At 38.9% G+C, this 288,358-nt stretch overlaps 4 protein-coding genes, 1 non-coding gene and 1 pseudogene across 17 annotated transcripts; 1 reads left to right on the plus strand and 5 right to left on the minus strand.

The window, feature by feature from the left end:
* Positions 1-18,428: 18,428 nt before the first annotated feature.
* WNT8A (Wnt family member 8A) lies at positions 18,429-23,598 on the minus strand. Its single transcript, XM_032628008.1, has 6 exons — positions 23,336-23,598; positions 23,198-23,231; positions 22,829-22,967; positions 21,557-21,682; positions 20,555-20,697; positions 18,429-19,409 (listed from the first exon to the last, which is right to left on the minus strand). Exons 1-6 carry the CDS (start codon positions 23,539-23,541, stop codon positions 18,861-18,863), a joined length of 1,197 nt encoding a protein of 398 aa, XP_032483899.1. The 5' UTR covers positions 23,542-23,598; the 3' UTR covers positions 18,429-18,860.
* A 7,795-nt stretch (positions 23,599-31,393) lies between these two features.
* On the minus strand, positions 31,394-31,509 carry LOC116752428. Its single transcript, XR_004349499.1, has one exon.
* A 35,351-nt stretch (positions 31,510-66,860) lies between these two features.
* FAM13B (family with sequence similarity 13 member B) lies at positions 66,861-156,872 on the plus strand. 9 transcript variants are annotated; one of them, XM_032626857.1, is made up of 23 exons: positions 66,861-67,165; positions 83,306-83,472; positions 85,086-85,277; positions 85,713-85,925; positions 91,204-91,381; positions 91,690-91,831; positions 97,826-97,924; positions 99,719-99,879; positions 113,331-113,486; positions 115,235-115,367; positions 134,513-134,577; positions 136,974-137,022; positions 137,460-137,607; positions 141,834-142,044; positions 142,678-142,807; positions 143,999-144,080; positions 145,733-145,962; positions 148,362-148,445; positions 148,675-148,770; positions 151,190-151,273; positions 151,367-151,533; positions 152,287-152,388; positions 154,424-156,872. In XM_032626857.1, the coding sequence occupies exons 3-23, from the start codon at positions 85,121-85,123 to the stop codon at positions 154,545-154,547; spliced, it is 2,811 nt and encodes a 936-aa protein (XP_032482748.1). In that variant the 5' UTR covers positions 66,861-67,165; positions 83,306-83,472; positions 85,086-85,120; the 3' UTR covers positions 154,548-156,872. The 9 variants fall into 9 exon arrangements, with proteins under 9 accessions (XP_032482748.1, XP_032482750.1, XP_032482749.1 ...); XM_032626859.1 differs by having other exon boundaries at positions 151,436-151,533; XM_032626858.1 differs by having other exon boundaries at positions 97,829-97,924.
* On the minus strand, positions 154,314-195,419 carry PKD2L2 (polycystin 2 like 2, transient receptor potential cation channel). 5 transcript variants are annotated; one of them, XM_032626868.1, is made up of 14 exons: positions 195,363-195,393; positions 194,569-194,670; positions 192,807-192,940; positions 190,632-190,888; positions 187,658-187,879; positions 177,935-178,163; positions 176,402-176,572; positions 175,902-176,083; positions 169,785-169,905; positions 168,641-168,742; positions 167,113-167,177; positions 166,444-166,498; positions 158,875-158,987; positions 154,627-154,678 (listed from the first exon to the last, which is right to left on the minus strand). In XM_032626868.1, exons 1-14 carry the CDS (start codon positions 195,391-195,393, stop codon positions 154,627-154,629), a joined length of 1,836 nt encoding a protein of 611 aa, XP_032482759.1. The 5 variants fall into 5 exon arrangements, with proteins under 5 accessions (XP_032482761.1, XP_032482759.1, XP_032482760.1 ...); XM_032626869.1 differs by lacking the exon at positions 154,627-154,678 and adding an exon at positions 157,960-158,434 and having other exon boundaries at positions 176,402-176,507; positions 177,936-178,163; XM_032626867.1 differs by lacking the exon at positions 154,627-154,678 and adding an exon at positions 157,960-158,434.
* Positions 195,420-196,985: 1,566 nt separating this feature from the next.
* Positions 196,986-213,404, minus strand: MYOT (myotilin). Its single transcript, XM_032627881.1, has 10 exons — positions 213,328-213,404; positions 210,054-210,614; positions 205,905-206,079; positions 204,916-205,020; positions 202,531-202,580; positions 201,459-201,591; positions 200,227-200,434; positions 198,460-198,625; positions 197,839-197,972; positions 196,986-197,613 (listed from the first exon to the last, which is right to left on the minus strand). Exons 2-10 carry the CDS (start codon positions 210,407-210,409, stop codon positions 197,441-197,443), a joined length of 1,500 nt encoding a protein of 499 aa, XP_032483772.1. The 5' UTR covers positions 210,410-210,614; positions 213,328-213,404; the 3' UTR covers positions 196,986-197,440.
* A 54,013-nt stretch (positions 213,405-267,417) lies between these two features.
* Positions 267,418-268,642, minus strand: LOC116751030 (annotated as a pseudogene).
* Positions 268,643-288,358: the final 19,716 nt, after the last annotated feature.

Genomic DNA, 288,358 nt, shown 5'->3' on the forward strand with positions numbered 1-288,358 from the left:
AGTTCAAAGCTATCACGGCTTGATGCTGGGATGCTGAGTGTAGTTCCCTAGGAATGACATTCGTGGTGCTACTCTTGTCGCTCAGTGAGCGCACTGCCTCTGAATTGGCTCATTGCAAAACAAATAGTTCTGTTTTCCCTTTTTGCCTTTTATCATACAAGCAAAAATCCTCTTCAGATTTCTTTTGGTTAGTGAAAACAGATACGAATGCAGGTCTTTCGTAAGAGCAAAGTGGCATCAAGTGAACTTTCAGAAAGGGGGGCTACCTATATTTAGTAAAATGAAAATGGTTAGAACTCAATTATAGTTTTAACCAGTCATATATAATTATTTCCTCAACATTAATAAGTGTCCTACAAGGGTGACCGACAGTAGCATGACAACTAATTTCTGGTTGTATCACTGAAAGTCCTGCATCCTGTGAGGCCCCTTAATCCTTCACAAAATGGAATGATTGGTCCCTCTACCAAAGTCTTTAGGTTAATATTTCTCAATTATGTTTTTGTGATGAAGTGCTAGTTTTCAAAAAATGAAAAATTCTCAGTTATTAAAGAAATTTTAATTTACTTAAAAAAAGATCCAAGTTGTAAAAGACTTTTTTAAGAGTAAATAATTAAACTGGCCTCATCTCTTCAGAAAGGCAATGTCATTATAAAACAAAAAATGGAAATGGGGAAGACCAAAGAAACACCTTAACCAAAAGCAATGAGTAGCTCTTGCCTAAAAAAACATCTATAGAAGACCTTTGGGGGGACAATTAAGGAGATTTAGATATGGACTAAATATTAGGTGATATTAGGGAATAATTGCTAAATTTCAAAGGGTCAAAATGATATGGCCATAAAAGGAGAATATCATGTTTAGGTTATGCATTCTGAAATTTCTAGGGGAAATTTTTTTGATGTTTGCAACTTATTTTCAAATGGTTCAGCAAGAAATATTTTTATACATGTAAAGATAAAACAAAGTTAACAAAATATTAACAGTTGTTCAGTCTAGGTGGTGGGCACTCTAGTGTACTATTCTTTCAACTTTTCTGTGCTTTAAAACTATTCACAAATGAAGTTGGGGAAAAAAGATCTGTATGTTATTATCAAAAGCTGGTGATCAGTTTTTCACATTGTTGATAGGGAAACATTCAGATACTATATAGCTCTTGATTTGATATAAAAATGACATATACTAATCATCTATGATGTGTTTTAGCCAAACATGTGTACCTTAAAATTATCAAGCCTTTAGGCCCACCTTCCTGCTTACAGTAGTAGGAAATAATGTGGCCATCTGAATGATACCATAAAGAAGCAAAAATTTACAAGATGTGATGTTCTGTAGGACAGCTGCCTTGGTCTTTCAACAAATTGGTATTATGAGAAAAGGGACTCTTTTAGATTAACAGAGATGTGAGATACATAATCAGAATCAACACTAGTTTCTAGATTGAATCCACATTTATGCAGACAAGCTGCAAAGGACATTTTTTAAAAATTTTTATTTATTTGTTTATTTATATTTGGCTGTGTTGGGTCTTTGTTTCTGTGTGTGGGCTTTCTCTAGTTGCAGCGAGTGGGGGCCACTCTTCATTGCGGTGCACAGGCCTCTCACTGTCGCGGCCCCTCTTGTTGCGGAGCACAAGCTCCAGACGCGCAGGCTCAGCAGTTGTGGCTCACGGGCCTAGTTGCTCCACGGCATGTGGGATCTTCCCAGACCAGGGCTCGAACCTGTATCCCCTGCACTGGCAGGCAGACTCTCAACCACTGCGCCACCAGGGAAGCCCTGCAAAGGACATTTTTGAGATAACTGGGAAGATTTGAATCTAGACTGAGTATTAGATACAATGAAAATGTGTTGTCTTGGAAGGTAAAGATTGTTAACGAAAAAGACATGTTACGAAGCAATATGTACAGTGAGATCTTACTTTTTTTAAAATAATTTTATTTTATTTATTTTATTTTTGGCTGCACTGGGTCTTTATTCCTGTGTGTGGGCTTTCACTAGTTGTGGCAAGCGGGGGCTACTCTTTGCTGCAGTGCGCAGGCTTCTCCTTGCCATGGCTTCTCTTGTTGCGGAGCACAGGCTCTAGGTGCGCAGGCTTCAGCTGTGGTTCATGGGCTCAGTAGTTGTGGCTCACGGGCTCTAGAGTGCAGGCTCAGTAGTTGTGGCGCACGGGCTTAGTTGCTCCGTGGCGTGTGGGATCTTCCTGGACCAGAGCTTGAACCTGCGTCCCCTGCATTGGCAGGTGGATTCTTTTTTTAATAAAGTTTTAAAGAATTAATTTATTATTATTATTTTTTGGCTGTGTTGGGTCTTTGTTTCTGTGCATGGGCTTTCTCTAGTTGTGGCGAGTGGGGGCCACTCTTCATCGTGGTGCACGGGCCTCTCACTATCGCAGCCTCTCTTGTTGTGAAGCACAGGCTCCAGACGCGCAAGCTCAGTAGTTGTGGTTCACAGGCCTAGTTGCTCCGCGGGATGTGGGATCTTCCCAGACCAGGGCTCGAACCCGTGTCCCCTGCATTGGCAGGCAGATTCTCAACCACTGCGCCACCAGGGAAGCCCTGGCAGGTGGATCCTTAACCACTGTGCCACCAGGGAAGCCCAGTGAGATCTTACTTTGATAAAGAAATACATATATGTGTATATGTGTGGAATAAGATGTAGAAGGGCGCCCACTCAAATGTTATTATGTAATCTCTGGATGGTGGGAATACACTGATTTTTTTTTCTTATTTTTGCTTAGCTGTATTTTAATTTTTCTACAGTGTTCCTATTACTGCTTTTGTCATTTTTTAAGGGTTTAAAAAGATAAATGTTTTAATGGTTGTCAACATTAAAAGGGTTAGCAACACTTCCTTATTAATAGACTATCTTTAAGCTATCTAGAGCCATGATGTTTTACAAGTTCTCAGTCATGGTGTTTATATGAATTTTTGGACATATTCCTCCTGGGACTGGTGTGCCCACTGTATTTCAAAACACCTTTAACATCATGTTGGGAAGACAAACTAAAATCTTAAAAACAAAGATAAATAGTGGATGGCTATATTTTGAGCAATGGTCAAGAGCATATAGGAAAGAGCAAATCGTTTTTACAATGAGATTCCAGCTTCAGGAGGTCATTTCCACCACAAGAGCCTCCTCTTGTGCAAAAAAGAGGCAGCACTGTGTATGGCAGAAAACTTCTATACTGGAAGTCAGCTTCAGTCGCCAGACCTGCCATTTGTTTTTGGGTTTTTTTTTAAGTGGAAGAAAAAATAGAGAAAACAGACTAATTTGAGATACATTTTGGAGGAAAAATAGATAAAAATACATGCAGATGGAAAACAATGTAGTTAGCCATAGGATTTTTAAACTTGGGACACATTTGAGGTCATTATTTCATGGGCCAGAACTGGAAAGTATAGCATAGAATGAATAAGAAAATGAGAAGACTGCCTTCTGACATAACCTGTCAGGTGGTATCAAAGTCCTGTGTACACATCTGTTATTGTTAAGTAGTGGTGGTTTAATGCATTTCTCTTGCACTGAATGATAGTGTGGTATTCTGGTTAAAAAAGATATACCACTTCATTTGGTTTCTTTCTCTAGGACTCAAAGAGATCATAGAAAAAAGCAAGCAAGCATGCAGCTCTTATGACTTGGGACTAAACAGAAGTTTAGATTTTTCTTTACTTCTTTAGAAGTTTAGATCTGGGATGACATGTAGAAGCCCCCCCTCCCCCCATTTGGAGAACCCAGGGCAATAGTTTATCTGCCCTGGCTTAAGGGTGCCACAGATTAGCTTGATTTGAAAGTGTCACAGATACTTTCTAGAAGTACTTTTCCATCTCAGAAATACTGCCACTTCTCTCTTGTTGTTAACTCTATGTAGGAACTATTTAGATTAAGCTTTGAATTTTCATTCAGAGATGGCTCAGTTCTTCTTTGTTTGCTACTTCTTTGACTTTAGGTGCTTATCTTGGGTTCTTTATTTTTGTTAGTCCCCTTACTAATAACATTCACTGTACTAACTTTGCACCTTTCATTTACTTTACAGAAGTTATAACTAAATCTCAGAAACTCCCTGGCTTATGAGAGCCTTTAGTAGAGAAGTTCACTTCTAAATGTAGAGTCCAATGATTTTTGGCAATTTCAGATAAATACCGTAAGGGAGATAGCTTTCTCCCACCTCATTGAAGGACATGACTAAAGAAAAAAATCTTTGTGGACCAGTCCAGCATAGTTTTCCTATTAAATTAACTACATACTTTAGTCCATTGGAAAGAGGAGATTACTAAATATGATGTCTGTTCCTTTCCTGCTTCCAGGATGACCCAGAAAGTTCTCTCCCCTCATCCAAATCAAGGGTTGATGACACTGCTGTGATTGATGCCTTTTGTTCCCAGACCAAATTGTTTTTTATAGCCCACCCCCTGCCAGCACTTTCCAAAGTGCCACTGCCATCAGCTCCAGAGGGAGCCCCTTCCTCAGGCTTCCTGGCCAGCAGCTGCACTGTGATGGCAGGGAGCTCGGAATGGGAGGAGAAAGCAGCTTGCAGACAAATGGGCAGCTAATCCAACCAACAGCCCATCACTAGAACCATAAAAAAAAAATTCCTTTTTTCCCCCACTTGCCTCATCTGCATTTCTTGGCTGAGACGGCGATGGAATGCTCCTTGGAAAAGTTATGGCTTCACATAAAGCAATCTCAAATTTCCCTCCCTTTTTTTTCTTTCTCAAACAATTCTACTTAGCCCAATATTGTCAAATCACTACAGACCTTACCAGTAGTAAAAGGACAATAAGGGAATAGTAGGAACAACTTTATGCTTATAAATTTGACAAATTAGGTGAAATAGACAAAGTCCTTTAAAGACACAGCTACCAACAATGTATCAACCTAAACTACAATTTCTGGATCCTTCTTTAAACTTTCTGTCATCATTGTTTGGATCTCTCAGTGCTCAACTTTTTAGTTTTGAAGCAGCCCTACTGAACTTACTTAGTAAGCATTCTCAACTGTTCTACTGAGATCTAGTTACTTTTCAGCTCAAGTTTTCTAATTTTGGGATAGAGAGGGTAAAGCTATTTTTTAAGAATAAGCATCTCAGGGGTTAATAAATCTTATTTTAATCAGGATTATAAAATCCTGATCCTTCTGGGTGGCCTTTATTTTGGGGCCAGAATGACAGCCTCTCTGGTCTTTATCTAGTGTTCGTAGTCCTTGCCAATGTGAGAACATTTCAAGGCGTCTTTAACATATATATGTGGTTAGAGCCTCTTGCACCATAAAACGGTTGGCCACGGACCCACATAAAACAGTCAGTCTACAATGAGGTTGAAGCTTTGGAAACAAGCACATCCTTTTCAGTGGTGCTTGCTTTTATAATGTGTCATTTAGCAAATGGACTGTGAAGAATTAGTCATGCCAAACTTCTAACCATCCGATGACTAGCTACAGACTAAACATCCCAGATGAAAATTTTTAGATTTTAAAGCTTCAGTCTTTCAAAGTTCAATTAAAATAAAATATTTACTAGGACCCCCAAGTTCTAGTCTAACTTGTTTGCACATTTCAGAGATACAAGTTCAACACTTAAGTAGCAAACCATTATGAGTTCCTTCGTGCCTCTCAGGGATGGTTTGAGAAAATGGATTATTTGAAACCATTGTAATCTTTGTGGTAAAAAACACAATATACTAAATTAAGTCAAAATGTAATATTTTTAGGCACATTAGTAAAATCACGTTGTTATATTCCTCTTTCTGTTGCTAATATTGTACGTCCAACCTGAACACACTCTTGTATTTAGGAAGCCAGACCCTTTGTCTAGCTTCCTGTAGGTCTGGGTGCCCTCAACCTGTCCTCAGCTCTTCAGTAGTTACCTAGGTCTGAGGCCTGACCCTGGGATCTCCTATGCCATCTGAGCTGACCTTTTCACTGGATTCCATGCCCTGGTATCTTCTTAGAATACTCTTCTTCCTTTTTAGAGCTCTATTATTTTAAAAGTCTCCTTATCTTTTTTCCTGTCCTCTTCTTGATCATTTCCCTTTATCTTTATCAGTGAGTTCAGTATTCTTGACCATAAGCTGCTATAAAGATCTTAATATGTCAGTTATATTGCAATATGATTTTTAAAAAGATTTTGAAATTATGAAGCACATCACAGAGTGAAAGAGTTAAAAAGAGTGTGCCAACATGTTTTCTTCCTATTCAGTTTGGTCAGGGGAACCCAAGTTGAATAGACATTGTCCGTATAGAAAACAGGTTTCCTATTTCCATGGGTAGCTGTTTGAAATTAATGTTCACTACTTTGTGACAATCAACAAATACTTATTATCTTGTATATACATAATATGCTGGAAAAATATTTTATATTTGTTAATCTGGCATTCAGGGCTCCCATAGACTGGTCAATGCTTATCTTTCCAAACATATATCCTCAGAACTTGCCGTATGGACACTGTTCTAGCTGGAGTATTCAGTTTGCTCACCTTGCCCATTCCTAATTCTGTTCATTTGCTAAAGCCATTCTTTGCTTTACTCTGCCATCCTACATCACAAACACTGAAGATTCTCCTATTCTTTTATGCTTGTATAATTCCTAGCCTAGGAGACAATTTCATATAGTTTTGCTCTAATAGAGCTTAATTGCTGACTTATCTGGCACTTAATAATATACTCCTTTGACATAATGTACTGGACATATGGTGAAATGGTTTAGCATTTGGCCTTTGGAAACAGCAAAGCAGTTTTCTATCATAACTCCATGACTTCCTAGCTCTGTGACTGTGGGAAAATTTGCTTAACCTCTCTGAGTCTGTTTCCTCATCTCTCTACTGGGGATAATGATAATACCTACCTTACAGGGTTGTTTTAAGGATTAAATGTGTAAAAGTACCTAACAGTGCCTTGTGACACAGAGTAAGCACTCAGTTAAAGTTAGCTATTATTTTTACCTCAGGTCTTTTTCTTTAAACTTATATATGGACTCTCTTTGCATCATTAATGGAAGGATTACTATCTGTCGTTACCTATTATGTGCCAAGCACTGTGCTAAGCACTTTCACTTATGTTATCTTAATCCTCACAACAATCTTGAAGTTAAAACGATTTGATGTAGAGGCCATATCTGGGAATTATTAGAGCTGGGGTTTTGAACTTAATTATATTTGGCTCTAAAGCCTTTCCATTACTTAATGGTGGTTCTTCATAGACATGGGAAACTTCTTGTTTTTCTCATAGGGCCAACTGAGTGTTGTGTATAAACCAAGTTCATTCATTTAATGGATTTATTGTGTATAAATTAATGAAGTGGGACTTGGGGCTTTACTCCATTTATGCTATTGCTTTTTGTGGCTGACAGTCATAGGTTTTCTTCCTTCTTCACTCAGAAAGTGCTTCCAAACCCCTTTTCATTCTCCGTATTACTAAAGGCACTGATACCTTTATTTACACTTAACCACTACATGCTCTTGCACATCAACTTTATAAAAAAAAAAAAAAAAGCTTTGCTAATTTTATTTATTTTTTTAAAGGGAACTTTATTTATTTATTTTTGGCTGCATTTGGTCTTCACTGCTGTGTGGGCTTTCTCTAGTGCAGTGAGCAAGGGCTACTCTTCATTGCGGTACATGGGCTTCTCATAACAGTGGATTCTCTTGTTGCAGAGCATGGGCTCTAGGCATGCAGGCTTCAGTTGTTGTGGCACGAGGGCTCAGTAGTTGTGGCTCCCAGGCTCTAGAGTGCAGGCTCAGTAGTTGGGGCACATGGGTTTAGTTGCTCCGCGGCATGTGGGATCTTCCTGGACCAGAGCTTGAACCCATGTCCTCTGCATTGACAGGCGGATTCTTAACCACTGTGCCACCAGGGAAACCCACTAATTAATTTTAAACCACCTAATCCAACCCCTTTATTTATAATTGAAGCAAACAAGGCTCAGGGTAGCTAAGAGACATGCCCAAGGTCACAATAAAGCTAATGGCTGATGATCCATGTTCTTGGCTCATAACCAGAGTGCTATTCATTATACCAGGAACCCCTTGAGAAGAAGCACTTGAAAATATTATTGTCATAAGCAGTTAAAAACCTCCACCTGCCATCTTACTTGTGGTGGTAATTTAATAGTAAATCCTTGTAAAATATAATGTACAAAGAAGCTTCCTTCTGCACTAAATTCAAATGAGTAAAATCTAATCATAAGACTCTGTGTACATGAAGAACATCTGACTATTGCTATTTTACAGGCTATATGTTTCATGAAACCAGAAGGGGTTCTAATTTATTCTGTATGGCAATTGGCATGGGACATCTTATAAAGGCCAGAACTGTCAGGATAGAAAAATTTAGAGGCTCAGAATAGAATTTTAGAATTTGAAAAAAATGTTGTGAATATCTAATGTAATCTAATCAAATTCCCTTCTTTTTTATAGTAAAGATTTTGAAGCACAAAAAGTGATTTGCATGGCTTTACAGTAAAATCTGTGGCAAAATCAGCAGCACTTTTCCCACAATACTAAATTACCTCTCTTGATTACCTCAAAATTAAATTGTGTTGATTGTCACAGAAGATTGCAGGAATAAATCCTTTTGGAAGAATGTAAGACAACCTTCAGGGAACTAAAATTAAACATTACCTTAATCTCCTTTTGGAACATGAACCCCATTATTATTCAGGCAACTTCATTGCATGTGCAGATTTTCTTGGCTTTTTGATAGTCCTTATGTGTTACTGGCAGAATTGTTTTTTCACCAGAAACATCAGACTTCAGAAAGAGAGAAAAATGGAATTATTCAGCTAAATGGCAGCTTTGAAATTCTCCAGATTGTGATCTATTCTAAAGTGGCCTCGATTTTTCAGCAACTTTCTGGACATGGAGAAGAATCAGAATGGGAATCATTCTCTAAGAGAATCAACGATTCTTTTCTAATGTCTCAGCCATAGAGACAGCAAAACTGTCTGGCTGTTCAGTAGAACTTTAACAAAATTTTCGTCCTTGCTGTTTTCTTTAGGTTGTGGAATGAGTAGGTACACCTATTGGAGCCCAGAATTTGAGAGAAATTTTGTAGTATTGTCAATTTTTAAAGAAAATTTCATTCTTCCCAGTTTGTGCTCATATAGATTCCTGCCTGCTTTTTTTCTGTCACACCATACTACCCAGTCTGCGTCTAAAAAATCAAGACGAGAAGATGACAATCAACATATGGCACAATGGGGAAATGCATCCATACTCTCAGCTCAGCCCTGTCCTTCAAACTCTGGAGATTATTTAGAGTCAATCGCAGGACACTGGTGAGTGTGGGAAGCTCTTGGAGGGGTGAGGAGTGGGAGGGTGCCAGGAGCCTGAAAGATCTTATGAAAGCGCCCTGCCTAGCTGGCCTAGGATTAACCCGTCGTTTCCCAGCCAGAGCTAGCCCAGCTGTCTTGCTTTCCAGGGGTCTCTCATGTTAATCTGTGGAATTGACCAACTGAGTTTGACCGTGACTGGCTTTGTTTTGCAAAACAAAATTGGTAAGGCAGGCCTCATGCTGACTGACTGAATGGTGTCATCAACCCAATTCAAGGGGTGCCACAAAAGCAAGGAAATGAAACTTCAATTTCCTCCTCATGTTAAATGATAGCTTATCATACCAATTATGACCCTTCTGCAGCTCAGGGCAAAGTATTTTATTGCTTTTTGTGTGTGTGTGTGTGTGTGTGTGTGTGTGTGTGTGTGTGTGAACAACCATAAACCACTCTCTTCTACTTTTTCCTCTAACCCCTACCCCCACCCTACACCTGATTAAGGCTCATTGGAAAGGGCTAGTCTCTGTCGTCAAAGGACAGAGAGCCAAAGCCTCCTTTTTTACCCCTACCAACCTGTCATGATTTTACCTTGATTCTAGGAAGTACGAGATTTGTTTTAAAGCAAAACAGAAACAAACAGGGTGCAAGGAAGCCTTTCTGGCTTCAGAGCACCCTTTTAATGTTCAGCTCCTCTCACTACTTGGATGAGTTTGCCTCAGTTTTGGGCCAGGCAGAGATTGGCTGCTTTCATCCCTATGTTCCTACTGCCCCTGTACACACTTTTTTTTTTTTTTGCGGTAAGCAGGCCTCTCACTCTTTTGGCCTCTCCCGCGCAGGCTCAGCGGCTATGGCTCACGGGCCCAGCCGCTCCACAGCATGTGGGATCTTCCTGGACCGGGGCACGAACCCGTGTCCCCTGCATCGGCAGGCGGACTCTCAACCACTGCGCCACCAGGGAAGCCCCCTTGTACACACACTTTTATTAGAATATTTATCACACCACGTTTTTATGGGCATAGGTGTGCTTTCCTTCTTGATTGGGAGGAAACGTGTCCCTTCGTGTTTACCTCCCAGACAGGCACCTAGCACAGTCCATCATGACCCATAAAAGACATTTACTGATTGAATAGATTGATGGAGGCCCCCCACAAAGGTTAGCTCTTATATTTCCCTACCTGCCGGCAAATCTGTACCCATCTGTTCCTAAAATCAAAAAGAGGCTCAGTTGCTCAGGTTATTCAATAGGCACTTGTGGACGTCAGTGGGAGAGGTGTGGTGCTTCTTTGGACCTGTGCCCTCTTCCCTTCACTTCCTACTCCTTTTAGGAAATCTCATTTACTCCCATGGCTTCAGAAACTCTCTCTGTATTGGCAACTCTTAAGTTTGCATCTCCATCTCAATTTTCTTTTCTAGTTTATTTAGTATCTTTCCCAGACTTAATAGCCAATTGCCTGCTTGATATTTCCACTTGAATGTCTCAGAAAAATTTCAAAGTTAATGTGCTTGAAATGGAACTCTTGATCCCCATCTTCCCATTAGCCCTAACCTGGTCCTCTCATTTTGCCTATGTCCGTAAACAGCACCACCTGCCACTCAGTTACTAAAGTTAGGAAACTGGAAGTCACCCTAGATCCTTCCCCTTCTCTCACCCATCACATCCAATCCATCAGCAAATTTTATTGGTTCTACCTCTTTTATACATACTGCCCATCTTCCTTCTTCCCTCTGTTCACTTTATCCCTACCTTAGTGCAAGTCACTATCAGCTCTTGCCTGTCTTAATACAACTGCCTCCTTGTCTTCAGCCTTCCACGCTTGACTATCTCCAGATAACAGCCAGTTTTCTTACAAGGTAAATAGGATCCTATCATCCCCTAGCTTAAAATCTTTTAATGGTTTTCCATTTCTCTGGAACAAAATTCAGACATTTTACTGTGACCGATTGGGTCTTCAATGATCTGACCCCTGCTTACTTCTCTAAGTTCATCTCATGCCACCACACGCAAAGCATTCTCTAGTCATATCAAACTTTTATCAGTTCCTGGAATTTTCCAAGCTCTTTTCTGCTTTGGGCCTTATTGCTTGTTAATGCTTCTCTCTGAAATATGTTTTCTTGAAGCTCTTATAACTAGTTCCTTTGGTATAACTTTAAATGTCAACTTCACAGAGAACCTTCTCTGACCACTTTTTCTTAAGATGTTGCCACCTTGTTATAAGAACCCTACTATTTCCATCATGACACTTAACTCAATCTGTAATAATATGTTTTTTAACTTGTTCATTGTATGTGTCCTCCATGAAAATGCTAGTTCCATGAGGGCAGAGGCCTTGTCAATGTCATGAACTTCTTCATCTCTCGCATTAGTGCTATGCCTATAACAGAGTATGTGGTCAAGAAATGTTTATTGAATGGATGAAGTGGGTTATAAATAGGAGGGCTATATAATTGCCATCAAACAGTACACTTTTCGGAGTGAAAGGAGGCGCAATTACAATTATACTTGGGACAGCAGGCATAAACCATGAAGCAATAGGAAGAGCAGTGGATTTCTAGAAATATCAGCATCCAAGATGACTCTGATTTTGTGCCCTTCAACATTTTTATTCAGGTGAAGCCGATTTAAGGTGAATACCAAGGAGGGGGAAAAGGGGTACATGCCATGAAGTGTAGTGTAGCAGGGGGAATGAATGGGCTGGCTTTTTCCTTTGCTTTGGGCTCAAGTGGTAATGGTATGTTTGGGAACCTCAAGTGTTCTCTTTAAACTTAAAAATTTTTTAATATCACATACCATATACAAGACCTCCCCCATCAGTTACCTGTCTGAGTTACTGCCTAGCTGATTGGTCCTGAGAGTATTTTGGGCCACTCCCCCCACCCCCAAGAGCAGAGGTCCTAGCAATTGCTTGAACTTGGAATTAGGAGACCTGATGTCTATCCTCAACTTGACCTTTAACTAGGCAAATGACCTTGGGCAAATGTCTTTCCTCTTCTGTAAAGTGAGAGGTTTGTAGGAGATGAATTCTAAGGTCTCTTCCATCTCTGAAATTCCATGACCTGTACACTTAACACCACCTTTGGGCAAGACTGGCTAGCGTCTGGAGAGCAGTAATCACCCACCAAATGCAGAGTGTCATGAGAGGCTTGCAGAGGCACCAAGGTGGGTAACATGGCCCTACCTCCAAGGAGGAGACTTGTCAGCTCTATTGTTGAGGCATAGAGAAACACATAATGCCTAGATAGCATAGGCAGTGAAATTTAGATTCTTTCAGATACATGGCAGGTCATTTCAAAGAGCAGATAGACCTTAAGGAGGGAGTATTTGAAGTTGAGGAGGCAAAGGTATCTCAGGGAGGGAAATGGTCTCAACTGGGATACAGAAATTGCATGGGAACGGCATATACAGAGAATTGTCATAACCTGGTCTAGCTGGAACTGAGGAAGCAAGGAATAAAACTGGAAAAGCAAAATAGGAACAGTTACCTCTGGGGAGGACAGTGAGCTGGGGGAAGAAGGGAGTGAAGGTATTATTCACTTTTTAATCTGTTTACTTCTAAATTTTTTGGATTTTTATGAGATTATATTCATAGAAAAAAAATTTTAATGTTTACAATAAGATAGTGTCAAGTTTAGGAGACTTGAAATGTCAGGCCAAAGAACTGGAATTGTATTCTCTAGGACATTGCAGGTTTTTTGTTTTTAATCAGGTAATGATGAATTGAATGTAGTGTACTAGTAAGATAAGTATGGTAGCATTGTGTTAGGTGGAGAGTTGAGGGGCAAAATATCAGTTATTGAGTTGGTGCAAAATTCTGGTACAATATGAAGAGTTGAGCAGAGGGACAAGTGAGGGGTGACTCATTAGTAAGCCTTAGTCACTCAAAGTTTCATTGGATTACTGATGGAAGCAGAGGAATCATAGAGAAAATCAATTCTGTCACTCAAGTTGAAACATCCCGTGGAATATTAGAGCTGTGGTGCCTAGACCTTGCACAGAAGTGGGGATTTTGGAATCATCAGCACAGAAATAAAACTGGACTTTTAAAGTAGCTAAATGCTTCACGGGTGAGAGTAGAGAAGGAAGTGTGTCCTGTCAGTTTCATGTTCTTGCCCTGCACTGCCTGCAAGCCTCTAGCACAGGAGGACCCTGATGACTGAGGTTCCAGCTGATGCAGCTGGGAATCAAGGCTACTTGGCTGAAATGAAGGGGTTAGAAATGAACTTGGGCCATGGAGAAATGCAAGTGGGGCCTGATGGGGCAATCAAAGCTCTGTGACAGCCAAGCATAGGCAGATTCTTCAGATACTTGAGGGCAAAGAGGTGATGGCAATTGAGGTTTGACAAGGGTTTCTGGCTCACACCCTCACCTAACCCCTCACAGAAACCCAAAGCTGGTGTGCATTTGAAGACGATCTAAGAAAAAGTGTGTGAGAGAGAATTAGTGAAAAACTGAAGTAATTAGGGTTATTTGGCTTTGAGAAAAGGAGTATTTTGAAGGCCTCAATCCATAATGAGAGGTCCTAGAAGATTTCGTAGACTTAAAATATAGCAGTGCTTACTCAGCCATAAAAAGCAACGAAATTGAGTTGTTTGTAATGAGGTGGATGGACCTAGAGTCTGTCATACAGAGTGAAGTAAGTCAGAAAGAGAAAAACAAATACCGTACGCTAATGCCTGTATATGGAATCTAAAAAAACGGTACTGATGAACCTAGTGACAGGACACGAATAAAGATGCAGACATAGAGAATGGACTTGAGGACACGGGGGTGGGGTGGGGAAGGGAAAGCTGGGACGAAGTGAGAGAGTAGCACTGACATATACACACTACCAAATGTAAAATGGATGGCTAGTGGGAAGCAGCCACATAGCACAGGGAGATCAGCCCAGTGCTTTGTGGCGACCTAGAGGGGTGGGAAAGGGAGGGTGGGAGGGAGGCTCAAGAGGGAGGGAATATGGGGGTATATGTATACATATAGCTGATTCACTTGGTTGTACAGCAGAAACTAACACACCATTGTGGAGCAATTATATTCCAGTAAAGATGTAATAAATAAATAAATAATAAAATAAAATATAGCAGTGCTGATTCAGGTTAGGCATGCAGCAAATGTCCTAATAGGCACTTTATCCCAGGGAGGGAAGTACTAGCTTCTCCCTCCCTCTCTGATGGTCTTTCAACACAGAGTGTAAAATGTGCTTCTCTTCCTTAGGCCTTAGATTAGGAGCTCTCCTATTAAGAAGCAGGTAGCTGAATCAAGTGATCTCTTATAGATTGCAAGAAGCTCCTGATGAAGAAGTGGCCATTTTAGGATCCCCTAGTCCTATCATAGGCCTAGGCAGGTATCTGAGAATCTGAGAGGAATGCGCATCACCTTTCCCTTACCCACATCCCACCCACCCCCTACCCATATTCCACTTCTCTTACCCACAGCCTCCTTCCTCCCTCACTGACCAAGTGCAGTCTGAGGCTTCCCAGAGCCTGGGCCTAATTTCTTCAGTGCTTTCATTGGTCATCATACATTCATTTCCTGATAAGAAGGGCAGCCTGGCAGGGTTGGCAGGGCACCAGCCATGGAGAGTGTGCAGGGCCCTGGAGTCTAACGTTCAGCTATCTCACTTGGTGATACTGGGTGTGGGGGAACTTTCCTCCTCTAAACCTAGATTACCTCCTCTGGTAGGGAATGCAACCGAATTAAAATGGTGTAGAGCACTAGTCCTACCCAAAGGTCTTTAACTTCTTCTGGAAGTCTTTGCTCTGGTCTTTCTTTTCATTTCATCCCCCACACCTCAAACCTCTTTATCTGGGCCTTTGGTCACTGTCTTTTGTGATCAATGATATGAGTAGTTTGTGATCTGGGGCTAGAAATTTGTCTTTCTGTCTTTCCTGTATTTTTTTCCTCTAGCCTCTAAAATAAACACCCCTCTTTTGACATTCCTTTGAAACTTTGACCTCTAATGTAGACCACAATGGTTAGCCTTTTTCTTTGAGTACCCCCTGGAGAACCAGGATTTTGCCCTCCCAAGTCAGCAGGAGCCAGGCTATCTGCTTTATCATTCTAAGGAAGGCCTTTGCAAGTCAAAAGTTAGGTTTCTTCTTTCTGGAGAAGGGCTGAGAAATGTGACTCTTCTACTTGTAGAAGAGGGAGGAAAAGGACACCTTTCACTGCATATAAATGGAGTCATTCTACAAAGCTGTCATGACAGCTGGAGAATGTCGCAAGAGATCCCTGGGGTCCCAGAGTGTAAGTGGTATAAAGGAAGAGTATAGATTTATGTGGTAATAGGTCCGAATTCAAATCTACCTCCATGTGTTTAATTTTAGGTTGGGTGCTTAACTTCTCTGAGCCACAGTTTCCTCAGTAGTAAGAGGGGAATAATTGTAACTCTTTAACTGGATTGTTCTGAGGATTGAAGGAGATAGTATATATTAGGCATCTGACACTTAGTAGGTCCTCAGTTACTCCCTTTCCACCCTTGTGATCACCCACCAGCAAGCCCTGAGGAGACTGGCAGGGGACCATGGGAAACTCTGGGAATAGGCCTTAGGGTTTTCTTAATTCTGCCCACGGCAAAGATCAGACAGGAAGAAAAAGGAGAAGGAAGATGAGGTGGAGGAGGAGGAGAAAAAGTTTTGTAGGGGCCTGGCAAGCATAGACTGAGAAAATACAGACTTCTGTTCTCCAGGCAATGTGAATCAGTGCCTGGATTTACTGAAGTGGGACTAGGCTCATGGACAGGTTTCTCTCATTGAGTCAATTCCTCTTTCAGCAGCTTTTCAAGATCTACTATCAGATTGTGGCTGCCAACCTGCCTGTCTTGGGCCCTGGACCTATCAAACACGGGGTTTTTACTGTTTTGTCACCTTAATGATAGCCAGCTTGTTAAGGATGAGCCAAAAGGGAAGGAGTGTAGGGTTGTAACTAATGAATCTGAATGCCACTGTAATGCCTTGGAATGAGTCCTTGACAGGAAGGTGATGGATGCAGAGAAATCCAAATTCCTTTAGTTTCTGGCCCAGGGTCCATGTGGGAAGATTGGTTGATGTGATTGATTGCCATGAGGGTAAAATGAATGAGGTTGGAAGAGGCTTGGGAGGAGTGGGACTATGAGCTTTTTGGGGAAGTAGGCAAACTTTTCATGGAATTCCCAATTGTTCTCCCATAAGATTATTTGGGAATGTCAACAAGGTCCTGGGGAAAATGTCAAAGCATCAGATACCTGGGGTCTTTGGATGGAGATTCAGTTATGAATAAAGAGAAAAGTCTAGTTTGTTCAGTTCCTTGGCAGTGTTACAACTCAGGTTTCATGAGTAATTTGGCATCTGTGTTTATTGTCTATGTTTATTGAGGGTTTTGAGGGTTCAACATCAAGCTAGATAATTTTTTTTTTTTTGTCTGAGCCCCAGGGAAATAATCTTTTCTTTTGGTTGCCTATTGCTTCACCACAATTTTTGTGCTTGGATGATATCTCTTCCATTCTCCCTTCTACCACTGCCATCACCACCATCATACACACACACACACACACACACACACACACACACACACACACACTTCTTCGTTGCTAACTGTAGTGTTTTTTTTTTAACCTTCCTTAGAAGGAGGGAGGTAGAGGAAATCTTCCATTTCCTTGACATAGGCTGCATTTTTATGGATTTCTCTTTATCTCTGGCTTCTGGCATCTGTGGTAGTTTTAAATGCACAGAAGTAATAGATACCAGGGTAGACTTTCAAGGCACCTGCTTATGTTTTCTCCTGAGATGCCAACTTCCTTAATGAACATTTCACCTTTCTTTTCACTCAAACAAACAAAAAAATGGATTAGTTATTCCCTGCTGACATTAAAAAAATAACTTACTATTAATTTTTTTGATGACAAAAATATTTGTTTATTGTAGACAAATATAAAAATACAGAAAAACACAAAAAGGAAAACAAACCACTCAACTTTGGTATTACATGATAGCTAATATTTTCCTATTTTTAAAACGAAATTGGGTTCATCCTGAACATGCTGTTTTGTAATTTACTTTTTTCACTTAATTATATCATGCATGTTTTTCATGTTACTAAATATTTTTCAGAATATTATTTTAATGGCTAATATTCCATTGTATAGCCATGACTTAACTTGTTTGCCCTGATGTTGAACATTTAAATTGTTTTTCAATTTAAAACATTAAGCTAAGAATGTTTCCCCACTCTTGGTGACCAGTCATTTTACTTGTTTATTCAACATATTTGAAATACGTCCCCCCTGCAGGGTGTTTGACCTTTGCAGAGAGGGGAGACTCCAAAGGCCAGGATGCTCAGATTTAGGAGACCAGTGGTTGAGCCCCTAGGGCTCTCTTTATGGGAAACTACTCCTCCCCCAAAGCTTACCAGTAGAAGATGTAGAAGTGTAAATGAGGAAGGTAGAATCCACAACTTTCCTAGTCTCTTGCCTTGGGGCCCAGGTCCTTGGTGTACAGACACCCCAGGAAGCCCAAGTTAAGAGAGCAAACACACTTTGAATATGATTCAAGTTCGAAGGGCTTGCTTGTTCCTCAAGTTGCTTAGGTTGCATTAAAATAATACTTTACAAATTCAGAAATCTGGATTCTTCTCCTATAGGCCAGTTCTTGGGTCTCAATTTTATTATCTGTCAAACACTGATATCAAGGGGGTTGGATATTTCCAGTTTCTCCTTTTAGCCTTGTGTATAATTGGGATATAGAGGCAGGGTTTCTCATTCCCTTTCTGATCCTAAGGTTTCCAAGGAGAGAAATAAAAGGTCTCAATTAAATATATATTCTAGAAGCATTTATTGCAGAATGAAGATGAGTTCCCAATCTGGGAAAATAACAAAAGAGAGTTGTTCTACAGCTCTTTGGGGGAAAATCCCTCTTGGGGGGCCTTGAGCAGGTAAGTTGTAGTCATCTGTCCACTTACTGTAACCATCCCTTCTCCATGGCTCCAGAGATAGTTTCTGAGCTGGAAAAGTCATGAGGTTATATTGGGTACTGGTTTCCCCAGGGTTGGGTGGGGTGAACTTTTCAAAAGTGCATATTGAGGTAAAAAACCCAACACTTTATATACCTCCCTCTAGGCAGGTATGTAGCCTCTGCCCCACTTATCTGTATGAACTTGTAGTTGGTCTTTCTGGAGCTTGCCAGAGTAGGGGAAGGTTGCTCCTTCAGGACTCTGGACAGAACTCTCATTTTTGGCTTCCATTCTCTGATTCTCAGCCATACAGCTGGGTTGGACATGGTCTGAAACTCCAGGGGCAAGTACTTTGAAGGTCTTTTTGGATCTGGACCCCAAACCAAAACTCCCCCTTTAGCAAACTGCAAAATTACAGGCAGAAAGACCAGGAAGTAACTTGTAGGAAAGATGAAATGGGGTCTACCCAAGTTAGGAGGCCCAGATTCCCATTTCAGCTCTGTCAGGAACATGCTGTATAATCTTAGGCCTCCGTTTTCCCATGTACAGCAGATATCAAGAGGACTACAGATCAACCCTGTGACTTTCCAATTGTTTTTCTTATCTCTTCTCTCCCAGAGAAAAGCTGTGTCCCCCCTCCATTGTCATGCAACTGAGCAAGTAAGTTCCTGTGGGGTGCTATCGTGTGCTGCCCTTGCCCTGGGACCAAGCACTGCCTGGGGAGCGCGTGCAGTAGTACTTGCTCACCACATGCCTACACTGGTCACACTTGACCGTGCAGCACCACTGGAATTTGCAGTTACAGCTGCTTATAGCCTCAGTTCTCTTCTCTTCCACCTGCAGGCCACACTCTGTACACAAGCGCCCGCAGCTGCATTGCTCCCACCTGGATGTATTGTGGCTGTTCTGCAGACACTCCCGACCCTCTGTGCCATAGATGCCCAAGCTGGAGTTGCGGGTACAGTAATCAGGCGATTCCTCTAAAAAGATCAGCTCAGCTTCTGCACTAGGAAGGAAGGCCTCAGTGGGTGCCCAGTGGCCCTCGGCACTGTTCCCAGCCCTTAGCCGCCGCTTATCCATCTCAATTTTCAGTGCCTGGTCATACTTGGCCTTTAGGTAGTTGCCCATCTCCCGGAAGTTAGCCAGCTGCAGCCAGCATGTCTGGATGCTACAGCTCCCCGAGATGCCATGACATTTGCAAGTCCTTTTCATGGTGGCTCTCACTGCCTTCACAGAGAGAGAAAGAGAGAGGGAGGACAAAAGATTGGCTCTGGGTAGAGAAGACCAAAGGCTAGCAATTAATGGAATATTTTAGAGTTGTGCTTCTTAACTTTAGAGTACATTAGAATTATGAGGGAGGCCCGTAAGAAGATCTGGGCCCTACCTCATATCTTCTCAATTAGGAAGTTCAGAGGTTTAAAGGCCATGGTATTGGTGATTTTAACGTTCCCCTGAGTGATTCTTATGGAAGAAGTGAGGCAAGTGTTGAGAAGGTTACTGAAGTCAGGTAACCTAGGCTGAAGGCCTAACTTCATCACTTGTGAACTTGTTTCTCTTTCTGCCCATAAGAATAAGAATGATCAAGAAAGTAATTTGTAAATTAAAAATGAAAAACATGATCATTGGCACTGTTATTGTGTTGAAGCTGGGGGCTAGAGTATTTGTGGGTATTTGGATTTGTCTTTTGGGCCCTCTCCCGGAGGGAAGGAAGCTCTGAACCCCTACCCCCAAGGTGATTACCCATGGTTGTAATTGTCTTGAAAACCTCTTCCCTTTGCCATGGGCAACCAGGACATCTAGGTATAGGTTCAAAGGGAAATTTCTATGCTCTTAGCTTCTAATACAACTAGACTCCAGATTTCAGTTCAGAACACTCCAAGGATTGCTACCCCACCAAAAGTCTTGAGGGAGATTAGACCTTCCAGAGAAGCTTAGATCAGTCCCAACCCCTCCAAGCCCAGAAAGACATTAGGACATAGGTTGTATGATAAACCCCTGTTAATTTCCTAGAAATGCAGTTGAAATGGTTAAAATTTTAAGTCATGAAAGCAAGGCCTTTGTTCTGTGTTCTCAGAAACCTGCCTGTAGAAGGAGTTAGCATATAAGGTTTAGTGATAAAAGGACTAGACTAAAAGATCTGTGTTCATTGCCTGGTTCTGATACTTGTTAGTTGTATTGCCTTGGCCAAGCCACGGCTCTGCCTTAACTGGCTTTGTCATCCAGAGAATGGGGGTAGCTATCCCAGTCCTGCTGGATGGTGTGAGGATGAAACATGTATGAGACAGCTCTTGGTAAGTTGTGAAGGTCTGTATGGATGTGAGGCTTTTGTAAATACTGAGCCTGTTGGCTCATTGGTCAACTCTTATACGTACCAGCCTGCCTGCCCTGTTGTTATGAAGATTCATCAGGGCTCTGGCATCCTTCCCCTTCTCCAGACTGTCCACGAAGAGTTTGGAGATTCTTTCCCCAAACTCTACATTGTCGCTGCAGCCTCCCCAGATCCAGCCATGGCCTCCTACACATAAGGAAAGAATAAGTTCTGTGTATAGCTTCCTGCTAAGTCCCTGGAGAAGAGTCAAGGTCATTTTAGCTGACATAGACAGACCATCCCCAAGAGTCCTAGAAGTGTGTATAGCTATAGCTAAAGGTGAGACAGGGAGGGAATTCCCTGGTAGTCCAGTGGTTAGGACTCCGCACTCTCAGTGCCAAGGCCGGGGTTCAATCCCTGGTCAGGGAACTGAGATCCTGCAAGCCACGCAGGGCGGCCAAAAAAAAAGGAAAAAGGTGAAACAGGGAAATGGAGGTATTTTGGGTGGGGGTCGGGGGGAGTCCTATTCCCAAAGCCAACTGCCCACCCTTCAGGTACTCCCCAACTCTAGACAGTTCAACTCTATACCCAAAGTAAAGGTAGGCACGCTGGGGCTGGCCTAGAGGATCTCAAATGTTCACTGCAGTTCAAACATTCTAGAATTCTGTACCATTATGCTACAGTAGTCTTGTTAGAGCCACCTCCTCCCTCATTAGTGACAAATCTAAGTCTCTTAGGCTGTCTGCAGATAATTGGGTAGCTCTGGATTATGCACAAGTCATTCTAAGCCTGAAATACAAGGGTTAGCTTTAAACTCTCTTTGGCCTCCTCCTTCCTAGATGCCTTGTTGGCTTTAGAGCTTGGTGCTACTTGCTGGTCCCAGAATCATGGATCCAGCTCAGTTCTTACGAGGGTCTAGATCTAGGAGCTCCCACCAATGAAGCTGCTGCTAGAGTCTAGGGGTTTGAAGAAGCTGTGTCCCTCAGCCTTTCCCTGGAAGAGTTTAGCCTATGCTCAGCTCTATACCCTTCACCTCTTCCCACCCCCATCAGAGAGCACAACTTACCTGTTTTTCCATTTTTTGACTCATCACAGCCACAGTTTTCAAAGTCGCCCATGCTACAGTTCTTGGTGATGGTGTACATGACTCCAGCAGAGCTGATAGCATGAATGAAGGAAGTCTCCCTGGTGGCTTTGGAAAGAAAGAGGGGGCTGGAAACTAGGACCCTGATGACCCAAAGAAGAGTTTTTGGAAAAGAAATGCCATTTCATTTCTCTCTCCTGTCCCCCTCCCTCTTTGGGTTTATTAAGAGAATGCTCTTCTACTTGAGAGAACAGTGCATGCCTTTCCAGCATCCTTACTTCATCCAGGCAAGAACGAGCATCCCCATGCTACAGATGGGGAAAGTAAAACCCAGAGGTAGAGTGATGAGACCAAGGCCACTCTCCTCACCAGTTATGGTGTTGGGACCAGGACACTATCCCCCTGATATCCAGCCTAGGCCTCTGTTCATTAGCCATTGCTTCTTGTCCTTAGGCAGTGAGGACTCAGAGCTATGAGGCTGGCTTATGAAAGTGAGAAGGGTATTTTCTTCTCTCTGACATGGAGTTGGAGCCATGTAATAATCATCATGATAATACCTACCACTTACTGAGCTTGTATCTTCCTAACTCTTTATAAACGTTGTCCCATTTTACTTCTCATCCTATTTGTATACCCCACAGGAAGATACTTTTTTTCCTATCTTCTTTACTTCCTTCCCCCTAGTTTTCTCAGGCAACTCTTCATTAATAGTTTCTACATAAACAACTTTCATGCAAACTACTATACATAGTTACAAACAACTGCTCACACACACAGACACACACACACACACACACACATACACTCAAGTTGAAGCATAGCTCAATGTGTGATCTCTCAGTTTCTCTGTTGTTGGGATTTTATGACAGTTGAAACTCCCTTAGGGGCTGCAAACACAGAGCCCTTTCCCCACTTTTGTTTCATGCAAATCAGTACAAGATAAGTGTGTACAAACACAAATACAGACATGCATTAAAAAATAGAGTTATTACATTTCTATAGAGATACCTTTGTATTCACCTCATTCAACCCTCACAACACTCCTGGTGAGCTAAACAGCTGACCTTATTGACCCAAATGACAGCACTGAGGTTGAGAGAGGGAGAAGTAACTCACTTGAGGTCACACAACAAGGAAGTGGCAGATCACTGCTAACTTTTTCATTGCACTGTACACATACATGTTACACATACATATATACTTCAAGCCCAACTTCATGGACATATACCCCCTTGTACAGGTGCACAAACTTACCACTTCTCAGCCTGTTGTGAGTGGAAAGCTGGAGAGCATTTTCAGGGCAGTTCCAGCGTTCCCAAGCAAATTGGAACTTACACTCCTCAATGCCACTCTGGGCACCCAGGGCTACACTGGTGGTGTAGGTCAGATAGGCCTGGCAGAGGGAAAAGGATGTGAGCTTCAACCCTGGCTCTAGTCAGGTCATCTGGGTCAGAGGGTGCAAGCAAGACTCAAATGGGTTAGCTCTCCATTAGGGAATAATCAATCATAGGTTCCTCTGGGTGGGTGACTTCTGGCACTATCTCCCTTCCCCTTTTTTCCTTCCCCAAAAGAGTTCCCTTAGGAACCTGGATGGGTAAAAACAGGAGCAGGAGATCATCCTACCTTGGGACCTGTTATCAGGAAATTGTTCACTGACCTACCAAAAAGAGAAAAAGTGAGGTAATGGTGAATGGGGATGAGGTAGTAGAAGCTTCCTTGGTGAGGAGGGGTGGTGGGGGGGAGGGAGAGGGAAGGACTTACCAGGCAGAGGCACTGAAGGTTGCATAGCATATGCCCACAGCCACCCTGAGCATAAACAAGTCCCCCATGGCCCTTCCCACCCCCAGGGGACCAAGTCTAGCCCAGGGCCAAGTCCAGAGAAGTGAGGAGAGGGCAGGATCTTTCTCAGTATTTATGTAGGGAAATGCTGAATGGCCAAGGGGGAAAAAATCAACAGCTCTTCTCATTTGTCCCTCACTGGCAGGGCTGTAGGAGCCACTGACCCAATGGGGGACCAGGGAGGAGGGACTCAGCCCAAAGCCTCCAAGGGAAGCCCCGCCCTGCCCCGCCCTGCCAGCCCTTCTTCCCTCCCAGGCTGACAGATGGGCTGAGGCCTTTCCCTACCCAGGAGGTTTCTACCCTCTATAAGTCAGACTTTTGTCTCTTCCTGCTTGAGGGCTCATTTTTCAGAATCTTGTAGCCCAGAGCAAGCAAGTTTCTTAGCTCTGCTAATTCTAAAGATAGGTCATCTATCCCTCAAAGTTACAGCGTCCTCACCCGTTAATAAGACCCCACTCCTTACCCTGCCTTCCTCCTCAAGGTGTTAATAATTATAGAGGAACTCTACTTGGGGCCCTCTCCTACTCATTTTACCCAAGCAACCAAGGGCACCATTCCTACCTCCTCCCTTGGTGACTGTAAAGTCACGTGGGACCCTGGAGCAGACACACTTCAGAGGCCACCTCTCAACAGTCCCTTCTACCATATTCTACCAAAGTAAGTTCTGGTAAATTTCCTTCATTCCTAGTAGGTCTACCATTTTATATTTGTTAGAGCTCTAGTTTGTTAACTGCTTGTATATGTGAGAATCAACCTTTGGGCCACCCAGGGCTATATTTCAGAAGACTGATGCCTTTCTTTCTGATAGCACTTTGTTGCTAGGACATAAGCTCCTTAGGCAGGAATCTGTCTTTAAGATTCACTTTGTATTCTTAGTGCTGAAGAAGATGCCTGGATGAATGAACAAATGAGTGAAGGAATGAATGAATAAAAGAACTTGTGGCCCCTAGGAAGAACCCGAAGCAATACTAGGTAGGGTCAGGGACTGCAAGGAAGGGGTGGAGACCTTCCTTGGTTGGTGAAACTCTTTTCTAAGGCTGGGGAAGGCAGGCTAAAGAGATGCAGAGGAAAGTACAAACCGGAAGTTACAGTCCTAACTCATTACTCTGTGACCACAATCCAGATCACTTCACAGCACCCTGGACTGGATTTGGATGAGAAAGGGAGCTCAGAAATCCCCCCACCAAAGGAGTTCCAGGGGCCAAGGAGTCCCCAGGCCTTTTTAGAGCAGTGAACTCAAAGTGTGCGCTGGGATTAGTGTCAGCCTGCAAACTATTATCTTTATGTGAGAAGATAAGTACAGAAATGAAAATGTTTAGAAATTTTTATAGCAGTTTGACAGAGTGATTTTAGATATGTTGAAATCTTATAAGAAATTTGGGCTCCTATTCTGGGTCTTTTTTTCTGTTTCATTTTTCTAGGAGGATGGGTATGAATGTCTCAAATGCAAAATGTCCTTAATGGACTAAAGCTCTGGCTCTCAGCCCAGCAAGCTCTCTTCCTTTCCTTGCTTGTGGGATTCTCTCCTTGGGGAAGAGAGGTGTCCCACACTGAGTTACTTGGGAAAAGCACACTGAGTTTTGCCTCAGTGGCCTTTTCTGTTTCCTACTTTTCCCAATCAAGAATCTAATATTTACACCTGAAACTGATTTAATATTGTAACTGAATGATACTTAAAAAAAAGAATCTATTGTTTAATTTTCACTTCTTAAGACAGCAGAGTTGATTTCCATGCCACTGACTGTGTGTTCAGAACAGGGGTCACATTAGACCCAAGGAATCTCCCATACCTCTTAAAAGAGTTTCAGGAGTGATCCCACATTCACTTCCTGTGTATGAGTGGCTGGGTCTTATTCTTCTGTGCTCCCCATAGCACTTGGCTTTAGTTGGTACTCTATAAACATATTCTTTAATTTTCTAGGAAGGAGAGGGGACGGTGGTGAGCTTTTTGTGTGTAACCTTTGTGCGTGCTCCTGCTCACGTTCTCTAAAGATCATATAAATTCTCTAAAAGGAATTTAGGATGTTAAAGAAAGGCCTCTGCTCCAGGTATTAGGAGCCTTGGATGTTGGCCACTAATTTATTATGTGACCCTGGGCAAGCTATTTACTGTCATGTGGACTCAATTACTTCATTTGAAAAATGAGAGAGTTGGGAAGATGTTGAGTGTTGAATAACCTCTAAGGATTCTACCAGCTCTCTTACAAGCTATAATCCTAATTTTATGATTTACAAAATTTATTAACCCCAGAGGTGATTGTAGGCCAGAGATGGGAAAGTCTTGTCTTCTCCAGCTGTCAGCATGGGAATCTTATGTATCTTTAAATCCTTCAGTTGACCATCTGGATAAGCCTGTGAGATGGATACCTGGAGGGCAACCAATGGCTTCTTCAGAGTGCTTTGGGACTCTGTCTACATAAGACCATTGTGCTGGACTGATCATAGTCATTCATTGTGGTAGAGGGTCTCCTGGAGGGAGAGAAGAGCCAGAGATTGGTGCTCCACACTGAAGTTTACACATCATTTGTAGCCAGCTTGTGCATCCATTTCCTTAACCTCAGCTCTATTATCTCATTAGTTTTTAAGTGACGATTCAATTCTTTCAACTGTTGGTTTCTCTCTTCTGGGAATGGAAATCAGGAACTGAAGACCAGAGTAGACGACAATAGTGGAGGTAGAGTGGGCCTATGACCAGACAGAATAGTAGTATATCTGAGCTAGTGGTGTGCTGGTAGATATTCAACAACCAGTTTCTGTGTGATAGGAGACATGATTGGTAGTGTTTGCTGATTTGCATGGTGTAAATACTTCCACCATGGCTGATTTCAAACTACCATTGTGGACTTGGGAAGAGACAAATAGTGGCACATCATTATACAGTATTTTTATCGTAGGTATAATAGATGTAATTAACCTTAAGGGTATAGATAATAGTAAAATCTAGTAAAATAATAAGGAAGTGATAAATTTTGACTACTTATCTTTGTTTTTGTTTGGCCATGTCATGCAGCTTATGGGATTTTAGTTCCCTGACCAAGGATCGAACCCCAGGCCCCGGCAGTGAGAGCACTGAGTCCTAACCACTGCACGGCCAGGGAATTCCTTTTTATTTTCCCCTTTGTTTTTAATATAATTAATTTATTTATAAGTTTAATTGTAAGTTTGTATAATTTAATTTTAATAACAGCTGTGTTTAACAACCAGTTTGCAAAATTCCTAAAAATTTCACAATAGGTTCTCTGAAACTGGACAAGCTGCCTCCCACCACACCGCTGGATCCCTGTATCCTCCCTCTAGGCTACTGGGAGGTAAAGTGCAAAAGATTTCTCTGTAGAATTTAACACCAAATATTTGTTTGTTCCAGTTATGTGCAAGGCTTTAACCTTTGCTGAGCCAAAGTCTTGCTATCTGCCCTCAAGGAGCTTAGTATCTAGTAAAAAGGAGATAAGGTCTGTATCTAACTATAATGTAGGGCATCGAGTGGTAGGTGGAATGCAATGAATAAAGGCACTGTATTCCACTGGAATGGTATTCATAGAGCTAGAGAGGAGTAGGACGGGTTGATCCTGAAGGCCCCTTCCACCTCATGTTCCAGGATGTTGAGATACCAGGAGTCTTAGGGGAACACAGGGGGCAGTAATCAGTGAGGAGTAAGCCAGAGTCACCCTTGCTGTGCCCAGCTTCAGGAAATCTAGAGGCCATTTATGGAGGCATAGAGTGTCTGAGCTAGAGGCTCCCATTTTTACAAGGATATAACTGAGGCCCAGAGAGAGAGGATTTACTCAGGGTTACAGAGTGAGTTGGGGCCAAGAGAGCCTTGATGCTACCATCCTGGTTTGCCCAGGACTGAGGTGTTTCCCGTGGTATGGGACTTTCAGTGCTTAAACCAGAACAGTCTTGGGCAAACCAGGATGGTTGGTCACCCTGCGGTAATGGTGGTGTGCATCCTAAGCTAATGCTTCTTCCAGATGTGCATTCTCACTAAACTCCCCAGATCCCTGGTTCCTCCACATTTCTTTTCCAGGCTCCTTTTTCAGGGCTCTGAGACTAGAGGGGCTGCTTAGACTATGGAGCAAGTTGGGGGGTGTGGGAGTTGAGTGAGAGGGTGGAGAGAGGGTGGAGATGGCTGGAGAATGCCAGAAGAGAAAGAGATAGGATTTCTGACTTTTAACACTCCTCTGCTAATTAGATAAGGGGTGGAGATGGGGGGTAGAGAGAATGAGCCTCCATGCATATTCTTCTGAGCAGTGACACTGAGCAGAGCTCAGGAATTTTTAATCTCTGGTCTCCACCCCTCCTCCCTGGAAGCTTGTCTCTTCCCACCCCCTGGTGACTCCCAGTCCAAATGCCACAGCTGCTTGAGCTCCTGACCCTCCCTTTGACCCCCCCAATTTAGCCTCAATGACTTGCAAAGTTCCTCAACAATATACCCAGGGAAGGAAGAGGAGAATACTTCAATTTTCCCTTTGAGATCTAGGTTTCCAAGTGTGGGAAAGAAAATAGGCCTTCCTGTGTGGAAAATGGGAGCAGTTGCTGGAACACATGGGCCTGTGAGGGCTGGGGTACATTAGAGGGGTTAAATCTGCAAGCCATGACTAGCTGTTTCTTGCTTGAAGGTATATTTCCTTCATCAGTTGGGAAGCTCCTTAGGGCTTGCCCTTGTCAATCCCAGCCACACAGGAATCTCTCCAAGGTTAGCAGAATATGCTCCCATCAGCTGAGGTGCCCAGGTGGCAGAAGCTGCATCATCATTAGCCTAGAAAGGTTTGGAGTTGGAGGGGCTCATCCAAGGAGAGATTTTGGTTGGCTAAAACCCCTTTATTATATTTTTTATTCTCTCACTGTCCAAAACTCCCATCTCTGGACATTAGATAGGGCACAGAAGTTCCAAGTTAATGTTTCTTGATTGATTGTTGTCGAAGAAAGTACGGAGATGATTGTGGAATTTTATTAGTTTTCAGAGAAGTATGCATCCATCTATCCATTTATTTATTCTAAAAATATTTACCTACTTAGTTCAGGCTAGTATTCAACACTTATGGGTCTAAGATGAATTATCATTACTTGTTTTTATCCTGGAGGAGCTCTTAGTCTGGTCTGAGAAAAGTCTGGTCTGAGAAAAGCTTAAATAATTTATAACAATACAGTGAGATAAAGTACTCTGGAAAAGTTGGAGGGGGAGTAAGGATAATGAGTAAATCTCCATAGACAAGGACTTCTGATAGAGACCTGCCATCTGGTGGCGATGAATGGTACAACATGCTCTTTGTTGCTCTGATGTGGGATTCAGTATTGCAAATTTCAGCCTTTATTGAGCACCTGCCCAATGGGTAGCCAGCCCAGTGGTTGGCACTGCGATGCATATACATTAAAGCTTCTAAGATGACATTGGTCCTTAAAAAAACTTGCAGTGTGCTTGTGGATATAAAGCATAATTGAAAAAGTTATCAAGCAAACAACATTATATTTGATATACACACATGAACAAATATACATTAAAAATATGTAAATGATTAATAATTGTTACCAAAAAGTAAACAAAATGGAAATATGTAAAGTAAAAAATGAGAGTCTCAAAAAAAAAAGAGAGTCTCCCCCATCCCACTCCCTGTGAGTAACCATTATGAACAGTTTAGTGTGGATTCTTTGCATGTACAAATGTTGGTAAATACATACATAATTTAAAAAATAGAATTGTGTTGTTATTCCTCAATTTTGTTTTTAAACTTTTATATCATGGACCCCTTTCTGTGATACTACATATTAATCTAACTTGTTTTCTCTTAATTTTTATATTAAATAAAAAATTAAGCATGTTAATATGAGTAAGTAGTCTATAAGGTTTGTTAGGAAAAGCAGCAGCCTCAACTACACCCACACCGTCCTCTCAAGAAGCAGCAACTTTCAATTCTTTTATCTGCTGCTATTAGTGTTATCTCCATGTTTCTAAAAAGCCTATTCGTGTTCTATTTATTGTTTTTTTTTTCAATTTTAGGTATTATTTGTTGAATTCCCACCATGGATGATGAGGATTGGCCTTTCTTTTCTTTTCCCATTTACCAAATACAAATGCACCTTTCTCATCTTTCCATCTCCTCGTATAGTTAAATTTACTTAGGTCAATATTGAATGTTTACATTATGATCATGTGTACTATTTAGAGGACAGTCATGTAATAAATCAGGCTTACTTTTCTTTCCCTACATGTCTTTTTGTTTTCCCTGGAATTAATAATTATCTGTTTTTGTTTGCTTAGTTTTCTATGTAAATTCTGCCCTTACCCAAAAGACCTCTCATTTAACTCTCAGACTTGCTCCAATCTGGCCTAGTTACTTCTCTGCATACTGCATAGCTGTCATCCTAGTGTCTTCTTTCACCATCAGCACGAGGGTTCACTTTGCTTCTCCACTTTGTTGCACATCCTGTTTCTTAAATCTTATGTCTTTTTATCTTAGTTTACTCCCTCATTTTGGTAGATAACATTTCAGTAGCTTCCTGAGAAAGGGTGCATAGGAAGCAAATTTTTTGAGACCTCACATATCCAAAATGTTTTATTCTACTCTCACTTGATTGATATTTAAAATTTTTAAATTACTCTTTTGGTAAGGTATAGAATTGTAGATTGGAAATAATTTTCCTAAAGAATGTTGAGGTAAGTGTTCCAATGTCTTCTAGTTTCCAAGGTTGCTGTTGAGAAATCTTATGCTGTATTGAATGCTAATCTTTTGTAGGTTACCTGTTCTTCTCCCCACCCTCCTTAGAAGCTTTTGGAAACTTTTCTTTATCCCCAGCACACTGAAGTTTCGCAATGATGTGGCATTGGTGTAGAACTTTTTCATTTTTTGTGTTTAGTACTCACGAACTCTTTCAATCTGTAAACATGTCTTTTTGGACTGGTAAACTTTCTTATATTATTTCTTTTTTTTTTTTTTTTCTTATATTATTTCTTTGATAATTTCTTTCATTTTCTATGTTTTCTTTTTCTACAATTATTTTTTGTGTGTGTGTTTGGGGAGGCGGAGTTATCGAGCCTCCTGGACTGATCCTCTCATTTTATCTCTTCTTTCCTGTTTTCCATTTTTTTCGTTGTTTTATTTTCTAGGAGAAAATAAGAGTTTTCTCATATTCTTTGTTCTTGTTTCATGATCGCAATAAAAAAAAGTTTCTCAAGACTTTTTTTTCCTGGTTTCTCAAGACTTGTAAATTCAGTTGCTTTCCACCTTTCCAAATTTTGTTTTCCCTCTACTTTTGGCTCCTCTTTGACTTTGGAGTTTTGTGCTTAAAAAAAATCCCTTTACTATTTTGTGAGGAAGGGACAATAAGTGCATGTATTCAACCTGCAATGTTTAACTAGAATACACATACTTGTTGTTTTATGTCAGATTTCTTAAAAATAAAATTTAAATTGGGGAAGTGAAATGCAACTGGGATGGTCTGAGTAAGATCAACTTCTGCCAGTGCTTAGCAGGGACTATCTTCCAGCAGCTGACTTGATCTCTCCCTGCCCAACCCAGGAAATAGAACCAAGGAAAAATCAGGACAGATAATGAAAGGACCATTCTTAAGTACTTGGAACTATTAAAAAATGGAAGAGCAGATTTAACATTTTAGTTTTAACGTTATAGTGAACAGTGCTTCTTTCTAAATGTTTACAAACTTCTCTAACTTTTTCTTTCACGCTCACTGTTCCATTGAAACTACTTTAGATTACCAGTGATCTCCACATTGCCGAATCCAGAGTTGTTGTAGATCATTCAGTCTCCATCTTGTAACCTTCATTTCTTTCAGCTTCCAGGACTCCAGAGATGATTGGTTTCCCTTTTACCTCTGGCCACTCTGTCTCAGTCTGCTGGTTCCTCTTCATTTCTCAGACCTATCAATATTGGAGAGCACTGAGGCTCATTCCTCAGACATCTTCTATTTTTTTGTCTGTATTTACTCCCATATAGTGGCTATCCCAAAATTATATCTTTTTTCTTAAATTGTCCTCTTGTGCCTTTAAGAGCCAACCCTATTCTTGGGATGGCCCTCCTAAAATGAGAGGGAGATTGCTGCATGTCCTGCCAGACTCCAAAATTATATCTTTAGTCAGACCTCACCTATGCTCCAAACTTGTATATCCAGCTGTCTGCTGGGCATCCTCCAGGAAGGCCTAATTGGCTATCTAGCAGGCATTTCAAATGTGACATGTCCAAAACAGAGCTTCCCGTTCTCTTCCTCTTCACTCTCAATCTGATCCTCTAACCAGTCTTCCCATCTCAATAAATGGCAACTCTGTCTTTCAATTGTTAAGGGCAATTCTAGGCTCCTCTTCCTCACACCCCATATCTACTCTGATAGCAAATCTTACCAACACTAACATGCTAGATATTTTACATATTAATCTTGTTTATTGTCTGTTTCTCCCAACAGAACATAAACACCATGAAAACAGAATTTTGTCAATTTTAGTCACTGTTGTATCCTCAGGGCCTACAATAGTACCAGGCACATAGTTGACATGTAGTAAATATTTGTTGAATGAATTTGAAAAGATATACATTCTTAGAAATGTTTAAAGGTTTAATGAGGCATAACTTACATACAGTAAACTTTATCCTTTTTAAGTATATAAAAATTTTGACAAATATATACAGTTATGTATATATTTGACAAATATATACAGTTATGTAGTAACCACCACAATCAACACACAGAACATTTTCATTACCCCAAGTTCTTTTGTGCTCTTTTATAATCAACCCCTCCCCCATCGCAACTCCTGGCAACCCCGATCTGATTTCTGTGTGTGTATATGTGTGTGTGTGTGTGTGTGTGTGTGTGTGTGTGTGTGTGTGTATATAAAGCTTTTTCTTAGAGCAGTTTTAAGTTTACAACAAAATTGAAAATGAGGTACAGAGATTTCCCATATACCCCCTGTCCCCATACATGTGTAACCTCCCCTGTTATCAGCATTACTCACCAGAATGGTACATTTCCACCTACACTGACCCATCATAATCACTCAAAGTCCATAGTTTACATTAGGGTTCACTCTTGATGTATATTCTACGTATTTGGACAAATGTATAATGACATGTATCCATCATTATGGTATCATATGGAGTATTTTCACTGCCCTAAAAATCTTCTGTGCTCCACCTCTTCACTCCTTCTTCCTTCCTGACCCTCCCACCCAACACTGGCAACCGCTGATCTTTTTACTGTCTCCATAGTTTTGCCTTTTCCAGAATGTCATGTAGTTGGAATCATACAGCCTGTGGCCTTTTCAGATTGGCTTCTTTCACTTAGTAATATTCCTCCATGTCTTTTCATGGCTTGATAGCTCATTTCTTTTTAGCACTGAATAATATTTCATTGTCTGGACATACCACAATTTATCCATTCACCTGCTGAAGAACATCTTGGTTGCTTCCAAGTTTTGGCAATTATGAATAAAGCAGTCCAGGTTTTTGTGAGGACATAGGTCTTCAACCTGTTTTGTAAGAAATAGCCGAACTGTCTTCTAAAGTGGCTGTACCATTTTGCATTTCCTCCAGGAGTGAATGAGAGTTCCTGTTGCTCCACATCCTTGACAGTATTTGGTGTTGTCAGTGTTTGGGATTTTGGCCCTTCTAACAGATGTGTAGTGGTACCTCACTGTTGTTTTATTTATTTATTTTTAAAATATTTATTTATTTGGCTGCATCAGGTCTTAGTTGTGGCATGTGGGATATTCAACGAGGCATGCGGGATCTTTCATTGCCGTGTGCAGGCTATTCTCTCTAGTTGTGGTGCATGGGCTCCAGAGCATGTGGGCTCAGTAGTTGTGACATGCAGGCTCTCTAGTTGTGACGTGTGGGTTCTAGAGCATGCAGGCTTAGTTGCCTTGATGGCATGTGGGATCTTAATTCCCCAACCAGGGATCGAACCCACATCTCCCGCATTGGAAGGCAGATTGTTATTAGAAGTTCCATTCTAATCACTGGACCACCAAAGAAGTCCCCTCACTGTTGTTTTGATTTGCAATTCTCTGTTAACATATTGATGTGGAGCATGTTTTCATGTGTTTATTTGCCATCTGTATATCTTCTTTAATGAGGTGTCTGTTAAGGTCTTTGACCCATTTTTTAATTGGGTTTTTGTCTTCTCATTGTTGAGTTTAAGAGTTCTTTGTATATTTTGGATAACATTTATCGGGTTTGTCTTTTGCAAATATTTCTTTCAGTCTGTGACTTGTCTTCTCATTTCCTTGATATTATGTGTTTTTTTCAACCACAGTTAATAATAATATAGTGATTATTTTGTTCCACGAAAGTTTGATAGAACTCACCAGTAAAACTCTCTGAACGTGGTACCCTCTTTAAAATAGAGATTTGAGGGACTTCCCTCGTGGTCCAGTGGTTAAGAATCTGCCTTCCAATACAGGGGATGCGAGTTCGATCCCTGGTTGGGGAACTAAGATCCCACATGCCAGGGGACAACTAAGCCTGTGCACCACAACTACTGAGCCCGCACGCTCTAGAGCCCGTGCACCACAATTAGAGAGTCTGTACGCCACATCTACTGAGCCCATGCACTCTAGAGCCCACACGCCACAACTAGAGAGAAGCTGGCACACTGCAACAAAAGATCCCTCATGCCACAACAAAGATCCCACATGCCACAACTAAGACCCGATGCAGCCAAGTAAATAAATAAATAAATATTTAAAAAATAATATAGAGATTTGAAAACTCTTTTAGTTTCTTCTATGGTAATTGATCTTATAAAGGTTTTCTACTTCTTCAGTTTTGGTAATTTACTTATTCCTCAAGAATAATTGATTATGCCATAAATAAAATTAAAAGACAAATGAAAAATTGGGGGAAAAGATTAACAATTAATATTACAGAGAAAAATTAATCTACCTAGTATAGAGTAAGCCTAGAAACTGAGAAAAGATCATAACTTAATAGAGAAATTGACCAAGAACATGGATAGACCATTCATAGGCCAAGAAACAAACATGGTCCTTCAAAATGTGAAAAGATGCTCAAGCTCAGTCATAATAAGAGGAATGCAGGTAGAAACTACTCCATTGTTCACCAGTCAGACTAGCAAAAATCCAAGAGTTTGATAACATTCTATGTTAACATGGCTGTGGAGAAATAGTAAGACTCATTTGCGTTGCTGAAGGGAATGCAAAATGCCATAACCCTTGAGAAAGGAATCTGAAGATATTGGCAAAAATTATAGATGCATTTACCCTTTGATCCAGAATTCTGCTTCTGGGAATCTATCTGCAGACACAACTTCAGAAGTATTAAATCATACGTGTACAAGATTATTCATTGGAGTATTATTTATAATAGCAAAACATAGAAACAAATCAGTAACAGGGAATGAGTAAAATAAACTATCCACCCAATGGTATACTCTGTAGCCCTAGAATAGTAATATCTCCTCTCTGTGTACTGTTTTGGAGAGATTTCCAGGATACACTGCTAAGAGAAAAAAGTGAGGTACATAGCCATGTGGAGAGTGTGTCTCTTTTGTATTAGTACAGGGAGTAAGAAGAATATATGTTAATATTTTTCCACATTATCATAAAGAAACAGGAATAATATATAAGAAACTAATAAAAGTTGTTTCCTGTAGACTCAAAAATGACATAGGTAGTATATGGATAGATGTGAACAAGATGTAAGGAAGACTTTTCAAATCTTTTTATATTGTTTCGATTTTTTTTTTTTTTTTTTTTTGTGGTACACGGGCCTCTCACTGTTGTGGCCTCTACCGTTGCAGAGCACAGGCTCCGGATGCGCAGGCTCAGCGGCCATGGCTCATGGGCCCAGCCACTCCGCAGCATGTGGGATCTTCCCAGACTGGGGCACGAACCCATGTCCCCTGCATCGGCAGACGGACTCTCAACCACTGCGTCACCAGGGAAGCCCTATTGTTTTGATTTTCAAATGTGAATTATCATTAAAAATTATTACAATTTAAAAAATATATTCATTAGCTTTTTAAAAGGTATTTTAGGGACTTCCCTGGTGGCACAGTGGTTAAAAATCTGCCTGCCAATGCAGGGGACATGGGTTCCAGCCCTGGTCCGGGAAGATCCCACGTGCCGCGGACCAACTAAGCCCGTGCGCCACAACTACTAAGCCCACGCACCACAACTACTGAAGCCCGTGTGCCTAGAGCCCGTGCTCCGCAACAAGAGAAGCCACTGCAATGAGAAGCCCACACCCAGCAACAAAGACCTAACGCAGCCAAAAATAAATACATAAATTTATTAAAATAAATAAATAAAAGGTATTTTAAAAGGTTGTACGAATGTAAATTGGTCTAGTGAGCTTGCTGCAATTCAGGATATAAAGAATGGTCCTTGATCTCAGAAGAAACTTTATATTTGGAAAATAAAACAATATGCATAAAACATTTTAAAAAATTGATAATACTGAAATAAGGAGAGGATCTGATAAGTACTGAATGATGACTCTGACCCTAAGTTCTGTGGCATTCATGGCAGGAGTGATTTCACTGGGCTCGGTCTCAAAGAGGAGGTGATATTGGCAGAGCTTTGAAGGACAAACAGGAAGTGGGTAGAGAGGAGGACACAGGTCTCCAGACACAAACTCAAGTGTAACCTTGTATTTGGGAGACAATAAGTAGCCCTCTGATATTTCTCAAAGCACTTAGGGATTGGGTTAAAAGTGAAGCAGATTTTTATTTATTTATTTATTTTGGCTGCACCGTGAGGCATGTGGAACTTCCTGCCTGCACCACCTGCATTGGAAGTGTGGAGTCTTAACCACTGGACCACCAGGGAAGGCCTGCAGCAGGTTTTTTTTTTTTTTTTTTTGCAGTGCGCGGGCCTCTCACCATTGTGGCCTCTCCCGTTGCGGAGCACAGGCTCCGGACGCGCAGGCCCAGAGGCCATGGCCCACGGGCCCAGCCGCTCCACGGCACATGGGATCTTCCCAGACCAGGGCATGAACCCGTGTCCCCTGCATCAGCAGGCAGACTCTCAACCACTGCGCCACCAGGGAAGCCCCTGCAGCAGGTTTTTAAAGACAAGAAGTCAGCCATGCAGAGAGTAGAGGGAGAAGAGTCCCTAGCAGCAGAGGACCCCCAAGGGAACATGCTCTGAGATCTTGATAGAGTCCAGGAGAGAGAAAGCTGAGGGGTGAAAGGAGCAGCAGGAGCCAGATAACCTGGACCCTTTATTTTAGGTGCAATGGGAAGTCAATGCAGGACTTTAAGTGTATGTATGGGAGTGAGGGGAATCTGACTCACTTTTTAAAAAGATTACTCTCGTTGTTGTGTGGACAATGAATTGGGGGCGGGTGGGGAGAAAGATTGAGAGATCTTCTCAAGAAGAATTGACTATGTCTTTGTATTGATGAAATAAAATTCACATTTTAAGGCAAGACAAGAAAAGTTTAAACATAAAATTTGTTCCTGCTCCTTTGGACCTCCTGCTTCCCCTCCAGTGTGTGTTGTACATCTGCATTATGAGTTAACCAGACCTCCCCAATGACAGAAATGCCTATTCAACTGACTCAACTGTAAAGATCAATTTTTCTCCTTCTGGTGCCAGCCATGTAATTCCTTAGAAGGTAACATTCCTTTCTCAGTTCTTGAAGGGGTCATGATGACCTACCACTTGCCTTGTACATGCAGACAGCTTTAGGGATCTTTATGTACAATGCCAATATATCATTTCCCTTAAAGATAGCAATTGGTGCAGGACAGACTGTTCAGATGACCTGGATAGATACTGGGCCACACCTAAAGGAAGTTCTTAGCTGAAATACTACTTATGACCTTATTAATGTTACTAGCTATATTACTTGTATTCTGCCTATTTTATAAGATTATTGTTTCTTGCATTACCAAATGTGTGACTGAGCCTCAGATGAAATTAATGATGATTAGGTGACTACAAACAATTGACCACTATAAATATATAGTTCTATAAGATCAGTGAGTGTGATAGTGTAACTCTAGATATGTGAAGAAGCAACAAGAGGGAACCATTTCCTGGACCATAACAAACTAGAGAGATAGGCAGTTCAGAGGCTTTTGGTTACTGTTAACAGGGCCTAGTCCAGTAATAGCACGTTGGATGGACTGTCAATGAAATCCTTGCCTGACCTGAGAATCCTGGGAATCCTTCCCTAGCATTTCTAGTGCCGTGGGACAAATTGGTCATGAAATGCCTCCCAAACCTTGATCGAAATTACAAGAGATGTGTGCTTGATTACAGGTAACTTTTGCCTGTCGCATGTGTGCTCACCTCCTCCCTTATTCTTTGGAACCATCCTCATAACTCTCTGAGAGACTCTCTCCTGGGTTATAATCCTCAGTTTGGCTCAAATAAAATTTTCCATTCTTTTTTTTTTTTTTTTTTTTTTTTTTGCGGTACGCAGACCTCTCACTGTTGTGGCCTCTCCCGTTGCGGAGCACAGGCTCCGGACGCGCAGACTCAGCGGCCATGGCTCACGGGCCCAGCCGCTCCACGGCATGCGGGATCTTCCCGGACCAGGGCATGAACCCGCATCCCCTGCATCGGCAGGCGGACTCTCAACCACTGTGCCACCAGGGAAGCCCAAATTTTCCATTCTTTAAAAAAATTTATTTATTTATTTGACTGTGCTGGGTCTTAACTGCGGCATGCAGGATCTTCATTGTGGCATGCGGATCTTTAGTTGCGGCATGTGGGATCTTTAGTTGCGGCATGCGGGACATTTAGTTGCGGCATGTGGGCTCTTAGTTGCAGTATGCAGGATCTAGTTCCCCGACCAGGGATCGAACCCAGGCCCCCTGCATTGGGAGTGTGGAGTCTTAATCACTGGACCACCAGGGAAGTCCCTCCATTTCTAAGATTGCCTATTGATTAATCTTGTTATTGTTGTTGATAGTACTTACCTTTCTCCCTCATCCCTAATGGCTGCATTTTCCACCCTGTGTGACTGGGGAGAAGGGTGATAGTAACACCTGGGAAGTCAGGGCTTCATTTGGTGAGAAAGGTGATGGCAGCAGAGCCCATTTCCAACTACCAATGTTTCATTGGTAGTTGGAAATTTGACTCAGGAGCTGGGGAGAGAGGACAGAATTTTGAAGGTCTAGATTTGGGATTCTACTGTGGAGAGGAAATAGTTGAAGCTCTGAGATTGTATGAAGCATCAGAGAGAGGGAACTGAGAGAAGAGAGCAGAGGGCCAAAGACAGATTCTCAGCAAAGTGACACCAACAAAGGAAGCAAGGGGATGAAAAGAGTAAGGTTGCTGTACCAGGGCAGTGTGGAATACCAGGACAATTTAAGTTGAGGGGTGGAATGCCAGTTGAATGATGAGTGTAGTAGCTGTGTGGCATGGGAGGAATCATGATGGGGTGTAGTACTCAGGAAGGCTCCTGGCAGAAATAGGACTTGAAAGATGGATAGACTAGGTGGATAGAGATGAAGGCAGGGGACTTCCAGAGTAAGCAGTACAAGAACCAAGGTGCAGCAGGCAATTCTGACCACTGACTGTATGTGCAAGGTCGGGGGGAGTTGAAGTTTGTGAGTGAAGGGTTCTAGCCAGGAAGTCTGGGGTGATAAGTGCATGTAGAAAGAATTGAATCAGTTAGTTGATCAACATAAGTATTTTTTGAGCACCTCTGTGTACCAGGCACCAGATTAGGTGCTGGGAATATAGCCATGAAACTACTTACCAAGGCCCTGCCCTCTAGAGCATACCTTTTTAGCAAATCAGACAGGTCTTCACAAGTAAGCAGAGGAGCTTAGACTTTATCCTATGGGCCACTGCTCTCATGTGGCCCTATAATGGGAGCTGGATGGAGAGACATCCCCAGCCTGTGGGGGACATAGAAGGGAGTGTATGCAGAGGAAATGCAGTCTGTTGGAGGGCTGGGTCTTCCACAACTTCATGAGCATGTGAGCCTGAACTGTATACATGCAGACCAGGAAGAGTGCATTAGAAAACAGAGAAGTGGTCAGAGTTTCTGAGGACGTTGTTCATTTGGAGAGATTGATCACTGATTTATTAACCTTTGCAAGGGGAATTCATTTAATAAGCCTTTGTTTGGCTTAAGCTGCAGGAATGAAACTCTGATGATGGAATTACTGGCTTGAGCCATTAGGAAGAAGAGGTATTTAGTGGAGAGAGGGCAGTCAGAGCCATCCCTGGCTGTGAAATCCCACCTTTCAGGAGCTGTCTACCTACACAGAGGCCAGCTCTTACCTTCCATGGGTTGTGAGGGATATTGCTTCACTCTCTGGATATCATTTGGACCATTCAGGTGTTCTTAGATTTCTAGAGATGAAATCATTCCTTCTTAGTTCCTAAATGACTATCACCCTGCTTGCCCTGCAGACTCCACTTTCCCAGAGAAAACAAGAGAGAGGGGATGAAGAGAAATGGGCAATAGGCAGGGGGATACAGTCTTAAAAATTCTGTATGAAACTCTAAAGGGAAGTCAAAGGAAACAGACAAAGGGTCTTCCTGAGCTTGGGACCAGCAGGGAATGATGCAGCATCCTGAAGATATTTTTAAAAGCAGTGGATAGCCAGAACTAAGAGTCAGAGTGACCAATTCATTCTGTTTCTCCCTCAAGTTGCCCTATTTTAACACTGGAAGTCCCACATTTTTGGGAAATTTGGGACAGTTGATCATCCCATCAGGACACCTGGGCTCTAGCTTTGTATCTGCCATTAATTCCATACCCCTCTGAGCCTCAGTTTCCTCCTGAAATGGTAAAGTAAGGTACCTTAACAAGACGATATCAAAGAGCCCCTCCAAACCTGATGGAGCAATCTGGAAATTTGCCGAGGCTGCCCTGACATCCAGACTTTCTCTTGGAACTTGCCCTGAGCTTGGGCAGAACGAATCTCACCACAGAGAGTGCATCTGAAGGCTCAGGGACCAGCAAGTTCCTATACAGACTCTTCTTTCTTACAGATCCTTCTGTCAGTGACATAAGTGAGTATCAGCGTACAATGTACATCCCTGACTAGTTCAACTTAAGATTTTTCGACTTTACGATGGTGTGAAAGTGATATGCATTCAGTAGAAACTGTACCTTGAATTTTGAGTTTTGGTCTTTTCCAGGGCTAGTGATAACGCGTCTCATGATGCTGGGCAGCGGCGGTGAGCCACAGCCCCAAGTCAGCCATGTGATCACAAGGGTAAACAACTTACAACCATTCTATACCCGTACAAACATTCTGTTCACTTTCAGTACGGTAGTCAATACATTACATGAGATATTCAACACTTTATGATGTAGGCTTTGTGTTAGATGATTTTGCCCAGCTGTAGGCTAATGTTGTGTCCTGAGCATGTTTAGGGTAGGCTAGGCTAAGCTGTGATGTTAGGTAGGCTTGGCGTATTAAATGCATTTTTGACTTACAATATTTTCAACTTATTGGGATGTAACCCCATTATAAGTTGAGGAACATCTGTATTATAATTATTAGTTGTCACCTACAAAATAAAGTGTAGGTGATTATTCTAGTTGTCAGATTGTTTCAAGGAATATGTAAACCCAAAATAAGAAACTTAGTAAGAAAAATAAATTTCTTAAAGCTCCCAGCTGGCACTATATTCACTTAAGTTATAGTCTATACAATCATGCTGGAATGAAATGTGGTTATCATTTCTATTTAGAATTTCACTTGGCTACTGAAAGAATGATTTGTCTTTGAATTTCTATTAACATAAAATAGAAAATGTTTCTTTTGTAAATCTTCTAAGTACATACTGTTCTGAAAGTGGCCTTTTATGTTAGCTTTACAAGGTCATCATGTTTTGGCAAGAATTTCAAAGCCAATAAGTTTGAAAGTAGTTCCATTGGACTTTTCCAGAGTCAGTGGTGGCATAACATAAGAGCCTAGCCCCTGAAGCCAGAATGCCTGGGTTCACATCGCAGATTTGTAACAAGTACAACTTGATGTTTCTATACCTCTGTCTTCAGCTGTAAAATGGGAATGATGTTAATAGTACGTACCTCAAAATGCTGTCATGAGGATTAAATGAGTTGATATGTCTACAAGTACTCAGACCTCTGCTTGGCACAAGGTAAGCACTAAGTAAGTGTCCCATTACAACGTAAGATCCTTCAGTCCAGGGATTTTTGTGTTTTGTTCACTTATATATCCCTAGAACCGTGTGTTCTATGTGTGCCTAGAACTGTGCCTGGCTCGTAACAAGCATTCAATAAATATTTGTTGAATGAAAGTATATGTCTTCGTAATAGGTATTCAATTTGTGGTTTATTCATGAGGTTTTTAAAGTCCATGGGATTTATCTGTTGTAAACCTTTAATTTATACAAAGGAAAACTGAGGCCCAGAGAGAAGGAATCTTCCCAATGTCACATGAGCTTTGATGGCAATAAAATTAAATACCAAATATTTGTCGTAAGAGAAACACACTAGGCCGAACCTCTGTTTCCCCACTTCATTTTGTCTTTCTTACATGTGCTCCTGTCCCAACATTTATCAGAGCTGCTTATGTAGAGACACTCAGCTTTCATCTGAATGGATGCCATGGTAGCTGAAGGCACAATCTCCATTGCAGCAGGCAGAATCGGCTTTCTCCCATGGGAACAAAGTGGCTTGTACTGAAAGAATAAAGGTAACTATGTTCATGCTGTGTTCCTGGCTTCTGCCTGCTCCTCTTTCCTCTTCAACAAGCTTGGGACTCAGTGTGTGTAGCCAAAACTCCCACAGTCACTCCAGAAATGAACACTGCACTGGTTTTGCACTAAGACAAACCTGGTTTCAAATCCCATTTCTGCTACTTCCTACCTATTGTACTACCTGTGACCTTGTTCTGCAAATTTTTTCACTTCCGTCGTCTGAGTTTGTGCATCTCTAAAATGGTTATGCCAACATACTCATAGTGGAGGTAAATGTTAGCAAGAATATGGGGCCTACAGATTTGTTCAACATGATGAATGCAAATAAGACCCACAGCAAGACATGTTGTAGTTGCAAGTTGGGTTCTCTGGGAAGAAACTCTCTGATGAAGGGTAGCAGGCAGGACACTTAGGAGAGTGCTCTTGGGATCAACACATGTGGAAGGAAGGGGAAGGAAAGGGCAGAAGAAGAAGTTGGGCAGTGGTGCAGGCCCAGTGAACACCTCAGCTGACCTCTCATGGGGAGCTCTAGAGCTGGGATGTGTGTGCAGAATTGTTGCCAGCTGAGGTGAGGAAGCTGGGCCTTCACCCCTCCCCTGACCGTGTTGTCAGTTATTCTATACAGGCTGGTCCTGGAAGTTACCTTCAGCCAAGGCATTCTCCAAAGAGGGCTGACAACCGAGGGTCATGGCAGCATTCCCAGAAGTTGGGGGAGTAACTGCATTCCTGAAGGGGCATCTGGTTGGTGCTGCACAGCATCCATCACTCCCAAACTCCAGAACCAGGCATAAAGAAGAGATCCTGAAAGCTTCCAGATGGGAAACACAGGGCATCCACAAAGGGACAGGAATAAGAATGACATCAGAAGTCTCAAAAGCACCATTAGAAAAGGCAGTGGAGAAGTGCCTTCAAACATTTCATAGAAATCAATTTCTAAACTAGAATTCAATTCTGAGCCAACCTATCTATCAAATTTGAGGATACAATAAAGACGTTTCAGACATGCAGTTTTGATTTTGACTTCCCATGCACTGTTCCTTAAGAAGGAGGAATTGAATAAGTGATTCAGGAAGTAGAGGATCTTCCAAGAAGACGTACAGGGCAGTCTAAGTAGAAATGCTGAGCCGCAGCCTAGAGAAAACAGGGGAGCCTGGAGTGGGAGGCAGGGCCCTGGAGGGAAGCTGTTAATGGTCAAAAACACATTTTATTTATGGCTCTGTCAACAGTTGGTAAATTTGTAAAGAAAAATGAAGAAATGATGATTATAAAAGTCAAGATATAGTTCACCTCTAAAAAGGAAAGTGAGGGCTGTGACTAGGGGAGGAGCTTCCAAGGTGGCAATGTTTCATTTTTTGATCTGGGTGATGGTTACATGGGTATTTGCTTTATAATTATTGGTATAACTACAGACACATATACATATATACTTTATATATATGCTTTATGCCATTTTCTTTTTTTAAAATAAATTAATTTGTTTTATTTATATATTTTTGGCTGCATTGAGTCTTTGTTGCTACGCGCAGGCTTTCTCCAGTTGCGGTGAACGGGGGCTACTCTTCGCTGCGGTACGTGGGCTTCTCATTGCGGTGGCTTCTCTTGTTGCAGAGCACGGGCTCTAGGTGCACGGGCTTCAGTATTTGTGGCACATGGGCTTAGTTGCTCTGTGGCATGTGGGATCTTCCTGGACCAGGGCTCGAACCTGTGTCTCCTGCATTGGCAGGTGGATTCTTAACCACTGCACCACTGGGGAAGCCCTATGCCATTTTCTATGTATATATTATATTATATTTTATTAGTAGTATTATTACTTTTTCGGTGCGCGGGCCTCTCACTGTTGTGGCCTCTCCCGTTGTGGAGCACAGGCTCCGGACGCTGAGGCTCAGCGGTCATGGCTCACGGGCCCAGCCGCTCCGCGGCATGTGGGATCTTCCCAGACCAGGGCACGAACCCATGTCCCCTGCATCGGCAGGCGAACTCTCAACCACTGCGCCACCAGGGAAGCTCTATATATTATATTTTAAAATAACTTATTTTAAAATATTATAAGAAAAGAAATAATAAGTGTAAAGCTCTCAACACAGTGACTGGTCTGGAGCACATAGTACAAGTCCAGTGAGTGTTAGTTGAATATCATCATCATCATTATTCTGACACTGCCATCCACTCCTGAGCAAGTACTTTCAGTTTTTGGTTTCTAGAGAAGAAGGGTGTGAGACATATTCCAGAAGAACATACAAAAGGGGGGAGGATTAATATTTGGCCTGGAAATAGTTTTATGTTTGCAATGACAAAAAAATTGAATCCAGAGCTTCCTGTTCTGAAAACATATCACTAGCAGAGAGAAAATTAAGATATTTTCTATTTCCCCTGCTTCTTCTATAGCTGTCAAGTGGGCAGTAGGTTGGGAAGAGTTACCTTCTGCTTTCCCAACAGCAGCCTCTGATCTTTGAAGGGCACATCCTTTGCCTCTGACCAAACGTGAACCCCAACATGGAAACCTCTTATGGGGCAGATATGTCTTGAGGACACTTTTTCCCTCCTCTTACACTCATCTGTTAGGGAATCAGCCTGATGCAATGGAAAGGACTCTAGACCAGGAGTCTGGGGGCCTGGGCTCCAGCTCTGCCTTTAAGCAGTATGTGTCTTGGTCATCTGTAAAACCAGAGTTCTGGGACTAGGTCATCCCTAAGATCCTTCCAGCTCTGAAAGTCTGTAATTCTAATATCCTGCAAAGCTAGTGAGAGAGGAGAAAGGCAGCATGGCTAACAGGAAGAGCATGTGTGTTTTGAGTCAGGCAGACCTAGATCCCAGTGCTACCACCTACTAGTTATGTGAACTTTGTAAATTATTTAACTGTCCTCAGCCTCAACTCCCACATCTAAAAATTGGAGTAGTACGTGCAATGCAGAAATGTTGTGAAGATAAAATGAAACGGCGTATGTCCATGGTTCCCAAACTGTATGTTGAGACACCCTAAGTCTCTGCAGTGAACTCACATGGTTACCACAGTTGGATATTTCAAAAATTTGAGGGAAACACAGTGATGTACATTGGGTACCAGAGGTAGTTAAGAGTTTCAAAATTAGATTGTGCTACCTTCTGTCATGCCTTATGTTTGTATCTTCACAAAGCTGGGTTTTCAGTGTGATAAAAAGCAAGTACCATGTAAAAATCAACATGGGACACTAAGTAACAGTGGTGGTGTCCAATGTGATTAAGAAGTTGAGCAGTGTGAAATAGGTGCACACATCTCACTAATAAGTAATTGTGATTATTTAAGAATAAAATAGAAATAAAAGTTTCCTTTCAATTTACATGTATCATTTTTTTTCAAACAGCTACTAAATCCTTAGTATATAAATGCTTCTTGTTTCTATCAAATTATTTAATAAATGGAGCTGTTAGGTATTTCTTTTGGCCTAAGGGAATGGTGGAAAACTTGCTGAGACATGGTGGGCTCTGAGAAAAGAGAAAGTTTGGGAACCTCTGACATATGGAAAGGTATTTGGCACACAGTAGGTGCTCAGTAGATGGTAAAAACTATTAAGGAACCTTGTATAAGGGAACACTGAGCTATCTTTTATAGTTTATTTCTGGTAGTGGTGGGAGCCAAACTTGAATTAAGAGGAGTCTGACACATCTTTATAATAACAGCACGTAGGAGGCACTGAATAAAGGTCAGCTGAATGAGTGAAGGTGTCAAAGATAAAAGGTTTTACAAGGCACCTGGGACATGACTACCAAAGTGAATAATCATTTTTTCAGTGTTCTTTTGGGTCCTCCTCAACTTCCCTATACCCTGCATAATTTATCCCCAAGGATATCCCCAAGTCAGAATCCATTCTCTCCAGAGAATTTTGGTCTTTAAACATGGTTAAATTGCTGCTGTAGAATTCCAGTTTGAAGACTTTGCCACAGATTCCAACACGTTTGGAACCTGATGATTGCAGTCTGGGCTGGGCTCAAAGTAGGCCTGGCTACAAAGCAGAAGGAATCTTGAATGTGAATTACATTGTAGCAATAGTAAACTAGTCTTTGGTTTATACGACTTCACTAAAAAATAGCTGTTTTTTTTTTAAATAGCTGTTTTAAAGCCCTTTGGAAAGCAACAACAAACCACAACAAATCTGCTCCCTATATTCTGTCAATTTTAAGTTTAAATCAATTTAGAATAAAAGATATAATTATGTTCCCAAATAGCCTCTGCCTCTAATATGGGAACAGAGCTCCCTTCTCAAATAGTCAACTCTCTATATTTGAAATTAGACTTGTTTTCATGTCTTTTTTTGCAAATCAGTTCTTAGGTGACAGCTAACTTCTTTTTTTTTCAAAAATTGTATTTATTTTATTTATTTATTTTTGGCTGCATCGGGTCTTTGGTGTGGTGCATGGGCTTCTCATTGTGGTGGCTTGTCTTGTTGCAGAGCACGGGCTCTATGTGTGCAGGCTTCAGTAGTTGTGGCACGTGGGCTCAGTAGTTGTGGCTTGCAGGCTCTAGAGCACAGGCTCAGTAGTTGTGGCACACGGGCTTAGTTGCTCCGCGGCATGTGGGATCTTCCCGGACCAGGGCTTGAACCCGTGTCCTCTGCATTGGCCGGAGGATTCTTAACCACTGAGCCACCAGGGAAGCCGCCTAGACAGCTAACTTCTGTGTGATAGAAACAAGTCTATCTTAGGAGATGTGCCTTCCTTTCCCTTTAATCACTAAATGCAAATGGTTTCTGAAGCACACATAAACTTTTGTTCTTGATTCTGTCAAATATGGGGTTTTGATAGCAGGAAGACAGGTTTACTGAGAGCTTTATTCATTACTGGATTTAAGTCACAAACTAGAAATTTGCTGCTTATATTTATTTGCTTTAAAAAAACAGGATAACTTTTGGCAGTTTTCATTAAAAACAGAAGCTGTAGCTATGAGGATAACTTTAAGTTGCAAAAACAAGTCAGTGTCTTGCCATCTGCTCCAATGTGTTTTGATTTTTATTATTCTTTTTGTTTCTTTGTCCCTCTGACAGTTCCACTGCAGGTTCAGAACACGACTGATAATTCACCCTTTTTGCCTCCTCCTCTCCAACTTCCCTTACCAATCTGTTGCAGGTGGCCCCCTTTTTTTGTCCAAAAGGCACTGAATAATAATTTTGGGGGAGAGAAGATCTAAACCTTCTCATGACCATGTATGCTTATGAAAAATGTTAGGGAATGGTCTGTTGTTCCCCATCCACCCGTTTTCTTAATTTAAAAATAAGCAATAGGGGAGGAAAATGGTCCCTGAGTGGGGTGTGAGTTCCTGACAAGGGTTCATTTACTCCCATGAAAGCTTTATCTGAAGTAATTTCAGCTAATGGGAGCTCACCCTGATGAGGTAATGCTTTCATCCCACACTTGATTGGTTGGTTGCTCTTCTCCTTACTTGGTGTTCTCCCAGAGGCTGAGAAGTGAAGTGGGCTTGTTTTAGGGATAATGCCAGCTTTTCTCTCTGGCCATTCACTCAGCTCCACTAAATCTTTCTGTAGAATGGCTGGTGCGGGGAGTTGCTGAAAACAGGCGTTGCTTACAGAAATGCTTAGAGCCACTGGGGAAAATCTCAGGTTCCCCTTCTCAAGCAATTAGATATCCTGCAACTTGAGCAAGCTCTTCTACCTGGGGCCGCAGGGGTGTCTTCTAGTCTGGCCCTTTCTCAGCAATGAGAACATGAGTGAGATGAGAATGATGCTAGACTATGAGGAGCTGAGAGAAAAGCCAGCCAGTCCTGGGACATATATATCCCATAATCCTTGTCACGCCCCGACTATGGGGCCCAGCAGTGCTTCACTTCTTAATGCTCTTTGGCCTGGGAACAGTAGTGCTGTCTGTGAGTCAGGCTGATTGCCTTTATAGCTCCCGCACAAAGCTGGAGGGATGAGATTAGGGGAACTGGGGCTTCTTTCCAGCCATCTCATCTCTTTGTGTTGCCTTTTACTCTGTCTACCTCCGTTCTGGGAAATTGTGTTGTCTGCATTATAGTAGCTGGTGTAGATCTTTTTACAAGGAAACAATTGTCTACCTGTGTCTCTGGAAGAACTTGGAAAGCCCTTGGCTCTGCTTTGGTATCAAAATTTGTCTAAACTTCCTGGGAAGGAGAGAAGAAGCATCTGATTCTAGGCTGTGTGCAAATAGGGAAACTGAGGCTACAGGATGAAGTAATTGTGGGTGCAGTAGGGATAATAGGTGAGTGCTTGTCCCTGACAACCAGGCTAGTCTTTGTGCATAAATTCGTGCTCCTTTTCATACACTTAAGAATTAGACAACAAAAAAGCAAGAGGGTATACCCAGTATGGCTGAACTCTCTGAAGTTTTTCAGGGCTAACTGGTTAAAGAAGGAGACATTTGTACACATGTATAGAACCCTACAACCACATGGAGGAAAATTAGTGGGGAGAAACTTCTAAAAGAGAATTGAACTGGAACACATTCTGTGGACTCTGAGAGCTGAGGGTGACAGCATTCCAAAGGTAAATGCGTTCCTTGGGGAGCTCTGTGGAGCAGGTAATCAATCTGATTTTAAACATAATTTAGTTGTAAGCATCAGTCCTCTGCCCTTCGTGGTTGAGCTTCATGGAATGAGATTCTTGGAGTCAAAGGGAATGAAATTTTACTCCATTTTGTTATCTAATCCTGGGAGAGTAGCTCTTTTTCTGTGACCCATTTTAATAGTCTTCAAATAGGAGTATCAGCCTGAATTCAAGGAAAGATTTTGTGAGTGAAAGGCTCACCCTAAGTATTTAAAAGGGTGGAGATGGCATTTAAGATTCTGATAATATTGTCTGAAGCATCCTGAAACTAACTCCACCCATGTCCTTAACCATAGGATAAAGGTCTTTTCCTTATCGCATTCACCTCTCCCACCCCCAATCACTATCCAACCTGTTAGAGATCTGGCCCTCTTATCGCAGAGAACAAAGACCAGGAAGAAAAGGAAGTATAAAAAGTAGGAGGCTTCCACGTTGAATTTGCAACTATAGTATGTTTACAGGATAAATCAGCTAATACATGTGAAAGTGCTTTGTAACACATAACATGTTAACGTGGTAATGGAAGGGATTACTGCTCCTCAGAAGAATAGGAACTGTGTTCTACTCATTGCTAAACCTTCAGTACCCAGCCCAGTCTCTGACACATAGGTCTTTTTTTTTTTAATTTTTTATTATTGGAAAATTTTAGTTACACAAAGGTAGAAAGAATGGTTTAATGCATCTCCATGTATCCAGTTTAAAACTGTTATCAATTCATTAGATAGACATTTAGTTAATGATTTTTTTTTTTTTTTTTTTTTTTTGCGGTACGCGGGCCTCTCACTGTTGTGGCCTCTCCTGCTGCGGAGCACAGGCTCTGGACGTGCAGGCTCAGCGGCCATGGCTCACGGGCCCAGCCGCTCCGCTGCATGTGGGATCTTCCCAGACCAGGGCACAAACCTGTGTCCCCTGCATCAGCAGGCGGACTTTCAACCACTGCGCCACCAGGGAAGCCCTAGTTAATGATTTTGAAGGAAGGGATTTTGGAAATTTCTTAGACTTAATTTGTCCCATCCTCTTTTTCTTTAGAAGTTTATGATCAGTATGAACAATAATATCAGAAAATCATATTTCCTATAGTAGTTCTCATTACGTTAATCACATCTGAGAAAAAAAAGGGCGAAAGTCTTAGGAACACTTTTCATTCTGGGTTATCTGATAAAAGGATTATAAAACAAACATCTTGATTTTATAAAGAGCAGAACCTCAAACTATCTGCTACTCATGCTTGTGATTAATAGTTCGTCCAGCTTCAGAGTTTTAAAAAACATTTTGGCATTGGGATGTGACTGAAACCCATACCAGGACTGACTTGTAGGGTCATCAGCTCTCTGCTTTTACTGTGATATGGTTGGAATGGGGCTAAAGTCTCCATGTTTCTTGGTGTTTCTATTTTATTTATCTTCCACCCTTGTTCTGTGGGTTCTTTATCTTGAAGGACACAGATAACAGGCCACTGGAGTCTAATATGTTTGCTTGAACAGCCTTTTGGCAGTTTTCAACTTAGTTTTCTGGGAAGACCAGAAAAAAGGCCACCAGTGATCCGGATTGAGGTGGACATCCTAGCTACAAGACTGTGAGTGTTTGGGTGGGTTTCTTCCCTTTGGGGTTTCTGTTTCAGTAAAATGAGGCTTTTTGGTATAGTGATATAGCGGAGAAAGTGCAGCCTTTAGAGTAGAAGAGACCAGTAAAAAAGACCAGTGTTTGAATTTCCTCTCCATGTTTTTTATATTTCTCACCTGTAAAATGGGTTGTTTCAAGAAAAGAATTATTTTAAAGCACCGAGTGCAGTGGCTGGCACATAGCCAAGTGCTCAATATATTGTGGCTACTCTTATGATCAAAATGAGGAAGCTGCAAGCAGAAAAATAGGCAAGGGAAATGGATAGGTAATTCACTCACTAAGAAATATAACTGGCCAGGAAGCGTATACTCAACCTCACTTGTACCACTGTTTTTGCTCATCAAATTGACAAACATAAAAATATACATAATATCCATTGGTGAAAGTTTAAGCAAATGGGCATTCTCCTATACTGTTCATAAAGACTCTTCTGAGGTAGTTTTGGTAATATCTATCAAATTTTAAATGCATTGCTCTTTTTTTAAAAATTTATTTTATTTATTTTTGGCTGTGTTGGGTCTTCGTTGCTGCGCAGGCTTTCTCTAGTTGCGGCGAGCAGGGGCTACTCTTCGTTGCTGTGCGCAGGCTTCTCACTGCGGTGGCGTCTCCTGCTGCGGAGCACGGGCTCCAGGCACGCGGGCCTCAGTAGCTGTGGCACGTGGGCTCGGTTGTTGTGGCTCGCGGGTTCCAGAGCGCAGGCTCAGTAGTTGTGGCACACAGGCCCAGTTGCTCCGCGGCATGTGGGATCCTCCCGGACCAGGGCTCGAACCCGTGTCCCCTGCATTGGCAGGCGGATTCTCAACCACTGAGCCACCAGGGAAGCCCCTGCACTGCTCTTTAACTCAGCAATTTTGTTTCTAGGTATCTGTTATATATAAATATACACATGAGTATACAAACATTTATTGAACTATTGTTTTTAATAGAGAGAACAGGAACAATATATTATAGAACATTATAGTATGATCCTATTTATGTTAAGAAAGATAACTGAGTGTGTGTATTTTATAAATGTATAAAAAGAGGTCTGGGAGGATATACTTCATAAGATTACTTTTAGGGAATGGAGTAAGATTAAGGGATAAAGAGAAATTTTTACTTTTTTTCTTTACTCTTCTAAATGTTTTGAATTTTCCCAATGACTATTATTTTTTATTTGAAAAAACAATTTTAAAAAATGGTGGTGGTGTGAGTTAGACCATCCCTCAGCCCCATGGTGAGTACTTGTTTAGTGCCAAGTTTATAGTTGCGTAGAGCCAAGCACTTCTTAGATCTGGAAGGGTGGGCAGAGCTTGTATTTAAGAAGCAAAACTTCCTCTTTATGGTTTGGGGTTTGGATTGTTGGACCATTGAACCCAAGTGACCCCTTCTGAAGACAGCAGGACTGCATGGGAGTGAGGAGAGGTGTTTCAGGAATCTTCTGTCCTACCCAAGGTGCTCTGTTAGAAAGAAAGAAAGAAAGAAAGAAAGAAAGAAAGAAAGAAAGAAAGAAAGAAAGAGAAAGAAAGAAAGAAAAGAAACAAAGAAAGGTCTTGGACTCTTTGGAAGAGTCAAGGCAACCTCATAATTACAGCACCTCAGAATCCAAGACTCCTGGGCTGGCAGAGAACCTTCCAAGTTCATCTGTCTCTCTGCTTCCTCACAGGTCAGCGTGTCAGATTTTATCAGACATGCCAGATCCTGAATGATGAAATTTCTCTTCAGGTCTTAGGGAGCTTTCTTGGATTACAGGTGCCCACCAATTTCTCTGTGGTTGCACATTTAGTTCCTACCACTGTGTGAAATACCTGAGTGAGAAAACAGATAAAACCTCTTATTTAAGATAGGGATAGGAACTGAAAGAAAGGGAATCCTGTTTTCCTGCTCATCAGTAAGTTGCCCCAACTCTGAAAAGAGGTACTCGGGGTTAAGAAAAACATCACTCTAATATCCTTCAGAACTCCCTGATTTTAGATTGTACACAGAGGAGGAATGGCACCAAAGTACTGGCAAAGGTCTGCACAGGGTGCGATTGTACTACATTTCATTACATGGCTAAATATTTTAACATTTAAAAAACTGCAAACAACATCTATATAAAAGAGAGTGTATAACAAATATATAATATGTAAATATAAAAACAATTTGAAGAGTAATTATGAAAAGCAAATCCCATGTACCTTTCACCCAGATTGAGAAGTAGAATATTATAAAACTTTGGAAGGTCCATGGTGGGACTGCCAGCACTGTGGTACAAACTGAGAACTGCACAAAGGTTTTTGCCAAGGTGGGGTAGATTTGCTCCTGGAGGATGGGGGCCTTTCCCTTGGGTACAAAGGCTCTTGGCTGCTGCTAGGCTGTTGGCCCACAGAGAATGATCCTTTTTCTCTTTCCCAAAGAGGCTACTTACAGTCTTCTGCAGCCCTGTTCCTGGGGGGCATTCCACCTATGTGCTCCGTACCCTCTACTAGAAGGAACAATTACACTGAATTTTGGATTAATTGTTCTCTTATTTTTCTTTAGCATTTTACCATATGTGTATGTATCCCTAAATTGTGTACCTCTCTTCTTTTTCTCCTAAAAATGCCATTCGCCATTGTATTCATTTTTGAGTATTGCTCTAACAAATTGCCACGAATTTAGTAGCTTAAAACGACACAATTCATATGTGGGGCCAGGGGGTATATGGGATGCCTCTGCACCTTCCACTCAGTTTTGCTGTGAACCTAAAACTGCTTTAAAGTATATATATATATTTTAAAAGGGCATTAATTACTAGCATAAGGGGAGCTGGGAACTCTCTGTTCAGTCTTTGCAACTTTTTATGTAAATCTAAAATTATTCTGAAATAAAAAGTTTTCTTATAAAAACAAAAACAAAAACAACCAACCACTATCTTACAGTTCTGTGGGTCAGAAGTCTGACTTGGGTCTCGCTGAGTTAAAATCATGGCTCTAGGGGAAAACCTAGGGGCCTCTAGAGGAGAATTATTTTCCTTGCCTTTCTCAGCTTCTAGAAGCTGCCCACATTCTTGGCTTGAGGGCCCCTTCCCTCCTCAAAGGCAGCAATGGTGGGTTGAGTCAGTCCCACATTTAATCATTCCAACCTGTCTCTTCTGCCTTCCTCTTCCATTTATAAAGACCCTGTGATTACACTGGGCCCACCCAGATAATCCAGGATAACCTCCACGTCTCAGGGTCAGTTGATTAGCACCCTTTATTCCTCTCTGCCGTGGAACCTAACATATTCACAGGTTCCAGGGAGTAGAGTGTAGACACCTTTGAGACATTGTTCTTCTGCCTCCTACAACCACCTTTGTGCACACCTTTGTCACATGCTTGTCCTGCCCACCATCTAAAACACTTTTATTCTTTTGGTTCTTTTTTACAAATACCTCACTCCATATTTGTCTGAGTTGTTTTCTGAACAAGTGAAAAGAATAAATACTCTTAGTTTGATCTAGTGACAGAGTTTGGACACAAAGTAACATTAAATATATTCTCTGGATGTTAAACTCTGGGCATTTATCAATACCTTCAAGTTGAACTTGAGGAGCAAGTAAGGTAATTCAGATATTACCAGTTAAGCTCCCTGTTGTTTCCAACTTTTTAAGTTGTAAAATGAACACGTTTAAAAAAAAAAGCAGAAACCATAAATGTACAGTGTGAAAAGAATTCTAAAGCAAACATCTGTGTAAACAGTGCCCAGTTCAAGAAATAGCACATAGACAGCACCCCTTCCCCAAAGTTCCCCTCGTGGTCCTTGTCTATCACTTACCATTTCGCTTCCTCTTAGAGATAAGCCATTACCCTGACTTTTATGGTAATAAGTTGCTTGCCTTTTCTTTATAGCTTTACCACCAAAGTATGTACCTCCAAACAATATAGTTGAGTCTTGTCTCATTTTAAATTATATAAAAGAGCCATACTGTATGTTTCTTTTGTATTTATTTACCTTGGGTATTATAAAATTCAGCCATGTTGTTATCTGTAGGTTTAAGTCTAGTTCACTCATTTTTTCATTGCTGTATGTATTTCATTGCATGGTCCATTCTTCTGTTGCTGGAATTTTGTGTTGTTTCCATTTTGGGGCTATCACAATCACTGTAGCTGTGAACATTTTTGCATATGTATTCTGGTACTACATGCACATAATTATCCAGGGTATATACTCAGGAGTAGAAAGGCTTAGTCAGAGTTTTTTGGTCTTCAACTTAAGTGGATCGTGCTAAATTGTTTTCCTGCTGTTAGTGAATGACACAATCTATTGCTCCACATCCTTGCTAATACTTGGTATTGTCAGACTTATTAATTTCAGCCATTCTGATGGGTATATTGTGGTGCATGTACAGTTGTATTTCATTTTAGTTTGCTTTCCCCTGGTTACTAATATGGTTGAATATTATTCATATATTTATTGGCCATTTGAATTTCCTCGTATGTGCAGAACCTATAAAAAAGGTTTCTTTTGGTGCAATTTTATATTGGATTGTCTGCATTTAAAATTTTTTATTTGATTTCTGGGAGTTCTTTATATAACATGGATAATACTCCTTTTTGGGCTGAATTCTTTGTAATTAACTTTTCCAGGTCTTTGGCTAGTGTTTTCACTCTCTTTATGGTGTCAAATAAAATGTAGTTGAATTTATTACTCCTTTCTCTGTGGTATCAGAATTTGTGTTTTAAGAATCATGAAGACATTCTCCTATAATTACTTTTTCTGAAGCTTGTTTTAAAGTATTTTTATTGTGAAATATTCATATAGAAAAATGCCCAAACTTAAGATATACAGAGCTCAATAATAATTTAGTACAGACACCCATGTAACTACCACTCAAATCAAGAAATAGAACATTGTTTACAACCCAGATAACACATTCTTGCTCCTCCCTCCCAAAGGAACCACTACCATGACCTCCATGTTAATCACTTTTTGGCCTTTTTAAAATAAATAGCTTTTCCACCTCAGTATGTATCCCTAAATATGATCATTTAGTTTTTTTCTTTTTGGAAAAACACTGTTATATTTAGCTTTAATTTTAAAAAATGTAGGGAGCTAATTTTTACTTAAGATTTTTTTCAAGTATAAAGTACATATAAAAAAAAAAAGTACATATAGAGAAGCATACAAATCATAAGACAGCTGGATAAATTGTCCCTAAATGAATATATCCATATAATCACCTCCTAAGACATAGAATATTTCCTCATAACTCCTCTCCCAATTACTGACTCCTTCCTTCCCCCAAAAGGTTTCCTTCCTTAAACAAAATCCTGAATTCTAAAACCATAGTTTAGTTTCCCTGCTTTTGAGAATTTTTTAAATGAAATCATACAGTCTGCATTTGTGTCTGGCTCCTTACATTTAAATTATTTTTGTGGAATTCATCATGTTGTTGCTTGTAGCTATAGTTTGTTCATTTTCATTGTTGTGTAGTATCATATGGTATAAATACACAAGAATCTATCATTCATTATTCTATCATTGACAGCTACTTGAGTTTCCATTTTTTTGCCATTATGAAAAAAGCATATATGCACATTTCTAAGTATGTCTTTCAATGCCTATGTGCACATATTTTATTGGGTATGTGTGACATTGATGAACTTTAGAGCACATGTATATTTAACTAGTCTGAATATATATATTATATATATGTGTGTGTATATATATATTATATGTATGTATATATATAAAATATATATACTTTTAATCTTTTTAAAAAAGTTTAACTTTTCTGTGTTCTTATGTTTTAATTATGTTTGCAGTAAACAGCATTTAACTCCATTTTAAAAATTTAGTTTGTCATTTTTTGCCTTTTGAGAAGTTAATATAGTTACATTAATTGTAATCACTCAAATATTTGGATTTGTTTCTGCTAGTTTTTTACTATTTGTCCTGCTTTTAAAACTTCTTATCCTTTTTTTGAATTAAGTTCCCTCCATTTCATTTTATCCCCTGTAGTCAACTGGAAGTTATACATACTGTCTTATTTATTTTGGTGATTACATAGAAATTTTGACATGCATATCTAACACAACAAATTGTAAATTTAATACATTTGGCCTCCTCTAAACAGCACAAAGCCTTATAATACTTTAACTCCTTTCATCCTCTTCCAGTATATGTACAATTATTCAGTAGTAGTTGAATTTAGACATTACTGCTGTTATTTTATTATTATTATTATTATTTGCTGCATTGGGTTTTTGTTGCTGCGTGCAGGCTTTCTCTAGTTGTGGCAAGCGGGGGCTACTCTTTGTTGTGGTGTGTGGGCTTCTCATTGTGGTGGCTTCTCTTGTTGCGGAGCACAGGCTCTAGGCGCGCAGGCTTCAGTAGTTATGGCATGCAGGCTTCAGTAGTTGTGGCGCACGAACTCTAGAGCGTAGACTCAGTAGTTGTGGTCTACTGAGCATACTTAAGCATGTGCTTAAGTTGCTCGTGGGATCTTCCCGGACCAGGGATCGAACCCATGTCCCCTGCATTGGCAGGTGGATTCTTAACCACTGTGCCACCAGGGAAGTCCCGTATTGCTATTATTTTGGACAGTTAGTGTTTGTTTAGATTTACAGAATGTTTACAATTTTCTTTGGTCACCATTACTTCTTGCATTTTGGAGCTTCCTTCCTGGATGACTTTCCTTTTTCCATATGTACATCCTTTGGCATGTCCTTTAATGAATATCTATTGGTAGTAAATTCTTTTTTTAAATCTGAATTTTATCTAATTTTTTCAGTTCTTATATTGTTTATCTGAAAATGTTTTTGTTTTGCTCTTATCCTTAAACTGTTTCACTGGATTTGGAGTTGATTTCTCTTAACATTTTGAAGATACATTCCAATGTCTTCTGACTTCTGTTGTTGCTGTTGAAAAATCAGCTGTCAGCTAATTATCATTTCTTTGAAGATTAATTTGTCTTTTCTTCTGCCTAATTTTAAGATCCCCTCTTTCTCTGATGTCATGAACTTTCACTATGAGGTGACTAAGTGTGGATTTCATTTAAATTTTTTGGCATAGAAATTTTTGATCTTCCAGAATTTAGAATATTTATCATCAATTCTGGAAAATGTTCAGCCATTATTTCTTTGAATACTGCCTTCCTCCATTCTCTCTATTATCTCCTTCTTGAATTTTAATTAGATATTTGTTGAATCTTACCCTATCCTTCATGCACCTCAACCTCTCATATTTTCCACTTCTTTGTCTCTCTGTGTTATATCTTGCAAGTTCTTCAGATGATCTTTCAGAGCACGAATTCTCCCTTCAGCTGTCAAATCTGATGGTTAACTTGTCCTTTGGGTTTCTAATCTCAATTATCATATTTTTAAAATTACTGTAGGTTCATCTGGCTCTTTTTCAAATCTGCTTGATCAATTTTGATAGTTTCTTATTTCTTCATTATCTTTATTTCCTCTAATTCCTTTAAAAATATTAAACATTCTAATGGAAAAACTGTTTCTATACTCATAACACTTTTGACACCAAAAGTGTGGGTTTTCCACACAAAACAATTCTCTAATTCTCTGCAGACATCAACTGGGTGTCCTACAATTTTAGTCAATTCTAACACTACCTGGAGTTAACACAGACTCCATAGGTTAAAGGCTCAGTCCCACAAGACTGCTCCCCTCTCTTAAGATACCAAGCACAAGTAGTGGGTCCTCAAGTTACCCACACTTTTGTCTTAATTGGGTACACATCAGGGGTTCCCATGACCCTCTTCTTAAGTTTGATAATTTTCTATAATGGCTCACATAACCCAGGGAAACACTTTATTTTCTATTACTGGTTTATTATAAAGGATATTATAAAGGATGCAAATGAACAGCCAAATGAGGTACCTAGGGTGGGATCCAGAAGTGTCCTGAACTTAAGAGATTTTGTCCCTGAGAAGTCTGGGGTGTACCATTGTCCCAGCTCATTGATGCATTCACCAATCCAGAAGTTCATCAAATCTTGTTGTTCAGAGTTTTTATAGAGCTTAATTTCCAACTCTCTTCCCTTCACAAGAGCTCAGGTGTAGGGTTGAAAATTGTAACCTTCTAATCCTTTGGTCTTTCTGGCATCAGCCCCATCCTGAGGCTATAGGGCCCCACCATAAATCACCTAATTAGCATAAACTCAGCGATGATGGAAAGGGACTTGTTATGAATAACATAATACAATTCTCTTATCCCTACCACTTAGGAAATTACAAGGGTTTTAAAAGCTCTGTGCCAGAAACTGTGGACAAAGACCAAATGTATATTTCTTCTTATGTCACAATATCACAAATACACTTTTTTTTTTTTTTTTTTTTTGCGGTACGCGGCCCTCTCACTGTTGTGGTCTCTCCCGTTGCAGAGCACAGGCTCCAGACGCACAGGCCCAGCGGCCATGGCTCATGGGCCTAGCCGCTCCGCGGCATGTGGGATCTTCCCGGACCGGGTCACGAACCCGCGTCCTCTGCATCGGCAGGTGGACTGTCAACCACTGCGCCACCAGGGAAGCCCACAAATACACTTTCTTTATATATGATATTTGATAACTAGAATAGTTGCAGTCGTTGCAGGTATTATTCTGGAGTTCATTATTTCCTTGTGTTTTTAGTGATATTTTAATATGAGATCATATTTCTATAGGAACCTTACCTGTAGGATTTTTAGAGAAGATTTACTTTTGCTTACACAAGGTGCCTGGTGCACTAAAGTGATCACCTTTATGGTTTTCAGCTCAAGGTTTTCTGGGTCACACAGGTAGTGTGAAATTCTAGCCCCCGACAATATGCTTGCAAACTTGTTTAGGAATTCTCAGAGGGGAGTTGTTTTCTTTTTTTTCTATTCCATCCACAGATAATGTGGAGACAGTCAGGTAACCTTACCTTTTCCCTCTGTAGGTCAGGTTTTTTCCTTAATCTACTACTGAGGATGTAGCCCTTCAGTTTTGGGGAGGTCTTAGTTTAGGGGAGGTTGCCAGTGTGATATATGGGCAAGATGACAGGGGCCCAGAGAATGGGGATGTCTTATTCAATCCAGATGAGGTCACAGAGGCTGCCTAGGTAAGGTGACACTTAGGACACTTAAACTGAACTCAGGCTTATTAAACAATAAATGGGAGTTTGCCATGCAATGGGCGTAATTACACTGTGTTCACCACAAGGCAAGAATCATGTCCAATGTGTACACTGCTGTGTCTCCAAAACTTAGCATAGTACTTTGCACATACTAGGTGCTCAATTAATGTACTTAAGTGTATCAAAGAGTAAGAAGTATCAAAGTATTCCAAATGGAGGGAAACAATGCATATAAAGCAAATAAGAAGAAACAAATAACAAAACTTTATTAAAAATAACAAATTTGGGGCTTCCCTAGTGGCGCAGTGGTTGAGAGTCCGCCTGCCGATGCAGGGGACGCTGGTTCGTGCCCCAGTCTGGGAGGATCCCACATGCCGCGGAGCGGCTGGGCCCGTGAACCATGGCCGCTGAGCCTGCGCGTCCGGAGCCTGTGCTCCACAGCGGGTGAGGCCACAGCAGTGGGAGGCCCGCGTACCGGAAAAAAAAAAAAAAAATAACAAATTTGGTTAAACCAAGGGCCATTTCTTTTTTCAACAAGTGTTTTTACAATAGTTGTCTTTGGTAAGACCCTTATTTAGGATACAGACAGTGCCACACGCTAATAGGGATAATAAGACACATGCATAATAACTATAATACTTCTCCCCTGTGTACACAGTTTAGTTTCTCTCTCACTATGAAAGGCTAAAATAAGGGTATGAGGCTTCATGCTTCATAGCCTCTCTGCTGATGAGCTTGGGGATTGGGAAAACACTAAATGCTTCTGCAAATCATTATACCCTTGTCTTTAGTGGAAAAGAGTAGTCAGGTGTAAATGTTTGGCAAAATGTGGTTGTAGTTTGATTGCAATCTGCAAATATTTGTGCTGTCAGTTTGCCACAGAAGGTGTGGTCCTCATGAAAGGACTGTGAGGAACCTGGCTGGTCAAATGGTATGAAGGCTCAAAAGCATAAGGCCTCTAAGGAAGAGGTAGGGTATGCAGAATGAGAAGACCTTCCTACCTGAATTTCTGGCTAAAGGGGCAGCCCATGGTATTGTAAAGGCCATAGTCTTTTCTGTTTCCTTTACATGGATATAGGGAGAGGGAAGAGGAGAAAGGGATATTAATTCTTTTTTTTAAAAAAAACAGTAAAAGTTCCCACTGTGGAAAAAATATTTATTTAACTATAGAAATTTAATTAAGAAACCAAAACAACTTAGTCTTATAGCTGATGATCTCGTTGGCTTATACCATTGTCATACACTGAATTCTGAGTTATCAGGCCAAAAATGTGGACTTGGCAAAGATGAGAGTTACTGTCAATTGTTCCAGCTCCCCAAGCTGGATGGCACCAGTGGCTGTGTGAGTGAATACAGAAGTTGAAATCAACGTCATGTTAACTTTGGTTCCATTCCGAAAACATTCTATTCCAGAGATATGTAAGATGAAGCTTTTTTAGGGCAGAGATCATGGTTACATCCCCTAATACAGTGCCTGGTCCTTAATAGTTGCTCAGGAAATATGTGGTGAATAAATAAATGCACAAAGGTTACCCTGGGTTGCAAAGATCAGAACAGTATTTGCCATTATTTTGGAGGTTGGCGTGGGATTCGTACACCCTGGAACAGTTTCTTCTCTTTGCAGCTAGTATTATTTTTTTTGTTTATGAAGAACAAGCATTCTTGCACACTGGCACAATGGTCCTGGGGAAAGTGACACAGACAGATTTCCACTGCATTCCTCAGAAGACCCAGCAATACCACTCTCTGATGGTGAGTGTCTCTTTATCAGAAGATTTAAATTTGAGGGGTTTAGTCTTTTCTTTTTTGCCAGTAGTGGTGAGTACTTCAAGAACAAAAAAATGAATTGGCCAAGTTTGATTGAATTGGATAGCATTTTACTGCTCTGCAGGAGTCAGGGTAGTTACAACCTCATCTCCCTGTGCAGCAGTTTTTCCCACACACAAAACTGCAAGTATCTTCTCATCCTTATCTACATTTATGTCTAATTCTATTAGTGGGCACTGTAAACATATTTCTAATTAGGGAGGAGGTATGCTTGTGTTTATTGTAATTCCCAAGGTACAAAAGATGTTAAAAATAGTATCAAGAGTTTGAGGGTTTTTGGTGGTTCTTAGTTATCACTTAAAAATAAATAGGGCTTCCCTGGTGGCGCAGTGGTTGAGAGTCCGCCTGCCGATGCAGGGGACACGGGTTCGTGCCCCGGTGCGGGAGGATCCCACATGCCGCGGAGCGGCTGGGCCCGTGAGCCATGGCCGCTGAGCCTGCGCGTCCGGAGCCTGTGCTTCACGACGGGAGAGGCCACGGCAGTGAGAGGCCCGCGTACCGCAAAAAAAAAAAAAAAAAAAAAAAAAAAAAAAAAATAAATAGACAAGTATTTAGCAACTTCTGCCAAGAAAAATTTCCACATAGGGCCTCATCCCTAGCAATAAAAACCCAGATATGGCAGCAAAACATTTCCAGATACTTCTTTAGGTCTCTGAAAGCAGTATAGGAGAGAGGAGTAAAAAAATTATAGTATACAGGTTATAAAACACTTTATGCATGCCAATTCATTTCAGTATTATTTTTCCTATTTCTCCAATGGGGACTCTAAGGTACATTTAGGTTAAGTACCTTGACCAGAGTCACATAGCTAGTATGTGACAGGGCTAGAACTCAAATGTAGGTTTTCTTATTACAAGTTCAGTGTTCTTATTCCAAGCCCAACATTCATAAGTTTTGAATGTTTGTTGTGTCTATTTTCCTTTCTAAGTAATAGTGTTGATGGGATGTGGGGGAGGTGATGGGATATGTCTTTTTGGCTCTTGCTGGCTACTGTGGCTCCAGTGTCTTATGAACATTGTACGAAAAAAGATAATAGCAGCCTTGACTGAACAAAAATTAATCTATATGCTAGTACTTAAAAAGCCTTGGTCAGAGATGAGATCAGTAAGGGTGAGGAGGACAGCTAAATAATGAAAGTTTCCTTATTGATGGCACAAGAGATGGGCCCAACATTCTACTACATCTGAAAGAGCTGAATTCAATCAAACTAATCTAGGTAGGGTTGGGGGGCGGGGTGGGCAGGAAAGAAGTCCATTTGCATTCTCTTTGAATAATAAGGGTATCTGTTGTAAAATGACTACAGACACAGCTACTCCCTGACTTCAAGTCTCATCCCAGTGACACTGGTGACCCTGGGGAGGCACACGTGCTGAAGTCTTCCCTAGTATCTAGGACATGGTATGGGGTTGTAGCAAAGATATTTCTTTTATGGTGATTTGACCTAGGACTTGACTTCTGAGAAGCATAAAGCCTCTGCTCAGACAAACTGGGTAAAATGTTTGTTTCCCTGGGCTATGAAAGTCATCTTGCAAAGAAATACCTAAAAAAAATCTCACCTCAAGTAATAATTTTCCTGGCAGGCCTCACCTCCAGAAGTCTTAGAAATATACCAGTCACTTCTCATCCTGCCCAAACAGCTATCTGAAATGCTGTTTCTAACACATAGTTATATATTAAATTGTGACCTCTACATCTACTGGTAAAGCATTTGTAGGAAGAATGAAGAAAAAGTGATGTAATTTTAAAGTATTCTCTTAGTGACTCCCAAATGTAGAAATTCTATTTGTTACAAGATATTAAATCTGAAGTTACATTATCAGCCAGATAATTCTTTGTTGTGGGGAGGGCTGCCCTGTACATTGCAGGATGTTTAGCAGCATCCTTGACCCCTACCCGCTGGATGCCAATAGTACCTCCTGAGTTTTGACAACCAAAAATGTCTTCAGACTTGGCCATAAAAATTATCTCCAGTTGAGAACTATGTTTTAACCAAAGCACCAAGATATTACAGAAAAAAAAGACTCCACCCCCTCCCCCCAAAAAAAAACTCTAGGGCTTCCCTGGTGGCTCAGTGGTTGAGAGTCCGCCTGCCAATGCAGGGGACACGGGTTCATGCCCCAGTCCGGGAAGATCCCACATGCTGCGGAGCGGCTGGGCCCGTGAGCCATGGCCGCTGAGCCTGCGTGTCCGGAGCCTGTGCTCCGCAACGGGAGAGGCCACAACAGTGAGAGGCCCGCGTACAGCAAAAAAAAACAAAAAACAAAAAACAAAAAAACTCTAACTAAAGTGAGTTCTGAAATGGACTATCCCTAGAAATGATAGGATTTAGGCAAAATCAGGTAGATAACTAACTCTAAAAACTCACAAGTTATAAAAGGTCAGGTGAGAATTACTGAGGAGTATTTCTTTGGAGACTGTTGCTGGTATGCTGTGATTCTTACCACAGCCACTTGCCTGCCTCTTACCTCAAGCCTAGTGACAGGAACCTTCAGTGGAACTAGTCAGAGTACTTGTACTTGGGATGTGTCTCTTGCAGTTAAAGGGGCACAGAGGACTTGCGTCTGTCTCCTGCCTGAAAAATATAGAAGACAAGACAGGCTGGCAGCTGTTCTGGCAGCAGGCAGAGGAATGCTGAAGCTGCCTGCACTGGGATTGGCCTATATTCCCAAGTTTCTTTGGGCAAGAAGTGGATGAGAGCTTCGTGTGGACCAGGTGTGGATAATATAGAGCTGCCGCTAGCCTAAACACCATCAGAAAAAAAGCTCTCCCTCGGCCAGACACTTCACTTCCGTCTGTTGGAAAATAATCTCACTAATTTAGTTTGGACAAAACACTTTACTGCCACCTGCTGGAATACTGTCAAAATAAATATACAAATCCACATGGGTGATGTGCATGGCAGGCACTCCCTAGGGTATGGAGTACATAACCTTGCACAATGTGGGGTGGTCCCAGAGCCACTTACAAATGGGCCACTGTGAGAGCTACCTTAGATTCTATCTGACAGGTCCTTACTGAGAAAAACAGGTTTCAAGAGGTAAGAAGTTGGAGGTGGACCACCAGATTCTTAGGGACTGAAAGAGTAAAAAAACTGCCAGAATAAAATGCTTTTGCTCAGACCAACCAAGGTTACTATGGGTGAGAAACCACCAAAGAATGGGGATGGTGGTGGTTTCTGAAAACCTTAAAAGCATCCATCTGAAAAAAAGGCAGTTTTAAACATCTACCAGGCCGAGTGTGAAACCATCACATGGAAGTAAAAGTTACAAATTTTCCTGCTCCCCTTTCTTTTCCTCTCTCTCCACCCATTTGGCTCTGGTTGGTAAGCTGGGAGAAAACAAGAAAGACCAGGCAGGATGCCTCTCCAGGACAAGCAGTTAGCCAACTGTCCCAAGCTGGTGAAGAGGGAAGTTTCACTCTTTCTGATTCAACAACCATAGGACTTTCTATTCCTAATAGAGACCACAGAATTCATGGAATCTATCTGAGTCAGGTACATGACACATTGGCTCCACTGTATAGGTTTAAAGGGATGAGGAAATTAAAAAATAAAGGTTTTTTGTTTTGTTTTTAAAATTATACCCCTGAATCCTGTATGTTGAACATACTGGTTACATATTATAAAGCAGGATCTGGAAAAGATATCTTCCAAGGATATGTTTTTGAGTTTTACAGGGGAAAATGTTATTTGAATCCATTCATTTGTTGAGAGCCCATACTTTGGGAGTAGGGCACATAAATGCAAGGGAGTCTCTGTCATCTGGGTGCTTACAGTCTTGGGTTTCATACTCAGAGTAATGTAACTATTACTGTCAGTTATGTCAGCAAGAGCCTGTGTTGCATAGGCAGGGCAGGTTCAGAAGGGTTTTTACTCTGATGATTTCCTCTCATGATATTTTTACTCGCTTATGATTAAGCTTTAGAAGTGACATGTTGCCCCTGTTCTTCAAGCATGGAATCACAGGTAAAGCTTCCATTTAAGACGTTTAAAGAGAGGTGCAAGGCTAAATGCATAGGTTGCGTCTTGATTGGGCTGCTTTGAAACCACAGTCTGTCTGGTCCTCAGTTTGGCAGATTCAGACACTTACATTTCACTTTATTCAGGCTTAATCAGGCTCTGAGAATTTAATTTGGGTAAAACAACTTTATAATTCAACCCAATGAACAGAAGCTGATTTATGAACCATGAAGTGAATTTACTGAGAAAAACTGTATTGCTAGTATAACTGGTACCAGTCATGTGCTTTGGACAATTGCTTCTTACTGCGTGTGTTGATTTAATTGAGAGCCCTTGAGCGATGGGAAGACTACCTGATAAGTGTGGAATCAGAGCATGGGTCTTTGTATGTTCTTAAATGATATCTAGAACTTAAGTTTACTAGGATATAAACTCACTGACAGGGATCTTATTTGCTGATATGTCCTAAGAGACTAGAACGTGGTAAGCGTTCAATAAGTATTTGTTGAGTGAGGGACTGAATCTGAACTAAGTTTTTTTAAACTGTTCTGATAATGGATGGGTATTGGTCCTGGTCATTAGAATCAGTAGCCCCTCTCCTAGACAGAATGCGAGCCCACAGTACATTCTTATTCAGATTCTGCTGGTTCTAGACTCTTAATGGACCCCATCCGTCTCTTATGACAGCATCAACTGGGCATGTGATACTTAAGTTACAGATGATTTATTTTACTCTCTCTGATGAAATTTGGGAGCCACCCTGACCTCTGTAACACATTTACAGATCATCTCATAAGGTGACCTTTTCTTTTCTTCCTTTCTTTTTTTTGGGGGGGGGGTAAATTTTGTCCCAAGTTCTATAAGGGTTCTTGTCTTACATTTTCCGGGTTTCTGACTTCCAGCTCAGGCAGGTAGGGGACAACTGAACTGTGGTAGTTTATATTTTTACAGACACCCAGAGTTCTTTGTGCAGGTGTGGATCTATCTACCCTCCATCAAAGTCTAAAGGCAGAACACTGCGTTTTACTCAATGGAAGATCTCAAAGCCCTTAACAAACTAAAGCAAAAAAACGAGATTGTATGAATATTCATACCTTTGTGAACGTGTGGGAGCTGCACGGTCGGTCTGGGTGGCTATGCAAGCAAGTACAGACACCCCAGGCTCAGAGAGCTCCTCATTCTTTCTGCCTTTCAGCTCTGCCTCTGAAATTCTGGTTTTGTATAGGAAGCTCTCTGTAAGCATATAGCCCGTTGACTTACATTTTCCCAGATGCTTTCGGCACCAGAGGCATCTATGTTCTCTCTAGAGTCTAGGTCTTGTCCTTAGGTGAAGTGGAAGGGTGGGGGCGGACAGAGTCCCCCATCTAACATCCGTCGCTGAGAATGGGAACGTGACTCACCGCTTCAGTCTGCCCGGAGGTTTCTGTTAAGATCTCGGGCTCCTCACCTAGATAACGGCACCCGGGTTTTTCTGGCGTCCTGCAGGTGGTCATGCTCCCTCCGCAGAGACCAGGAGTGACCTCGGGCTGCCGGATTTGACCTTCATGACACCTACGTCCTCTCCCCACTTTCCTCTATCTTCTTTTCAACATCCCCAGACTGAGGACCCCCAGACATCTCCCTCAGGCCCGCGCCCTGCTTCTCACATCCTAACTCAGGGAACCAAATTTGGGGTGGGAGAAGCCCGGCGTCTCTAAAGTCGACGGACTCCAGGGCTGCGGCCGCGGGGCTTTGGGAGAGGACCGCCCTAGCTACGCGCTCGCCCCGTCCCCGCCCGCGGGCCCGCCCCGCCCCTCCCACGTACGTCACGTCCGGCCCAGCCCCTGCCAGCCCTCCGCCCTCCGCCCTCCGCCCTCCGCTCTCCTCTCGCTCGCCGTTAAGGAGGCTCTGCGCCTCAGCTACAGCCTCCGTCTCCGCTCCCGCCCCATCCTCCGCGTCTCTGCCGCCGCCACCGCCGGGGGCATCCGGGGGTCGCCTAACGGGCTGGCCCTGCGCCACAGTCGTCGCTTCAGCCTCCCGCCAGTGGCGGCCACAAGAAGAAGCTCGCTGGCCGCGGAGCCACTTGGGGCCTCAGTTCTCGCCCTCTTTCAGTTGCCGCGGGTTCTGGAGAAGCGGCCGCGGCCGGGGAACTGGGCGTCGAGGTTCCAACGGTAGGTGAACGGGCGGGTACTGCGCATGCGCTGGTCCCTGTAGCCGCGGCCCTCCCCCTTCTGCCTCCCCCCACTCCATGTCCCACCCGCGCCGGCTTCAAGGGCTTTGCACCTCGGCGTGCGGGGGATCCCGGGCAGTGCCGTTGCAGGTGCGGCATTCCATAGAGAGGGCCCCCTTTCTCCTAGAGCAAGAGAAGGTGAAGATGTGCCCCTGGCAGCCAGGGGGTGTGGCAGTCTTCGATTTTTCAGCCGCTGCAGTGCGCGTGAGCGGGTGTGCCTTCTCACCTAGCTCCCGCAAAGTAGAAAGCACAGCTCCCCACCCTTGTTTGCTAGCCTCCCCTGCACACCGGACCTGCGCCGCCTCCCTGCCCTTTTCCTTAAAGCTGGGCAGTGAAGTTGATGCAGAAAAAAAAAAGTGTGGTTTAATCTGGGCTCAACTGCGCCCCTTTTTAAGATCACGTGAGATGAGTGGTTGCTGACTTCCTTAGATCGTTCAGAGAATATAGCCAAAATTGGGCTGTTGGTGCACTGGGGACTTGTCTAGAATGCATTCTGCATAGGCCAGGCTAGAGAGGGTACAGCGCTGTTTCAGATGAGGCGCCTGGTTTCCGAGATAAGGTATTAGGAAATTGAATCAGTTGGCACACTTGCCCAGTGGGAAATTGGTAAACTTCAATTAAAAAATCAATTAAAAATCAAACTGACTTTTAGAAAGGCATTTCGTTCGGCTCCCCATTATGCCGTCTAATCAATGAAAAAAGTACCTAAGATTGGGCACTTACCTTATTTTCAAGTTGATGATAATCTAAAAATGGCAACCGGAACCACAGTAATGCAGATTATGAACATTAAGTAGCTGAGATGCACTTACTTTTAAAAGTGGACATTAAAGGATGGTTTTGAATTATTGACTTTCTGGGTTAATGTGAGGCTGTGTCTTCAACTTTCCTTTTTGTAACCTTGCATGCAATACTTGTTGGCCTGGGTGTCTCTCAGGTACTGCATTTAGTAAGTGCGTACTAGCTGAATGGAATTGAATGAACTGGTTATTATTTGTATATCTATCGGGAGCTCCTTCTTACTTTCTTAATCTCTGCTGCTTTTAAAATTTGGGCAGTATTTTAAATAATTTAATTGTGTTACCAGTTAGGGATCTGGAACACATCTTAAATGCTTGGAAAGATGTAGAAAGGCTTATCAGTGTTACAAAATTCTTCCTTAGGTGAAGTAAATGTTACATTGTGTGTGTGTTTTTAACTGTATATGTAGTGTTTTATTTATTAATATGAGTGTATAGAATTCTGTTATTTTCTCTATCTTTAAAATTTGTATTTATTTAAAAAATTAATAGGCAACTTATTTTTATTTTTTGCCATTCGCGGGCCTCTCACTGTTGTGGCCTCTCCCGTTGCGGAGCACAGGCTCCGGACGCGCAGGCTCAGAGGCCATGGCTCACAGGCCTAGCCGCTCCGCGGCATGTGGGATCTTCCCGGACCGGGGCACGAACCCGTGTCCCCCGCATCGGCAGGCGGACTCTCAACCACTGCACTACCAAGGAAGCCCTAGGCAATTTTTAGAGAAGTTTTAGGTTCACAAAAACATCAGGAAGTACAGAGTTACTACATATCTCCTCCCCCACTGCATGCAATTTCCCCTCTTTTTTATATCTTGTATTAGTATGAAGTGTGTTTTTATTAGAATGCCATTGTTTTAGGACAGAGAAAATGACTGAAATGGATATATTGTGACTTGTCAGTTTTTCCCCCATCAATAAAATGACAGCTACTGTTATTATCATTTCTGAATAACCTCAGTCTGTGCATGGCTCCTCTTTGTTGTACCCTGACTTTAGTATTGGGAAACATAATAGGATAAATTGTAGCTATACTTTGAAAAAAATTGTGATAAATATACATAACATAAAATTTACAATTTTAACCATTTTTAAGTGTACAGTTCAGTGGCATTAAGTACATTCACCGTGTTGTGCAACTGTTGCTGCTGTCCATTTCCAGAACTTTTTCATCATCCCAAACAAACTCATAGACAGCAATTCCCCATTCCCTCTTCCTCCTAGCACGTGGTAACCTCTGTTCTACTTTCTGTTTCTATAATTTGCCTATTCTAAGTACCTCATATAGGTGGAATCATATAGCATTTGTCCTTTTGTGTTTGTCATATTTCATTTAGTTCATTTTCAGGGTTCATTCATATTGTAGCGTGTATCAGAATTTCCTTCCTTTTTAAGATTGAGTAATGTATTCCATTGTGTGTATATACAACATTTAGTTTATCCGTTCATCTCTTGATGGATATTTGGATGTTTCCACATTTTGGCTTTTGTGAATAATGCTGCTATGAACTTTGGTGTACAGGTATCTGTTTGAGTCCTTGCTTTCGATTCTTTTGGGTACATACCTAGGAGTGGAATTGCCGGTAATTCTGTGTTTTACTTTTCGAGGAACATCTAAACTGTTTTCCAGGTCTGCTGCACCATTTTACATTTCCATTAGCAATGCACAAGGGTTCCAGTTTCTCTACATCTCCCCAACAATTGTTACTTCCCTTTGTTTGTTCGTTTGTTTGATAATAGGCATCCTAATGGGGGTGAACAGATATCTCATTGTGGTTTTGATTTGCATGTCCCTAAGAGTGATGCTGCACATCTTTCATTTGTGTATCTTCTTTGGAGAAATGTCTGTTTAAGCCCTTTGCTCAGTTTTTAAATTGGTTTTTGTTTCTTTGTTGTTGAATTACTTTCCAAAAAAAGTTACTTTAAAAAGTTATTTTGTACGTGCATTAAATCTTTTATCTGAAAACCTTATTGGTTCTTAAAATGAATGCAATACTGAAATTTAAAAAATAGAAATTGGGGTAAATTCCCTGGCAGTTCAGTGGTTAGGACTCCGCACTTCCATTACAGGGGGTATGGGTTCGATCCCTGGTTGGGAACTACCCGCATGCCACTCAGTGCGGCTAAAAAAATTAAAATAAATAAACAAACAAATAAATAAATAAATAGAAATTGAAAATTTCTGTTTTACACATAGGTAAACAACAGAGATATTACATCTGAAAAAGGTTTCCAATTATTTAGTAAGTCACACTGTATTAAGCTCTCAATTAGGTATATATCAATACTGAGAACTTATTTCCATAACCTCAGCATTACAAAGGGGCACGCATTAAATGAAGATCCTATCCTCACCAATGAGTAAGATTAATGCTCCTGAACTTTCCTTTGTTTATAAAGTATTTTGTTAACATGGCTAGGAGCAGAGGAGGGGATTACTGGATGGAGAAAAAGGAAGTGTAGTATGTACACATGAACTTGACCTGAATCAGTGTTCCCCAAGTGGCGCAGAAGGCCAATATGTGAGGAGGTTCACTTTGGGGCCTTATAGAAGAGCCAGTTTGATTGGACATGGAAATAATGAAGGATTTTTGGAATGGAATGTAATAAAGGCAGGTTTAATGCACCAAATCATACTCACATGAGATATTAATGGTAATGGCATTAAGAGTAACTCATTATCAGATTTATTTATTCATTCACTGGATATTTTTCTCCTTCTAAATGTCAGAGATACATGAAGGAGCAAAACCCAAGCAGTTACTTGGTGATGGTTGCATAACTGTAAATTTACTAGACATTAAATTATACACTTGAAAAGAGTGAATTTTATGATATGTAAATTATACCTTAATAAAGCTGCTTTAAAAAAAAACAAAACCCACCAGTGGACTTTAAGGAACTTATACTCTGTTGGGAGAAAGAAACTTTAAACAAACACAGAAAGGACTATATAATTAAACTTGTGATGAATGTTTTGGAGCCAAGGAATAACATGTCCTAAGAAAAATTGACAGGGGATATCATTAGGTTGGATGGGTTGGAGAAGGCCCCTCCAAGAATGGGACTTAAGTAAGAGCGGAAGATGAGTAGGAGGAAGTGAGGGGGAGAGTGTTTGAGGCAAATGAACCAGCATGTATAAAAGTCTTAGGTTGAGGAAGATGCAGTGGCTTGACAAGATAATTTAATGAAATTTATTGGATTTCTACTAGAGAAGGAAATACCCTGAATCTTTTCAGACAGGTTTTTACCTAGTTTTAGTGTATATTTTCTTTTTCTTTTGTATATGATGTATAATAATTCTTATATTTTTGGTTTTAAACACTTTTCAGAGTGATGTCTGTCTGGTTTCTATTGCCCTTTTCTGGAATAGAAAAACTTGAGTTATTTACTTATTCTTAAAATATGTATTTTTGCTTTTATGTATCAAGCTGCTGTTCCATGTAATTGAAAAGTAAAAGTAAAAATAAAACTGAAAAACACTTGTTGATTGACATAGTAGGTGCTTAATACTTAGGGGGAAGGGTGGGAGGAGGTTCTTTTTGGACACCAGTCATAGTGGATTAAAAATTTGGAAAGGTGAAAGAGCTCAAATTTAGGATCAGATAAGGTGAGAGAATTTTTATAGGAAAAGCAGACCATATAATGGTTCATTATAGAATCACTTTTGAAACTAATGATTTCAAAAGATATATATTTTTTATGTTAAGGAGTATTCTAGTGTTTGAATAATGATTTTTGATTAGCAAGTACAGAATATTTAAGTGTTTTATGAATCACCTTTACGAAGTATCGTTTCATACATTTCAGTGAAATTTCAAACAATATTTTCAGTTTTGGTTGTAGTCATTGTTGCCTGAAAGAGCGTCAGCCTAAAGGGCAGCAGACTTAGAGTTCTACTCACTAGTTTAGTGACCTACTCACTAGTTAAGTGACTTTAAACCAGTTTCTTCAGCTCTCTGAGATTTTTTTTGTTTCTTTTCTGAGAAAAAGTGATAATCTGCCATGCTTATCTCACAGGGGATGGTTGTGAGGATTCAGTTGGATAGTGAACTGGAAAGTATACCAGAAATGATAGCATCATTTCAGATACTGGAGTTCTGCTGTTGTGTAGTGTTCTCAACCCAGGAAATAAAGATGAAATCATATTTTTTGCTCTCAAAGTTTATAATCAAGTGAAAAAGACAGATACAAAAAATAAGTATAGTTAGTGCTTTTTTGTTCATTTCCCAGGTTCCTTTTTTCTCCCCCCAGCGCAGTTTTTACACAGTCAGTGCAAAAAGAGAATGTTGTTCTCTCAAGGGACCCATTTGACTAGAACAAGTTGTGGAATTACCTCCAATGGTAAAAAGAAAAAAGAAAAAAAAAGTGTATTGTAGTTTTGTATTAAAGAACAATAAGGAATGATATGCTAGTCTTCTTAAGACTGTACTCATTAGTAGACCCTCGGTGAGCACGTTTTCAATGGAGAAACATGAAAGGTGAAAAGTTACCAGAATAGAGGAGTCTTAAAGAGTCAACTAAATATACACTAAAATATACACAAAATTGAGATTATATGCATGCATATAATTGACTGGAATATGTGTTCTCTTTACGTATATATGCTTTCTCAGGTATTTTGTGTTGCCCTCTAAATTGTGGAGCTGGTTTTTTTTGGGGGGGGGCAGTCATTGTGTTGGTACTTAGTGGGAAGAGCTAATTTAACACATAGCTCACTTTGACTTAATAGAAGATCGTGCTAGAGTAGTGACCAGTGACCTTGGAGTGAATGTGGGGTAAAGGAACCTTTTGGGAGCCAGCTTGCTCCAGCACATTACAAGCTTACCCTTTCATCCGGAGACAGCATTTAAAGTGTCACCTTTTCTCATACTTTCATGAGTAAGATTAAACATCCCTCTACCACTTACCTGTTTTTCATGCACTGATATGTGAACCTTCTAAAACTCTACATCTGACCGATAAATATCTCAAAAGGTCATCCTTCATCCTTTGGGGAAGTTTATCTACCTTGGAGACTAACTTTAGGTACGTTATGGTTTCCTTGGCTTTTTTTTTTTTTTTTTTGCAGTATGCGGGCCTCTCACTGTTGTGGCCTCTTCCGTTGCGGAGCACAGGCTCCAGACGCGCAGGCTCAGCGGCCATGGCTCATGGGCCTAGCCCCTCCGTGGCATGTGGGATCTTCCCGGACTGGGGCACGAACCCGTGTCCCCTACATCGGCAGGTGGACTCTCAACCACTGCGCCACCAGGGAAGCCCTCCTTGGCTATTTGAATCAGAATTGTGGCTGATTTACAAGTAAATGTGAGAGGAGTTCTTTTTGCCTTTGTAATACTGCTTTTTATTGTTCTGGTTTCTTAAGACTTAAGTTACTGTCATTAGAAAGATTTGCAGTTAGATCCAGCAGCACATTCTAGCATCACCATTTACAAATATTGAAGTTTAGCTCAGTGACTTGAGGCTCACAGTACATGTAAAACGCGAATAGTGCCTGCCTCATAGCATTCTTGTAGGTATGAGAAATAACTTGTGAAGTACTTACAGGTATTCCATAAATCATAGTTCCTTTCCATACTTTTTAAAAAATTATAGTTGATTTACAATATGATTTGTTTTTAATATTATTTACAATATTATTATTATTATACATTCCAGATGTACAATATAGTGTTTCAATATTTTTATAGATTATACTCCATTTAAAGTTGTTATAGGGGCTTCCCTGGTGGCGCAGTGGTTAAGAATCTGCCGCCTGCTAATGCAGGGGACATGGGTTCGAGCTCTGGTCCGGGAAGATCCCACAAGCCGCAGAGCAACTAAGCCTGTGCGCCACAACTACTGAGCCTGTGCCCTAGAGCCCGCGAGACACAACTACTGAAGCCCGCGCGCCTAGAGACTGTGCTCCGCAACAAGAGAAGCCACTTCAATGAGAAGCCCTTGCACTGCAATGAAGAGTAGCCCCAGCTTGAAGCAACCAGAGAAAGCATGCGTGCAGCAACGAAGACCCAATGCAGCCAAAAATAAATAAATAAAGTTGTTATAAAGTGCTTTCCTTTCTTGATTTGATTATCTTTGGTTATTGCTGGGAGTAGATATGACAGCCACTTTTGATGTTTTTTGTTTTTTTTAAACATCTTTATTGGAGTATAATTGTTTTACAATGTTGTGTTAGTTTCTGCTGTGTAACAAAGTGAATCTGCTATACATATACATATATCCCCATATCCCCTCCCTCTTGCATCTCCCTCCCACTCCCTATCCCACCCCTCTAGGTGGTCACAAAGCACGGAGCTGATCTCCCTGTGCTATGCGGCTGCTTCCCATTAGCTAGCTATTTTACATTTGGTAGTGTATATATGTACCATGTATATATAGAAGTGTATTTATTTAGTTTTTAATCACTTAAGGATGTGTTCTTCTCTTGTTAATCTTCTTAAATTTGAATAGTCAGTATTATTTGCTCTTATTTATGTCTTTAATCAACATATATTTTATTTTATTTATTTATTTTGTTGCGTCGGGTCTTAGTTGCGACAGCTGGGCTCCTTAGTTGCGGCATGCATGTGGGATCTAACCCAGATCGCCTGCATTGGGAGCACAGTGTCTTAACCACTGTGCCACCAGGGAAGTCCCTCAACATACATTTTAAACATTAAATTATGTGTTACGGATTGTATGAGGCAATACAAAGATGATACAGAGGTGTTACAAAGATGAAATGACAGGGTTCCTACCTACAAGGATCCTCTCTTTTGAAAAAGACATATTTTTAGATTCTATGGGATGTTTGCTAAAAAGGTAAGAGATAACTTAGGAGCAAAAGGAAGGAGAACTGTCTGCTTCAGGAAGTCAGGGAAGGTTTGACAGAGGAAGCTGGAGTTGAGACTTGATGGTGGATGGAAGTTTGGTGAACAAGATGGAATTGGACATGGTGTTGAGTTAGGACTCCAAGACAGAAAACAATGTGCACAGCTTGGGAGATGTGGATTGTGAATTTCAAGTAGTTAAGTATTGTTGGAGAGTAGAGTGAGGTGCAGGAGTGGCAGGGAAGAAGATTTTACTGGTAGGTGAAGTACTTGTACACCACGTAATAGAGTTTGCAGTTTACTGTGTACGTCAGAGGTTCTTAAAACTTTGTATGTATTGTAATCACCCAAAGAGCTTATTAAACATACAGAGAGCCCAGGCCAGGCTCTCATGGATGCCAGATTGGGGTTGTGGCTGTACATTGAATATCTGTATATTGAACAAAACTTTCCCCATCCCCAGATGAAGTTAGGAAACCAGTGTTGTAGGTCACTGGTCTCAAAAGTGAGGTGCTGGCACTTTGAATGGGCAGGATGACCTATAAAAATGTGTGTGTAGGTGGAGGAATAAAATTTATGTTTCTACTTATTTTTTATTTTATTTATTTTTAAAATAAATTTATTTATTTATATATTTTTGGCTGAGTTGGGTCTTTGTTGCTGCACGTGGACTTTCTCTAGTTCTGGCGAGTGGGGGCTACTCTTCGTTGCACTGTGCGGGCTTCTCATTGCAGTGGCTTCTCGTTGCGGAGCACGGGCTCTAGGCGTGTGGGCTTCAGTAGTTGTGGCTTACGGGCTCTAGAGCACAGGCTCAGTAGTTGTGGCGCATGGGCTTAGTTGCTTCGTGGCATGTGAGATCTTCCCGGACCAGGGCTCGAACCTGTGTCACTTGCATTGGCAGGCGGATTCTTAACCGTGTGCCACCAGGGAAGCCCTGTTTCTGTTTATTTTTAATGTTCAATTTTTTTTTCTTTTGCCACGCCATGAGGCATGTGGGATCTTAGTTCTCCAACCAGGGATCCAACCCGTGCCCCTTGCAGTGGAGCCCTAATCACTGCCAGGGATTTGTTAAAATGTTATTTTTGTGTATGTTTATTATGTGCATAATATACTAGGGTATTCGCTATTCTGCTTTAGATATACACATACATACATGACAGGTATGCGCATAATCTTTTTCCTGTTCAAAAAATTTAGAGCCCAGGGCTCTAGGCATTGGAAAACAGTTGAGGAATTTTGTGCAGGGGAATTCAGGTTAGATTTGATGAGGATATCAGTGAGGAGAATAGATGAAGGGACTTAGTTACAGGGGATTTTATCTCTCTTTGGCTTTATTACTTCTGTTTTGCTTTGAAAGCTTGAAATCATGGGAGTTTATAAAATAATTGACTGTGGCCATGAAACCCTTGCCTGAATACTTGGCATAAAAGAGGGATAAGTGAGCTGTCTCAAGGTGAAATGTTTTGTTTAGTGAGTTGCAATCTGCAAAATATATGTGCTGTATCTAGTACCATGATTTGGGGAGTGTAGTTATACAAAATATACTTGATTCATTGCTCATTGTAGTTTTGTGGAATCACCATGGAGGAGGATTTGTCCCTCAAGAAGTATGTTAAAGTGCGCACAGATGAACAAATCCTCAGGCACAGGGGTAATAATTGTTGTGATAAATACTTTATAATCTTTTTTTTGTTTTTTAAGGCAAAGAAATTCCTCAACTTTTGAGTATTAGAGCTCGCTTTAAAAACTTTCTAGTCCTGGGACCTCCCTGGTGGCGCAGTGGTTAAGAATCCACCTGCCAGTGCAGGGGATACAGGTTCGAGCCCTGGACTGGGAGGATCCCACATGCCGTGGAGCAGTTAAGCCCGTGCGCTGCAACTACTGAGCCTGCACTCTAGAGCCCGCGGGCCACAACTGGTGAGCCCGCGGGCCACAACTGATGAGCCCGCATGCCACAACTACTGAAGCCTGCGTGCCCTAGAGCCTGTGCTCCATAGCAAGAGAAACCACCACAAGGAGAAGCCCGCGCACTGCAACGAAGAGTGGCCCTCGCTCGCTGCAACTAGAGAGGGCCCATGCACAGCAATGAAGACCAAACGCAGCCATAAATACATACACACATACGTACATACATACATACCAACGTAGCCATAAATACATACATACATAAATAAATATCAACGCAGCCATAAATACATACATACATACATATATAAATAAATAAGCAAGCAAGCAAACTTTCTAGTCCTGAATTCTCTTTTAGTTATATATACTTTGATAAATTACTTAAGGCCAAAGTCAATACGAATTTATTTTTTAACTTTTAATTTTATGTTGCAGTATAGTTGATTAACACTGTTGTGTTAGTTTCAGGTGTACAGCAGAGTGATTCACTTATACATATACATGTATCTATTCTTTTTCAAATGAATTTAATAGTAGATGTAAATGACTTGGTATTTTCCTGATCATAGTAGCATCTATGGACATTTGACAGATAAGTTTATATGCTGTTGAGATGTTTGTTTAACTTTTCTGTTTGCTTGGTACTGTTAAGGATTCAGACAGATTGACGCCTTGTCAGTTTCTCAGGCCAGGAGGGAACCACAGATTTAGCATACTGGCAAATTTTGTAGTACCATCCTTGTTCAGTCAGAATGAAACAAGTGCCTTTTCCTTTGTTTGATAAATTGCTTAGAGCTTATTAATGAAAAGATGAATGTATGGAGCAGGGGTACATTATCTCTGTTCCCAAAGTTTACCATCTTTATTGAGACTCAGCTCCCTCTTGGCTTTTCCCTCTTTTTATACTAGTGATAGCGCTTTTTTTGTTTTTGTTTTGTTTTAGCAATTTTTTAAAAAGTATTTATTTATTTGGCTGCGCTGGGTCTTAGTTGCGGCATGCGAACTCTTAGTCGTGGCATGTGAACTCCATTAGTTGCAGCATGTGGGATCTAGTTCTCTGACCGGGGATCAAACCCAGGCCCCCAGCATTGGGAGTGTGGAGTCTTAGCTACTGGACTACCAGGGAAGTCCTGTTTTAGCAATCATTGAAGATGATTGAGGTAGCTCTTTTAAACTTTTCTGTGTGAATTGTATCCCTATTTTGTCAAAAGCATTTTGGGCAAAAGTGACTTTTCTTTCTATTCAGTTTGAAGGTAGAACAATTTTACATGAAAGTGATAATTTATTTTTGCAGGTACCCCTCTTACCACAGGTTATTTTATTTGTAAAATGATCAAAGTTTACTAGTATAGTGCAGATCTACTCTTTTTTTTTTTTTTTTTTTTTTTTTTTTGCTTTACGTGGGCCTCTCACTGTTGTGGCCTCTCTCATTGCAGAGCACAGGCTCCGGACGCACAGGCCCAGCGGCCATGGCTCACGGGCCCAGCCGCTCCGCGGCATGTGGGATCCTCCCGGACCGGGGCACGAACCCGTGTCTCCTGCATCGGCAGGCGGACTCTCAACCATTGCGCCACCAGGGAAGCCCCAGATCTACTCTTATTACCATTATACTGTTTTGTAAAATTATTTGCTCTGAGAAGACTTTCAGCTAGTGTTAAAATTTATAAAGTCTTCAGTGTTTTATTCTTTTTTTTTTTTTTTAAGTTATGCTGTATAGAAATTGTAGTAATTTCTGGATGTGCTAGATAGCATAGAAGGGCCAAACAGGATTGGTTCTTGAAATGTGGTTAAAAAAAATATTATATTTTTGGGGACTTCCCTGGTGGTCCAGTGGCTAAGACTCCGCCTCCCAATGCAGGGTGCCCGGGTTTGATCCCGGATCAGGAAACTAGATCTCATGTGCCGCAACTAAAGATCCTGCATGCTGCAACTAAAGGATCCCGTGTGCAGCAAACAAATCCCGCGTACTGCAACTATAAATAAATAAATAAATAGTTTAAAAAAACCACAACAAATACATTTAAAAAAAAAGAAATATTTTATTTTCCTTTTGTGGTTGGAAAAGCATATTTTAAAATATATTTTATAATAAAAATAGTTTAATATTCAATAGTTAATCTATTAAAATGATGCTATGCCTTTATTCATGTGAGTTTTCTCTTTTTAATTTTTTCTGCTTTATTGAAGTGTAATTTATATACAATCACATTCACCAATTTAAAATGTTTAGTTTAATAAGTTTTGACAAGTGTATTAAGCATGTAACCACCACTACCACAATCATGACATAGAATATTTCCATCACCCCCAAAAGTTCTCAGTGCTTTTAAATTTTCTCATCAGTGAAATGAATATAATGAAAGTATGTACTTCCATAGGATTGTTGTAAGGATTAAATGAATTAATATATTTAAAGCCCTTAAGGTAGTTCCTGGCTCAGTAATAGCTCAGTTAATGCTATCTACTGTTATCCGTGGTTTTGATGTTGGTGTTATATCCTTTAAAAAAAACTGTCACTACTAATTTTATTAGATACTTAAGACTTTTCTTTTTAAACACATTTTAAAATTTATTTTATTCATTTGTTTTTGGCTGTGTTGGGTCTTCGTTGCTGCATGTGGGCTTTCTCTAGTTGCAGTGAGTGGGGGCTACTCTTCGTTGCGGTGTGCGGGCTTCTCATTGCTGTGGCTTCTCGTTGCGGAGCACGGGCCCTAGAGTTCAAGGGCTTCAGTAGTTATGGTGCCTGGGCTCAGTAGTTGTGGCTCACGGGCTCTAGAGTGCAGGCTCAGTAGTTGTGGCGCACGGGCTTTGTTGCTCCGCGGCACGTTGGATCTTCTGGAATTAGGGCTCGAACCTGTGTCCCCTGCATTGGCAGGCAGATTCTTAACCACTGCACCACCAGGAAGTCCTGATACTTAAGACTTAAAGATTCTTTGCTGTTAAGAAAGGTGTGTTTGTTGCTGTCATGTATATCAGCGGTCCCCAACCTTTTTGGCACCAGGGACCGGTTTCGTGGAAGACAATTTTTCCATGGTGCGGGAGTGGGTATGGTTCAGGCGGTAATGTGAGCGATGGGGGTATAGTTCAGGAGGTAATGTGAGCGATGGGGAGCAGTGGCAAGCGGCAGATGAAGCTTCGCTCGCTCGACTGCCACTCACCTCCTGCTGTGTGGCCCGGTTCCTAACCAGGGTTGGGGACCCCTGATATATATGTACATGTAACCATATGTATATGAATGGAGTGTAGAAGTATTTTGAGCCTTCGCAGAACTCAGGTTGATAGCTAGTATACGAAGGTACACTTTCCTGAATGTTCCCATTAGTCAGATTATTGATAATTGGTATTTAATTGCATTATTTTTTATCACTCTTGTCTCATGGTAAAGTATGTGATATAAAATTCAAAATGGTTTCTTATTTGTTGTCAGTACCACCATGCTAGGCAACCGTCACTTGTATTTAAAATGATTTTGCTGTTTTGATTTATAATAAAATTATGCTTTCAGAAATCCTTGGTTATTTTGAAAGTCTGCACATTGTATTCTCTTGTGTCAGGCCTTTAATTAACTGCTTTGTTTGCATATTATTGACTGTATCTGTTCAGACATTTCATCAGATCTCTTTGGCATATTTTTCTGTGGTACCTGACCTCCTGCTATTTTCTTTTCCATTTTTCTTTTCTTCAAAAATGGGATATTGGGCTTCCCTGGTGGCGCAGTGGTTGGGAGTCCGCCTGTGGATGCAGGGGACGCGGGTTCGTGCCCCGGTCCGGGAAGATCCCACATGCCGCGGAGCGGCTGGGCCCGTGAGCCGTGGCCGCTGAGCTTGTGCGTCCGGAGCCTGTACTCCGCAACGGAAGAGGCCACAACAGTGAGAGGCCCGCGTACAGACAAAAAAAAAAAAAAAAAAAGGGATATTGTAGTTTAGATGTTGCATTAGTTTTCTAGGGCTTCCATGATAAATTACTAAAAATGGGGTGACTCTAGAATAGTAGAAAAATTTCTCTCACAGAACAGGGGGCCAGAAGTCTAAAATCAAGGTGTGGGCAGGGTCATGCTCCCTCTGAAGGGAGAATTCTTCCTTGACTCTTCCATCTTTTGGTGGCTTCTGGCATTTCTTGTCTTTTGACAGCATAATTCAATTTCTGCCTTTGTCTTCACATGGCCTTCTTCCCCTCTGTGTGTCCTGTCTCCTTCTTCTAAGCACACTAGTGTGGATTAAGGACTCCCCTAAATCAAGGTGATTTCATCTTGATATCCTTAACTAATTACATTTGCAAAGTTCCTATTTTCAAATAAGGTCACATTTTGATGTTACAGGTGGACATGAGTTTTGGGGAGACACTTCATTCAACCTAGTACACATATAAAGGAAATATTTACATGATTTAAGCTCTGAAAAGGGACAGGAAGCAGTACTAAATCATGTCAGAAACAACTTTGCATTTTGCAGGAATGTTATTTTGGGCCACTGTAGTCTGAATGCCTTCAGCAGTGTTCTCTGGATAGAGGTCTGAAGTGAATAGTCGTTGGCTGCAAGGGCTCGGACCATAGGCATGCTTTAAAAGTGCTTTTTAGCAAAACAACAACAACAACAACAAAACAAACAAAACAAAACAAAAGTACCTTTTAGCAAGCTATGAATGAATGGCCTCCTAAAATATATATAAGACTCTGGTCAGTTTGAGTGATAAAATGTGAGAGTCTGTGGTACTTTAAATTGTCAGAATTTACACGGAGTGATGGTATAGTATAGTAATAAAGAGCAAGGACTTTAGGAGTTACACTTCCTGGATTCAGATTCTGCCTCTGACCGTTATTAGCTGGGTGAACTGTGGTTAAATTGTTGAGCCTCTATGCAGTGTCTCATTAAAATAAGTCATAATACCGTATCAATATGTGTAAAGTGCATAGAAATGCCTGGCACATAGTATCAGTAATTGCTCATTTAATGTTCGCTGCTGCTGTTTTCATCATCATGATGATGCCCTTTGTTTTTCTAGTAGTAAGGATGAATTTGTACTGATGAACTCATGGATTCCTACCCAGCATTGCCTTAGGAAAGATGTGCTTTTCAGATTGTTTGCTTAGAGGTTGGGAGTAGTAGAAAACACAGGATGAGATAACTGGTTCTGGTTTCACTAACAAGTACACTAAACCTGAGTAGCCATTTTTGTGATATAGAACTTGCCATTTACAAAAATATATTTATTTGGCTGCGTGGGGTCTTAGTTGCAGCACATGGGATCGTCATTGAAGGCATGCGGGATCTTTAGTTGCGGCATGTGGGATCTAGTTCCCTGACCAAGGATCGAACCCAGGCCCCCTGCATTGAGAGCACGGAGTCTTAGCTACTGGGCCACTAGGGAAGTCCCTAGAACTTGCCTTTGACAAAGTCTTCTAATGAGTCTTCATTTATTGTACATCAAGAAGATCCCTTTTCCTTTATGTCATGAGGTAATCAACCTGACTTTTAATGTAAGTTCATTAAACGTCTTATCCCTGAAGTTAACCTCCCTAAAGGATCTTATATAAACTTTGAAGTTGTTTTTCACATGAATAGACTACATGTTTTAGCAGGCATTTCAGGATGTTTTGGAAGTAATCATCTACTAAAGATTTGTTGTGGGAATGTGGTTTTCCTTCCCCTTGGTTTTTAATGTTCCTCCTAGAGGTGTATGTAACTATTAAGACATTTTTGAAAACCACACTGAATGATAATACTCTTCTGCTTACCTGAAGCCTCTTGAGCAGAATCTTGCAGTTTACTGAGCTTGTTAGATTTTAGATAGACTATTAGAACTTACAGAAGATGAGACCAAATATTAAACATACTGCCGAACAGGTTTTCACCTCTCTCCTGTCTCTTCCCGGCCTGTTTTGCTGGTCTTTTAACATTATGTAAATAAGAGAAGGAAACTGATTCTCTTTCTAATGCATGCATGTGTTTTCTCAGTGAAATGTAACATGTGTTTAGGTGTTATTTTATATAAGGAAACCTAGGCTTAGAAACATGGAAGCTGTTGAGGATCACACCTACAGAATGATGAAGGTGATACTTGAATATGTGCCTTTCTAGTTCTTTTCCATCATGTGCTATTGCCTCTCCAAATTAGAAAGCTCAGACAACTGTGTTCTTGTTTACAAAATATTTGTTGTATACAGAGAAAAGAGTAAAGTATATAAGTGTAGTTCCAAGCTTAAACTCATGTCTTCCACTCTTTGACCTAAAAATGCTTCCATGTTTAGTTCTGAGTATATGAGGATGGAATAGAACTGGATGGGATGTGTGTGTGTGTACAAATGAAGGGTCCATTAAGGAAAAATGGATTATTAGAATGGTGTAGTCCCTGAAGATGCAGTTCCTTTATTTGTTTATCTTTAGCATACCCAGGTTAGCCATCATAATTTGAAAGCTTGTGCAAGGTTTTGCCTCTAACTAGGTCACAGACAGATCTTTTAGGCAGAATGCTTTTCATTATAGGAACCTTCCTAAATGGACTTCACTGCTTATTCTAGTCTCTTTTCACAGTTAAAGATGTTGTGGGAAATTAAAAGAACTGTTTTTTTTTTTCTAGATTAACTGCTGAAGTACTGATCGAGTTCTGTGTTTCTTCAATGAGGAACTACAGGCTGATCTTCTGCCATAATCTCAAACAGCCATAAATGACAAAAGAATGCTTGCTCAGTGAGGGTAGCTGGTGCAGAAACCATTTTTTAAACTTAGGTGTTTAAGTACTCAAAGGTAAGTTTCTACAATGGTAACTATCCCATACTTATATATCCACAGAGATTTTGGAGTTTATCTACTATTGCTGCTATTGGATTATTAACTTAAGGTTTTATAGTTATTAGCTGGCATCAGATGTGTTAAAGAATGGATTTTGCTTGTCTAAAACTATTTAAATTTATGGCATTTTGCTGCCCCTAAGTTAATTTCTACTGTTTCTATAAGTTAGATGGATTTGTTTTCCAGTCACGATGTCTCTTGATCCAGTGGGTACACCTGTTATACATATGGACCTTATTTGTATAAACTTTAGAATATTGAGCTTTTTTTTTTTTCTGCTCTGTTACCTTTCTCTTGTAGTATGAAAGGAATTGTTTCTCTGAGGTGATGAAAAAAGCCCATTTTGTTCATTATCAACTTTGAAAAAAGTTTTCCTTTCCTTTAAAAATACTCCTTTCCCCACATAAAATAATAAATGATTATTTTATTTTTATTTATTTATTAAAAGTTTTTTTTTGGCCATGCCGCACAGCTTGTGGGATCTTAGTTCCCTGACCAAGGATCGAACCTGTGCCCCCTGCAGTGGAAGCATGGAGTCCTAACCACTGAATCTCCAGGGAATTCCCATAAATGATTATTTTAGAAAATGCATTTTTTTTTGAGATTACTGTACTTGTCCTTTGATGCTTCATAAATTGGAAACATTGTTTTCTCCCACTGCTTCTTTATTGATCACAATTCCTGCAAAGACAAATTATTTATTTCTTCTGAACTAGCCGGGCTATGGAAGTTTTTCTTTTGAATAATTATGAAACAGCAGGATTGATAAAAGAACATTTTCATTGAAGGTTGATGCCTAGAACTGAAAAATTTCCTTTGTTTATAAAAACATATTATGGCTGCTCTGTCATGTAGAAATAAGAACTGGTTAATCTTGTCCTTATTAGCCCATCATTTTTTAAAAAATGATTCTCTCGGGCTTCCCTGGTGGCGCAGTGGTTGAGAGTCCGCCTGCCGATGCAGGGGACACGGGTTCGTGCCCCGGTCCGGGAATGATCCCACATGCCGCGGAGCGGCTGGGCCCTTGGGCCATGGCCGCTGAGCCTGCGCGTCCGGAGCCTGTGCTCCGCAACGGGAGAGGCCACAACAGTGAGAGGCCCGCATACCAAAAAAAAAAAAAAAAAAAAAAATGATTCTCTCCTCTTTGGGTGCTTATGAATTGAGTGGTTAGATGACCTTCATAGAGCAGAGTCCAGAAATGATTAGGTTTGGCTTTTTACTCATGTCGTTAATAAGCTTGGTCAGTAAGGTCCTGTTGGAGCAAAATTTGCCCCTTTCTTTGTCTTTGAGATATTAACGTCCTCTGCGAAGTTTAATGATCAGTTTTGCCATTGTTTGGTAAATATACAAACACTAAAGGGAACACTCAGAACTAACTTCACATGGTAGAGAAAATGCTTAGGTGATTGTATTGAGCTTCATTTGTAGAACACACTATGGGCCTGGTAACTGGAACATATTTAATGGACAACACATTCAGGTGTAAAGCCTTTTTCTTTAATGTATTTAGTCATATTGCCACCTGTTAATCATTATAGTCTTTTTTTTTTTTTTCTTTTATTTGGCAGAAAAGACAGCTTTGATTTCTGGCTGCAAAAAAGATATGAGGAAGAGCTCCTCCCCTTCCTTGAATAACTGCAACTCCGTTCTTGCTAACAAAATATTTGGAATTCCACTTGATGAGCTGCAGCAGGGAGGACATCCAGACAATGAGGTTCCGTTCATAGTCCGCCACGTAGTGGACTATATTGAGGAACATGGTATACATTTCCTTACTTTGAGGGCTAGCCTTTGTTTTAATAAACACAACTTATCCATTTTTGACCTTGGATTTTTTTTTCGGTATTCAATGTCCAAAATATAGTGAGGAAAAACAATGGAAATTCTTTTTAACATTTTAGTGTGTCTTTATTACTTAAAAATCATATACTCAGAAATGCCCAGTTTAGAGCATATCTTAGTGGGAGGGGTGATAGTGATATTTTTAATGGATATAAGGGGGTGGGATAAAATAGAATATCCCTCAGGACAGAGATAGTATGCGTTTCTAGATGTGTAGTTTGAAGGTGGTTAGCACAATCAGGGGAGCCAAGAATGGCTTTCCCAAAGTATGAATATTTTAAGTTGATTGGAGAATGAATATATATGGTAGTTGAAGTTGAAGCTAATTTAATTTTTGCCTTGAACTAATGTAGGAGGTCTGGAGCAACAAGGACTTTTTCAAGTCAATGGAAATGCTGAGACAGTGGAGTGGCTTCGGCAGAGATACGACAGCGGAGAAGAGGTGGATTTGGTTAAGGAAGCAGATGTTCCCTCGGCTATTAGTCTTCTTAGGTTTTTCCTTCAAGAACTTCCTGAACCTGTTATCCCTGGCAGTTTGCATATTCACTTGATGCAGCTTTCTCAAGGTAACATAATTTGAATCTTATCAGTCAGTCGCTTAACATTTAATTTCAAAGTCTTTACCTTTTAGAAATCTTGACATGTAAGCAGTAATTATAGTAATTCTGAGATTAATTTCTTAAGTTCCCATTTGGGGACATATGCTCTTTGGGGCTGTATTATCTAGTTAAGGGAATTGCAACCTCTTAGATTCCTGTAGTGCGATTTACTTTTTATGATTGGTCTTAGTAAGCCTAAGATACATAGTGATAAGGAGAAGGAGGAAAGGCAGGAGACAAGAACAAAGAGTAGGAGGGAGGGCTTCCCTGGTGGCGCAGTGGTTTGAGAGTCTGCCTGCCGATGCAGGGGACACGGGTTCGTGCCCCGGTCCGGGAAGACCCCACATGCCGTGGAGCGGCTGGGCCCGTGAGCCATGGCCACTGAGCCTGAGCGTCCGGAGCCTGTGCTCCGCAACGGGAGACGCCACAACAGTGAGAGGCCCGCGTACCGCAAAAAAAAAAAAAAAAAGAGTAGGAGGGAAAAGGAAGAAGAAAAAATATATGTGTGGCAGAATGACCCATAATAGTCAGTGTTGTTGGTTAGTGGTGATGTTACTATGTTTATCCTTGGTTTGATAGAACATCCTAGCAAAAACCGGAAGACAGCTTTGATTCTAAGTTTGGAATATTCCTAAAGCTTGTTCTTGGACACCTGCCTGAAGGAAATAAAATATCAAATTGGACATCAGACTACAAGCCAAATAAAGAAAAAAATTGGTTTGTTTCTGTTGGGTTAGTTTTTTGGTGGTGACTAAAAATAGGACTTAGCTGGGATGGACAAGAAAAATAAAGGTAGAGGTATGCAGAAAGGTAAAAGAACCAAGAAGTGAGGAGATGCTTCTTTTCCTTGAGCCAGATGGTATTCACTGGTATTCATGTGTACATAATGGAGTGACATGCTTCGTTATATAGCAGAATTTATGAAGTTGGCATATAATACAGTTGGCTTTTGAAAAACATGGGTTTGAACTTACATACATATTTTTTCAATAAATTTGTACTACAGTACTACATGATCTGCAATTGGTTGAATCCACACATGCAGAACTGTGGATATGGAGGGCCTGCTGTAATGTTATACACAGATTTTCAGTGGTGTGGAAGGTCAGCATGCCTAACCCCTGTGTTCAAGGGTCAGCTGTATAATACATTTCTTGGATTTTTAAATTATTTTTTCTGGCTTTTGTTTGTGTTATGGAATCTCTTTAATTTTTTGAATTGGGGCTTCTACAGAAATTCAGTGAGTTAAAAAAATTATAACTACTTCCTTAATCCCTATCGCTGTCAGAGCTGGACTTTTGGTATGTTTGTGTGTATCCTTAAGCAGTGTATGGGCAGAGAAGGGGGATTTCCTTTTGAGAGTATTTATCCATCTTTTTCTTAAATTTAAACACGAGCCTGAATTAGTGGATGCCTCTTATTTGTGTGTAAAGGTCAATACAAAGATATTTTATGATCTTCTTATGTATGTTTTCCTCTGTACAGCTAGATGATAGGGCTCACTTTGTACTTGCTCTATTCAGGAATGGTTAGCCTGATTCAGTTTTTTTTTTTTTTTTTTTGCGGTATACGGGCCTCTCACTGTTGTGGCCTCTCCCGTTGCGGAGCACAGGCTCCGGACGCGCAGGCTCAGCGGCCATGGCTTACGGGACCAGCCGCTCCGCGGCATGTGGGATCTTCCTGAACCGGGGCACAAACCCGTGTCCCCTGCATCGGCAGGCGGACTCTCAACCACTGTGCCACGAGGGAAGCCCAGTTTTGTTTTTTTATTGTGCCACCTGGATCAAAGAACAGGTTTCAAAATGAAGTGTCATCAATAATGTCACCTTTTTCTCTTTTTTTCTCTCAACAAATACTATATTTTTTTGTTCTGAATTTCTGAATCTATTTCAAATTTCTTTTCTTAGGAGTAGGAATTTTTTCAAATGTTTATATTTAGTCACCTAATAAGCACTTTGCATTCATTAAATATATAATGAAACTGATGTGTTAGAGTTTTTTGAGCCCTTTTTGTGTCTCTAGAGACATTTGTTTTTATAGTGTTAGGGTTCCATTTTCCCTGTGTTAGCGAATTGTAGACAAGTCTTTTAAAGTTCCAAGAATCAGATAATCTTTCAGTTTTGATTGAAAATTTATAAATGAATAAGTCGGATAAGATTTAATGATGATAAATTTACTGCCTCTCACTGATGCTACCAGTCAGAAGCTGTTTTGTCAGTAGGATTGTCATTTTGATTGGTATTCATTTAAAAGTATGACAGCATCATGCACTGTGTTATTTATGGAATTGCAATATATATCTTACTAATTAATTATTATGTCAGCATTCACCTGTGAAGGAATCTAGGCAAGCACAATGCTTGTGGCCCATTTGTTATAAGAAATCCACCATTCTCCTCCATTCCCCACTTATATAACATTAGCATGGGTATGTATGCATGCACACACACCCATATATACACCTGTTTCTTTAATAGCTATGCAGATAGGTGTGGCGGTACTTGAGGTGATATTTGCATTCCTGTTGTGATAAAATCTATTTCCTTATCCTTCAGTAATTCTTTTGGGTGTCTAGGTCTCTGGAAAAGTTCCTCTCTCCATTTATTGTAGGCAACTATTATGTTAATATTTTAATTGACGTTCACAAATATATGAGATTCATGCTTTTAAGATCATGGAGGCAGCATGTAGTTACATTTGAGTTAGTGTTCTTTACTTTTATATTTATATATATATATATATGTATATATATATATATATATATATATACATATTTATTTATTTATTTATTTTGCGGTACGCAGGCCTCTCACTGTTGTGGCCTCTCCCGTTGTGCCTAGCCGCTCCGTGGCATGTGGGATCTTCCCGGACCGGTGCATGAACCCGTGTCCCCGGCATTGGCAGGCAGACTCTCAACCACTGCGCCACCAGGGAAGCCCCTTTTTTATTATTTTTTTAAAATTTATTTGTTTATTTGGCTGCGTCAGGTCTCAGTTGCGTCGTGCAGGCTTAGTTGCTCTGTGGCATGTGGGATCCTAAGTTCCCTGACAGGGCTCGAACCCACGTCCCCTGCATTGGAAGGCGGATTCCCAACCACTGGACCACCAGGGAAGTCCCTGAGTTAGTGTTCTTTAAAAAGTGGTTTTCATTTTCTGTGGTAGCCGGACATTGCAAAGTGGCATTTCTGGTGTGGTTTGATCCTTTATTTAGACCAGGATTTCACAACGTTGGCACTCCTGATATTTGGGGCTGGATAATTCTTTAGTATAGGGGCTATCCTTGAATTTTAAGATATTTAGTAGAATCCCTGGCCTCTGTCCACTAGATAGCACTAGTACCCCTTTCCCGCAAGTTATGACAGCCATTCCATTCATTGTCAGATGTTACCAACCATTGGTTTAGCCCATGATAGTTTGTCCAATTACTTATACATTATGTTTTGGTAGAAAACACAGTTCACAGTTCTGTGAATTTGTTGTAATATTTACAAAAACTGTTAAAATGCTTGAAAGAATTCTTAGGGGAATCTTCTTTGATACCTACATTTATTTTTCCTGGTTATGATCTAACTAGGAAGTAGGCTCAAAAGGAAAAAAAAATTTAAGCAGGTGTGTTTTTAATACAAACACACACACGGAAATGCTCCTCTGCCTTATTTGAAGACTGGTAGATATAAATATTTTAGAAGGAGGCTGGTAGGTATAAATATTTTTGAATACTAGAAATGTTCACTAACAAAAGTAAAGCAGCATGAACAGTATTTCAAGTAAAACCAGTATAGCCCACGATCTTACCACCTCATCAAGGCAGCATCTTTTTTCAGTTATTGTGTATTTATTCAGCTTCTTCAGCTAACTTTTATAGAACTCCCGTTGTGCGCCAGGCACTGTTCTAAATTATGGGAATGCAGAAGTGAACAAAACCGGCTAAAAATCTCTGCCATCATAGAGCTAAAAATTCTAAAAGGGTGTAAAGGAGAGTTAGATGAAAAATAGATGATAAGCAAAATAAATACAAGGGTATGTTAGATGATGAGTGCTATGTAGCTAGAGAAGATGTTATGTAGAATTTGTCAGTGTTGATGTAGTGATCATTTTGATAATATTAATTGCTTGCATATATTTTTTGAGTTGATATACGTGATTTTTCTTAAATAATCCTTTTCTGCTAAATTTAGGTTGTTAAAAATTTCCACCAATTGTAGTCCCAGTAATCTAAAAAACATTAATTCAAGGACTGTTCCAACCAATTATAAAGTAAAAGTACCTGGGCAGTTGGTAATATTATGAAATATCGAAGAGTTCTTATTGGTTGCATTTTAAATTTTAAGTAAAACTCATGTGACTATAGCCTTTCCTGTAAACATCCTAGAGTTGTGTTATTTTGCAGAGATGGCCAATATTATGATCATAACCTTTTATCAAGAATTTTTTCCCCCAAGAATTAATTTTTAAATTAATTTTAAGAACCTTGAGAAAAATAAAGAATGAAATATAATTGGGTTAACTTTCTCTATTGGAGCAATAAATTATTTTGAGGGTAACTCTGAGAAATTACTTCTCCTAAGTGGGGCCCTCACCAGTCAGGGAGTTGATACAGGCCTAATTTCTGTTAATGAAAACTCACTGACCTAAACACAGGGCCTAGCTTCTGGTAGTTGAAAATTAACTTGGTAAACAGAAAACAATGTCAACTTAGAGGAGAAAAACAACTTAGAAGTGGAATTCGTTCTTATTTAGTTGTGTTGATATTGCTGAAATTAATTGTTCTTTTCAGAATGTTAAAAGAAGAAAGTGTCTCTTATTCTGTTCCTTCCTTGTTTTTTCTTCCATTCTAATACTATTAGCTGTTTAAATTGCTTTTCATCTTTGCTTATTAGTGGTTGGTGTTGACTGATATTGGCCAGTGCATTTTGACTTCTTAGAGTTGGAACTAATTTGGAAACACAGGTACAGTCATGCAAGAGACAGTATGATGAGAATTTTAAAAAATAGAGTATTGGGGCCAGTGAGTAATAGATGAGGAAAACATCCTTCAACAGTTGAGGAGTTGTGTACCTTCTCAAATTCTTCCACTTAATAAGTGAAATGCAAAGCCCTAAGGCATTTGGCCTCTAGTAGAGAAAGTGAAGAGGTTTTGTAATTGTTACAGTAAAATGGTTATATGGGTGTAACAATGTGAACCTGGCAAAATATCTGAGCTTTGCTTTTACTTCATTAAAGAAACCCGTCATTATGTTTTGTAGATTATAATAACGAAGATGAATTTGGAAGAAAGTTGAGGTTCCTCTTGCAACAGCTTCCACCTGTTAATTACAGTTTGTTAAAGTTTCTGTGTAGATTTTTAGCCAATGTAGCATCACATCATGAAGAAATTTGGTCTGCAAACTCTTTGGCTGCTGTCTTTGGTCCAGACGTCTTCCAGTAAGTTTTTTCACAAATTTTTGTTTGATTAAAAAATATATATATATTTGTGAAATAGAATCATTGTACTGTCTCCCAAGGGTCATAGGTTGCTTGATGAACCATTATTTTTTATAGTAGATCTGATTAATCCTTCCAGCATTTCTGTGAACAGAGTACAAGTTAGGTAGGCTTTACAGATGGGAAAACTGAGGCACAGAATGATGGCATAAATCGCTCAGGTCTATAAAGTGACTCATTGGTTGTCTTCAAACTTTACCTGTGATTGATTTAAGAACTCTAAATTCAGTTTGGACTTTTATTCTTAGTATTTACACAGATGTGGAAGATCTGAAAGAACAAGAAATAGTGAGCAGGATAATGGCTGGACTTCTGGAAAATTACTATGAGTTTTTTGAGAATGAAGAGGAAGATTTTTCATCTAATGATTTGAGTTCAATTACTGAACAGGTGAGAATATTTAAAATATACTTGGAGGGAGTTTTTGTTGTTTTTGCTTTATAAAGAATTTGCTCTTAAGGGCTTGGCCCAAACTTAGGTGGAATTTTTAAGTACTAAATTGGAAGTAATTTTCTTGATTATTATATGTAATCATAGGTGATATATCCATGTAGTATATGAGTGTGATCTTTTTTCTGAACAACTTCTTGTCGTCAATTTGCATATGGAAAAGTAATTGAAACCAGAGTGTATGGTAGAGCTTTTGTGGACGTTTTTGTGTTTTTCTTCTGTTAAATTGAGCATTGTTTATTTTGTAAGAATAGTGTGCTTTTGTTTTTGCAAAGAAACTGCTTGCATAGAGGAATGCGGGCAAAGGTTGAGAATTAGAAGGTAGAGAGAAAGGTTGAATACAAAGTTGACAGAAACTTAAAAATGTTTTTCTTGATTGAAGTACCAAGTCAGTATAGCAGTGCAAACATTGTCCTTAATGGGAAGCATCAAAAGAGTAATAGTTTAGGTTACAGATAATGTTTTAAGTCTTGTGACTCTCAAATTTAAAACCCATTTCTCAAACAACATTATATTTTATTGTTACTGCTATGCCTTGACAGTTGAGACTGCAGAAGGATCCTAGTTGGTTTCTTCTTTTTTAAAATTAATTAATTAATTAATTTTTGGCTGCGTTGGGACTTCGTTGCTGCGCGCGGGCTTTCTCTAGTTGTGGCGAGCGGGGGCTACTCACTGTGGTGGCTTCTCTTGTTGAAGAGCATGGGCTCTAGGCATGCGGGCTTCGGTAGTTGTGGCACACGGGCTCTAGAGTGCAGACTCAGTAGTTGTGGCGCACGGGCTTAGTTGTTCTGCAGCATGTGGGATCTTCCCGGACCAGGGCTCGAACCTGTGTCCCCTGCATCGGCAGGCGGATTCTTAACCACTGCTCCACCAGGGAAGCCCCTAATTTCTTCTTTATAAGAAGTGATAATATTGATTCTGACTAATTGTAAGTGACTGTAAAGCCACATTAATTCAGACTTCTCAGGTTTAGAATTCGTGATATAGATCTATCTGGAGGTTTTTCTTTTGTGCTTACGTGAAATGATTTGTCAAGCAAACTTTTATATTAAAACCTTTGATGTTATATTTTGAGTGTGGAGTGGGGCTGCTACCTCTCTTTAATGACTAATAATTCACCTGGTTAAAAATAAACAAGGTAAAATACACAGTAAAATGTCCTATTCTTACCCATGCCCACCCTCTTCCTCTCATTGTTTTTTTATGTGTTTTTCCAGAATTTCTTTATGCAAATATAAGTAAATATTTCCTCTAAGTATTTTTTTTTTTTTTTTTTTTGCGGTATGCGGGCCTCTCACTGTTGTGGCCTCTCCCGTTGCCGAGCACAGGCTCCGGACGCGCAGGCTCAGCGGCCATGGCTCACGGGCCCAGCCGCTCTGCGGCATGTGGGATCTTCCCGGACCGGGGCACGAACCTGTGTCCCCTGCTTCGGCAGGCGGACTCTCAACCACTGCGCCACCAGGGAAGCCCCTCCTCTTAAGTATTTTATAACAGGAAAGTAGCATACCATACACACTATTCTGCACCTTATTTTTTAAAATCAGTTAACAGTGTACCATGGTGATTTTTTTTTTTTTTTTTTTGGTGGTATGCGGGCCTCTCACTGTTGCGGCCTCTCCCGTTGCGGAGCACAGGCTCCGGACGCGCAGGCTCAGCGGCCATGGCTCACGGGCCCAGCCACTACGCGGCATGTGGGATTTTCCCGGACCAGGGCACGAACCTGCGTCCCTCGCATCGGCAGGCGGACTCTCAACCACTGCGCCACCAGGGAAGCCCCATGGTGATGTTTTATTGGAATGTAGAGAACATATTAGTTTTTTTAAACATCTATGTAGTTGTATGGATGTAACATATAATTTATTTGATTCATAGTACCTGTATCCACTTGAAAAGGTGATAGTATATCCCGGTTTTCTCAGAGTAGTCCTAGTTTTTTTTTAGCGGTACGCAGGCCTCTCACTGTTGTGGCCTCTCCTGCTGCGGAGCACAGGCTCCGGACGCGCAGGCTCAGCGGCCATGGCTCACGGGCCCAGCTGCTCCGCGGCATGTGGGATCTTCCCAGACCGGGGCCTGAACCCGTGTCCCCTGCATCGGCAGGCAGACTCTCAACCACTGCGCCACCAGGGAAGCCCGTCCTAGTTTATATTTGCTTTCTCATGTAATTATTAGTTGCTCCTCTTTTCACTCAAATGTATCCAGGTTTAGATGATTAATTATATGGTTATGCTATTTATTGATGGACAGTGGATTACATCCCTTCATTTGTTCTTAAACTATAAAGTAGCATCTCTTGAAAGTTTATCATACAGATTTTCATTCATTCTCATAGGTGTTGGCTCAGATTATGTGAATTAGGAGTTTTATTTCCTAGGTAGCCCAGCTTTTATTTAAAAGGGTTTCTATACTATTGTGAACTTTTATAGATAAGTGTTTTTAATATTTGGGGATTATACCTTCCTTAGGTTGGTTGGTTGGTTTTGTTTTTTATTGAAGTATAGTTGATTTACAATATTGTGTTAGTTTCAGATGTACAGCACAGTGATTCAGTTATACATATATTTATGTAGCTATTCTTTTTCAGATTCTTTTCCCTTATAGGTCATTACAAAATATTGAGTATAGTTCCCTGTGCTATACAGTAGGTCCTTGTTGGTTATCTATTTTATGTATAGTAGTGTGTACATGTTAATCGCAAACTCCTAATTTATTGCGCATCCTCCCCCATTGGTAACCATAAGTTTGTTTTCTATGTCTGTGCGTCTGTATCTGTTTTGTAAATACATTCATTTGTATCTTTTTTTTTTTTCCAAGATTCTACATAGAAACGATATCACATGATACTTGTTTTTCTCTGGCTTACTTCACTTATGATAATCTCCAAGTCCATCCATGTTGCTGCAAATGGCATTATTTCATTCTTTTTTATGGCTGAGTAATATTCCTCTCTCTGTGTGTGTGTGTGTGTGTGTGTGTGTGTGTGTGTGTGTGTGTGTTTATCACATCTTTATCCATTTATCTGTCAATAGACATTTAGATTGCTTCCATGTTTTGGCTATTATAAATAGTGCTGCTATGAACATTAGGGTGCATGTATCTTTTCGAATTAGAGTTTTCATCTTTTCCAGATACATGCCCAAGAGTGGGACTGCTGGATCATATGGTAGCTATTTTTAGTTTTTAAGGAACCTCCATACTGTTCTCCATAGTGGCTGTACCAATTTACATTCCCACCAACATTGTAGAAGGGTTCCTTTTTCTTCACACCCTCTCCAGCATTTATTTCTTGTAGACTTTTTGATGATGGTCATTCTGACTGCAGTGAAGTAATACCTCACTGTGGTTTTGATTTGCATTTCTCTAATAATTAGCGATGTTGAGCATTTTTTCATGTGCCTGTTGGCCATCTGTATGTATTCTTTGGAGAAATGCCTATTTAGATCTTCTGCCCGTTGGTTTTTTTTTTTTTTTTTTTTGATATTGCACTGTATGAGCTGTTTGTATAGTTTGGAAATTAATCCCTTGTCGGTTGCATTGGTTGTAAATATTTTCTCCAATTCTGAAGGTTGTCTTTTTGTTTTGTTTATGGTAAGTTTAAGTTTAATTAGGTCCCATTTATTTATTTTTGTTTTATTTCCATTATTGTAGGAGATGAAGCCAAAAAGATACTGCTGCGATTTGTGTCAGAGAGTGTTCTGCCTATGTTTTCCTCTAAGAGTTTTATAGTACCGGTCTTAACATTTAGGTCTTTAATGCATTTTGAGTTTATTTTTGTGTGTGGTGTTAGAGAATGTTCTAATTTCATTCTTTTACATGTAGCTGTCCAGTTTTTTCAGCACTACTTATTGAAGAGACTGTCTTTTCTCCATTGTATAGCCTTGCCTCCTTTGTCATAGATTTTTTTTTTGTTTCTTTTGGCTGTGTCGGGCCTTGGTTGCGGCACCGGGGATCTTCGTTGTGGCACGTGGGATCTTTCGTTATGGCGTGCGGGCTTCTCTCTAGTTGTGGTGTGTGGGTTTTCTCTCTCTAGTTGTGGCACACGGGTTCTAGGGCATGTGGGCTCTGTAGTTGTGGCGCAAAGGCTCCAGGGCGTGTGGGCTCTGTAGTTTGCGTGCTCAGGCTCTCTAGTTGAGGCATGTGAGCTCAGTAGTTGTGGTGTGCGGGCTTAGTTCACATGTGGCATGTGGGATCTTAGTTCCCTGACCAGGGATCGAACCTGTGTCCCCTGCAATGGAAGGTGAATTCTTTACCCCTGGACTACCAGGGAAGTCCCTGTCATAGATTAATTGACTATAGGTCAGTTCCTTAAGTTTTTTATATTTTCTTCATGTAAGCATTTTTATCTTTGTCTGACTTTCCTTCCCTCTTTTTCTTCTTCCCTCCTTACCTTCCTTCTTCTCCTCTCTCTCAAGTATCAGAAACTTTTAATAAAACAGTAAAAGATGCCAAATTGTAACTTACAGTTTATGAAATGAAGATGAAATCAAATGTGTGTGTGTGTGTGTGTGTGTGTGTGTGTGTGTGTGTGTGTGAGGTAAATCAAGTGAGTAGAATTTGTAACCTGAATCAGTGATCCATGAAACTTCTGGCATATTTTTTGAAGGTTTCCAACTACCATATACAGTACCTGACTTAAAAAACTTGGTTAAAATAAAGAACTGACATAGCTGTTCAAAAGTATTTTTGCTTAAAAGAAAATGACAAGAAGAGGACAAGTAGATATATATGCCTTAAACCTTTAATGCTTTTTGATACCCATAAGAAATCCCATCTTTGGGGAATTCTGTGTGCCATTTTTCTTTCCTTTATATTTTAGTTCAGCAGTTTATTTTTTTAATAAAATTAATGGCTGCTGAAAGTGAAATAATATACATACGTTTGTGTTATTCATTTTCTACTTTTCCAAGATGATTTGACTTGTGAGAAACTGATGATGCCAATTTGATCTAATGTTTATATCTTGACTCCTCTAGTCTGTAGGGTATATCTTGATTATGTTTTACATTGTGGTGTAATTCTCTGATATTTATATTATCCTGCAGCTTCCTTATGTAAACTGAAATATATTCATATCTCACATATATTGCATTTATATTTCTGTATTTTTTAAGCACTACAAAAACTGACTTAAAATATATTGTGCTTTACATTAAATAGAATGGTGGTTAATTAACACCAGGAAATAATGTTGAATTCTGCAGATTTGCCTGTGAATAGAAAAGAGGATGTTAGCATATTGAACAGAATATTCTCAATAAACATGGTAGTGCAGTGAGTCCTGAGAGACAGTGATGTATATTAATTACCTTGTCTCATGTTGCTAATTGCCAGTAACTGTTTTCTTATCTATTTTATTACTTTTTTGAATTATAACTGGCTTGCAAGTAATAGAAGAACAGATTTCTGAAAGTATTATTTTTAAAAGCAGATTTCGTAACTTCATAACTTCACAAGTTAAAACATTTCATAACTTCACAAGTCAAAATTTGACTTGTGAAGCTGCATTGATCAGATATTGAGTGAAAGTAAAATCTCAAACTCAGCACAATTTGGTTGTATTTTAAAGTTGACATAACTTAAGTGCTGCTAATTTGTTATCCACGTATTTAAAAAGGTAGGCAGACCTGGTCTATCATGGCAGTGCTTTGATTTTTCCCCTGATTTTGATACTTGAAGGAAGCAAAGTTTATTTAGCACTCTCTACTTTTAGAGTTTCATCCCATTAATGCAAGTATTTGGTCGTTAGATCATTTTCAAGGTAGTAGATTTTTTTTTTTTAATAGTTTGAGAGATGACTGGAGATGTTGAATAGGGAGTGTTTGAGAAATGACCCAGAGTTAGAGAATAGGTTCTTTGTATGGCATCCTTGAATGATTGCGAATCCAGTAGAGTGGTTTGAAGATGTAGGTGATAATTATGTTTCTTTATACGTTTGAGAAGGCAGGTAGCAGCGTTCTCCACAAGCTGGAGTCTGGAGAGCAGGCATTTCACGAGGCCCTAGAGAAGGGAATTACAGCAGTCAAAGAAAGAAGAGATGTAAGTATGGCTGAGGGTTTTCCGTAAGTTGAGGCAGCTGCATATATAGGGCAGGTTCAGAATAATTTATGAACAGAATAGAGTGTTGATAAGCAAAAGGTCAAGTTGACAAGAAAAAGATCAAGAAGAATTTTTGAAGATAAGTGTGGGGTGAGAGGGAGAGCATTTTTATATAAGTTTATAATTTTTACTCCTATCCAAACCAATTTAGTCAATTCTTACTTAAGGAAGTTAAACTGGAAGGCCTGGGGGGATGGGAGGTGGGGGTGGGAAGAAAAATCCATAGGCCATAGACTTTGTTCATGTCGTATCTTAGTTGATGGTTTCTGGTGAAAATACTAGGGAATGTCAATTAATTTACATAAAGCTTATTGAATCGAATATAATATGTTCAGTATAATTGAGTATAAAGCTTTTGTAGTTACTAAAAGCTATTGACTGTAGGCATAAACTGATTTTAAAATGTGTAATGTAACATGTTAAAATTGCAGTACTTCTTTACGAAATATTTGTGTACTGAATATTCATCTATTCTCAGTTTAAATAGCCATCTTAATTTTTTTTTTTAATATTCTACTCTCGCGCCCAAACCTGAAAATGATATTTTCTTGCCAGTTTTTTTTTTGGCTTGGATTACCAGGTAGCTATTGATTAAATACATTCTTGATTTTCACTAATTTATTAAATACATAGATAGAGTAATTTTCCATTTGATCCCGTTTAAAAACTGACCTATCATTTGAAATTTTCACCTTTGTGTATAAATCTTACCTCTCAGTAAATAACCACTTAGGCTAATGATTTTCAGTACTCGTTGATTAGGAATTGGTAGAGTATCACAGTGTAATTACCTTTCTTCTGGTTGAAGTTTTCATTTCTCTAGCAACTGTATTTGCCTGTGTGTAGGAAAAACACCACTGTTACATGTAGCAGTAAATTTATTCTAGGTATTGCCAGCACATTTGGCTAGGATGGACAAAAGTACATATTTACTGCTTAATGTTTTTAATGACTAGTGTTAATTTATAAAAAATGTTAAGACCATTTATAGCTAGTTTCTTCTATGGTATAGCTTAACAAATGTTTCTCATTTGAAAATATTTTATTGGTTTTCATTCTCAGATATTTGTGTCTTTTTATTAGAGTGATTGTTTACTTATGTAGCCAATTTGATAATAGAAAATGTTTTATAGCCCCTGCCAGAAAGAGAATTATAACCTTGAGTTGTGCTTAATGGTCAAAACAGTGAGTTCTTTCTTGTTGTGAGGTCCAGTCTCTTCATGAAGAATTCAGTCTGAATCATTTAGAAGTTAGCTGTCATTTTCTAATGCATAGTTAAGACCGTAAGGCAAAATTCCTGTGCCCTTCTTTTTTCACACTTATTCTATATTAAAATCACTTGTTCAGTGCACTTGGAAATTGGAGAGATCAGTTGAAGTCTTTGTTGTAGCTGATAGGTTTACAAATCTGATTGGTTAGAAAATGAAGCTTTCTTAATGTTAATTAACTACAGCGTGCAGACTTTTTCATAGTTTGCAGTCTTATTCATATTCCTAGTGATATAGTAATGTAATCGTTACTTCCTGCTTTAAAATGTTATGTTTGGTTTGATATTTTACTCTAATATGGAGAAGTTGGCAGCTGTTTACTTTGTAGGAGAAATTGGTCCTAGGAAATGAAGTGAAAAATGAGTTGTGTTTAAGTTTTTCTTAGACTAGTTATGTCTTTCTTAGAATAGTATGTCAGTTAACAGTTTCATTAAATTTTAATTCTCATTTAATTCTATCTATATAGGTTAATGAACTTTCTGAGGAAGAAGAGGAAGATGAAAAGCTGGAACATACAGAAGAACTTCCAGAAGAGGGTGCAGAAAAATCAGATGACATGCCAGAGGTGGTACAGTTAAGGATGACTGAAAACATCCTGGAACCAAATAGTGTTACAGCATCAACAAGGTAGTATTTCAGTTGAAAGGACTTTAGTTTTGAGCATTTCATTCTAGATGTAAGTTCACTCAAGCACTAAATCACACAGATTGTAATGGTATATGAAAGATTAGTTTGTATGAAAAAGAACAATAAGAAAATTTTAAAGAAGCAACCTTGTTAAGGAGTTTTCAGTTATTAGCATTTATACCTTTCTTTAAAAATATAACCTCTTATGTATATTTCCTCTTAAAGTTTATTTGTTTTTGTATTATTAGTGTATTAGTTGGGTTGGGTAAAATTTCAGAACCTTTGGAAGTAGAATTGCTAGAGAAAGATACAGTGGTTGAGTTGACTATATTTCCAGGTCCTAGTCTAGAACTAGATTGAACTAGGCTGTAAAGAGAGGACTCTGTGATCCTTTAAGATAGTGCTTTCCAATCCTTTCCATGTATAAAGTGATATTTATAGGGCATACTGGGTAAACTTGGTAAATGTGGTAAGCTGGAGGCACTATCCTAGCACATAGCTGGGACTATTGGACACACTGTTTAGGAAGCATTAGAGAATTTAAGAACTCCCCGTAGGTAGCTCTAGGTTTGCTGAATTCTGTCCTTACTTTTCTGTAAAGCTCCATGGTTTTCTAACTAGGGGGACAGTTATTTGTTTAGGCCACTAGATATTTTTCATTAAATTTGTGTTCAACAGAACGGTGGTTAAAAAAGCAGAGGAAATAATTTAAGAGTCAGACAGCAAAATGTCATTTTAAAATAAGTAGTAATTTAAGGGAAGAACTATTCAGGGTCATTTAGAAAAATTATAAAGTAGTTTAAAATGTATACTTCTAAATACAACTATTACATTTCTCTGTGGCCCTCTAGATTTTTATATTATGTATAGTTTCTTCAGACGTGATTATAGTTATGGTATATTAACAAGCTTATTCACTCTTTTGCTCCGATTTAGCTTTTTGTTTGTGCTTTTCTATGTTTACATGGCATTCTTTACTATATTTTAGTTATATATTACAATATTTATAAGCTATATGTTAAATTATTTAACTGTATCTTAATTATATATTTACTGTCATTCTTTTTTCTGAACTTTGAGTTACTCCAGCTACCTTGTCATTGCTATACTACTATACAACCTTTGTTCTTGGGTCCTTTTTTCCTTCTTTTGACTTATATAAATTTATTAGGCTCAAAGAGTAAATTTTTCTGTGGCTTTTGATAAGTATTTCCAGACTACTTAAAAGACTTGGCCCATTTTGCATTACCATTAGCAATATTTTCTTGAGCACCTGAAAACAATAGATTTAAATTGGTGTTCTTTATTTTGATAATTTATAGAGTTATGCCCTCCAATAAGGTAACCATTAGCTAGCTACATGTGGCTATTTAAATTTAGACTTAAAACAATTAAAATTAAATAAAATTTAAAAATCACTTCCAGGGACTTCACTGGTGGCGCAGTGGTTAAGAATCCGCCTGCCAGTGCAGGGGACACTGGTTCGATCCCTGGTCAAGGAAGATCCCACATGCCACGGAGCAACTAAGCCTGTGCGCGACAACTACTGAGCCTACGCTCTAGAGCCCGCGAGCCACAACTACTAAAGCCTGCGCACCTAGAGCCCATCCATGCTCCGCAACAAGAGAAGCAACCACAATGAGAAGCCTGTGCACCACAACGAGCCCCCGCTCACTGCAGCTAGAGAAAGCCCATGCAGCAACAAAGACCCAATGCAGCCCAAAATAAATAAATAAATTTATTTAAAAAAAAAAAAATTACTTCCACAGTTGTACTAGCCACATTTCAAGTGCTCAGTATAGCCATATATGATTTCTGGTTACCATATTGGACAATGCAGATATAGAGCAATTCTATCATTGTAAAAATTTCTTTTGGATAATGCTGATTTAGAGAGCAAATTCATTAACTATTTTTATATATTTAATTACCAGCAAGGTTAAATATTGTTTCAAATGCATGATTCCAATAGTTTCTTCTTTTTGATCATCTGTCTAGCTTTGTAGAGGATCCTCCTTCCCTCCAACACAGTCATTTTTTTTTTTTTTTAATTTTTAAATTTATTTTTGGCTGCATTGGGTCTTTGTTTTTGGGTCTTCATTGCTGCACACGGCTTTCTCTAGTTGGGCTAGTGGGGGCTACACTTTGTTGTGGTGGCTTCTCTTGTTGCAGAGCTCAGGCTCTAGGCGTGCAGGCCTCAGTAGTTGTGGCTCACAGGCTCTAGAGTGCAGGCTCAGTAGTTGTGGTGCATGGGCTTAGTTGCTCCGTGGCATGTGGGATCTTCCCAGACCAGAGCTCGAACCTGTGTCCCCTGCATTGGCAGGCAGATTCTCAACCACTGTGCCACCAGGGGAGTCCCAAACACAGTCATTTTTAGATGGAATCATTAGAGATTGGTGGTAATCAGTATTCCTTAATTGAAAGTTGTAGAAACAGATCTTGGTTAATGGAAAGAAAAAAGGTAATTTATTAGAAGAATGCTGGATAGGTCCCAGAATTGAAAGGAAAAGCAGAGAGAAGAACATGGCAGCTTTGGAGAATTTAGTAACAGAGGGTCATGGAAGAATCTCTTCAGCATGTGGCTGTTGCTGTGAGATTTCCAATTACTTCTTTTCATCTGTCATTCTGCTCAAGACCAGATTCCTGTGGGGTAGCAGAGGAGAAGGTCTGGCCTAAATTGGGTCATGTGCCCATTCCTGGCCAGGGTAGAGCTGGGTCATTGTAATTTATGCATGTACCAAGAGCATTGGATGGAGGGAGGAGCTAGTTTGCCATAGAAAAATGGGGCTAATACCAAAAGAAAGGGATAGGGATATAAGGCAACAAAAACAGATGTGTATGTCATAGTGGTCTTCTAGATTTAGTGTTGATATCTGTAAATTTCAGTTAATATTTATACATTAACATTTTATTTTAATTTTGGCTGATTGGTTGCATAAAGGTAAAAAATACATTCTTTGATATCCACCTTTAATGAAAGAAAGGTAGGGGAGAAATATCCTAGAATGCACAGGGTATAGAAAATAGGGAGTGCTTAATAAATTCATTTTAGGGAATTAGTGGATACTGTATTACATGAAACTAGAGATTGAACTTTTTGCTAACTTAATGTTTTGTCTCTTTGAGTTTTTCTTTCAGGTTGTTCACAAACATTTTATGGAATTATTAGGTAGCCTACTTTGTATTTCTGTGGGAAGATAAATTAGAAACCTAAGGGAAATAAACATTAAGTGACAGTTTAGCAGTTCTCAAACATTTTGGTCTCAAATGTTATACTCTTACAAATTATTGAGGACTCCGAAAACTTTTGTTATGTTGATTTTATACCTCTGGTTATTTACCACATTATAAATTAAAGCAGCATACTTAAACTGCTGGGAGTGTTCTTTGTTGAGTTGTACTTTGGAAGACGCTTAGTATTTGTAGCTGAAATACAGCTATTTATGATCTAACAGGTTTTTTTGTTGATAGATTTCTCCTCCTCTATAGTTTTAATTCATTGATTCTCGAACTTTTTGGTTTAATTTGAGGACTACAAAGAACTTTTGTTACTGTGGGTTATAGCTATTGGTGTTTACTCTATTAGGAACCAAAACTGAGAAATTTTTTTAAAGTAGTAATGAACTCATTACATGTTAATGTAAAATTTTTTAATCAAAAGTAACTTTTCCAGAATCTCTCAAAAATTTTTAGTGAGAAATTTTTTAGTGGCATTGTTTTACATTTGTACAAATCTCTTTAATATCTGGCTTAAAAGATGATAGCTAGATTCTCATATTTTCTTTTGCATTTAATGTGTTGCCATATGTTATTTTGGTTGAAGTAATGTGAAGACAGTCTAGCATTACACAAGTATGTAGTTGGAAAAAGGTAGAGAATTTTTATAGCCTTTTCAGATAATTGTGGATATTCTTCTTTGACAATACACCAAAACTTGGTAAGTGGTAGTTTCTTAAAGGTTATTTGTAATGTGGAACCTGAAAGCATATCTGAATTTTTCGTACTCTGATCCATCAGTCTGTTTTGTACTTTGAGAGAATCTTTTAGCCATGCTTAATTTTGTGATATGGTATATTGGTTATTTGGAAAATACTGCCTTACTGAGTTATTCAGAGCTTCCAAATAGTGATATATTCTGTTATATAATATCAAAATGTATATTCTTTAATATCATTATTGATTGTGTCAAAATATCTTTAAGTATTGGGATGCTATTGAGCTTATGGTAGAGGATACAGGTTTTCCAGAATTCTAATTTTTGCTTGAAAACCCAAATTTTATCAGTACTGTTAGTCTTGCTCATTTTTGAGAAAATTTCTGCCAGATATTCAAGTTGGAATAACCATAGTCTGTCAGTCAGTCTTTCAAGTAAAAATGGGTATTCCATGGTAAAAGTTCATTTCTCAACTAAAACAAGACAAGCATTGTACTAAGCTGTGCAGCAGAGTTGCTTTGTGTGTACTTCCTATTTGTCACACCAAATATTAAAAAGAAGTGTACTCAAGGTCTGAGATAAAATTAATAATATGTATTCTTCATCAAGGACTGACTCCCTTTTTAAAAAGATCACAACTGGGTAGTGATGAAGAATGCAATGGCCATGGTATAGTTTGATACCACTTGCCTGGACTTATGCTAAGACCCCAAGGAATCTTTTTCTACCATTGATTTTGTATCATCAAATATCAGCACAGTGAAAAAAGCAAATGAGAACAGTTTTGATCTTTTGTTTCATGGAACACCCTTTGAGAACCAGTGGTTTAAATATTCATGTATGAGTTGTATTGATTGACTTACTTATACATCTGTTATTTCTGTACGTTGTTTGCCATTAACCATATGTTAAGATTTGAGCTGAGTTGAGTGGAAAAAATGGTGGGATTTAGAGTGTGGGTAGCCTAGGGTGCGTAAAAGGCAGAAGTTTTGGTTGCTTTCTGAGGCTCAGTCTTATCCATGAAGTTCTTGGAAATCTCAAGCTTGCTTCTAAAGTGCCTTGTATCTGTAGATGAAAAATTATTGCTTTATATTCACATGTTTATCTAGTATTTGGCCTTATTTACATATACAAATGTTAGGGGAATCTTTACCTTTTAAAAATTTAAAGGGAGATTGAAGAGTTCTGAAAGAGTTCTTTATTTTCCCTGTGCTTTTCACAGTCTTTTTCAAAACGAGGCTGTATTGGAAAGGTTTATTTTGGCTTGAGGTTAGTTAATTTTTAATTTATATTGCTTCCAGAACTACAAATAAAAAACCAGCTCACTGACATTATTATAAAGTTCATTTAAAGTTGTGCTTTTAATTTAATGCCTTGCTAAAACTTGGAATTTAGAAAGAATGAAGAATTTGATACTATCTTTTATGTACTGTTGATGCTAGGGCTTCATTTTGGTGAGTTCCATAGCTTATGATGGTTCGATTTTAGGTGTGATGCAGGAAAGGTGTAGTGATTAAGAAAGAGCTCTGAGTTGAGGCAAATTGGTTTGCACTTCATTCTGTGGATACCTTATTGTTGAAGAAATATGCCTTCAGCTGACTATAGGGGTGAGAGAAATGTAGTAGTAACTTTTTCCTTTAAATCTATTAAATAAGCAGTTTGCAGAATATTTCAGTTGACAATCAATTCACCACATTTTTTTTTTTTTTTTTTTTTTGTGGTACGCGGGCCTCTCACTGCTGTGGCCTCTCCCGTTGCGGAGCACAGGCTCCGGACGCGCAGGCTCAGCGGCCATGGCTCATGGGCCCAGCCGCTCCGCGGCATGTGGGATCTTCCCGGACCAGCGCACGAACCCGCGTCCCCTGCATCGGCAGGCGGACTCTCAACCACTGCGCCACCAGGGAAGCCCAATTCACCACATTTTTGCTAGCTAGATTCCACTTAAAATTGCAAAGAGGAGGAAAACGTGCTTTGGTGGGAGTATCAAAATGTTGGGTGGGAAAAAGTAGAATTTATGCTTTGGGTCATAAGATGATTTTATTAAAGTTAAACATTTTTTGAAGTATCAGAGCATAATAGATATTGACAGGTTCTCTTCCTCCTTCCTATTGCCCTGAAAATTATACATTTGACATTTTAAAGACTTGTGGTTGTTACAACGTATTGACTAACTTTCTAATAGTGAGGCATCTTTCCAGTTTACTCTTGCTCTTGTCATAGGTATAGGGTATTCCCAAGTTGATGGGGAAAGTGAAGAAATGCGTTTTGCTTTTGACTGGAAGGGGATATGTGGTTTTGGGTTGTTTTTGTTTGTTTGTTTGTTTTGTCTGTGCTGCGCGGCATGTGGGATCTTAGTTCCCTGACCAGGGATCAAACCTGTGCCCTTGCCCCTGCGTTGGAAGTGCTGAGTCTTAACCCCTGGACTGCCAGAGAAGTCCCTGTTTTATATATTTATTTTTCGAAACCACAGTTTTTTAAATGGTTGTTTTAGTGGGGCTCTTGCATGAATTATCTGGAAATTATCCTAATTTTAGATTTGAAAAACTAACCATTAATGCTTTTCTGAAAATGGATGATGAGTGAACAGTAGTTCTCTACCTATTGTGCAGCTGTTTCAGCAATGTCATATTTGTCATAATTTATAACTCTTGATATAGTGTGATTAATGAAAACAAACAGACTTTTTTTTCTGCTTTACACTGGGTTAGGCTTAAATATTTTTATAGGCGTTCCAGCCAGATTCAAAATTTTGTCCCCCTTTCCCTATCTCCCACCAAGTTGCTTATTTAGTACTTGGGAAAAAATTTGTGGACTGTTGATTGGGTTCCTCCTTGTCAGTAGTGACCTCATGTTGCAGCCTGCTTCCGTTTAGACTGCAGTTCTGATTGCTCAGCAGTTTTTAAAAGCCTGTCACCATCCTTTATGATATTTGAAGTCACTTTACCTTATGTTTTTGTTAGGATATGACACAGTGCCTAGAATGGCTTGCAAGGCTCTGTTACACAGGTAAAATGATCCTTATCAGATTTAATTGAAGCAGAGCTACAGTACTTTTATTGAAGTATTATTTGTAATATTAAATATTTGCAATTGGGAGATTAAAATAATAGTAGTTCCCTATGATAATTGTATTTGAATTACAAAAAAATAGTAGTTTGAATAAATGACTGCAAGATTGATTTTGTGTTCTCAAGAAGATTATGTGATTCTACACAGATTTAAAAATAGAGTTAACAGCAGAAGGGAGAAGAAGGTCAGAATGACTACAGTCTTTAACGTTATATTTGATTGAAGCCTAAAATACATGTGACCCTTGTGATTTATTGTTTGCCCTTTTCATCTGGTGGTTTAATGAAAACAGTTAGGATTTTTAAGTGGCCTTTATGGCATCTGTCTATAGTACCTAAGTAATTTGACCTTGAACTTGTCAGCATTTATTTTTTGTGTGTCTTTGTTAATCAGAACTCACATTCTTACGATACTTATGTTATTTTGCTTCTGCAGATGCATAACTATATTGATAAATCTTTTTTATAGCTGTAGGTGTATGTTAGCCTTGGTTTGTACATAAGTGCTTTATTCCCCACAGAACTTGGCAAAAGTCTGAAAATAAAGAATAATTAAATTCCTTGAAATCGGAAAACTAAATCAGTCCTTTTTCCTTCAGAAATTCAGAGAACAGTTTTACAGTCAGCTTTGTAGTGTGACTCATAAAGTACAAAATCTATTTATTTGATTTGTTTACTATAGCTTTTTGGGGTAGGGAATCTTTACTTTCATACTAATAATCTAGCTTGCTGATGACTACTTTTATATATTTTAAATTTAATTCCCATAGCACTTAAAAGGGATAGGAAACTGAAAGATCAAATCCTCTGCCTACCCATCGAATTTTTTTTTTTTATATTTGTTTATTTATTTATTTTGGCTGCGCCAGGTCTTAGTTGCAGCACATAGGATCTTCGTTGCAGCGTGTGACATCTAGTTCCCCGACCAGGATTTGAACCCAGGCCCCCTGTGTTGTGAGTGCCCACTGGACCACCAGGGAAGTCTCTACTCATCGAATTTAAGACCATTAGAACTTTTGTTCTGTTTGGCTCCTTTAGATAACTGGAAAATATTATTATTATTATTTTTTAATACTTATTTATCTTATTTATTTATTTTCTTTATTTTTTTGGCTGTGTTGGGTCTTAGTTGCAGCACACGGGATCTTCGTTGAGGCATGCAGGATCTTTCATTGCAGCACATGGTCTCTTTGTTGCAGCACTCGGACTTCTCTCTGGTTGTGGCACGGGAGCTCCAGAGAGTGTGGGCTCTGTAGTTTGCGGCACGCAGGCTCTCTCATTGAGGTGCTCGAGCTCAGTAGTTGTGACGTGCGGGCTTAGTTGTCCTGTGACATGTGGGATCTTAGTTTCCTGACCAGGGATAGAACCTGTGTCCCCTGCATTGGAAGGCAGATTGTTTACCACTGGACCACCAGGGAAGTCCCTGGAAAATATTATTAAAGTTTAATCTTTTGGGAGCCTAGGTATAGATCTCGGCCAGTGTTTCTTAAGTTTGTTAGTATGGATAAGAATCATCACTGGTGCTTATTAAAAATGTAAACTCTTGGGTCCTACGTCAGAGGTTTGGGGAGGGACCAAGGAATCTACTTTCTTAAAGTGTTTTTTTTTTTTTTTTTTAACTGGGAAAGAAATTATACATACAGAAACGGGCATAAAACAAATGTATATCAAAACAGATTAGTAAAAAGCAAATATCCAAATATCCCAGATCTAGAACTAAGCACTGAAAACACCCTGGTAGCTCTCACAATCCTGATCTCCCTATCCACTAAAGGTAACAACTATGCTGACTTTTATGGCAATCACTTTCTTATATATTTCTGAGCTTTATGAAAATTAAACTTGCTATATGTATTTTTTGATCCAGCTTCTTTCACTAAACATGGTATGAGAATTTTATCCATGTGGTCACATGTCACTGTGGTTTGTTCATTTCACTGCTGTAAAGTATTCCATTATATGATTGCACCACAATGATCCAATTTACTGTTGCTGGAAAATTGGATTATTTTTATTTTTGACTATTGTGAATAACATTGCTGTGTACATTGTTGTACACATCTTCTGGTGCACACATGCATGCACATTTACTGTCTTTCAACTTAAGTAACTATTGCTAAATTGTTTTCCATAGTGCTTTCTCCAGTTCTCATTCTGACAGTGTGTGAGCCTTCCCATTGCTTCACATTCTTGAGTACTTCATTGTCATTTTAATAAGGTCCATCCCTTTTTCATATGTGTATGGACCAATTTCTTCTTTTGTGAGATGCCTATTCAAGTCTGTTTCCTATTTTTTGTTGGGTTATCTTTTTCTTATTGAAAACAAAGCCCTTTTTTAGGAGCCCTTTAAAAATATATGTTGTAAATATATTTTCCTCATTGTGTGTTATGCCTTTTCCTTCTCGTATTGTGTCTTCTGATGAATAATTCCCAATTTTAATCAAGCTTATCATTCTTTTCACTTTGTGATTAATGCTTTTTGTGTCCTGTTTAAGAAATCTTTTCCTAAATACACACCCCTGTATTATCTTCTGAAACTTGTATCATTTCACCTTCCTTGTTTAGGTCTGTAATCTACCTGGAATTGATTTTTGTCTGTAGTATATGACAGAGGTTGCCAAGTTACCTTTTTCAGTATGGATACCAAATTGTTGCAGTACTCATTTTTGAAAAGACTGTTCTTTCCCTGCTTTCCATAGTAGCATCTTTGTTCTAAATCAAGCATGGGTCTGTTTCTGTTTTGTATGTCTATTCTTGTGCCAGTACCATACTATCTTATTTACTTTGGTTTTATGGTATTTGAGGTCTAGAGTAGGGTCCAGATCTCCAATAAAATAACACTGTTACTTCAGGAGAGTCTGATACAGGTGACCCTAATTCATCTCTCCCCTCCTCCCCTTTTCCCCTTTCATAACCATAAGTTTGTTTTCTGTGTCTGTGTGTCTGTTTCTGTTTTGTAAATAAGTTCACTTGTGTTATTTTTTTAGATTCCACATATGTGATATCATAACAGTATTTGTCTTTCTCTGTATGACTTATTTCACTTAGCATAATGCCCTCCAAGTCCATCCATGCTGTTGCAAATGGAAATTTTGTTATTTTTTTATGGCTGAGTAGTATTCCATGTGTGTGTGTGTGTGTGTGTGTGTGTGTGTGTGTGTGTGTGTGTGTGTGTATGTGTATAAACACATACACCACATCTTCTTTATCCATTCATCTGTTCATGGACCCTTAGGTTGCTTCCATATCTTGGCAATTCTAAATAATGCTGTTATGAACATTGGAGTTAATGTATCTTTTCGAATTAGTGGGGTTTTTTTTGGATATATACCCAGGAGTGGAATTGCTGGTAGTTCTATTTTGAGTGTATTTGGAAACCTCCATACTGTTTTCCATAGTGACTACACCAATTTACATTCCCACCAATGGAGTACAAGGTTTCCCTTTTCTCCACATCCTCACCAACATTTGTTATTTGTATTCTTTTTGATCATGGCCATTCTGACAGATATGAGGTTTCTCGTGGTTTTGATTTGCATTTCCCTGATGATTAGTGATGTTGAGTGATTATTTTTCTTTTGTTTATTTGATTCTTTGTAAAGTGTCTTGTGTCCATGTATCCACTAGCATTTTATTGATAATCTAATCTAATAAAAAAGGGTGAGAAAATCCCTCTGGGAGAATGAGTAGATGGCTAACAATGGCAAATTTGAAAAAGAACAGAGAGATGATGTAAACCCTATGAAAAGTTAAAACATGATAGAAGGCTTTAGTAACAGACTGATGGACTATGTAGTTGAGAATTGGAACTTTTTGAGAATTTGTTGTAAGATACAGTAAAAGCTCACCAGAAATCACAAATTAAATGGTGACAAGAATGTGATGTTAGATATATATTTTTTCTTCACACCATTCAACATACTGCACTGTCAGTGGATAACAGTATTAAAAGTAAAATGAGGGCTTCCCTGGTGGCGCAGTGGTTGAGAGTCCGCCTGCCGATGCAGGGGACACGGGTTCGTGCTCCGGTCCGGGAAGATCCCACATGCCGGAGAGCGGCTGGGCCCTTGAGCCACGGCCGCTGAGCCTGCGCGTCCGGAGCCTGTGCTCCGCAATGGGAGGGGCCACAGCAGTGAGAGGCCCGCGTACCGCAAAAAAAAAAAAAAAAAAAAAAAGTAAAATGAATGTTTCTAAATAGGTAACAAATTATCTAAACTTAGAGACTGCTAAGTTACTAAGGAAAATATACCAGATTTAACTTTTATAATGAAATAGCAACCTACAACCAAAATTAAAAATATAATCAACAAATCATTGTAGCAAAATATCAGAAAAAGATCTGATATCCTAGTTGACATTTAAACACCCTTTGGGGAAAGCCTCATTTATCATTTTTGGTATTTTGTTTTTTTCTGCAAAAGTCACTAAATATTTAACTTTCAGCTCATCTGAAACTGCTAGAAATAGACTGATGGGTACACTGTTTTTTGTGCACAGATATGTGATTTTTCTCCCCAGCTTTTCCTGATTTCAGAAATGAAAATGATTAAATGATTTCATTTAAATATGAAAAAAAATTTAAGTACTTTCCTTGAGGGTATCATCATGAAAGCATTTAGCTAAGAATAATTCATTCATGAAAACTAGTATAATATTGGCAGTTAAAAAAAATTTTTTTAAAGCTGGAGAAGTTATGTGTGCCAAACCAGGATGGTTTACTGTTGTCTGATAAAGCAGTGGTGCAATTTGCTACTGATGTGTTTGCTTAAGGGAGACCTGAAGATTGTTGGATGAATAGTAAATGGTGTTCATTTGGTTTCCTACAGACAATCCTGAGACTATTAACCTGATAGACATTCTTCCTCATGTTGGTTAGAGTATGTGTTGGCACATTTTACAGAGGATCTTCATAAAACTAAATTTACTTTTTAAAAATGATTCTTCTTATGAAGAATCATTTGCATACAGAAAAGTTCACAAATCATAAGGCCATTGAATTATCAAAAAATGAACTCAACTTGTATAACCCCCACCTGAGAATATCCTCTGAGTAGGAGCATGTGCTATTACTTCTGGCAAGGAGTACAGGGCCAAAATTGAGGCCTCCATACTATCCTAGATGGGTACTTTTGTTTGGCCCAGTAGTCAGTTTTTTTCCTTTCGGGCTTGGAATAGGTCAGTGTTCCTTCCAGGTAAGCGCCAGATGAAGTAGTTGCGGCGCCCCTCCCCTACACACACACACACACACACACACACACACACACACACACAGAGTATGTAGTTTAAGGGTCTTCTTATGTGAAAAATAATTTCTTTAGAAAATTAGAATAATAAACGTAGTGCATGTTCTCCTGGGTGTATCGAGGGTAGTGTAAATGTGGCAGTTTTCACCACATTTTATAGTCATTTAGTATTGAAAATTTTATAGCTGATTTATTTCTTTGATTACAGTGCCCATATATCTCCTATCAGCATCTTACCAGCCTCTGTGGAATAAGTAGTATACTTACAGAAGACAATTTAAAAATTAAAAAAAAAAATACTAAACTCTAGAAATTAAAATCATGTATTTATTGTACTTACTTTAGAGGAAGGATTGTACATAAGGCAGTGAAACCAGTATTTTATGTACTTCAGTCAGAACAGATGAAGAAGGAATGAATTACACTCACATACAGAATAAAGATGAACTTTTTTTCACTTGATTTTTTTTTTTTTTTTTTTTTTTGCGGTACGCGGGCCTCTCACTGTTGTGGCCTCTCCCGTTGCGGAGCACAGGCTCCAGACGCGCAGGCTCAGTGGCCATGGCTTATGGGCCCAGCCGCTCCGCGGCATGTGGGATCTTCCCGGACCGGGGCACGAACCCGTGTGCCCTGCATCGGCAGGCAGAATCTCAACCACTGCGCCACCAGGGAAGCCCCTCAATTGATTTTTTTTGATCTTCTGAAATGATTGAAAATGTCAAAAGAGCTTTTTTATGAAGTTTTTTTTTTAATGGCTGCTTTATTTATGTATGTATGCATGCGTGCATGCATGCGTGGCACACAACATGCGGCATCCTAGTTCCCTGACCAGGGATCGAACCCGTGCTCCTTGCAGTGGAAGCGCGGAGTCCTAATCACTGGACCGCCAGGGAATTCCCTGAAGTCTTTTTAAATGGCTTTATATGTATTGAAGTGAGGAGTGAATTACTGGGCCAAGTGATCATTCATGCCTCAGTAGTAATAGTGACATTATGATTGATTTGTATATCTTATTTGGGCAAATTTCATTTAAAAATTTAAGCCAATATTATGTTTTCCTATTTCTTTTTCCCCTCTAGCCTGTTCATTTATATACCATTATAAATTTTTTTTAAAAACTGGTTGTACATTTTAAAGTTTGTGTTTATGTGACCAAATAACTAGTTAGGGTGACTGCTTCTCACTAAAATGTGTTCTGTTTTATAGCATTTTAGAAAGAACAATTAGAGCAGCTGTGGAACAGCACCTTTTTGATCTGCAGAGCAGCATAGATCATGATCTTAAGAATTTACAACAGCAAAGTCTGGTGTGTAATAATGAAGCAGGAAGTGTTAATTGTGATGGGGAAGGATCTAATAACCAGTAAGAAACTTTTAAAACATTTTACTGTTATTTATTGAGTTATAAAATTGTTTTTCTTTTAAAAAACTGTATTTTTTCTTAAATGATGGGGTGTCATCTTACTTGAGCATTTCTGAAAGTCAGTGTGAAAAGTGACTTTGTATATACTTGCATATAAATTGTATATACTTCTTAACATTGAAAATCTCATAAGTCTTCCATTAAGGTAGTAGGCATTAAGTCCAACACAGCCTGTGAACACCAGATGAAGTAGCAAGCTTACTTTTAGGATCCATGTTATATGAAAAATAACTTTAAAAAAAGTAGAACTATTGTCTGTTCTCCAAATGGTCACACCATGACATGCAGTTATCTAGACAGATAGGTACAGGGACAGCAGATTGACATCACTCCTAGTGCACATGGTCATTGAGTGAAATGGTAAATGGAATCATCCTTTGCTATTTAACTTATCACCTGCCTCCAGCCTTTGCCCTCCCTACATGCCTTTGTTTTAGGTTAGCTGTTAATAATTGAATTTGTGTAAGTTAAAAGTACTCTATGTACTGTGTGATGTTACTCCACTTTTCATCTGACTTGTTACCTTTAAATGACAAAAAGCTTCATCTCCTTTCCTATTACCTCAGCCCTGCACTTTAGGATATATAGGTTCCTTTCTCTGAGACCCCAGTGCAATGATTTCATAGTTTGCGTTGATCAGTTTTTGTTCTGGGGACAGATCTACAGAGCAGCATCGATCATGATCTTAAGAAAGATGTACCCAAATTTTGAGAATTCATAGGAAGGCAAAAAAAATTGATGACTGGGTAGAATTCTGTTTTTGTTGTTAAGAATTAGATTTTTTAAAGGCCAAATGTGTCAAGTATACTAGACTAGCTATCAAGTATGAAATGAAACTGAAAAATTAATGGATATAAAAACCAATGCTTGGAATATGTTTATGGAATACCGTATTGTACAACTGCAGGTGTGCCATGTAGTCTGCATAGATGGCATCACCAGCGTGTGCAGCTCGATATGATGGCCCTGATTTATGTGCTTTGAAGGCATGATTTGAACTATACAAGTGGATCTAGGGAGTATTTGAGTTGAATATGAAGGAAAGAAGCAGTATCTAAAAGTTGGAAATAGTAGGAAAATGTTTCAAAGGATATAATATAAGCAGATTTCTTGGAGTTTGCCCTTAAGTTAGCTAGAGATCCTGAAAACCTATGCCCATACTCAGACAGTATTATGGAAATAACTCATATTCTCTTTAATAGTGGTATCATCTTTGTAAACAAAAACCTGCAGTGTTGTGCATATTCTAAATTATATAAGATGAAAAAATATGCAGTAGGAAGCTATTCCTGTTGTACTTGATAAGGTGTTGGACACTCTGGTACCTAGTGCTAGACTTGTATTTTAATCAGTAAACAGGTCATTATTATGATTTAGAGTATGCATTTATAAGGGAAATCATTATTTTGGCACATAAGTTATTTTTAAAACCATTTATTTGCTTTTGAAAATATTCAAAGTGGATAGCAAACCAGGTAGGGTCCTCACAACATCCCATGGAGAGAAAAAAATAAACTTTGTACACTTAATAATCTAACTTGGCAAGATAAAGAAACTGTGGTTCTTTATGAAAAAGACAAATTTTCTTTGACAAGGAAAAGTTTCAGATTGTTACTTTTATTTATTTATTTTAAAGCATTACGTATTCAACATGTGGCCTGATCTGACTTTTTAATCTTCATTACTAGGGTTGATATTGCTGATGGTATTATTAATGCCAGTGAATGTAACAGAGACTGTTCAGAACCTGTGGCTAGCACTAATTTAGACAATGAAGTTATGCAGCAAGATTTTGTATTTGAGGATGAAGAAAATAACCAGGTAAGAAATGCTAAGACTTAAAAATCTCTGTGTTAGGTGTACTAGATTACAATTCTGATTGCTTCATGTGTTCCTTTGATACCAGAAGCCATAGTTCAATATCTTTGCTGTTACACATGTTTGCCTTGGTTATAAGTCCCAGGAACATACATACTCTCAGTAGAGGTCAGGAACCATCATTGAGTAGAGAAGTAAATATAAAACACCTTATTTTAAAATACTTTTCTGGAAGGAAACAAATTACCTTGTCAGCTAAGGTGTTTGGTGGTATTATGGACGCATTTTGTTCTTTTTATTAATTTTGTTTTTACATCTTTATTGGAGTATAATTGCTTTACAATGGTGTGTTAGTTTCTGCTTTATAACAAAGTGAATCAGTTATACATATACATATATCCCCATATCTCTTCCCTCTTGCGTCTCCCTCCCTCCCACCCTCCCTATCCCACCCCTCTAGGTGGTCACAAAGCACCGAGCTGATCTCCCTGTGCCATGTGGCTGCTTCCCACTAGCTATCTGTTTTGCGTTTGGTAGTGTATATATGTCCATGCCACTCTCTCGCTTTGTCACAGCTTACGCTTCCCCCTCCCCATATCCTCAAGTCCATTCTCTAGTACGTCGGTGTCTTTATTCCTGTCTTATCCCTAGGTTCTTCATGACATTTTTTTTCCTTAAATTCCATATATATGTGTTAGCATACGGTATTTGTCTTTCTCTTTCTGACTTACTTCACTCTGTATGACAGACTCTAGGTCCATCCACCTCATTACAAATAGCTAAGTTTCGTTTCTTTTTATGGCTGAGTAATATTCCATTGTATATATGTGCCACATCTTCTTTATCCATTCATCCGATGATGGACACTTAGGTTGTTTCCATCTCCTGTAGGTTGTTTCCGTCTCCTGGCTATTGTAAATAGAGCTGCAATGAACATTTTGGTACATGAATATTTTTGAATTATGGTTTTCTCAGGGTATATGCCCAGTAGTGGGACTGCTGGGTCATATGGTAGTTCTATTTGTAGTTTTTTACGGAACCTCCATACTGTTCTCCATAGTGGCTGTACCAATTCACATTCCCACCAGCAGTGCAAGAGTGTTCCCTTTTCTCCACAACCTCTCCAGCATTTATTGTTTCTAGATTTTTTGATGATGGCCATTCTGACTGGTATGAGATGATATCTCATTGTAGTTTTAACTTGAATTTCTCTAATGATTAATGATGTTGAGCATTCTTTCATGTGTTTGTTGGCAGTCTGTATAACTTCTTTGGAGAAATGTCTATTTAGGTCTTCTGCCCATTTTTGGATTGGGTTGTTTGTTTTTTTGTTATTGAGCTGCATGAGCTGCTTGTAAATTTTGGAGATTAATCCTTTGTCAGTAGCTTCATTTGCAAATATTTTCTCCCATTCTGAGGGTTGTCTTTTGGTCTTGTTTATGGTTTCCTTGCTGTGCAAAAGCTTTGAAGTTTCATTAGGTCCCATTTGTTTATTTTTATTTCCATTTCTCTAGGAGGTGGGTCAAAAAGGATCTTGCTGTGATTTATGTCATAGAGTGTTCTGCCTATGTTTTCCTCTAAGAGTTTGATAGTTTCTGGCCTTACATTTAGGTCTTTAATCCATTTTGAGCTTATTTTTGTGTATGGTGTTAAGGAGTGATGTAATCTCATATTTTTACATGTACCTGTCCAGTTTTCCCAGCACCACTTTTTGAAGAGGCTGTCCTTTCTCCACTGTACATTCCTGCCTCCTTTATCAAAGATAAGGTGACCATATGTGCGTGGGTTTATCTCTGGGCTTTCTATCCTCTTCCATTGATCTGTGTTTCTGTTTTTGTGCCAGTACCATACTGTCTTGATTACTGTAGCTTTGTAGTATAGTCTGAAGTCAGGTAGCCTGGTTCCTCCAGCTCCATTTTTCGTTCTCAAGATTGCTTTGGCTATTCAGGGTCTTTTGTGTTTCCATACAAATTGTGAAATTTTTTGTTCTACTTCTGTGAAAAATGCCAGTGGTAGTTTGATATGGATTGCATTGAATCTGTAGATTGCTTTGGGTAGTAGAGTCATTTTCACAACGTTGATTCTTCCAATCCAAGAGCATGGTATATCTCTCTATCTATTTGTATCATCTTTAATTTCTTTCATCAGTGTCTTATAATTTCCTGCATACAGGTCTTTTGTCTCCTTAGGTAGGTTTATTCCTAGATATTTTATTCTTTTTGTTAAAGTAGTAAATGGGAGTGTTTTCTTGATTTTACTTTCAGATTTTTCATCATTAGTGTATAAGAATGCCAGAGATTTCTGTGCATTAATTTTGTATCCTGCTACTTTACCAAATTCATTGATTAGCTCTAGTAGTTTTCGGGTAGCATCTTTAGGATTCTCTATGTATAGTATCATGTCATCTACAAACCGACAGCTTTACTTCTTCTTTTCCGATTTGGATTCCTTTTATTTCCTTTTCTTCTCTGATTGCTGTGGCTAAAACTTCCAAAACTATGTTGAATAAGAGTGGTGAGAATGGGCAACCTTGTCTTTTTCCTGATCTTAGTGGAAATGCTTTCAGTTTTTCACTATTGAGGACAATGTTGGCTGTGGGTTTGTCATATATGGCCTTTATTATGTTGAGGAAAGTTCCCTCTATGCCTACTTTCTGGAGGGTTTTTATCATAAATGGGTGTTGAATTTTGTCGAAAGCTTTCTCTGCATCTATTGAGATGACCATATGGGTTTTCTCCTTCGATTTGTTAATATGGTGTATCACATTGATTGATTTGTGTATATTGAAGAATCCTTGCATTCCTGGAATAAACCCCACTTGATCATGGTGTATGATCCTTTTAATGTGCTGTTGGATTCTGTTTGCTAGTATTTTGTTGAGGAGTTTTGCATGTATGTTCATCAGTGATATTGGCTTGTAGTTTTCCTTCTTTGTGACATCCTTGTCTGGTTTTCGTATCAGGGTGATGGTGGCCTCGTAGAATGAGTTTGGGAGTGTTTCTCCCTCTGCTATACTTTGGAAGAGTTTGAGAAGGGTAGGTGTTAGCTCTTCTCTAAATGTTTGATAGAATTCGCCTGTGAAGCCATCTGGTCCTGGGCTATTGTTTGTTGGAAGATTTTTTAATCACAGTTTCAATTTCATTGCTTGTGATTGGTCTGTTCATATTTTCTACTTCTTCCTGATTCAGTCTTGGCAGGTTGTGCATTTCTAAGAATTTGTCCATTTCTTCCAGGTTGTCCATTTTATTGGCATAGAGCTGCTTGTAGTAATCTCTCATGATCTTTTGTATTTCTGCAGTGTCAGTTGTTACTTCTCCTTTTTCATTTCTAATTCTATTGATTTGAGTCGTCTCCCTTTTTTCTTGATGAGTGTGGCTAATGGTTTATCTATTTTGTTTATCTTCTCAAAGAACCAGCTTTTAGTTTTATTGATCTTTGCTATCGTTTCCTTCATTTCTTTTTCTTATATTTCTGATCTGATTTTTTTTTTTTTTTTTTTTTCATGGTTCCAGATGAATATTTTATTTGTCTGAGTAAGTGACAGAACTGGAGATGAGCACATCTCTGGCTGCCTTCCAAGTTAAAATCTCTGTCAGGTTCACATCATGAGTACATGATGTTGTCACTGTCCTGAAATTCTTTTTTTTTTTTTTTTTTTTTTTTAACATCTTTATTGGGGTATAATTGCTTTACAATGGTGTGTTAGTTTCTGCTTTATAACAAAGTGAATCAGCTATACATATACATATGTTCCCATATGTCTTCCCTCTTGCGTCTCCCTCCCTCCCACTCTCCCCATCCCACCCTTCCAGGCTGTCACAAAGCACCGAGCTAATATCCCTGTGCCTTGCGGCTGCTTCCCCCCAGCTATCTACCTTACTACGTTTGTTAGTGTGTATATGTCCATGACTCTCTCTCGCCCTGTCAAAACTCACCCCTCCCCCTCCCCATACCCTCAAGTCCGTTCTCCAGTAGGTCTGCGTCTTTATTCCTATCTTACCCCTAGGTTCTTCATGACATTTTTTTCCCTTAAATTCCATATATATGTGTTAGCATACGGTATTTGTCTTTTTCTTTCTGACTTACTTCACTCTGTATGACAGACTCTAGGTCTATCCATCTCATTACAAATAGCTCAATTTCATTTCTTTTTAAGGCTGAGTAATATTCCATTGTGTATATGTGCCACATCTGATCTGATTTTTATGATTTCTTTCCTTCTGCTAACTTTGGGGTTTTTTTGTTCTTCTTTCTCTAATTGCTTTAGGTGCAAGGTTAGGTTGTTTATTTGAGATGTTTCCTGTTTCTTAAGGTGGGCTTGTATTGCTATAAACTTCCCTCTTAGAACTGCTTTTGCTGCATCCCATAGGTTTTGGGTCGTCGTATCTCCATTGTCATTTGTTTCTAGATATTTTTTTATTTCCCCTTTGATTTCTTCAGTGATCACTTCGTTATTAAGTAGTGTATTGTTTAGCCTCCATGTGTTTGTATTTTTTACAGATCTTTTCCTGTAATTGATATCTAGTCTCATAGCGTTGTGGTCGGAAAAGATACTTGATACAATTTCAATTTTGTTAAATTTGCCAAGGCTTGATTTGTGACCCAAGATATGATCTATCCTGGAGAATGTTCCATGAGCACTTGAGAAAAATGTGTATTCTGTTGTTTTTGGATGGAGTGTCCTATAAATATCAATTAAGTCCATCTTGTTTAATGTATCATTTAAAGCTTGTGTTTCCTTATTTATTTTCATTTTGGATGATCTGTCCATTGGTGAAAGTGGGGTGTTAAAGTCCCCTACTATGAATGTGTTACTGTCGATTTCCCCTTTTATGGCTGTTAGTATTTGCCTTATGTTTTGAGGTGCTCCTATGTTGGGTGCATAAATATTTACAATTGTTATATCTTCTTCTTGGATCAATCCCTTGATCATTATGTAGTGTCCTTCTTTGTCTCTTCTAGTAGTCTTTATTTTAAAGTCTATTTTGTCTGATATGAGAATTGCTACTCCAGCTTTCTTTTGGTTTCCACTTGCATGGAATATCTCTTTCCATCCCCTCACTTTCAGTCTGTATGTGTCTCTCGGTCTGAAGTGGGTCTCTTCTAGACAGCATATATATATGGGTCTTGTTTTTGTATCCATTCAGCCATTCTGTGTCTTTTGGTGGGAGCATTTAGTCCATTTACATTTAAGGTAATTATCGATATGTATGTTCCTATTCCCATTTTCTTCATTGTTTTGGGTTTGTTATTGTAGGTCTTTTCCTTCTCTTGTGTTTCTTGCCTAGAGAAGATCCTTTAGCATTTGTTGTGAAGCTGGTTTGGTGGTGCTGAACTCTCTCAGCTTTTGCCTGTCTGTAAAGGTTTTAATTTCTCCATCAAATCTGAATGAGAACCTTGCTGGGTAGAGTAATCTTGGTTGTAGGTTTTTCTCTTTCATCACTTTAAATATTTCCTGCCAGTCCCTTCTGGCTTGCAGAGTTTCTGCTGAAAGATCAGCTGTTAACCTTATGGGGATTCCCTTGTCTGTTATTTGTTGTTTTTCCCTTGCTGCTTTTAATATGTTTTGTTTGTATTTAATTTTTGACAGTTTGATTAATATGTGTCTTGGCGCGTTTCTCCTTGGATTTATCCTGTATGGAACTCTCTGTGCTTCCTGGACTTGATTAACTATTTCCTTTCCAATATTAGGGAAGTTTTCAACTATAATCTCTTCAAATATTTTCTCAGTCCCTTTCTTTTTCTCTTCTTCTTCTGGAACCCCTATAATTTGAATGTTGGTGCGTTTAATGTTGTCCCAGAGGTCTCTGAGACTGTCCTCAGTTCTTTTCATTCTTTTTTCTTTATTCTGCTCTGCAGTAGTTATTTCCACTATTTTATCTTCCAGGTCACTTATCTGTTCTTCTGCCTCAGTTATTCTGCTATTGATCCCTTCTAGAGTATTTTTAATTTCCTTTATTGTGTCGTTCATCATTGCTTGTTTCCCCTTTACTTCTTCTAGGTCCTTGTTAAATGTTTCTTGCATTTTCTCTATTCTATTTCCAAGATTTTGGATCATGTTTACTATCATTATTCTGAATTCTTTTTCAGGTAGATTGCCTATTTCTTCTTCATTTGTTAAGTCTGGTGGGTTTTTATCTTGCTCCTTCATCTGCTGTGTGTTTTTCTGTCTTCTCATTTTGCTTATCTTACTGTGTTTGGGGTTTCCTTTTTGCACGCTGCAGGTTCATAGTTCCCGCTGTTTTTGGTGTCTGTCCCCAGTGGCTAAATTTTGTTCAGTGGGTTGTGTAGGCTTCCTGGTGGAGGGGACTAGTGCCTATGTTCTGGTGGATCAGGCTTGATCTTGTCTTTCTGGTGGGCAGGTCCATGTCTGGTGGTGTGTTTTGGAGTGTCTGTGGACTTATTATGATTTTAGGCAGCCTCTTTGCTAATGGGTGGGGTTGTGTTCCTGTCTTGCTAGTTGTTTGAAATAGGGTGTCCAGCACTGTAGCTTGCTGGTCGTTGAGTGAAGCTGGGGGCTGGTGTTGAGATGGAGATCTCTGGGAGATTTTTGCTGTTGATATTACGTGGAGCTGGGAGGTCTCTTGTGGACCAGTGTCCTGAAGTTGGCTCTCCCACCTCAGAGGCACAGCACTGACTCCTGGCTGCAGCACCAAGAGCCTTTCATCCACATGGCTCAAAATAAAAGGGAGAAAAAGTAGAAAGAAAGGAGAGGAAGGGAGGGAGGGAGGAAGGAAGGAAGATGATAAAAGAAAAGAAAATAAAGTAAGATTAAAATAAAGTTATTAAAATAAAAAAATAATTATTAAGAAAAAAATTTTTTAAAGAAGTAAAAACAGACAAAAAAACGGATGGATAGAACCCTAGGACAAATGGTGAAAGCAAAGCTATACAGACAAAATCTCACACAGAAGCATACACATACACACTCACAAAAAGAGGAAAAGGGGAACAAATAATAAATCTTGCTCTGTAAGTTCACCTCCTCAATTTGGAATGATTCGTTGTCTATTCAGGTATTTCACAGATGCAGTGTACATCAAGTTGATTGTGGAGATTTAATCCTCTCCTCCTGAGGCTGCTGGGAGAGATTTCCCTTTCTCTTCTTTGTTCGCACAACTCCTGGGGTTCAGCTTTGGATTTGGCCCCGCCTCTGCGTGTAGGTCGACTGAGGGTGTCTGTTCTTCGCTCAGACAGGACGGGGTTAAAGGAGCTGCTGGTTCGGGGGCTCCGGCTCACTTAGGCTGGGGGGAGGGAGGGGTACGGAGTGCGGGGGTGGGGAGCCTGTGGCGGCAGAGGCCGGCGTGACATTGCACCAGTCTGAGGCGCACCGTGCGTTCTCCCGGGGAAGTTGTCCCTGGATCCCGGGACCCTGGCAGTGGCGGGCTGCACAGTCTCCCTGGAAGGGAGGTGTGGAGAGTGACCTGTGCTCGCACACAGGATTCTTGGTGGTGGCAGCAGCAGCCTTAGCGTCTCATGACCATCTCTGGGGTCTGCGCTGTTAGCCGCGGCTCGCACCCGTCTCTGGAGCTCCTTTAAGCAGCGCTCTTAATCCACTCTCCTCGCGCACCAGGAAACAAAGAGGGAAGAAAAAGTCTCTTGCCTCTTCGGCAGGTCCAGACTTTTTCCCCCAGACTCCCTCCCGGCTAGCCGTGGTGCACTAACCTCCTGCAGGCTGTGTTCACGCCGCCAACCCCAGTCCTCTCCCTGCGCTCTGACTGAAGCCCGAGCCTCAGCTCCCAGCCCTGCCCGCCCTGGCGGGTGAGCAGATAAGCCTCTCGGGCTGGTGAGTGCTGGTCGGCACCGATCCTCTGTGCGGAAATCTCTCCGCTTTGCCCTCTGCACCCCTGTTGCTGTGCTCTCCTCCGCGGCTCCAAAGCTTCCCCCCTCCGCCACCCGCAGTCTCCGCCCGTGAAAGGGCTTCTAGTATGTGGAAACCTTTCCTCCTTCACGGCTCCCTCCCACTGGTGCAGGTTCCGTCCCTGTTCTTTTGTCTCTGTTTTTTCTTTTGCCCTACCCAGGTACATGGGGAGCTTCTTGCCTTTTGGGAGGTCTGAGGTCTTCTGCCAGTGTTTAGTAGGTGTTCTGTAGGAGTTGTTCCACGTGTAGATGTATTTCTGATGTATCTGCAGGGAGGAAGGTGATCTCCGCGTCTTACCCTTCCGCCATCTTCCCCTAGATCCTGTTCTTTTTTTTTTTTGCGGTACGCGGGCCTCTCACTGCTGTGGCCTCTCCCGTTGCGGAGCACAGGCTCCAGACACGCAGGCTCAGCGGCCATGGCTCACGGGCCCAGCCGCTCCACGGCATGTGGGATCTTCCCGGACTGGGGCACGAACCCGTGTCCCCTGCATCGGCAGGCGGACTCTCAACCTCTGTGCCACCAGGGAAGCCCTATATCCTGTTCTTTTTAAAAGCCCTGTATGTCCCATATTTTTTCCTGAAGAACATGAGATCTTTTCATAATTATGGAAAACGCATGAACATCATTTAAAAAGTAAATTTTCACTGTCACAATTTTTAGTAGTAACGTTGTTTTTAAAATAATTTCAATAAATGTACAAAACAACCTTTTTCTAAGACATGTTTCAAAGTTTAGTTTTGTTAACACTTTTTATTCTTATTTTTTTATTTTTAAAAAATATTTATTTATTTGGCTATGCCAGGTCTTACTTGTGGTACACGGGATTTCATTGTGGCATGCCGGATCTTTAGTTGCAGCATGTGAGCTCTTAGTTGTGGCATGTGGGATCTAGTTCCCTGACCAGGGATTGAACTCGGGCTCCTTGCATTGGGAGCATGGAGTCTTAGCCATTGGACCACCAGGGAAGTCCCTTGTTAACACTTTTTAAGATAATATACTTAATGAATGAGGAAATTTTCTTCAGCATGTTTTCATTCTAAATCATAAGCTAACATACCTGTAATAAGGAATTTATAGAGATTTGTATTCTGGCTTTGCCTGCTAATAGCAGTGTGACTTTGACCAAGTTACGTAACATCTCTGAGTTGTTCTTTGCTTTTCTTTATATAAGTGGGAGGTAATACCTCTGTTAGAGGATTGTTATAAATATCCAAAGAAGTAAAAGTATAAAGTTATTTTATAAGCTGGAAAACATTTTACAGAAGTTAAGCTGCTGTTGTTACTTTTACTGGACTTGTATTTTACTTGTGTATTAATATTCTTACTTCCACTGGTGTATTCGATTAATCTCTTTTCATCTATTCTTGGTTATTGCTTCTGTTGTTATCTCTTTGCTCTTTCCTGGTTTATCGGTTTCTGCCTGTCTACTGGATCATTCCCATCAGTGTAGAATATTTTGGCTGTTACTTTTCCCATGTTTAGGAAAAAACCCTCTCTTGATCCTTCTTCCCCCTCTAGCCACACCACCATTTTTCTGCTTTCCTTTATAATAAAATTACTTGAATGAATTATCTGTGTCTGTTTAATTTCTCTTCTCACATTCTGGCTTGAATCCCCTCCAGGCAACCTTTACCCTTAACATTCCTCTGAAACTGTTCTTGCAAATCACTAATTATGTCTTTTGCACATTTTACTTGACCTAAGAGCACAATTTGATTCAATTAATTATGCCTACTACCTGGATACATTTTCTTCACTTGGCTTTTAGGATATCGCACTCCTCTGGGTTTTTTTTTCTCCTTGACTGGCTGCTCTATCCCTTTGCTGATTGCTTTTCATGTTCTCAAATTTAGTATGGCCCAGGGCCCAGTTCTCAGGTCACTAATTTTCATTCACTTCCTTGGTAATCTCATTTAGTCTAATGGTTTTAAATACCATACAGACAGTGGAATACTGTTCAGCACTAAAAGGAAATGAGCTATCAGGCAACAAAAAAAACATGGAGGAACCTTAAATGCACATTACTAAGTTAAAGAAGCCAATCTGAAAAGACTACATACTATGTGATTACAACTATGCTAAAGGCTCCCAGGTTTCTATCTCTAGTCCAGCTCTCTCTCTTGAACTTTATAGATTCCTATACCCAGCTGTTGTACCCAACATTGAATATCTTATAAACATCTTAATATCTCATAAACATCATATAAACATTTTATATCCATCTTAACATGCACCAAACTGTACTTGTAATCTTGTTGACACATGTGTTCTTCCTTTTGCCTTTAAAATCTCAGTAAACAGCAGTTTTTCCTTCCACATGCATAGGCCAAAAGCCTTGGTTCGTCCTTGATTTCTTTTACTGCACATCTAGTCCGTTACAAAGACCTATTGATTGTACCTTCGAAGTTTGTATAGAATCTGACCATTTTTAATGTTTCCGTTGCCACCACACAGGTCCAATCATTTCACTTAGATTAATACAGCCTCCTAACTGATCTTATCTTTTCCGCCCTATGGTTTGTTCTGAGCAGCAGCCAGAGTGATCCTTTTAAAATGAAAATTACATAATGTCAGTTCTCATCTCAGAACCTTCCAGTGCCATCTAGGTATAAAAATATAGCAATAGGCAGTAGGGAAACATGGACTGATGGAGAGTTATGATTGAGACAATTCAGTCTTAAGGTGCTGTCTGGATTGCTGTTTGCCTAGATATGCCTATGGCTTGTTTCCTCATCTGATCCCGCAGATTTTTCCTCAATTTTACCTTCTCAGGCCAAACCTCATTACTCTGTATGTATTAACAGGCCCTCTCACTGACCTGCCTCTATCCAGTCTCTGAACTTTTTGTCCTTCACTGTCTGCCCCTCTTACCCCTTAATAGTTCTGTCACCATTGCACATATCTATTGTTAGTTTGTTTCCCATCATTAGACTGTACACTTCATGAGGGCTGAGATTTTCATCTGTTTTGTTTATTATTACATCCCCATTATCTGGAACACATAGTATGTATTCATTAAGTATTTGTGGAATATATGACCAAACAAATAAATGTCACCTGGCAGATAGTAGGCAACTCAGTAGATTTGCTGAATGAAGTTGGTGTATTAGTTACTTTAAGAAAGCAGGAATTCTTTTTCTTTTTTAAGAGACTATTTTTAGAGGTGTTTTAGGTTTACAAACAAAATTGAGAGGGAGGTACAGAGATTTCCCATGTATTCCCTGCCCCCACATATGCATAGCCTCCCCCATTATCAACATCACTCACCAGAATGGTACATTTCTTACCAAGAGTGAACTTACACTGACATACCATAATCACTCAAAGTCTAGTTTACCTTAGGGTTCATTCTTGGTGTTGTCCATTTCATGGGTTTGGAAAAATATATAATATACCGGGTTTTTTAACTGTGCTCTGCCTGTTCATACCCCATCCCACCAGCAACCACTGATCTTTCTATTGTCTTTATAGTTTTGCCTTTTCCAGAATGTCATATAGTTGGAATCACATAGTATGTAGCTCCAGATTGTCTTCTTTTACTTAGTTATGTGCATTTAAGGTTCCTCTGTGTGTTTTTTGTGGCTTGATAGATCACTTCTTTTTAGTGCTGAACAGTATTCCATTGTCTGTATGTACCACAGTTTATTTCTCCATTTACCTACTGAAGGACGTCTTGGTTGCTTCCAAGTTTTGGCAGTTATGAATAATGCTGGTATAAACATCTGTGTGCAGGTTTTTGTGTAGACTTAAGTTTTTAACTACTTTGGGTAAATACCAAGGAGCGCAATTGATGGATCATACAGTATGAATTTTGTAAGAAACTGCCAACTGTCTTCTGAAATGGCTGTACCAATTTGCATTCATACCAGCATTGTATTAGCGTACCTAATGCTCTCTAACCTCACCAGCATTTGGTGTTGTCAGTGTTCCAGATTTTGGCCATTCTGATAGGTAGGTAGTTGTATCTCATTGTTTTAATTTGCATTTCCCTGATGACATATGATGTGGGGGCATCTTTTCATATGCTTCTTTGCCATCTCCTGTATAAAGAAGTGTATCTTCTTTGGTTAGAAGTCTTTTTTTTTTTTTTTAATTGGGTTTTGTATTCTTGTTATTGAGTTTTAGTTCTTTCTTTCTTTTGGCTGTGCCTTGCCGCTTGCGGAATCTTAGTTCCCCAACCAGGGATCGAACCCCGGCCCCTGCAGTGAAAGTGCCAAGTCCTAACCTCTGGACCGCCAGGGAGTTCCCTGGTTGAGAAGTATTTTAAGGTCTTTGGCCCAGTTTTCAATTGGGTTTTTTTTTTTTTTTTTTTTTTTTTTTTTGAATTCTTGAATTTTATTTATTTTTTTATACAGCAGGTTCTTACTAGTCATCCATTTTATACATATTAGTGTATATATGTCAATCCCAATCTCTCAATTCATCCCACTCCCCCCACCACCCACCGTTTTACCCCCTTGGTGTCCATATGTTTATTCTCTACATCTGTGTCTCAAGGGTTGTTTCTTATTATTGAGTTTTAAGAGTCCTTTGCTTTTTTGTGTAACAGTCCTTTATCAGGTGTGTCTTTTGCAAGTATTTTCTTCCAGTCTGTGGCTTGTCTTCTAATTCTCTTGATATCAGATTTTGCAGAGCAGAAGATTTTAATTTTAATGAAGTCCAGCTTATCAGTTACTTGTTTTATGGATTGTGTTTTTGGAGGTGTATCTAAAAAGGCATCACCATTCCCAAGGTCATCTAGGTTTTCTCCTGTGTTATATTCTAGGAGTTTTATAGTTTGTGTTTTACATTTAGGTCTATGATCCATTTTGAATTAATTTTTGTGAAGGGTGTAAGATCTCTGCCTAGATCCATTTTTCTGCAGGTGGGTGTCCATTTGTTCCAATTCCGTTTGTTGAAGAGACTATCATTGCTCCATTATATTGACTTTGCTTTTTGGTCAAAGATCAGTTAGCTAGGGCTTCCCTGGTGGCTTAGTGGTTGAGAGTCTGCCTGCCGATGCGGGGGACACGGGTTCGTGCCCTGGTCCGGGAAGATCCCACATGCCGCAGAGTGGCTGGGCCCGTGAGCCATGGCCACTGAGCCTGCGCATCCGGAGCCTGTGCCCCGCAGCGGGAGAGGCCACAACAGTGAGAGGCCCGCGTACAGCAAAAAAAAAAAAAAAAAAGATCAGTTGGCTATACTTATGGGGGTCTATTTCTGGGACCTCTATTCTGTTCCATTGATCTCTTTGTCTATTCTTTCATCAGTACCACACTGTCTTGACTACTATTCCTTTATAATAAGTCTTGAAGTCAGGTAGTATCAGTCCTCCAACTTTGTGCTTCTCCTTCAGTATTGTGTTGGCTGTTCTAGGTCTTTTACCTCCCCCCATAAAGATGAGAAGCAGTTTGTTAATATCCATAAACAACTTGCTGGGATTTTGATTGGGATTGCATTGAATCTGTACATCAAATTGGGAGGAACTGACATCTCGACAATATTGAGTGTTCAATCCATGAAAATGGGATATCTCTGTATTTATTTAGTTCTTCTTTGATTTAGTGCCTCAGAGTTCTGTAGTTTTTCTCATATACATGTTTTTTAAAAAATTAATTAATTAAAAATTTTTTGGCTGCTTTGGGTCTTTGTTGCTGTGTGCAGGCTTTCTCTAGTTGCAGCGAGCAAGCACTACTCTTTGTTGTGGTGCGTGGGCTGCTCGTTGCAGTGGCTTCTCTTGTTGCAGAGCACAGGCTCTAGGCGCATGGGCTTCAGTGGTTGCAGAGCGCAGGCTCAGTAGTTGTGGCACGTGGGCCCTAGAGTGCTCGGGCTTCAGTAGTTGTGGCGTGTGGGCTCAGTAGTTGCGGTGCTCAGGCTCTAGGGTGCGTGGGCTTCAGTAGTTGTGGTGCATGGACTCAGTAGTTGTGGCTCACGGGCTCTGGAGCACAGGCTGAGTAGTTGCGGTGCATGGGCTTAGTTGCTCTGCGGCATGTGAGATCTTCCCGGACCAGGGCTCGAACCTGTGTCCCCTGCATTGGCAGGTGGATTCTTAACCACTGTACCACCAGGGAAGTCCCCCTCACATAAATGTTATACCCAAATATTTCACTTTTTTGGGTGCTAATGTAAATGGTATTGTGTTTTAATTTCAGAATGCAGTTGGTGTATAGAAAAGCAATTGACTTTTGTTTATTAACCTTGTATCCTGTGACCTAATAATCACTTATTAGTTCCAGGAGATTGTTTTTGTTAATGCTTTCAGATTTTCTACATTACATAGACAATCATGTCATATGTGAACAAAGATAGTTTTATGTCTGCCTTCCCAATCTGCTAACCTTTTTTCCCTTCTCTTGCCTTACTGTATTAGCAAGGACTTCTAATACGGTGTTGAAAGGGAGTGGTGAGAGGGAACATCCTTGCCTTGTACCTGAACTCAGAAAGTTTATAGAGTTTCTCACCAATAAGTATGATGTTAGGTGTAGGTTTTTTGTAGACAGTCATTATCAAGTTGAAAAAGTACCCTCTGTTCCTAGTTACTAAGAGTTTTTATCATGAGTGTTAGATTTTGTCACATGCTTTTTCTGCATTTCTTGATAAGATCATGTGATTTTTCTTTTTCAGCCTGTTGATGATAACTTACACTATATGATTTTCAAATGCTGAACCAGCCTTACATACCTGGGATAGATCCTACTTGGTTGTTGTGTATAGTTCTTTTAGTAGTTTTTTAGGTGCTTGATTAGCTAATATTTAGTTGAGGATTTTTACATCTATATATTTTTTCTTTTTATTGGAGTATAGTTGCTTTACAATGTTGTGTTAGTTTCTGATGTACAATGAAGTGAATCAGCTATATGTATACATATATTCCTTCACTTTGGACCTCCCTCCCACCTCTCCACCCCCATCCCCCCATTTAGGTCATCACAGAGCACTGAGCTATACAGCAGGTTCCCACTAGTTATCTATTTTATACATGGTAGTGTATATATGTCAATCCTAATCTCCCAATTCCCTCCCTGTGTCCACACCACAAGTCTGTTCTCTACATCTGCATCTCTATTCCTGCCCTGCAATAGGTTCATCTGTACCATTTCTCTAGATTCCACATATATGTGTTAATATACGATATTTGTTTTTCTCTTTCTAACTTAATTCACTCTGCATGACAGACTCTAGGTCCATCCACATCTCTACAAATGACCCAATTTAGTTCCTTTTTATGGCTGAGTAATATTCCATTGTATATATGTACCACATCTTCTTTATGCATTCATCTGTTGTTGGACATTTAGGTTGCTTCCATGTCCTGGCTATTGTAAAGAGTGCTGCAGTGAACATTTGGGTACATGTGTGTTTTTGAATTATGGTTTTCTCAGGATATATGCCCAATAGTGGGATTGCTGGGTCATATGGTAGTTCTATTTTTAGTTTTTTAAGGAACCTCCATGCTGTTCTCCATAGTGGCTGTATTTACATTCCCAACAACAGTACAAGAGGGTTCCCTCTTCTCCACACCATCTCCAGCATTTATATATTTATTTATTTTTTTTTTTGCGGTACGCGGACCTCTCACTGTTGTGGCCTCTCCCCTTGTGGAGCACAGGCTCCGGATTCACAGGCTCAGCAGCCATGGCTCATGGGCCTAGCCGCTCTGCGGCGTGTGGGATCTTCTCAGACCGGGGCACGAACCCGTGTCCCCTGCATCGGCAGGCGGACTCTCAACCACTGCGTCACCAGGGAAGCCCTTGCTGGAAGATTTTCAATCACAGTTTCAATTTCATTGCTTGTGATTGGTGTGTTCATATTTTCTCTTTCTTCCTGGTTCAGTCGTGGAAGGTTATACCTATCTAAGAATTTGTCCATTTCTTCCAAGTTGTCTCTTTTATTGGCATGGAGTTGCTTGTAGTAGTCTCTTAGGATACTTTGTATTTCTGTGGTGTCTGTTGTAACTTCTCCTTTTTCATTTCTAACTTTATTGATTTGAGTCCTCTCCCTCTTTTTTTTCTGCGGTATGTGGGCCTCTCACTGTTGTGGCCTCTCCCGTTGCGGAGCACAGGCTCCGGACATGCAGGCTCAGCGGCTGTGGCTCATGGGTCTAGCCGCTCTGCGACATGTGGGATCTTCCCGGACCGGGGCATGAAGCCAAGCTATGTCCCCTGCATCGGCAGGCGGACTCAACCACTGCACCACCAGGGAAGCCCCTCCCTCTTTTTCTTGATGAGTCTGGCTAATGGTTTACAAATTTTATTTGTCTTCTCAAAGAACCAGCTTTTAGTTTCATTGATGTTTGCTATTGTTTTCTTTGTTTCTGTCTCATTTATTTCTGCACTGATCTTTATGATTTCTTTCCTTCTGCTAACTTTGGGTTTTGTTTGTTCTTCTTTATCTATTTCCTTTAGGTATAAGGTTAGATTGTTTATTTGAGATTTTTCTTGTTTCTTGAGGTAGGCTTGTATAGCTATAAACTTCCCTCTTAGAACTGCTTTTGCTGCATCCCATAGGTTTTGGATTGTCATGTTTTCATTGCCATTTGTCTCTAGGTATTTTTTGATTTCCTCTTTGATTTCTTCAGTAATCTCTTGGTTGTTTAGTAATGTATTTTTAGCCTTCATGTATTTGTGTTTTTTACGTTTTTTTCCCTGTAATTCATTTCTAGTCTCATAGCAATGTAGTTAGAAAAGATGCTTGATATGATTTCAATTTTCTTAAATTTACTGAGGCTTGATTTGTGACCCAAGATGTGATCTATCCTGGAGAACATTCCGTGCACACTTGAGAAGAAAGTGTAGTCTGCCGTTTTTGGATGGAATGTCCTATAAATATCAATTAAATCTATCTGGTCTATTGTGTCATTTAAAGTTTCTGTTTCCTTATTTATTTTCATTTTGGATGATCTGTCCATTGGTGTAAGTGAGGTGTTAAAGTCCCCCACTATTATTGTGTTACTGTTGATTTTCTGTTATATAGCTGTTAGCAGTTGCCTTATGTGTTGAGGTGTTCCTATGTTGGGTGCATATATATTTATAATTGTTATATCTTCTTCTTGGATTGATCCCTTGATCATTATGTAGTGTCCTTCCTTGTCTCTTGTAACATTCTTTATTTTAAAGTCTATTTTATCTGATATGTGTATTGCTACTCCAGCTTTCTTTTGATTTCCATTTGCATGAAATATCTTTTTCCATCCGCTCACTTTCAGTCTGTATGTGTCCCTAGGTCTGAAGTGGGTCTCTTGTAGACAGCATATATACAGGTCTTGTGTTTGTATCCATTCAGCAAGCCTGTTTTCATTGGAGCATTTAATCCATTCACATTTAACGTAATTATCGATATGTATATTCCTATGACCATTTTCTTAATTGCTTTGGATTTGTTTCTGTAGGTCCTTTTCTCCTCTTGTGTTTCCCACTTAGAGAAGTTCCTTTAGCATTTGTTGTAGAGCTGGTTTGGTGGTGCTGAATTCTCTTAGCTTTTGCTTGTCTGTAAAGCTTTTGATTTCTCCATCGAATCTGAATGAGATCCTTGCCGGGTAGAGTAATCTTGGTTGTAGGTTCTTCCCTTTCATCACTTTAAGTATATCATGCAACTTCCTTCTCGCTTGTAGAGTTCCTGCTGAGAAATCAGCTGTTAGCCTTATGGGTGTTCCCTTGTATGTTATTTGTCGTTTTTCCCTTGCTGCTTTCAATAATTTTTCTTTGTCTTTAATTTTTGCCAATTTGATTACTATGTTTCTTGGCATGTTTCTCCTTGGGTTTATCCTGTATGGAACTCTCTGCGCTTCCTGGACTTGGGTGGCTATTTCCTTTCCCATGTTACGGAAGTTTTCAACTATAATCTCTTCAAATATTTTCTGGGTCCTTCTCTCTCTCTTTTCTTTCTGGGACCCCTATAATGTGAATGTTGTTGCATTTAATGTTGTCCCAGAGGTCTCTTAGGCTGTCTTCATTTCTTTTCATTCTTTTTTCTTTATTCTGTTCCGCAGCAGTGAATTCCACCATTCTGTCTTCCAGGTCACTTATCTGTTCTTCTGCCTGAGTTATTCTGCTATTGATTCCTTCTAGTGTATTTTTCATTGCAGTTATTGTATTGTTCATCTCTGTTTGTTTGTTCTTTAATTTTTCTAAGTCTTTGTTAAACATTTCTTGCATCTTCTCGATCTTTGCCTCCATTCTTTTTCCAGGGTCCTGGATCATCTTCACTATCATTATTCTGAATTCTTTTTCTCGAAGGTTGCCTATCTCCACTTCATTTAGTTGTTTTTCTGGGGTTTTATCTTGTTCCTTCATCTGGTACGTAGCCCTCTGCCTTTTCATCTTGTCTATCTTTCTGTGAATGTGGTTTTTGTTCCACAGGCTGCAAGATTGTAGTTCTTACTTCTGCTCAAAAGCAGCTATTTTTAAAAATAGTTAATTTGAGGCACAGCATTGTTATACATATCTAAAAATCTGGTTAATGTCTGTCTGACTTAACAGAAGTCAGCTGGATTCTCATACCTGCTTCTGCATTGTCTCTGTTCTATAGGTTCTTTTGTTTCTAGTGCATGAGGCCAGTTTAGCTTCACAGAGATATCTAGTTGGAAAAGAGAGAAGTATTTTAATAGCTCCTTACAGAATGTCTTTCATATTAAACAAAACTGCACAAGCGGTAGTTTCTTAAGAAGAATCTAAGAAGATCAAAGCTTTTGTTGATTTCAGAGGTGATCATCAAAGACACTAAAAAGTTTACATAGTTTGAAGTAATGCACAAGACATTTGTATTAGACTTGGGAGGTATTTATTTTAAGGGAGGAATAAGCATGGGATGATGTCATTAAACCCATTGGAAAATGCAGGAGCCTTCTCATGTGTTTCTGAGGTTCAGAGGTGTTATTTCAATTATATGTAATAAAGGGATCTGGTGAACTACATGACTCCTCTGTTACCTGCTAGGAAGTTAACCAACCTGTATGTTCATGGCTGAGGAGAAAGAGAAGTAGCAGACCATCATTTTCAGAGGAGAGAATTCTAAGGAAGGAAAAAGAATGTGATAGTAGTAGCAGTACCTATTGCCCACTGGGGTAGCAAGAAATGCAGGGTCCTCATTTTATACACACACACGCAAACACACATGAGACTCAGGTTTTGAGGAAGATAAATTACTCTCTGTAAAAAGAGATGCTAACATCTATAGACTATTATAAGTAGTAGTTAAAGAGGGGCATTTGACTAACTTATAATCTAATATCCTAATTTAGATCGGAAACTTCGTCTCATATGTAAGTGATGGGAACTCCATTAATACAGTGGTGTGTTCTTTTGGTCAGACTGTAGGCATACTGTTAGAGCCATGCAGTGACCATGGTGATGGTGAAGATGGCTGTCTTGAGAGGTAAGCATTTTCTCTTGTTGTTGCTAATTAATTATTCATTTTGAGAATTGGAGTTCTTTACAGATTCTGGGGTGAATGTTTTAGATGAAGCTATCCATTATAACATACATTTTAGATGATCTAAAAAACCAAATGTTTTGTTTTGATGGTAAGTATAAAGCATATTAAATGTCCGTAAATATTGAAAGTAGATGCAGGTTCAGACAGACATTAGTTATAACTTGGAAAACGTTCAGAAGGAAGAACACAGCCTTCTTGGAGACACTTAAAACTTTCAGCTGATTTGTAGAACAATTTGGGAGTTTATTGATATTTTGAATACATTTCAGTGAGTTAATTCATAGTCTTGGAACTATGGATAGCTAACTGAAAGTTTGTAACATAGTTGCATCAACAAATATGTAGGGATGTTTTTGTTCCCCTTCTAACTACTCCTCCATGTGTCCCAGTACAGTCCTATGCAGTTGGTGCTTGTTTATGTCCTTGGCCAGCAGTAATGGAAGGGGGATCCCTGAGGCAATGAGTATTTCAGCCATATGTAGTCCCCATAGTTACTCGATAGATAAAGTCCCTTTAAGCAGAAGCTTTCTAGAATGTTTTAAAGTAGGTTTTGGGTGTCGTTACTCTTTTTATGATTCTTTAAGACATTGCTAAGAAGTGTGTTATAATTTTCTTCAGAATGATGATTTGATATTCTAAAAACACATTAGTAATGAAGTTGGAGACTAGATTGTAAATACTGAGAAGTCCCATACAGCATTACTAATTTGGTGATAGCCTGTTGGCAGGGGTAAACTTGCATTAATGCCATTGTCTCTCTTAATTGTGGGTAGGAAACCTGTTCTCTGAGGGCACGTAAATTCTTTGGAGCCATGTCTCTGGAGCGTCCCCATACTCTGAAGGTCCACAGATTTCCTGCTTACAGCAGTTCCTTGTGCTTCCTTTCAGGAGGCAGGAATGATCTTCTTCCAGCCCAGGGAATATTGGAGCTATGGGCTGAAGATAAAAGATTAACAGCATTAACAGGCATCCCCAGAATGATGACATCTGGATTTGGTAGAACAATAAGGATTCATTTAGTGAGGACTCAATCTTTTTCAAGAAAGCTCTTTCCCCTTCAACTTATGTATAGGTTAGCAAACTTGTTTTTAGACCCAAAGATTTTCTTGGTTAAGTGGATTACATTTTGCATGTTTAACACTCAATGTTTCTCAAATTTAGGTGATTAGGTCTTTTAGTCTGTTAGGGTAGAATTTAGCTCATCCCCCCATTTGCTCCCACTCTAAGCAAAAGAGGGCTTTTGCTTCCCAGGGAATTTAGTTTGTTTCTCATGCTCAGCAAGAATCCATATTTAGATCAAGACCTGTCTTCTTGCAATTCTTTTATGCACACTCTTTTATGGCAGGGTAGGAGCAGCACCAGTGAGTATCTTTGTAAATTGCCACAGTGTCTTTGGGGAGGAGAACTTTCCCACAGTCGGCATATTGATAACCTACTGTGATACTAGATACTGTGTTGACTGGTCAAATAGGTAGAGATCATTTGTGACAGCTTGCTTTAACACTTGTTCTAGATGGGAGTTAGTTTTTATGGGGGAATAAGAAGTGAATTGAGATTTTATAAATTTCCTTTTTACATGTTACCATTATGTTTTTAGGAAGGAGAGGTTTAGAAGTAGTAACCTTGTTTTGATTGTAATAGAATACCATCAGATTTAAAATATAGGTACATAGGGCTTCCCTGGTGGCGCAGTGGGTGAGAGTCTGCCTGCCGATGCAGGGGACACGGGTTCATGCCCCGGTCCGGGAAGATCCCACATGCCGCGGAGCGGCTAGGCCCGTGAGCCATGGCCGCTAGGCCTGCGTGCCCGGAGCCTGTGTTCCGCAATGGGAGAGGCCACAACAGTGAGAGGCCCGCGTACCGCAAAAAAAAAAAAAAAAAAAAAATATATATATATAGGTATATAGCTATACCTTTAAGAAATCTTTAAAAAGGAAAAAAATGTCCCAGAGTGGGAGAGAATAAAGTTATTTGGTTAAAACTAATATTTATTTTTATAAAATCTTTTCCATTATACATTCAGTTCTTTTGGCTTTTATTTATTGTGGATTATATTTTTCCTTTTAAAGTGTTTCTCTTTTGGGGCAGTGGCTGTGTAAAGGGGTGTTAAATGTTACTTAATTTTTCTACACCTGAACTGATTCTGTGGATCTTTTCAGTAGTGTGTGATTTTCAGATAATAAGGCTCCAAAGAATGGGCATATGTCCAGTTGTTGTTTTATGCTCTCACCCTGTAAATCCTAACTGTATGAGGAAGAGAGGAATCTAGGTAAGAAATATGCAATGATAGGAACCAATTTATTCTTAAAAGACTAATAACTTCACTTGATTTTTAGGAAAGAATGTTTGTCATTTGACAGTGATAAGTTGTCACACTTCATTCTGGTAAGAATTATTTTTCTCTTATGGTTCTTAAAAGTTCGACTAGGTTTAATCTACCAGTTATTGTATCTGACCTTTAACTCTTGGGTTTAATAGGTTGAAATGTAAATACTCTTACCAAATGTTTTACAGTTAAGCAGCAACTTGATTTGCCACTTTAGTTTTTTTGTTTGTTTTTGTGTTATTTGCCACTTTTGGTTACAAGAAACTTAGTTATGAAAACAGTTTTCTCAATTTGGGATCCAAACTTTGTGTTCCAGTAAGATGTATTATAAAACTGCACATTTGTATTTGAAAATAGTTTGAATGGTGGGAGTGGGACAGTTAACTGTAGGCACAGTAAACTAATGAAGACTACACAAGGATATATGCTGGTTGTCTTTAAGCTGGGTGTGAAAATCTTCTTTGTTGTGAAATGTATTCTTTATTTTAAAATACAGGATTCTAGTAGCAAGATATGTGATTTGAATGCCAACACTGAATCAGAAGTGCCAGGAGGTCAAAGTGTTGGTGTTCAAGGGGAGGCAGCATGTGTCCAAATTCCACATTTAGATCTGAAGAATGTTTCTGACGGTGATAAATGGGAAGGTAATTTTACCCACACACATTATTTTCCTGATAATGTTATTTGTAACTGAAATTACCCAAGGCAGTAAATGAGATTACTGCCCTTTTCTTAGCAACCTTATTCATTTTTATTTGATTCATGTAAGAGTGAGTGACTATTTTTACTCAAATGCACTTATGAAATTATGGGGCAACTATCTCATTTGAACTAGAAGTTCTTATTTTATCCGTTAGCTCTGAAGATGGATGTTAAAACTGATGAAAAAAATAAAATCAAGGATAGGATTTTGTTAATTGTTAAACCAGGTGCTGTCTCCCAGTTTTTGAAAGTCTGGTATGTTAGGGCTTGGGGATCTTACCACTTTAAACAGAGGGCTTATATATAGCTACCTTTTCTTTATAATCATCAGGAATACATTTAAAAAGAAATTATCTTCAAGGTTATTTGTAAGCACATATTGTACTGTATCCCTGTATCTCGGTATTAGGTTATGAAGGTATGGGAGCAGGGTCCTAACAAATTTGACAAAGGAGAGAAATTTTAGTTTTAATTTAAAAAGGCAAGCCACATGGGTATATGTATTTGTCAAAACTCAGCAGATATATACTTAAGACTTGCGTTTCATTGTATGTAAGTTTTTTTTTAATCAAAAGAAGCAAAAAGTATAAATAAATACTGAACTTCAGTGAATGATTTGCATGCAGAAGTATTTATGGGGAAGTATACAGGTATCTACAGTTTACTTTGAAATCCATGAAGAAAATAATAAATAATGGAATGGGAATGTTATAAAGCAAGTATAGTAAAATGTTAATGGTAGAATCTAGGTGATTGGTATATAGATGTCCACTTTAAAATTCTCTCAACTTTGCTGTGTGTTTGTAAACTTTCAAATAAAATGTTGCGGTTGGGAGTGGAAGTAAGAAGCAAATTTGGATCCAGGAGGCCTCTGGATCATACACCTTCCTATGTAAAGAGACAAGGAGACCACTCAGAAATCTTAAAGTTGTATATTTGTTCACTTGGATGAAGATCCCTTGGTAATCTCACCTTTGGCAAGTTAGCCAGTGACATACAGTAGCAATAACAAGACGAATTGCAATGCCAATACCACGGACTCCTTTTGCCACCTCAAGTCTATGTACCTGATCACAGTAGGAGCATTTTTATTTGTTTATTTTTAAGGTATAGCCAATTTTCTAAAAGCCCCAAACAAATCATTGTGCCAATCTTTATTGCTGTCTTTCCTCCTCCCCCTCCTACCCCTTTTTTGGTCTAGGTGTTTGGCATGCCTAATGGCATATTATGTGTCTTAACTTAGACTAAATCAGGAAGTTGTCTTCCATTTACTTTGTTCTGGGTTATTCAGGATGTTTGGAATTTATGAAGATGCTCCCCAGAGTTAGGGATATGTTAGCATTCTGGTGGCAGTGAAGATCAGATGTCCATTTTAGTTATTTATCCTGGCATGGTCACTGAAAAGGAGTGGTGGTCAATAGAGCATCCCTTGAGCTGTAGTAGGAAGAGTCTGTAAAAGATAAAGCTGGGATTCTGACAGAGGATTTAATCCTGCTTCTTTTTGGAGGATGCAGATAAATAGCCCTTTACAATCTTTGTCCTAAGGGTTCTGATCTTAAGTTTTAAGCATAGAAGACCGTTTGTTTTCCATTGTCTGAGGAGATAGGACATTCTCTGTCCAGCTTCAGCTTTCTGGAGGCTTCCCCAAAGAGACCCTGATGGTAGGCTCTCTTTTGTTGCTTTGTCAGAATCCATCCTTTACAACTTGTGGTGGTAGGGAAAGTAGGTCACTATGTACTCCTGATCCCTGATTTTCAGTGTCTGAACTGCCCTGTTAGCTACCTGGCTGTGAGAAGTCCTCGTAGACCTCCTTCTGGCTCTTCCAGGAGTAAGGGTCGGGTCAGTGACTTTCAGAGAGCCAAGAGCAGTAGACATCTGAGTAAACTTCTCAGTCATGAACTCTGCATGTGCTTGGGAGAGTAGCTATTAGCAGACCATGTTGTTCTTTCCAACTGTGCCCCATAATACAGAGACTGATTTTCTACAACTGGGAGTCAAGATATTCTAAATAATAGTCTTCCTTAAGAGACCAAATTACTTTAGACCCTACATACCTTGGAATCAGAGACATACCCCATTTGAAATGACTCTTAATAGAGAAGTAGGGTGACTTCAAATGGAGGACCACCTCACTCTTCCTAAGTATGTGGGTTTTGTTTTTTTGTATTGTTCAAATGGTAGTCAGCAGAATGCAGTTAGCAAGCAGGTAGCACATGTCTGCCACCAGTATGCATTTGTAGCAGCCATCCAAAGATCTTGGTTTTTAATGGAAGGAGACAACATCTTTACTTCAGATTCTTTCCTGCTGACTCTTGAATGAAATACAGTAGGATCTTTTCAAAGAGCAAACTAAAGGAAATATTTTTCTGTCAAATCATTTATACTGAAAAGTTTCAACAGTACCTGATTAAGTTTCCATTTCTTTAGTTTTATGTTTGAGTTTTAATAGAACAGCACTACTTTGATTTTTTTTTTTTTTTTTTTTGCCTTGCTTGCTGAAACAGAAATGTATGTTTGTGTTTGTTTTTAAAGTTTGGTTAGTAGTAATTTCTTTGAATAAAGTTTTTGAGCAGAATGCCTAACTGGTTTTAGGGAAATGTTTTTGGTATCTTTGGCTTTGTGTTAGTTATGTGTATGGTTTGTTCTGACTGTGCTGTGTGTTCACTTTAGTATTTTTTGCCATTTTTTCCATTTTATTAGCGTCATGCCCTATCACTTTTCCCCTCATTGATTTCAAAACAATGCATCTGCAGAGAGATGGGGAGGGTAAGTATGGTTCGCCATAGTTTAGCTTTTTGCCTTTTTATGGTTCACTTTGTTTGCCTTTTTATTAGCCCTTCTCCTGCTGTCCCCATATATTAGGAAAACTATTCTGGGTTAAAGATGATACCCAGAAAATATTGTTTTTGTTAGTTCCTTCTTTTCTTAAAACAGGAGATTTCTCATAAAATGTTTATTACCAGTTACTTATTTTCTGGGAAGCAGGTACAAGGGTTGTTTTGAAAATCACTTTATTGCTGGGTTTATTATGGGATTGCACGCTTAGTACTCAATTTTTAGTTATCAGATTGATCTGGGCTTTAAAAACTAAATTAATTATGTTATTACCCTGAAAAAAAGTAATGCTTTAAATTGCTAATGCATAAAGTTAAACTAAATTAGTAGCAATGCGTAGGTATTGTGTGAAGAAAAAGAAAACATCATTCTTGATTTCTGACACTGTCAAGCCATTTTTGCATCCAGAAATACTTAACTAATTTTTGCTATTAAAAGCCACAGTATCAAAGTTTTACGCTGTAGTTATAAAGTTAACGTGTAGATGGAAAAGTCCCAATCCCCACCCTGAATCCAGTGATACTTGAAGATAATTTTGTATTTGGAGTATATTTGTGGATTGTGTGTTTATCTATATGTGTTCTGTATGTAATCAAACCTTATTTGTGCAAAGACATCAAATATCTTAACATGGCTTCATTTGAGAACATACAGGATAACTCCAATAAAATAGATGTGCTTAAGAGGGAGTAGTGCTTTTAAATTTTGTCTTGGTCATACTTTGGGGTGTTTAATTATTAAAATATGTATTATACACAGGAATCCTGTAGCAGAAAATAACCACCACAGTTTAATGTTAGAGGCCAGGTACTGTCAGGTGAGTTAGCTGCTTTTGTTTGGGAAGGTTAGAATTCTTTTGGAGTCCAAGAACTCCATTGGGTAAGTGTTCTGAATAGCATGAGGAATAGCTTCCAGTTCTTAACACAGTAATTTTACAGTGAGGGATGATTTATTCACCTGGCAGCATTTGGCTAAGTTAAATTCCTAACTGATGACTGTTAAGTGTTTACTGTTTCTAAAAGAAGACTTTTCCCTACTTGAAAAATAACATTTTAATTTTAAAGAGCTTGACAGTGTCCCTTCTTACTTTGTGACTGGGTTCAGAAATTTAAAGTGTAACTCCTTATGTGAAATTAGAACTCTGAGCTGAAAAATGAAGCTCAGACAATTTTAAACTATAGTAGGCTTTATGAAGACCCTAGTAACCCATAATTATTATATGAACCACTACATAATGATAAAGGTTTAAAGAACATATAGCTGATATTGCGTGACTTTTTTTCCATGTGGAACCAAGAGACCCATGGTACTATTCTTTGTGTTTGTTTTGCAGAGCCATTTCCTGCTTTTAAGTCTTGGCAGGAAGACTCTGAGTCTGGAGAAGCTCAACTCTCTCCACAAGCTGGAAGAATGAATCATCATCCTCTGGAAGAGGACTGTCCTCCAGTATTATCACACCGGAGTTTAGATTTTGGGCAAAGCCAGCGTTTCCTACATGATCCAGAAACATTGGATTCCTCATCGAAAGCACTTTCTTTTGCTAGGTATATGACTTTTATGTTCTTATGGGAGGTGAATCCTATCACATACCCAGGTCCTTTGAGAGATTTTAATCCTCCAGACCTGCAGTTGAGAGCTTTCTCCCCTATTTCATGAAGCATGCTTTTGTAATTTTTTATTTTGGCTGCCCCTAAATTCTGAGTTCACTGAGGTATTTTGGGGGTTTGCTGTCCAATAAGACATCTTTCCATGGTGTTTTTATTCACTTGTGACTGAAATATAGAACTCTGGAAGGGAAGCTGCAAGTGGAGCTCACCAATCCTAGATGTTTTTATCATCAAAACTTAAAATTGATCCTGAAAGTTAGAACCTTTCCTTTGCAGTTTGAACACCAAAAGAGCTCTGAGCTGCTAGATGTCTTTGTTTCTCTTCTGCCTTTGCCCAAACAACTTTTGAATGATTCCCAATTGTTTTCATCGCTACTTGTGTTAGCTAATTTTGTGGTCTCTAACATAGTTTGTTTCTTTTTACTACCTGTCCTTTAGTGTTAGGGACTTAATTTCACTTTAAAAATATACTTCTTGGTAATAGTATCATGTTTTATCAGGATAATAAGAGAGATGGTGTCGATAACTTAAATATTTAACTAACGGTATTTGCCTCTTGTTTTAATTCAGGACTCGAAGATCATCTTTTAGTTCAAAAGATGAAAAAAGAGAAGACAGAACTCCATATCACTTAGTCAAGAAACTTCAGAAAAAAATCAGACAATTTGAGGAACAGTTTGAAAGGGAAAGAAATAGCAAGGTAAGTTTGTAGCATTGTCCACTGTGAGGTAGATCTGTTGGAACTTGGAGACTAATGCTCTCCAAGAAAGTCCTCCATCTCTTTCCTGGGAGAGAGAACGAATCTAAGATGCCCAGAGAAATAGTGATCATGTAGATCTGAGATTATATAGGTCCTTAGCCTTCTGATTCCAGACCAGTATTCTTGCCATTGCACCATTGCATTTTTATATTTCTATTGGAAAACAACTTGTAGAATTCTTAAAGCAAATACTTTACATTGACAAATCACGTTAATGCTGTGCTCTCTCAAAAACCACAGGTAGCCAGGGGATGTGGGGGTGGAGGGATGAGATATTTAATAATTAGAACATGTGAAGTGGAAAAAGCCCTATACTTGGAGTCGGAAGACCCATATTCAAATCTGGCTTCTGCCAGTTGATAGGCCCTCCTCCAAGAGAGCTTTACTTAGTATCTTGCCCTGTCTACTTAAAGTAAGATGAAATGAGGATTGAGTGAAATCTCTGCCATGAGAACTATAAAATACTATCTGGGCATAAATTAAAATAACCATTGGGACTTCCTGGCGGTCCAGTTGTTAAGACTCCACGCTTCCACTGCAGGGGGCATGGGTTCAATCCCTGGTTGGGGAACTAAGATCCTGCATGCCGTGCAGCATGGCAAAAAAAACAAAAAACAAAAACCATTGCCTATCCACAAAGGTTTAAATGGATTCTCTTTCTTTTTTTAGAAGTTCATATCTTAATTTTATTGAGGTGTTAACAAATCTCTTAAAATACTATCTTTATGAAAGAACAGCGTCTATCTATGAGTAGATTTATAGTGGTAGAGTTGTTTTAGGTTGGATCATCTGGGAAACATTCTGAGACAGAGATTTCAGTGCATGTGATTTCCAAGAGAGTGTTTAGGGAGAATCGCAGCTGTAAGGAGTGAGGCCAGCATGGTTTAGTAGAGGAGGTTCCACGGGGTCTCAAGTTAGGATAGCTGCTCAGGATTGACCTGAATTGAGATGAGGGCGCCAGGCCTTTTTAATCCCACATAACCAGTCATGGATGCTGGCTGCTCTGGAGGAGGGGTTGTAACCTTGGGCCAGGCAGCTCCTTTGGGCAAAGGCAATTATCAGCGAGGGACTTAGCGCAGGTAGGGGGTTGATGAGTGCCTAATCAGTGATTCTGTTTTCTTAATTTTTCAGCCCTCCTACAGTGATATAGCAGCCAATCCAAAGGTATTAAAATGGATGACAGAGCTCACCAAACTGCGAAAGCAAATCAAAGGTATAAAATGTGCCATTTTTCTAATATAATTGCATTTTAAAATATTCTTTATAATAATATCTGAGAATTATAGTTATAATTTTTGATAATTTTAAATCTTGGCCACTATCTGGCAAAATAAAAGTTCTCTTGTTCTTTTAGTAGTTATGGTCAAAGTTGCAATACTATATTACATTCTTCCAAATGTCTTTCATGTGTTTTTATTAGTAATAGTCTTTTGAAGGGTACCCTAGATTATATATTCACAGGTGGTATTGTATTATGAAGTTTATATGAAACATATTTCAAATATTAAGCAGTTTTGGGTTTGGGTAGGTATTAAGAATTTTTGGTGGGTATTTCATCCAAGGCTAAGAATAATCATCAGCCTTTTATACTACAAAGACTAAATTGTAAGTTGTCTTGAATCAAAAACTAGGTCGTGTGTTACTGGGTGTCAGTCCAGTATAGCACCTGCTAAGGTATATTTCCTTTGTGGGTGTTCAGTGAACATGCTTTTTAATAATTGTTAATACCTAACAAATTATCTGTACCAAGTGTGGGTTTGTAATCTGGAGCATCACATTTTGGTTTATTCATTTGAATTTATTCAACAGAAATTTTAGTGTCTGTAAATACCAAGTACTTGAAGACATCTGAGGTTGTAGCAGTGAACAAGACAAACAGGGTCCCTATTGTCATTGAGTTTATTTACATTCTTGTGGTTAAATAAGTTCTCCTACTTCTTTAGAATTTTCCCTTAAAATTCTGTCAAAAATTTCCTCGTGTAACACCAGTTTCCAACCATCAGTGAGAATCACTACCTTGAATGTATTACTAAGGAGTGTCGTTAAATTATTAGCCTCCTAACTAATTTCCCAATTTTCTTCTACTCTTACTGTCCTACAGTGCCTTCTCTGCATAGCAGCCAAAATTATCTTTTATAAAAACTATGTTACTATCTTGTTCATAGTTCTTCAGTGGGCTTCCCTTTCCACTTAGAATAAAGTCCAAACCCCTTACCCAGGCTTTCAAGGCTCTTTATACTCTGCCCTTTGCCCATTTTATCACTTTTCCTCATTTTCTGTTCCTTAAATATGTCATGATTTAGGGACCTTGCCCTGGCTATTGCCTCAACTGGGGAGAAATGTTCTTCCCCTAAATCTTCTATGCTAGGTTAGCTCCTTTTAAATCCATGTTCAACTAGGACGTTACCATCTCAGAAAGGCCTTCTTTGTCAATTCCATCCGAAGGAGTTGCTCTTCCAAAAAGCACACTTCTTTAACATTGTGACATCATTCTACTTTATATTCTTTATAGCACTTAGCAGTCATTGAAATTATTTTGTTTATTAATCTGATTACTTAGTTTTTGTTTTTTTACTTCCTGAATACATGCTCCATGACAACAGAGACCATGTTTGTTTGTTTACTACTGTATGCTCATCAGAGCATCACTTTAGTCGGCTTTCTATGAATATTGGTTGAAAGAAAAACCATATAGTTCTCTCAGTGTATATATATAATTTAAATATTTCATGTGACTTTGAAATATCTGAGCCTGTGTGTTGTTGATGTATACTTTGCTTTTGCATCTCTTGCACCTTTTTTGACCTAGCTTCATTTTAGCTAAAATCAGTATTACTGATCTACCCTCTTGGTTCTGAAATGTAGATGCAAAACACAAAACCTCTGATGGAGAGTTTGTACCTCAGACACGTCCACGTAGTAACACTCTTCCAAAAAGCTTTGGCTCTTCTCTAGACCATGAAGATGAAGAGAATGAAGATGAATCCCGGGTCATTCAGAAGGAGAAGAAGCCATCTAAGGAAGCAACACTTGAACTTATTCTGAAAAGACTGAAAGAAAAACGTGTTGAGAGGTGTCTTCCAGAAGATATCAAAGTAATCTTGAGCTATGGTTTTTGCCCAGACTAGCCTTTAGAATACCTGAAATAAAATAATTACAATAGTGGCCTAAAGATGTCTAGGTAGTCTGCTGGCCTCAGTTTACTCTCCAGGTTTGTAGTTATAGAAGCATGTTTTTATCAGCACAACAGAAGTGCTTGAGTCGAAATAATAAAACTAAAAAAACTAGAATGTGGTCTGTTCACTTGTATTGGAGGCAGTTAACAAGATGAGTGTGTTAAGAGCACAAAATATACCAGAGTTTCAATCTTGGCCTTGTATCTTAGTAGTTGTATGTATTAAATTCTTAGCTTATGCCGTTCCTGACTGGTTATATTATATGCATTCTGCCGCTGAGTTCCTTCAACAGCCATGTGACTGCGATTATGTCCATTAAAGTACTAACACAATATGGTTATGAGGACTAATTGAATGCATTTTTATGAAGAACGATTACTTAGTATAGCCTATGCCTAGGGCAGTCCTGGTCAAAGCACTTGGCAGCCAAGATCATTTATCAGATGAAATTTGCTGGGAGACTACAGAGGTAGATGGTCTTAGGTGAACTTTTGTCCAGGCAGTGATGAATCCTGATGTGCATTCCTATCTTGACAACAGAGTATACCTCATGATCGAAATATTGGAGTCTTTCTCCCTTCAAACAGAGCTGGATTAGAAATTCTAGTTGCTCCCCTCCCCAGTTTTTCTTTCATTCTTTCTTTTTGGCTGCATTGGGTCTTCATTGCTACATGCAGGCTTTCTCTAGTTGTGGCAAGTGGGGGCTACTCTTCGTTGCAGTGCACAGGCTTCTCATTGCGGTGGCTTCTCTTGTTGCAGAGCACGGGCTTTAGGCATCTGGGCTTCAGTGGTTGTGGCTCGCGGGCTCAGTAGTTGTGGCTCACAGGCTCTAGAGCACAGGCTCAGTAGTTGTGGCACACAGGCTTAGTTGCTCTGAGGCATGTGGGATCTTCCCGGACTAGGGATCGAACCCGTGTCCCCTGCTTTGGCAGGCGGATTCTTAACCACTGCACCACCAGAGAAGTTCCCCCAATTTTTCTTGGTTTTACTTTTATGTTATACCAGCCTCCTCAACCCCTTTCCTATAAATGATTTTGATTGGATTAGCTTTATTCAAATTCCTTTTCCTAGGTTTAAGGTTCAAGCTTGAGGTTGAAATCACAATGTTTTACAGAGTCTTCACCTGGCTATCCTCTACTGAACGTACATAATCTAAAATGCTTGTTATAGGAAGTATGTATCCACTGAAGTTTTTTTTGTACCTCTAGTTTTCATTCTGATGACAAACGGTAATTTTAATTAGTCCTAGGAGTAATTGGAGAGTTTTATTTGGGTTAAAGTGTATTCTGTGGAACATTGGTTCATTGGTATGTTAAAAGGTCGTGCTGTGGAACAAAGGGAGAAGGAGTTATGGGCAAATAAATTTGGGATTCCTGCCTACTACCATTAGAGTACTGAAAGATGGGAGAAGAGTATCTTACTTTCAGTATAAAGAAAGTGCCAGATGAAGGGGAACTGAAGTCATAGAGTAGAAGGCTAGGGTCACAAATTGACATTGTTGAGCTTTTTTCAGGATCTTTCCACTATACTGCTGCCAGATTTTAACAGTTTAGGAGAAACACCAGGTTTAAGACCTGTGCTTGTTGTGTGCCTGTGTTTTGTGTATGTGCCCACACACAACAAAATTATAGTTATAATGCTAATAAAAGATTATGTGCAGGGCTTCCCTGGTGGTGCAGTGGTTGGGAGTCCGCCTGCCAATGCGGGGGGCACAGGTTTGTGTCCTGGTCCGGGGGGATCCCACATGCCGCGGAGCGTCTGTGCCTGTGAGCCGTGGCCGCTGAGCCTGCGTGTCCGGAGCCTGTGCTCCGCAACGGGAGAGGCCGCAGCGGTGAGAGGCCCGCGTACCGCAAAAAAAAAAAAGATAATGTGCAAAATTAAATAAACTAATAGGCATTTATTTTCTTTATTGTGTGCTGAGTAGGCACTGTGTAAATGCCTTTACAACGTATTAACTCATTTAGTCCTCATTAGAGCTCTGTGAGGTAGGTGAAGTATCCCCATTTACAGATCAGGATGTTGAACAAAAAGAGGCTAAGTAACTTACCCAAGGTACTAAGCTCTGGTATTCATCACTTATTCAGATAAAATATAATAAATCAAACCACCAAAGGCGGTTGGTACCTAGTTTTAGACGACCAGATTCTCCAAGAGACTGAAAAATGTTGCCTGCAAATCCATAGCAAAAGATGTGTTCTTATTAACCTAAGCAAGAGTGGTAATGGGCTGCCCTTTCAGCCAAATTATTTACATTGTGCTGGGGAAGGGAATGATGCTGCTAATGGGAGGGTTTTTTTTTTTGTTTTTTTTTATTCTAGAAAATGACAAAAGATCATTTGGTAGAAGAGAAAACTTCTCTCCAGAAAAGTCTTCTTTATTATGAAAGTCAACATGGAAGACCGGTAATGTCTCTCTTGCTGAAAAGATTTGATTTTCTGTCTTAAAGAACATGAATCACTTTTGTGGCCCACGTCTTCAGAGCTGTTTCATAGAGCATTGTTTCCTACATTTGGGAGATCGCCTACTTATTTAAAATTACTTTTTAAAAATTGCAGGGAAAGTCATATTGCTCAATGTTTTAGAAATTTTAGATTTCTGATGACTAGGTGATTTCCATTTTTCTTGCTTCAGGTAACCAGGGAAGAAAGGCACATTGTTAAACCTCTTTATGATAGATACAGACTTGTAAAACAGATGCTGACAAGAGCTAGCATCACTCCTGTCCTTGTAAGTAAAACATGTGAATATTTATCTAGTTCATTTACCAGAACCTACTCTTTAAAAAAAAATTATTATTATGGCGGTATATTAGAGAAATACACAGCCAAGGTAACAAGAATTGTGTATGTAAGGTGAGGTTACTGCTTTAAAAGAATAGGAAGTTAATAATAAATGCCTACTATTACTTCCCAGGCACTCTTATAAGCATTTTTACTTATGATTATGTCATTAAGTCCTGACAAGTTAAGTCACAACAGGCAGAGAGGACGGTAGCCTCATTTCACAGATGGTGAACCTGAAACTCAGGAGTGATGTACCCAGGGTTACCTACTTGTAGAATTAAAAACTCATATTTCAGACCCTTGCCTGTTTCTTTCCATTTAAATTCATGCCTTTGAAACTACATTACTTTTGTGATGGCCATCATGACGATGTTCACTTAATTGCACAATAATGTAAACTGATTTTTTTTTCAGGTTCATCTTTTTTAACAAAAAAGTCTATTAAAATAATACTTATTCATATATATGTGCATTTTTTTTGAGAAAAAATGAAAACTCAAATGCTTACGTGCATATTAAGTGCTGTCTCCAAATTAACCATTAGATAGTATGGCCCTAGATGTCTCTCAGGCTCAAATAGAAAACAGCATGTGCTTGTTCTGCATCATCTCCTAGGAATTAATTCTCTGGAGCTTATGGTTTGCTTAAGCTTGCAGGCCATTTTTATGTTGATGGCCTCTTGAAATAAGGGTTCCCTTTAGGCTTCGACTCTCTGGCTACTCATTATTAGAATGTTCACAGTGGCCTTCTGAGCACCTTTTATTTAGCCCTTATATAAACATTCTTTTTTAACTGGCTGTTTTTTTAGTTGGCCATCTCTTAACAGTATTTAGGTATAATCAGTTTTCTTTGAACAGTGAATCCTGTATAGTTTATGTTCTTTTCACACATAAGATAGTTTAATACAGATTTTATCTTTTGATTACAAGGTATTTTTTGTGTGTCACTGACATTTTCATAATTCCATAATAGTATAAATAGTCTTTGAATTTATTTATGAAAACCATTTTAGAATTCCACACATTTGTTTTTAAAAACTGAGTCTATAGGAAGCATTTCTACATCTTATGGATGCCTAAATATGACAGTCGTAAAGAGAAATTTGGAATCTAAAAATTAAGCCAAGACAATAGGAAAGAATCGTTTTTCCAATAGATGGCGCTAGCAGTTCCTCAAAAGTTTAAACATAGAGTTACCATATGACCTAGCAGTTCTCTTCCTAGGTATATACCCAAGAGAATTGAAAACATGTCCGCACAAAAATTTGTAGACAGGTCTTCAGAGTAGCATTGTTCATAATAGCCAAAGTGTAAAAACAGTCCAGATGTTCAGCCAACTGATAGATAAACATAATGGGGTATATCTGTATAGTGGAATATTATTCAGCCATGCAAAGGGATGAAGTACTGGTACACACTACAACCTGGATAAACCTTAAAAACATTTATGCTAAGTGAAAAAAGCCAGACACAAAAGACCACATATTGTATGATTCCATTTATATGAAATATCCAGAATAGACCAGCCCATTGAGACAGAAAGTAGATTGTTGTTTGCCATGGGCTGGGGAGAGAGGGCTCATGAGTACAGGGTTTCCTTTTGGGGTGATGAAATGTTCTAGAATCACATAGTGGTGATGGTTGTACAACTTTGTGCATATACTAAAAACCACTAAATTGTACACTTTAAAAGAGTGAATTTTATGGTATATGAATTATATCTTTTTAAAAATATTTATTTATTTAGCTAGCAGTGGTGGTCCTTAGTTGTGGCACACAGGCGGGATCTACGTTGTGGCATGTGGGATCTTCTAGTTGCGGCATGCAGGATCTTTAGTTGCAGCATGCAAACTCTTAGTTGCGGCATGTGGGATCTAGTTCCCTGATCAGAGATCGAACCCGGGCCCCCTGCATTGGGAGCATGGAGTCTTAGCTACTGAACCACCAGGGAAGTCTCTATGGTATGTGAATTATATCTTAATGAAGCTGTTATTTTTTAAAAAGGAGTATAAAGGGGTCCTCAGACCAAAAAAGTTGACAGCTTGGTTAAAAAGAAAAATGCTCCCAATTAAATAATATGTCACACATTATTATTTAGAATTTTAAAAACATTTATTGAATGAGCTCTTTTAGAATTACCTAGACATAAATTATCATTTGTCACTCTTATGGATACATAACAAGAAAAAAGCAAAAATAAATTTAGTAAAGAATTCCTAAAAAATTTTAAAGCATATGGTTAGAATTTTGAAAATAAAGTTTTAAGATCTATTAAACTTTATTTAAACTGTAATAGTGAAGTGAATCTTCATTGAACATTTTAAATACTTAAAATGTAACCCACTTATATGTTTATGGTTACAGGGATCTCCATCCACCAAGCGAAGGGGTCAGACGTTACAGCCAATCATAGAAGGAGAAACTGCACATTTTTTTGAAGAAATCAAGGTAATCCTTAAGAGAAATTATTCTCTGATCTTTTTCCTAAAGGAAAAATTGAAATCATGGCATGTTTGATTCTCTGTTTGGATATATTTTTAGGAAGAAGAAGAAGAAGATGGTGTTAGTTTGTCCTCTGAGTTAACTGATATCTTGAAAACTGCTGTACAGGCACAGCCTTCACTGGAAAACTCAGAATCTGATATGGAAGAAAATCAAGAAAAACTGGCTCTAGATCTCCGATTGTCAAGTACTCGAGCAGCTTCTATGTATGTATCCTGGTTTGTGATTTTAGCCTATTCATGTAATAAAATTTATATGCAAAGAAATTCAGTGTTAAATAATTGAGTAAAGAAAAGAAATACACCCGCTTTGAAAAGTGTGCTTTACAAATACATGTTGTGATTCACATTTTCTTTATTGAAAATTAGTGTGTTTTAAAAATTAAAAAAACGGGCTTCCCTGGTGGCGCAGTGGTTGAGTCCGCCTGCTGATGCAGGGGACACGGGTTTGTGCCCCAGTCTGGGAAGGTCCCACATGCTGCAGAGCTGCTGGGCCCGTGAGCCATGGCCGCTGAGCCTGCGCGTCCGGAGCCTGTGCTCTGCAATGGGATAGGCCACAACAGTGAGAGGTCCGCGTACCGCAAAAAATAAATAAATAAATAAACCTAAAATCTTACGTTTGCTGTATGACAAAGTGCTGGAACCAGCTGAGAGTCATCTGTTAGTTTGTGCTCTTTGAGCTTCTTTACCTGATGTGGCCTTTGGTTCTAGTTGTTAGCCCTGGAGTCACTTTAGGATCATGTGGGAAGTTGTTTTGTTTTTGTTTTTGTTTTAAATACTTATGCAGAGCCCTACCAGCAGCTATTCTGATTTAGTTGCTCCAAGGTGAAACCTAAGACATTGGTATATTCTAAAAGCTCCCCAGCTGGCTTGATTTTGCAGCCAGGGTTAGAAACACTGTTAAGAACATAATGAATCAAAAGTGCCCTTTCAAATGTTTTCTTCCCATTTCAATTTTAGGCCCGAATTACTGGAACAACTTTGGAAAGCCAGAGCTGAAAAAAAGAAACTACGTAAAACGTTACGGGAATTTGAAGAAGCATTTTATCAACAAAATGGAAGGTTTGTTGAGCATCACAAAATTGAATCTTCTTTCTTCTTAAACTCCCAAGTGCCTATATGTTGAAATAAAGAAATATATAAGAATAGAAAGAAATTGTGCATATAAAGATGTTAGCATTGAAAATAACGGTAAAAAACATTCCTTTATACTGTGCAGCCCTGCTCTTAATGGAAAGAAAAAGTCAGAGCTGGAGTAAACATCTGACAAAATATTTCAGGATTGTCCTAGAGAATGCTTGGTTGAGTGGCAGTTATTTTATGTTCCTTAATTCAGTATCCTCATCCTTTTGGAAGTGTTTGTGAAACGAGATCTCCTTTTAGAAAGGGTCCCAAATATGAGTGGTATCCTAACTAGTTTGGATTCTTATACTGAGACCATTGCTGCTTAGGCTGCATGTTGGGTCATTCTAGGGCACGTATTTCCAAGGTGTGTATCAGTGTGGCAGTCATGTGGCTCCCCTATAATACAATATGGCAAGTGCCTTTATCTAACTGGGTAATACCCAGTTGACCCAGTGGGACTCTTTTAAAAGTAAGAAAAATAAATTCTAATTCAGATTGTGGCCAGAAATGAGGATTATTTATCTCAGGCCTCAGAAAAGTTTTTCCATGTTACCGGACGGTCTTACCAAGCCAATAGCTCTATAGTAGTCCCCCCTCTTCAGTTTCTCTTTGCAGTTTCAATTACTCCATGGTTAATTGCAGTCCAGAAATATTAAATGGAAAGTTCTAGAAATAAACAATTCATAAAGTTTAAACTGTGCACTGTCCTGAGTAATGTGATGAAATCTCGTGCCGGCCCACCCAGGACGTGAAGCATCCCTTTGTCCAGCATATCCTGCCCTTTAGTCAGTTAGTATCCATCTTGTTTGTCAGATCCGTCGTCACAGTATCTCAGTGCTTGTGCTCAAGTAAGCCTTACTTTACTTAATGCCCCAAAGCGCAAGAGTAGTGATGCTAGCAATTCAGATATGCCAAAGAGAAGCCACAGAGTACTTCAGGTGAAAAGGGGAAAGTTCTTTACTCAGTGAGGCTACGAAAAAAATCTTGTGCTGAGGTGCTCCGATCTATAATAACGAATCTATCCATGAAATTTTGAAGAAGGAAAAGGAAATTCCTACTAGTTTTGCTATCATATCTCAAACTGCAGAAGTTATGGCCACAGTGCATGATAAGTGCTTAGTTAGTATGGAAAAGGCTTTAAACTTGTACTGTAAGATGTTTTGAGAGAGCCTGCATTCACATAACTTTTATTACAGAGTATTGTTATAATTACTCTATTTTATTATTAGTTATTGTTAATCTCTTACTGTGTCTAATTTATAAATTAAACTTTATCATAGGTATGTATGTATAGTATATATAGGGTTTGGTTTCAGACATCCACTGGGGTCTTGGAATGTATCCCCACGGATAAGGAGGGGGACTACTGTGTTTGAGAGTCTTCTACGTAGGTTGGCATATATGGTTAAAAAAATCACAAGTGTGTTTTCCAAGTACCTTCTAATTCCTTGTCTTATTGGAAAAAAATTTTGCTTGTAATTAGGATAGTTTGATGCTTTACCTGGTTATTAAACTGAATTGCTTTGGGTCAGTAATATAAAGTGAGAAAAATGATTTTTTCGCTACCACTAAGATGTTATACTTTTACATCTTAATTCACTGAAGCCAGAGTTAAGTAATGTATGGAATGTATGAAATGACTCAGCGTAGCCTCTAGCACTTAGTATACACTCACAGACCTGACAGAGTCTAGTAGCTCATGTCTTATTAAAATATTTGATTATCTGTAGTTACCTGCAATCATCATTGATACTAATATCATCAATTAATCTGTCAATAGAGAAATACATCAAAATTAGAAGTGTTCTAGGAATATTCCATTGGGATGAAGGGAATTAGTCCAATAGTCTTTTTTTTTCTTGCAGAACAGTTTTTTATTTGAGTTTGTATTGAGTAATATTCTGTCTCTCATTACGACAACTTCTGGGACTTTATTTTCCAGATGATCTCTAGGTTTTATTTTCTCCCCTAGGAATGCCCAGAAAGAGGATCGTGTTCCAGTGCTTGAGGAGTACAGGGAGTACAAGAAAATTAAAGCCAAGCTTAGGCTTCTTGAAGTTCTTATCAGCAAACAAGATTCTTCAAAATCCATATAAAATATGGTCCTTGAAAACATCATAAAATCAGTTGTATTCCCTGAAGCTATCATCATGTGTACTTGGCTGGTACTTCAGTTCATTTTGTCAGGCACTCACAGAGTCTCATTTTGTACTTGCTGGTGGTGCCACTAGAGAAATGATGGGAGGGTAAGTAGACCCTGTCTAGGGAGTGCGATGTTCCATGTTAACCACAGACTGCCCCTCTACCTTTAGCAAACATCCACTTTTCTTCATTGTTTTGTACTACAGATACATCGTGTTAGTAGAAGACTAATATTTTATCTTTTCAACTTTAAGAACTTTGGAGATAGAAGCTTTTTGTTATTACCAACTTTATTATTTTGTTTTTCATTACTCAAGAAAATTGAGAGGAAAATCTTCACATTGAATTCTTCTTCAGTTGCCTTTTTCTTACAGAATGACTGAAAATTTGAAAGAAAAGCCTATAAATGTGCACATATGCAACTATGTTCTGTGTTTTCTTAGAAAACCAAAATCAACTGAAATTTCAAGTCCTACTGTGGAACATATTTCTGTTAAATTCCCAAAGTGACACTTTCTCACAGGTAGTATGTTAGCAGAATTTTGCAATTCAGTGGTCACACAGCTCCTGGATGAAGATAACAGCGGGTAGACCAAAAAGTGACCTTGCTTATTAGTATAGTGAAAACACACAGCACACATCACACACAGAACTGAATTATATCACATGCTGCCTTTGGGACTTAAGTTACTGTTTGTTTCCTCAGTTACCGTTTATCAGTTGGTGATGATGTGATTTGTCTGGATTAGATCCTGCATTTTTTCCCCCTACCCACCTCCAGATAATGTGAGAAAATAGCCATGTCAGTATGTAGGAACTCTGATGGTGCTCAGATTTGTGTGTTCAATCAAATAGGCTTAAATTGGCAAAAGAATCATTATGCCTGAAGTAAATCTATTCTTAACAAGGGCTATACCACTGCATTTTTACATGTACCTTCAAGGGGTTACATCATTTTTTTTTCTTTTTTAATCAGCAAAATCCATAAAGAAAACATCCTCTAAAGGGATCACCTTTTGCTCAATCACAAGCTGTTTAAAGCAGCTGGTTATAGGTGTATTGTGGTATGCCCCTTGTCATACACTCTAAGCATATCTTTTTTTCTCTGGCTTTGCATGGCTTTTCTTCAGGTTCTTTCCTGGTATAATTCTGCTAATTATTTTCACAGAATGGTGACTTTATTTGTGCTAACAATATGATAGTCATTAACAGCATATTCTGATCAGGCTTAATCTAAGTGTTCATTTTTTTCCTGGTGCTTTTTTGGATTGATGAGTGTCTCACTTTGTGCCCATGTTTTGCATGCAGTGACTCATGCATGGTTTTCTTAACTAGCTAATATTCGTAATTTGTTCCATACAAAAATGGACTTTTACAGCATCCTTTAATAAGGTGAGGGAAGCATGAACCTCAGAATTCTGGCACTATTACATAGCACATGAAGTAGCTTGATAATAAGTAGCATTTCTAGTACTTCACATTTCACCTTTGTGTGCAATGCCTTTTTTGGGGGGAGGGAATGTTCCTTGGTAGTGAACGTGTCATTGGGGAATAAAGCACTAAATCCAGCCCTTTTCGTGTGGTTTCCTTTTGATACAGCTAGGTTATTCATAATGTACACCTAGAAACGTGAAATTGAGAACACCAAAAGATGTTATCATTTTGATTTGAATTCATCATGCAGTGTACATTTAGTTAATTTCTTTCAGTCTCCAACAGGAGTATATCCAAACATCTTATTTAATGTGCACTGTGTATTGTTTTATATGAATGTTTTATTTTATATACCACATGCAAAAATGTCCATATGCACTATTTAAATGTTTTAAATAATATATTCCTTCTTTATAATGCTAAATCTATATGAGTACCATATTTTTATAAGTCAGTGGCCTGACTGGTTTCATTTTAGAATTAACAGCTGCTTCATGATGTTGGTTATTCACTGTTAATGTTTGGCTGTGAGTAGAATAGATAAAAAGTGGCATGGCAGCACTTATGCTATGTGACAGTATTGTGTGTCATAGTTCAGTAGTAAGTGGTAGAATTAGGCAGTTTGTGATAATTTTACTTTGGTACAAGTAAAAACTGTATATCTATATACAAACAATATATAGATATATACAACTACAAGTATAATTGCATTGCTGTATTTGGCACTTCATTGTATAGACTTTTGTAATAAAAGAACTTTAATGTTCTAAGTCATTGTAAATGTTTTTTGTTTTTTTCACTAGATGTTTAAAAAGAAGAAATAAAACCCTCAAGTGTTCCCTTGGCTTAATGTTCTCAGGCTTTGTTTGAATTACCCCAACCAGGGACCATGTGGGGAGACAGCAAGGTTACTAAACCACGTGACTGTCTACAGCTCTAGGGAGTGGTAAGACAAGGAAAGGCCATGTTGTTGATTCTCTTTGGAAATCTAGGGAGAAGATGCAGAGAGAATAGTCAGCATTTCTTGTTGCAGTGAATTATCTTTTTTTTTTTTTTTGCGGTACGCGGGCCTCTCACTGTTGTGGCCTCGCCCATTGCGGAGCACAGGCTCCGGACGCGCAGGCCCAGCGGCCATGGCTCATGGGCCCAGCCGCTCCGCGGCATGTGGGATCCTCCCGGACCGGGGCACGAACCCGTGTCCCCTGCATCGGCAGGTGGACTCTCAACCGCTGCACCACCAGGGAAGCCCCTGCAGTGAATTATCTTATTAAGAAAACTTGACATGCAGTCTCTAAGAGAAGAGCTTGGCTTAAGGAAGGTGGGTATATTTAACAATTCCTTTATTTGAGTTTTACAGTCCAGGGACTGTTGAGCACAATGTGGAAGTCTGTGGTCAAATGATGTTACTTGGGCTAAGAGAACGTATAACATATAGCTCTTCTAGGAGGGCTTATGTAACCTATATTAGAAGAGTTTCCTTCCAATTTCCAAAATGCCAGCCATCCAAAACTTGCCAACCATCCATACAGGGCTTTTGCAACACCCTCATTTACACTTTTCAAACATAACCTCTTATAACCTTGATGCTCCTACCTGGCTCTTTTATTTTATGTTTTAAAGGATAGTTTACTTTTAAAGTAGTCGAGGGAGCACTTTTGGGAAACTTCAAATGTGTTACTTTAGAAACTGTCTAGATGAATTTCTAGTTTGAAGATATTAGTGAAATTTCTGTAGGTGGTTGGGAAGTTTGTTCTTCTACACTTTGCCTTTTTCCAGGACACTTCCAACTGGGAAGAGTGGAGGTGAGATTATTTTACTTGGGGTCTTATATAATGGTTTTCTAGAATCCTAAGCATTTATTAATTTACCTTTGGCTAGAGAAATTAGAACATGGCACATGATGAGAATACCAACAGTTCTAATACTCTGTGTAGCATTGAGAAAACTATCTTTACTGACTTATTGAACTATTAATTAGAGACCTGCCCTAAGAACTAAAAGCAATATTATTTTATACTTTCCATTCATATTCCTAGAATTTAATAATAAATCTCATTATAAAAGTCTTCATGTGTACCTGTGTGTGTATACTGTGGAGGCATGTTGTAATACACATGGATTATATATTGGGTCCCATTCCTAGAAATCATTTGATGATTATCATTGACCCTGACGATAATTTGATGGTAGCTAGTTTTGTGCTTTTAAAATGTACCCCAAATGGGGACAAATTTAGGAAATAATTCAGTACAGGAATAAATTGTTAGAAATGTTCCATGATTGTATCACAGATTCTCACCTCCACTTGCCTCAATATTGTAGAGCTGAAACCTTTCTCATCACTCGGTTTAGTTTTAAACTGACGTAGTGTAATTCTTTCTCCAGCTCCACAGCATATAAAAAGAGGCTAGAGGATAATTTAGAAGGAAGTAGAGAATGAGTCAGTAACATTTTTGTACATAAAGAGACAGCAGGTTATTAACACCTATTGTGAAATACTTTGAGTGGGAAGATAGTATTTTAAGCTCCCAAAATATGCCTAGTATGGCCAGTTATGGATCTAATATTCTAAAGCTGTGTGGAGCACAGTATCTGCTATGCGTGTCAAGTATAAATGGCAGTCTATTATTTAGAGATGTAAGGACAAAAGCAGTTGGTCTTGCTCTCACCTTACATTTAAACAAATGGAGTTTTGTGCTTTCTGTGTCATTTTAAAGTTGGGTAAAAAATTGGGGAAAAAAAGTGGCATCTTAACAGAATGAGATTCTGGGTTCAGGAAAATTGTGGAATGTCCCCAGTCCCCTTATCACGATATCCCATAGTACCTTGGTTAGAACAAATGCTTACTCTCGAAATTCTTGTTGAGTGACAGGCTGGTAGTCATCTTGAATTTCTGTAGAATAATACTTTTTCTCAAGCCTCTCTTTCCATTTTTTCATCTGCTCTGCACTTTGAATCTCCTGTAAAGTTAGAGGAAAAAGCATAAGCTGCAATCTTTGTTTTTCTCTGTTGCAGGCCCATGGCACACAAGCATCACAGGGTTGAGAATCTTGAACTTTACTCTCCAGGGCTGTGATTTTGAGCCCCACTGGCTTTTTGCCCTGCCTGATTTTTGGGTCTATGCATTAGCAGAGTCACCTCAGAGAACTTGGTGTTAAAACTGTTTAGCAGAGTTAGGGGATTTTAAAATTATGAATATCGTCTTATTCCCTTTTCACTGCCTCTTCCCCTCTGTATCTCCAGCTGATATTCTCCATTCTTCACTTGGCCAAAGCTGGGATGTTCTTTTCTGTACCTCTGTTCTATAATGAAGCAAGTGTACATCAAAGTACGTTTGTGGGTATTATTTGCCCTCCCAGCTGCTTCTCAGCCAGACTCCTAACAATTCCCGATCTCCTCTTCATAATTACTGCATCAATCTGTGTACTCCAATCTGTCTACATACCCCAGAATAAGCTCCTCATACCAGAAGATTCTTGCTGTATCCTTCTCTGATCCTAAAGAGCCCTTTCTGTGCTTTGTGCTCACTACCCACCCATTTTCCTTTTAGTGTCCAAATACCTTTTTCCCAGCTTTAGAAAAAATGCTCTGTTATGTTATGGAAAATAGAAACAGCCCTAGAAAAAGAGGGAAAGAAGAGACAGTGCACCCAGATACGATGCAGAGACTTTTCAGTAAATCGGTATGCTATTGCCCTGCTCCAACAGTAATGTTAAGTAGCAAAGTGGATCCCTGTATAAGGGTTCTGATTACCTTCCTCAGAGAGAATGGTGATGCCCAAGTTCATACATTGTTTACCTGATAAATGGATGCTGTTCTGGCCAGAGGAGCTGTGCTATATATCAGAAAGTGTTTGTCTTTAAACCAACATATCAGAAGTAGGAAAGGGTGGTTTACAATCTTTCTAGTTTTATTTCAGCCATATTACAGCACCTATGTTTTGACATATTTACCAGTACTTATAATGTGATGTTAAAAAAGTGGTGGGCCCCACAAATATTTCTAAATGACCAGGTCTATTAAAATGTGGATGCATTAGTAATATGCATTGAATAGACTGCCTGGTAAACGATGCATCCTTCAAAAAACCCATCTCAACCATCGCTTTTTCTATGAAGCCTTCCTTGACATTCACAGGAAAGTAATACCTTTCCTTATAGAGCAGCAACTATGTGGGGGCATTTGCTCAAGCTCCTAGGTTCTAGTCAACCCACCTCTTCCCTGCAGGTGGTAGCTGCTGCTTATAATTGTTTCTGGATTAATTCAGTGTTCTGCAATGGTTCTTACAGACCTCTCATGCCTCAGAAATGAATTCTGTGAAGTAAACCCCCTCTTTTTGAGCTACCTCGTGTGTTTCTGTTTTTCTGACTGGCCCCTAACTGATGACTGGTTGGTAGCAGAGAAGGTCCAAATAAACAGACCCTTATAGACAGCGTGCCTCCACCGAGGGACACAATTGACTTAAGAGTTTGAGACCACCACCTGGCTATTTGGGATTCCTCAGGCTACCGAACCAGCAGGCTAAGAAGTGATTGAGGTGACTGATCCCAATTACCAAGGGGAAATTGGTGCTGCTACAAAATGGGTTCAGAGAGGGCTCTGTTTGGAACCCAGGGAATTCTCTGAGGGGTGCCTCTTAATACTTCCATGTCTAAAACTCTGTAGTTTAAACATTAAATTCTTAAGGAATTGTGATTCGAGTAGAAAAGGTCTTAACGTCACCCAGAGATGGATACAATTACTCTTGCTTCTCCACTTTTGGGGAGAGAATAAGAGGGGCTCCATTTTCATAGAGGATAGTTCTGTCTTATTAGATGGAAGCTAGAAATAGTTATTGTCATTTTATGGAAGTACAGATGTGTACTAAATAGCTAAAGCGGGTGAATTCAGCTGACCGTTTAGCTAATATCTCTCAACTCAAAATTTGCCCTCCTAAACTCTTATGCTCTTTTATGCTCTTTATGCTGGATCTCAGGCTTTGCAAACCTCATTCCCTAGACTGTCTTGCTACCAGATTTGTTAGGTTCTGCCTCACTGGACGATGGAGGGGAGAAGGTTCTTCTTGTTTTCTTTCTATCAGCATTGCTGATAGAATGGTAGTTGGCTCCAGGCTGCAGTTGTCCAGCTTCTTTTGGCATACCCAGCACCAGCTTCATCATACTCCCTCAGAAGTATCAGGAGCAGCGGGGTGGGAGGAGGGTGACCTCAGAGGTCTGAGCAGCAGCTTCAGGCCCCTTAAGTGTCTTAGGTTCCAATAAACCCACCTTTTGTAACTTTAGCCATGGGAGTGGTAGCATCCTCCTACAGTTATTACTTATGAGTTGCTTCAGTGTTTTTACTTTTTCTATTTTCCAATACCTGTGTAACCAATTCCCTGTAATAAATTTTCTCTGTTTGAAATGTATAGTATGGTTTCCATTTTCCTGACTAGGTCCTCATACATGTAATAAGTATGTCATTTGGTCAGGTGTATGTTTGCCTTTAAGGAATGTTTAAAATTTTTCCATATCTTGGTTTTAAACATTTAAAAATTAGTCCCTGGGCATTTTCTATTTTGTTGCTATTGTAGTTTCTTCTATTATAATTTTTAATAAGCTGGTTGATGTTTGCATATATGACATGACTATGTAAATTATTTTTTCCTACTACTTAATCTCTTTTTGTCATAATTGTTCAGTTCATTGTATACCTGAGAAAGAGAATCATATCTCAAACAGAGGTAGTTTTTACCTCATCCTTTTCTACTTTTGTACTTCTCATGTACTTCTCTTGCTTAATTCTTTTTTTTTTTTTTTTTTTTTTTGTGGTACATGGGCCTCTCACTGTTGTGGCCTCTCCCGTTGCGGAGCACAGGCTCGGGACGCACAGGCTCAGTGGCCATGGCTCACGGGCCTAGCCGCTCCGCGGCATGTGGGATCTTCCTAGACCGGGGCACGAACCTGTGTCCCCTGCATCAGCAGGCGGACTCTCAACCACTGCGCCACCAGGGAAGCCCTCTTGCTTAATTCTTCTGTCTGATCCCTCCAATACATCCTTGTCTTGTCCTTGACATGTCCAATGTTTCCCTATTAGATAAGGTGCTAGCTTTGGGGTGAGATAAATTTGTTTTAATCATGTCAAGGAGGAGTCCATTGATTCCTGTTTTGTTTTCCCCCTCAAAGTTGGATGTTGAATCTTATCAAATACCCAGCATCTATGGAAAATAATAGTTTTCCTTTTTTTGATCTATAAATAGAACGGATTATGGTAATTAGTTGATTATACAGTTTTGAATCATCTTCTCATTCTTTGAATAAGCCCTATCTGAATCATTGTATTGTGTTCTGTTGGATTCTGTTTGCTAATATTTAAGATTTTTGCTTCAAGATTTATAAGTGATATTTTGTTTTTTAAAATTAATTAATTAATTAATTAAATTTTGGCTGCATTGGGTCTTCATTGCTGCGCGTGGGCTTTCTCGAGTTGCAGTGAGTGGGGACTGCTCTTTGTTGTGGTGTGCGGGCTTCTCATTGCGGTGGCTTCTCTTGTTGCGGAGCACATGCTCCAGGGACGCTGGCTTCAGTAGTTGTGGCACACAGGCTTTGTTGCTCCACAGCACGTGGGATCTTCCCGGACCAGGGATTGAACCCGTGTCCCTTCCATTGGCAGGCGGATTCTTAACCACTGCGCCACCAGGAAAGTCCCTATAAGTGATATTTTCTTTTTCTGTTTTTTTTTTATTGAGGAGGATACAATCTTTACTAGGTTTTAGAATCACTATATAGTGATTCTAAAATTATTTTATAAAAATAATTTGGAAATTTTCAATTTTCTCTTTGCTCTGGAACAGCTCAAATAGCTTGAAATTATTTATTCTTTAAAAATCTGGTAAAATTTCCATATGAAACCATCTGGGCCTGATTTATTTCAGAGGTAGCTCTTTGATGACTTCATTTCTACTACAGAATGGATTTGTTTAAGCTTTTAAAAATCTCTTTTGAGCTCGGTTTTGATAAATTTTATTTTCAGTTTATTGAGGTTTTCTTTTTGGCCCAATATATCTATTTTCATGAAGGGGTTTTGAAAAACAGGTGTATCTTCTTGGAGTACAGACTTCATTCATTATATATTTTTTTTTTTTTTTTTTTTTTTTTTTTTTTTTTTTTTCTGTACGTGGGCCTCTCACTGTTGTGGCCTCTCCCCTTGTGGAGCACAGGCTCCGGACGCGCAGGCTCAGCAGCCATGGCTCACGAGCCTAGCCGCTCCGCGGCATGTGGGATCTTCCTAGACCGGGGCACGAGCCTGTGTCCCCTGCATCGGCAGGCAGACTCTCAACCACTGCACCACCAGGGAAGCCCATTATATATATATTTTTAATCCTTTCATTTTTCTTGATCTGTTCTTTACTTTAGTGTATTCTTGTATGTTTTTCCTTTTATAAGTCTAGTAGTCTTTACTTTATGGAAGTTTATGCCGTATTATTTGTTGCATAGATAATCATAACTATTAAAATTGATCTTAGCCTTATAAAGTGCCCTTCATCTCATTTAGAACTTTTTTCTAGAATTCTACCTTGACTTATATTGTGTCCTCTGATAACTTTTCCATGCCTTTTATACCTTGGCTCATGCTTTTATACTTAACTTTTCTAAATCACTTTGTTTTAGGTATATATTTTAGGCTATATCATAGAATTGGGTGTTACTCTGTGATTCAATCTGAAAATATTTTCTTTTTCTTTTTAAGTAAATTAAGCTTATTTGTCTTTACTGATATGTCAGATATATCTGGTCACAGTTATATTGTTTTAAGGTATATTTACAGTCTTCTACCATGTGGCATATTATCAGTTTTCTTTTTTGATTTGGTATTGCTTCCCTTTAAGAATGTATGTATTTTTGTTTTAGTGGTCTGTTTTTTTTTTTTTTTTTTTTTTTTGTCTGTTTTTATTCACGTATCTTTTTATACATCCTCCGTCATCTCTTCTCGTTTTGGTTCCCTCAACAAGAACCAAACAAGTTCAACAAAAAAATTAGGTTATAATTTCTTCCTCCTCATTTCTTTTCCCTCTACTACCCAAGTATATTTAATCATATTACTGTATTTTATTGTATCTGAGAGATGGAGTCTATCGTAAGACCATTACACCATTATTTTATGTACCACTTAGGAAAAAAAATGCCACCAGTTAAAATATGGCACATTGTCAAATATAAGGCACATCTTGATTTCAGAGATATTAAAATGTGGAAAAATGTGTTTTAAAATTAATAAGACAATATCTTTTTAATTTACTACTGTGCTCTTAAATATGCTAAAGTTTCTTCTTTTGGGCTATTAACTCTAAATGATAATTCTTCAACTTTTTAGCTATTACATATGAAATAATCAGTCAGCTTTTTTTACTTTATACCTTCTCTCTTCCTTCTTTTTTCTAAAATTTCTCAGTCATCTCTTGTTTGGCTGAAGATGATCCTCACATGGAATCCTCAGGAATATAGTGGTATTCCCCAAGTTCTTACATGTTCAAAACTGTTAGAGCCTTTATACTTGAAACACAGCTTTGCTGCATATAAAAAAGCCTTGGCTTACATTTTCTTTCCTTGCTATATTGTAGGTGTTGTTCTGTTGATTTATGGTGTTGAATGGTGTTATGCTAACCTAATTCTCTTTTCCTTGTAAGTAAATCCAAATTTTGCTTGGATAAGTCTCATGTTCATTTTAGGTAATTTTTCCCAGGTACATAGTATGTCTTTCAATATACATTGTCTTTTATTTCAGAAATGGTTTATTGAATTATAGTTTTGTTTTTTAAAAGAATCTCAAACTTAGAAAAGTTATAAGAACAATACAAATAGTTTTTATCCTCTGAAGTATTTGAAGTTGCCAACATGAATGCCTTATTGTCCCTGAATACTTCAGTGTGTATTTCCTGCATACAAGGACATTCTCCTTTATATAAGCACAGTATAATCATCATAATCAGAAAATTAATATTGATAGATTATTACCATCTAAATCCTCAGTCCCCCATTCAAATTTACCAGTGTCCCAATGATGCCCTTTATTGTAAAAAGATCCAGTCCATGATTATGCATTGTATTTACCCATCTTTTAATCTCAGTCTGGTGTTGTTCCTCAGCTTTACCTTGACTTTCATGACCTTGAAACTTCTGAAGTCTATAGGCCAGTATTTCATAGAATGTCCCTCAGTTTCTTATTGTGTGATGGTTCGTTGCGTTATGCATCTTCGGCAGAAATTTTACAGAAGGGATCCTGTGTTCTCTTAGTGTCCTGTCAGGTGGCATATAATTTCAGCTTGTTCCAGTACTGATTAAGGTTCTGTTTTCTAGACTTTTTCACCATAATGTTATTCTTTTTCTTTTTGTAATTAGTAAGTATTTTGTGGAGAGGTATGGAAATGTTCTATTCTTCCTCAGACTTTTATTCATGTATATGTTTAGATCAGTGTGGACTCATGGAATCCTATTTTATTCTGTGGGTTTAAATTAATATTCATTAAGTGCTTAAAATCCCACACTTAGCCAGCGGGATCCCCACTTAAGCTGACTTTTGTGTCCTTTTAACAGCCTTCCATCATTCTATATGGAGTACAGTATGAAGCACCTATACTTTCCAGTCCTGGAATTAACTGTATTTCCAAGGAGCCCTGGTTCCTTTTAGAGGAGAATGGTATTTGGAAACCAAGATCTGGACGCTCGTTGTGTCATTGCTACTAGGATGTCACTCTAGCCTTCTCAGTGGACAGAGTTAGAAGATAAATTCGCGCGCGCGCACACACACACACAGAGTTGCAATTCTAATCCAACACCACAAGGTTCATTTTAACCTTCAGCCTTTCCATTTTTGCAATTCCATTGTCTGATAATGAGAAACCTCACTCCATTATACATACTTGTTTGCTTATTCCAATCTCTTGACCCTGCTGTCCTCTTTCTCAATATATTGGGGGGTGGGAAGCATCCAGAAGTAGAGCAATGTTCTATTTTTTCACTTGGGTGGTAGTGGTATGTGGAGGTTTGTTTCATAATTATTTATTAAACATATATGTTTAGTCATTTGAATATATGTTACAGTTTTGAAATATAAGAAAAATCATTTAAGTGATTCAGCACATTAATGATTACAAGAGAACAATTATATAATCATCTCAATAGAGTATACTCACTAAACCCTGTGTGCTAATCCCACAGTGAAGGTACAGCTGTAGGACAAGGGTATCTGGCTAAGGGCACCAATAAGAGAGATGGAGCATCTGGAATCCAAACAATTTGTCCTAAATAAGAAAGGATCTAGATTCTGGGAGAAATTTGGAGGTGGCAACTACTGCTCTGAAAAAAGCAAATCATTCAGTTCTTAAATCAGAACTTTTTCTAATAAAGCTATCACTTCTTTACGAGAAAATTAAAATCTTACTTTTTCATCAAAGCCTTCTCTTCTGGCTTGTTCAGCCAAATCTCTGCTTTTCCTACTGAGAATATAAAATAAAAATCAGAGGTATATGACAGTAAAAAGGAAAATGACAGTATAAAATATAACCAGATCTGTATTAAGGATCTGACTTAATTTCTGTTCTTTCTAATAACACTAATTAATTGGAAAATGTGGTCATTAATAGGTTCTCTATATCATATCTCTAGCTATAAAAACATGTTTCTATTATGTCCCACTGCCAAATTTTGACACTAAAATTATGCAATAAATGTAAATACATTCTTAAATATTTAAAGAATTTTTTACTTTGATAGCTAAAAGCATGCACTTAATGTAGACTAAAATCATTTCCTACTTTTTTAGAGGGACTTTACTGTCCTGTGCAGCTTTGTGTTAAACCTTTTTCTGAGTGGCATGGCATGCCTTATATTAATTTTAAATTAGCTTAGAGTTTCATGACACTCTCAGAAATTATGAGGTGCTACTGAATGTTTTGACAGTTTATTTAGAATCAGCACATTGAATGGTGGTTGTTTTGCAATCAAAACCTTACTCTCAAAAAAAAAAAAAAACCTTACTCTCACTGTAAGTTTCTAATATAATACAGAGCTTTAAAATGGTAAGTTAAAAATTGAAGAAAATTCATCTTACCTTTTCTTGTCTTCATCTGTTTCTGGTTTCTTTAGTTTGAGTTTTTCGAGAGCATTGTGGTAACTCTGAGCATAATTTAAAAGTTCATAAAAATAATATTCTGTATTGTTAATTTTTGATCAAGGTAAAGGAAATAGGGAATGCTTGACTTTAGGGACTGCTGCCCTAAAGAAATGTAGAGGCAAATACTATGATTATCTTTTTTCACCTTGTCACTACTTATGGTTTCTGCCTGCTGGTGAAAAAGCTGGAGGGCATCACACTTGAACTTGGAAAAAAAAATCTTTAAAAAATATTATTAACATTTATTGCATTAATGATATTAACACTTTAATGCACATAACCAACATCATAATCAAGAGATAAAAGATGAAAAAACCCACAGTTAAGTTCATTGGGGGACATATTAATAGTTTACTTTTACAGATAAGTTCTTGGACAGAGTTCTTAAGCCCCACTAACCTCACAGCTTATAGGACCTTTTCTGTGTGAAATGCTATGGTTAGAGCTGTGGGTATGCAGAGATGGGCAAGATGGTACACACATGACTCCGCTACAGTTCACAGTGAGGTCGGTATTGAGAGGACAAGGAAGATTGCTCTCACAGGGAGAACAGAATGTCAGCGAAGAGAGCAGAGGGAATATTACTGGGGAGTCAGGGAATGACATGAGCAGAGGCCCAGAGGAGACAATGAGAGCAAGCATGGTGAACAGCACTGTGCTCAAAACAGCTGGGGCATACAGTGCTGTGAATGGAGGCATAGAAGGTAAAAATCGTGTAGTTAGTTCAATGGTAGTGAATAAAGATAGGTTGAGACTGTGAGATTAGAAAAGGCCCTTGAATGTTTGAATAAAGAATTTGGACTTATTTTGACAAGCCCAGGGAAACTTTGAAGAATTTTGAGCAGAGAAGTGATATGATCAAAACTGGGCTGGCACAGGAAGGAGGCTAGAACAGTTAAGAAGATGTTACCATACAGAAGTCCGGGTGAAAAGTACTGAGTACCTAACGTAGTGGTAGCAGTTAGAATTCAAAGTGTCTTTGAGTTCCACAAATGTGAGCAAAAACTACAGGGGTGAACTTTACACACAAGCCTTGGCAACAGACCATTATAAGGGACAAAGGAAATGTTCAAGGGTTTTGAGCCAGGGGTGACTGAGGAGAGTGTTGCCACTACAGAAAGTGAGTAAGGTAAGGCAAAAGGAGTTCTGAGTTCAGATTGTTCATAGGAATTTACCAGCATCTAAATTGAAAACTTTGGGAGGGAAGAGAGTAAGTGCTTTGCATTTAGTGCTCAGTAGCTTTTTGATACATTGAACTCTGAAATAATTTTGGTCACATTTGTGAAGCCAGAGAACATTTCTCCTGGTACTGAAATAATACAAATATAAGTAACCGTGGACCAAAACAAAAAAACCCAAATGTCCTCCCTGCACTACCACTTGGGGTTTAGGTGTTATTCAAACTACAAAAGTATAAACTGAACAAGATTGGTCTTAGAATTCTGATTAGAAGAATTTGACATACCTTTTTAATCATTTTACCAAGTTCAAAATCTGGCCTTCTGCCTATTGAATAGTCAGCTTTCACTTCAGAATAGGTATCATTAATTATTGCCAAGAACATGTTCTGGGGAGAAATATTCAAATGAAGTATTTCAATAAAAATTTAGTTTAAATGTTGTTAATGACTTTGACAAGTGCTGGGATTTGTAAAATTAGATTTAAATTTTAAAAGTAACTCATGTGCTCAATAAGAGATATGGCTATGCAGACTATATATAATATAGTAGAGTGGGAAATGTGTAGTGTGTGGATATGGGCAAGTATGTTTATGGTAAATGGGAAAAGCAGAATGTAAAATAGTGCATATACATTGGTTAATTATATATATATATAAATTTATTAATGTTACATATCAGAAGAAAACTTAGAATAATATATGTTCATAAGGGTATTTCTTTTTTTTCTTTAAAATTCTATAGAGCTGTTTAAATGCACAATTTTACTAGGGCTCTTACAAATATTAATGTCCAGATAACACAAACAGAACTGTGGAGAGGGTATTCTTACTCCCAGCCCACCTCTCCACCTTTCACTGTGGCTCAGATCTGTCACTGTGAGGACTGTTGCCCACAATCAGGGGATAACTGCTCTGTGTGACAAAAAAATGTTTTCATGGAGGACAGTAGCAGTGCCTTGAGTAGAAAGGCAAGGTTCCTTGATTAGGAAGGCCAAATAGATTTGTCCTGAGCACATGTGAGAGACCCGTCCTGGGGACTCCTAAAAATTACAAGGGTGTGAGCTTTCATCCATAAGGGCCAAAAGCTGTTGCAATATGGGCAGAATATGAATGGCCTAATTCATACCTACTGGTATGAAATGTCCCAGGCTGGAGAGACCTGGAACTTTCAAGTTATACGTGTAAAAGATTTAGTACACTCTTGGCACACAATAACTACCAAGATGGTAACTATTACGATCACATTCTCCATTGGACAGCTTGAAAACATTTGGACCCCCTGGATTACTAGGAATCTACGCCATTCTTAATAAATGTAAAGTGTTCTGACAGCTAAGCAGTGATACTATAATTTCTTCTAAATTGGTAATTATATTTTTTATTCTGAAAAATGTAAGCAAAAAAGGGGAACATATATGGTCATTCTTACCAGCAGGACAAAGAACACGGAAAAGATGAAAGTAATGAAGTAAATGGGTCCCAAGGTACGACTGGCTTGCTGAATACCAGCAAAATTAAAATCTCCAAGAACAATACGAAATTGTGTGAATCTTTTATGGGAAAAAAGAAAACCATTAGAAAATACTATATCTCTTCATACATACATGACAACAGATGGGGGTTACTAATGTGCCTAGTAAAGTACCTAGCTGCATATGGCATATGTTCTCTGGCTTTAGTTTTGTTAGCACAGAGTTCTATAAAATTGGATGTAGAATTTTCCCCTAAAGAAAGCCAAGACTTAATAGCTGAACAGATAGTTTAGGAAATGATGGGCTTCAATTTATTCAATCAATATGAACCCAATGTTCACCTCCAAGATTTGAACCTTGAGATGCCTGCTTACCAGCTTGTCTTGACAGTGGCCTCCTTAGCCATTCCTGTGCCCTTATAAAACTTAGAATACTTTGACCTTTTCCAATAAATGATTTTCAACTTGTACATAGACCCAAGAGCCCTACAATTTCTAATATCAATGGTATGCTTAATTTTTGCATCTCTTCTGCTGAAATAAAAATGGCAACAATTTGTCACTTGCTAAGTCTCAAACAAGTGCTGGTAGTGATCCTCAAACATGATCCCGAGGTTTATTTTATTTTCTCCAGTAAGTATAAAAGCTTGGCTTTGAAGTGAAATAGCATTGAAAATACTATAAATCTTCATTTTATTAACTTTAAAGATAGAAAAATTAAGAAATTGAGGCTTTGAATGAGCATAGTATTAGCAGAGGTAGAATTAGGATTTCATAACCTGAAGTTTTATTTTGTTTTCTCATTAGTTTGCAGTGGTATTGCCATACACACCACGGATATATTATAAATTATATATATATATGATATATATATATATGAGTTCTTTATTTTAAGGGGAGATCTGGGAAGGAGTTTTTAATAGTATGTAGACACTTTGCATGATTGGTCAAAGGGCAGAATGTTTCTTGTTCCTTGTTGCTTTTGCCAATCACATGAAGGGAGCATAGGACTATGTACAATGAAGGAAGAAAATGTATTCAAAGAAATCAGCTATTTGGAGTCCTAGGACTCAGAGTTTTCTGGAATTTCAACCTCAGTACCTGAGACCTGACTAAATCATACATACAGTGTTTATCCAGCTTCTAATACTGGATTCTAATGCTCTTCTACACAAGATAGAAGGAAAAATGCTGAATTAGGAGACCAAAGTTTCTCAGTAAATCAAAAAAATTTTTTTTCCTCTCTGGCATAGGAGAATATGAGGTTCTGTTTTAGTGTTTTTAAATTAATTTTTTATCCTTAAGTTGCGTTTATATAAGTTCAAGTCAGCATTTCTCCTCTCCAGAAAGTGTCCACATACCTCTGCTCTGTAAATAGTGTGAATAACGAAAACCTAAGCAATTTCTGAATGGTTATAATCACATAGGAACTGGAGACTTACAAATGCCTTTCCCCTCCCCCTCCCCAAGCTAATAGGAACACCATGACTCTTCAGGATATGGATTATACTGAATGAAAACACTGTTTTTTAACTTCTTGATACCTCTGTTAACTTTCTACAGTTCTCTCTTGTTGAATTAAAATAGCTTACAGACGGTTTCATAATAATGTACCATTTATGCTTAATCTGACTTCCCAGTCTCTCACTTGCAGGCATGACTGGGTGGTAGGTATTCCTAAGCCTTCTCCAAATATTGCCTCTATTCCACTGTGTCGTCTTCTGTAATTCAGGTTAAACATATATTAGGCCTTCTCATTCTACCCTTTCTGTCATTTTCTGAACATTTTGCCTCTCTGTGCCACTTTAAAATTTTTTCTCACCTATTTTTCATTTTACTCATTCTCTCTTCATCTATGTCTCATTTGCTATCAAACCTGTCAACTGGGCTTTTAATCTCAGTTGCTTTAATTTTCAGTTCTAGAATTCTGTTTGATACTTTTTCAAGTATGTCACTTTTTACACTATCCTGTTCTCTCTCTAAAGATATTTTCTGACTTGTGTTTTATTTCTCTAAATATAGTATTTATTGATTATTCCAATATTTGAAGTCTTTGAGTCTGTTTCTGTTGTCTGTTGTATCTGCTGGTTCTTGCTTATGAATTTTTCCTCCTTATGTACCAAGTTATCTTTGACCATGAGCAGTAAATTATACTTGAAGGAAGGGCTTAGGATGAAATATATTTCTCCAGAGAGGTATTTTTGTGTGTGTGTCTGCAGGTGCATATGGGCATTCCAGCCTGGGACCATCTTAATCCAAATTCAAGACATGAGGTTCTCTGGATACCTAGGTGACTAAACCCAGACTTCAAGTCAAGTCACGGAGGGATTTACTTTTAACTTGAGGCTGTAGCACTTCAGGCTCCCTGCTTTATGTGTGGAGACATAGACACTCCTCCTCTCCCCCAACCCCACTCCCCAGCACACACACACAGGCCTTGGGTTTGTCTTCTGTCTTCTCCTTGAGAGGTAACTAGAAACACAATTTCTCAACTGTTTCTTCTGGATCAACAAAAATGCCTTCATGGTGGAGGTTTTGGGGAAGATGGATTAAGAAGCACTAGGAATCTGTCTCACCACCTAGACAGCAATCACTGTGGCATAATCTTTCTGATGAAACTATTTTGGAACTCTGGAGTCTGTTGAAGGCTTACAACTTCCAGGAAAGGATTGGGCAGTTTGGATCAATTTAAACTTTTAGTTTGGCAGCAGCTACCCATCTCCTACCCCCCAGCCCATGGCAGGTAGCCCTGCATGTATTTCTAGAGCAGCTTGTACACAGCTTGTGGGAGCCAGGGTGGACAAGAAGGACCCTGTTGTCCAGACACCAGGGTCTGTGTTCTGATTGCTGATTGCTGCTTCTGATCACAGAGGCAGGCATCTCCCTGCATTGTTGCAAGCCCCTCCCTCTCCAGCTGAAGCAATGTCCTTGGGATTGAGAGGCCCAATGCTCTTCCCTCCTTCATTTTTCTCTTTTTCCCCTTTGGGAGCCAGATATTAAAGACTAGGACATTCATGGGGCTTCCCTGGTGGCATAGTGGTTAAGAATCCGCCTGCCAATGCAGGGGGCACGGGTTTGTGCCCTGGTCCAGGAAGATCCCACATGCCACGGAGCAACTAAGCCCGTGCACCACAACTACTGAGCCTGCACTCTGGAGCCTGTGAGCCACAACTACTGAAGCCCGCATGCCTAGAGCCCGTACTCCACAAGAGAAGCCACCACAATGAGAAGCCCATGCACCACAAGGAAGAGTAGCCCCCGCTCACTGCAACTAGAGAGAGCCCATGCGCAGCAACAAAGAACCAACACAGCCAAAAAAAAAAAAAAAAAGACTAGGACATTAAAAAAAAAACAACAACTGCATATATGAGGAAATTAGACAGTCACCATCCATGCCCAAGGAATGGCACAGGCTCAGAAAAGACCTGAGAAGACCTTAAGTTTACACCTCAGGCTGATCCTCAAAGAAGTAAAAGAAGACATGAAGTAAGTCAAGAAAACTATGTATGAACAAAATGGAAAAGCAATAAAAAGATAGAAAACCTAAAAAGAAACCAAAAAAATTCTAGAGCTGCAAAGTACAATAACTGAAATGAAAATTCATTAGAGAGATTCAAAGGTAGATTTGAATAGGCGGAAGAAAAAAAATCAGTGAACTTGAAGATAGGGCAATTGAAATTATTGAGTCTGAGGAGCAGAAAGAAAAACGTTTCAAGAAAAGTGAACAGAGCCTAAGGGACCTGTGGGATACCATCAAGTGAACCAACATATGCATAAGCACATGAAAAGATGCTCAAGATTGCTAATCAGTAGGGAGATGCAAATCAAAAACACAATGAGATATCACCTCACATCCATTAGGATGGCTACTATCAAAAAAAAACCCAGAAAATAACAATTTTTGACATGGATGTGGAGAAATTGAAACATGCACCATTAGTGGAAAGGTAAAATGGAATAGCCACTGTGGAAAACAGTATAGCAGTTCCTCAAAAATTCAAAATGCAATTACCATATGATCCTGCAATTCTACTTCTGGGTATGTACCCAAAAGAATTCAAAGTAGGATCTCAAAGAGATTTGTACACCATGTTCTCATAGCATTATTCATAATAGCTAAAACGTGGAAGCAACCCAAGTGTCATTGAGAGATTAATGGATAAACAAAATGTGGTATGTACATACAATGGAATATTATTCAGCTTCAAAAAGGAAATTCTGACATATCCTACAACATTGTTGAATCTTGAAGACATTATGCTAAGTGGAATAAATCAGTCACAAAAGGACAAATACTGTATGATTCCACTATGTATCTTGAGTAATCAAAATCATAGAGACAAAAAGTAGGATGATGGTTGCCAGGGACAGGGGTAGGGAGGGAAATGGAGAGTTCCTGTTTAATGAGTATAGAGTTTCAGTTTTGCAAGATAAAAAGATTTCTGGAGATGAATGATGGTGATGATTAAACAATATGAATGTACTTCACTGTACAGTTAGAAACGGTTATTAAAAAAGACATGGTTAAGATGGTAAATTTTATGTTTTATACACAATTTAAAATTTTTATCAGTTTTAAAAAAAAAGCCTTCAGGGCAGAAGTAGCTTCGGATGCTGAGTGTACTTTTCCGGGTTCTTGCTTTCTGATTTTGGCCACTCAATTTTTTGTTAGTTCTTAAATGTTTCCTATATTTCATCCAGCTTTTTAAATTGTGAAGAGGTTGATTTGAATAACCTAGCACATCATTACCAAAAGCAGAAGCCCCCTCATTAATCCATTTCAAAATTTTCTGTCTGTTTACTTTGTGCCTTATACTTTCTTTCCTCCCATTATACAAAGTAACACAAATTTCCAAGGTTCTGTAAACTACTACATTTATATTTAATGTCCAATACTACTTAGTTTTATTATTAACACTTGAATTAAGATCCTAGGAAAGGACCAAGAAGTTGTTGGAACTGCAAACATTATTCACTCTCGATAAGGTAATCAGACTTCAAATTATAGGTCATTTGAAGTTGGAAAGGACCTTTGGGAGTGATTTAGTCCAGCCCCTTCATTTACAGATAAAGAAATTAAGGTCTAGAAAAGTTAAATAGCTAGTGGCAGAATTGGAAAGTAGAATTATATCCTCTTGGTTGCTAGTCCACTCTTTCCACTACTAATTTAGTAAAGGGTTATTCAGAAAAATATTATTAAATTCCATGCAATTAATTGGTACTTAGATAATACAGTATTTACGTGTGGATGATGAAAAGAGGGCAACCTAAGAAATTTTTCAGACCAGAATTTACCCCAAATTGAGTAAAAGGGCCATGGACAAGTTTGAGGAATTCTTAACTAAAGGGAAAGTTATTGCAGTTTTTCTCAGAGCCATATGTTACCATGCACTACGAATTTCCAAGAGTGAGGCAAAGTGAAGCCATTTCCCCCAGACGGTCTTTCTTGGTCTAGATTGCACAGGACACATTTTGAGAACTGATATTTTGGACTATCATAATTTTTTTACACAGACAGAACTTGTTTTACCTACTCAAAAACGAAAGTAAATTTATTAAAATTATTCACTTTTAAAGACAATATTTTTCTAGGGATTCTACCTAATCAGTTCTATAAGTTAGTTATCTGCTGATTGTTTTACGTGTATAAAGCTATTTTTAAAATTCAGCTTTGCCAGATCAGCAAAGGATAATCAGGTCAATATCAATAAAAGGATTCTAAAGGTAGAGCCCTCTAAAGAAAACACTTAAGATTTCTTTTGCCCAGAGAATAAATACTACAGAGACATGGAGCCAGTTTCTTTTATCTTAGATAAAATTTTCACTTCTATTGAAAAGTAAAAAAATATTTTTCTAGCTTGACCTGGTAACACTTGAAAAGTGGATAACACCATCCATTTGGATCTTTCAATGCCTAACTGTACTTTGAGTGTGACAGATATTTAGCCATCAGTGAAAATATCAAACCATTTTTTAATTTATTAAAGCTTATGTCAGTATTTATAGGCCTTTTCATGATTTTTTTGTTATAAACTGGATAAAACTGCATAAATTACATTTATGCTAAGAGCTTACATGGAATTTTGAAAAGTGGAAAAGTCGTCAACTTGTGATCCAAAAACAAGAAATCCTAACTGAGCGTAAGCAAAGAATATTATAAAAAACATGATGGCAAATCCTACTATGTCTTTGATACAGCGGGACAAGGTTGATGACAGCCGAGACATTGTCTTATTAAAGCTTATGAATTTGAATATCTGAAAAAGAACAAAGTTAATTGAAATAGGAGAATATTAAAAATTATAATGATTAGAGTAAATTAATTTCAGAAGAAATCTGCTTGAAATTAAAAGAGATGCTTCATTAAAAAAAAAAGATGCTTCATGACAGTTGGGGTGTTTGAGGATTCGCTGGCGATCATTACAAAGCCAAACTACTTTAAAATTTACTGTATAAAAAAATTACTGTATAGGTAAGAATATCCTTTTGTTTTTTCATAACTTTGTAGTTTAAGTTCCCATTTTATTATCTAATAAAATATATCTAATCTGTTATATCTGATAAAATATAAATACCTTTATCCATGCAAAGAAGATGGTTATGGCAATTATATTGTTGTAATAAATGTGCCAGTGTGCAAGGAAATAGAAGTCTGAATATTTTTCAGTACTTTTTAACAGTTGTCCAAGCAAGAGAAAAGTTTGTATATTACAGTATGAGTTGAGGAAAACGGCCACAAAACACAACTAAATGGGAAAATAAGAAGGGTTAAATTAGAGATTACATCTAAATCTCCTGCAGCTTATGAATAAACACATGAAAAAGTTCATCAAAATTCAACAAAAAGGGAGGGAGAGATAAGACAGGTTTTTACATAAATGAAAGTAGGCCTCAATTTATAGAAGTTTAAGGTAGCATAATTATCATAAAAGTAGCAAAATACTGACTGCCTGGCTGTCCTGATCTATATGACTTTTTGTTTCTTTGAGTCATAAAACACAAATGTATAAAATGATTATATAATTCTGACTAGACTGTAAGAGTTTCTGCTCCATATAACTACATGATACCTAAGAGTTTAATATTTTTCACTATGTAACACTCCAAGAAAAAATTTTTTACAGCTCCAAAAAAATAAACCCCTTTAGAGCTTCTTAACAACTCTTTTAGAAGAGGATTTTAGAACCAGATTATTTTAGGTATCAGAGTTTTCTAACTGTCATGAAAATTTTCCTTTGATTTCTCTTCCCTAAAATACTCAGTTAAACATTTAATGCTATACCCTATGTTAAGCATTATTGTGGTTACCAGAGAGGTAGATGGCACACTTTCTGACTCTGAGAAACTTTCAATTTGGTTTTGAGAAACAAATATATATATATATATATATATATATATATATATATATATAAACATACTGGATTGGCTATAACTAAGGGCCAATGAGAGTGAAAGATCAGGTTGTATAAGCCAGAATATTTGTTCATTGTTCCTAAGACCAAGCTCTTACGATTTGTTCCACCCTACCCACACCTCTATGTTTATTTTAGTATTTTCCAGTGATAACAACTGGCAGTCTTTGGAGTTTCTTCAAGGATTATTTCCCCAATCCTGGTGGCATCCTCTGTGCCTACAAGCTACGCTCTGGCTGCTCAAACCTTATCCCCCCTTCAGTATTCTGCCTAGGCTTGTCTTGCCTATTTAAAAATTCAGTGTAAAGAGGAAAGCAGATTTAGGCAACATACAAGAGTACATTTTAAAGGACCTTGCCCCAAAAGAATCATTATTTTCAATATGAGGCCCTGAGAGGAATACATTTTTTTGAGTGGGAGTAGGGAGACCTACTGTGCCCACTAAATCATAATACGTATGGAATCACTTATTCCTCTAGATTTATGCTAGTCCTGCCAAGGACCAAATCAGAGAGAAAAAAGTAGATTTCTCCCTTTTGGAGGCACACCATTAGTATGTATTATGACAGTTCATTTTATTATTGATACTTAAAGCTTTTAAAATAAGTCCTGGATGAGGGAGGTGCTTTTTAAACCTCTCTCACTGGTGGGTTCAGATGTGATTCCCTTCAACCATATCTGTGAATATATACTTACCACCAAAAGTAGTAATTCTAGCCAGTTCCAACTACTTTTGAAATAGGCAGATTTAAATTCTTTTATTTTTAGGACTTCTTGTGTTGTGAAGACAATAAGAAAAATACAAAATGTGATTTCACAGGAAGCAATAAAATAATCATAGTAGCTAACATATCTAAGGAGCTTCACAGAGTAAAACTGCCATGAAGTAAGTATTCCTCCAGTTGCAGGGAATTCTGCCACCAATCTGTAAAATGAGGTTTGTGAAAGTCACTGCATTTCAAGGATTTATATTTCAGTACCTAACGTGATTGATATTTCTAGTCAGTGATATTGTGTACTTTAATCACTTATTTTGTACAAAATATGTTTTCTCAGGGTTATGGGCTCAATTCATTACTATTTTTTTTAACATCTTTACTGGAGTGTAATTGCTTTACAATGTTGTGTTAGTTTCTGCTGTATAACAAAGTGAATCAGCTATACATATACATATATCCCCAATTCCCCTCGTTCTGGCGTCTCCCTCCCACCCTCCCTAAACCACCCCTCTAGGTGGTCACAAAGCACCTTTTTGAACTCCCTGTGCGATGCAGCTGCTTCCCACTAGCTATTTTACATTTGGTAGTGTATATATGTCCATGCCACTCTCTCACTTCGTCCCAGCTTACCCTTCCCCCTCCCTGTGTCCTCAAGTCCATTCTCTACGTCTGCGTCCTTATTCCTGTCCTGACCCTAGGTTCTTCAGAACAATTTTTTTTTTTTAGATTCCATATATATGTGTTAGCATACGGAATTTGTTTTTCTCTTTCTGACTTACTTCACTCTGTATGACAGATTCTAGGTCCATCTACCTCAATTGAATAATTCAATTTTGTTTCTTTTTATGGCTAAGTAATATTCCATTGTATATATGTGCCACATCTTTTTTTTTTTTTTTTTCGGTATGTGGGCCTCTCACTGTTGTGGCCTCTCCCGTTGTGGAGCACAAGCTCCGGACGCGCAGGCTCAGTGGCCATGGCTCATGGGCCTAGCCACTCTGCGGCATGTGGGATCTTCTCAGACCGGGGCACGAACCTGTGTTCCCTGCATCGGCAGGCGGACTCTCAACCACTGTGCCACCAGGGAAGCCCTGTGCCACATTTTCTTTATCCACTCATCTGTCGATGGACACTTAGGTTGCTTCTGTGTCCTGGCTATTTTAAATAGAGCTGCAATGAACATTGTGGTACATGACTCTTTTTGTATTATGGTCTTCTCAGGGTATATGCCCAAGAGTGGAATTGCTGGGTCATATGGTAGTTCTATTTTTAGTTTTTTAATGAACTTCCATACTGTTCTCCATAGTGTCTGTATCAATTTACATTCCCATCAACAGTGCAAGAGGGTTCCCCTTTCTCCACACCCTCTCCAGCATTTATTGTTTGTAGATTTTTGATGATGGCCATTCTGACTGGTGTGAGGTGATACCTCATTGTAGTTTTGATTTGCATTTCTCTAATGATTAATGATGTTGAGCATCGTTTCATGTGTTTGTTGGCAACCTGTGTATCTTCTTTGGAGAAATGTCTATTTAGGTCTTCTGCCCATTTTTGGATTGGGTTTTTGTTTTTTTTGATATCGAGCAGCATGAGCTGCTTGTATATTTTGGAGATTAATCCTTTGTCAGTTGCTTCATTTGCAAATATTTTCTAACATTCTGAGGGTTCTCTTTTCATCTCGTTTATGTTTTCCTTTGCTGTGCAAAAGCTTTTAAGTTTCACTAGGTCCCATTTGTTTATTTTTGTTCTTATTTCCATCTGTCTAGGAGGTGGGTCAAAAAGGATCATGCTGTGATTTATGTCATAGAGTGTTCTGCCTATGTTTTCCTCTAAGAGTTTTACAGTGTCTGGCTTTACATTTAGGTCTTTAATCCATTTTGAGCTTATTTTTGTGTATGGTGTTAGGGAGTGTTCTAATTTCATTCTTTTACCTGTAGCTCTCCAGTTTTCCCAGCACCACTATTGAAGAGGCTGTCTTTTCTCCATTGTATATTCTTTGCTCCTTTATCAAAAATAAGGTGACCATATGTGCGTGGGTTTATTTCTGGGCTTTCTATACTGTTGCATTGATCTATATTTCTGTTTTTGTGCCAGTACCATATTATCTTGACTACTGTAGCTTTGTAGTATAGTCTGAAGTCCAGGAGCCTGATTCCTCCAGCTCCGTTTTTCTTTCTCAACATTGCTTTGGCTATTTGGGGTCTTTTGTGTATCCATACAAATTGTGAAATTTTTTGTTCTAGTTCTGTGAAAATGCCAGTGGTAGTTTGATAGGGATTGCATTGAGTCTGTAGATTGCTTTGGGTAGTACAGTCATTTTCACAGTGTTGATTCTTCCAATCCAAGAACATGGTATATCTCTCCATCTATTTGTATCATCTTTAATTTCTTTCATCAGTGTCTTATAGTTTTCTGCATACAGGTCTTTTGTCTCCTTAGGTAGATTTATTCCTGGTATTTTATTCTTTTTGTTACAATGGTAAATGGGAGTGTTTCCTTAATTTCTCTTTCAGATTTTTCATCATTAGTGTATAGAAATGCAAGAGATTTCTGTGCATTAATTTTGTATCCTGCTACTTTACCAAATTCATTGATTAGCTCTAGTAGTTTTCTAGTACCATCTTTAGGATTCTCTATGTATAGTATCATGTCATCTACAAACAGTGACAGCTTTACTTCTTCTTTTCTGTTTTGGATTCCTTTTATTTGTTTTTTTTCTCTGAGTGCTATCGCTAAAACTTCCAAAACTATGTTGAATAATAGTGGTGAGAGTGGACAACCTTGTCTTCTTCCTGATCTTAGAGGAAATGGTTTCAGTTTTTCACCATTGAGGACAATGTTGGCTTTGGGTTTGTCATATATGGCCTTTATTATGTTGAGGAAAGTTCCCTCTATGCCTACTTTCTGGAGGGTTTTTATCGTAAATGGGTGTTGATTTCGTTGAAAGCTTTTTCTGCATCTATTGAGATGATCATATGGTTTTTCTCCTTCAATTTGTTAATACGGTGTATCACATTGATTGATTTGCATATATTGCAGAATCCTTGCATTCCTGGGATAAACTGCACTTGATCATGGTGTATAATCCTTTAATGTGCTGTTGGATTCTGTTTGCTAGTATTTTGTTGAGGAGTTTTGCATGTATGTTCATCAGTGATATTGTCCTGTAGTTTTCTTTCTTTGTGACATCTTTGTCTGGTTTTGGTATTAGGGTGATGGTGGCCTCGTAGAATGAGTTTGGGAGTCTTCCTCTCTCTGCTATATTTTGGAAGAGTGTGAGAAAGATAGGTGTTAGCTCTTCTCTATGTGTTTGATAGAATTCGCCTGTAAATCATTCTGGTCCTGGGCTTTTGTTTGTTGGAAGATTTTTAATCACAGTCTCAATTTCAGTGCTTGTGAATGGTCTGTTTATATTTCCTGTTTCTTCCTGGTTCAGTCTTGGAGGTTGTGCTTTTCTAAAATTTGTCCATTTCTTTCAGGTTATCCATTTTATTGGCATTTAGTTGCTTGTAGTAATCTCTCATGATCCTTTGTATTTCTGCAGTGTCAGTTGCTACTTCTTCTTTTTCATTTCTAATTCTATTGATTTGAGTCTTCTCCCTTTTTTTCTTGATGAGTGTGTCTAATGGTTTATCAATTTTGTTTATCTTCTCAAAGAACCAACTTTTAGTTTTATTGATCTTTGCTATTGTTCCCTTCATTTCTTTTTCATTTATTTCTGATCTGATCTTTATGATTTCTTTCCTCTGCTAACTTTGGGGTTTTTTTTGTTGTTCTTCTTTCTCTAATTGCTTTAGGTGTAAGGTTAGGTTGTTTATTTGAGATGTTTCTTGTTTCTTGAGGTAGGATTGTATTGCTATAAACTTCCCTCTTAGAACTGCTTTTGCTGCATTCCATAGGTTTTGGGTTGTCGTATTTTCACTGTCATTTGTATCTAGGTATTTTTTAATTTCCTGTTTGATTTCTTCAGTGATCTCTTGGCTATTAAGTAGTGTATTGTTTATCCTCCATGTGTTTGTATTTCTTTCAGATTTTTTTCTGTAATTGATATCTACTCTCATAGCGTTGTGGTCCGAAAATATACTTGATATGCTTTCAATTTTCTTAAATTTACCAAGGCTTGATTTGTGCCCCAAGATATAATCTATCCTAGAGAATGTTCCATGAGCACTTGAGAAGAAAGTGTATCCTGTTGTTTTTGGATGGAATGTTGTATAAATATCAATTAAGTCCGTCTTGTTTAATGTATCATTCAAAGCTTGTGCTTCCTTATTTATTTTCACTTTGGGTGATCTGTCCATTGGTGAAAGTGGGTTGTTAAAGTCCCCTACTATGATTGTGTTACTGTCAATTTCCCCTTTTATGGCTGTTATCATTTGCGTTATGTATTGACATGCTCCTATGTTGGGTGCATAAAGATTTACAATTATTACATCTTCTTCTTGGATTGATCCCTTGATCATTATGTAGTGTCCTTCTTTGTCTCTTGTAATAGTCTTTATTTTAAAGTCTATTTTGTCTGATATGAGAATTGCTACTTCAGCTTTCTTTTGATTTATATTTTCATGGAATATCTTTTTCCCTCCCCTCACTTTCAGTCTGTATGTGTCTCTAGGTCTGATGTGGGTCTCTTGTAGACAGCATATATATGGGTCTTGTTTTTGTATCCATTCAGCCACTCTATTTCTTTTGGTGGAGCATTTAATCCGTTTACATTTAAGGTAGTTATCGATATGTATGTTCCTATTACCATTTTCTTAATTGTTTTGCTTTCTTATTGTAGGTCTTTTCCTTCTCTTGTGTTTCCTGCCTAGAGAAGTTCCTTTAGCATTTGTTGTAAAGCTGGTTTGGTGGTGCTGAATTCTCTTAGTTTTTGCTTGTCTGTAAAAGTTTTAATTTCTCTATTGAATCTGAATGAGATCCTTGCTGGGTAGAGTAATCTTGGTTGTAGGTTTTTCCCTTTCATCACTTTAAATATGTCATGTCAGTCCCTTCTGGCTTGCAGAGTTTCTGCTGAAAGATCAGCTGTGAACCTTATGGGGATTCCCTAGTATGTTATTTTTCCCTTGCTGCTTTTAATATTTTTCTTTGTATTTAATTTTTGATAGTTTGATTAATATGTGTCTTGGCATGTTTCTCCTTGGATTTATCCTGTATGGGACTCTCTCCACCTCCTGGACCTGATTGACAATTTCCCTTCCCATATTAGGAAAGTTTTCAACTATAATCTCTTCAAATATTTTCTCAGTTCCTTGTTTTTCTCTTCTTCTTCTGGGGCCCCTATAATTTGAATGTTGTTGCATTTAATGTTGTCCCAGAGGTCTTTGAGACTGTCCTCAATTCTTTTCATTCTTTTTTCTTTATTCTGCTCCGCAGTAGTTATTTCCACTATTTTATCTTCCAGGTCACATATGCATTCTGCCTCATTCTGCTATTCATTCCTTCTGGAGAATTTTAAATTTCATTTATTGTGTTGTTCATCATTGTTTGTCTGCTCTTTAGTTCTTCTAGTTCCTTGTTAAACATTTCTTGTATGTTCTCCATTCTATTTCCAAGATTTTGGATCATCTTTTGTATCATTACTCTGAATTCTTTTTCAGGTAGACTGCCTATTTCCTCTTCCTTTGTTTGGTCTGGTGGGGTTTTGCCTTGCTCCTTCATATGCTGTGTGTTTCTCTGTCTTCTCATTTTGCTTAACTTACTGTGTTTGGGGTCTCCTTTTCGCAGGCTGCAAGTTCGTAGTTCCGTTGTTTTTGGTGTCTGCTCCCAGTGGCTAAGGTTATTTCAGTGTGTTGTATAGGCTTCCTGGTGGAGGGGACTGGTGTCTGTGTTCTGGTGGATGAGGCTAGATCTTGTCTTTCTGGTGGGCAGGACTGGGTCTGGTGGTGTGTTTTGGGGTGTCTGTGACCTTATTATGATTTTAGACATCCTCTCTGCTAATGGGTGGCGTTATGTTCCTGTCTTGCTAGTTGTTTGGCACAGGGTGTCCAGTGCTATAGCTTGCTGGTCGTTGAGTGGAGCTGGGTCTTAGCATTGAGATGGAGATCTCTGGGAGGGCTCTTGCCGTTTGATATTATGTGGAGCCAGGAGGTCTCTGGTGGACCAATGTCCTGAACTCGGCTCTTCCACCCCAGAGCACCATGACCCTTCAGCCACACACATGTTCTTTTTTTTTTTTTGTGGTACGCGGGCCTCTCACTGTTGTGGCCTCTCCCGTTGCGGAGCACAGGCTCCGGACGCGCAGGCTCATCAGCCATGTTTCACGGGCCTAGCTGCTCCGTGGCATGTGGGATCTTCCCAGACCGGGGCACGAGCCCGTGTCCCCTGCATCGGCAGGTGGACTCTCAACCACTGCGCCACCAGGGAAGCCCCATATGTTCTTTTAAGAGCACTCTTAAGTAACATCCTGATTGTGTGCGGTACAACTTTACTTTCAAACTGCGAGTTGAGGTGGATGGGATTTTTGCCTTCCCCAGATGGTTGAAGGTTATGATTTTTGTTTTTGGAAACCCCACCACCTCCTTATTTATATTATTATTTTTGCAAGAAAAGTATAAAGGGAGTTGGAGTGGAGGTGAGATTTGTGATCACGAAAGCCTTGGACGCCGTCCTCTCCGTCTTCTGCCTCTCTGTCTCTCTGATTAGTTCCTATCCAGCAGCAGATTGAAGCAGGAGATGATTCTTCTCAAGGTTTGTTCAGCAGCTTCACTTCTAGGTAAAGGCTTCATGAACCAAGTGACGTCAACAAATGAGGCTTCTCTCTCTCTCCTCTAACAATGAAAGTTGCTCTAATGGAATTCTGTTCTGCCAAAGGAAAATATTGCAAATCTACTTCTAGTCTTCACCCTTTCAAATTCATCTACCATGCTCTTTGGAAGTGCAAACTAGTCCATGTGAAAATATCACGTGGAGTTCCTCAGCACCCATCAGCATCAACCACTCAACTTGTGAGTGGATGAGCCTTCAGATGATCACAGACCCAGTCTTCAAGTCTCCCAGCTGAGACCTCAGGCACACAAAACTAGTTTCAACCTAGGTGCCAAAGAGCCCTAGCCCCCCACCTCCTGCCTGCGCCTCTGGGAGCCAGTGCCCTTGGCATGACGTCACTTCCTCCATTACTTCTTTTTTAATGCTCCACTTTTTTTTGGTACTCTGAAAATTCCCAGTGGTCAAAGACCAATGTAAATGAGAAAGAAAGATGTGATTTTTAGCTAGACATTCATTTTACTCTGTGTTTTGATTGCTCATTCATAACTGGGATACTAATTTATCCCTACAGGAGAAGATGATGTTCAAGAACATGCTATACTGTTAGTTACTGTTATTAGTCAGGACTCCCCCCACAAAATACATAATTTCTTAATATTTCAGAGGAGGGAAATACACTCTCCCCCTTTAGCTTATCAGAGATACTTCTTGCTTCTAAATGTCAAGATAACATATTTTACTAAAGCAAATGTTTTCTGTTTAACTTTAGGCACTGGATGTTGGATACAAAGATCTATATGCAAATAGAAATATAAAAATTAATTCCAATACTAAATATAAAAAGATTTTGAGGCAGTTCACTGTATTTCTAGTGTTCTCCACGACTGCAGATAATTAAGAATTGACAGTAATTTAAGATAGAGCCAGCATCTCTATCACAATGCCATGATGTAATTATTCCTACCTAAAGATATTAGCAAATCTTATTGGTACTGGAATAAGGTGTGGCCCCAAAAGCAAAAAACCACCAAAACCAAGAACAAAACAACCAGTTAACAAATAGAAAACAGGAATTTGTTTTTACACCTTGTGTATAGTGTGTGCGCAATGTTGGGTAAGTGAGTGAAGTGAAAGAAACTCAGTATTTTGATCTGAAGTGTAGACTAGTAAACAAAAAGCAAAAAATGATGAGTATTCAGTTTAGTTTGCCAGATATGTGTACAAAGGGAAAATAAGTGGATAAAGTCTTAGTGTAAGGAATATGCTCCCATACAACTACTGATTAGATATACTACCAGTTAAAAGTTTCAAAATCTGCTAAAGTTTCTAAGAAATAACATTTTAAAAGGTAACATAGATGGGACTTCCCTTGTGGTCCAGTGGGTAAGACTCTGTGCTCCCAATGCAGGGGGCCTGGGTTCGATCCCTGGTGGGAAAACTAGATCCCACATGCATGCTGCAACTAAGGAGTCTGCATGCCACAACTAAGACCCAGCAGAGACAAATAAATAAATAAATATGCAAAAAAATTAAAGGTAACATAGAATAAGCACAAAACCTAGAGACAGAAAGTATGGACTTAATCTAGTATTACAAGGAGTTCTTCATACGACTTTAAGCCAATTACCCCACTGTTTCTATTCTTACTTAGGACATAGAAGTGATTCGTATTCTTCACTTTATCCCTACCAGGACTATCGGGAAGGGTGGAAATGTTGGTAAGAAGTTGATTCCCTGAAAGAAAATACTATAACATAAAAGGTAAAATGTCCATTGGCTGCTGATGGTAATTCATTTGTTTTCATTTTTACAAATTTTAAAGGCCATGATTATGTTTCACCATCACTGTTGCACAGGGGAAAAATTTCCCTATCAGAGTAAATGCCAATTCCATATTCCAGAGTAAAAATATAAGACTCATGAGAAAAAAGTGGCTCACTGAGACTTAGTGGACACTATTGTTTGCCTGTCTAGCGTTCATTATCCCATTCCTCCTTTCTAACAGAACCCTAATTGTATCAGGCATTCACCCATTCTCAGATCCCTTTGCAGAAGCCAATTCAATCCCCAGGCAGATTCAATCACAGTAATCCTATTTGCTTTGACAGTGTTTGATTCTAGAACCCAGGCCTAAGCCAAATAGCATGGTCCAGGTTAGGCAGATTACCTAAGGTAATCAGACCTACAGAAATAATTTTTTCTCTTTGGTTGGTTCTCTGTCCTCCTCCTTGTGAGAGGGGATGTCTGTCATCTTTTTCTTGGGTCCAACAGGTTAGCCCAGGCACGTCCTTCTCATGCAATAGCAGAAGTGCAAGAGGGCAAGTTTTAATTTACAAACCCTTTTCAAGCTTCTGCTTGTATCATATCTGCTGACATTCCATTGACCAAAGAAAGTCACCTGGTTGAACCCAGTATCAAGTTCTGGGGCAGTGCACCCTGCCCTGGGTGACAGGTCACTGCAAATTTACATGGCAAAGATGTGAAGAATTGGGGCTATTTTTGCAAATCACCATCAGCTGTAATCATTTCTAGGATGCTGGCTACTGTTATATATTGTTTGAATTTTAAATTGTTCATTCTTGAGACGAAAATGAGTAACTTAATAAAGAAGCTTATTCTGAAAGGAAATCAACAGATTTGAATGATCTGATTTAAAGGAAGAAATCATTAGGACTAAATGTTAGATATGTCCAACTGCAGAATGGCAATAAATAAGACTACATACGCTTAAGCAATATAAAACTAACCTATTGTATGTAATTCTCCATGTTCTGGAACATATCCTGAAACAATGAATATGATGTTGCTCTTTCTTCTTTATCATTATTGGAAGAATTACATTATATTTATTTTGGAGCTTATGATTTTAATCTCAGTACAAACATGCATAAACTGGAAACCTTAATGAGGGCTCTGGGTGCCTTTTTTTTTTTTTTTTTTTCTGGGTGCCTTTTAAATTCAGTATACTAATAAGAGGTTTTGAGTAACTCACCTGATGATGCAAAACAGATTTACATTAGCATTGTATAATGAAAAATCAATAAAAATAACTCTAGTGCTTCTTGTGATCCAGCTGTTCATTCGAAGATTAATGAACTTGTCTAGGGTTTCAGATTTTGATTTTGATAAAGTGAAAATATATCCCCCATTTCGGTAAACACCAGTAAATCCCCAATGCCAAGGGGAGTTGATAATAGGAGCAGAGTACTTCCATCTGTTAGATATAAAAAGAATAGTGGAGAGATGAGAAAGCCTGACGGAGAAGTATCTAAGAGTTTAAGTTAACCTTTGGTTGAAAGTAGTAGTTAAAAAAAAAGTACTAAGTTCATAAGTATTATAGTAATTTTGAAGTAAGATGGTGAGTTAAGGATTAAGCTAAAAGGATTAAGATTGAATATGGTTTCATTGTTTAGTGCTTATTGTGGGCAACATACTGGACTACATACTATGAGAAAAAAAATTTTTTTTAATCCATCTGTTGCTTCAGGGAACTTGAAATCTAGAAAATAATGACGGATTTTTTCTTTAACATGTTGTCTCTGTTATCTGACGAGATCTCTAGTCTTTGAGTAGGACAAAAATATCCAGGGTTTTGATTCAGAAATATCTGTCTCAGTATGGGGAAAAGGATGCTTCACAGTCTGTGTTTTAACGATCATATACCATTTATAAATGCCCAATAAATAAAAACTTTGTTACAATGTCTATATTGTTATATAGGTATCTTATTTTAATGAAAGTACACAAAGTAAAATCTGTATAACTAAATTTTGTTTCCATTCTTTCTACTTTTAACTTAGTTATGCAATATCAAAAAGTAAATCTTTGATTCTTCATTTTAGTCCCTATTCAGTCTCCTAAAACAGATCTGAACAATTATCCAAAGATGCTCTGCTTAAACTTGTTTTTCTGTTAGTAACACCATGTTTGTTTTCAGCAGAGAAGAGAAAAGTGACAACACTAAGATAAAATACTCATTTTTAATGAAAATTCCATAGTTGTATGTTTGAGCATTTTCCATATGATTGTTAAACTGAAACAAGAACATTTATTACACCAACCCTCTCCTACTTCCAATTTTTTATACTGGTTTTAATTAATGAACGTTACATTTTAGAAAGAAAAACAAGCACAAATTGATTCTTATTTTGTTTGTCAGGAAATGACACGTATTAAAATTCTAAATCCATAATGTTAATTTTGGTATTTAAATTATTTGTAGTTGTTATGAAAATTTGGAATATTAGAATACTTAACAGATTAGTCTTGAGATCAAATTTAAATGTGTAATTAATAGTTGACTTATCTTGTAATTTTTCATGAAAGGGAAATAGTGTGTAGTACTGTTATAATAGTATAATATTTAAGAGAATGTGTCACCATACTTATGAATTTATTAGGTTTATAAGAATTATACAATCACTTTGTTGCCCTCAAGAACACCCAAAACTCATAGAAAGAAAAAATAAGTCAACAAAACCCACAAAGCAATGATCAATCCTAGGGGTAGAGAGGTAGTTGTTCAAGAAAGGAAATGTAATCACTGTTCATATTTATAAAATAAACATCGACTAATGATTAACAAAAATTACAGTATAACTACAGGCTAAGAGGAACAGGAAGTGTGTATGTGGAGGGAGTGGCATAAGAGGGATATATGACAGACACTTTCCATGACAGAGACAATAGATATATAAAACTATAAAATCAAGTAATAGTATAAGCATATTATTCAGAAATAGGAAGTATATACAAGAAGAAACAACTAAAAGTGGCTGCTTCTGGAGTGGGAATTATGAGTAGGAAAGGGTGGACTTTGTAAATATTTCATCACTGATAAATATCAAATTTTAAAAAAGATATATTTTTTGCCTCTATGATTTTCTTTTTTTTTTTTTTTTTTTTGGTACGCGGGCCTCTCACTGTTGTACCCTCTCCCGTTGTGGAGCACAGGCTCCGGATGCGCAGGCTCAGCGGCCATGGCTCACGCTCCACGGCATGTGGGATCTTCCCGGACCGGGGCACGAACCTGCGTCCCCTGCATCGGCAGGCGGACTCTCAACCACTGCGCCACCAGGGAAGCCCTATGATTTTCATATGACCTTAAAAGCAATGATACCAGCAGCTTCTGTGTTAAGGGGAGGTAGTGTCAGTGGCTTTGGGCTTTTACATTTTCAATATAAAGTGTAGACGTGAGTCTATACTAGCATTAGCCTCAGCCACTTTGGAGAACAAAGGCCATAAGATCTTTGGCGGGTATCATCAGATGCAGTGTCTGTAAAATATAACTGCCCCTTTCCAACATTGGCAACAATAGAAGATATCACTGAAGTAAGCCAGAGTAAGAAAGCAACAGAGTACGCCAAAGACACTCCCTAGGGATCCCAAGAAGCATTTGGAATGTGTTTGAGGGCATCTTGCCAGAGCCAGAAAAGCTGATTGAGTTTTGTAAAAGCAAAAATGGGCGCTTTGCCCTGTGTCCAATATGACTTAGCACTTCATTTACCACAGTTGGAAAAAAAACACTTCACATCCTTTGGTAAACAAAAAAAATAACAGGTTGTGGACTTCCCTGGTGGTGCAGTAGTTGAGAGTCTGCCTGCCGATGTAGGGGACACAGGTTTGTGCCCCGGTCCGGGAAGATCCCACATGCCGCGGAGCGGCTGGGCCCGTGACCCATGGCCACTGAGCCTGCGCGTCCCGAGCCTGTGCTCCGCAACGGGAGAGGCCACAACAGTGAGAGGCCCGCGTACCGCAAAAAAAAAAAAACAAAAAAAAAACCAGGTTTACTCTTCCTTTTCTAAACATTGCATCTCGGAGTCTTCCTTTGATACTATTACTGAAACAGTCTCCTTACCTGCCAGGCCCCTGTTGGTATTATTTGGAAAATAATTATGTTTTCACAATTGTTTGAAGATACAATGGTAACTGCTAGAAAAAGTTACATGTAATTTTATACTACTTACTCAGTATCATATTTAAGGCCAAAATCAGACAGATCTTCATTTTCAGAAGTGTATTTGTCATAACATTCATTCATCAAGGACTGAAAGGATGAATGGACCTTGCACGTGTTGTTGCGGACTTTTAGTTGACGGACTCTGGGGACTCCTAAAAGTATGTTCTCATAGTAGATGCGACTGCTGTTCTTTAAGTCATACAAATTCTTGTTATTGTACCATGAGTCCCAGTACAGGCCTTCCAAAAGGGGTCCTTCCATAAACTTCATATAGAAAAATAAATGTTATGGGAAAAATATTTCATGTCAAGTGTATAACAGAATCTACATTCATAATGTTATCCATAAGAATATAAAAATCAGTGATTTTAGCCAAGCCACCATTAATAATGGTAATGGTAAATGATGATGTTGATGATGATAACGAAAATGGTTAACATTTCCTGAGTACTTACTGTGTACTGCTCTAAGCACTTTACGAGTATTAACTCATTTAGTTCCATAACCCTCCTTCTCCGAGGGGTATACTGAAAACTCTCCCACAATACATGAATATCAGGACTGGTCGTAGCCACAACTCATGACTTCACCTCAAAGTTATCTGTGTCCCCCCTTTCCTCTCCAACTCTGGCGGTGGTGACTGCTTCTGTCTCTGTCACTATGTGCTCCTTCTAAGAGATCCTAAGCCTAGGGTTCATTTTTTTCTTTCCTGCCTTTGTCTTATTTGCCATTGGCCACGTACATACCTCAAGACAGCACAGTAAAAAAGAAGCAGTCGGGCTCCACTTCTTGTCTCAGGGAAAATTTCCTATCATTCTTTCATATTTCACTTGGCCTAAACCAATGACTTCTAATCATTTGCCTTATCTCACACTTCTCTCACTCTCAGGAAATGACATTGTCTCCTTGATAAGTTTCAAATTCCTAGCATGGCATTCATGATTAGACCTCTGTTCAATTCATAGTTTGGTCTTTTCCACCTCATCTCCTATATGCCTATAATGCCAAACATAGCTCCACATGATGAATTACTTATAGTACATATCGTTTTTTCTTCCTAGGATGGTCTTCTGTTACTCATCCTTTAAAACTCAGGGCTTCCCTGGTGGCGCAATGGTTGAGAGTCTGCCTGCCGATGCAGGGGACACGGGTTCGTGCCCCGGTCCGGGAAGATCCCACATGCTGCGGAGCGGCTGGGCCCGTGAGCCATGGCCGCTGAGCCTGCGCGTCCGGAGCCTGTGCTCCGCAACGGGAGAGGCCACAACAGTGAAAGGCCCGCGTACCGCAAAAAACAAAACAAACAAAAAAAAAACAACTCAACTGAATTGTGATCACCTCTGGAAAGCCTTCCCTACCTCTTCCTTGTATGTCCCAATGTTTGTGACATGGGATACCTGAAACTGCTGTTCCCTTAATTGTTCTTTCCTCATAATGTGAACATCTTGCTAAGTTAAGTGTAACAGAAAAAACAAGTCTGTTCTAATGCTAAAGAAACGATACTCTTATGCAATTAAAAACACTATAAAATTATATTTTGTAAATGTACTCTTTATTATATACTGTACATTACTGTAACACACACACAAGAGTATAGGCCTGTATACCAAAATCACATATATTTTAATTTATGGGCAATTTAAGGAATTTTTTTTTTTTTTTTTTTTTTGCGGTACGCGGCCTCTCACTGTTGTAGCCTCTCCCGTTGTGGCGCACAGGCTCTGGATGCACAGGCTCAGCGGCCATGGCTCACGGGCCTAGCCGCTCCATGGCATGTGGGAACTTCCCGGACCGGGGCACGAACCTGTGTCCCCTACATCGGCAGGCGTACTCTCAACCACTGAGCCACCAGGGAAGCCCAATTTAAGGAATTTTTAACGGTAATTTTCACTGTATACAATTTTAGACTGACTTTGGATCGTAACTCCCGCATAAATCTATTTCCCAAATGCAACAATAATGTTAAAAAGACAAATATCACTGTTTTAAAGTTATAAGAACTCTATCACACTGAGAACACAGGTTCGAAATAAACACTTAGTGGTTGATTGATTCTAATAGTTTAAAGAAATGACATTTTTATTCATTCCTTCAATAAATATGTATCAAGTGCCTACTATGTGTGCCAAGGGCTTGTTTATGCAATGCCTAAAGCTACTTCATCCACAGTCACATGACATCTTACCTTCCAAAAGTCAGTTATGCTGCGAATAGACTTAAAGTTGATTCTTTCTTCACCATGCACAGACGTGTCCAAAAATAGAGATGACATAACTTTGTTTAAGTAATACATATGTGGGTTTACCATCCCAAAAGTCACTAAGGAGAAGAATTTTTTGTTTAAAAATTTACATTTAAAAACACAATTTTTATCAGGATTAAAAATGTACTTGTAATTTGTTCTCAATTTTGTTTTGAAAATTCAATTTTATTTTTCTAATTATAAGAGCAATAATAAAAAAAACGAAAATAGAAATATACAAAACAGGAAGAAGTTTCCTGTAATCCCACTGCTAGAATTAGGTTTGGCATATATTCTTCAGATTTTTCTAAATGCATACACACTCACAGAGAAAATAACTTTATTTTTATAAAACTGAGATCACATTATACATACTATTCTGCAAGATGGGTTTTTTTTCCCCAATATTGAGAGTAGGCAACATAATATAGTGAGTAGTTTAGGCTATGAACTTTAAAATCAAACAGATAATGGTTTGAGTACCACCATAGGGATAATATCTCCTACCTCATAGTTTTGTTATGAGAAGTAAGTGAGATAATTCATGTGGAACATTTAAAACTATGTTTTGGCACATGATAAGATTGAGAAGAACATTAACTAGTATTCTTTCTCACTCTTCCTAAGGGTGGGTGGGTGCATTTTAGAGCAGGGTATATACTACATATGTCTTTTTTTTTTTTTTTTTTGCTAGAAGGCCTTTATTTTTAGAAATAATATATCTTCAACATCATTCCATGGCACACATGAGCCTATGCCGTTCTTTAACGTTGCATATTATTTCACTGTATATACCGAAAATTAAACAAATCCTGTTGGAGATTTGTTTCCAATTTTTCCTAGTTATGAAAAGGTGTTTGTTAAAAAAAATCCCTGAATAATGGGATTATGAGTAATCTTTAAATATTTTTCCACTCCCCAAATGGTTTGTAATAAGCAGTTAAAAAGCAATCTAAAATATCTTAATTTATAAGATTGGCTAAAGCTGTCTTTTTAATCCAGCTCTGACTCAAGCTCACCCCTACAATACCAATTAATTAGTTAACCGATATATAATTGCCACTATGTATGCTGTACCAACATAAGTCCAGTCAGTGAGCTTGCATCTACTATATGTTGGGTGCTGTAAAGACAAAATGCTCTTTAATACTGATTAAGTCAATGATATTGACCCACAGATAGGAGGAATGTAGGTTGAGATGTTTTCTTGGTTCTCCCTAAAGATCTGCATTGATTCATATCTTCTGTGACTCAGAACTAGCATATTTTACTATTAACTCTGCAACAGGCCAGGGAAAAGAACAAAGCAGACATCAAGACTAACTTCTTAGGCCTCATTTGTAGTTTGACCTATGAAACTAGAGCAAAGCTAATGTATCTGTATCGCTCTAAAAGAAATCAAGAATTGGCAACTCAAGGGAATAACTATATTCAAGACAGAACTGCCAACAGAAAGGAATAATTAATTCAATCAGTGTTGACTATGAAAGCTTTTTATTACTTCTGTGACCTAAAGTTGTGCCCCTTAAGAACTGGAAATAATGTCAACCTAAATGAATTTAAGATGTTTAAAATGTGTCACTATTTTTTAAGAGGTTTCAGTAGTCTGAAAGCCTATGGTTTTATAAAATCCATATGTTTTGTTTTTCATCTGCACATAACTTCTTAGTTCAAACAGTGTCTTCATCTACATCTGTGTACTTACATATACATAAGTTTATTAAAAAAATAAGGTAGAGTAAGGACTCCTGAAGTGTGGTTCTCATTTCTACTTCCCTTCTGTAATGCAGCTTATGTTTTGGAGTTCCTGTGAGATATAAAACAAAAATTTTCCTTAATTTATAATATATATAACTAATAGGGATGGAAAAACACAGGCGCTTTTAGCTGCTTACACTGTGTGAAGGAAAGCTCCAATGGCTTCTGGTTATGTTTTTACTCTCACTTTTATGAAGAAGGACTAATTACTAACATTTTCCCGTGGTGATAGTGGGCAATCATTTTATGACCGTATATAATGAATTTTATAACCCAGATGTTTCCTCACCAGTCTTGTTTTAAACTGAAAAAGCAAAATACAAAGCAAACAAAACCCCCTCCTCTGTCCCTAATCGTTTTCTCCTCCTGTTAACTCTGCTTCTTGGGATGGCTGGCTCCTGCTGGAGGGGGTAAAAGGACTCAGCCTGGGGTTCTGCCAAGGCCACTACTCCCTAGATCAACAAAGGCCTTCTAAGGCCGGCCTAGAGAAGGCCACTATACAGCATGTGGCAGCGCCCAGCTCCAGCTTCCGGCAAGGGGCGAGATGTTCCCTCAGGGCTTCACTTGTACTGTGAAATGGGTCCACAGTCCCTCTCCGCTTCTCAAGGGGAGGCTGCGATGGCTAACCGTTCTGGAGGTCATCTCTCACGTGAATACACGTGGGGCTACAGACTTCCTTGCAGGATATTTGCAATTGCCCATTCTGCTCTGCCCCACCCACTCCCTAGAGGAACCCCTCACCGCCTAGGTGCCACCGGGTCGCCTCCGCCATGGCAAACTTGGACGACAACGCCCGTTCCGCCTCCCCAGGCTGGCGGCGCCTGCGCGATACTCACACGGTGCGCGCCTAGCTCATGCGTCTGCGCGAGCCCCAGCCTCCAAGACGGGAAACAAGCGGCGCTAGAAGATGCCAGCGCGCCTGCGCACCGAGGCCTTTACGGAAAGGCTTTGCGTGAGGCGGGCCTGAGCGTGGTGGCGTTTGTCTCCTGCGGAGGACCGACTTCTAGGGCAAACCTGGCCTTAGGCCTGGGGTTAATCATAAAAATCGTAGTAATTAATTATAATGGGCCACCCATTCTTGACTTTTAACATCTTTTGGCTTGTTTAGTCTTCACACCGCCCTTTCCTGAAAGGTATGTGTTTTGTCCTCGTTTTAGACCTGAAGAGACTGAGGAGAATAAATTACTTACCAAAGGCCCGTTGGGGCAAGGTTTGCTCGACGCCGAAGCCCGAATTTGTAACCAAGACCCCACTCCGCCGCTGCAGCTTGCAGATACTGATTATTAGTAATCGAGAGCTGTTGGCTGGAAATAGCTTCCACCCCTCTTTCCACCCAATATGGCTTAAGAGAACGTTGAAATAGATTAAAAAAAAAAAAGTTCTGCGGTGATAATGTAAAAGCGTAGCCCTAAACAGTAGTCTTTGGGAGCCCAGACTCACATCTGACCCAGCAGCTTTGCAAAAGTGAGAAGGTTTGTAAACAGCTATAGAAAAGGCCAAATTTGGTTGTAAATTAAGGCATCCATAAGCCTGCCAGAATATGAGGGGCGGAGGGGGGCAGGGATTCTTCGGTTGGTAAAAAGGAAAATGAAAAAGGAATTCAGTGGAAAGCCCCAGGGTAGCCAGCTAAGAAGCCCTTCAAGCTGTTTTGAAAGTAAAAAATAAAGCCACTTTTGTTATTTCTCCGAAAGAGATGTAGGGTGATGTTGATAAATGCTGTTTCATGTCAGGTAAAAAGGAAAACTAGGCCACATAGCAGCGAGGGTCAAAGACTACCAATGATAAAACGAATAGGAGAGGTGTAGCGAAAGGCCAGCAGCCAGTGGAGATGAGACCTGAGAAGAAAGGGCTACTGGCCTAGCTTAAGAATAGTTTAATACAAGGATTTGCCCTTTCCTGTACTTGGACTCTCAGAGGCTGGCAAAATTGTTTTCTAAAGTAGTAGGTTATCTGAACTAGAAATGTTCAGGAAAAAAGCCCAAAATATAGGTATTCAAATTTACATTAAATATAAGAATTAGGTAGATGACTCTGCAGTCTATTCTTAATCCATTGAGCTCAGTAGACTCAAAGATCTTAAAGCATTAGAAACCTATTTGGTTAAAACAAAATCACAATTTCAGGAGAGATTCTGTCATGGTTTAAGTTATTCTGGTTGCCTTCGAAGTGCAAACCGTAAAAAGTCTAGTTCCCTCTCTGGAGAAATTAGCTGTAAGTGAGCTTCACCAAGACAGGCTGTTCTAGAGTATAATATTGTTGGTCTCTTGGAACTTGTTATTCATAGGTTTTGCTGTGTGTCGCTTAATAGGTACAAACCAGCAGTTTTATCTTAAAGATCTAGACTTTTGTGAAGATAAGACAGTCTGTTTTAAATATTTGAAATTTTATTCTCTTTTGACATAAAACTAAGGAACACTCAGATAATCTATACCATGTTAGTATTCCTATCAGAGAAAACGGGTAAAACAGTATTTAGAAAGCAGTACCAGTAAATCTTATTACTCACTAGATGTGTTTAAAACGTTGATATTCATTTCTAAACTGTAGTTGTAAAATGTGTATGACTTAAATATTAAAATCCCACATTTTTTAAGATCTTCATCTACAATTACAAACCCAGATTTTCTGTAGGCTTCACAAACCAGAGAGGTAAACAGAATGTGCAAGAGTCAAAGGATAAACGCATTATAAATATATATTAGTTGTATTACCTAATTAAAACCATAATCTGTTAATACAGCTATGGATTTATTTCAAACATTTAATTGAATATATTGCTAATAGTGTAGTTGTTGTGTTTTCCAATGTTGGTAGAGTTATTAAAGTTCTTCACTTTCATAGAGTCCAGATTGAGCTGCCAGACGCTGAAACTCTCCTTCAGGGTTAAAAGCTTGTTTCACATCCAGACCTTTCCCGTTAAGTGCTAAATATTTGCTGAAAGTTGGTCGGACACGTAACTGCTTAGGAGCTGGAGGAGTTTGGTTTGGACGGGCTGAAATGGATCAAATAAACGTTAATTTAGAAAACTTGTCCTAAACAAATGGGTTGCACTAGGTAGTCATTATCAGACAGGGAGAGAAAAAAAAATCAAAACTGATTATGTATGGGGAGAATCCTTCAGAATTTATGCTATGCTTGAATTTATGTTTCTTATTAAATCTTTCCAGTTAAGTTCTTTATAACACTTGACATAGCACTGTATAACAGCATGAGATACCTGTAACATCTAATCTCGTGTTACATGTGGTCACTCCAGCTTCATTAACTGCAGACACAGTATACCACCCAGCGTCTTTCTTGTTTACATCTTTTATCAGTAAAGTAACTCTTCCAGAGTTATCATGATATAAACTGGAAAGAAACAAAAATTGAAAGTAAAGGAATTAGTTTTCCTGTGAGAATTTATTTATGATGCCTGTGACCTACAGAGTCAGACTAATAGGAAGAAAAAAAGCATTTGGAAATTCTGAGTCTGTAGCTAGTCATTGCCAAATAGCTATGGGTTTTTTTGAATTAAACATCCCCCCCCAGTCTTGTTTGTATCATATTTCCTTGAGCCATCTTCTTTTATTGTTAGTAAAAAGGTAAATCCTAGCCTACTTTATCCCTTAAATTTCTGATTAGTGGGATCTGGCTTAATGAGGCTTATTATATTTCTATATATATATATTTTAAAAGTTGAAGTATAGTTGATTTACAATATTGTGTTAGTTTCATCTATATGTTTTTAAAATTAGACAAATTGAGGTCACAGATGCATGCCATTTATAATACATTTCAAAGTATAACTGGATTCACCCAAGTACAGTATAGTTAAGTCTAGAAATACTTATCCTACCTTATTCGATCAGTGTTGAATTGTACCATTTCATTATTTCTTTTCCAGAAAAGCTTAGGTGGTGGTATAGCTGAGATTTGGCATTCTAGCTTCACTGAGTCTCCCTCAAAAACTTTTTTACTCTGTGGTTTGTAGATGAACATTGGTGCTCTTCTATGTTCTTTTGCTACATATTAATAAAAAAGTCATGTATTTGAAATATTATAAACAATATTAAGTCAAACCAAAGTATTATGAATTTTGTATGCTGATATAAAAGTTTAAAAAAGTACTAACGACAGGATTGGAAGCTTTATGTTTCAGCTGTAGTTAAAATAATATGCAATACTGTTGTGTATTGTATACTATTTATAGTTCTAAAACAGTAATGTAATGATGCGTTGAATTTATAATCATGTTTCATTGGAAGAATTTAAGTCAAGTTGAGATCATCTCAGCTATAGAGAGGCAGCATGAGTGGTGGAAAGAGTACCAGCAACTTGGGTTTGAATTCTGTTTGCCCCACCAGTCATGCCACATTGGGGAAAATTTTGTTTAGTTTCTCTGAGGCTAAATTTTATCTGTTGTAAAATGATACCCAAGAAATAGTTACTGCTCTGCCCACCAAAGCACAAAATTATTGTGAGGATCAATTGCGATAATGAATGAAGACACACTTTGTAAACTATAAAATAATATACAAATGCCAATAATAATTATGTCTTTAGTTTTCTTCAAATACCTGAGGGAAAAGAGGAACTGATACTATAATACTATAACCCTAACTTTTCTGAAGGAGTAAGGAGGAGATTGGACGGATGCCTGTTAAAGTCTTTTTCAGCTCTAACATTATAGTAGTTTTGGAGCTATTGGCACAGAAAGGATTTGCCGTAAGCTTAATCACTTGGATTTTGTGTGTGTGTGTGTGTGTGTATAAATTCCCAGATCACTAGTTTTTCCCTTAGTCTGAGGGCCCTTATTATATCATAGAATAATCTTAAAGATTTTTCATTCATCTGGGTAGAATACAAACTCAAGATTGCCCATCCTTGAACTTGATTAAGTTTTTATATAATAAGCAGTGAATTATAGCAAAATATTGCTTATGCAGTATATTGTGGCTTAAGTCATTGCAAATGTGATATATTTAGAGCATTTGAATTGTAATATTTTAAGACAGGACATTAGTTTTATGAGAACTGCCCTACTAAAGACAAATTTGAGATATGAGTTTTACCATACTTGTTTTCTAAAGCAAGTAAGCATGTTTTTGTTGTCATAGAGACTAGTTTCCTGGTAAACAGTGCATAGTCTAAGGCTAAAAGTTGACATTTACCCTTCAGTTTTAAACTATGTGTGATTATAGCAATTCTGTGAAAATGTGAGTCAGATTGATTATTTTAGACTGTAGACCAGATAAATGATTAGACTAAAAATTTTCATATTAAGACCCTTTAATCATATCTACAAATACTGTACATCTACTGTACATCTAGAAATGTATCTAGAATATATACTACCTTCTTTGGTCTGTCTGAAATTTTACCTTTATTTCTCTTCCAGAAAAGCTTTAGTGGTAGATCTGTCATTCTAGTTTCACTGAGTTTCGCTCAAGAGCACTAACCCCTGCCCACCGTGGCTTTTACATAAAAATTCATGTTCTACTGGGTTGTATAGTATAGACATTAACCTTAAATAGAAAGTCCTTGGGGTTTTTCTTTTTTAACACTTTCTTATTTGATTCTACAAAATTTTAAGGAGCTCTGTAGGATCTCTTTGAAAGCTTACCCAGGACGTCCAGCTGCACAGTAAAGGTGGCTTCTCCTGCTCTATTCTTGGCAACACATGTATAAGCCCCTGCATCTGAAGCTCTGACCACTTCGAAGATGAGTGAATGAAAACCCTTTTCAGACACTATCATTTTGTGAAAATCATCTGATTGAACTGGTTGTCCATTTAGATACCATGACACATCAGGAGCTGGTAGTCCACTAACCTAGAAATGAAAACACAAGGAGATAGAATTTTAAATTATAGATCACTGGGACCCATTTGTCCATTTATGAATTTTAACAGTTCAGTATCTGAGTGGGTTTGTGATTGAAAATGCAAAACAAGAGCTTAAAAGATATTTTCTTTCAATAATTTTTAACAAAATAGTAAAAACTATAACACTTGAAATTAATACAGTATTTTCATACTATCTGAAAACACATCTAGCTCTTTTATAAACAACCTCAGGCTCCTAAAGATCTCTTAATTACTATATTAAGGACGTTAAGTTATCTTATATTGGTCTCCACAAGGAATATGGAAGTCATATGGCTTTTCTGGCTAATGGCAAGTGTGAATGAAGTCCCAGAGGCCCATATATATGAGACTTGCTGATAACCTTTCCAAATAACCTTTCCAAAACTGAGTGTTCTTGAGCTGTAGTTCTGGTGTATAAATGGCATTTTGTTAAGTGTTTTCGTAAGTCTTGACAATTAAATCCATACACTGACTTTCATTCATAAGGAATCTGAAAAAACATTTATAAGAAAAAGTTCTCCAAAATGAGGATAATAAAAATGTAGGCCTTTCTAATAAGTTATTTTAGCCTGAAGAATTCTTCTAGGCCAAGAGAGAGCAGGGTGACTTGAATTTCTTTAAAGAGGCATTCTACTTTAGAAATCCTATTGCTATGAAAGCTTCATTTATATAGAGTATTAGGTGGTAGGCACTATTTTGAGTACCTTATACCTGTTTACTTAGTTAATCCTCACACAGCTTTATGAGGTAGATATATTTGTTATTCCCAGAGAAACAAAAGCATAAAGTTGTTAAGTGACTTGTCTCAGGTTACACAGCTGTAAAGTGGCAGGGCCAGGATTCTAACCCAAGTAAACTTAGCTCCAGAGTTTGTGTTCTTATCTATTATACATATTTCTTGTCAAGCTGTGTAGAAAGCTATGAAGAGGAGGAGGACATTTTTCAAAACTTAGTATCCCATTGTTAATTTTTCTCCACTTTTCTCTTACTTTGAAGTCCATTCTGCAGAATCTTCCTTCTTCAATTGACATGTTCTCTGGCACTTGAATGAAACGAGGCGGGTAAAATTTCTCCTGGATTGCATCCTGATCATTCACATCTCCCCTTGAAGATGATCTACTTCTACAAAAATATTTTAATAATCACTATGCAGAAGAGTCGTCATTGCTCTTCCTTTCATGCAAATATAGTTTAGCCATCAAATTTGAAACCCTAAAGTCTATGCTGTTTGATCTGATAGTGTAGTAACAATGGAGAGAGGCTGCAGAGCTGTATTTAGCTGTGGCATATTTGATGACTATTAGAAGTGGTAGCAATTTAGAAACACCTGATACAAATTATACATCTTTGTTTCTTTTTTCAGTGCCATGAATTGATGAAGAAACTGATCTATTAAAATGCAGAGTACCCCATGGACAATTCTAGTCACATGCAAAGATTGTATAATTAGAATCAGGTTTCCATTGTTATGAAAAAGTTGTTTAGCATGGAAACATGGTCCTGGCTTATTTCACCAAAACATTAAAAACAGTTTCCTCTGAGATAGTTGTGATAATTAACAGATAAAAATTTTTATTGTCATCTTTGACATTAGAAAATTCACATTGTTTTTTTTCAATTGGTTCTAAAGCAGTATAAACATTATTTTCTTTTTTTGTAACCATATTTTTTTATTGCAGTATAGTTAATTTACAATGTTGTGTTAGCTTCAGGTGTACAATAAAGTGATTCAGTTATATATATATAACATATATATTAAATATATGTAGATTCTTCAGATTCTTTTCCATTATAGGTTATTATAAGACATTGAAAATAGTTCCCTGTGCTATATGGTAGGTCCTTGTTGTTTATCTATTTTACACATAGTAGCGTGTATCTGTTAATCCCAAACTCCTGATTTATCCCTTCCAACCTGTTATCCCCTCTGGTCACATTGCTTTGTATAAGAAGTATGTAAGAAGCTTGAGGGCTTTGTAAATATTACATTTTTTTAAAGCTGCAAACATTTTAGGTAGCAAAATATATATTTCTTTAAAATTAAAAAAAATTTTTTTTTACCTTACTTGTGATGTAGGAAGTTGCAGTCGTGCATGTTCTGAATTGTGCTGCTTGAAGTTAAAACAAAGTGATAATGTTAACATGCTGTTGTTAGCTTGAAATGAAGCAGAATTTAGTAGTCGTAGTTGAAAAGAACATTTCTGTTGTGGCTGTATTTGTACTGTCATGGATAGTTCTATATATTTAGCTGTTAAGCATTTAAAATATAGTACACTTACCTTCTAATGCTCTAGCAAGAAATCCCCAGAATTAAGACTATTCAATAGATACGATTTATGAAAATTAACTAGACTTTGAATTGGTAGTGGTTCGTTTTTTAGATGACGATTTTATGACAAAGGATGAGGAGTCCCCCTGGTGTATTTGAAATGGGAGCACATAGTACAGATTGTCCTTTGGTAAAACAGGAATAGTCATGAAGTCATTTGTGTTGGCAGTAGATACAGGGTATTATGCCTACTGCTCATAAGTGGCACCAACAGCAGTAAACACATATTAGACTGGAAAATAATTTTCTTTTTAGCTCATGGCACAAAATCCTGATGGACACTGTGGAAGCTATGTGTAGAGTTATGAAAAGCCTTTGAAAAACAACATTACTTACTTCCTGCCTAATAAGGGTGTATTTAATTTAAGCAGTTATCTTTTAGAATTTACATCTGAGCACCAGAAAATTATTCATATTTGAGGATAAAATCAGGAATTGATGAATTTATAATAGAATTAACTGATTAAATATTTAGTGCCTATTCCGTATATTTCATTGTGCTTGGTATAGTGAGAGATACAAAGAAGTAGAAAATATAGTCCTTACCCAAATATATGAAAAACAACATAGCAGATCAGTACAAATAATTTATTTTGGGATGAACTTTAATGTATTTTGTCATTCTAAAACAAAATTCTTACAACTCTGTAATAATTTTTGGCTGGGCTTTGAGTTTCTCTAAGCCAAATGTCAAAAGATCAGTGAATTTTTTGGTAAAAAATAAGAATAATCCACTTAAACTCATAATATCTAAATTAAGTTTTTGACCTTTTCCTGTAGTGGTTTGAACACGTATGTATTCATATTCATAGGTGTGATATTTCAGTTATATGTAATTTGATGACATTTTGTATTATTTAAGTAGACTGTTTGAAGTGTACCAAAAAACATAAGATTTTTCTTTTCTGATTTCATAATATGTTTTGCTGCTATCTCTTTTCTTGGTACCTTCACCTTCATTTTAAAGTTTTTAAAGAATGAATGAGAAAAACAATACACCCTTGACCTTGAAATCATACACTGTGAATTTATAACATAAACCATCATCAATCTAATGTTACTTTGGGTTATTTCTTCTAATAGAGATATATTTGTGTCTTATTCTTGCTGTAATCTCCTGTACCAACTCCAGAGCCCAAAACACAGTAGGTACTTCATATAAATTAGTTGAATAAATGAGTGTGTGAACTCCTTAGTAGCCGAAAGAGATTTAAGTTCTGTTCTCAGGTTCTAGTTACTTGCTGTGCTAGACCCTGCTCTATCCTTTTCAGTAGATCTAGTCACATTTAACAGAAACAAAAGTCTTATTTTCATCTTCCTATACTGTAGAAGGTTGGAATTCTTGAATGCTCGGTTTGGCTTCCAGTTTCTTGTGGAGTTTTTAGGAAGGAATGAGAGGTAACTACAGAAGGAAGATAGAAGAGCAATAACAGTTCATTTTGCCTCTCCAGCTGTACACTTCTCTTTGAGGTTAACTTGTTAAAATGAAGTTGATCAGGAACACGCCTGTGGGATATTCACTTTATGTTCTGGATAAAGTTAATCCCTTGGAAAGGATGCTGTTGTTAATCCTGGAGCCATTACTCATAAGGTTTTTGTTGTTTATTTTGTTTTGTTTTTAATAAGAATCATTTTAAGATACAGGCACATGACAGAAGAAATTGGATGTTTCATTAGTACATGAGTTTATTTTAAAACATTGAAATGATAAACAGCTTATGAGAAAAGGTTATAATTACTTTGGTTTAGAGTTTTAACTTTTGTCCTGTGAAAGATTTACAACTCATAAATTTTCTGTCCATGTAGACATTGTAGGGAGAGTCCTCGGTTTAACTGACCCCTAAATGTCCAGATGAAAAGTGACACCATTAGTCTTCTGGTGTTTTGACTTTATAACATTTCATATGCAGATACTAGAACTACCAGAAAATGGGGTAAAATTAAAAATTTTTGTGTATATATTCAACCCATCATGGCCTCTACTTTTTATATGTAATGGAGTATGGAAGTAATTGACTTTTGCTTCAAATGCTATTTATAAGCATTTAGAAAAGCAGATATTTAAAAATCACACAAAAGAAAAGTGCTCCAGTTAGATAAAGATTATTTTAATTTACCTGTGCTGGATCTTGTGCCTCACTGTCATTTTGAGCTTGAAACACAGCAGCTGCATTCTGTGGTCCTAGTAATCTGCGAGCCATCTTCTCCTCATATGTTAGCCGCTTTAAAGAAATAAATCATAAAGGAGATAGTAATGAGATTTAATAAAAGTTATTTGTATAGCTTTACCTTAAAACTACCAAGAATTATACCAAAGAAGTATAGTTATGCCTATTGAATGATAGATACTATGTTTATAAAAAAACATTTTCTTTCATTCAAAGCATTTTCCTTTCGTTCTAGTGCCACTTCCCTCATCTGTAATATTCATCTCTGTTTTCTTTCTTCTCCTAGTAAAGGCAAGCATAATCACCCTTAAATAAGGCTCTCTCCCCAATAAAGGGAAATTCTTTGTCTTCCTCCTTGTTCTGCATGTACCTGTTGGCTCTGTCTTTGAATATAGTACAGTATGTCCTTAGATTCAGAAATAACTTATATTGAGTGAACACTATATTTGATTTACTAATTTCTGGTTAAGAGCAGTGCAACTCGTATGTTAAGTGTATTTGGATTAAAGGCATATAGTAGTACTCTTTCAGAGATCAGTGACTAATACAACGTGTATAATAAGAATTATAGCTATTTTTCCATCAATAATATATACCAAAGTACATGGAGAAGTCAGGTTGACAGCATTTCCCATTAGTTATTTGGTCATCAGACATATTTTTATGGTAATGCTTAAAACAAAATTGAATCATTCAGATTGGGTTTTTTTTTTTTTTTTTCATTTGCTTCATTCTTTTACTACTGAACTCCTAGAGGGGATTTCATGCAGAGAAATACAGAATAGGATCCAAATATTCCCTTTTTTTAGATACTCCTCTCCCTTGCTGATTATATGGACATAGATCTGTGAGACAGAAACAACATTCTTATTGAGATTAGATTTTATAGTTTTATTGGCTTTTTTTTTTTTTTAATACAAAATAGACATCTTGCTCACTTGGTTTCCATTATGAAGAAGGTTGTCCTTGCATTTTAGCTTTCTCTCCAAATCTTGAATCAGAGCTTCTTTTGATCCTTGTATTTCATGGTCAGGAGTCCTTGGTGTGGGCTTAGCATTTGCATTTTGGGATGGCTTAGCATTTACAGGTTGGCCAACTGAGGGTTGTTGATAGCTTTAAAAAGAAAAAAAGATTTCTTAAAAAGAAGATCTTTAAAGTAAGGTGTGGTATGTAAAATAGAATTGGCATCATTTTGTCAGTCACGTTTAGGTAGGTTGAATTTACCATTTAGTACTGCTGGTGTTATTAAAACACCAATTGCCCTAATAACAGTCAAGAAGGATTTTATAAGAATGGTTACTAGCTGTTTTTTGTTTTTGTTTTTGTTTCTTTTCATCTTGGCAAATGAAAATTAAGTAGCAGGAGGAGCAATTTAGATTAGACATAAGGAGAATGTCCTTCCTTGAAGATCTTCCCTAAAGAAGTGAGAGTAAGTCTAGTTACTGGCAGCTTGAGAGTTCTTCCAATATTCCAACTGAATTTCCTGAGTTTGATTTATGGGTGGATAGTAAGCAGTGATGTGCTGGAGCTGACTCATACGGGCTCAAGAGAACTGATTTTTAGTGTCTCTTCCCAGCTCACTGTGATCTCATGCTGAAAGTTTGAAATTGGTGGTGGTGGGAGTATCTACACCAGGGAAATTGGTAAATACCACAAACCATGGCTCTTTCCTCCAGAGCTGATTGTTAAACATTTATCAGCATAACCACTGGTATTAGTGAATATTCTCTTGCTTTGAATGGAGTCTACAGTTTACATTTTAATTTCTACTTCCTATTCATATTCTAGACAATCCAAGTATGGCACTATATAACGACTTGTACAGTAATAACAGTTTCTTCAACATTGCATAAGTGATTTTTAGAGAAAGGGATGATTAGAGGAGGAAGGAGAAAGAAATGTAAACTGAGAAAAAAAGGAGTTTTGGGGGGAAAAAAAGCAAATTTGATTGGCAGTTGAAGAGTTTGGTTTAAATCCTTATTTCAAATTCCAACCCTAAATTTTCTTCCAAGATGTCCTTGCCCCCTCCTGGTGTTCCCCTGCTGATTCTGATAGAGGACAGGGGTGGTATTTAGGGAGTCCTATATTTTTAGATCTGTTAGGTAGCTCACACTTTTCACAGGGTTTATTCAGATTTTACCTAGTTTATTTATTTAGGGCTCTGAAGGTGCTAGCTTATATCTATTTAATGTGGGAAAACTGGCCACTGCCCTCAATGAATACTTTACCATTATCATAATAAATCCAGATACCCAGATGAGGCAGCCTTGGTCTGTTCTCTGACATGCCCCTGTTCAAAAATTCGCAAGCATCATTAAAAGAACTTGTAAGCTAAGTGGAAATGCATTTCCTCTGAGTGGAGCCAGAGTTTTAATTTTTGCAGGCTTTGGGGTCTTGGTTAGTAATCTCTAGATTGTAAATACACTGAAGAAAAAAAAGATGTTTTGTTACTCACCGTTGTATTATTTGTATCCACTAACACAAAGCCTGCAAAATAGTGAGGGAATACTCACTGTCAGTTCAGTGAATGAATATTTTCCATTATGTTCAAGATGCTCTGTATTGAAAGTTGATTATATACATTTTCCCTCCTTGTATTTCAGATATTCAGGATTGTCTGTATCTGATTTGTTCAGTGAAGCAAATAGTCAAACCAAGTGTTTAAATAAATAGTGAGATGTTTTTGTTTTGTTTTAAGATTGAATTCCCAGGCCAAAGTGGTAAAATTTCTTTGGTTTTATAGATCTACTATGTCTCCAACTGTATGAAGTTAGAATAGCCCATTTGTTTTTTTGTTTTTCCAGCTAAAAAAAAAAACAGTCATATGTGTTTGGTTAAAGTGAATTAGCATTAAATAATTCTTTTGTCAGACTGTCATAATATGATGTAATATATCTGAGAAATCCTGAAGGACTATCAAAACCAAGCCTGAGAATCACTGATATATATGTAATCTCAGTCACCTTTTTATTTACTGAATATCTGCATTATTACCAGTTTAGATGGTTTAAGTGTTAGGACTTGATATCTGTTCATAATTAGAAACTAATATTATACTTGCACAATGCTTTATAGGTTTTTTTTTCTCCCCCTATCATTAATCACCTAAATCCTTACTTTTATTACAGATCAGAAAACTGAATCACTGAGCAGGTAAGGAAAACTTGAGGAATGTCACACAGCAAGCTTTTTGAAAGGAATAGTTAAAGAGTTCCCCTGAATTTCTAGTCTGTGGTTTGATAAACTGAATAAAACATTTGCTTAAGGGTTTTCTACTGATGAAAAGCTAAAAAAAGCTTTCAGACTTCTCTAGGTCAGAATCCAAGGGATTATTATAGAAGACAGGGCAAACTTCAGCCCATCGTAAAAATGAGGGAGTTGTGCACAAATGTTCAAAGGGCCAGAGCTTTCCACCTGTGCAGCTGGACACTGAACTGGTATCAAGTGGCTGTGGGAAGATTAAAAGAGTTATCTATGGTTGCTGAAAATGGAGCAGCTAAAGCTGGATCTTTGATCTCTGGTTTGGGGTCCTTCTGTGCTTTATTTCTTATCCTCTCTGTTTTTTCCTTCCTTCCTCTCTTAGTTCTGTGCAGAGAGCTAGGTGCATGGTTGAGGCTCACTAGTATTTATTTGGTGGCTTTCTTTTCTGGGCAGGAATTTGGAATAGGATTAGAGCCTTTACTAAGAAAAGTATTTTAGTGAGAAAGAGTTATTTTAGATTTAAACATGCTTATACAAGAAATCTGTAAATAATTGAAAGCTAGATGGAAAAAGATTATATGGGTAAAATATAAGTAAGAAAAATCTACAATATGTGATAATGGGTATAATGGGAATTTGAGATAGAAGAGAAAGAGCGGGCTCTTAACTCTTGAAGGCATCTTTTAAAATCATTAGGCCAAACCTATGAGAATGCCTTTTTTGTCAGTCAAAAATTTTTAACTATCAGCCATTTCAAATGGTTCAACCTAGTATCTATAGGATTCTAACGAATGTTTTTGGCTTTCCTCATTTTTATTTTTAAAAATATTGAAAAGGTTTCTTTGCAAGTTGAATTGCTCTGGTGAGTTCACCTAGGTTTCCAGAGTTGTCACCAAAAATAGGAATCTCTAGAAAACTTAGCCTCTAGAGAAAACTGAGAGAAATTAGCAAGAATTTCAGCAAATCTGTTGATAAGTCTGTAACCAACAAAATATATTCCATCACACAGTTTTTCAGATGCCTCTGATTAATTCTCTGATGTTCTAGCCAGCCAAGGAATAGGAAAACTGATAGCCCAGAGTTTGCATAAGCACAAAGTATTCAGTTCATGTTTTAAAAAAAGCACAACCACTTTGTCCTTCTTCATATCAGGTTCTCCTAGGACAGTTTTAGGGCTGTGGAAATAGTACATGCTTGCATAAGGCTTCAGGTATGCTTCCCTGTATTTAGGTTGGTCTAACCAATTTGAACAAAGTGTAGTTTTAATTACCAGAGGAAACCTTAAGATCATGAGCCTTTACCTATTCAGTCCTTCCTTCTGATCATAGGGAAAATTCATATACTTCAGTGTTTGAATCCCATATTTTCTTTTTAGCCAAGTGGTTGTTCAGGATCAGAGGGGAAAATGGATAGGAAGAAAAGACTAAGACTGAGGAGAAACTTAATAGCCTCTGCTTATGTGAGAGGAAATCCTATCTGAAGAAGAGCAGACAGGTGTTCACCTCAGCTAAGCTCAGAACCAGAGCAATTAAATTTACAGCATGAGGAACGTAACTTAGAGGTGGGGGAATAGTTCACTGTTCCTGGGTATGTTAAAAATATTTTTTTTGAAGATGGAAAATAGTAGGTAAGTAATTGTGTTATGTAATAGGTGATTTGGGTTCAGCTCAACCTGGAGAATGGGTCAGATGACTTATTGCCAGTACCCTGGTTTAAGGTGTTCTAGGAGAAATATGGAATGAGACTGTGATGTCACATTGACTTTTTAGATAGTGAAGAATGACGTACATAACCTATCTCCCCTTCTCCCCCAGATACAAGCTCACGGTATACACAGTTCTGTCTGTCTGTCTGTCTCTCTATATATATTTTAAAAATTCACTTACTTGGAGTCCACAGTGGAAGGGATGTTACTGCTATTGTAATCAGGCTGTGATGGTAATATGGAGCTGAGGAAGTTGGCTGGGGACTGGTTATAAGTGGCTGTAACCCTTTGGCCTGGGTTGGAGCCAGCAAGCTGCTGAGGAGAACCAGGGAAAGCAGAGGAGGACATAGTGATGTGAGAGCTCACTGTTGAGGAGGCAGAAAATCTTTGCTCTTTGCACTGGCGGGGCTGGATTATAATAGAAGACTGTTTGGTCTGGCTAGAGTAGCTGGAGGTTTCCGGTCCAGGAGGCTGCAGTCTGGAGCCACATGGGTTTTGGGATTGGATGAAGTGTTTTGGACGTTCGTAGTTAAACATGCTTAGCTGGTTTATGGAAGTTGAAGGCAACTTATAATGATTTGCTCCTGGAAGGGTGGGGTCCCGAATCTGGGGCTGCAAGCCTGGAATTATACAAGGTTGCAGTGAATCAGAAGCAACCTTGGTCTGCACCTCGTTGTTGAGATCCTGGGAATACTGTGCTCCTGGCTTTGATAGAGTGGCCTTCTCTTGAAGAATATTGTTCCTTCAAAAGAAGAAGATGATTCAGTTACAGTATTTGCATAAAAAACAGTACTGTTTAAGATCTTTAAGAGTTTTTGTGCTTTGTTTTTTTGCTTGTTTTTTTAAAGCTTATGTGCTTTCAAAGTCACTTCAAGGTGGAACTTTCCTGGCTTCTAGACTTCCCATTCCTTTATCTGTTGTCTTTGCACAAGTGACTTTCCCCCTTGAGAATAAGAAAAAAGAATTCATTAGTGTTTGTTTGCCTCTGGGTGATTCTTAAAGCACGCCCAGGGCCTTCAAGATGTAGGAAAAGTTTAAGTTTGCCAAAAGGTTATTTATGAAAAGAAAACCTGTGATGTTGCTCAGTGTGATAGTTTTATGGTTTCATGTTTAGCTTTTGCCCAGAGGCTACAGTTTCATTAACCACAGAGAGTTAATGATTTAAAATTATTAGCAGGTAAATATATAACATGTCAGCTTCTGTTCAGTCTGAATTCTTCCCCTTGCTCATCAAAACTGATGAACAGCTCTTCTGATACTCCAGTTAATTCATGCCCTGGTGATCTGTGATGAATGATGTGGTGAATCAAGGGGAGCAATGTGCTTCTTTGGTAAAGAACATTACTGTCCATATTTGCTCCTTCACCCTTTTACAGTTTCACAAAGTAGAGCAAACATCTGTTCTTCACTGTTGTCAACCTTGAGTGGATTTTGTTTTACCTTATAATTCACTGCTTCTTTTTCTCCCTTTGATTCCCAATTGACCATAGTACCAAACTAGATGATATTAAGGAGTGACTATATTCGTGTGTCTCTGTGTGTGTATATAATATATGTAACTGACAGTATTCCAGAGCCCTTTGTAATTTTTTGTTGTTTTTAGATTGTATTATCTAGTTATTGGTCTCGATGGTCTCTTAGATATTTAGTTTCACTTTAAATTATTTTTACATGTTTAATATGTATTTTAGACTAATTTTGAAATTGCTTTAGTTCCTATATTATTTTTCCTTTTGAAATGGCAAACAGGATGTACAGAAGGGAAGTAAGGCAACTGTGAAGCTAGCCTATAGTTTCCCAAGAAGAGAAGGGTGCCATTTTTCTTACTTAGCTCTGCATTGGCACTCCTGACTTCCGACAGTGGTTCCCCATTTTTCCTTTGATAAATCATGTGTCACTATAATCAACCTTAAAGAATTATATTTGCTTCTTTTTTGTTTTAATTGGGGCATAGTTGTTTTACAATGTTGTGTTAGTTTCTACTATATAGCGAAGTGAGAGAATTATATTTGCTTCTGATTTCTTCCATTAGTAAGGTAAATCTGGGCAGGACTGTATATAGTCTTTACACACAAAAACTAGCGCCATAAATTGTTGTAATACTGATTCTGTCTTTATTTAAAATATCAAGTAATTTAGTTCAAAATACATTTAGTTTCATATAATATAAATCAACTCTGAGGTAATGATAAATCAAACTTTTAACTAATAAAATTAACCAAATTGTTTGTCATCATTGAAGCATAGTCTTATAATTATTCAGTTTCCTCTCTTGAAGAAAGTATCATTTTTAATGAAAAACTTCTAAACCAAATAACTTGATCCTCAGGTTGTGCATGTAGTTTAGAGTTATATTAAAATTAGCAGTTTTAGGAAAGAACAAAAATGCAACTAAACAGCCAAGAGAAAGATTCTATTGAAAAAGGCACTTAAAAAGTCATACATTTCTTAATTTTGAGTTTATGAATACAAGCACATTCAACTAGAGTGCATTTTAGTAATTAACTATATTAGGCCTTTAAATTATTGGAGAATAACATTCAGAAGGAGGCTTTAATTAGATACTCTTAAAAAAAACGAGAAGAGACTCTATTTCAAGGCAAGTAGTTTTATAGTTATGGGTTTATTTTTTCCATTGCAGAATTGAATCCAGTGTTTGGTTTTAAATTCCTTTTTGGGCAGGCAAATCATTCAGATTAATTTCAAATACCAAGGAAGGAATAAACTGTTTAACAATTAGCCAGTAGATATTTTCCAGAAATATCCCTATTTTTCTTTACATATATTTTTAGAAGGTCAACTATCTTGAACATTTTGGTATCAGCCTACATAGTTAACAATTACTGTTATTTAAAAAAAATTCAATTAAAAATATGTTCTTTCAAAAGTTTCATTTTATTCATGTCTCAACAAAATTTTACACAGATGTTCACACAGGTAACTCTGAAAGGTTTTTCTTCATGTTTGTAGTAGTTACTGTTCAACAATTCAATTCTATAATGCCTTCTATTATATGACAGTGTCATTTTATTCCAAATAATGTTAAATAAATTTCAAAGATTTTATGAATAAAGTACTATTAAGTCTCCTATTTAGAAAAATCTTGACTTTCCCCCTCATGTCTAATATAGCACAGACTTACACAAAAACCTGAGGATATTTTGAAGCTGTAGGACAGTACCACAATTACAGTTAGTTCAAGTGTCCCTTTTCAAAGAAAAATGATGATTTAAAAATAATGACACACAACTATCTTTCCTTTTACCCTTTCTGTAATGCCTTTCAATTTCACTGGAATGAACCAGTTACATTCTTTTCAAATCTTGTATAATGCCATTATGATCTTGTGGCTTTTGAACTTTTTATCTGAAGACCACCTTTTACATACTGTTCTGATTTGGACAAAAAACAAAAACAAAACCCCAAACTGAAGCAGGAATAAAGAAGGGACTTACCCGAGTTCCAGAGAGTGCCTGCTCGGTTTAACTTACTACTAAAGGGAAGGAAGAGGCATCCCCTTCCCTCACAGACTAATCTAGTGGCTCTGTGCTTAGTATTATAGCACCACTGACTTTTATCAGCTGCCAAACAGTGACATCTGATGTGCTTGCCTGTCCATCTACCTATGCTGGCATGTCAAAGTAAGAGTCCACAATCTAAACAATATCTCAGATGTCTTAGTGATATTTAAGGAGTGGGATTACATGAGCTTCTCTTGCAAGCCTCTTTATTTTAGATGTGAGCTTTGACTATGAGCTTTAGCAAGCTCATATAGGGGGAAGAGCAAAGAATTGGGAGATGGGAGAAAAAATATAAAGAAAACTTATTTTCTTTTTTGTGGTGGGGGCTTTGATCTTCCCTGTTGAAGAAAGGACTAAAAGGGAAGTAGTATTCTAAGACTGACATTCTAACTGCTAAGACTTCTCCAGAAATAAGACCAGTGATGGATGGGCTCCAAATTGATTTGTATTGGATAGTTGTTCATCTGAAGGCCTTTTTTTTTTCTCTTGCCAAATGGGAGGGGGAATGGAGTGGGGTTCAAGCAGTTTGTTTCAAGAGAGGGAGTGTGTCTGGGCAAAGGCAGGAGAGCAGGATGATGGTGTTATGTCACTGGGAAGGTGGGGAAGTGGAAAAATGTGATTTGGTTTCTTTAGCAAGTTCTCTGAATCTGTATAGCATATGCCTCCTTGACTTTATACTTTCATTCTAAAAGAGTTTGAAACACTTCAGAAACTACCAAACGAGCAGTGTTTACAGTTAGGGCTCTGTATTGTTAGCTCTCTTTATTTCCCTTACTCCTTACAGTTACACAGCTTCCTTTCTCCTTTCATCAAGGAGACCATCTTAGCATTTAAGTTTCCATTTTTGTGCAGGGAAGTAAATAATTACAGAGGAAGAAACCTTCAGATCGACAAGAGGTGGTGAAGAGGGATAGGTGGCATGAGGATCAGGCTAATCAGGTGGAATTATCCCTATTTAGTGGCTTTAACTTTGGTATGGTATTATTGCTTAAAGCATATCTGTTTATTCCCCTCCCTCATGCGTACTCCAGTCTTGTTGTCATTATCATGTACGTTAGGATCCAACAAATAGATGTTTGAGCACATGTGAGCTGTTTAAAATTCTTCACAGCTGACCATGTAGGTGTACCTTCCTTTGGTGTTCAGAGAAAGTTTGATAACTGCCACCTGGGCACACAGCCGTTACTTAGTAGAAGAAGCATACTAGACTTGTTGAGTAGGCATTCGCTTACAAAGTCTTATTTCAGGAATCACCCAAAATATTTCTCCACATCTGCTCACTGATATTTCAGATTCCATTAATAGGGACAAAGCCTTTCAATCTAAATTAGAGAGACCTAAAATGTAAGTGCAAGTGACAATAAAAATAACAAGAATAACTGATACATATAGCGTTTACTTTGAGTATGGCCCTATTCTGAGCACTTTAAATGTGGTGTATGTGACTGATATTTAGTTTTTCCCAAGAACAGGGTTTGATTGAGATACACCCTACCAGCCAAGTAGGGAAGATGCTCAGGACAAACTGAAATCCCCAATTTTGCCTAGGGCAATTCTAAATGTTCCATAGTTGAGGAAGAATTTTAGTTTTATTTACTCTCTATCCTTTAAGCTTTGCCTCTTCTTTTCCCTAGACTTCTGTAAGGTACAACGTTTGTTACAGTGTGGTAGCCCCATGGTACATCTAGGCTAAGGTTCTTGCTACAATTAGGGGATCAAGGGATAGTTTAGGAAAGGTAAGTAAGATCACTTGTAACACCATTCTCAAAATGAATACAGACCCTGAATAAGGGTCTGTATTCAGTAATTTACCATGAATCTGTTTTTCTACTTTTTAATATTTGGTTTGCTTTTTTGAGTGGTGTTTTATGTTTTCTCACAAATATGGCTATTTGAATGGTTTAGTTGCTTATTTGAGAAAAATCATCCTAAAACTGAACGAAAATATTAAGATGTCATGTGGGTGGACCATATTCCAGCCTGCCCCCCAGAGGCATACTTTTTTTTTTTGCGGTACACGGGCCTCTCACTGTTGTGGCCTCTCCCATTGCGGAGCACAGGCTCCGGACGTGCAGGCTCCGGACACTCAGGCTCCGCGGCCATGGCTCACGGGCCTAGCTGCTCTGCGGCATGTGGGATCTTCCCAGACCGGGGCATGAAACCGTGTCCCCTGCATCGGCAGGCGGACTCTCAACCACTGCGCCACCAGGGAAGCCCCAGAGACAGCCTTTTCCATTTCTATCTCTAAATTATCAGTAAGGGCCTCTGGTAAATCATTCTAATGCCTCACAAGATGTAGGTAACTCCCTACTGTCTCACATGTTTCCTATTGAAATGTTTCTTGCTGCATGTCCAGGGAATTCCTTCTTGTCTCATCATCAGTGGAAGGGTAGCTGTTTAACTGTCACTCATTCATCCCATGTTGTTTTTTAAAATGTGAAGTATATATGCGATTGTAAAAATGGTGCTGTGAGCTGCTTCTAAAATCAGAGGTCAGATGTGTGTGATGAGGCTAATTTCTGCTGTCTCAACTGAGAAGGAAAGTGTCATATTGAAGATGAAAGGACTAAAAAAATGAATGTTTTATTCATTTTCAGGTTATGCATTAATCACTATGATTACTGAAGTTCTGCATAGACCTATAGCAAAAGGGAGTCCCATTGTAGTAGTTGACTCAATCTTATGCTTCTCAAGCAAGAAATAATAATGGACACTGGGTTTGGAGTCAAACAGTAAAAATGATAACATTAATTTGGTTGATCTTCTACAGCTTTCTAGACACATTAACCTTTTTATTATCTATTTTGGAGACCTGAGTGTGAGTGCCCACTCTACTACATACTTGCTGTGTAACCTTAGACAAGTTGCTTCAACTCTCTGAGCTTTAATAATTAACTGAAAAAACAAAGATAGTGTCAGTTTTACTAACCTAAATCAGGGTTGCTGAGAGACGCAAATGAAACAGGAAATCATACAGTGGACTATTATGTGGTATAATGTATCTCCTCAACTAGGTTAAGTTTTTTTTCTGAGGGAGGGATTCTTTATTGCTTATATATCTTGTCTAGGACAATTTAGCTCATGGTAGACATTCAGTAAAAAACTTGTTAACGTTCATGGAACTTTTGCCCGATAAGTGTCCCCACAAATGGTTTGTAGTCTCATATGAAAGATATTATATTATAAATTCAAGGCCTTTTTAACTCCTAAAGGCTCACTGATAAACACAGGTACTCACGGAGAAAAATTTTGGATATGAGTATTGGCTATTTTCCCAAGGCACAGAAACTGACAAAACACATACAATGTGCTTAATAGATGTTTGTTCAATAAATTGCAGTCTTATTTATTTTTCCACACACCCATTCTTCCTTGATCCCATGAGGAATCTTTATAGGGGTGGCTACTGCCCAGGTGACTAGTGATCCTATAAACTAAAGGGATTCCAGGAGACCAACTGAGAAATCACAGTCATAGGCTGTTATTGGAGATAACACTGATCTCGATAAAAGAACAAGGCAGTGAAGTAATAGCCACTATTTATTGAATTCCTACTATGTACTTCACGCACTGTTCCAGGTCTGTTAGTCTTCAATAACTTAAAAAAAGAGAAATGTTTATTTATTTGTTTGTTTATTTGGCAGCGCTGGGTCTTAGTTGCGGCACGCGGGATCTTTTACTTGCGGCATGCGGGAATCTTTTAGTTGTGGCATGTGGAATCTTTAGTTGCGGCATGCGAACTCTTAGTTGCGGCATGTGGGATCTAGTTCCCTGACCAGGGATTGAACCCGGGCCCCCTGCATTGGGAATGCAGAGTCTTAGCCAATAGACCACCAGGGAAGTCCCTCCAATGACTTGGAATCTCCAAGTATCAATTTTTAGGTTTTTTAAAAATCAATATTTTCGTTTGAGGTTTGTCTTTGGGGGCTGGGAATGGTGGTGGATTATGTTGTTTTTAAACCTAGCCTGGTTGGCAAATTCGCTTACTGAATTATCTTTCCATTTACAGTTTGTCCTCTAAATGCAAGGACAATTGTGTCTGCATTCTAAGACTAACCGTGAAGAAACCTGTATCACAAAATGTTTTACCAATTTGTATTGAGATAGGACATAGAATTCTGTTTTGGGAAAAGATCCCATTCTTCAGAATCTTTTGCCATTTCAACATTGTTGGTGTTTTTTTTTTTTTTTTTTACTAAGTTTCTGTACCAAACCCTTAAATGTGGATCTAAGCACATGACTTACTATTTCGGCCCTGGTGAAATGCATGATGGAGGGCAAGGGAGAAATGACACAGGTAAAGCGAGTCATCTCAGAATGCAAGCTCACTGAGGGCAGGAGCTTTGTCATGTTCACTGTTCTATATATAGAGCCAAGAACATTTGTTGAATGAGTGAATGTTAGGTCTGTCTGCCCTTACCATTGTGGTTGTAGCTCAGAGGAATTTTCATTGATGGTACAGAAATCCTCCTTTGGAACCTGGATCTCATGTTCATGGTGACTGGCTGTTTCAGGAATAGTTGGCATAAGGCTTATTGGAGTATTGTCTGGATTTTTGCCCTTTGTGTAGCTCTCACTGCTCCAGGGAAAGGAGGCCAGTTTTGGAGAAAATGTCCTCATGAGTGACTTTGGAGAACTCTCTGATTTCTCTACTTCTTTTCCTTCTGAAAAATATAATTAGTCACCAGTTCAGATAGAAACAGAATCTTCCTCTTGGCTCAGGGCTGAATTTGAGCAGGGTGATCCTGAGGAGTTACCTGGAGAAACAAAGAGTCTTGCTGTGGAGACTACAGTCCCAGCCTCATTTTCTGCAATGCACTTGAATTCCCCAGAATCTTCAGGAAATGCTTCTGCGATAATTAAGGTGCACACTTCCTCTGGAAAGGGGAGAGAGTCAACTTGACCAGAGTATTTGGATCCCTCAAGTTAACAAACAGTGTGGGAGGATGTCAAGGAGAGTACATACTAGGAATAAATACTGTATTCCTAAGATTTAAAAAAATCCATCTGATTAGTTTTTTTGTCTTTGAGTGGGCTCATGAAGATAAATCTTAAAAATACAACCTAAAATAATCCCATCCTGGTCCCTAACACCTACTTCTTAGACACATCTGTTTTCTCTACTAGACTGTGAGTTTCTTAAAAGCAGGGATTATACTTTATCTCTTGAATTCTAGATTTCAGTAGCTTTAGTGCTTAGCATAAAGGTCCTATAGAAAGATTTCCTGAACTGACCTATTATTGCCATGGTAGTTAGACAGTGATGGCCACTGTGTGATGGGCACCACACATACTTCTTGGACAGTCAACAATGTGGATGTATGATGTCAGGACACCTCCTTACTGCCTCTGTATGTTGCTCATGAGGCACAAATAATATCCCAAATGGAATTAGAGGAAGAATTTGTGCCCTGTGAGGGCAGGGACTCCTCAGTGTGAAGAACAGAACAGGACATAGCCTGTGTCTAGTAAATACATGTTGAATGAATGAATAAACGAATAAATACACTGATAGATCCCAGTTATCTTGCTTCTTCTGTTGTATCAGTTCAAGAGTTGGCATAGGGTAGCCTCAAAACTGCTCCTGAAGGCAAAAGTGGCTTAGGAGCCAAAGTCTTCTGATGCTAAATTTGGTTTAATTATTTATTATCAAGATGTTGAAAAATTGTGCTTACCAGGAATGGATGATAAACAAGCTTCTGAAAGATAAAAAAAAAGAATAGAGAGAGAATTTAAATGATGACAATTTAGTTGGGAGAAGGAGCCATGTGTGAAATAACTTGAAGCAAATACAATGTTGACTGAAATCTTGAGTCACAGGCTGTAAATTCTCTAGAAACTCAGAAAAGGTACATAATGGAATGAATACTTGGCAAGGTGCTAGAAAAAAAAAACTGTATTTTAGCCATGTTCTACCACTAGATTGCTCTGTGACTTTTTGAAAATTACTTTACTTCTCTGGGCTTTAGTTCTTCATTTCTAATAGGAAGTGAGACCAGATATATCTCTTCTCTGAATGTGAACTGTTGCTGAAACACTAATCCTGAGGTGGCCATTTTCTCCTGAGAAAATCCTTTTCTTTTACTCTTTCTAATTAAAATAAAGTTGAATATTACATTATAAAAATACTGTAGTACTACTGTAGAAAACTACACAAAAGGTTAATAGTTTTCTCTGGGTGGTAAGAATGTAACTTTAAATTTCTTGTACTTTTTTTTTTTTTTTGTGGTACACGGGCCTTTCACTGTTGTGGCCTCTCCTGTTGCAGAGCACAGGCTCCAGACGCGCAGGCTCAGCGGCCATGGCTCACGGGCCTAGCCGCTCCGTGGCATGTGGGATCTTCCCGGACCGGGGCACGAGCCCGTGTCCCTTGTATCGGCAGGCGGACTCTCAACCACTGCGCCACCAGAGAAGCCCTTCTTGTACATTTTATATTTTTCTAGATTTATTATAATAAATATGTATTACTTTAGGTTCAGAAAATGCAATAAATGTTATTTTTAAGAGAAATACCATGTTGTGTAGTAGAGGTGTTTCTTCCTAAATGTGATGTGCAAATGTTCACTTGTTTTGAATTAATATTTAAGTGAGTATAGTTTCTTCACTTGATGCAAGAAATACCTTGGCTTGAACCTTGGCTGCAGCATTTACTAGCTTTGTGACCTTCAGCAAGGTGTTTAATATTTCTTATTTCAGTTTTCTTGCTTATAAAATGCAGATGATAGCGCATAGCTCAAAATATTGATGTGAGGATTAAATGAGAAATTGTTTATAAAGTATAAACTCAGTGTTTAGCATGAGGTAGATCATCATACTTGTTACCCTTCCCTAAATTAATTATTTGGTAGGAAACTTACACAATAAAGTATTTAGAAAGTTATGCACCAGTTTTCATTTGTTTTGCTCTTTAAAAAATACGTTTATTCTCACATTTTTTTCTTGTTTGTATACTAAGAACTGTTTAGGAAGATAAGGTTAATCTCTGAAAACAAACTAGTCTTTTTACAGCTATTAAAACTATTGTTTAATCAGAACAAAAGTTGTTTTGTTTTCTTTTTTGGCTGTTTAGGTTGAGGAATCATTTGGATTTGAAATAATTGTTTAGCAGTAGCAATATTTGAGCCTGTAACGAATCAGCTATTAAACATTAAAACATGAATTATATTTCAAGGTTAATCAGAATGAAAAGTAAATTCAAAAGCTTATCACTGTACTTTTTCTCAGAATTCGGAAGTCATCTGAGTCTGCTATCTGCTCTTTCTCTCTGTACCAGTGAACTTGAACTGTGGCTGTGGCCTGGACTCGGCATTCAAACACGACACACTGACCTCTGGTTGTAGAGATGTCTTGAAGTTGCTGAAGAATAAACACAGAATTCACAGAATCGAAGAAACTGTTTCACCATATACAGTGATTTGGGGTGCCAATTGCAGTAAGTGTGCATGCTTTTCATCATAATTATTGACTACTGACTGTACCTTAATCAAAATAAGGAGCTTGCTGGGCATCTTTTGTGCTTTATAGTGTGCTTTACAGTCAGGTATAAGTTTTTATCTCAGTTTCATGGAGTTTAATGAGAAAGTTGGCTCTTTACTTCCCCAAGAGCCATTTTTCAAGATAGAAAACCAGTTACTTGAAAAGTCTTCACTTTGTTGTGTTATTTTATTGAGTACCTGTGAAGTCACAGATTTAATCTTTATTATTGGTCAAGCAGCATGGGCAGTATTGTAATTTGTTAAGGATTCTGAATCATGACTTTGAGGGATTGGGCCAAAATCACAACTTTGCCACTAGTTGGTTGAAGCTCATCATAGGAACTTGGAAGACTCTTAACCTTTGTAGAACTCATGTTCTTTGTCTGTGAAATAGGGCTAGTAAAATGCTCAGCCAACTTGAGGTTTTGAGGCTCATTTCAGAGAAATAATCTGAAAACTTTCTTTAAAGAATGAAGAGTTATATATATATAAGAAGTGTTTATTAACAAGCTAGTATAGTCTCATAATGCATATGAACAAGTGGCATTTGTTGTAAATTTACCCCTTAAATTTAAATCCTAATCTCTCTCCTCTCCTATTCTTAGCTCCAGGGTCCTCTAGAATCTAGAATTACATTTCAGATTATAACTTGGTCCTCAGACCAGAGAGAGAGAGGATCAGAGGCCCTTCTATCAGGTGAGACCTAGTTAAGACATAATGACCACCAACCCCACCCTTGAGCCTGATGCCCAGGGCTGCATATTACAGGGAAGGAATGCAGCAGGAGACTTGTGGAAATAATAGACGCTTGTGCCTGGTGGCATCTGCTGAAAGTGGACTTCCAGAATTGATAGTAGTGCTCCTTACTCTTAATGACATTGTTTTCTGTGTCTCCCATCCTGTATCTGGTTAAGTCCCTGCCATGCTTCTCATACCTTGGGCCAGCAATGGCAATAGTTTCAGTTCTGTTAGGTTTGGAACAGAGAGCCCAGAGAAGATATCAATCTTAGCTTGGTTTGACCTAACTGACTGAATCCTGCTGTTTCCAGTGAGTGATAGAGGAGGTTTCTCAATCCTGATCTCTGACTGTGACCCAAGCAGGAAGTAGATATGGCTTTGCTTGTTGACTATTTCAGAAGGGCATCTTATGGCCAGTTAAGAGGATCTGATGAATCTTGAGGTCAGGCAGAGCATTGTCTGCTTGGAAAGGACAGTCTAAGCATTTCCTTCCAGAGCTGGAGGACTGACACAGAGCAAAAATCTAAAGAGCGTAGGATAAACCATGAGTTGCTCTGTGACACTGAACAATAATTTTATGCTTTCTGGGACTCAGTTTTCTCATATATAAAATAATTATAATCTCTGAGGTCCTTTTCTAGTTTTATTTCCTTCTTCTTTCACCTTTGATAATCCCCACAATTTATCTATAAAATCCAAACTGCGTCATGCAGTGTGGATAGGTTACCTTGGTAAACACAGGGGCTACTACACAAGTGGATCCCGACAGGCTGCTGCAGGGACTCTGCATCTGGTTTAAGAAATAGAAGAGACACTATCATCCATATTGTCAAGGCCCCAAAACCTAGGTGCATGGTGGGCATGGACTAACGGGATCATTTTTAGCTGTTACCGACCACACCCTAAGTTTACTTTCTGCAAAGGATGATGCTCCTAATTTAAATGTCAGTTTGGATGTCTGCTCCAATGCCACCCTTTTTTCTCTCTCCTCCAGCATTCCATTAGCTGAGACGGTGAAATACAACACTGGGAGATTACATTTGAGAAATGAGTATTTAGAGACTGTGTATTAAAGGTTTAAATAACTTCTAAATTTTACTGATTAGATTTTTTTCCTTTCTCCATACAGTTGTTCTTGTTGTATCTTTTAGATTTTTGAAAAAGCATTTCCCCCTTTTTTTAATTAAAAGGGAATTCATTCCTTGGATAGTTGGAATATTCTATTATGGGACTGAGCTCCTAGAAACCAACTGTCCCTTACGGCCTGGTACACAGACAAATGGCCAACCCACAGAACTACCGTGGAGTTATTTTTGAGACCCATAGATTTCTCTCTTGTTCTTTCTGAGGTCATGCAGCTGGAGGCTCTCCCTATGTGTGCTTTTCAAGAAAGTTGCATTGATTCCTTCCTCTCTGGGCCTGTGTCTCCATTACTGGAACCCCTCAGAAAGCTTTTAAAACTGAACCTACCCTCTGGGGGTCAATACACAGTGGTTGAACTAAGGTAGAATAACTTGATCTGATATTGGAGGTTTCATTAACAGGGGAACTGATGGTCAGAGAAACTCTAGTGGTTTTCTTCTTTATCCTGTGGGGGAAACAAAACCAAACACAATCCAGTTAAAGAAAGGTTAGAGGTGGCTTTGATAGAAGTGCCTCACTGAAAATACATTTGAATGTTTGACATTTTTTACCTTTAGTCCTTATTTTTCTTTTGATTTGCATAATAATTCAAGTAATTTTTGTTTTTGAGCAAGTATTAGTGGATTATGCCTCCTAGTAGTTTTGCTTTAAGTTTCCTTTGTCTTAGTCCCGTAATCAGTGGGCTGTCACTATTGTGCAGAAAAAATAACTTATAAAGCAAATAATCGCTTTGCACTTAGAGAAGTTGATAATTGGTATATTTTTTTAAAAGTAGAATTCTCCCTATATTCATATGCAGCAAATGCACATTCACATTTTGTACTTACTCTGACATTTCTGTTGCATATTCCAAGCATAATCCCAGAGAGAAAATGTTTTCTTACTTCTCTGGGTACTTACCTAAAAGAAAGAGAAAAACGAAATTCTATCTAAATCTGATGGAAATTTAATGAAATTTAGTTCAAGTGTATTGTATTCACACTAGGACCAGCAAATTAATTACAAATAGCAGATCAATCCAGAACATCTGAATTCTTGACTAAGGATGGAACTTCTTTAATGTTTGCAGTGTAAAAATTCCAGATGTTTACCTTTACGGAGTTATGCTTGCACCCAAAAGAAGTGCTGAGTTATTTCCCAAAAACATCATTTCAGAGGGCATATGGTATTGTCTCTGAATTTGCATTTTGATTTCAAGTCTTCAGCATATTTGTTATAAGAAATCCATTGAACCTAATTAAACTTAAAAGCTTTTGCACAGCCCAGGAAACAGTTGACGAAACTAAAAGACAACCTACTGAATGGGAGAAAATATTTGCAAATGATATGACCGATAAGGGGTTAATATCCAAAATATATAAACAGCTCATACAACTCAACATCAAAAAAACAACTTGATTAAAAAATGGGCAGAAGATCTGAATAGATACTTTTCCAAAGAGGAAACGCAGATGGCCAACAGACATATGAAAAGATGCTCAACATTGCTAATCATCAAGGAAATGCAAATCAAAACCACAATGAGATATCACCTCACACCTGTCAGAATGGCTATCATCAAAAAGAACAGAAACACCAAATGTTGGCAAGGATGTGGAGAAAAGGAAACCTTTATACCCTGTTGGTGGAAATGTGAATTGGTGCAGACACTATGGAAAATAGTATGGACATTCCTCAAAAAACTAAAAATAGAACTACCATATGACCTAGGAATTCCACTGCTGGATATGTATTTGGAAAAAAACAGAAACACTAATTCGAAAAGGTACATGCAACCCAGTGTTCACAGCAGCATTATTTATAGTTACCAAGATATGGAAGCAACCAAAGTGTCCATAATAGATGAATGGATAATGAAGATATGGTGTGTGTATATATATATATATATATATATATATATATATATGGAATACTACTCAGCCATAAAAAGGAATGAAAGTTTACCATTTGCAACAACATGGATGGACTTGGAGGATATTATGCTAAGTGAAATAAGTCAGAGAAAGACAAATACCGTATGATATCACTTATATGTGGAATTTAAAAATTGCAACAAACTAGTGAATATAACAAAAAAGAAGCAAACTCACAGATATAGAGAACAAACTAGTGGTTACCAGTGAGGAGAGGAAGGGGGGAGGGGCAATATAGGAATAGGGGATTAAGAGATACAAACTATTATGTATAAGATAAACTACAAGTATATATTGTGCAATACAGGGAATATAGCCAGTGTTTTACAATAACTATAAATGGAGTATAACCTTTAAAAATTGTGAGTCACTATATTGTACACCTATAACTTATATAATATTCTACATCACCTATAACTCAATTAAAAAAAAAGAAACCCATTGAAACACATTCCTGTGCTTACTATAAGGAAGGGATGTCAATGTTCATATTATCTCTTTGAGGCTTTAATAGAGAAATATATCTCAATTCTTAGAATCAGGAATAATTGGGCTTCTCCTGTGCTACTGGTTTCGTTTTTCCTCATAGATACTGTGGATCTTAATATTGATTGTATTTCTTTCTGTATTAGCTACTTGAAAGTCTAGTGCTCACTTCATGAAAGCCAGTAATTCAACAGAGACTAGAGTCAGGATTTCCTAAATCTGTAACCTGATGCCTTTTTTTTTTTTCATTTTATCTATGCTGATTTATTTACAGAAACCAACATTTAGATCACATGACCCCACAAAGAACTTTTATTTCCAGATAGAAGAGGTAGTTTGGCAGATGTAGACTAGTTTGAATAACAGAATATTGTAATTTCCAGAAAGCCATTGGTTTATGGAAATGGAATGAAATTGTAACTATTCCAAAAATCCAGGCTATGTAGTCAATGAAAATAAAGTAGTTCCAACTTAAAAAGTCTTGTATTTGATACTGTCATTAGGACAAGATTTACCTAATCTCCTTCTAATCTCAATGTATAATCCTGTAATAGTTGGTGTCTTTTTTTAGTCTTTAAAAACCCATTCATCATCTCGAAGCTTTATAACCATTTAAAAATTTTACTTATTTATTTATTGGCCGCACTGCGTGGCATGTGGGATCTTAGTTCCCTGACCAGGGATTGAACCTGTGCCCCCTGCATTGGAAGCGGGGAGTCTTAACCACTGGACTGCCAGGGCAGTCCCCTTATAACCATTTTGGACTTAGTTTGCTTTAGACTAAAATTTTGGTGATATAAAAGCTTTACTATTTCATGTTTTATTTCCTGTGATAGATAATGGCTACAGAGTGTACATTTTATTATTATTTAAATTTTACCTATATATTATGTTTACTCCTTTCTAAGCATACAGTATTTTATAATACATTTGTAAGATTAAAATAAATCTGTGGAGACTCTTCCCTGGTGGTCCAGTGGGTAAGACTGCACACTCCCAATGCGGGGAGTCCGGGTTCGATCCCTGGTCGGAGAACTAGATCCTGCATGCCTCAACGAAGATCCCATGTGCCGCAACTAAGACTTGGCAACAGCCAAAATAAATAAATAAATATTAAAAAAAAAAAATCTGTGAACTGGAACTGCTTTTTTTAAAAGGGTTAGTTGGTTGTTTTTTAATTTTCAAAGAACAGATAGAATTTTTCTTTGGTAGTTCAGAAGAAGATAGCTTTAGTTCTGTGACCTAAAGGGATTGAAAACATGCACAGATTACCTTTATGTCCAAAATTGGGCACAAAAAGAGTTTATAACTATGGACTCTCTAAACAGTAGAATCAAACCATGAAGTGTTAGCTGTATTTATTTGACTTGGATCATTTTTGTAATGAATGAAAACTTCACAAACACCTCAAACTTTTGAATTAGTGAATACTTCCTGATGTCTCCTATGCCAAGATCCCAGGAGAAACACAAAGGAGTTTAGAGTTAGCTGGTACAATGAAAGTATATGAAAAGCTCACTAATGCAAAAGATGTATGATAATAATAATATAGGTACTATCTTAGTAATACCATAAGACATCAGAAACACTGAAGTCATAAGACATTAAATAGTGCCAGTGACATCACAAGACAGCATGTAATCACCCCACAGCCTGTTGGAAATAAGTGCTATGACTTCAAAGGAGACAGAAGCTTGACCAGCATAGGAAAACTTCCTGCCCAGGGTGGACCTTCGGTTTTGAAGAATGTTAAAATTGGAAAAGACAAAGTGTGTATGTGTGTGAGTTGGGGATGGGAGTTAGCCGGTGAATAGTGGTGGGGGATGGGTAGAAAAAACGAAGTAACATTCATGGAACACTAACTGGTGTGTCAGTACTGTGCTTTTCTCTTTATCTCGTGTGGGGAAAGCATTCCATAACCATTCAATGGCATGGAATGCTCTGGGATCAGATTGCCTGGATTTGCGATTTATTAGGTATATTAGGTTTCCCTCTAAGCCTCAATTTCCCAATCTGTAAAACAGGCACAATAATAGTGTTTATTTCTAGGGTTGTTTCGAGGATTAAATGAGATAGCCTACAAAAGCACTTAACTCATATTTGTGCCACATATCAATCACTCAATAAATGTTAGCTGCTATTATTATTGTGATGGTAATTGTTATATGTAGATCCAGGGTAAGTTCCACCTTTCCTCAGGTGGATTAGAAATCCAGCTGTCTTTGATTTTTCTTCTCTTGTGAACTTACAACCCTTATAATACACCTTTTTTGGGGGGCCAATTGTGCGGCTTGTAGGATCTCAGTTCCCCAACCAGGGGTTGAACCTGGGCCACGGCAGTAAAAGCCCGGAATCCTAACCACTTGGCCACTGGGGAACTCCTTACAATACACTTCTGTTTTTAATTATTTACTATTGCATACTTTCATCTGGAAGTTCCTTAAGATCAGGGGTCTTTTCGTATGTTTCCCATCCCCAAAGTATCTAGTCCAGATAGTAGGCGTGGAGCTGATTGATTTTATAGATTATTGCATAAGGAGATGCTGTGAATAATTGCCCTAGGAGGTATGTGTTGGTTTGTGCCATTTCCCTCAACCCCTACCCACAAATAATAACAGTTGATATGGAAAGATTCCTCCTCTTCCAGAAAAGGGAACCCTCCTACACCATTGGTGGGAATGTAAATTGGTACAACTGCTATGGAGAACAGTATGTAGATTCCTTAAAAAACTAAAAACAGAGCTACCATATGATCCAGCAATCCCACTCCTGGGCATATATCTGGAGAAAACCATAATTTGAAAGAATACATGCACCCCAGTGTTCATTGCAGCATTATTTACAACAGCTGGGACATGGAATCAACCTAAATGTCCATCGACGGAGAAATGGATAAAGAAGATGTGGTATATTCCATATACTATGGAATATTACTCAGCCATAAAAAAGAACGAAATAATGCCATTATTTCGTTCATGCAGCGACGTGAATGGACCTAGACATTGTCATACTGAGTGAATTAAGTCAAAGACGGATATCATATGATATCACTTATATGTGGAATCTAGAAAAAGGTACAAATGAACCTATTTACAAAACAGAAATTGAGTCACAGATGTAGAAAACAAACTTATGGTTACCGAGGGGGAAAGGTGGGGGAGGGATAAATTGGGAGATTGGGATTGACCTATACACGCTACTGTATATAAAATTGATAACTAATAAGAGCCTACTGTGCAGCATAGGGAACTCTATTCAGTACTCTGTAATGACCTATATGGGAATAGAATCTAAAAAAGAGTGGATATATGTATATGTATAACTGATTCACTTTGCTGTACAGCAGAAACTAATACAACACTGTAAATCAACTATACTCCAATGAAAAAAATTAATTAAAAAAAGAGAAAAGAAATATTCCTCCTCTTCTAACCTTGGAAGTAAGTCCTCACACCACACCAGCCATCTTAGGTGAATTTAACCAATCACAGAATTGCAGGGAATTCCATGGTGGTCCAGTGGCTAAGACTCCGTGCTCCCAATGCAGGGGGCCTGTGTTCGATCCCTGGTCAGGGAACTAGATCCTACATGCCGCAACTAAGAGTTCGCGTGCTGCAACTAAAGATTCCGCATGACACAACTAAAGGATCCTGCATGCCACAGCTAAAGATCCTGCATGCTGCAACTAAAGATCCTGCATGCTACAAGGAAGATCCCACACACACGGCAATGAAGATCCCGTATGCTGCAACTAAGACCCGGCATGGCCAAATAAATAAATAAAAATATTTTTAAAAATTCAAAAAAGAGGGCTTCCCTGGTGGCGCAGTGGTTGAGAGTCCGCCTGCCGATGCAGGGGACGTGGGTTCGTGCCCCGGTCCGGGAAGATCCCACATGCAGCAGAGCGGCTGGGCCCGTGAGCCGCAGCCGCTGAGCCTGCGCGTCTGGAGCCTGCGCTCCTTAACGGGAGAGGCCACAACAGTGAGAGGCCCGTGTACCGGTTAAAAAAAAAAAAAAAATTCAACAAAGAATTGCAGACCAAGAGAAGACATGGGAAGTCTTGTCTAACATCTTCAGAGAACAAAACTCTAAGGGTCATAGAGGTTATGTATTTGCTCAAGGTCATGCAGTCTGTTGGTTGAAGAGTCAGGATTAGAATCAAAATCTCCTGTTTTCTAGTGCAATCCATATGGGCCTCTAGCAAATTGACTCTGTATTACCAGATAAATGTAAAACTGCAGATACTAGTCTGAGTAGTTAAAACTGTAGTGATTTTTTCTTTTATCAGGATAGAGCATTTTTACGGTTCTGAATTCACTGGGTAATGGAACAGTCTTTTTACTTTGTATATGAGCTCCTTGAGGGCAGAGACATAGTCTGTTTTGTTTACTCTTGTATCCCTAGTGCCTAGAATAGTGCCAGGCACATAGGAGATACTCAATAAATACTGGTTGAATGAATGAATTTGTTAGCAATATTGGCTGAGACATCAGTTGAGAATGTTTGTGGCTTCTAGAGATTCTAACCTTTAAGTATCAGACCCCGGAAAGAAACCGTTATAAACAGCAGGGAAACTCTGGCTGTGGCAGGAAAATAAAAATGAAATTCTTCCCCTTACAGGAGGAGCAGAATTAAGTAAAAGTGTATATGAAACATTTGGAACTTCTTGGAAGAAACATATGTTATAAATAAATATTAAGGTCAGTTGGTTCAAGAAGCTAGAATTTCCTTTAAGCTCCTTGGCACATCTTGAAGAAGCTAGAAAACATCAGCAGAATAGTTTCAGTGGTGGATGAGATTCAGGTTTTTGTCCACCTTGAAATTGTCCTATGCCCCCAGGCTAATGAGACAAAAAAGAGAAAATCCAGTTCTTATGAAGGGAAGGCCCCCTAACATTCCATATGCTTCCTGTTCTAAGCATGAAAAATCAAACTTTATGTGCAAGGCACCAGAGAGCCCATGTAGTCATTTAATCAGTGGGGTGAACAGGCCAGGCAGGATTTCCCATCTTCTGTCCATGATCATCCAGCCAATGAAAGGAGACAGTGATAACTAATAGAACCATGAAATGTCCTGAATCTTACTTTGGGATATGCCACTGGTTAGCATGAGTTAAATAGTCTCTGTCTGAAGATGATATAGAAATGGATAAAAATATAGAGAGGCCAGATAGTATGGGAGAAGGGGTACTAATTCAGGATTGAGGAAATCTAGATTTTGGTTCTAGATCTATCATTAATTAGTTACATGACTTGGGCAAGACCCTTTAGAGTCTCAGTTATATCTAATGAGAAGTGAGAAGGTTTCTTTTTAAATATTTAAAATATTTGATCCTGCTTTAAAATCTCTGAGTTTCATAATTACTGGAGTAGATGAACTTCCACCAGAGCATAAGGGAAAGAATGATGAACATTGGCACTAAAGGCAAAACCAGTCAGCACTTAGGTCTGTGGTTTAAACTGCCACTCCAGAATGCAGAGGTTTGAAAAATGAGCTGTGCTTTAGGAATTACTTAAACAGTTTAAAATGTGATTTATTTATGAAAACAAATCTTTCAGAACTCATTTGGGTTAATGATAAAACCAAACCAAACATGAGAACATCCCTCTTCCTTCCAGAAAAGAAAAATATTTCTTTAAAAAGCTCACTCTTAAATATTGACTTCTCTTGCTAAAGCCACTGCAGTCATTACATTTGGTTCTCATGCATTTCCCTCTAAGGGATAGAAAAGGAGGTTTTCAGAAAGAAAAAACCCTTTTGCTTGACTGCTATGAAATAATACCACCCTCTAGAGTATCAAAATGAAAATGTGGATTCAGAATATGTGTAGGCCCTACATGTGACCTGTCCTGAAGTGTTCCTTCTTGACTTTAGGTAGCACTGGGGATGTCCTTGAGAGAAAAAATAGCTAGGGATTGTACTTTGGTGATGAGTTACGCTAGCAGGCTTCATGTCTCACGTAAATTGTAACCTTTGCTGAGTGTAACCCTAGCTCTTTGAAAAGAGAACAGAATTAGACTCCACCAAATGAAGAGTCTAAGACCTTGGCAGTCTTACCCTGGAAAGATGACAAGATACATAGAGATCATGAACAATGGTGAGGCCCTTATAACACTGCCTGAATAGGATGTCTGTAGAGTTATACCAGCTTCATGGGTGTAATGTAGGTTCAGTGGTCTGAGAAATAGAACATCAGGTCTATTTAAAAGTGAACAACAGAAGACTCAGATAGTAGCTATATTAGGCAAAATTGGGGAAAGAGAGCGAGGTAAGGCAGGTTAGCAACATACAATATTTCAGATGTTTCAAAATGTCACCTTAGAATACTTAGTGAAAATTCACACAATAAGCCAAATTTGGTGCATTCTTTTTATTTTTAATTTTACTTTTATAAATTTATTTATTTATTTTTGGCTGCATTGGGTCTTTGTTGCTGTGTGTGGGCTTTCTCTAGTTGCATGGAGCGGGGGCTACTCTTCGTTGTGGTGCGCGGGCTTCTCATTGCAGTGGCTTCTCTTGTGGAGCACAGGCTCTAGGCACATGGGTTTCAGTACTTGTGGCACGTGGGCTCAGTAGTTGTGGCTCGTGAGCTTTAGAGCGCAGGCTCAGTAGTTGTGGCGCACTGACTTAGTTGCTCTGCGGCATGTGGGATCTTCCCAGACCAGGGCTCGGACCCGTGTCCCCTGCATTGGCAGGCAGATTCTCAACCACTGCGCCACCAGGGAAGCCCCTGCCTTCACGATTGATCATGTTTCTCTGTCTTTTGTTCTCTCTCTATTGCTTTTTATTTATTTATATTTATTTATTTACCTATTTATTTTGGCCATGCCACGTGGCTTGCGGGATATTAGTTCCCCAGCCAGGGATTGAACCTGGGCCATGGCAGTGAAAGTGCCTAGTCCTAACTATTGGACTGCCAGGGAATTCCCTCTCTCTTGCTTTTTAGAAAAAGAAACCACTTCTTTTTATTTTCAACACAGTTAAACTAATGTCAAGGGTGTGTTGCTATTTTCTAGATGACTAGAAATTTTACTTAATTTTCAATGTTTTGCCTCTTCCTAATGTTTTGTCAAATTTCTTGATTTAATACAGTGCCAAGGAGATTATCAATTATGTCTTTCCATGTTAAATACTCACTGTCCTGGTTCTCATGGTTTCTCCAGTAGCTAAATGGTGTTTTGATATAAAGCTGTTTTAAAGGATAACTATTACGCTCTAACTAGCATACACATTTCTATTTGGATATCTCTGTGGCTGAACCTGTACCATACTTGTTTTCCTATTGTCAAGGTCCACATTGTTCATGGCCTTTCTCAGACTGCTTCTCCATCAAAGGATAAGATGCCTGATCATGAGTTAGGAATGTCACTACTTCCTCCCCCTGATGCTAAGATCCTAGTAGGCTTGGAAACGACTGGGACATATCTTGAAACTCTTGCTCACTGAGGGGCTCTTTGGGGCATATGATCTTCCTACCGTTACTTGATGTTTTAGGTCAGGAATTCAAGAAGCGTTAGCTGGGCAGTTCATTTCCGATCCATGTGTTTTCAACTGGGGCAGCTGGGCCTAGAGAGTGCAATAATCCAAGATGGTTTCTTCACTCACAAGTGCGGCACGTTGGTGCTACTTGGCCTCTCTCTCTCTCTCTTTCCATGTGATGTCTCTTCCTCCAGGGCCTTTCCATATGGCTTGGGCTTTTCACAGCATGGTGACCTCAGGGTAATTGGATTTCTTACATGCAGGCTTAGGGCTCTAAGAGCAAGTGTTCTAAGAATCTCTCTCTCTTTTAAAGAAAAACTTTCCCCACTTTTTGTTGTTGTTATTTCTTGGACCCTCATTTATGGCAGTACAGGAACTAGTTTTAAAAGACAGTTTGTAGAGTCCTTTTGTACAATAAATTCAGACCTCAGGGCTCAAATAGTAAGATAAACAGATGTTTGGTTTGAATTATATGGCAAGCCACTTTGTACTTTGTTTTGTTAGAGAACTTTCAAGTTTAGTGAAAGATTGGGTTTAAGTTTTTTTTTTTCTTATTTGAGGATAAAATACTGAAACCAAACCAGCTCTGGGGCAAAGGAGCAGTGGTGGCAGAGACCTAGACTCCAGGAGAATAATCTGCAACACTTCTGGTCTCATTTTCCAGCACCCGCAGTGACTGCTGGTCAGAGATGTTAGGAGAAAAGTTGCCTAGAGTTAAGAGTCTTACTGTCTTGGAAACAGTCAGCAACTTTCAGTCCAACTTTTGGCAAGTTGACAAAGTTTGTATTTTGCAAACTCTCCTCAGCCCTGCAATCCTTTCTTGCACACACTTTATAGTGTTTTCTTCCTTTAGACGTAGCCCTCCAAAGTTATCACACCCTCATGGCCACATCAGTACTGACTTGTTTTATACCAATCCTCTGATAGACTGGTTCAGACAAAGACACAGATTTCTCCATGAAGACATTCCAGTCCTCCGTTTGTCTTTAAACAGGAAGAGCCATTATTTTAATACAAATGACACCCTCTCCAGTGGTGACACTCTGAAGCAGACAAGCCAGTTGTCAAGTCATCTTAGAGGTGGGAGAGATTAGATTCCTTCTAATGTCTTTCACATCCTGCTAAATTCAGAAGAGACTGATATTTAACCCTAGAATTTTTATTTCCTTTGATATTTAGCCTAAAATAGAAAGAGGATGTTTGTCCTTTTTGATGCTACTGGCTTAAGTACATAAGTTTTTATGTTATAAGATCATGCTCGATTTTTAAAAGAGGCTGTTCCATTTCTGTTTGTCCTCCTCACACACATACAGAGTTATTGCCAAGAGGAATGCTATGTGCACAAGGACAGCTAAGACCACATACTGTCATTAGCTGGGAGTCAGGTTACCTAGCACATGGACAGTGGCATGTGCTAGAGCTATGTGTAACTAGAAGAGTCCTAGAGAGGGGAATCTGTAGCATTAAGCAGGCTTCGCAAATTAAAAAAAAAAAGAAAGATCACGTACAACGATCCTCTCTGGGCTTGATTTTAAAAACTTATGATGAGGTTAATCACCAGCACTGCACTAATCACTTTGTATGCATTGTCTCATTCACTCCCATAAAACCCCCAAGCTACAGAGATGTTATTGTTCTCACTTTACAACTAAGGAAACACAAGCTCAGAGAGGTTATACAAATTGCACAAACACACATAGCTGGTGAGTGGTGAAGCCAGGAATAAAATCTGCACAGTCCATATCTAGGGCAGAGGGCTTCTAACCTCTACTATAAGAAATATACTTCTTGACCTGTGTACTCCTTAGGAAATGGGAGGAAAGGGGATCTAAATTCCAATGAAAAGCCTAGCCTTTGTCAAAATTCAGTTAGTTACTCTTGTATGGATCTATTTCTTGATTCTGTCTTCTGTTCTGTGTTTCTATCCCTCTTCTAATACCCCACTGTCTTGCTTACTGTAGCTCTAAAGCTTTGGGTTTAGGAGGGACCTTATAAGGATATGAACAGAGATGTCCATTAATAATCTTCTCATATACAGGACACTGGGTCAGAAACTTAATTCTGACAGTGGTCTCTGTTTATTGCTTAGATGTGTAAGAAATTAGATGTGGTGTTGAGCTAAATCAAACTGGACAGTGTGTAAAAAGCTGTTTGCAAAGTGTGAGAGAGATGTGTGGTGACTATATTGATCCCATTTTGGGGGTATGAGATAGCTTTGGGTTAAAGCTCCAAAGACCCATATCAGAGAGCTTGGGAGAGGCAGAACTGAAAATGTGTTCAGTAAATTAAAATATTGAGTCCCAAAGGGCAAATTCTTACTAGGTCCAGCCCCCCTCACTACAGAATATGGTGTAATGATACCCGACTTCATTTCTCTCAAGTTACCAAAAATATTTGCAAACAGTGCGACTGACAGGGCTTAATTTCCAAAATATACTAACAGCTCATACAACTCGACAACAAAAAAACAAGCAACCCAATCGAAAAATGGGCAGAAGACTTAAAGAGACATTTCTCCAAAGAAGAAATACAGATGGCCAATAGGCACATGAAAAGATACTCAACATTGCTAATTATTAGAGAAATGCAAATCAGAACTACAATGAGGTACCACCTCATGCTGGTCAGAATGGCCTTCATTAAAAAGTCTACAAATAATAAATGTTGGAGAGGGTGTGGAGAAGAGGGAACCCTCCTACACCATTGGAATGTAAATTGGTGCAGCCAACTGTGGAAAACAGTATGGAGGTTCCTCAGAAAACTGAAAATAGAATTACCATATGCTCCAGCAATCCCACTCCTGGGCATATATCCAGACAAAACTATAATTTTTATTTTTAATTTATTTTATTTTTGGCTGCATTGGGTCTTCGTTGCTGTGCGCAGGCTTTTCTCTGGTTGCGGCGAGCAGGGGCTACCCTCTGTTGTGGTGCACGGGCTTCTCATTGCAGTGGCTTCTCTTGTTGTGGAGCACAGGCTCTAGGCACACGGGCTTCAGTAGTTGTGGCTTGAGCACTCTAGAGTGCAGGCTCAGTAGTTGTGGTGCACGAGCTTAGTTGCTCTGCAGCATGTGAGATCTTCCCAGACTGGGGATTGAACCCGTATCCCTTGCGCTGGCAGGCAGATTCTTAACCACTGTGCCACCAGGGAAGCCCAAAAGTATAATTAAAAAAGATACATGCACCCCTGTCTTCATAGCAGCACTATTCATAATAGCCAAGACATGGAAACAACCTAAATGTCCATTGAAAGATGCAATGGATAAAGAAGATGAGGTACATATATATAGTGGAATACTACTCAGCCATAAAAAGGAACAAAATAATGCCATTTACAGCAACATAGATGCAAGTAGAGATGATCACACTAAGTGAAGTAAGTCAGAAAGAGAAAGACAAATACCATATTATATCACTTATGGGTGGAATTTAAAATATGACACAAATTAACCTATCTATGAAACAGAAACAGAATCAGGGACACAGAGAATAGACTGGTGGTTGCTAAGGGGGAGAGGGGTGGGAGAGGGTTGGATTTGGAATTTGGGATTAGCTGATGCAAACTGGTATATATAGAATGGATAAACAAGGTCCTACTGTATAGCATAGGGATCTATATTCAATATCCTGTGATTCACCATAATGGAAAAGAATATGAAAAAGAAGGTATATATATGTATATCTGAGTCCTTTGCTGTACTGCAGTAATTAATACAACATTGTAATTCAACTATACTTCAATAAAAAATAAATTAAAAAAAATAAAGTTACCAAAGAATACACAAGGGGAGGGGGCAAGAGGTAATTAGGACAGCTTATCAGGACATCTTTCTTCCCTAACTTCCTTCTTTTAGCACAGTTTAATTAGCTCATTGTCACCTTGGCAATGTTGAACTGCGTGAGAGACCAAGAAGCTGAATACAGAGTAGGAGAGAGAAGTGTGACAGTGACAAGCTCGTAGAGGCAAGGGCAGTTGGAAGTGCCAGGAGATGGAAGTGTTATGATAGTAGACACACGTTTAGAGCAGGAGCTTTTCGAGGAGGTAATAGAGAAGCTGGGGCTTAGAGAGGACTGAGAGAGGAAGTCAGGCTTTGCAGCGTCAGACTTAATCTCAGGGCTGTCCCTGGTCCCTACAGTAGCTTCTGGGACAGTACAAAAGTGATGTCCCTTGGAATCATAGAATCATGGACTCTTAGAGCTCCCTATGACCTTGGAGTCCATCAAGTAAATCTAGCCCCTCAGTTTTAGTTTAAAGGGGACTTAACAGTGACTGTCTAGTTGATCCCGAAACAATTTTGATATTCATGTCAGGCTTTAACATGCCTTTCTTTTGCAGTTTCCTCTCCCGTGAAAAATCCTGTTTATAAAAGACCCTGTGTGTGTATGTCCTTGTGTGTTTGTGTGCATACGTTGTCTATGTTGGGTCTGGTTTGTCAGACAACAGAGTGAAGGATGGTGATTCTAGTTACTTTTTTAGCTGCAGAACTGAAACCAAATTAGTCGATCCATAGATATTTAGTGAGTATCTGCTCAGTGTAGTCCTTTGTTTCTGAGGGCTGGACAGCATATTTTAGGCACATAATTTGGATAACCCTTTGCTTTCTAGGTGCTTACATATTCTACAGGGAAATAAATAATGGTGATAATAGTCCCTCAGGCACCACAGCAAAGCACTTGAGGGCTTCCCTAGTGGCGCAGTGGTTAAGAATCTGCCTGCTAACTCAGGGGACGCGGGTTCGAGCCCTGGTCCAGGAAGATCCCACATGCTGCGGAGCAAGTAAGCCTGTGTGCCGCAACTACTGAGCCTGTGCTCTAGAGCACACGAGCCACAAGTACTGAGCCCACGTGTCACAACTACTGAAGCCCCTGCTCCTAGAGCCCGTGCTCTGCAACAAGAGAAACCACCGCAATGAGAAGCCTGCTCACTGCAAGGAAGAGTAACCCCCATTTGCCACAACTAGAAAATGCCTGTGCACAGCAATGAAGACCCAACACAGCCAAAAATAAATATTTTAAAAAGCTAATAAAAAAAAAGAAAGACACTTAATAGTTTTACAGTGGTTCTCAAAATTTAATGTACATACGCAGCACCTGAAAATCTCATTAAAATGCAGATTCTAATTAAGTAGGTCTGGGTGGGGGCCTGAGATCATGCTTTTCTCACAAGCTCCCAGATAAAACTGATGCTGTTGGTCCACACTTTGACAAATAGCATGGCAAAGTATTTTAACATTGGTTAAAATGTGAGGCATGCATAGGAAGTACAAATAAGTCATTTTAACGGAGACAGAAAGTTGGAGAGATTGGTTAGGATCAAATCCCCAGGAGCTTTGAATGCCAGGGTAAGGTTTTAGATGATATGGGTTAAGGAATCATTGCAGGTCTGTACTGGGTATAGAGTGACCTGATAGGACTTAAGGGAGATTTATTTGTCATCATGTATAGAACATATGGGGTAGAAGTTTTGTATTAGGTATCAAGTAGCAGAGACTCAACTCCTGGCCCTTAATGCCAGGTGAGGAAACTTGCAGAAAAGAGAGAGGAGAAGATTGGCAATAAGGAAGCTACCTGCTTAAAGACTGACCCTGGGTTTGGGGGCTGGAAGTTGTTTGGATCATAAATCTCTTTTCTCTGCCCAGATTCCAAGAGATCCCTGCCAATCCCTTGGAATTCTGGCCAGTTCTACCAAGCTATAGGAATAACCAAATTTTAGAGAAGTAGAGTACTGTAAAATACAGTCAGCGCTAAAACTATCCTGAGTATAATTTAATTCTTTGATTCATAATGTATTTTTAGGAACTTGGGATGTTCTATGCAACTGAATCTTCCAGAAAATTGAAACAAACTTGTGAGTGCCAAAAGATTTAAAAAAGTAAAAGTTGTAGATGCTTAGGGCAAAAATTCTAAAAATGCAGAGTACGGAAGGTATAAAGTGAAAAATAAAAGTTAACCCTTTCCTCCTAAAGTAACTAGAGAAAGAAGAACTAACAAGACCCAAAGTTATTAGAAGGAAAGAACTCATAAAGATCAGAGGGACTTCCCTGGTGGCACAGTGGTTAAGAATCCGCCTGCCAATGCAGGGGACATGGGTTCGAGCCCTGGTCCGGGAAGATCCCACATGCCGCGGAGCAACTAAGCCCACGTGCCACAACTACTGAGCCTGCGCTCTGGAGCCTGCGAGCCACAACTACTGAAGCCCATGCACCGCAACGAAGAGTAGCCCCCGCTTACTGCAACTAGAGAAAGCCCGCACGCAGCAGTGAAGACCCAATGCAGCCAAAAATTTAAAAAACTAAAGATCAGAGCAGAAATAAATGAAATAGAGACTAAAAAAACAATAGAAAAGATCAGTGAAACTAAAAGCTGGTTCTTTGAAAATATAAACAAAACTAATAAACCTTTAGTGAGACTCATTAGGCCCAAATCAATAAAATCAGAAATGAAAAAGAAGTTATAACTGACACCACAGAAATACAAAGGAACATAAAAGACTGCTATGAGCAACTATATGCCAATCAAATGGACAATCTAGAAGAAATGGACAAATTCTTAGAAAGGTGCAATGTCCCAAGACTGAACCACGAAGAAATAGAAAATATGAACAGGCCAATTACCAGTACTGGAATTGAATCAGTAATTTAAAAATTCCCAGCAAATATAAGTCCAGGATCAGATGGCTTTACAGGTGAATTCTACCAAACATTTAGAGAAGAGTTAACACCTGTCCTTCTGAAACTGTTCCAAAAAATTGCAGAGGAAGAAACACTTCCAAACTCATTCTGTGAGGCTGCCATCACCGCAATAACAAAACCAGGCAAAGATATCAGAAAAACAGAAAATTACAGGCCAATATCACTGATGAACATAGATGCAAAAATCCTCAACAAAATACTAGCAAATCAATTCCAACAACGTATTAAAAGGATTGTACATGATAATCAAGTGGGATTTATCCCAGGGATGTGAGGATTTCTCAATACCTGCAAATCAATCAATGGGATACACCACATTAACAAACTGAAGAATAAAAACCATATGATCATCTCATTAGATGCAGAAAAAGCTTTTGAGAAAATTCAACATCTATTTATGATAGAAACTCTCCAGAAACTGGGTGTAGGGGGCCTACCCCAACATAATAAAGATCATATATGACAAACCCAGAGCTAACATCATACTCAGTGGTAGAAAGCTGAAAGAATTCCCTCTAAGATCAGGAACAAGACAAGGATTCCCACTCTTGACACTTTTATTCAACATAGTTTTGGAAGTCCTAGCCACAGCAATCAGAGAAGAAAAGGAAATAAAAGGAATGCAAATTGGAAAGAAAGAAGTAAAACTGTCACTGTTTGCAGATGACATGATACTATACATAGAAAATCCTAAAGGCACCACCAGAAAACTGCTCATCAATGAATTTGGTGAAGTTGCTGAACACAAAATTAATATACAGAAATCTGTTGCATTTCTGTACTCTAACAATGAGATATCAGAAAGAGAAATTAAGGAAACAATCCCATTTACCATTGCATCAAAAAGGGTAAAATATCTAGGAATAAACCTACCTAAGGAGGCAGAAGACCTGCACTCTGAAAACTATAAGACGCTGATGAAAGAAACTGATGACCATACAAACAGATGGAAAGATATACCGTGTTCATGGATTGGAAGAATCAATATTGTTAAAATGACCATACTACCCAAGGCAGTCTGTAGATTCAGTGCAATCCCTATCAAATTACCAATGGCATTTTTCACAGAACTGGAACAAAAATATTTTAAAATTTGTGTAGAAACACAAAAGACTCCGAAGAGCTGAAACAATCATGAGAAAGAATGGAGCTGGAGGAATCATGCTCCCTGACTTCAGACTATACTAAAAAGCTACAGTAATCAAAACAGTATGGCACTGGCACAAAAAAGACACATAGATCAATGGAACAGGATAGAAAGCCCAGAAAAAATCCACACACATATGGTCAATTAGTCTACGACAAAGAAGGCAAGAATATACAGTGAAGAAAAGACAGTCTCTTCAATAATTGGTGCTGGGAAAACTGGATAGCTACATGTAAAAGAATGAAGTTGGAACATTCTCTAATACCATATACAAAAATAAACTCAAAATGGATCAAAGACCTAAATGTAAGACTAGACACTATAAAACTTCTAGAGGAAAACATAGGCAGGATGCTCTTTGACATATATCTCAGCAATATTTTTTTTGGATCCGTCTCCTAGAGTAATGGAAACAAAACCAAAAATAAACAAATGGGACATAATCAAACTTATAAGCCTCGGCACAGCAAAGGAAACCATAACAAAACGAAAAGACAACCTACAGAATGGGAGAAAATACTTGCAAATGATGTGACTGACAAGGGATTAATAATCCAAAATATACCAACAGCTCATACAGCTCAATATAAAAAACAACCCAATCAAAAAATGGGCAGAAGATCTAAATAGACATTTCTCCAAAGAAGATACACAGATGGCCAAAGGCACATGAAAAGATGCTCAACATTGCTAATTATTAGAGAAATGGAAATCAAAACCACAATAAGGTATCACCTCACACCAGTTAGAATGGCCATCATCAAAAAGTCTACAGATAATAAATTCTGGAGAGGGTGTGGAGAAAAGGGAACCCTCCTACACTGTTGGTGGGGATGTAAATTGGTGTAGCCATTATGGAGAATGTATGGAGGTTTCTTAAACTAAAAATAGAACTACTGTATGATCCAGTAATGCCACTCCTGGGCATACATCTGGAAAAGATGAAAACTCTAATTTGAAAAGATACATGCACTCCAGTGTTCATAGCAGCACTACTTACAATAGCCAAGACATGGAAGCAACCTAAATGTCTGTCAACAGAGGAATGGATAAAGAAGATGTGATACACACACACACACACACACACACACACACACACACACACACAATGAAATATTACTCAGCTATAAAAGAATGAAATAATGCCATTTTCGGCAACATGGATGGATCTACAGATTATCATACTAAGTGAAGTAAGTCAGATACAGAAAGAGAAATATCAAGTGATACCACTTATATGTGGAATCTAAAATAATGATCCAAATGAATTTATTTACAAAACAGAAATAAACTCACAGACATACGGAACAAACTTACGGTTATCAAGGGGGAAAGTTGGGGGAGGGCTAAATTTGGAATTAACAGATACACACTATTACATATAAAATAGATAAACAACAAGGACCTACTATATAGCACAGGGAACTATATTCAGTATCTTATATTGACCTATAATGAAAAAGAATCTGAAAAATAAACTGAATCACCTTGCTGTAAACCTGAAACATTATAAATCAACTGTACTTCAATAAAAAATAAAAATTAAAACTGACCCTTTCTAGTCTCTAATTTCTGTTATTAACAATTTTTAATATTCTTTCTAATATTTAATCATACACATATATAGCTATGTATATAATTTAATTTTCTTTTTTCATAAATGTAATCATACTATTTATATTATTCTACATCTTGCCTTTCCACTTAATATATCTGGGTCATCATTTGATAATAGCACATAAAAATCTAATTTTTTCTTCTAAATTCCTACATAGAATTTTTATATGGTTTATAATAGTTAATCAGTTCCCTATTGAAAAATATCTGGGTTGTTAAAAACAATACTTAAGTGAGCATCTTTATAAATACACCTTTGCATGCTTTTTAAAGTATATCTATAGCAGTGGAATTACAGCGGAAAAAAGCATATGCATTTTGAAGTTTAATAGTTATGGCCACATTGCCCTTTTGTAAAATGGTACATTCTCAATAATTATTTGAGAATCACTTCCTTGTAATCCTCATAATTGGGCATCTCATTGTTTTGTAGACTTGCATTTCTTTAATCTGGAATGAGGTTGTACATCTTTTGTGTGTTTATCGGTCACTTTTGCTTTCTGCTCTTGTAAAATGCCTGTTGAGAAATATGATCTTCCAAACTGCACATAGAACATTAACGATGTATTTTTACAGCTATACTTTTACAGTTAGACTTCATTCAGAGAAAATATTTAATAGTCTTTTAGAATCTTGAGATTATTTTTCTTTTTGTTCTTTTTTTTACACAATATATTGTCACACCAAATATTTAATATCAAGGTGATGACATTTGGTCTTTCTGTTTGATTTAATGAACAGCAGTATCTTACCCAGACTTCAGTCTAATTTGAGCCTCATACAAGTTTGGAAAATTCCTGGAGTGGAAAGCTCCAGAAAAAAAAGGGGCGGGGGTATGTGTGATAGTTGACTTCACTCCCTGCTCTGTCAAAACAGTACATGCCTTCCTCCCACTTTGGTGAGAAATAACCTTGGGAATAAATTTATATATACCCATGGGTACAATTCTGAGTTTAGGGCTCATGCCTTTTTTGTGCAGTGTATACTGTTTCTACCACACTGTAGCTTCTTAGGAAATGTCCAAGAAAAACAACAATAATGCTGGTATTTGGTTTGTCATTTGTGGCTCAGGGCATCAGTGGGGCATAGAGCAGAATTCTTGCTGAGGAATATGATCCTCCCTTGATTCTAATTTTATCTTTGTGGAGCAGCTTTTAAATATGAGGACAGCTGGTGTTGGATAAATCTGTCCTCACAAGCTGTATAAGATTGAAATAAAGTTAAATATTTGGGGTTAAATCCAAATGCAAAAACATGGAAAGTATTGATTAATCTTTTGATGCTTCCCTTTCTGCATCTTGGTGAACAGGCACTTATTATTCGTTGTGAACTCCTAGCAACAGTCCAATTTGAAGCTTAAGATAAGGAGAATAATGTGTGCTCTAGTTTAAGTTCTAACATTTCATAAAAGGTAAAGCACAATTCTTGCTTTTCACCCCATCTTGCACCCTGCTGATAAAAACGATAGGCTATACATACCTGTTTTTGTTAGGAACCTCTCTTTCTTTGTCTTTCTCTTTTGAGTAAAAAGTTGCTACCAATGAAATAGTGAAGCCCACATTTCCACTTTGGTTAGGATAATAATCCTCTGTGGCCTCTACAAATTTGCAAATGATGGGACCCCAACTCCTAGTAGATTCTCCCCCAGGTGACTGAATGTCTTGCTAGTTGCTAAGGGATAAATAAGGGTGGTGAGCTCAGAGAACAGACTGGTTGCTAGCTTTTCTTCAGCTGACTGGATTACTAAGGTAGAAAAGCACTAAAAATAAATCAGGGCACAAATTCTCCTGCCAGGGGTTGAGTATTGAGATAACTTGTCTTCTCGTCTGGTGTTGACATCATCTATTCTAATGCACACCACAAATAGGAGCCAGAATGAGAAACATATTTGGCCATGGACTAGTGTTAGTAAAAGTCTGTAGCCCTGTACTTGTTGCTTCTTGTCAGACTCAATTAATTAGTCCCTCCAGCTCCTCTGGGAGAGAGCTAAATACATGCAGGTGAGAACTCGAAACAAACTCAGGGCCAATCTCAGGGGAAATCACTCGATCTCTTCTAGATTTAAATATAATTTTGCTAGGTCTCTTCCATGTCAGTTGGGTTTCAGTGTTTCCCCCAAGTGGTCAGAGTCCACCGGAGTTAGAAAAGTGGTAAGACCTCTCAGGTGTTCATTTCTAGGACTTGAAGACTTCACAGTCATCCAAGTCACCTGACATGGAGTAAAGAAATATTCTTATTGCTGAATTTCTGTTTCTGTTGTTGCTTTGGATGTCCTGAGCAGAGAGCCTTTGCCAGTCAGAATTACTCTGTGGATTTCGTTTGAACTCATATGGAGGGGAAATTCATATAAATCACTACCTTCTTTATATTTATCCCTACCCTCTTTTCATTTTATAGAAAGTTGCCTTTAGCTGGAATAACACTGTGTCACACTGATTCAGTACTTGATACTCACAAAACGCTTTCACACATTTATCTTGTGACCTTCAGAACAAGTCTTTAAGGAAGGCAGATGTTATTATCCTCTTCTTAACTGCTGGACTTAGAAAACCCAACAGATTCAGATGTTGACAACAATTGGTGTTAAGAGCCCTGGGAGCTCTGGAATGTCTTGGTCCACTAAGCAATGTGCAGTCTGACCCAGGGCCCTCTCTCCAAGTCTGGAGGTTTGTTCTATTTTTATAAAATAATTTATTTAAATGTTTCTGTAAAAATGCATTTTCATTTTAGAAAACTTGGAAAATATGGCAGAAAAGTGAGAGAAAAAAATCAACCACAGACCCAGTACACAAAAACAAATTCCTTGGGTTTCCTTAGGTTTTTGACTAAATCTGTGGGCTGGAAGGAGAGATGAAATAGGTATTCAGTAATGCTCATTGTGTATCTACCCGTTTCCCTGCATTTAGCATAATGTACATTATAGACATTTTAGTTAAGCTGCCTCCAGGGAGCCTTTACAGGTAGGTGTTGACTCTGGACCTTTTGAGCTGAGCTATAAAAGGTGGCATCCCTGGTAGAGACCAACAATTCACTGTCCTCCTTTCATTACTCTTTTTTTGTTTGTTTGTTTCCTCTACACAACCTTCTTCCTTTCCTTCTGGCTATATCAGTACAACCTCTCTTCATCTTTCCCGGCAAGTTGTCATTTCCAGTCTTAAAGTCACCAGCAGTATTTTTGCAGACCTTTCTTCAAATTCTGTCTGGCTTCCCCGATGTAGAGTCAAGGACCAGGTAACATTGAAACAATGGAAGGGCTGCTCTTTCTCTAGTATGCTACACCTGCACCTTGGCACTCAGAAGGTACATCTGACCAAGAGGAGTGCTGGGAAGTGCAGGGACTTTAGCAGCACCAGATGTTTGGAGCCAGGAAATGCTGAATTCCAATATATCTTCGAACCCCCTCTTGCATTTTTCTTAGTGCTTTAATAATAGACATTAGGTAAGTGTATATTGATGACTGTGTGAGTGAGTGAGTGAGTGAGTGAGTGAGTGAATATATTTGGTCCTGTGAGTAGAGGTGGGAAGTCACTGTACTGACTTCCTATAAATTAAAAGCATCTGGATTGTATTCTCTGTCCTGAGCCCAAGGAATTAGAAATATTTGATTTTCCTCATCTGTAGGATCACTATGATATGAGAAAACCCAGACAGCAGCCTTGGTTTCAAAGGTACTCACAGCCTCCACGTTGTCTGTGTGCTTTTCTTCTCCTGTTGTCCTCACAGGAAGAGCCCCTCAGGGCTGGGTTTGTTTGAGGTAGATCCCTGTTGTCTGTCAAGGAGGGGCATAAACTGTAACGACAGCTGTCGGCAAAGAGGCTAGGGTATCAGTTGGAAGGACTGGGGAAGGGTCTATCTATTCCACTGTATTTGGTGCAGCCCCAACTTTGTATTAATGACACTTGGGGAGTGCACAGCCTTGCAACAGGAGACCAAAAAATATGTGACCATGAGTTAACCACTAATAGTTATACATCAAATCTGAATGGAAACCAGGAGATAAAAGGCAGGGCAGAAGACAAAGTCTCATGGTGAGCAAAGCGTTTTTTAGCTGGAATGTAAAGAATTTTGGTATTGGCATTTCAAGGAAATTCAAGCTGCCCTTCCTCTCAATCCAGAAGACAGGAGATAGCTCACAGTTGCTTGGGTCAGGATTATAATTTTACTGATTTCAGAAGTGTCATATAATATCAGCATTGACTTTGGTGGTGGATCTATGCAGGGTTGTAGATCTTTGTGGAGAGGTATGTGGAACCGCACATTTTTTCTTTGAAGCTTAAGACTTCTGTTTTACATGCTGTTGGTAGATGTGCTTTTGATTGTGCTGGATTGATCAATACACCTAAAATATAAAGAATGTAGGTCCAATAAACAGAGAAACTTCTTGTTATCATGAGTAAGCTGAAAATTTCTGTGATAAGTATAGACTTCCACTCTGTCCTAAATTATGATTTAGCAGCAAGCTTTGATTGAGGACCTACTGTGTGCCCAGTACTGAGCAGCTGGAGAGTGCTATGGAAGAGCTAACAAAAGGAAGAAACAATGTCGTGCTACATTTACACTAAGTGTATCCTAAGTGCAGTCCTTAGTGTCACTGAGTAAGTAATCCATAAGTAAGTAATACAGCATTACTACAGTACAGTAAACTAAGTGCAATTGATCACAACTCCACGTACATGGTATAAAAATTTCCAAAGCCATTCCACTCAGCCAGTATTTTCTGAGCATCTCATGTAGGCCAACTACTTTCTCTTGTTTTTTTTCATAGCTCCAGACTACTTCTCTCTCTAGTTTCAGTCAGTTGCTTAAAAATTAAATGATGCTTCTTGGTCATGACAGAAGCTGGGGGAATTCAGTATAATCCTATTTCCAGTAGCAGTGCAAGAAGGCAAGTTGTTTTGGAATGATTCATTAGAAATACGGTCTCCCTCATCAAGGGATGGCATGTCCCATCAGAAAGGAAGTAATTTATGTGATGTAATGATGAGTGCTGATGGCCTAAAAGGCTCTGTTAGCTGTAGGAATCTGTGACTGAGCATCTGGCCCCTGGAAGTTGGTTCTTACCAGGCTGTCAAAGATCAAGGCAAGCTTCAGGTCATCCAAGCCAACTACTCCTTAAAAAACTTTTTTAAAACAGACAAGGACCTCAAGTCAAAGAAGAGAAGCCATTTGCCAATGTAGTGAATTACCTTGAATGCCAGAAGAATGTCAGGAAAAATTGTGAAATTTGAAAAAAAAATTACTGAGAATCCTTTAGAATGCTAGGCATTGACTAGTATGTTCTTCCAAGTTATCTGATTCTGTAGTGATCTGTACCTTTCAGTGTCTCTGAACTGTTTTAAACTCTATAAAGTTGTAGAAAACTGAGGGTAATGCAAATTATTCTTGTTTATAAAAAAGCAAACCAGTTTTGTTTTGTGGAAATGAAATTGACCACCTCTTCCAAGAGGCTAGTTTTGCATCTGTTAACAAATTAATTTCAGCATTTCTGGCTACCTCTAGAACCAGTTTTTAACATCTTCTGATTCTGTCTTTAATTAATTAGTTAAATAAAACCTTGACATGTGTTTGTTTTATATTTATATGACAGTCATAATTTTACCTTAAATAATTATCCTTTAACAGGAAGGAACTAGGATTTTAGTAGGAGCTCTCTGTTCTTCCTTCATTGTGAATAGGTATAGGCCCTGTTTACATGGGTTTCTGAGATGGCTAAGCCATCACTTGTAATTTTTTTTTGGTCATATTTTTGTGTTTATAGGCCACGTGGATAACATCTTAAAAACTCACTGAGATGAATTTCATGTAACATAAAACTAACTTTTTTTTCTTTTTTAGAATGTTTGTTATAAAACTAACCATTTTAAAATGAACAATTCAGGGAACTTCCCTGGTGGTGCAGTGGTTAAGACTCCGTGCTCCCAGTGTAGGGGGACTGAGTTCAATCCTTGGTTGGGGAACTAGATCCCACATGCATGCTGCAACTAAGAGTTCGCGTGCCAGAAATAAGGAGCTGTGTGCCACAACTAAGGAGCCAGCAAGCTGCAACTAAGGAGCCCACGAGCTGCAACTAAAAAAAAGGAGCATGCCTGCTGCAACTAAGGAGCCCATGTGCCACAACTAAGAAGCTGGTGAGCTGCAACTAAGGAGATGGCCTGCCGCAACTAAGACCTGGTGCAACCAACCAAATAAATAAATAAATATTAAAAATGAACAATTCAGTGGCATTTAGTACATTCACAGTGTTGTATAACCACACCTCTATCTAGTTCCAAAACGTTTCCATCACTCCAAGTAGAACGCCTTATCTATTAAACAGTTTCTCCCTACTCTTCCCTCCCCATTACCCCTGGCATCCACACATCTGCATTCTGTGTCTATGGATTTATCTGTTCTGGATGTTCATATAAATGTAATCATACAATATGTGACCTTTTGTATCTAACTTCTTTCACTTAGCATAATATCTATCCATATTGTAGCATATATCTGTAATCCATTCTTTTTATGGCTGAATAATACTCCATTGTATGTGTGTACCACAGTTTGTCCATGTGTTTGTTGATGGACACCTGGGCTGTTTCGACCTTTTGGCTATTGTGAATAGTGTTACTATGAACATGCATGAACATCAACTTGTTTAAGTACCTGTGTTTTATTCTTTTGGGTATGTATCATGGAGCAAAATTGCAACATCATATGGTAATTCTCTGTTTAGCTTTTTGAGAGGAACCACCAAATTGTTTTCCACAGAGACAACTGTTTTATTATATATCCCCATGAGCAATGTATGAGGGTTCCAATTTCTCTGCATCCTCAACGACCCTTGTTATTTTCCATTTTTAAAAGTATTGCCGGGCTTCCCTGGTGGCGCAGTGGTTGAGAGTCCACCTGCCGATGCAGGGGACACAGGTTCGTGCCCCCGTCCAGGAGGATCCCACGTGCCGCGGAGCGGCTGGGCCCGTGAGCCATGGCCGCTGAGCCCGTGCGTCCGGAGCCTGTGCTCCGCAACAGGAGAGGCCACAACAGTGAGAGGCTTGCGTACCGCAAAAAAAAAAAAAAAAAAGTATTGCCACCCTACTGGGTGTGAAGTGGTATCTCATTGTGGTTTTGATTTGCATTTCTCTAATGACTGAAGATGTTGCCTATCTTTTCATGTTCTTGTTAATCATGTAGAATTTTGAACAGTAACATGTTTTGAATATGCTAGGGAAGCTGGCTATTAAAAAGATATCTTTGACAACTTCCACTATAATATAAGTAATTATCCCTTAATTTATGTTTCTTAATTTAAAATTTTATACATTAAGTTTATTAAATGATTCTATAGAAAAAGTTATCTTTTTTGGACAAAATTAGGATTTTCTCCACTCCCTAAGTGATGCTCTTTACAAGGTGTTTTCACAGACCGTGCCTGAACCTTCCACAGTATCCAGCAGGTACTCTTAAGGAACTCAGAGAAATGTTTCCATGGTGATGATATCTGTCCTTGTGAAACGCTACTGTTTCATGCATTAAAGTCTTGCTTGGAGCTGTCTCTTTGTAAGATTTATTTGCTGATTTGCTTTTTAAATGTGCATACATAGTACAGTTTTTAATAATGATAACAACAGCTAACATTTGTTGAATATTTATTAGGTACCAGGCTCTCTACTAGGCATTTTATGTACATTATATCCTGTAATCCTAGTAGAATATTAGCTCCTAAGGGTAGATTCTTTTTTTTCTTGTGCATTGTATCTCCACCATCTAACAGAGTATCTGTTACAGAGCAGGTGTTCAACAAATTTCATTGAATGAATAAACAACCCTTTGAGGTAGTTTCTGTGATTACCTTCATTTTGCAAATGAGGAAGCTGAGGCTAAGAAATGTAAAGTAATTTTCCCGAGATCATACAGATGGGCAGTGGTGGAGCCTAAATCAGAACTTGGGCAGCCTACTCCAGTCTATAATAAGTTGCCTTTTAAGCCATAGTATTCAGAACACCACTTTCACCTCTTCCTTCCACATTCTACAGGGTGGCCAGGTAGTTTCGTCAAACAAAGAGAAAGCAATAATTCATTTCAGTTCAAGAAAATATTTATTAATGGCCATCTGTGTGCCCAGACATTTGTTGGGTGTAATGTTGAGAACTGGGAATTAAGAAAATGAGTTTCTATTATGGATTTTGACACTACCTTGAACAAGTCATATACTCTTTCTAGACTTTGGATTCCTCATGTGGAAAATGGAAAAGTTAGACTAAATAATCTAAGTATGCTCCTGCAATAAAATATGATAAGTTTAAGAAACAGCACCGATAAGGCCACAATGAAGTTGTTTGCTGAGGATAGTGGTGGTGGGGAATGTAATTGGTTATATAAATCTTTAATCTAGAAGGAGTGAAAAAAAAAGGAAAGGCAACAAGGTGGTAAATATATGATGGCAGTGGTAGAGTGTATCTTCTAGAAGAGATAATAAAGCAACTATCCAAGTAACAAGGAAGCCTCAGCTCACCCTTAATTTTAAGAAATGAGATTTGTTTCTATCCTAACCCTTACCTTTGAGAAGCATAATAGCCTACGATTATTTAGTATTTTACAGTTTCTCCATGCTTTTCTTTCCTTTGTGCCCTGTAACTTTGCTGAGAAGTAGTTTGGGGATGATAGTTGGGAAAACCAAGGGCCTAGCCAAGCTTATACAGTTGTCTAATGATTCTCAATCTTGGGTTTTTGATACTCCAGGCTGTCATCCTGGGGTTTGAAGAAAGTGTGAAATTATTATTTTTTAATGATATGAATTTTTCTTTTAAATTCACTTGATTAAAAAAAATATATGCCGTGTGACGCTTTTCCCTTTGATTTCTAAAAGTAGAGGATATTGCCTAATAGAGCAGGTAATAATAGGGTACCAAAACTTCCAAAACAATGTGTTAACTTTTTAAGGAAAAATATCTTACAGACAAAACACCCTTTTAAAGGCTCACTTTTTTTTTTTTTTTTTTTTTTTTTTTTTGCCGTAAGCGGGCCTCTCACTGTTGTGGCCTCTCCCATTGCAGAGCACAGACTCCGGACGCGCAGGCTCAGCAGCCATGGCTCATGGGCCCAGCCGCGCCGCGGTATGTGGAATCTTCCTGGACTGGGGCACAAACCCGTGTCCCCTGCATTGGCAGGCGGACTCTCAACCACTGCGCCACCAGGGAAGCCCTCACTTGTTTTATACTTTAAATTGGGTCGAATGATTATATTACTTCCTCTGCAAAGTTTAGCCAGTAAATGCACTAAATGCTCATCAGATGCCTGGTGTGTACAAAGCACTATGCTGGATGCCTAAGAAATTCAAAGATGACTCTTTCCCTCAATCTTGTAAAAGTTTTGAAACCTTTACAACTAACCACAGCATATGATGTAATACTATGAGTGCCTGAAGCTAAATCTAAAGTGTTATAGGAAATCAAGAAGATATCCCTTTAAGTTGTAGTGGTTTAGAAAGGCTTCTTGGAAGGGGAGATACTGGAGCCAAGTCTTGAAGGATGCATATGTTAAGATGAGAGTGAGAGAGAGAGATGGAGAGAGAGAAATATTAACAGATGGAGGGAATAGTATGAAAATGGGCTCAGGAGGAAGAATATTCAGGGTGTATTTGGTAGTTTATGGGAGTGGAGGGAAGTTATAAAAGATGCATAGTGGGAAGTAGTGGGAAATAGGGAGAAGAAATGAATTAGAAGTTGTGAACAAGTTTGTACACCCTGACAAATACTGTTAGAAAGATTCTTCCAACAATTGGTTCTTTGTGTGCCTATCAATGTTTCTTTCCCATTCCTGTCCCACACTAAATAAAACAAAAGAATAAACAGTTAATTCTTTCATTCAGCAAATATTTGTTGAGTACTTGCTCTGTCCCAGGTGTTATGTTAGGAGCATAAGCTATAAAGATAAACTAGACACAGTCCTGCCCTCAAGGAGCTCACAGTCTGGTGGGGAAGACCAACTCTTGGTTAAAAAGGGGGTACATACAAAGTGCTCATTATATTTGAAATGGCGCCACCTTGAAAAAGAATGATCTTGGCTGCCCTGGGCTAATCGCCTGAGCTCCGTTTTTAGCCCTTGGGAGCAAGCTCAGGATGTGTGGCATACCAGAAGAACAGCTGCATACTATATTCTGAAAATGATGAAAGTGACGCCTCTGTTTTTCCAGACCCAGAGCAATGACTCTGAGGAGAGCCAAGCTCTTTCTCTCCTGGCTTGTGCTGGTGGGCACATTGTTGCAAAGATTTTAGAGGGGAAGTTTCACATTTTCCTACCTTTGTCCTAAAGAAAGGCGATATGGAGAAGGAAGAGATAAGGGAGTAATAAACTATAGAGTCCTTTCATCTATAGTATTTCTCAATGTAGCAAGAGATGGTAATAATAATGATAGATAATATTTATTGAGTGCTTACTTTGTGCCAAGCACTATGATGAGGGCTTTAACATACAGTACCCAATTTAACTCACACAGTAGTCATGAAAAACAGCTACTGTTTTCATCACTCTTTACAGATAAGGAAACAGGCTTAAAAAGATTAAGTAACTTTCCTGTGTCACATAGCTCATAAGTGGATATAATGGAAAGTATATTGGAATGGGCTTTACATTTCATATTTTATAGAGAAAGCTAAAGCCTAGAGAGAAGTGGTTGGTCCATAGGTGCAGAGCAGAATGACGTCAGAGCCAGATTTAGAACTCATGTCTCAATTTTATGATCCTTAAAACAATTGTAATTCTTTTGTAATAGAAAATTTAAAACACATATATTACTCAGCTTCTTCAGTTACCTATTCATGATCAATGTTATTTCATCTGTACTTCCACTCACCTGCCCTCTACCATATTAATTTGAAGCAAATACTGAACATTATTTCATCTGTAAATATACCAGAATGTTTCTCTAAAAGATGAGTCATTTTAAAAGCATAATCATAATACCATAATCTATATTTAATAATTTAGGTGAACCAAAATTAATAATAACTCCTTAACACCATCAATTATCTAGTCTGAGTTCACATTTCCAGTTGTCTCAAAAGTGTTACAATTTTTTCTTACAGTTTGCTTGAATCAGGATCCAAGTAAGGTCTACACATTACAGTAGATTGATGTATCTTTTAAGTCTCTTTTAATCTACAGCTTTGCCTCACCTTTTAAATTTTCTTGTAATTTAAATTGTTGAAAAAACTGTTTGTCCTATAGAGCTTCCTGCAATTTTTATTTTGTTAATTGTATCTCTGTAGTTTGTGTAGTTTAAGATGTTCCTTTGTCTTCTGTATCTCCTGTAAATTGGTAGTTGGATCTAGAGGCTTGATCACATTCAGGTTTGTTACATACCTTTTTGCAAAACTATAGATGACATTGTATCATTAGGAAGCACATAATGTCTAGTTATCTCTCTTTTTGTGATGTTAGGAATCATTGATGCTTAATGCCTAGATACATTAATTTCCTGGAGCTTGCAAGGCCTTCCATTTCCAGCAATGATGAGTATCAAGAAGAGAATTTACCCTCTCACTCTAAACAACTAAAAAACCCAACCAGATACAGAAAAGAATAGTTTTCAGACATTGGACAACAGGCATCACGGGACCGTGATCTGTAAAGGAAGGGAAATGACATAATGTCTGGCATCCAGTGAAAAATTACTGGACGTGCAAAGAAACACGATCATACAGTCAAAATATAAAATTTAATTAATAGAAACAGAATCCTGAAATGAGAGATCATAGAATTAGTAGACAAGATATTAAAAGAGCTACTATGAATATGCTTCACTTGTTCAAGAAGTAGAGGAAAATATGAGTATAACAAGGAGAGAAAATGGAAGATATAAAAAAAGACGCAAGTCTAGAGATGAAAAATACAGTATTTGAGATGAAAATTACATTGCATGGGATTAATAGCAGATTCGACACAGTAGAAGAAAAGGTTAGATACTTGAAGACATAACAATAGAAACTATCCAAAATAAAGCACAGAGAAAAAAGCCTGAAAAAAAAAACAACCAACATTAGTGAACTGTGAGACAATATCAAGTGGTCTAACATACATATAATTGGAATTAGAGCAGGGCAGGGACACCAGAAACATATTTGAAAAAATGATGGCTGAAAAATTGCCAAGCACCTTAAGAGGACCTGGAGACCTCTGATTCTGTTGTAATGAAAGACAAGATTGCTTCTCTGCAGATAAAGTGATGGTTTCATGATGAGCAGGCAGAAAGCTATAATTTAGACTAAGCCTTTTAGACTATATGGTGATCTTCTGTATAACATAATGTGTTGTCTTCCTCTTAGGGTCATCCTGGAAAAAGTTACTTGTCTTTTGTCTTCTTTCTATTGTTGAATCTCCTATCCACTCTTAAAGGGAATCCTTCCCCTCCTCCACTGAAGACTCCCAAAGTGCCCCTGGTTACCCAAGGAAGGCCTGCACCTGTTTCCTAAGCATCCACCTGGGCTCCAGACTCCATCTATTCATCTGTGCAGCCATCCCAGCCTTCCCTAATGAAATTTTGACCCACTTTGGTCCTGTCAGCCCATCTTATTTTATTTTATTAAATTTTTTTTTCTTTTTTAACTTTCTATTTTTTATTGGAGTATAGTTGATTAACAATGTTGTGATAGTTTCAGGTGTACAGCTGAGTGATTCAGTTATACATGTTTCTATTCTTTTTCAAATTCTTTTCCCATTTAAGTTGTTACATAATATTGAGCAGAGTTGCCTGTGCTGTACAGTAGGTCCTTGTTGGTTATACATTTTAAAGATAGTAGTGTGTACATGTCAATCCCAAACTCCCTAACTATCCCTTCTCTCCACCCTTCCCCCCTGGTAACCATAAGTTTGTTCTCTAAATCTGTGAGTCTGTTTCTGTTTTGTAACTAAGTTCATTTGTATCATTTCTTTTTAGATTCTGCTTATAAGTGATATCATAGGATATTTCTCTTTCTCTGACTTACTTCACTGAGTATGACTATCTCTAGGTCCATTGTGTTGCTGCAAATGGCATTATTTCATTCTTTTTTTTTTTTTTTTAAAGAAGATGTTGGGGGTATGAGTTTATTAATTAATTTATTTACTTTTGCTGTGTTGGTTCTTCATTTCTGTGTGAGGGCTTTCTCTAGTTGTGGTAAGCAGGGGCCACTCTTCAACGCGGTGCGTGGACCTCTCACTATTGCGGCCTCTCTTGTTGCGGAGCACAGACTCCAGACACACAGGCTCTGTAGTTGTAGCTCACGGGCCTAGTTGCTCCGCAGCATGTGGGATCCTCCCAGACCAGGGCTCAAACCCGTGTCCCCTGCATTAGCAGGCAGATTCTCAACCACTGTGCCACCAGGGAAGCCCTATTTCATTCTTTTTAATGGCAGAGTAATATTCCATTGTATATATGTACCACATCTTCTTAATCCATTCCTCTGTTGATGGACATTTAGGTTGCTTCCATGTCTTGGCTACTGTAAACAGTGCTACAATGAACATTGGGGTGCATGTATACTTTTGGACCATGTTTTTCTCTAGATATATGCCCAGGAGTGGGATTGCAGGATCATATGGTAGCTCTATTTTTAGTTTTTTAAGGAACCTCCATACTGTTCTCCATAGTGGCTGCACCAATTTACATTCCCACCAACAGTGTAGGAGGGTTCCCATCTCTCCACACCCTGTCCAGCATTTTATCATTTGTGGATTTTTTGACGATGGCCATTTTGACTATTGTGAGGTGGTATCTCATTGTAGTTTTGATTTGCATTTCTCTGATAACTAGCAATGTTGAACATCTTTTCATGTGCCTGCTGGCCATCTGTATGTCTTCTTTGGAGAAATGTCTATTTAGGTCTTCTGCTTATTTTTTGATTGGGTTGTTTGTTTTGATATTAAGCTGCATGAGCTGTTTGTAAATTTTGGAGACTAATCTCTTGTTGGTCACATCATTTGCAAATATTTTCTCCCAATCTGTGGCTTGTCTTTTCATTTTGTTTGTGGTTTCCTTTGCTGTGCAAAAGCTTTTGAGTTTAATTAGGTCCCATTTGTTTATTTTTCTCTTTATTTCCATTACTTTGGGAGATGGATTGAAAAAAATATTGCTGCAGTTTATGTCAGAGAGTGTTCTGCCTATGTTTTCCTCTAAGAGTTTTATAGTGTCTGGTCTCACACTTAGGTCTTTAATCCTAATTATTTTTGTGTAAGGTGTTAAAGAATGTTCTAATTTCATTTTTTTACATGTAGCTGTCCAGTTTTCCTAGCACCATTTGTTGAAGACTGTCTTTCCACCATTGTATAGTCTGGCCTCTTTTGTTGTAGATTAATTGACTGTAGGTGCATGGGTTTATTTCTGGGCTTTCTATCCTGTTCCATTGATCTATATTTCTGTTTTCGTGCCAGTACCATACTGTTTTGATGAATATAGCTTCGCAGTATAGTCTGAAGTCAGGGCGCCTGATTCCTCCAGCTCTGTTTTTCTTTCTCAAGATTGCTTTTGGCTATTTTGTGTCTCCATACAAATTTGAAGATTTTTTATTCTGGTTCTGTGAAAAATGCCATTGGTAATTTGATAGGGATTGCATTGAATCTGTAGATTGCTTTGGGTATTATAGTCATTTTCACAATACCGATTCTTCCCATCCAAGAACATGGTATATCTCTCCATCTGTTTGTGTCATCTTTGATTTCTTTCATCAGCGTCTTACAGTTTTCAGGTACAGGTCTTTTGTCTCCTCAGGTAAATTTATTCCTAGGTACTTTATTCTTTTTGTTGCAATGGTGAACGGGATTGTTTCCTTAATTTCTCTTTCTGCCCTTTCATTGTTAGTGTATAGGAGTGAAAGAGATTTCTTTGAATTAATTTTGTAACCTGCAACTTTATCAAATTCATTGATGAACTCTAGTAGTTTTCTAGTAGCATCTTTAGGATTTTCTATATATAGCATCATGTCATCTGCAAACAGTGACAGTTTAACTTCTTTTTCAATTTGTATTCCTTTTATTTCTTTTTCTTCTCTGATTGTCATAGCTAGGACTTCCAAAACTACGTTGAATAAAAGGGGTGAGGGTGGACATCCTTGTCTTGTTCCTGGTTCTAAAGGAAATGCTTTCAGCTTGTCACTGTTGAGTATGATGTTAACTGTAGGTCTGTCATATATGGCCTTTATTATGTTGAGGTATGTTCCTTCTATGCCCACTTTCTGGAGAGTTTTTATCATAAATGGGTGCTGAATTTTGTCATAAGCTTTTTCTGCATCTGTTGAGATGATCATATGGTTTTTATTCTTCAGTTTGTTGATGTGGTGTATCACACTGATTGATTTGCGGATACTGAAAAATCCTTGTATCCCTGGGATAAATCCCACTTGACTGTGGTGTATGATCCTTTTAATGTATTGTTGGGTTCAGATTGCCAGTATTTTGTTGAGGATTTTTGTGTCTATGTTCATCGGTGATATTGGCCTATAATTTTCTTTTTTTTTGTGGTATCTTTGTCTGGTTTGGGTATCAGGGTGATGGTGGCCTCATAGAATGAGTTTGAAAGTTTTCCTTCCTCTGCCATTTTTTGGAACAGTTTCAGAAGGATAGGTGTTAGCTCTTCTCTAAATGTTTGATAGAATTCGCCTGTGAAGCCATCATGTCCTGATTTTTAATCATAGTTTCAATTTCAGTGCTTGTGATTGGTCTGTTCATATTTTCTGTTTCTTCCTGGTTCAGTCTTGGGAGATTGTACCTTTCTAAGGATTTGTCCATTTCTTCCAGATTGCCCATTTTATTGGCATATAGTTGTTTGTAGTAGTCTCTTATGATCCTTTGTATTTCTGTGGTGTCAGTTGTCACTTCTCCTTTTTCATTTCTAATTTTATTGATTCGAGTCTTCTCCCTTTTTTTCTTGATGAGTCTGGCTATAAGTTTATCAATTTTGTTTATCTTTTCAAAGAACCAGCTTTTAGTTTCATTGATCTTTGCTCTTGTTTTCTTTGTCTCTATTTCATTTATTTCTGCTCTGATCTTTATGAGTTCTTTCCTTCTACTAACTTTAGGTTTTGTTTGTTCTTCTTTCTCTAGTCGCTTTAGGTGTAAGTTTAGGTTGTTTGAGATTTTTCTTGTTTTCTGAGGTAAGACTGTATCGTTATAAAATTTCCTGATGGAACTGCTTTTGCTGCATCCCGTAGGTTTTGGATTGTTGGGCTTTCATTTTCATTTGTCTCTAGGTTTTTTTTTAATATCTATTTATTTATTTGCACCAGGTCTTAGTTGCGGCAGGCTGGCTCCTTAGTTACGGCTTGCTGGCTCCTTAGTTGTGGCTCACTGGCTTCTTAGTTGCAGCATGTAGGCTCCTTATTTGTGGCATGTGAATTCTTAGTTGCAGCATGCATGTGGGATCTAGTTCCCTGACCAGGGATCAAACCCAGGCCCCCTGCATGGGGAGTGTGGAGTCTTATCCACTGTGCCACCAGGGAAGTCCCTGTCTCTAGGTATTTTTTGATTCCCTCTTTGATTTCTTAAGTAATCCATTGGTTGTTTAGTAGCATATTGTTTAGCCTCCATGTGTTTGTGTTTTTTACTGTTTTTTTTTGTAGTTTATTTCTAATCTTATAGTGTTGTGGTTGGAAAAGATTCTTAATATGATTTCAATTTTCTTAAATATATAGAGGCACACTTTGTGGCCCAGCATGTGGTCAGTCCTGGAGAATATTCCATGTGCATTTGAGAAGAATGTGTATTCTGCTTTTGGATGAAATACTCTATAAATATCAATTAAGTCCATCTGCTTTAATGTGTCATTTCAGGCCTGTGTTTCCTTCTTGATTTTCTATCTGGATGATCTGTCCATTCATGAAAGTGAGGTGTTAAAGTCACCACTATTATTATGTTACTGTTGATTTCTCCCTTTATGGCTGTTAGTATTTGCCTTATATATTGAGGTGCTCCTACGTTTGGTACATAGATATTTACAATTGTTATATCTTCTTCTTGGATTGATCCCTTGATCATTATGTAGTTTCCTTCTTTGTATAACAGTCTTTATTTTAAAGTCTATTTTGTCTGATATGAGTATTGCTATTCCAGCTTTCTTTTGATTTCCATTTGCACAGAATACCTTCTTCCATCCCCTCACTTCCAGTCTGTATGTGTCCCTAGGTCGGAACTGGGTCTCTCTCTTTTTTTTTTTTTGCGGTACACGGGCCTCTCACTGCTGTGGCCTCTCCCGTTGCGGAGCACAGGCTCCGGATGTGCAGGCTCAGCGGCCATGGCTCACGGGCCTAGCTGCTCCGCTGCATGTGGGATCTTCCCGGACCAGGGCACGAACCCGTGTCCCCTGCATCAGCAGGCGGACTCTCAACCACTGCGCCACCAGGGAAGCCCGGAACTGGGTCTCTTGTAGGCAGCATATATACAGGTCTTGTTTTTGTATCCATTCAGTCAGTCTGTGTCTTTTGGTTGGAGCATTTAATACATTTACTTTTAAGGTAATTATTGATATGAATGTTCCTATTGCCATTTTCTTAATTGTTTGGGGTTTGTTTTTGTAGATCTTTTTCTTCTCTTCCTCTTTTGTTGTCTTCTCTTGTGGTTTGATGACAATCTTTAGTGTTGAGGTTGGCTTGCTTTTTCTTTTTTGTGTGTGTATCTATTGTAGTTTTTGGGCTTGCTGTTCCCATGAGGTTTTGATATAGCAGTCTATATGTGTACAAGGTTGTTTTAAGTTGCTGGTCTCTTCCCCACATAGGGGAGTTCCTTCAGCATTTGTTGCAAAGCTGGTCTGGTGGTGCTAAATTCTCTTAGCTTTTGCTTTTCTGTAAAGCTTTTGATTTCTCCAGCAAATTTGAATGAGAGCCTTGCTGGGTAGAATATTCTTGGTTCTAGGTTCTTCCCTTTCATCACTTTAAATATATCATGCCACTTCCTTCTGGCCTGCAGAGTTTCTGCTGAGAAATCAGCTGATAACCTTATGGGAGTTCCCTTGTATATTGTTTGTCATTTTTCCTTTGTTGCTTTTAATAATTTTTCTTTGTCTTTAATTTTTTTTTTTAACATCTTTATTGGGGTATAATTGCTTTACAATGGTGTGTTAGTTTCTGCTTTATAACAAAGTGAATCAGCTATACATATACATATGCTCCCATGTGTCTTCCCTCTTGCGTCTCCCTCCCTCTTGTCTTTAATTTTTGTCAGTTTGATTACTATGTGTCTTGGCGCATTCCTCCTTGGGTTTATCCTGCCTGGGGCTCTTTGCACTTCCTGGACTTGAGTGACTGTTTCCTTTCCCATTTTAGGGAAGTTTTCAGCCATTATCTCTTCAAATATTTTCTCAGGTCCTTTCTCTCTCTCTTCTCCTTCTGAGACCCCTATACTTCAAATGTTGGTGTGTTTAATGTTGTCCCAGAGGTCTCTTAGGCTGTCTTCATTTCTTTTCATTCATTTTTCTTGCGGTATGCAGGCACTGTTGTGGCCTCTCCCGTAGTGGAGCACAGGCTCTGGATGCGCAGGCTCAGTGACCATGGCTCACAGGCCTAGCCGCTCCGCGGCATGTGGGATCTTCCCAGACTGGGGCACAAACCTGTGTCCCCTGCATCAGCAGGTGGACTCTCAACCACTGCGCCACCAGGGAAGCCCCATTCTTTTTTCTTAATTCTATTCCATGGCAGTGATTTCCACCATTCTGTCTTCCACGTCACTTATCCTTTCTTCTGCCTCAGTTATTCTGCTATTGATTCCTTCTAGTGTAGTTTTCATTTCAGTTATTGTATTATCCATCTCTTTTTGTTTGTTCTTTAGTTCTTCTAGGTCTTTGTTGAATATTTCTTGCAACTTCCCGACACCTGCCTCCATTCTTTCTCTGAGATCCTGGATCATCTTCACTGTCATTATTCTGAATTCTTTTTCTGAAGATGGCCTATCTCCACTTCAATTAGTTGTTTTTCAGGGGTTTTTATCTTGTTCCTTCATCTGGGACACAATCCTTTGCCGTTTCATTTTGTTTGACTCTCTGTGATTGTGGTTTTTGTTCCACAGCCTTCAGGATTTTAATTCTTCTTGCTTCTGCTGTCTATACTGTGGTGGATGATGCTGTCAGCCCATCTTAAGGCTAATGTTTGATATTCAATATAGTGGGTTCCAGTGGTTTAGTGTACAACATTAATAGGTTAATATTCACATTTAAAAGGCCATTCGGAAGTATGCTTTAAATTCTACTTATTGGGGACTTCCCTGGTGGTACAGTGGTTAAGAGTCTGAGCTCCCAATGCAGGGGGCCCAGGTTCAATCCCTGGTCAGGGAACTAGATCCCACATGCATTCTGCAACCAAGAGTTTGCATGCCACGACTAAGGAGTCCATATGCCGCAACTAAGGAGCCCGCCAGCTGCAAGGAGCCTGCAAGCCACAACTAAGGAGCCCGCCTGCTGCAACTAAGACCTGGTGCAAATAAATAAATACTAAAAAAAAAAAAAAAAATCCTACTTATTTAAGATCCAGTTCAAATATAATCTTATTTATTCAACAGTAATTTCTCTCGTGGTACCATGAGTCATGTATTGTGCTTAGGTGCTAGTGCATAATGAATAAGACTCAGTTGCTGCCCTCTGAAGCCTCACAGACTTAAGACAGACATAAACAAATACAAGTTGACGTCACATAAACACAGTCATGTAGGAATGAACAAAGGTTCTGAACTCAGTGAGGGACAGCTAGCAGGACCTGGCACTGAAGAAAATAGACTTTTGTGATGGCTCTAAAAGAGAAATTGGGGTAAAACAGTCTGAGAATATGAAGAGAACCTCAGGCAGAGAAAAGATCAAAGGCACAGAGATAACTAACAATATTGATTGCTATTTACTATGTTTTTACTGTGCATCTAGCACAAAGCTAGGTGCTTTGCATACGTGACATAAGTTGACTCTTACAAAAACCTTTTAAAATGAGTATTACTGTAATCTCCACTTTGCAGATCAGGAAACTGAGGCTTGGGAAAATTCCAGCCTTGCCCAAGGTTGTATAATGTGTCAGAGCTGGGATTAGAACCAAGATCTATCTGATTCCAAAGCCTAAACTCTTAATCCTTAAATTACTGAAGAAAATTTATGTTCAGAATATGGTAGGGTAAGAACAAAGTAGTAGCTGGAGAGAAGGTAGAGAAGGTTTGTAAAGGCCAGACTGCAGTGTTTTGTGTTCTATATCTGTGAAATAATTCTTTTTTTTTTTTTAATATATTCTTTTTTTATTTTTATTTAATATTGGAGTACAGCTGATTAACAACGTTGTGTTAGTTTCAGGTGTACAGCAAAGTGATTCAGTTATACATGTACATGTATCTATTCTTTTTCAAATTCTTTTCCCATGTAGGTTATTACAGAGCAGAGTTCCCTGTGCTATACGATAGGTCCTTGTTGGTTATCTAGTTTAAATTTGCAGTGTGTACATATCAATCCCAAACTCCCAATCTACCCCTCCCCCCCATCCTTCCCCCTCTGGTAACCGTAAGTTCGTTCTCTACGTCTATGAGTCTGTTTCTGTTTTGTAAATGAGTTCAACTGTATGATTTTTTTAGATTCCACATATAAGCAACGTTATATGACATGTCTTTCTCTGTTTGACTTCACTTAGTTTGATCATCTCCTGTTCCATCCATGTTGCTGCAAATGGCATCATTTCATTCTTTTTTATGGCTGAGTAATATTCCATTGTATATATGTACCACATCTTCTTTATCCATTCATCTGTCAATGGACATTTAGGTTGCTTCCATGTCTTGGCTATTGTAAACAGCACTGCAGTGAACACTGGGGTACATGTATCCTTTCAAACCGTGTTTTTCACCAGATATATGTCCAGGAGTGGGCTAGATCACGTGGTAGCTCTATTTTTAGTTTCTTAAGGAACCTCCATACTGTTCTCCATGGTGGCTGTACGAATTTACATTCCCACCAGCAGTGTAGGAGGGTTCCCTTTTCTCCACACCCTCTCCAGCATTTATTGTTTGTAGACTTTTGGACGATGGCCATTCTGCTGGTGTGAGGTGATATCTCATTGTAGTTTTGATTTACATTTCTCTAATAATTAGCGACGTTGAGCATCTTTTCATGTGCCTCTTGGCCATCTGTATGTCTTCTTTGGAGAAATGTCTATTTAGGTCTTCTGCCCATTTTTTGATCGGGTTGTTTGTTTTTTTGATATTGAGCTGCATGAGCTGTTTGTAAATTTTGGAGATTAATCCCTTGTCAGTAGCATCGTTTGCACATATTTTCTCCCATTCTGTGGGTTGTCTTTTCGTTTTGTTTATGGTTTCCTTTTCTGTGCAAAAGCATTTGAGTTTAATTTGGTCCCATTTGTTTTTTTTAATTTCCATTACTCTAGGAGACGAATCGAAAAAGATACTGCTGCGATTATGTCAAAGAGTGTTTTCTCTAAGAGTTTAATAGTATCCAGTCTTACATTTAGGTCTTTAATCCATTTTGAGTTTATTTTTGTGTATGGCGTTAAAGAATGTTCTAATTTCATTAAAAATCCTGATTACTGGCTTCACTGGAAAACAGTAAGATCTGGCCACACAGGGCCCAAATTCCAACATGACAGCAGCTAGCTGGGGAGTGGCCCTCCCCGTTAGGACATGTGCCCATGATTTGCCTCTGTCTGCACCTGCACCACCTGCCCAGGTCCTGTGGGCATCTCGGTTGGTGATTGTGCTGTGGGCTCCAACAAAGGAAGATGGAAGGATTGGAATACACATTCCACTCATTGCAGAAGGTGGAAGCTGGTTAGACTCTGGGGTCTAGATCTGAGGAGCTGAGACTGTGCCCTGCCCCAATCGGGGGCCACAGGCCGTGGCCCTAAGACCAGCCAGTTTACAAGCTGTGCCCACCTCAGTGGAGTGTGTGAGTGGCGGGTGCCTCTAGACTCCTGATGGAAAAGTGCCAAGAGGGGCTTTCTGGTGACCAACACAGCAGCACCCCTTTCCCAGCTGTATAACTAGGGCCTCGGTCTCCCCATCTGTAAAATGGGGGTATCACAGCAGCCAACTCAAAGGGTCATTATCAGGAATGATGATGCATGTAAAACACATAAGACAGTGTGTTGCACATAAGGGCTCAGCGTTCCGTACTGTTTTCATGAGTGGGGGTTGGGTTCCTTCAACCCATGATGGTGAGTCTCTCTGTGTATCAAGCTGCAGGAGGTTTGTTTTTTCTTGACCAATAATGTCAAGAGAGTTCCCTAAGCGGCATTAAACATTATTCACCCGTGAGCCGAGGGCACGTGGCATCCCGAGACAGACCTTTTCCTCTTTGTCTGGAAACCTTCTGATCACCCCAGTTTTTCCACACGTCCTTGCGGTGGGAATGAAATGATGAGTGAACTCCTCCTTGTTTAGGGTAACTAATTGCTCCAAAGTAAAGTCAAAGACAGGCGTTTTGGACACTTGGTTTGCAGCTCCGGAGGTCAGAAGTCAGAAATCCTCAGGATGTGGCCGCGGGTTGTAGGTGGGGGCAGGAGTGGAGCAGAAAGCCTCATCTGACACACACAAGTCACCTAAGAACCTGTAGAAGTAGATGCCCCCTGGGCTCTGGGAACCAAAGCTCCCTCTGGACCATTAGCTTTGGTGTTGACATTGTGTCTGCAGTCACTGTCCATCTGCTGTGTGCTCAGTGCTTCAGTGGTGGAAACACCATGAGAGTGTGAATAAGGGGGATCCCGGAAGGCTTCCTGGAGGAGGAGGCATCTCAGCTGACACCTCTCAGGCCGCTGCTCACTTCCCTGCCCTCTGCTCAGTTCTGGTTTCGGCTTGCTCTTCTCTGGGTTCAAATGTCAGCTCTGTAGTGTCCAGGCTGTGTGACCCCAGGCAAGCTTTAAGTCTCTCTGGGCCTCTGCTTCCACATCTGGGTCATTTTTGCTGCTCTAGGAGGGCGGAGGTTCTCTGTCTGAATTCCAGTGCCTGGCATGTAGTTGGTGCTCAAAAACCTCACGGCGCGGACTAGGGCGACGACAGCAGTGGCGGGACGGGAGACGCGGAGCCGGGGAGCGGCCCGGCCATGGCCCGGGAACTGCTCGGTTGCGTTGGCGGCATCGGCGGTGCTTTGTCTCCCGGGCGGCCGAGCCGGCACAGCCGCGGGAGAGCCTGTGAAATAATTCTTTATCCACTTATTGCCCCCAATCCCCTGACACCCAAACCAGAAGGAATCTTATTTTTCCCTCCTAACCCCCGAGTACTTAATATATATATATCTCACATGCATTTGTAATTATGTTCTTTCCTTATTTCCCTCTGTTCACCACTAGGCAACAAAATCTCAATCAAAGGGATTATAACAGTGCCCTACTCATTTGGTGAATGTGCTCTACTCACTTAGGGAATGAATGAATGAATGGACCAGAAGGAATGCCTATGGTGGTGGAAGGTTTAGGCACTGGGCTTTGTAATTCCATATCAAAGAAGTTATGGTTGCCTTGGAGTAATTGGACACTCAGATTAATTTTAGGCCATTCCTATATGCCAGTTGGTAAATCATGTAACCCCAGCATTGCCCCTTGTGTTTCAGTGAGCATGACATCATTATGAGACAAGCCAATTGGGCTTCCCATGAAAACTTATAAGAAGATTTTGGCTGAGCCACAAATCTTATGAGCTCTAACCCAGGGACACAGCAGTGCTCCCAGTAGTTCTTGCTGATTTCTGGATGTTGTGGCTCCCGTGCCTGGGATCTGTTTGGTGTTCAGCATTTAACTATAAGTCTTGAGCCCTGATTTATAGGCTGGGGTTGGGGAGCAGAGGGAGGGAGGCCAGCTGGAGTGGCTAGAGATGTTAACCAAGAATGTGCAAACCAGGAAGGAAGGCAGGAATCCAGGCTTATTTGAATGTCTTTTTCTATAGACATGCAGCCTGACTGTAGCCTGTGGCCAGTTGTGTCTGCACAAGAAATTGAGTTTTCCTTTTCCCAAGCTTCCCTCTCTCAAATTCCTAGGCCTAGAGCATACCTAAACCTGTTTCATCCCCACTCCTACAGAGTAGTGAATGAACTGCCTCATTTAGAGTCAGGATGTGTGTTCAAGTCCTGACTGCCAACTACTGTGACGGTAGGTAAATCACATAGTCTGTTGGTAAAATGGTGTTATTAACTCCTTCCTGCCACTCAACATAGTTGCTGAGAGAATGAAACGAGATCATAGGGTTGGAAGTGTTTTGTGAGTAATCAAGCTCTGTGTAATTGTTAAGGGAGAAAGAAGATGTGGTTTCTTGAGGGTATTTTAGGCTTGGGGGCACCCAGATTGAGTAAACACTTCCTTCTAAGCTGTCCAATGTGCCACAAGGTGGCAGCAGGAGCCTATCTTTGCTCCTGTCTTTAGCACAGGGAAAAACATATGAAAAGGATCTGATGCTGCTTTGCTCTTTTCTGCAAAGTTGAAGAAGAGTTATTCCTTTACCACTGCCTACATTCCTCCACCAAATCCTTCAAGTCCATGTTAAATAATTTCTCAAAGGACTCACATTCTGTTTTTTTTTTTTTTTTGGCAGTGCCGTGCAGCTTACAGGTGACCAGGGATAGAACCTGTGCCTTCTGTAGTGGAAGCGCAGAGTCCTAACCACTGGACCATCGGGGAATTCCCAGGGCTTGCATTCTTTTTTTTTTTTAAGAGCATGGATTATTATTTTATTGTACACTTTATAAAAAGTCCAAACACACACATACCACCCCCCCCCATTAGGGAGGGGGTCACATCTTTCTTAATGTAGATTTGGCCACCTTCTAAATTAGGCCTTGTTACTTGTTCTTATACCCTTAAGATGCTTCTCTCCCCTACTACAAAAATGGGGCTGCAAAGGGTGTATATAAAGATATGAGATTTTTCTTGCTCTTGTTATAGTACAAACAACTCAAGGTGATTAAAGAACCAGGAGAGTAAGAAAGGGAAAATTACCTAATGAAGAGATAGAATGTCTCTTACCTGTAACAAGTGGCTGACTTATCTGTTATAATCGGCACCTGCCCTAAAGTAACCGGTTTGTAGGGGCATGGGTACATGGAACAGTGAGGCAGCATGTGCCAGGCCACTCCTTACACAGACTCCAGAAGGCATGAGATTCCCGCACCCTTTCTTAATTACAAAAGACAAATTAGAGGAGAACCCAGTACTTAAATTCTACCCACTCTGAGGTATTAAATGCATAAAGATTAGTTGTGTCCAAGTAGCATGCAATAGAAATATTTTTAAACCAACATGGGTAAGTGTTAAGATCTTTAGAAATCAAAATATTTATTCACATAATTTTAAATTAAAGTCAAAGGTAATCTTCTGTGGTAATGATCTGAGTGCAAATGATGCTGGCTTTCTTCACATTCATATCCTTTGTTCACTTGTTCTTGAACAAGTCGATGCAGCTCTGCAGGAAGGAGATGTTGTTCCTGGCATGCTTTATTTCCAGTTCAGACGTTTCAATCAGATTCTTCCTAAATGCTGCCACTCTCTTTTGTTTGAAATTGATTAGCTCTTCTTTTGCAGACTCAGAAAGCTGTTCAAATTCTGGCAGTATTCCTGCTGGTATGCCTTAGCCAGCTTGACATCTTTGCTTTTTAACCAGGCCTTATCCAGCGCCTTGTTTGAATTCTCATAGTCAATGAGGGCTTCAGTGCGTCTGTATAAGAGATCCTTAGCAGCCTCTATGTTGAGCATGTAGTATCGGAGGACCTCTGTCAGCTTTAAGTCTTCATCTGAGGAGACTCGACTCTCTACTTTCCTAAGTTTTTCAAATAGCTCAGACACCTTCAGTAGGTACTTTTTGATGACCGTGGGCTCTTCTAAAGCCAGGCTATGCAAGCAGGCTGCAGTGTGGATGTAACTGTCTGCTACATTTTTATTAGCGCTGGTCATTCTGTCAGCCTTTGCAAAGGAACCCTTGATCCTATCATAATAGTTACTGAGGAAATGCTTCTCTTGTTCAAAGAAGTCATCTACCTCCATAACTCCTGAAAAAAGGACTTCATCAGTGCTTTCACCACACTTTTGAAAAAGCCACCAAACATCTCTTTGGTATTTTTCTGCCTAACACTTAGATCTTGATCATATTCCAGGAAAATGTGAAAGTTGCAATCATTACTGAGAACAGGGTGAGAGGAGAGCCACTGAAGAGAGACATCATGGGAAGACACAGTCTTCTTGAAGACCACAAGATACTCAGCTTCCAGCTCTTGCTTCATCTTGGCAAATTCTTCTTTGGTCATAAACCCTTCACCCTCTCCCAGTTTCTGCATCTTCTCTCAAGGGCCATTGAAGTCAGGCTTTGCAGGTGCAGGCGGAATAATAAGCCCAGCGTAGTCTGTAGTTTCAATAAGAGTGTCATGTAGCCACACAAAATCTTCATGTTGCCTTGTAACAGAAAACTCTGGGCTCTGAAACGTGGGCAGCGTGGTCTTGGTGTGTACTGTAAATTTGACTTTATCTCTCTCACTGAGTGCATAAGGTATGTCAGTCTGAAGCAAGGGATCAACATTCAGGTCCACCGATACAGATCTCAGCTAGCTGTGTTCCTCCTCCTGCTGCTGCAGCAACTTGGGAACTGTGGCCATGGCGACGCGGGCCTTGAGCGTGGCTGCCTGGCCTGGCTCCGAGCCACACTGAAGCCGACTGCAGGCTGCCACGGGGACACGGTGCCCCTGACACTCTCCCAGCGAGGCGCGTCTCAAGAAAGCAGGACTTGCATTCTTTTTTTTTTTGCGGTATGCGAGCCTCTCACTGTTGTGGTCTCTCCCGTTGTGGAGCACAGGCTCCGGACGCGCAGGCTCAGCAGCCATGGCTCACGGGCCCAGCCGCTCGGCGGCATGTGGGATCTTCCCGGACCGGGGCATGAACCCGTGTCCCCTGAATTGGCAGGTGGACTCTCAACCACTGCGCCACCAGGGAAGCATAGGACTTGCATTCTTAAATCAGAATCCCAGGGCACTTTCCTTCCCTGTTGAAGTTAAACCAGCCCTGGTGGGTTTCAGTTAATGGTTGCAAATCTGTTTCTGTTAATGGTTGCAAATCTGGGCTTTGGACTTTCATACAACTGTTCCCCCCTGGGATTGCACCGCTATAGACTCCAAACTCACTTTAATTTTCATCCTTGAATCAGAGCTCTGGTGAACCTGGAAAACCATCTAATCCAGTGCCTCATCTTGTAGAAGAGGAAACTGAGGCACAGAGAAGGGAAATAGTTTGTCCAAAATGAAGCAATCAGTTTATTCAAGAGTTAAGACTTCAATCCCAGTTTCTTCCTGTGGGTTCAGTCGCTTTATAAATGTGAGTATTTTCCAGGTGTTTTGGGAGGCTTGAAGCAGCTTTTGTTTCTCCAAGTGGTGAGAATTTTGAGGACTTTCTGAGGCAGAGAGAAATAGGAGACCTTTCTGTAGCAACCATTTGAAAAACTTTTTGAAGAAGAGTTGTCGTAAGCACCTGTTTAGGAATCCCCAAGTATCTGAAAGGTAAGCCTTAGAAACTCTCAGGTACGCATTCTCAAAGGACTACAACACATAATGCCTCGGGAGAAAGAATCATTTTAAAGGACACATTTCAGTATATGGGCTTTCATGTTGGGCTTGCCTTCCCAATTATATTCTTCTCAGAGGCACATGTTAAAATGAGACTGTCCTCAGTATCCCATGGCTTATGGAAAAAGAAGGCAAGAAAGAGGGAAGCCAGCCTTAAACATTTGTTATCTATATAGGGCATTCTCTGTACACAGAAAATCCACATAAATTTGGCAGAGTGGTAGAACAAAAGAATGTGGATTGAGAGTCTTAACAGATACTGGTTCAAAGCCTGCCCCAGTTACTTACCTTTATAGACAATTTTCTTTACATCTCTGTTTTCTTTTCTTTTCATTTAAAAAAAAATTTGACTATGCTGGGTTTTAGTTGCAGCACTCGGGATCTTTGTTGCCATGTGTGGGATCTTCCTTGTGGCATGTGGGGTCTTTAGTTGCAGCATGCGGGATCTTCATTGTGGCATGTGAGATTTTTTAGTTGTGGCATGGGGGATCTTTAGTTGTGGAATGCAGTATCTTTAGTTGTGGCCTGCAGTATCTTTAATTGCAGCATGCAAACTCTTAGTTGCAGCATATGGGATCTATTTCCCTGACCAGGGACTGAACCCAGGCCCCCTGCATTGGGAGTGCAGAGTCTTAGCCACTGTACCACCAGGGAAGTCCCTAAGTCTCAGTTTTCTTAACTATAAAGTGAATAGGATAATGTCTACCTTATTAGCTATGTAACCTTGGACAAGTTCTTTAACCTCTGTGTATGTCAATTATATTGTCTGTAAAATGAGGATAATAGTAAAATGAAAAGCCCTACTTCATAGGTTTTATAATGTTTAATAAATTATTATCTACAGCCATGTATGGCACATAATCAGCAGTTGGAAATTATTAGCTATCATTGTTATTGTTATTAATACTACCACCATACAGGGTTGTTGTGGTGATTAAATTAAATGAGACAGTGTATGTAAAGTTTTTTAAAGAGAACAGGCACTCAGTAAAATGGTAATTATTTTTATTTATATGTAATTAATAACCACAGGAGTGTAAATAGTATTCACAGTAAATGAACCTGCTTACTTATGTTCTAGGTACAGGAGTATTGTTTTGTCATTTGTTTTATGTTTATTTCCTCTGTAATATTTGAGGATAATGCTTGGCTTTTTGAATTATTGATTCATCTTCTTTTTGGTAATCTAAAAGCAATGATAATGATTAACATTTATTGAGCCCTTACTACATGCCAGACCCTGTTCTTTATGTATATAGTCTCAGAAGGATTCAGTAACTTGTTTATGTCTATATAGATAGCAAGTGATAGAACTGGGATTTGAATTCTGGCAATCTGATTTCAGAGTCTTGCTTTCTTGACTTTTACTATTCTGCCTGCCTTAAAAAATGTTTACCATTGGGGGCTTCCATTTCTTAGCAGTAGAATTATAATATCCTAGAGCCAAAAGGTATTTAAGAATTTGTCATGGGTTTATAGTATACCTCAGGCATAATAAAAATGTTCGTAACTTTTGACCTGACAGATCCACTTTTAGGAACCTATCCTAAGGAAATAATCCAAAACACAGGCAAAGTTTTATCACAGTGTCATTTGATCACAATGTCATTTCTTATATAATGTAATGTAATATCATATCATATAGTACTTTAAAGTGATCTAAACATCTAGCCACAGAAATGATCAGTAAAATATTGTGTATCTACTTGATGAATGCAGCTCTTAGTAATTGTAAACAGTGATGCTGTTTGGAACTTTGTAAGAAAACAGATGCTGAATGTGAACACATGAGAAGGTAAATAATAACTATTTTCTTTTTCCTTCTTGTATACCAATTTTTAATTTCCTTGCTCTGGCAAGGTTAATAGGACAAAGGGATTCTCAATTCTGTTATATATTAGGATTTGAGAAATTTGGGTAATTTCTAAAGGTTGAATCTTCTCTAGCTGATAGAAATTCTCTAGGTTATCTTTGCTTTACTTAGCAAGTAGATCTGGCCCCATGCTAGACACGCAGGGAGAGTCAAGAGATAAAAAGGCCTGAATCTGCTGGTGAGGTGCTCACAGTTTTGTTAGGGACAGGCTGGCAGCCTGGAAGCAGAGTACTATGTGTAGAAATAGAGAAGGGATGGGCAGCAGGAATAGATGACTTTGTGTACAGGCACTGAGGGGGCCCAAGGACTGGAGGCACAATGTGAGTCAGGTCTGCTGAGAAAAGGCTTTTTAGGGGAGGTGAACCTTGGACTAGACCTTGAAGGAAATTATGGATCAAAACTAGTTGCTTTTCATGTGGTACACATATACAGTGGAATATTACTCAGCCATAAAAAGGAATGAAATTGGGTCATTTGTAGAGACGTGGATGGACCTAGAGACTGTCATATAGAGTGAAGTAAGTCAGAAAGCGAAAAACAAATATTGTATATTAACGCATATATGTGGAATCTAGAAAAATGGTATAGATGATCTTATTTGCAAAACAGAAATAGAGACACAGATGTAGAGAAAAAACATATGGACACCAAGAGAGGGAAGGGGGGGTGGGATGAATTGGGAGATTGTGATTGACATATATACACTATTGATACTATGTATAAAATAGATAACCAATGAGAACCTACTGTACAGCTCAGGGAACTCTACTCAGTGCTCTGTGGTGACCTAAATGGGAAGGAAATCCAAAAAAGAGGGAATATATAGCTGATTCACTTTGCTGTACAGTAGAAACTAATACAACACTGTAAAGCAACTATACTCCAATAAAAATTTAAAAGAAACAATAAAAACTAATTATAATAAAAAACTGGTTGCTTTTCAGAACAGAAGAAGAGCACCATGGGGCAAAGGCCCAGAGACTGCAGTGACCATATGTTGTGGACAAAATAAATGTCTATTTTAATTGGAATGGAAGGGCCACCTTGGGAAGATCAAGGGGTGAGTTTAGCTTTCCTTTTTAAAAATACAAGATCATTTAAGCACAGATAGTGGCTGATCATCTTGTTCTGGGCTTTCAATATCCCAGACTCAAGGATATTGAATTTTATTTTCAGTTATCTTTTTTAAAATAATTAATTAATTAATTTTTGGCTGCATTGGGTCTTTGTTGCTGCGCACGTGCTTTCTCTAGTTGTGGCGTGCAGGCTTCTCATTGCAGTGGCTTCTCTTGTTGCAGAGCATGGGCTCTAGGCATGAGGGCTTCAGTAGTTGTGGTGCGCGGGCTCAGTAGTTGTGGCTCGTGGGCTTTAGAGCGCAGGCTCAGTAGTTGTGGCGAACGGACTTTGTTGCTCCGCAGCATGTGGGATCTTCCCGGACCAGGGCTTGAACCCATGTCCCCTGCATTAGCAGGTGGATTCTTAGCCACTGCGCCACCAGGGAAGTCCCTCAGTTATCTTTTTCTTAACCATTTTTAGGGGTACGTGTTTGAGATGGGTACTGTGTCAAGAAGGTAAGAATCAGGACAAAAAGAAATAACTTAGGATGGAAAGAAGCCTTTTTATTGTACTGAGAAGAAGCTATAAGGGAATGCTTTTTGTAAATTAATAAGTGCTTCTGTGAGCACCAAAGTGAGGTCACCTGGAGCAAGTAGATATTCGTGAGAAGAGTCAAAGCTTAAGGGTCAACTGACAAACTGGTCATCCCCAGAATTTCAGAAAATGAAAGTTGGTAGAATGATAGATAATGATAGAATGATAATCATTTTCATTTAGAAAATGAAGAATGATAATCAGGAGGTATTGTAAAGCCCTTCAAGATCCTTTGTAAAGGCTATTGGCTGACCCGTTTGAATCAAGATACCAATAACCTTGGCTCCATTGTGATAGAGACTTATGGTGTCCACACATATCTGGTTTTCTTCTGCTGGGCACACTGGAGAATTATATTTCTTCATCCCTTGCATTTAGGTAGGGACATATGAATAGTTCTGACCAATGGGCTTTGAGTGGAAGTGATATGCATATCACTTATAGGCCAGAGCATTTAATTGCTGGTATGAGACTCATCATCTTTCCCTCTCCTTGCCTGAGTAACTGAAAAGGTCATGTATTTCAGACAGTATAACTACAAGATGGTGGAACCTTAATATCTTGGGTCCATGAGTGATTATGTGGAGCAGAAGTCGTCCCCAGTCTCAGGCCCTGACCTGAGAGATTTGGTGTTGTTTGTTACCATAGCATATACAAGCCTGTCCTGACAAATATATTCATCCTGCACATTTCTCTCCCTATTCTTTTTTTTTTTTAGCATCTTTATTAGAGTAAAGTTGCTTTATATTGCTGTGTTCGTTGCTGCTGTATAACAAAGTGAATCAGCTATATGTATACATATATCCCCATATCCCCTCCCTCTCCCTCCCACCCTCCCTATCCCACCCGTCTAGGTGGTCACAAAGCACCAAGCTGATCTCCATGTGTTATGCGGCTGCTTTCCACTAGCTATTTATTTTACTTTGGGTTGTGTATACATGTCAATGCCACTCTCTCACTTCGTCCCAGCATACCCTTCCCCCTCCCCGTGTCCGCAAGGCCATTCTCTACGTCTGCATCTTTATCTTGTCCTGCCCCTAGGTTCTTCAGAACCATTTTTTTTTATTCCATAAGTATGTGTTAGCATAAGGTATTTGTTTTTCTCTTTCTGACTTACTTCACTCTGTATGACAGACTCTAGGTCCATCCACCTCACTACACATAACTCAATTTCGTTTCTTTTTACGGCTGAGTAATATTCTATTGTATATATGTGCCACATCTTCTTTATCCATTCATCTGTCGATGGACACTTAGGTTGCTTCCATGTCCTGGCTATTGTAAATAGGGCTGCGATGAACATTGCGGTACATGACTCTTTTTGAATTATGGTTTTCTCAGGATATATGCTCAGTAATGGGATTCCTGGGCCATATGGTAGTTCTATTTTTTGTTTTTTAAGGAACTTCCATACTGTTCTCCATAGTGGCTGTATTTACATTCCCACCAACAATACAAGAGGGTTCCCTTTTCTCCACACCGTCTCCAGCATTTATTGTTTGTAGATTTTTTGATGATGGTCATTCTGACTGGTGTGAGGTAATACCTCATTGTAGTTTTGACTTGCATTTCTCTAATAATTAGTGATGTTGAGCATCTTTTGATGTGTCTCTTGGCCACCTGTATGTCTTCTTTGGAGAAATGTCTATTTAGGTCTTCTGCCCATTTTTGGATTGGGTTGTTTGTATTTTTGATATTGAACTTCATGAGCTGTTTTTATATTTTGGAGTTTAATCCTTTGTCCGTTGCTTCATTTGCACATATTTTCTTCCATTCTGAGGGTTGTCTTTTAGTCTTGTTTATGGTTTACTTTGCTGTTCAAAAGCTTTAAGTTTCATTAGGTCCCATTTGTTTATTTTTGTTTTTATTTCCATTTCTCTAGGAGGTGGGTCAGAAAGGATCTTGCTGTGATTTATGTCATAGAGTATTCTGCCTATGTTTTCCTCTAAGAATTTTATAGTGTCTGGACTTAAATTTAGGTCTTTAATCCATTTTGAGTTTATTTTTATGTATGGTGTTAAGGAGTGTTCTAATTTAATTCTTTCACATGTAGCTGTCCAGTTTTCCCAACACCACTTATTAAAGAGGCTGTCTTTTCTCCATTGTATATTATTGCCTCCTTTATCAAAGATAAGGTGACCATATGTGCATGGGCTTATCTCTGTGCTTTCTATCCTGTTCTATTGATCTATATTTCTGTTTTTGTGCCAGTACCATACTGTCTTGATTACTGTAGCTTTGTAGTATAGTCTGAAGTCAGGGAGCCTGATTCCTCCAGCTCCGTTTTTCTTTCTCATGATTGCTTTGCCTATTCGGGGTCTTTTGTGTTTCCATACAAATTGTGAAATGCTTTGTTCTATTTCTGTGAAAAATGCCAGTGGTAGTTTGATAGGGATTTCATTGAATTTGTAGATTGCTTTGGGTAGTACAGTCATTTTCACAGTGTTGTTTCTTCCAATCCAAGAACATGGTATATGTCTCCATCTATTTGTATCATCTTCAATTTCTTTCATCAGTGTCTTATATTTTTCTGCTTACAGGTCTTTTGTCTCCTTAGGTAGGTTTATTCCTAGATATTTTATTCTTTTTGTTGCAATGGTAAATGGGAGTATTTTCTTAATTTCACTTTCAGATTTTTCATCATTAGTGTATAGGAATGCAAGAGATTTCTGTGCATTAATTGTGTATCCTTCTACTTTACCAAATTCATTGATTAGCTCTAGTAGTTTTCTGGTAGCATCTTTAGGATTCTCTCTGTATAGTATCATGTCATCTACAAACAGTGACAGCTTTACTTCTTTTCTGATTTGGATTCCTTTTATTTCTTTTTCTTCTCTGATTGCTGTGGCTAAAACTTCCACAACTGTGTTGAATAATAGCATTGAGAGTGGGCAACCTTGTCTTGTTCCTGATCTTAGTGGAAATGGTTTCAGTTTTTCACCATTGAGAATGATGTTGGCTGTGGGTTTGTCATATATGGCCTTTATTATGTTGAGGTAAGTTCCTTCTATACCTGCTTTCTGGAGAGTTTTTATCATAAAGGGTGTTGAATTTTGTCGAAAGCTTTTTCTGCATCTATTGAGATTATCATGTGGTTTTTATCCTTCAGTTTGTTAATATGGTGTATCCTTTGATTGATTTGCATATATGGAAGAATCCTTGCATTCCTGGGCTAAACCCCACTTAATCATGGTGTATGATCCTTTAATGTGTTGCTGGATTCTGTTTGATAGCATTTTGTTGAGGATTTTTGCATTTATGTTCATCAGTGATATTGGCCTGTAGTTTTCTTTTTTTGTGACATCTTTGTCTGGTTTTGGTATCAGGATGATGGTGGCCTCATAGAATGAGTTTGGGAGTGTTTCTCCCTCTGTTATATTTTGGAAGAGTTTGAGAAGGGTAGGTGTTAGCTCTTCTCTAAATGTTTGATAGTATTTGCCTGTGAATCCATCTGGTCCTGGGCTTTTGTTTGTTGGAAGATTTTTAATCACAGTCTCAATTTCAGTGCTTGTGATTGGTCTGTTTATATTTTCTATTTCTTCCTGGTTCAGTCTTGGAAGGTTGTACTTTTCTAAGAATTTGTCCATTTCTTCCAGGTTGTCCATTTTATTGGCATATAGTTGCTTGTAGTAATCTCTCATGATTATTTATATTTCTGCAGTGTCAGTTGTTACTTCTTTTTCATTTCTAATTCTGTTGATTTGAGTCTTCTCCCATTTTTTCTGGATGAGCCTGGCTAGTGGTTTATCAGTTTTGTTTATCTTCTCCAAGAACCAGCTTTTAGTTTTATTGATCCTTGCTTTTGTTTCCTTCATTTCTTTTTCATTTATTTCTGATCTGATCTTTATAATTTCTTTCCTTCTGCTAACTTTGGGTTTTCTTCTGTTATTCTTTCTCTAATGCATTAGGCGTAAGGCTAGGTTTTTTTATTTGAGATTTTTCTTGTTTCTTGAGGTAGTATTGTAGTGCTATAAACTTCCCTCTTAGAACTGCTTTTGCTGCATTCCATAGGTTTTGGGCCGTTGCATTTTCATTGTCATTTGTTTCTAGGTATTTTATGATTTCCTCTTTGATTTCTTCAGTGATCTCTTGGTTATTTAGTAGTGTATTGTTTAGCCTCCATGTGTTTATTTTTTTACAGTTTTTTTTTTTTACTGTAATTGATATCTAGTCTCATAGCATTGTGATTCAAAAAGATACTTGATACAGTTTCAGTTTTCTTAAATTTACCAAGGCTTGATTTGTGACCCAAGATATGATCTATCCTGGAGAATCTTCCATGAGCACTTGAGAAGAAAGTGTATTCTGTTGTTTTTGGATGGAATGTCCTATAAATATCAATTAAGTCCATCCTGTTTAATGTGTCATTTAAAGCTTGTGTTTCCTTATTTATTGTCATTTTGGTTGATCTGTCCATTGGTGAAAGTGGGATGTTAAAGTCCCCTACTATTATCGTATTACTGTCGATTTCCCCTTTTATGGCTGTTAGCATTTGCCTTATGTATTGAAGTGCTCCTATGTTGGGTGCATAAAGATGTACAATTGTTACATCTTCTTGGATTGATCTGTTGATCATTATGTAGTGTCCTTCTTTGTCTTTTGTAATAGTCTTTATTTTAAAGTCTATTTTGTCTGATATGAGAATTGCTACTTCAGCTTTCTGTTGATTTCCATTTTCATGGAATATCTTTTTCCATCCCCTCACTTTCAGTCTGTATGTGTCTCTAGGTCTGAAGTGGGTCTCTTGTAGACAGCATATATACAGGTCTGGCTTTTGTATCCATTCCGCCAGTCTGTGTCTTTTGGTTGGAGCATTTAATCCATTTGCATTTAAGGTAGTTATCGATATGTATGTTCCTATTACCATTTTCTTAATTGTTTTAGGTTTGTTATTGTAGGTCTTTTCTTTCTCTTGTGTTTCCTGCCTAGAGAAGTTCCTTTAGCATTTGTTGTAAACCTGGTTTGGTGGTGCTAATTCTCTTAGTTTTTGCTTGTCAGTAAAGGTTTTAATTTCTCTGTTGAATCTGAATGAGATCCTTGCTGGGTAGAGTAATCTTGTTTGTAGGTTTTTCCCTTTCATCACTTTAAATATGTCCTGCCAGTCCCTTCTGGCTTGCAGAGTTTCTGCTGAAAGATCAGCTGTTAACCTTATGGGGATTCCCTTGTATGTTATTTGTTGTTTTTCCCTTGCTGCTTGTAATATTTTTTCTTTGTATTTAATTTTTGATAGCTTGATTAATATGTGTCTTGGCTTGTTTCTTCTTGGATTTATCCTGTATGGGAGTCTCTGTGATTCCTGGACTTGATTGACTATTTTCTTTCCCATATTAGGGAAGTTTTCAACTATAATCTCTTTGAATATTTTCTCAGTCCCTTTCTTTTTCTCTTCCTCTGGGACCCCTATAATTCGAATGTTGATGAGACATTCGAATGTTGGAGAGACCCAGAGGTCTCTGAGACTGTCCTCAATTCTTTTCATTCTTTTTTCTTTATTCTGCTCTGCGGCAGTTATTTCCCCGTTTTTATCTTCCATTTTTTATCTTCCAGGTGACTTTTCCGTTCTTCTGCCTCAGTTATTCTGCTATTGATTCCCTCTAGAGAATTTTAAATTTCATTTATTGTGTTGTTCATCATTGTTTGTTTGCTCTTTAGTTCTTCTAGGTCCTTGTTAAATGTTTCTTGTATTTTCTCCATTCTGTTTCCAAGATTTTGTATCATCTTGGTATCATTACTCTGAATTCTTTTTCAGGTAGACTGCCTATTTCCTCTTCGTTTGTTTGGTGTGGTGGGTTTTTACCTTTCTCCTTCATCTACTGTGTATTTCTCTGTCTTCTCATTTTGCTGAACTTACTGTGTTTGGGGTCTCCTTTTCACAGGCTGCAGGTTCGTAGTTCCCATTGTTTTTGGTGTCTGCCCCCAGTGGCTATGGTTGTTTCAGTGGGTTATGTAGGCTTCCTGGTGGAGGGGACTGGTGCCTGTGTTGTGGTGGATGAGGCTGGATTGTGTCTTTCTGGTGGGCAGGACTGAGTCCAGTGGTGTGTTTTGGGGTGTTTGTGAACTTATCATGATTTTAGGCAGCCTCTCTGCTAATGGGTGGGGTTGTACTCCTGTCTTGCTAGTTGTTTGGCATGGGGGGTCCAGCACGGTAGTTTGCTTGTCATCGAGTGGAGCTGGGTCTTAGTGTTGAGACGGAGATCTCTGGGAGGGCTCTCACCGATTGAGTTTACGTTGGGCCTGGGGGTCTCTGTGATCCAGTGTCCTGAACTTGGCTCTCCCACCTCCGAGGGTCAGGCCTGATACCCAGCTGGGGCAGCAAGACCCTGTCAGCCACATGGCTCAGAAGAAAAGGGAGAAAAGGGAGAAAAAAAAGGAAAGAAAGAAAATAAAATAATTATATTTTTATTTTAAAGAAAATTATAAAGAATTATAGAATTATAAAAATTATAAATAAATTAGACTATAAAGAAATTATAAAGAAATAAGAATAGAGCAACCAAATCAAGAAACACTAATCCACTCATCCAACATTATCATCCACTAATGATAACAAGTGCCAGAAACTAAACTAAGATAAACATATAAATCAGAAACTAGTCAGTTGCGTACAGCAAACCCCAAGTCTACAGTTGCTCCCAAAATCCACCTCCTCAATTTGGGATGATTTGTTGTCTATCCAGGTATTCCACAGATGCAGGGTACATCAAGTTGATTGTGGAGATTTAATCCGCTGCTCCGAAGGCTGCACAGAGAAATTTCCCTTTCTCTTCTGTGTTCACACAGCTCTCGGGGTTCAGCTTTGGATTTGGCCCTGCCTCTGTGTATAGGTTGCCCTCTGGCTTCTGTTGTTCACCCAGACAGGAGAGGGTTAAAGGAGCAGCTGATTAGGGGGCTGTGGCTCACTCAGGCCAGGGGGAGGGAGGGGTATGGAATGCAGGGCGAGCCTGTGGTGGCAGAGGCCAGGGTGATGTTGCACCAGCCGGAGGTGCTCCATGTGTTCTCCTGGGGAAGCTGTCCCTGGATCACGGGACCCTGGCAGTGGCGGACTGCACAGGCTCCCAGGAGGAGAGGTGTAGAAGTGACCTGTGGTTACACACAGGCTTCTTGGTGGCTATAGCAGCAGCATTAGCATTTCATGCCCATCTCTGTGGTCCACGCTGATAGCTGCAGCTCGTGCCCGTTTCTGAAGCTTGTTCAGGCAGTGCTCTGAATCCCCTCTCCTTCCTCACCACTAAACAATGGTCTTTTGCCTCTTAGGCAGTTCCAGAATTTTTCCCTGACTCCCTCCCAGCTAGCCGTGGTGCACTAGCCCCTTCAGGCCGTGTTCACGCCGCCAACCCCAGTCCTCTCCCTGGGATCCGACCTCCGATGCCCGAGCCTCAGCTCCCAGCCCCGACCCGTCCTGGCGGGTGAGCAGACAAGCCTCTTGGGCTGGTGAGTGCTGGTCGGCACTGATCCTCTGTGCGGGAATCTCTCCGCTTTGCCCTCTGCACCCCTGTTGCTGTGCTCTTCTCCGTGGCTCCAGAACTTCCCACCCCCTCGCCACCCCCCCCCCCCCAGTCTCTGCCCGCAAAGGGGCTTCCTAGTGTGTGGAAACCTTTCCTCCTTCACAGCTCCCTCCCAGAGGTGCAGGTCCCATCCCTATTCTTTTGTCTCTGTTTTTTCTTTTGCCCTTCAGGTCCGTGGGGATTTTCTTGCCTTTGGGGAAGTCTGAGATCTTCTGCCAGCATTCAGTAGGTGTTCTGTAGGAGTTGTTCCACGTGTAGTAGATGTATTTTTGATATATTTGTGGAGAGGAAGGTGATCTCCACGTCTTACTCCTCTGCCCTCTTGAAGGTCCCCCCTCTTCTTATTCTTTTTTTCTTTTTGGGACTTAGAAGAAGTTTGGATTCACCCTTAGGGTGTAGGGTGAAAGAGTTGTAGATGTATGTTTCAGAAGGAGAAGGAGGAAGAAGGGATAAACTGAGAGATCTATACAATCTGTTCATCATCCCTGTTGGTATTATGCTATGTGCACAAGTTTTCCCACATCCACCTCTTGGCCTAGCTGCAGAGTCCTTCCCCTGAGAAGGCCGTGAGTGGTGACTGAGCAGAAGAAAACTGGTCTGGAAGCTTTGACACTTAAATTCATGGTCAGCTGAATTTCCAGTGACTCTGGCCCTGGTGTTCACAGAATTGCTTTGAAGGCTCACTATAGAAGAATAAAGCAGCTCATCCAGCTCCATTTCATGTGAAGTTTCTGGGTGAATTTGAGAATCCTCAATCATTAATCACTAAAGTCAGCTCAGGTAGAGAATAAATATTGTCATAATGCAATTTATCCAAAAATAAAACAGAACTCAGTGGTCAACCTGCTCAGTTTAGTTCTGCCACTGACGAGCTTTGTGGGAGATAACAAGTCACTTTCCTTCTCTGAGCTTCATTCCTCCCTATAAGCAGTTCCAACCCTGGTGTTCTAAAGTTCTGAGATGAGGGAGTATAGAAGAATGTTCCCAATTTGGGAGTTGAGGATTCAAGGAGGAGAGAGGGAAGAGAGTTAATTCTGATCCATGCTTTACCGTTTGGTTCCTGGCACTGTCAGAGGTTGCCCTTGTTTTCTCCCCTTCTGCATAGGATGGTGACAGTGCAGTAGGTTCATGAAATTGCTTTAAAGCTTCCTTCCTGGAGGCTGTAAGTACCTTGAGAACCTGGTTTCATTTGTCCCTGCCTCTCTTGTGCCTGGCATGGTTCTTGCCACAAAGTAGATGCTTAATAAATGTTTGCTGACAAAAAATGGAATGAATACTTTGCGTACTTTAAAAAATTTTTTACAGCTTTATTGAGGTATATTAACATACAATAAACTGCACATATTTAAAGTGTGCAATTTGATAAGTTTTGACATGCTCCATGCCCATGAAGGCATTACCACATTCAAGATAATTAATATATCCGTCACCCCCCAAAGTTTTCTCATGTCTCTACATGTAGAACCTCCCTTTTACCCTCTATCTTCAAACAACCACTGATTTGTTCTCTGTCAGTGTAGTTTACTTTGCATTCTCTAGAATTTTATATAAATGGCATGCAGTATGTACTCTTTTGGGGGGAGGGTGTAACTTCTTTCACTCATTGTAATTATTTTGAGATCCATCCATATTGTAACCTGTATCAATTGTTCGTTCTTCTTTATTGCCACATAGTATCCATTATATAAATATACCGTGTTTGTTCATTCATCTGTTGATGGACATTGGATTGTTTCTGATTTTTGGTTATTACACGTAAAACTGCTATGAACATTCACGTATAAATCTTTGCATGGGCGTATGCTTTTATTTCTATTAGGTGAACATCTAGGAGTGGAATGGCTGCATCAAATGGTAGTTTTCTGTTTAACTTCTAAGTGGCTGTACCATTTTAGATCCCACCAACAGCTTATGAGGGGTTCAATTCCTCTGTATCCCTACCATCTCTTTGTGTGTGTCACTCTTTTCAATTTTAGCCATTCTGACAGATATGTAGTGTTAGTATCATGTAGTTTTCATTTCAATTTCCCTAATGACTAATGAGCATTAGCATCTTTTCATGTGCTTATTTGCCATCTATATATCTTCTTTGGTGAAATGTCTCTTCAGTTTTTTTGCCCATTTAAAAAAATTGGGTTGTTTGTTCTCTTGTTATTGAATTTTGAGAGTTCTTTATATATTTTGGACAGAAAGTCTTATATCAGGTATGTGCTTTGCAAATATTTTCTCCCAGTTTGTCTTGTCTTTTCATTCTCTTACCAGTGTCTTTCAAGAACATAAGTGTTAAATTTTGATGAAGTCTAGCTTATCAATTTGTTCTTTAAAGGAACATGTTTTTGGTGTTGTATCTAAGAAATCTGTGTCTAACCCAAGTTCTTAATTTTTTCCCCTATGTTTTCTTCTGTAAGTTTTATAACTTGGTTTTTTTTTTGTTTTTGTTTTTTTTTTTTTTTTTGCGGTATGCGGGCCTCTCACTGTTGTGGCCTCTCCCATTGTGGAGCACAGGCTTCGGACGCGCAAGCTCAGCGGCCACGGCTCACGGGCCCAGCCGCTCTGCGGCATGTGGGATCTTCCTGGACCGGGGCACGAACCCGTGTCCCCTGCATCGGCAGGTGCACTCTCAATCACTGCACCACCAGGGAAGCCCTATAACTTTAAGTTTTATATTTAGGTCTGTGATGAATTTGACTTTTTATATGGAATGAGGTATTGAATAAAAGTTCTTTTTTTTTGCATACGAATATCCAGTTGTTCCAGCCATTTGTTGAAAAATACTTTATGCACAATATAACTTTTCAGATTAAAAAATTCTCTGTTAACCAAGATCATTCCATTTTACAGATAAGAAAACAGGCTTAGAGAAGTGACTTGCCCAAGGCCACATAGCCAACTAGAGTACATATAGGCCTAAAACCTAAGTATTCTGATTCCTAGTCCATTAGATTGTTCACTATGTTGTCTTTTTACTTTACCCTTTCAAGTATGCTATTCTTGAGTATTACCATTATGTCTACTTTTCAGAAGAGAGAACTGAGGCCTAAGGGAGGACTATCACTTCAGAGACCACATGTGAAGGCCCTCCCTTCCCAGACCCCATCCTCTTATTATTCTCCCCTCACTCACTCTGCTTCAGTCTTCCTGCTGTTCCTTGAATCCACCAGACATACTCCTGCCTTAGGGCCCTTGCAACTTGTTCTACCCTCTCCCTAGACTCTCTTCCCTCAGCTGTCTGCATGTCTTACTTCCTTACTTCTTTCAGGTCTTTTCTCAAATGTCACCTCAGTGAAGCCTTCCCAAACCACATGTTTAAAATTGCAAGCCCTTCCTGCAACATCCTGCGTCTCCCTTCCCTGCAGTATTCTGTAGTCAGGTTATGAAGCCAGGTCCCATGGGGTGACAAGAGATTTCTTGTCAGAGTGATACCAAGGCCATGGCTGAGTGAAGGTGGAAAGTTTCATTCTATATGATGAGGGTTGAGGAAGGATGCTGAGAGCAGTGTGAAATTGTCTGCTTGTTTTCTCCTATCATCTTTAGGAAGTTAGATTCCTCCATAGATTTTTTTTTTCCTCCATAGATTTTTAACCCAACTCTCTGATCTGTGGGCTGGTTCTGACTCAGGTAAATTTATAGAAGAGTGACTTCCTCCGGGCTTACGTAGGTGTCAGAAATTTTAATATTTCTACTATTTTCAGTCCCTACTTGTGCCAGGCACCATGCATACATTATCTTGAATCCTCACAGCAGTCCTATAAGACAGGAATTATTCTCTGTCTTATTAAACTCTAGGGTCAGAGATATTAAAGAAGCTTGCCTCATTTCACACAGCTGGTAAGTGGTAGGGTCAGGATTCAAACACAGGGCTGGATGGCTCAAAACTTGAGCTTTGTCCACTATACTTTGATAATGTATTTCCACTTTCCTTTCCATCCCTCCTGACCTGGGAGCAATATCACCACTTAACTTCTGAAGCATGGGGGTGAATATTCCAGTGTCATCTCTGTATCTCTTCCAGAAAGGAAGGCAGCAGGAGTCCCTTTCCATGCATGGCAGAACTGAGGCACAGAGGGGTAACTGACATGCTTAGGGCTATAAAATAAGTCCTTGGAGGAGCTGGGATGAGAGTCTCAGGACTCCTGGCTTCCAGGGGCATTATTTGACAGTCCATGTCCCCACCAACATCAGAGACAATTTTATTGTAGGTCTAATGAATGAGCAAGTAGCTGCTCCTTGTGGCCTCTCAGGAGGATGAGTGAACATCTGAGATCTGTGAGCTGTTTCCCACCAGTTGCTCTGTGGAGGAATTGAAGCCCCTCTACACAATACTGTAGGTTTAGGTTCCACTGAATCATTGACTTATGAGCCATATCCCAGACTCATTCTAACAAGCTAGCTATCCAACATTTTTATTAGGCTCCAAAATTAGATTTAACATCTGTTTCTGAGAGCTCCTGGCTCTTCCAGAAGCAGCTGAAATCCTGGTTTTGTAATTTCTTTCTCAATTCCCTGGAATCAGAGAGAGAGAGAGAATTTTTTAGAAGACATATGAGTATGGAGGGGCTTTGCCTGAAAACTTTCATGGAATGTTCCATGGTTATGGCAGGCATGATTAGCTTGTACCTGTCTCTCTTTAGGAGCCTGTGATGCTACTGCTGAAGTTCCTCATCAGTTTGATATGCTGAGAGCATGCTTATTCTGTGTAGTAAGGTGCATGGGCACCATTCGGACACCCATTCCCCTGGAAAATTTTCATCTGAACACTGGCAGGGCCCAATGGCATAGGAGACAGAGCTGCTGGTCAGTGCCAGTCAGGGATGCCAGGCTTCAGCTATAGCTTTGCAAAATTTCCAGTCTGTTTAGTCTTTTTGTCAGTGATCATGTACCCTCTCTCCCTCTCAGTTTCTTGAGGGAGCTGGGGAATTAGATTCTGATGAAAAGGCATAGTCCCACTCTGCCTCTTTCTAAACTCTTAACCATGTTGTAATTGTCTGGTTTACAGTGCATTCCTCAAGAATAGGGACCCAGGGCTTCCCTGATGGCTCAGTGGTTAAGAATCCACTTGCCAATGCAGGGGACACAGGTTCGAGTCCTGACCTGGGAAGATCCCACATGCCGTGGAGCAGTTAAGCCCGTGCACTGCAAATACTGAGCCTGTGCCCTAGAGCCCATGAGCCACAACTGCTGAACACAGTTGTGTAACACAACTACTGAAGCCCATGTACCTAGAGCCTGTGCTCTGCAACAAGAGAAGCCACCGCAATGAGAAGCCTGCGCACTGTAACAAAGAGTAGCCCTGGCCCGCTACGAGAGAAAGCCCGCGCACAGCAATGAAGACCTAATGCAGCCAAAAATAAATAAATTTATAACAAAAAAAAAAGTTTTTACCTTTTCTCACCCATTGGAAAAAATTATACAAATAATGTATGTTCCTAGCAGAATAGTAGAAAATACAGATAAGCAAATAGGCCAAAAGAAAGAGAGGGGCGACTTACCCTGGTGGCACAGCGGTTAAGAATCTGCCTGCCAATACAGGGGACACGGGTTCCAGCCCTGGTCCGGGAAGATCCCACATGCCACGGAGCAACTAAGTCCGTGCACCACAACTACTGAGCCCACGTGCCTAGAGCCCACGAGCCACAACAAGAGAAGCCACCACAATGAGAAGCCCATGCACCGCACCGCAATGAAGAGTAGCCCCCACTTGCTACAACTAGAGAAAGCCCTCGCGCAGCAACGAAGACCCAATGCAGCCTAAATAAATAAATAAATAAATTTATTTTTAAAAAAAGAAAGAAAGAGAGAGGAAGGGAGGTTAGAAGGCAAGATGGAACAAGGAAGAAAGAAGTAAAGATAGGTCACCCAAAAGTCCTATCAGCCAGGGATAAACACGCACACACATATACACATTAAAATATTTGTCTTTGTTTTTAAATTGAGAAACTTTGCAGGGAATAGAAAGGTGTAAAACTTGAATCCTCAGGATACGATTGTCTGGTGACAGTGTCTGGAAGTCAGGGACTCCTACTGCTATAAAAAAGCAGAGGGCATCTTCTGGGATCCCGGCATGAGGAAAACTGCCTCCAAATCAGTAACACAGTAACTGTTGCTTTTGGGTGGAGAAGAAGTTGGCTCACTGAAAAAGACAAAGTTCTGCCCTGCCTTGGCCTTTTATAGAGAGTCCGGTTTTTCTTCTAGTAGAGTCATAATGAGTCCCACTCTCCTAGAGGCTGGTTGCCCTGGAAGACTGGCCTTTCATTTCTAAAATCTGTTTGCTCGAAGAACTTTGCCAACTTCGTTAATTGGAAGTTAGTAGGGCATTTTCTTCCACTCTCAGGACCTGCCCAGTTAGCTGACTTTTACTGGCACAACTTGTATCTGCAAATAACATGTGAGCCATAAAAATCCACCTTACCCTTGAGGTTCCCCTAGAACCAAGGTGTTCCTGTTTGTTCTCCGGCTCATGCAGATTTCCTGAGCCTTGGCTCTTATATTTCAGATAGAAGTTTGACATTCTGTTTCTTTAAGTACTGAGTTCAGGGAGTACAGGCCCCACTTACTATTCAGATCCACACACCACTTCCAAGCAAAGATTTGTTATCGCTAGATTTATTCTACATCTACAGTTTGCAAATATCGATTGAACTCCTACTTTGTGCCAGATGCTATGCTTGGCACTGGAAGCACTGCAGTGAATAAGGAGTCTCTGCCTTCAAGGAGTTCATGTCTTGTGGATGTAAACAGGCCTTCATTGTTATGCATGGTAGTTATCTATACACGGGGTACTACGAGAGCAGGGGGATCGTAACAGCCCTGGGAGATTAGAGAAGATTTTTGAGAAACGTTTAAGCCGAGCCCCAAAGCACTTGGGTTTTGGTAGTTTATTGACATTACTATAATCTGTGTAATTAGGCTTATGTCTTTATATTCTCATTGGATAATTAATAAAACATAGGTTTGAGAACATTCAGGCATTCAATAATTTGTAATGACTGCCTAGCTTGTATTTTAAGAAATAACTTTTAAAATCTGTATTAAATGCTTTTCCTTGCCTAGTCCTATTTTAAATACTCTGAGTGGGTAGTGTGGGGCTGGTATAGAAGGAATAAAAGATGTAGGTTAACGTCTCTGAAAGTTCACAGTCTAGTTGAGAAGAACAGATTTCTCTACCTAAAATAGAGGATCACAGGAAACAGTCGGTGACCAGATGGAAGATGGATGTGTTCCTGTCACTGGCATCACACATCCTTTCACTTCTTCCGCAGGGCAAATACTATCCCAGCATCAACAAGGAGTTTGATTTGGACACAGTAACAGGGGAAACAGACCTGCCTTGCCTTCCTTAATGCGCACTGGAAACACTCATCGTCTCATTTCTCCAGTTTATTGCATGAGCACATTTATTGCATAGGTGACTTCAGGGAGGATTTTAGGAATTCCTGGGCTTATCGATGTTAAATACTCCTCCTTGACCCCTCTTCTAGAATACTTCCTCTTTTCTTCCCCAGTATATTCTCACTTATGGGTATAAAGAAAAAGTGAGTCCTCCTTTGATACCAACTCTGCCAATCATTTACTCTTAACTTTCCTTTTGGCAGCTTTCAACCTAGCCAGAAGGAAAGCCTTCAAAACCAAGACATTGAATTACGCCTCTGGTATATTGTAAACTCTTTAAAGCCTCAGCTAGACTGTAAACTCTTAAAGCTGTGTCATACTTATTCTGTACCTAATACACTGCTAAAGACA

The sequence above is a fragment of the Phocoena sinus genome, chromosome 3 (genome assembly GCF_008692025.1).
Source record: "Phocoena sinus isolate mPhoSin1 chromosome 3, mPhoSin1.pri, whole genome shotgun sequence".
In the NCBI taxonomy this organism is placed as follows: domain Eukaryota; kingdom Metazoa; phylum Chordata; class Mammalia; order Artiodactyla; family Phocoenidae; genus Phocoena; species Phocoena sinus.

Excerpts from the sequence above, each read along its gene's own strand:
- PKD2L2 (XM_032626867.1), bottom strand. The coding sequence starts at position 195,393 with ATGGCGGAGGCGACCCGGTGGCACCTAGGCG. Across the intron at positions 194,671-195,362 it reads GACCCGGTGGCACCTAGGCG|GAACTCCAAAACATAAGCTG; the intron begins GTGAGGGGTTCC and ends TATATCTCACAG. Across the intron at positions 192,941-194,568 it reads TTTAATAAACTTATGTATAT|TGACTTTTGGGATGGTAAAC; the intron begins GTAAGTACACAG and ends TCTTCTCCTTAG.
- WNT8A (XM_032628008.1), bottom strand. The coding sequence starts at position 23,541 with ATGAGAAGAGCTGTTGATTTTTTCCCCCTTGGCCATTCAGCATTTCCC. Across the intron at positions 22,968-23,197 it reads TCCTGATAACAGGTCCCAAG|GCCTATCTGACCTACACCAC; the intron begins GTAGGATGATCT and ends TCCCTCTGCCAG. Across the intron at positions 21,683-22,828 it reads TCACAACAGGCTGAGAAGTG|CCACCAGGGAGACTTCCTTC; the intron begins GTAAGTTTGTGC and ends TTCTTTCCAAAG.
- FAM13B (XM_032626857.1), top strand. The coding sequence starts at position 85,121 with ATGAGGAAGAGCTCCTCCCCTTCCTTGAATAACTGCAACTCCGTTCTT. Across the intron at positions 144,081-145,732 it reads ACTGCGAAAGCAAATCAAAG|ATGCAAAACACAAAACCTCT; the intron begins GTATAAAATGTG and ends TCTGAAATGTAG. Across the intron at positions 148,771-151,189 it reads CTAGCATCACTCCTGTCCTT|GGATCTCCATCCACCAAGCG; the intron begins GTAAGTAAAACA and ends TTATGGTTACAG.
- MYOT (XM_032627881.1), bottom strand. The coding sequence starts at position 210,409 with ATGTTTAACTACGAACGTCCAAAACACTTCATCCAATCCCAAAACCCA. Across the intron at positions 197,973-198,459 it reads TTCAACACTGATCGAATAAG|TTTATATCATGATAACTCTG; the intron begins GTAGGATAAGTA and ends GTTTCTTTCCAG. Across the intron at positions 197,614-197,838 it reads CACGAGATTAGATGTTACAG|CCCGTCCAAACCAAACTCCT; the intron begins GTATCTCATGCT and ends GATCCATTTCAG.